Raw genomic sequence first — 250,706 nt, forward strand, 5'->3', positions numbered from 1 at the left:
AAATCCCTCGTTTCCATCAGAAAGATCGAGTTAGGTGTGAGACAGTTGAATAGTGAGTCTATTCATATATACTCTAGCTTTTTCTTGTTAACCTAAATCCTCCTTGTTTGACTGTCATTTTATCAGGTGAGTCAAAGTGAGCTAGAAAGTCTTATAAACCAATGCGAGGAAATTGAAGGTGGAGTCATGCACTTAGTTACCCAACATCTTCCCAAAGTAAAGGCTATTGGACCAATGATATAATTTTGCTCCAGGTGAAGTCACTAGCAAAACTCACTTTGATTTCAATTGGGGCCAGGATCTGTAGTTCCTGATTTATAATTCTTTCTCTCCCTGCATTTTCAAATAAAAGAACTTTCCTGAGTGGTTGTACTATCTTAAATATGTATTGGCTTTTGTTAATAGAATTGTAGGCTCTCTTTCTTTCTTCACTTGGCTTCTAAATTTCCCTGTTGCCTTTTGAATTGTATCTTCTGTTTTTATTGCATTATGAAAACGTGTTCCCAGTTTTTCCTCTATTTCCATCTTCTTAGTATAAGAATATTGGCATGGTGTGTATCCAGCATAGTATAAGCCAGATAGGGAAATGCTTCTTCTCTTGGTTTAGCACTCCAGTGTGTGGCAACATTGACTAATCCTGTCACACTCAAAAGAGCAGATGAAATCCAGAGGGGAGGTGAGCAAATGGAGAGCAGGGAAAGACTCCAGAGAAGAAAACAGTTAGATGTTTCTGTCTTTCTACCTCATTGTGGCTGCTTGAGGTTATTTTTCATAATCTTCTGCTTATGGACTAAGGGCCAAATTTTGAAAGGCATTTGGGTGTCTAGAGATGCAGAGGCCCTTTCTGGCATTTTCAGAATTGCTTAGGTACATTTTATAATCCCCACTATAGGCCTAGCTGTGTATTAAGGTACCTAAATGCCCCTTTGTAAATCTGGCCTTATGGTTTTGAGCCTGCAATGTGCTTAGCAGCTTTGACTCCCACTGAATGCCAGTAGAGCTCTGTGCATCACAGAAGGCACCAAGCACCTTTTAAGATCAGGACTTGAAGGTAAATTCTGAGCTATTGCAGAGCAGCAGCCTCATCACAATAAGCTTGTAACATTACCAGCTGTAGAGGTGAACATCTGTTCAGTGTATTTGAGAAGCCCCAAAATGAAATGACCCTTTTTAACTTCAACTTTCTCAATCATGAATCTCAAAATAAAACCATAACCTGATCCTCAAACCTGTTCATTTACCCACCCCATAAACCCTTTCAAACAAAAACCTTTCTGTTATGTCCTGTATATAGCAAAAAACTTAAATGAAGATTTAAGCAAATCAATTAGTCCTTTAATTAAGCCTATAAAATCCTAGCCCTAATCTCTCAGAATACTTTATCCTATTTTTATCTTAATGAGCAAAAAATCTTTGCTTTTAACAGGTTTCAGCCTGATCAGTCCTTTTTGGCTTCATTAAATTACGTTCTGAAATATGACTTGTTTTTTTTCCCTAGCTCCCTTTGAATGGGGTGGGTTTTCTCTTTCCACTTATTTTTGCCTTGTTCACTGTGAAAAGGCTTCAGGTTGCATGTAGCCTTATAATAGCTTAAGTTAATGTATTAATTCATAATATCCTTTTCAACCTTCGTGTGAGATTCAAACCAGCCCCCACCCCCACAGAAAATACAACCAAGGGCCCAATCCTATTCCCATACAAGCCAACTCTTACAGGACCCTAACTCTGCAGACCAAAACTACAGTATGTTTTAATACCTTTGAGGGACATACTGAGGCTGACAAAAGTATATCTCTTCAGAGCTGAACCATTATTCTTGATTCCTTCAGTGGACTGAATTCTGAGATACTTAACACACATCTCCTGGTGCTTTGGACTGGAGTTGCAAGGACCCAATACTGTTCCAGATGTGGCCTCCTGTCACCATCACATATCATGTGTTAATAATGACTGGCTTTCCTGATATATACAAGATTCTTCTGGGTTAGATTTCCAGCTATCTTAAGCATTTCATTTAAATTGAACAGAACTTAAATTAAGTTGGAGAACTGAAGTAACAAATCTACCATATCTCTGTGTATTTCAGCTATGCCTTAAAATTAATCTTAGTGGCTTCAGGGGTTGTTTCTACAGATGTAGTGGTCTGTAACAAGGTCCAACCCCAGGGTTCACCACAACACCCTGGAGCCTCTTTCAGTCCTTGCCACTTTTACCTTCTTAGGGTAATCTCCCTTTGAAGTCACCTGCCTACTTGATGTAATTATGCTCTTCGAAAAAAGGAGGTTGGCTTAGAGCTCCCCAAGCAAGAGCTCAACTCATGAACACAGGTGTTACTGCACATCACCATAAGGGCCAATTACATGGCCCCTTCATCTCTCCTAGCCATGCCCAAGCCTCACAGATGTTACCAGTCATTGGGCATTAAGTCCCATTTTCCAATCCAGTCAAATCTCTCATTCATGGGCCTTCAGTCCCAGTGTGAACTCCACAGTGAATGTAGAACCTGGAACAGTGTCCATCACTTGGGGCCTCCAGCCTTGGTGCCTTTAACCATCCCAGTCCTCCTTAGGCTCAGGCTTTGGTATGTACCTTGAGCAATCTCAACCCCTCTTGGTCTCAGGCCTGCATTCTCTGTCCCTCCTGAGCTCAGGCCTCTACCTCCAACAGATTCTGCCCTTCTCAGTCTATAGGTCCCTTGGCCCTGCTTGTTCTCACCCCTCCTGGGCTATGGGTCCCTGACCCTGGCTGCTCTCATCACTTCAGCTGTGGCCTTGGGCCAGGGCCTGAGGGTTAGGGACCAAGGCCAAGAAACATCTGCCAGGCCAGTTGAGACCTCCACTGATCCTACAGTCTCAATCCCTAAACCACCTATTTTGTCCACCCCAGGTCAGGTGTTAGTCAGGAGCCTGTCTACAATCCTTCTGCTCAGGAGCTCCTCTTTCCATGCCTTCCAGGTCAAACTGCCTACCCAGCTCAGGCCCTGGGCTTATATCCTAAAAGCCCAGCCCTTTTTGGGTCATGTGACTCCCTTGATTGCCTCCTGCTTTTTCTGCAGCCTGTCTTCTCTTAAAGTAGGAGGCCCAAGCTCCCTGCTACATGATCTCAAGTGTTAATTGTGTACAGCCATGACATAATAAAATTTAGTGGCTTCTAAAGTTCACTTATCATCTCTCATGCAACAGTCTATGCTGACAAATGTAATGGGCTGCATATACACAGTGTATGTAGATTCGTGTGATAGTTGCTATCACTTATTTCCAAGGGCAGATTATGAGTAGACTGTACTCTGGATTAAATGTTTAGTGATTTCCATCCCCAGTGCTGCTCAAGTTATGCATATGCAACACTCATTTTCACTTCAGTATAAGTTTGGGTGAAAGGCAAGCTAATCACCTTGACCTGTGTGTATGCCGTGTTCTACAGAACAGATGTGGGATTAGATAGAAGTAATAGTTGTGGTGAATGACCTTTATGTATACCAGCAGTTCTGTGCTGTAATGAAACATCTTAGGAACTGTCAGATGGTCTCATTCCTTTTGCGTATCTATATTCAGATTTTTATAAAATGCACAGCAGTGAACTGGTATCAGAGCATCATTCTCTATTTGAATGAGTCTGTTCCTCCAGCAAGTACACTCTGAAGTAGGTTTCATTGCAGTTTGTACAATTGTGGTTGTATTTCTCAAACCTGCATACAGTATTACTGTCTTCAAAGGATGGATCTGGCAAATAAGCCAGCATTTTTTCCCTACCAGAAAAATGGTCTTACATAATCAGTTCCAAAATGCCCCTCATTGTAAGCAGGTGCATACATCTTTGTTATCTTTGGAAATCAGTTTCCTTGGTCAACTTTATTTCTATCTTTTCTTCTGCATTCTTCTTCACCTAGCCCTACACAGATACTCCTTATTCCACCTGTCAATACGAGGAGCATCTAATAAGCAGCCTAGGACTTCTGTCATATTTTTCTGCTACATTACTGTATGAAGACACAACTCTGCATTCTGGATACCCTGAATGCCTCCCACAGCCTGCATAACCAACTCTTAAAGTCTCTCACAATGAATGTGCAATAAGTTTTCAAAGATCTGTCTGTCCCAGTGCTCCATCTTGCATCTCTCAGAGTCAGAACAAGTGTTCAGCAGCCCAGATACAAATAGACTGTTTTAGTTTTTCCATAAATTACAACATGGGTTTTTTTTTAAAAAGGGAAGCTGCTTCCACCTGCATTTGATTCAAACAGAATGCAGCATCCTCACAAAATCAGTTAAAAAATTGAGACTTTCAGTGCCCTTTACATTAACTTCAGGTTTTTATTGCAGATTCAGGAAGGTTCTGGGTCTGAACTAATTGACTGGCTGCAAAAGGAGAATGACTGAATGAGTCTTTTTCTCCTGCCACCCTCCTCCCCCTCCCTTTTTTCCTGCACCATTGCTGGTGAGGAAAATAATTATGGATAGGATGCTTCCACTGATTTTAGATACAAGAAAGATGCTTCAAGACAAACTCCTCCAGGGATAATATTTTTTGAAAATGCCAAAGAGAAAAAAATGTTTGAACATTCAATGCTCACCTAACTCATTTTAAAAAAAGAAAGACTTTCTCCAGCCAGCCAGTGTGCCTGTTCTGGATGACTAGATGCAGCCAAAATTGTAATGTATTCAGCACAGAGGGAGTTGAATTTTCCAAGATGTGCAGGAAAAATAACAAGTTAGCAGGAGGGAGGAAGCAGGAGATGGGGGAAGTGATAGATGGCATTTTGGATGCTGCTGCAGAGCATCAATGGATGTCTGGAAGGAGATCACCTTTATTTGCCCCCACCAGTAGGCTAGGGGATGTCTGGGTCTTTAACAATACATTCTGAGTGAGTAGAAGCATCAAGAGGAGCCCTTTTTGCTCCTCCCAACCTCAAAACAGAAGTAATAATTTGGGATGGAAAAAACTAAGGTGCAGTGGAGCTAGGCTCTGTGTGAGCTGAGACTGAAGAGCAATGCAGTGAGGGAGAGGGGAATAAAGACTTTCCGCAGCTATTAGAGGTGTTCTAGGGAGAGTTGACTTTGCCTTTTACTTGAAAGCAGCGTGAACAAAGTGAGAAGTTAGAGATCCGCATTACGGATCAATGGGCATGATCTATATCAGGGTGGTCTGTGTTCCATGCCTGTACGTCTGGGTGGAAGGTGGAGATGAATGCTACAGCTATGTGTGGAAAGGCATGCCTGGAGCGTGTGGAAGGGTAGGGTGCATGTTAACGTGGAAGGAGGAATAGTGGATCTGTGAAAGGGCTGCCTACTCCGTGCATGTGTGTAGAAGGAGGCAAGGAGGAGCCACACAGTACTTGGCTGGAGAGGGGTGCGTGTTGCATGGATGCACAGATTAGGCTGGGGGGCGGGAGGTGCATGGTGGCAGGGAGTGGGGCACAGGGTCTGGCAGCACATGTTACGCGGGTGAGAGGTGCCATGCGTGCGAGCGCTGCGCGCCTGGCTCGCGTCCGGCCGCCGAGGGGCAGGCCCGGGCGGGGCTCCGCGGAGCTGGCCAGGGGCTGAATTCACCTCCCGCGGCTGCGGGCAGCGCCTTGCGGTACCTGACTAGAGCAAACAGGCAGCCCTGCAACTTCCTCGGAGCTGCGCTCTTTGCCATGCACCCGCCTGCCCAGCCGGACAAAGGCACGTCTTGAGCATGCATTTTCTGGGGCTGTCGTCTCCTCGGGCTTTTCCTTCCCATCCCCGGGTTAGCACGGAATTAACTCCTCAGGGAGATTTCCTGGCGCAGGGCCACACGTGCCCTCTGCCCGCTTTACCAAACGGGAAGTGAGGAAGCCTTTCGGTTCCCTCGGCTGAAAAAAGAGCAGCCCACTCCCCCTCCGCACAAAGGATTCAGCATAACCATGCAGCACTTACCTTCCCCGGCCACATCTTTCTCAGCGCAATGAGCTACTTTGGAGGGGAAGGATTGTCAGGGGCTTTCTCGGCTCTCAGCACTGGGAGCCCCACGCTGAAGGCAGGTCATGCATGAGGTCTGCTACGCTGCCAGCTAACCCTTCTCATCTCCCGTGGTCTTAAAACCGAGAGGCTGATGGCTCTTGAATAGGCGGTTGATTTGTGCTGCAGACCCGGAGAGGCTGAAATATCTGCACACACCAGCCACCTCAGCAGCACTCACTGAGCCTAGCCAAAGGTTTCAACTTTATTTAGGGGGAAGAATGGATCACATGAGGAGCTTCACCAAACTGGGAGGAGCATGTTAGTGCAGAATCAGGTCACTCGCATCAAAACCCAGGAGTTAGTCACAGACACAAAGATTAATAGTGTTAGCATAATCCAGGCGTAAAAAGCAGGCTGAGACAAAGCCAGGAGATGCTCGCAGGAATTAAAGGCTTCTTGTTTTCTTCCCTTATCTTTGTCATTTAGCAGGTTAAGCTCTTGTTCTTTTGAACAGGTGAGTTTTGCTAATGAAGTGAAGCAAAATGCCGAGTGGGAAAATCAATGTTTTCACTTTCCCTGTGTTTCATCTTGGTCAGTCCAAGATGTTTTACAATTTGTTTTGAATAGCTCAAATACCTTGTTTGTTTTTCTACCTATGCTTTGGCTTTTTGGAGGATTTCCTGTGATTTAATCACAGATAAAGAGGGAGATGCCACAGATCCACTCAGAAATAGGACACAAATCTCACATGATGGTATCAACTTTACAGTGGTTTCTGATTCAAATCACTCATTTGCATCTCTTGATTAGACAAAGCAGGGTGGGCTGGTGGCTAAGGTTTCACCATCCCATTGGCTGAGAAGTGGTGGTGGAATCAAATTTCTGCAGTGCCCTGCCTTGGACAGTGGCCACCATCTACTTCGCTTGGGAATGGCCAGAGCCCAGGTGGGGCAGAAACCGAAGGAGGTGTTACAGGAAGGTTTGCAGTGTGATTTCTGCAATCTTTAATCAATGTGTCTGTTTCACCACTAAAACACACATTCAAGTGCGTGAGTTAAGCTTGCTGGCCAAAATCTTCAAGCTCAGATGCCTCAACAGGGGCATCTAAGTAAGAAGGCTGTTTTTTTTAAGGTGTTGAGCAACTTTTTTTTTTTTTTTTGGTCTCATTTCCTGGTGCTCCTCTTTGTGCCTCCTTTTTTGTCCTCATTTGCCTTTCCATTGGGAGCTCAATGGGAATGGAGAGCATTTAGCACCCCTGAAAATAAAGGCACATTGTTTTGGGCCCAAATAAATTGTCTCCAGCATAGATTACAGTCTAGAAACTGAATCCAGACAATGGGAAAGCAGAAAAAGGAGGGATATAACTGGGCACAACTGTCCATTGTCATCCAGACTTGCAGTACATGAGCCAGCTTTGGCAGTTTAAAGATGGAATCAGTCAAAAAGTTTAGTTCTTGGCAGTCAAAAGGTTAATTCTTACTAAGGGAATCAAATGAGTGTATTTGAGGCAACTTGGTGTTAGAATTGGTGCAGTTTCATCATTCTGAGGAAGCTAAACCACAACATGGTTGAAAATATGCTGCCCTGAGTTCCCAGGTACACATAGTCCTTTGCTACTTACCTTTGGGGATGCAACCTATACCATCTTCTCCCCACTGCAGCAGTCCTGTTCTTCAGCTCTTGATTTTTTTCTTGGAGACTTCCACGGGCCCTTAAGAGGAGTAGGGGAAAGGACTTCCAGTATTCTAAGGGTTGTTCCATATGCAGGACTCTACAAAGGAAGTGAAGAGAAAGCACTTCACATGTGCTCCTACAACATACACCTGCTTTAGAGAGAGCAGCAGTGTGATCCACAAATGAGATTGCTTTCCAGAGTCTAAAATAACTAAGGTTTCTTGGTCAGACCCTGGAGCTATTCCCATTCTGCTCCCTGTTTAACTTCCTTTCAAGTGGGTAATGGATGGGGTTTGATGTGATGCATCTTGTTTGTTCTAGTGGGGAGTGGACAGCCTGAGGCATTTGCTTTGTTTTACACCGTAATGTGAGGTCAGGACAGCAAAATAACAAGGCTTGATGTCTATTGGTGGAAGGCTTTCTGGAATAATTAAGCCTTGCCCCAATGCAGGGAAGATATACTGCTAAAAAGGCTGCAGTAATGTCTATGAGCCCTGAATCCACAGGTGTAACCAGAGGAAGACTTCTTGGTTCATGTACTGCAGAAAATGCCATAGAGTTGCCAACTGAGGTCCATTTTGCAAGCAGAGGTGTAGGAGGTGTAGGAGGCAAAAATAAGGGTGGTAGGGATATGACATAAGCAGGGCCAGTTTATACGCTATAATGCAGTCCCACAAAGCCTCCAGAGCTTGTCTGGGTTATATGCAATTCCCCATGTGAGAGAAGTTTGTATTGTCCAGAGTGGGGAAAAGTGATTGACAATGGGATTTAGTTTCTGAAGCTGTAGAGGGCATTATTGCCCGTTCTCAGATACATTTTTGAGCCCAAGGCCAAATAGCTTTCCCTGTAGACCATAGCTTTCCATTTAAACCTCCTTTTAAAATGATTTTATACACCACTTTGACTGAAACATTTTTGTTTCTGTTGAAAGAGCTATGTGATTGTTTTGACCAGTTACAGAACCCGAGAAACAGAACCTTCTACCTGTTTGGATTAATGTAGGTAAAAATTTCTCTCTGTTTTTATAGGCATTTTTTTCTTCCTCTGCATCTGTCCCCACACACTCCTATAAAAGAGTTATTTTTCTCTGTGAATACTATTAGGGTAAGCAAAGCCATCCCAGTATCTGAGGGAGTATTTGAAAATGTTCTCATTTATTTTTATGCTACACAGACTCTTATTTTTTCCAAACATTTGTTTCTAAACTGACAACATGACTAGCAAGCTAAAATGTGCCACAGAATCAGATTTACTGTTTGCTGAACTTTTCTCTTTTTCTGGTCACGTAACCATAACCAGTCTCAGCCAAGCTGAAGATGATCACAGGGTCAAAAGACTGTTGATCAACTATGGGTCAATATATGATATATGTTTCATGTGGCATGACCCTTTCTTCTTCAGAAAGACAGTCTTTGGAAACCCAATGGAGCAATAGATCTTCTATATCATAGTCATGGCAGCGAGGGCAATGGGCCTACTTTAGAGCCTACTGAAATCAACAGAAACACTACAGTGCATGCTGGCTTGAAAATGAACAGCTCACAGCTTGATAAACTCTCCAAGTGCTGAAACACTTGGGCAGCACGTCTCTATTCTCTCAAACTGCAGTGAAATACTCCCTTTTTTATTATCATAGAACTCTTTGGAGTTCCAGTCAAATTATTAAACCATACATTGCTTATCATTTCTAAATATCATAGACTAATAATTAGTAACACTTCACAGTTCTAGAGTGCCCTTTAGCTAACCATCTAAAGTGCTTTATAAACACTAATTAATTAAGCCTTGCACCATTTCTGTGGTGTAGGTAACAGATACAACAGGATTGCTTTCAAGATAATGCTTTATCCTCTTTCACTTTCAACACTTACATTGTTGTCAAGGTGATATCTCATTATGTAAAAATTCAAGCAGAATACCCTTCAGGTGTAATGGTTACTGTTTCACCTTTGTACACGAAGGAAAGAAATATAGGTTTCCTTATCATTCCTGCTTTATATAGAAACTATTGGAATCCAAAACTGAACAGACGTACATTAAAAAAAGAATCACTGAAAGCTAAATTTCTCATCCAAAGCAGGCCATCAATTCTCCACTTCATCTGGTAAAGTTATAAATATTGACTGCATGGGAAGAGCTTAGATTTGTTGCCAAACATAATGAAATAACAACAGGTTGTGTAAAAAGTTTCTGTGGATTGTACTGCTTGTTTGGTTCTCTCATTGGTACCAAGGCGAAAGCTTGATTTTATTGGTAGACGTAGAATTAATGTTATTGAAAAATTAGTTTATCTTCTACTTCTGTAAGGCTACACAATGCAAATATTGCTTCTTTCCATGCTGCCACCACATGTATTATCAACTTTAGCTTTAAATGAGTGTTCACCAGTCACAAAACACAGAGAGGGTTTTGGGTGTCTTTACAAAGAGGCAAGGATTTCTTAGGGTGATATCTTTTATTGGACCAATTGTGTAGCTGGGATACAGTTGGACAAGTTTTCAAATGTAAGACATCTTTCATCAGGGTCATTCAAAAGCTTGTCTAACTTTATTCTAACTACATAGTTGGTCCAATAAAATATATCACCTTAAAAAATCCTTGCCTCTGGGCCATCGCAGCTACAACATCACTCTTACACTACCAAGAATTTTCAAATAAATTGTTGATTGAAAGTTATCAGCATATTGTTCTGACAAGAAGTGTTATGTTGTGAATGGGTATTCATGGTGTTCTGCATGAGAAAAGAGGGAAATATTGGGAACTGTTTGTTTCGAAAAGAAGCAAATAAGAGGGAACTTGATAGAGCTTATACAACATATTAAATACTATATAGAGAGTAAATCAGGAGCTCTTAATTGTCCCGTGTCATAAAACAAGAACAAGGAGACATTCAGTGAATGTGAAGGGCTATGCCCTCACTACAAGACATCATTAAAGCTGAGAGCTTAGTAGGATTCAAAGAAGGATTCAATATTCACAATGGGATAGCGAGCATCCATAGTTAAAGAAAGTACAGTAATGTTAAAGGATAATTTTGGAAATGTTTCATAAGAGTTTTAAATTCTCATGCATCAGATCTTAAGCAAGTAACTACCTGACTGTGGTTAGAAAGAACTTTCCCCTTTGGGCAGGTTATTCATTGCTTTTCCATTGCCTTGTTTAGTGTACCTTTCTCTGAAGCATCTGGAGTTGGCCAGTGTCAGGGTAAGAATACTGGACTAGAGGGACTGTGATCTGATCCGGTATGGTAATTCCTATGTTTCTACCATAAAAACAGGTCTGGTTTCCTCTGATGTCTTCTTATTGCATTATCTATACCTCTGTGAGATAAAGGAGCAGATTTTGATTTCAGCAGTCTCTGTATAAATTTGGAATAAATCCACTGAGAACAACTGCCAAGGTACCGCTGTATGGATGTATAAGTACCTAATTGTCTATCCTTAACTCTGTTAAGGATTTTGGAAAGATCAGAAAAACTATAAAACAAATCATGGATCAAATAATGTACACCCTGGAATGCAGAAATAAGAGCATTCTAATGTATGAAGAATAGGAACATCTTGTTTAACACTGCTATATTGCAAAGGTCAGAACTGTTAAAGAATCAGACTTGTTTTCAGAAATGACCCAGAGTAATCCCAGAATAGATCTCTGCCAGCACCAGCTTTGTCATTTCTTGGATTTTCTTTTATTATTTCTCTTGCCTCATAGAGAAAGCTGGTTAAATTTAAACACAGATCATGTCTCTGGATGAAAACTCTTATTTCACATAGCTAGTAAAGCAGATGAGTTCTCCTGTAAATGGACTTCCATGCACCATACATATCTTCCTTTGTATCCATGGTGGTATTTTTTTCTGATTTTCTTTTTAAACACAAAATAGAGACCCTTTCAGAGGGTATGAGGCCCTAGCCATCAGCTGGCAAATCTAAAGATGACTCTCTCGTTTCCTTTCAACAGAGAAACTACAACTGCTGCCTGCCTTTACTGTAGGATTGCCTGGAACCTAGCTATGAATGGGTTGTGTCTGCAGGGAGCTACTTTGTCTGAAATGACTATTGGAAAAATGAGCTCTGGTAAGTCTACTGCTCTGGACTGCACTTGTCATTCCTTTATCACTCCTTTACCCATCACCATAATGTTTGAGTACAAAAGGTCAACATTTTTACTTCCTTTATATGAACTCCTAGATTCCTGAGTTTTTTACATGGGCTTCACTTTTCTGACCTGTCATAGAAACATTGTACTTTTGCCCTTATGGGATGCTACCCATCATGTTTCCTGGGTCACAATGAAATACACTTTCATAAAGGTCCTTCTTGAGGATATTAGACTTGTTATTTGAAAGCTACTGTCTGTGTTGGTATAATGTATCATTTTTGAGGACCCAGAATTTTTGGAGGACCATAGCAGGGTCTCTACGGGTTGCTCTTGTCTGTAGAGGTAGCCACATTTTTCACAAATACCTGTGGATATCACTGTATGAATTAATGTCTGGGTTAGTGGATTTTCAGCATGGAAAGAACAAAGAGGGTTTTATATATCTTTTAGTCATTCTGAGTGCTTGTAGAGTAGGCAATTAAGAGAACTATACACTTTGAGTACAGTTCTCTTATGTCAAGGGTATGCCTTCACTAAACTTTTGTACCTTCATTAATCTGAAAAGGAGTGTGCCATCTCTCACTTATTGCTAATTAACAGGGTTGATGCAAAGAGTTTGTGTGTGCTAACCAGTGTGCTATAAACTCATACACTAAGTTATTTCACAGTAATGTCCCCACATACACAACCCTTTGGTCTGCTCTAGTTTTCTATGCTTTGCAGATGAAGTTATTCACATTACATTAAGGCACTCTTGGGTATATTGCTAGTTAGGGTTGACCTTAAAATTGCCCTGATGCCCACGCCCCCAGCCATCTACACCAAAAAGTGCTAAATTTAATCTGAGCAACATTCTGACCTCACTCCAGACACTCAGCTGAACTTTGTGGTTTGAGTCCGAGGATGCCATGCCCATCCCTGCACTGTATTTGGAACTCAGGTGCTGCAGGCCACAAACACAGACAGTCACACAGTCATCAGTAATCCCACTCTCTGCTCCCAACTTATAGCTCCTCTGCAACTCATTTCCATGATCCACAATTAGAGCCCCATGATCCATAGTTGGAGCCAAGTACGGAAGGGGAGATATGTAATATGCTGACTGAGACCTAGAGGTCTTTTGTGCAGGGAGCACACAATACAGATGACTGTCAGTGTGGGCTACAAAATAAGCCACAGATTCGGAGAGGCAGTTCAAGTGACATGGGCTGGGTAAGGCCAACACTGAATGTCAATGGAGACATACTCAGAATGGCTACATGGCAAGATAGTGAGCAGTAGGTAGTGTGCTTTAAACTCACTCTTTCACTTACTCTGGACTCATTTTCCTGTATGGCCAAGTCCTTATGCTGCAACAAGGCAATGCTGCTACATGGTAAGGTAGTGAGCAGAAGCTAGTGTGCTTTAAACTCACTATTTCACTTACTCTGGACTTATTTTCCTGTCTGGCCAAGTCCTTAGGCTGCAACAAGAGTGTCCACATTGAGGAGTCAGTGGGGGCATCTATACAACACGCTTACTGTTGAGTTGCCTTATTGGATCTGCACTAAAGTGTTACTGTCTATATGTGTGGAGCTATTAACTCCACCATAGGTTAGTACTGCCTAACCCAAGTAGCATCTTTCAGTGTAGTTATTTACTCCACTGCCATGCATGCGTAGATGGTAATGGGGCTGCCTGGGGGATGAGGGTGCTACAGTGTGGGGGCTGCCTGCCAGCTAGCCACAAGCTGTAGCACCCTTATGCCCCAGCCAGCCCCTCTGCAGCAAGTTGAGCTGTGGGGGGCAGCTCTGGAGTGGCAGACTGAACCTCAGGGCCCCATGCCAGCCGGGGTTTTACTGCCACGGCTTAACATGCTGTGGTCTCAGGCACATGTATAAACACTGTGCCGGGGAGCAAGAAACTCTGACACAAACTTCCCTGGAGTTAATTCGGATGTAATTGTACTTGTACTTGTGCCCAGTGTGATGCAAATTTACACTGTAGCTAATTGTCTCTTTTTGGCATGACAGGGACTCTGTGGACCCTTTTCCCCCTTGGTGTGAGGGCTGAGGTCTTGCACCTAAATTAATGCCTAGCCAGGAGCTGTTGACTCCTGATGGGTCCCAATGTTCTTGACTGCCCTATTGGTTGCATGCAGCTGAGCTTCAAGATCAGTACCCTCAGCTGAACTTCAGCTTATTAGAAGGCTATGATTCTGCCTTGGTTCCTGATGGCTTTCAAAGTCTGCCTTCTTTTCCCTGCATTGCTCCCTAGGTTTGTCTTGCTTTCAGCTTCTATGTAGCATAACCCTAACCTCCTGTTCCAGACTCCTGGCTTTTGGCCTCAGTTATTGGCTACTGATTTTGGCTTTTGAGTTGGAACCTGCTACTGCCTTTCAGCCATGTTCTCTAGGTCCTAACCACTAGGAAAGATTGTCTAGGCCTTGATCCTCAACTGTCATATCTCTTTCTCCCCTTACAATGCCAGGGCTCCATGTGTCCCTCATTTCGCTTTTCTGGTTTTCCAGTTTTCACTAAAATCAATAGGGTTCTACCTAGAAAATTCTCAGACATTTTGAAATGAATTGGATGTAGCATTCAAAAATTACTGCCTGCCAGACAAGCAGATAAACAGAGAAGTGCCATCAAATTGAGCGGAGGCACTCATATCACTTGGCCAATTATAGGGTAACATCATCTACTATTAAAGCTGCCCAGCACGTCCCATTCACATGCTGCTTGCTGTTCATAAGTTTGCCAAACTTTAACTACTACATGGCAGATGTCTCTGCCTTGGGCTAAAGTTTTTCTGGAAAGTGTTTTAAAAATGGCTCTCCCATTTCTGAGAACGAGGCTGAGAGAAAATGTATTGTCTTGCCAAAAAAATTCTGGGTGACCTTTGTTTTAAAAAGCTCTAGCACCACCAATGTTTGAAACAGGGACCTGAAATTCAGTATGTGCATATAGCATGGCCTCTGTGTCAATGATTTGACTTTTGCCCTTCTCAAAACCACCCAAGTTTTAAGTCTTGTAAAAATCATAGTTTGCTCATGCTTAATAGAGACGTACATTTTAGCAGCTAACTGCTGTGGAGATCATAGAGCTGAACAGGACTTTCTATGTGTCTCTTGGCTTCTGTTGGATTTGGCTATGTGAATTAATGGCAAGAAACCTGTCTTTTCTGTGCTCCCAGTGGCCATCCCTGCTAGGTTCCAACAACATGTAGGATCAGGTGGAGGAGGCAGAGTGGGGCAAGATGCTTGGGGAAACTAGCACCACAGTTTGACAGGGAGGAGAGGGACACTGGGATTGGGAACTGATATAGGGCAAGGCTGGGATAGGCTTAGTCCTAGGATTGGAAGCTAGGTACTGTGTTGACAGGGGACTGGGAAATGAGTTATGGGAAGGGTAGACAATGAGATTGGATGAAGAGGTCAAGGAGGGAAATTGGGGTTCAGAATCATCAGGTTCATGGGAGATAGGCAGGGGAAATAGGGTGACTGTTGGCACCCATGGGAGAGAGACATTGGACAATGCTTTGGAAAGGACTGCAATGGCTGAACAAGGGGAGTGGGATTAATACGAGGATGGGGACCACAAACAGCCATGAGTTGTGTGCATCTCATTGTCCGGATGCCTAACTCAAGGTCCTGAAATGTGACTGTCTGATGCATATACACATGGGCCAGAACTAAACCATCAGAGGCCACTTTCATTTGGGCATGTCCTAACTTTTGAGTGTTTGACTTTGCAACCTGAATAATGTTCTTTCAACTTAGTTTTCTTGTGTGCCACATATATATATAAAATATTGTCTTAAAATAAAACTGGGCTGTCTCCAAGTCATGTCAGTTTCACGCTGCCTGCTGTCACCGTATCCGAAGTGGAAGCAGCTGGCATGCTAAATGAAGTTATGGACTTTGGAATCCTATGAGGTTAGGAACTGAGTGGTTGGAGTGAGATATTTACACAGAACGGCATCTTTGTTGGCCTGCTGGATTCCACCCACTGTTTTTCCACTGTATTCTACAGAGCAAAATACAAACATTTTCTCCAAGGTTCATTGTGGCTCTATTCTGGACAGAGATTCTAAGCGTGGCTTGGTGGGTTTTTTATGGTTATGGTGTCTTGTTGGTTCCTATATCTGAAGAAGGATGGGATTTTCTTTTGCATAACTGCCAGATGCAAATTCAGCAGGGGATCTGAGAGTCAAGCTGACCTTTGCTGACTCACATCACTAGCAGGAGAGATTATGCAGTCAAGAAATTTGTGAGCTATTCTGTTGATACCCTTCAGACCAGACCAGACCAGAATCTTGCTCCCTATCCAAGCTGTATTAACTGCACAGTTTTATATAAAATTGACCAGCCACTCTTCTTTTCTCTGTTCCATAATCTTAAAGTAAAAAGAAAGGGCAGTATATTTGCAGCTAGAACAGCAAAGTATTTGTTGTTCTTAAAATAATAAACAGTTAATGGCATGTCAGCTGTACTGTCTTGCATCTTTCTAGCTTACTGTAATGTATTTGTTTGTTCATATCTGTAGAGAAGTCCTGATTGGTATATTCAGAAATATGAACAGAATAGAAAACTGACCAGTCTCTTCTCTTTCACCTGTCTCCTATTCTTAAGGTAAGAAGGACAGTTTATTTGCAACTGAAAAAAGGAAACAGCTTCTTGAGGCAGCCTGTAGAATAATTGTCATAGGAGGTCATAAAGAAAAGAATATTGTAACTAAAATTTTAGGACCTGATTCCATAGTTGTTCCACTTGCAAAGCTGCCACTGAACATACAGGTGTCGGTCATGTGGAGTCACTGAATAACTGATCAAATGAAAAGATGGACTTGATTTGATAACCTCTAATAATAGTTTAATATAATTTGATTGCCTGTAGGGGGTAGTAAGGGGTATTTTCCCCATTCATAGTGTCCAGCTGTAATGGGTTAAATATTTGTCATCCTCTAGCTCAGTGGGGGCCAAACTATTTGGCAAGCAAGCCACAAATCAGCCCCTCACTTCACGCTCCCAGAGTGCCACTCCATCCCCCTTGCTTTTTCCAATCTGCTCTGCTTTCTGCTTCCTGTCCTACCTGGCTGTCCCTTCCCTGATCTACCACATGATGCATACAAAGGATGCCCATGTCCACTTGTAACACACATGCTCCAGGTTGGCCACCCTGCTCTGGCATGTACTGCTGTGAGTTGGGAATTGGAATACATGGACCAATGGGTGGGTCTGTCACTATACTTTTATGCTCTTGTATCTATCTTGTTGGAATGAAATTTAAGTGATCCTACAGGAACCTTTCAGCGAGTTTTGAAAAATCAAGTGACATAATGATTCGGTGCCTTTACATAAAGCATTTGGTACTACAAAGGTTAATGTTTGTTGACCCAAATCCTGAAGACCTCCCACTGACATCATTGAGGAGTTGGATGTGAATAAGGACAGAACGAGACTGCAGTAAATACTTCAGGTTTGGCCCATATTGAATAAACTAAACATGCTGTTAATAGATTCCTTGACCTCTGTGAAATACTTTCAGTACCTGTTCCTGCAGTGAAGGTCCTGCCTTTGGTACCATAATGCTAGAAATACACATCTGATTGCTACAGAGGACAGAATAGTTAGTTCATACCCTGGGGCTTCAATGAGCTTTAGCCAGAGGGAAGAGGAAATACAGTCACATTGATGAGTTTTGGAAACTCACACATAATAGGTGCCGTTTCTTTATTGATATATGCATGAATCCATCAAAAAGAAAGTGGCATATTTGGGAGAGATGGTATACTATGCCCTGCAGAGAAATTGGCATCTAATTTCACTAAGTGTTTTAAAACTCATTAGTGTCAGCCTATTTGTAAGTTCCCAAGAAAGGTTTTCAAAATGGAGCAAATGGCATGGCTTGGGCTCTGCCAGTGGAACTCCATCACAGTCACTGCTAATGAACTCCTCGCTGCTTTGCTGTATGTCTAGCACTGGTAGAATTAATGCAGTCTGGCCACAAAAGAGGGGGCAGCGGCTGAGTGCTCAGAATGAGACTTTAGAAACATCAAAAGCTGCCAGTGTAATGCCTGACAGAATAAGCTCAACCCTTCATCCCTCCAGCACAGATAATTCAGTTCCATCTAGTTTGCTATGTCGGTTCTTTCAGACAGCTCCTTAAATGGGCAAATTAAAGGTCTTGTGGTGATGTTTGTTAGAGAGAGGATTTTCCCAAGTGTCTTTACTCAGTGTTATGCCATAGGTTTAGGGCCCTTTTTGCTTCCAGCTGCTGCTGTTCATTATCCCTAGAGCTGTTTTTAGTTCAGTGGTGAGGAGAATCCTTTAGGTGTGATCGTGGATAGCTGTTTGAAATCCCTGATGTTAGATGTTATATTATTATTTACTATTTGCTATCTGCGAGAGGGCAGAGCTGAGAAATGTTATTTTTTCTTTTCTCATTTTCTTTTAGTTTGGGGTTTTTGTTTTTTTTTTTGCCTAAATGGCCTATGTCTGTTATAATTTTACCTCTTTATCCACATGCAAATATATTTTAGGTCTTTTCAGGGTTTTTATTTATTCTGAAAAGAAGGCAACTCAGTCTACCAGTCTGAGCACAAGGCTGGGCATCAGGAACTTCTGGGCTTGTGTTCTGATTCTGACATACACTGCAATGTATGACATAAGCAGTCCATCTCCCTGTTTCCTCATTTGTAAAATTGAAATAAAAATAATCATATTAAGGTTCTCTGAGGATGAATTAGTTAATGATTATGACATACAGTGAAAATATTAATGATTAATTATGACATACACTGAAGATGCCAAACCAAACTAAGTTATTCAAGACCCAAAATAACATTGTGCCACATGTCTGTGACTTGATTTCTACTTACCTGACTGAAATTCTTTCACGTGTGCCAGAAAAGTGGAGTCTCAATTGTTGGTGTCAGATAAAAAGATCTGAAGACTTGGATTTGAAGAACTGAAATAGATATTTTCAGGGCAGGGCTACTGACTTGGGAATTTGCCACCATGTTGGTCCAGAACTCCTGCTACTGAGGGAGGGTTAAGTTGTTCTCTTCACTCTAGCTTTTGTTAGAAGAAAGCAAGTGCTACTGTGATTGTGTTTGTACTGGAAGGGAAGGGGAAAGTGTGCTATCTTTGGGGTGGCATTCATCAGTTTGTTACTTTGGAAATGGGTGGGCTGGAATTGTTCTTCACAGTCTCAGAAGTTTATGATGGGTGACATTTTATTAATGAAAAAAGAAAGAAAATTTTAAAAATGGGAGTCACAGAAAATAAGAAGGCAGCTGCTTTCATTAGTGGGATCTGATGGCTTCACACTTGACGTATCTAAACCAGATGTGTAAAAGCAGAAAGGTCTGACTTAACAAAAGAAAATTGCCTACGTTTCTGTAAAACTTTCTCTATTATAGTCTTTAAGTTTTCCCAGAGTTCTCCTCCGATTGTACAGAACTTTAGCAGCTCATATATCACAGGATGAACTTTGAGACCCCGCAGTACAACAGGTACAGCAGACATAACGCATGCCTTCCAACAGAAGCAGAATGAACAACACTCCTTCAAAATAAGTCATGGCAGGACTGCAGAATGGCTCAGATACCAATTTTTCTCTCTCAAAAATCAGTCATTTTGCCTGACCATAACCTTCATCCATGATAAAACTGGGCAAAGGACCTAGAGAACACTCAAAAGCAAAGAACTAGAAATTCGCCATGTAATGAAAAGCAATGGAAGTAATTTTTCTGAATACATACCACACTGGGCAAAGCACTGGACAATACACTGCAGGGAATAATCCTACACTTAGCCTCTGGAGACAAATTATGTGATCCACAAAATAGCAGAAAGGTAGTGGTAGAGGAGATCTGTCAGATTATCCAGTCATCTTTTGGGTGTAAGTGCTTTGCCTAGTCCAGCTTTAAAATTATCGTTCGCTGATCCTTCCATTCCATTATTTCTGGTGTACGTACAGCTAACAGAGGCATTAAACAGTCTAATAGAGGCATTAAACATGGGAATTGTCTGTCCCTGTTTTGATCTCTTGACTTTTCATCATATCCTGCTAGATGCTCAAACTGCAAAATTTGGATTTTTTCAATTTAGTCTTCAAATACCCTACACCCAAACCCTGAATTGCTTGCCTGGTTTGATCTTGGGGTTTGGCTCAGCCTTCATAAAAATAGAGACAATTTGGACCAAGATTCAAATATTGATGGGGGGGCTGGGTCCTAATTATTAGTTTGGGCATCTCTATGAACAACAGATTCAGCTTGTAACATTTCCAGCAATATCATATCTGACTGACATATGATAAAAGAGCGCTATTAAAATAGATTTCAAGGGGTGTATACAGCTATGCCATTTTTGTAATAATGTTCTGTGGACTGCAACTTTAATTTTCTAGGAATATTTCTTTTCCATGGGGGCAGCTGTCATTTTGCAAGGCAGTGTGGCTTTACAGTGGTTTTATTTTATGATTTTATTACTGTTCTTTTCTTTTTCCCCCTGCTTTGCCATTTCTATTATTTCTTTCAAATTTAAATTATAAGGCTGCTATCCAGATATGGGAAAACTATACTTTTCTTACATTATGTTAAAGCTAGCTTTATAGCTGTGCCCTAGCCTCTGTGTTTATAACCATAACTCCTTCCCCTGAAGAAAAAGAATTTGCTTCCAGAAAAAAATTGGGGTCTTGTACATAGTTCCCAAAACAGTGCTAGTGATTCAGTGTTACTCAAGAAAAGTTTCGTGTTTGCTCATTTGTGATCCTGATACTGGCAGTGTTTCCATGTGAAAGGTCCTAATATTTTTGCCTTTTCTCTCTTCCAACATATTCGAAAAGACTGTTCCTGGTAGTCTCATTCCCCTAATAGAATTGTAGAAAATTAGGGCAGGACTATTCCCTTCATCTGCTGCTGTATCTCTTGGCCTGCTGAACCCACACCCCAACTCAATGTCTAGCATATTACATATTACAACAAGCACATGAGTTCTAGTTTGTCCTTCCAAGTATTAGGTGAATGAATACCTATGCCCTTTTTAAAACAAAATAGCTATGCTGGGAAGAGCCCTAGTATAGAAGCTCTTCTATCAATTTCATTGTGCTTATTCAGATGTACTTTAAGTGAGGACTTCTGCTGGCCCTGCAGACTTCTTCTGGCACAGTTGTATCAATGAAGTGTGAAAGCAGTGTTATCCCTGACCAACATAGCTGTGCTGGTAAAAGCCTCTAGTGTAGACAGAATTATATCAGCAAAATGAGTCTTTCCTTGGCATAGCTTGTTTTGTTGTATGTGTAGTTGTATTGTACTGGTCCAGAGCACAACTGTTCATCTGAGAAGCACATTGCTAGCACTGTATATCATAGTGCTGTGTCAGTAAACTGCTCTTAGCATAGGCATGAACTTCTTCTGGTTCCCCTGTTTTATACTGCTCTAACTGCATCTACACTGGAGCATTTTGCAAGTTTATCTGTAGCTACATCTATGAAGTTTTGCTGGCCTAGCAAATTTATATTAGAAATATAAAAAATCCCAAGTCAGCAAAACCTCCCATGTAGCTGCAACTTGTATTAGCAAAATAGTCCTTAGGTCATACCCCCTAGAAATCTGTTCTGCTCTATAGGCTCCATCTCTGTTAGTAGCGGCAATCCCTTGATTCAAGAATGATCTCTACTACAGCTTACTGTTGGGTTTTGAGGTGATTTAGAAGCATTGGTGATGCTGGTCAGCGATTGGCCCCTGGGGAACCCTGCGCCCTGGTCAGTAATCTGGTGTCCCCCCACACACACACTCAGGAGGCACCAGTTGCCCATGTTTAAGAGTCCAGTCTTGAGGCCATGAGTGACTGGTTCCTCCTGAATCTGGGGGGGCACCCGCAGAAGCCACTGACGGCCCTGTCAGAGGGGGCACCAGCCCTACCAACAGCATCAGTGTCGGCTATCAGGGGGCACTGGCTTCTTCGGGGGGGCATGTGCACCCCTGTGCATCCCATACCAGTTGCCTATGCTTGAGGCACAGATCCATCCACAGAAGTTACCCGTCTTTCCACAGGAGACAGTAGGCTGTAGGCTGGAATTTTTCTCCTTTTTCTTCCTCTGCTTTCTCTTCTCTGCTTCAAGGGTAAGACAGTTTACCTTGAAATGGGCTGCCACTTGGTTGAGGTTGCAGCATCATTGGAGTCAATTAGCATCCAGCTCCTCCCAACTCTTGATATCAGCACCCATTTTTTGTGGTATGCCATGTACCATTTCCCCTGGCTACTGCAACATTTCAGACCACAACTAAGCTGGAAGTAGAGCTCCATCTCCATGTCTTTGCAGTAGCTCTCTTGGCAAAGCCTTAGTTGTGTAGACTAGTTTAATGTATAGTTGTATTGGTTGGACATTGCTAGAGAACACAAAGCCTGTGACCTACTTGTGCAGAGTACCATACTGAGCAGGTTTGATCTGAAATTCCAGCATTGCGCTGAAGATTTCAGACTTTGCCGTGAAAGCTCTGTCAAACGAAAGTTAATGCTTTTTTAAAAATTCTGTCAAAAATGCCACTTCTCAAAAATCTGCTTCTCCAAAATTCTGTTTTAGTGTCTTGACTTTTATTAGCAGCTCAACTAGTCGTCGTAATGACAGAACTGCTTAAGCTGATATTTCACACTCACAGTTCAGGTCTCAGACGCTCAGTAACTGCTGAACACCCAGAATAGATGATCTGCAAGTTAATGTATTTGAGCCTGAATCAGTGGGATTCCAGACAATCTGTTGCTGTACAGAAGACAGTAGCTTGGGAAGAGGTTTTCTCTTTATGCTTCGGAGATGCAAGAGCTATGAGGCTGTAAGCAGGTTACACTTCTGCTCCCCACTGCCCCTCTTAGCATTAAATCACTTGACAAGTTAATTGGCACCTCCTCATTGCCTGGAGCCTTAATGTTTTTAATGATGTCCAAACAAATTAACTATTAAACAAGTTATGAAGCAGCTCAGTGTGAATTGCCTTGAATAAGCTGAGGATCAAAGCAAGAGGCTGTAAAATGAGCCCTGAGGTGCTAATAACTTGTAATAACTTCTAAAGAGAGTAAATTAAATTGGGGGAGGGGTGTTGTGTTGGGTTCTACTTATAAAAACATGGTGGGGATATACTGCTGTTGTATTTTGATTGAAGAAAGCCGGTGATAAGGCAGATGAAACCAGATTCTAGTCCTGTTCCAAAAGTGATAGGGTAATAATGGGCAAGTGTACTTGTATCTTCTGCATACCCAGTCATCATCGCTTAGCTCATTGGCAGGAGTAACTTTTCATTGCTCTTTACTTTTGCTTGCACAGAAGAGCCATTACAATTGTGGGGGAGTGAGCAGGAGTCTACTGTATCCTGAAGCAATAACTGCAGAACTGTTTACAAAGTTCTAGACAAGTGTGCCTGTGCAAATCCACGAAAGTTGTGAACGAGGACTTCCTTTGGCCTACAGAAGCTCTACTACTGCTGGTAATACCAGTATGAGAGGAAAAAAAGAAGTTGGCTGGATTCCCTTAGCATATGTGGTTAAAAAGAAACATCTTTTTAGCCATATCCTGAGAACATTTGATACAGAGTCATCAGGACAAAGTACACATGGATGCGCCCACCCAGGATGCCATTTTTACAGTCATTTTTCAATTAAGAACCACCATTACAGTTGGCTCAAAACCTTCCCTAACCTGCCTTTATTTTTCCTTCATCTTCTTTCTTGTCTTGGCTCCCTCTGGTGTCCTAAAGAAGGTATCTTATCATTCTTATAAAGACATGGAGCGTTTAATATTTAAAGTGGTATTGTATAGTACTTATGGTAAAATAAAACAATAGCATCCAGTGCATAACCCATCTATTTTCAAAAATAGAAAATGTTCTCTGGTGTCTGTACATACAGTTCACTTCTTATTTAATAATAGCAAGTTGCCAGTTCCAGCCAGGTAGAAATCATGGTTTTGGTTTAAAATCATGGGATTGTTCAAATCTTGTGCTTTTTTTATTTTCCTTATGATTTTTTCCCTTTATTTTCCTTCTCACCTTTTCCTTTTGATTATGCTCTGTCTCTGTTTTATCCACAATATAAAGGTTAAAAACTTTTTTAAAAATGAAAGCCGAGGTTCTCATGACTCCAGGAGCTGGGTATATAAAACAACGGCATTATGGAGATTCATGGTAAAATACAGTAACAAGAGCTAGGAAAATTGCAACAACATCTACTGCACATGGGATGGCATTTACTGATTTCTGCTTTTTTCATGTACTCTTAACTTCAGGCAACAGTTTCCTTTAATGTGCCAGGTACTGCCCTGCTTATTAGTTCTGTGAAATGACGGATATAGATAGGGATGTGGCGAGTTTTGTGAGTGTGCAGATCATTGGATTGGTGCAGTTGAAGCATGGGAATGTGAGTTTACAGAAGATAAACAGACGGTATACTGATTCAAATGTTGTAAGTATACTGACCGTATACTGACTCAAATTGAACAGGGGTTTTTTAGGGGTTGAAGAAGTTTTTTAAATTATTTATATTTCTGAGGGTTGATTACAGCATGCACACAATGTTTTTTGGCCATGGTTAGAGTCCAGATCAGCTTGATAGTGGCTAAAAGCCATCATCATCTGATGGTTATTTGCAGTAATGGAACGAGGGCTGGGTGCTCCAGAGCACTAGCTTTGAATGCCAACTTAGAGGGGGCACAAGAACAGCAGCCTGATCACTGCTGCTGCTGTTGCTGCTGCTGCTGCAGCCTCTGGTGCATCTGGTCCACCCCTGCTACCCCCACTTCTGTCCAGGCCACAGACTCTGGTAGTTACACCACTGGTTATTTGGTTGCTTATATGACTTTAGCTGGGGAGGTCTCAGATAGCCCAGTTCTGAGAAAAAACACACAAGCCCTCTCCATCACTGAAAATGAATTGACATTCTTGTTGTTAGCCTTAGGAAGGAGGACAGCAGATGCATAAGTGCAGGAGACTGGATTTTCCTTTTAATCCTTTAGATGAGTCCACTTACATCAGTGATATATTATACTGGTAAGGCAAATAAGGACTTGTACTGCTGTAATTTGTGTTGTTATTGTTCTGTGGCTAAATGGTGCCTGCACACCCGAGGGGCGGGTGCATCAGAATTAGGAGAGAGAGATTAGATCAGATAATATAGCTCTCCAAGTTTCTCAGCCAGTAATCTTCATGAGTGCTGAATTCACTGAAGAAATTGAAAGATATTTCAGCTGTAAATTGATTTTAAATGAGTCCAGCAGGCAAAATCAGTAGAAAAGATTAATTAGCTCTCGGTGGATTGCATAGCACCAGTGCTCTGGATTCCTTGCTACTGTTGGTTGGGATCAGAATTGTACCCCTGAAGAACCATTCTTGCTCACACTGAGTAAATCTGGACCCGGCTGGTAGGAGATGAATGGTTCTCTGGTGTTGTAGTCCCCAGGGCAAGGAAAAAGAGGCCTTCACAAACTCTTTTGCGCAAAAAGCTGCCAGGGAGGAAGTGAAGGAGGCTGTCTCCAAGAGACTGAAATGTTTAGCAAACTCTCCAGGAGGAAGCATGAGTGACAGTGGAACGTTCCGTGTCCATAGCAAGTAGCGTTATCTGCTAATTAGCACCTTCCTCCACCCACCCCTCTCCCAAACTATCTCCTGAATGCTGTTCCTCAGAATTTTGCATTTTTGTCATTCTGCATTAGGTCACAGTACAGTGCAGGTTGTCGTTTTGTGTTATGTTTGATCATGCTGTCTGGAACAAGATTCAACATAATGTAACATGACATGGATATAATGGAATTTAACCCATCAGAATTCTGGCGGCAGACCTTTCACATCATGTCGTCAACCTGTTATTGATTTGGGTCCTGAGTCCCTCGTGTGAAAGTTGAGTGGATCAGAGAGGTATAGAGCAGGTGACAAGATGTCCCTTGCTACCCAATATTCCAATTTTCTTTTGAATTCTTGGGCATACCACTTCTAGCTCCCCTGTCACTGTCTGGGGTCAACACTTCTTCACACATGTTCCAACACAAGAAGGAAAGAGAGATCCATTTTCTTTTGTAAGCTGTTCATTAAAATAACAGTGCCTTTCATCCAGTGCTATGGGTAAAATGGCAATGTGTGTGTATATAACAGGAAAACTCATTCTTTTCTTATAAAAAGGTCACTAATGTTATAATGCCTTTCATCCAAGGAGATTTACAAACATTCATTAAGCATTAGGGCAGCCCAATGAAGTTAGATCTTTTGCATTTTGCAGACAAATATACTGGAGTGAAGGTGTAGGTTTTTCAAAGTGCAGCCTTGTTTTGGGGTATCTCAGTTTCTGGATACTTTATTTTAGAATCTAAGGCTAGATTTTCATAGGCGCTGAATAAATACCTACAATTCCAGGTGGCTTGATGGGGAGCAGCAGGTATTAGCCAGGTCCTTGGTATCTACATGTTGCCTGTCAGAAACCAAGACAGTGATAATTACTAGGCAGTATTTTCAAAGGTGTCCAAGTGACTTGCCCCTGGCCTCACAGTGAGGCAGACCCAGATATGGAATCCAGGAGCCTTGGCTCCTAATCCTGTGCATTAATCACCAGATCAATTTTTGTACAGCTGATGTTGTTTACAGTTCAGATAAGCTGTGCGAGTGTTCCCTACACAGGTGCCAGTTCCAACCTTCTGTCCACTTTGGCTGCAAAGATAAAGGGGTCAGCAATGGTTTGTGTGACATAGATAAACCAGAATGAAAGTAGCCAGAGCCTCATTCTCTTCAAAGTACTCTTACAACATAATATCTCCAGCATATTAATTCTTGATTTACACCCATGAAGATAAGTGGAGATTCAAGCCCTGTATTGACATCTAGATGATGAAGTGATATGGCCTGTTATGCAGGAAGGCAGACTAAATTATCCTAATGGACCCCGCTGGCTTTAAAAACTAATTTATTAGGATCTAAACTGGATCAGGACCCAATGGAAAGCCTAATTCATTAGCCATTTTCTCTACCTGGTTCTGTTGGTGGAATACACTACAACTGGCTGGGGGTGCTATTCCCTCTTTGAGAAATTAGAGCAGATGAATGTGATAGTTTGGGCATTTAGGGCCCTTCTGTGAGACAGCAGATTCTCTCAAATCAACTCTCCCCACTGTGTGCTGGGGATCTGGTTCTGCTGTTGTTGAAAGAGTAGGGCAGGGCTTGAAATGATACAGGCAGCCCTTCATAATCAATGGCCTGTGCTTTCCAACAGCTGACTTATAAAAAAAAAAAGAAAGCACATATTGAGGTGGTACCCAACACATATTGTGTTGATATTGTGGCACGGAGGTCAGAACCTAGTGGTGTTTCATTAGTTGGTCAGCAACAGCCAGCATCCTACTTTGATAGCAATGCTTTGCAATGCTCTAGCCATCTTTGAAGAGTTTGGCTAAATATAATGTGCTACAGGGTTAAAGGAGCTCCATTTTCAACAAAAATGGAAGTTGACAACAAATTTGCATTATTGACATAGCTGCAAGATCTTGGCAACAGAACTTAAAGGCAGCTGAAGTGTAATTTGTGGGCACAGAATCCTTTTTTGTTCTCTCCAAATGATGCCAATCACTGTATAAGTTAATGATACCTTCAGCAAAACATGTGGTTATCAGGAATCCAATGTTTCTTTTTTGCCCTGTGTGTGTCTAAACCACTGTTTTTTGAATGTGACCACAGGGGGGTGACTCAAATTACTACGCTGCCAACACATCTGCTTCCTACATAATTTGTTGTTGCATTAAGTTATAATTAATGATTTTAACAAGTACCAAGGCTGCCATATTATGATTGTGTACCACAGAGTTTGCAGTCCTCTAACAAGGCGCATTTGTTATTTATCTTATGCAATTTAACACATATTCTCCAATAAGCTATCCAAATAATGCCAGATTTGACCAGTTAAACAAACAGGATCCTGCATATTATAGAGACTGGGCCTGGCTCAAACACTGACTAGGATGAGGCTTGCAGCACCTGCAACCTCTTCTTTGTCAGGGTATCTACATCTGTGCTGTCCAAAAAGTGGAAGGTGCAGACCAGGAAATGAGTAGGTTTGGGAGGTTAGTGGAGCACTGCTTCAGTTGCTGGCCAGGATGAAAGCTTTTCTCGCAAACTATGATAGCTGGTGAACTTTGTTGGCTTAGTGTTCTGCAGCTTCTTCCTACACCAACAGGCCATGTAGATGGGGCCCTCACCTCCTCCAAGTTCTGCTATGCTAGGAACACAACCTGGTGGGATATGGATTGACGGTGATGCTGTTGTCACATGTTCTGTCAGGAAATGGTTTTCCCAGAGCTTCCATCAACTTAAAATGCATGGCTGAAGCGGAGAGTGCTTTTTCATACTTATGACCAGGCCTCAACCAAGAGAAGAGATTTAACAAAGACAAGAATTACTTTGCTACCATGACGTGCTCGTTTCTATTGTGTGGAATGAGCATTATCCTTATGTACCAGGCACCTGATGTACAAAGTAAGTGTCTGGGCCTTGATTGAGGCTATTTGTTACAAGAACCATGTCTAAGCAGGAGTCTCGCTAATGAATTGTTGGAATTATTGGCCCAGCTGGTCAGTGTACTGGAATCCAAGCATCCTAACAATCACACAAGGTAGCTGTTTGTCAGCTTGCTTTAAGGTGTAGCTTTGCAAAGATGCCAAACCCCAGGGCCAGAGACATATCTTTGTGCTGTCCCTTCCTTCCCAAGGATCAGGTGAAGAGAATACACACTGGTTCTTTCAATAACCTTTTCGTGGCTCTGGCAGGGCCCAGAATGGAACATTCCCGAGATTTTGGAAAGTCTGGATCCAGATCCAGATCCTGAATGAACATCCATGCCTATTTGCTTTTTTCCCAGAAACCGTTTGGGAGACTACAGCAAAGCTACCAGTCAAAGTCTTAGACACTGCAGTTTTTCTCCCATAGAATCCAAACTCACAGAAAAAAGTACTGAAGAATGAGATGAGGAATGGCCTGAGTCAGATTTTCATATTCCTCTTCTCTCAGGGACTGCCATAGAGAGTATCCAAGCAGAGGAGAGGAAATAACTTTTACAATTATTTTTCCTATTTCAAGACAAGAAAACAGCAGGCTTTTTCATGTCACGTTTTCTAGGGGCTTGCTCCTGTTTTCGGGTTTTTTTAAATCTGTACTTCACCAGGGTACAGAAAAGTGGAGGAAAAAGGGTTTATTGACTTGGAGCCTGGACCAAAGCTCAGTGGATCATCGCTCTCAGCATACAGGGAGGAGGAAAAAAGACCCACATGGGACCTGCAAACAGAATCTGTGACCCCCCATTCCTGATTGCAGAACTATTTCCCTCTGCCCCTTGGAGGTCAGGGATGGTAACAAGAATGAATTTGTGCTGCTTAGTTTTAGTCACTGCCATTAGATCTCTCACTTCCTCAAGCTACAGAGTTACATTTTAATTAATATCTGATCCTGGGAATTGCTGAACATCCACAGGTCCCAGTTTAGCTTGCAGAGCTGTTGGTGCTCTGTAGCATGCAGGATCAGGCCTTGAGCTCCACAGGTTCTTTAGGGTTATGCCATTATAAACATTACTTTGGCTTACCAGGTAGGAACACTACTTTCTTTTATCCCTTGGCTACTGCTTTGCTATACTCCCTGCAGTGGACTGAATGAAAACAGGTTGTTGGGATGATGCAAGGAGAAGTATTATCTCATGGTGTTGAGCCCCCCATTAGGAGCCAAAGATGGCTCTTTGCATTCAGTTAAATGGGTTGGAATAGAGACTCCATGCTACAAGCTGTGCTGTACACACTAGCATGTGGCACATGAGGTACAGGCCTCCCTTAGGGAATGGGGCAGAAATGTCATCATAGCTAACTTTATTGCTTACTTGCCCAATGGGGAATAGAAATCATAAGGATGAATTGATTAACTGTTTCTTGCCCAGATCATTGAGCCCAAATCATTGAGCAACAAACCTTGTGAGCCTGTATGAGAGCCCCAGTTGTTAACAGGGTTACAGCTTGGCTTCCACAGCACAAATAAGTGCTTTGGCAAACAGCAGTTTTTGAGACCAGCTCCCAGAGCTACTTGAGGTGTTAGCAGTGGCACTACCACTCTCAAGACATAGGCTGACCATAAGGAAATCTGGGGCATTCATCCAGGAAATCCCCCCCTCCCCCATGCCCTCACAAGTCAGTGGGGGCAGTGTGGCATCCTGGGCAAGCAGCAGTGCCTGCCTGCCTGCAAGGCGCTCCACACCACAGTGACTCCCAGCCAGACTGTGTCCCACACCCCTGCATTTCCAGGATGCCCATTATAACTCTAAACAGCCAACTGGGACCAGCCTCTGAAATCCAGAACTGGCCCAGCTAAACTGGGACATGTCTTGACAGGATGACCATATGACCCTGACAACTTAAAAACCTTTCAGTTCCCCTTCAAGTATTTTTGTGTGTGCATAGCACTAGCCTGGCATCAAGTGAGCCTTTTATGCTGAGCCTGTTTACTCATGCAGCTCAGGCAGGGAGCTGGGCGTGCGAACATCAGATAGCAAGCACAGTTTTGAGGCACTTGCTTTTATCTGCAACAGAGGCATGCTGCTCTCTGGCCCTGCCTGGCTCAGTGCAGCAGACTGCAGTCACTGCAATAGAGGGCACAGTGGATGCTTTGCTTTCATGGGAGTGTGGGAAAGCCAGCGTCTAAATCCCTTTGCAGGACACAGCTTGGAATGAACAAGCTCTTCCTACTACTGTGAGCCTAAATCTGTGCTTCACCACAGCACAGAGGGCTGGAGGAAAAAGGTTTATTGACTTGAAAAGCACTTCCTGGTATCTTGACTGTGCACTGTGGGAAGGGTTCTCAAGCTACTGACATCACAGGTCAGGCATTTTGAGGAGTAATAATCCTTTGAGGGCCAGGCTGCACGGGCTTGGCTTGGTGTTTGGAGGAGATCTTCAGAAGGCAATCCATAGACATGGAGAGGGACTGATGGAGGAGAAAAGGCAGGTGGCTTCACAGCAGGGGAAGGGCCACTTGGTGTGCTGACAGTTCCTACTGGAACAGTTGCCAAAACTGTCTTCTCTCCAGCCTCACCCCCATCAGCTCTGCAGTTACTTCCTCTCCCTCAGTGGCATCAGATTCCTCCGCCTCATCCTCTTGGCTCACCCACAGGGATGGAAGTTTCCATCTTCAGAAAAGACATTAAAGAGCATCAGATTCTGAAAGGTCAGTTCTGTGTCCAGGTCAGGGCAGCTGTTGCCTCTGTGCTGGCCTCGGCCTCACTCTGTGGCTGGTGCCCCTTCAAAGATAGCTGCTTGGCTTCCTTCATCCCGTCTTCACTTTGTTGTTTCCTGGCTCATAGGAAAGGCATCAAATATCAGCACCAGTCTCCTGCCCTTATGCAGATGGTTGCTAAGAGGGAACACCTGGTACTTTGTGGAGCTCTTTAATCTGGAGTTCAGATTATATTAATTACAGCTCCAAGGGAAACAGCCACCAGCCAACCTTTGACACAAAACTGTTTGTAGAGTGGATGGTGAGCAACATCACTGCCTCTCACCCTGCTGAGAGTAATTAAGTGCCAGTTTCCAGGTTTCTGAACAGGCCCTCCTTCTGACCCACCATGAAGCTTGCCATTAGGTTGCATCAAACTAGGGGAAGGCACCATCTTGTCAGCGAGGATGCAAACAGTTGTTATCATTTGTTGCCCTTTTGCTTCCATAGGAATTTTTATGTTGGCATAAAGGCCAAGCAAACAGACCTCTATGGCCCTTGTCATGCCACAAATGTAACCACAATGAAAGTGGTATAATTTGTGCCATGATTTAGCAGTGGACATTATTTATTTTATGGCGTGAGAGTATGGGCAGCCTAGAGGTGTCTGTACTCTCCAGGTGCCCTGGGCAGGCACTCCCAGGGCTTGAGGGTCCTGATCCTGCATGGAAGTTCCCTCAACACCTCAGAGAACACATCATCTGTTGTCCCACAGCATCAGTGGGCAGGACAACAAGCAATTCATGTTTTGCTGACTGAAGCACATCAGATGTGACAAGATATGTCCTGGAACAGTGGATCCACTTTATTTGTTTCTAGCCTAAAGCACCAGGATAAGTGTTAGGAGCTGGGAGTGACATCCAGGGCTCTGTTGCATACCACCAGCCTTATCTTGGGTAAGTCACTTAACCTCTCTGTGCCTTAGTGTATGTCTACATGTGCAGTGCTATGCAGGGATACCCTGAGCGAGCTGTGAAATTCCTAGCTTGTGTACCTGAGACCCCATGGCACAAGGCAATGCTGTGTAGAGATATGTGCTCTCGCTCCAAAACTGGAAGCAGCATGGTCCTGTTGGTATGGTGCTGAGACCAGCCTAATAAGCCTTGCGTCTCAGCAGAGCTCACTGACACAGCTATACTACTGCCCATTCCAGAACTCAGGTATGTCTGCACAGTCCTGCCTTGTTCCTCATTGGCATCCTCCCCTTTTCTCATTGGTAAAAGCTGTTTGCCTGCCTCAGAGGGTTTCTGAGCCTGAGTTTACTGAAGGATGTGTAAAGTGCTTCGAGACCCTTGGGTGATGTGTGGTAGAGAGTGTATTTGATTCACAAGTTGTTTCCTTCCATGCTGTAAAGGACGTGGTTACATTCCTCTGGTCAGCTGAGTGTTCCCTCAGTTCCCTTCCCCTACACCATTGGCATTTCCCTTCAGGTACGGACACAGGAGGAGGGTTTCCCACAGTGAACAGGACTGACAGGGCACCAAGTGACTGAAGATTAGCAGCCCTGCAGCCCCCTGGGAAAGGAAGGAAATGGACACCCATTCCCAGAATGGGTAAAAGGGGACTGGGTTCACTGGAACTGCCCATCCTTTCCCTCTCTGGACCACTTCCCCAGTTCCATCTCTGAGTCATGATTTCTTGACTAACCATGCAGCCACAGCCCTCTCCCATTAGCAGATCACAGCCATTATGCACTTATTCTCCTAGGGGATTTGTTAAGTATCTCATTGTGGAAGTGTTTAATTTATCTCTTACATGATACATTTGCAAGGTCTGCCTGACCGGCCTGTGGGACCGTAATTGCCTTCATTGCTTATGACCCCATCAACCCCCCTCCCCCCACAGCAATACATGATTTATTCTGGAGGGTTGACATTTCTAATAAGTAAATGCTTGAACCAGCTTGTTTTCTATTGAGTGCCTAGGAGCATTTTCTAAATTTGGTCTGCGTTTCTTCTCTCTGAGCAGTCAGCTTATTCCTGAGGCAGGTAGTAGAAGGAGATGCAATGGCTTGAGTTCACCATAGCAAAGCCATACATTTCCAAGGCACGTTGCTGATGTTGGGGGAAAAAGATGGGTAGCTCAGAGCTTTCTTTGTGGGTTATAGAACAATGCAGGAATAGCTTACTTGCACATTTCTCTCTCTCTCATGCTGTTAAGGGCCAACACTTATTACCATCTGCTGGCTAGTGGGTGTTCTTTTCTTCTGTGTAACTGGTAACTGAACTCTGTTAGTTCCTAACTTGCATCATCACAATTGCCCCTCAAGTGGCAGTTTCAAAAGAAAGGTGAAACATAGAAAGGGCCACGAAGAATGAACTGTGGCAGCCAAGTCATTCCCATCATGTGACACCTTCCTTTTTTGAGAAGCCAAATGAAAGGAGAAAGCAGAGTTAGTTAGCTACCTTCTCTACCAGAAACAAATACAAGGGTGAGGAGAGGAGGGAGCTTTGGCTCTGTCTTCCCCTGGATCAGAGCAAGACGGGATCCCCAACTGATATGTGAACCAGGACTTTTATTGTGGTCCCTTCTTTAGCCTGACTGTGGAAGGTTTTCAGTGTCACTCCTTAGGCAGCTTTATAATGTATGATATGTGTTTGTCACTCTGAGGGCTGAAAGGCAAGTCATTTGAAGAGCAGGCAGGAGGTGGGTATTCACTGTGCACATAGGTCTCACGACATAGCTGCATGAAATATAGTCCCTGAGATTTTTTTCTGTCCTTAGTGTTGTCCAGGGTAGAGACTAGAGCTTTCTATAGACATTACAGATAGAAGTTTGGGGGGTTGGATTGGGTTAAAAATGGCCCCCAATTTAATCTAAGTCAGAGTAGGGCTCAGAGGGGCAGGCAGGATGGAGAGGTTAGTGAGGGGAGAAGTGAGGTTGGGGGAATTAAGGGGGCTAACAGGATCCATGGGGGGGGGGTTGGGAGAATTGAGAAGGCTAACAGGACATGCAGAGAAGCTTGGGAGTATTGCTGTGGTTAGCAGGGTCCACAGGAGGGCTGGTGGGGTCTAGGAGGGTTTGGCAAGATCATGGGAGGCTAGTGTGGTTCATGGAGAAGGCTTGCGGGGTTTGGAGGGTTAGCAGGGTCTGTGGGAAGGGTTGGAGGTATTGGGGGCATGGCAGGAATCGGAGAGGATCTCCAGTTCCACCAACTCCCCTGACCTCCCCCAGCCCCTCTTCACCCTAGTGCTGCTGAACTGTGTCTGATCCCACAAACTGCTCCTGGGACCAGTTTCACTGGTGTTCACCAGTCCCAGGAGCCTGGTTGAAGTAAGCTGGGGTTGGGGGGAAGGGCAGGCAGATCAGGCTTCATGGGGGGGAGTTTGGCAGGACTGGGGGTGAAGTTTGGAAGGATGAGGGTGGTTCTATCCCCCCCACCCCAGGGACCAGGGGTTTAATTTTAATCCCCCACCCCCAAATGAACAACCCCCTGCCCTGATCCCACCCACCTCTCCTCCCACCCCAACTTACTTCCATTGGCTCCTGGCACTGGTGAATGCCAGGAAAACTGGCAGTGGGAGTGACTTGCAGGACTGGGGGAGTTACCAGGCTTGATGGGAGGGCCAGCTGATCCTTAGGGTGAGGGGGGTTGTCCATCTGGGGTGGGGGAAGGGGTTGGAGAGGCTAAAAATAGTCCAGTGCTAGTGGGGGGTTTAGAAAAAGTCCAGCCTCAGGGCTGGGGCCAGTGGCTGGGCTTTCCCAGCCCTGGGGCTGTGCTCAGGACATGTACAGATCAGTACATGTTTAGTTAGATCAGTCTAGCCGTACCCAGTCTAACTTAGTACACCTCTGAAGTACAGTTAAATTAAATCAGCCATTTTTTGACCTATCTAACCTTCCTGGAACTTCTGTACAATTTGCACTTAGATCAACCTAACTAGGCATCTGAGTGTAAGGTGCACATGTGTATGAACTAAGTTAGATAGGGTGGCCATCTTTAATGCACTCTGAGCTCCCTGAACAGTATGTACCCTAAGCACCAGACCAAACCTTCTGTTTATATAATGCAGGAAACCAAATGTGAAGGGGTCAAGGCCCCGGGGGGCCAGGGTCGGGTGGAGAACGCTGGAGTTCCGCCCAACTTCCGGGTGCCAACCCGGAAGTGGGGGCAGAAACTTGTCTCTTCCCGGAACTCGGACTGGGACGGGCCGGGACCGACCCAGAAGAATAAAAGGAGCCCACCTACCCCAAACAGGAGAGGAGTGAGGCTCCAGCCGGCGCCTACGCCAGTGTCTGTGGAGCCGGGAGCCGCGGAGCTGGGAGCTGCGCCGCCGGAGCCTGCACCGGCGTCGGTGGAGCCGGGAGCCACGGAACCGGGAGCCGCGCGGCCGGAGCCGGCGGCTGCGGAGCCGGGAGCCGCGGAGCCGAGAGCCGCGCAGCCGGTGCAGGGAGCCGCATGGCAGGAGGCAGCAGAGCCGGGAGCCGCACCGCAGGAGTCAGCGGAGCCGGCAGCTGCAGAGCCGGAGGCGGCGGAGGTCAGAAACGAGGAACCGGTAACAGGGGAACCGGTGGCAGCCGCTCCAGAGGGGCCCGGGGCGAGAGGTCCTGAAGGGAGGACCCTTCTCAGGCAGTTGCGGGCCATTTGGCCGCTTAAGAAGACCCGCAGGCGGGGAGGTAAGCCCCCGCGCACCCCCGGGTCTCGGGAGACAGACAGTGGGGGTACGGAGACCCCAGAACAGCCGGAGCTAGCGGCACCTGGCCGGGGTCAGGTACCGTGAGGATTCCTATAGGATCCTGCAGAGTGAGGGCAGAACCCCACCGCAGGACCGGTGGACAGACAAAGGGGCCAGGTGTCCCTGCCCGACGGGGCCGGAGGTTATTGGCAGTGGGAAGAAGCCCCGCCGGCCCCAGAGCAGCAGGCACCGATGTTGTACGGCCATTATACTATATTTGTTACCTAGCAGGGGTTAACCCCCTGCAGGGGAGCCACCCTGATGGTGGCTATCCCGGAGGACCGGGCGAGGGTGTAGGGGAGGAGGAGCCCTCAGGACCCCTGGACTTTGGAGACGAGGGACCGCATCCGGACTGCCAGCTTCCCCGCATGGGTGAACCCCTAAATTACATCAAGTCGTGGCAGGCGAGACCGGCAGAAGCAGGAACGGACAGCCAAGTACCCCCTCCTCTCCAGGGGCCGTCGAGGGGATACAGGGACTCACATCAGGTGACACACCCTATCCCCTCATACCAAACTTGGTTTGAACTTGGGAGTTGTTTGAAAGCTCACATTCCAGGGAATTTTGATTCTTCCTGTCAGAAAGGTCTTCTCAGTTCTGTACCAGAGTTGTGTGTTGGATCCATTTCTACAATACAGTACCAATTCATTCCCGATCCTCTGCTATTTAACTTTGGCCATCAAAAGCAAACTCTGCTGCTTGGCATGTGAATCTTCATCAGAAAGCCACTAGGTTTGCAGAGCTGGCCCCCTCCTGGGTGCAGGGAGCACTGTCCCAGCCCTGGCTCCAATCTCAGAGCTGGGGGCCAGGAGCAGCCTGCTGTCCTCACCCAGCCCCTCAATCAGAGCAGGGGTTGGGCAGCATGCAGCTTCCTGGAGAAGGGGTGGGGGTGGGAGGCAGTTCCCTCCACCCTCCCAGAGCCCAGGCCTGACACTGGTACACCCTGTCAGCCCAACTTATTTGCTCTTGACAGATGGACATGTATATGTTCACTCAGCAAAAGCTTACTGCGCAGTAAGCTTTCTAAGCATTAAGTGCATGTGTAGACACACCTTGTATGTACTAATTGAAATTACCGCCCTATGCTTGAAATTGCATTTTTGATATTGTCTCCCTAGTTTTTCCTAATTGAAAGCTATCTAGTAGAACAGTGTTCCATTGGGAAATGCTGATTCAGTTAAAACATTTCACAGGAACATATCAATTTATTTATTCCAAATTTGCATTAAAAAGTTATCAAAGTATTTTCTTTTAATAAGATCATAGCCTTCCCTTGAACTTTATTGTTTCATGTTATGTTATGTTATATTTATTTGAAATGATAAAGTCAAAATGAACCACTTCAACTTACCAAAAAGCAGCACTTCAGTAAGGCAGTTCTTCAAACCATTTTCTTTTAAATTTTCATTTAATGGCAGTTTTTCAAAAGTCAACATTTTGTTCCAATTTGGAACAAAAGAAAATTTTGCAATTTTGTGAAATGGAGATTTCTAGTTTCACCCAGCTGTAGATATTAGGTTTTATTTATATTAATCAAGAGAAATACGATTCCTAGAAGATAATGTACAAAGCCTTATGATCTTTCACTGTTGTATCACTGTCCTCCTAAGCACGCTTACTCACCATCTCCCTTGGCTATGCTTTATCAATAAACTCCTTATGGCAGGATCCTGCCAGAATTTCTGTAGATAAAGTGCCTTGCAGATCTGTGGTGCTGTATACATAATCAAACAGAATGCTTATTTCCTAAAATGTTCTGATTCATTCACTGTTTAATAAAATACACCTGGCACCAGTGACTAAATCTCTGGGCGTTAGCTTCTCTTCAGCAAGACATCATAGTGAGGTTCCTACTGCCTGTCTCTCAGAACCCCAAGCCTCACTTAAAAAGGATTACAACACAGCATTTGGACAACATCCCCAGCCATTGCAAAATGGGGTGTAATGACCAAGGAATGTATGTAACTTATGACTGAGTGCATCTTGGCTTCTCTAATTGCCTGCACAGTCACTGACTGTTCGCCTTTGAATTCTTCTTATCTACACTGTGTGAAATACTTTGAGTATATAATACCATATTTAAAACTACATGCTACTCTACATTTCTATCAGGACCTGACTGTGAGTTGAAGATGCCTAGCACCTGACCAGAGAAGGACTTAGTCCCCTTGCAGGATTGTGCTCTGAGCTACTGCAGGTCTTGTGTTCCAAAACAAAGCATTTCACCATGTAGTAAGCACTGCAGACAGCTCCTACAAAATGAGATTTTGTGACTTTCTGTTCCTTCTCCAGTACAAATTATTCATCATTAAAAGTGAACAGGCATGTAGCACTTGGGAGACATGGGGCCTCTCATCACCAAAAGTGTCATTATAAATTTGCATGCAGCGCTCTCTAGAGCTGGGTGGCCTGCTGCTGAGGCACCCTCCTTGGCAATCTGCTGAAACGTAACAAAGCAAATGCCAGATAAGCAAGCCACTTACTAATTTATTGGACGTGACATCAGGGGATGGAAGAGTGCTTCGCTGTGCCTACAGATAAAGGCAAAAAAACCCCCACGCACTAACCAGGAAATTGGCAGAGCTCTTTGTAAGCATTGGCGTGACACCATCTTTTGTAAGTATTTGCAAAACTCCTTAGCACTTTTGTCATTGCATACTTTCTGGAGTGTTTGGCCCGCCTTTATCCTTTCTGCCAAAGCTGAGCAGAAATTAGCACCATGTGGTCCCACTGTTTGTAGTTGCATCAATGGGTGGTCCAAGCCCATTGTGTAGCTAAGTCTATATTGTACAGGCTCAACAGTAGAAATTGTTTAATGTTGCTATTCAGCTATGTCTGCATGCAAATGTTGCTATTTATCATAATAAGTTCTGTTCCCTTCCCCACTCACTCCCTTCCCACTTAATTCTTTCCAAGGAGATCATGCTTACGGACTGAATTGACACTTCCATTCTCTGCAAAATTTCATTGAAATTCTTAGGGAAGCAAAAAGAGGGGAAAGAATTACCATGGAAAGTAACAAATGAGCATTAAAAAGGAGTATTTAGGAGATTCCTTTTACTTTTTTTGCTTTCTGAAATCACAGAAAAGATGATGATTTCAGGTGGAAGGCAGCATTTGACTGATCTTTCCTAACACCCTCATCTGGAAACATCTCTTCAGGGAACTACAGATGAAAGACAACCACTAGTTACCTCCATCCTATGCTCCATTATTAAATCAAGGGCACACCTTCATGGAGACAGCTCTTCTTCTGAAAATTTCACTCTGGTTTTAGTTATGGACCCAAGTGTACCTGCTCCAACTTTCCTCAGCAAAGAGGAAAAATCAGTCATTGGCTCCGCAAGTTTATCTGAAGTCCTGCTACAGGACTTTTCTTCTTTGCTTTGACAGTTGGTCAGGCATCCTAACTTAAGATAGATGGTTTATTTGCTGCCTTTCCTTGGCAACAAATTTGGGAATAGGTGGCTTTAAAAAAAAATCCCTTTTGTATATATTTTTTCATTAGTGGTATGTCTACCGAAACTGTATATCTGCAAAACTTGTCAGAATAGCTTTAAAGGGCACCATTACTCCAGTATCCTCATAAAGTATGCTTCTGCAGAGGTGACTCTTCAGGCACATACTAACTTCTGACAAGTAAAAAAGGACAAACAGTTGTTTTTGATATAAATTCTGAGGGCCAATTTATATAAAAGTGGTTCTTTGGAATTAAAGAGGAATTCCCTCAACGTCAGTGGCTCTCTATATAGCCACTGATCCTGAGAAACCCAGCCTAAACAGCATGCCCATTGTTGGCCCAGAGAAGCAAATCGGGTGCTCATTCTCTTGGCAATAACTCATCTTGCCCATAGACAGGGCCCAGATTCATGAGCCCTCTGTGACTACTTTGTTCCTGTCAGCCAGTGCGGAGCAGCTATAAATTCAGTATGTCTGAGATTACCCTGTGGTGAGACAATTTTCGAGGGATGTTGAGCCATTGCAGTAGCTCCTAAACAAACCCAAGGCAGAGAATCAGACACAAAATCTGTGTGTGCGAGTGAGGCAATGGAATGGAGACACACTCAAAACTCTCTGATCTTGAAGCAAGGGGCTGTACCTCCCACAAAGCCTAAGTCTGAAGTTTGCAGTTTATTGCCGGGCAGGTCCATAATTACCCAGCACAGGCATTGTGAAAAACTTCCTTTTGAGCATCTGGTACTGGCCATTATTGGAGTCAGAACTGAACAAGATGGAAAATTGGTCTGATGTGGTCTAGTGTTTCCTATATAGCTGAGTCCTTGGTAAGTAGCTCTGGTGCTCAGGCGTGAGGGCTGCTCCTTCTGAACCTGCATCCCATGAAATCACAAACTTTCGGGCTTTGCAACATTTAGTTGCTGTCCTTGGCAAGAATTTGTCTTATTTTCCACTGAATTTTGGAAGTAGCTATTTTCCCAGAGCTCTTGGAACTCAGGCTTTTGGTCAGGCATGCTGCAACCTTCCTGCATACAGTTCCGGTGACGTGTCTCAGACTTGTTCTTTGGCTCCCAACTTCTGTTCCTGTCACAGGCATCACATGAGCAGACAGTACTAATCATCCAGATTTGTTTATTTGATATGACTTCTTGTTTGTAATGTGGCCAACAGGAAGCTAGAATCAAACAAACCTTCATTTTCTTAGTGGAAGGGAGAATTCAAACTCTAGTCTAAAAACAGTGAAATTTAGTTCACTAGCCCACACTAATCACTCTCCAAGGTTTGGGGAATATTTTAGCAAAATAAATTAATCTTAAATTAAATTATAAGATAAATACAAATTAGACAGACATTTTGGATAGTTGAGACAGGGGCAAACTGCCTTGAGCAGGAGGTTGAACTAAATGACTTCTTGATGTCCCTTCCAGCTCTGTTCTGTATAAATATCAGTGCAACTGATTTGAAGGTCCCCATTTCTCATTTGTGGTTTCTCTTTCTTGTGAATGATTGCATCATTTTGTCAAGCTATTAATTTCTTTCTCTTGTAATCTTAGTAATTAGTTTTTGCCTTATCAGAATTTTAAACTCTGCTTGCCTTCAAACAAGCCATCAATAATCAGGCCTACCATATAGCATGACCCTGTACTAATATCCTAATAAAAACATCTGTTTGGAATCCAGGCTAATAAAGGAATTTTTATAAAGTTTGGATCCTTTTATTTTTAATTTCACAGACGTTTTCAAGTTTCAGTGGCTAAAAATTAAGATTATATTCTTCTCTTAATACCACAACTGCCTTGCAAACTGCCAGAACAAAGTTGTATCACCAAAAAAGTATGAAGCGGTATATGAAGCGGTATAATTTCCTCTGGTACCAAAAATATAAATATAATGTGTCTAATAAATGCAGGGTTAATAGAATGGTTGTTCAATAGGGAGCTGTACTGTGAACTGTGATAAAAACAAACTATGGAGTTTGAGCAACAGAACCACATTATTAAATACGAAGCAGTTCCAAAGTTACCAATATTGTAGAAACAAACGTGTAATTTGAGATGGCACAGAAGACAGTCAGTGGCAAGACACAAATTGGGCTGGGCTCTGGGATGTGCCATTTCTTACTGGGTAAACTGGAACACTGCTATAGCTGGAAGAACTAAAATAACATATAGCGCTTGCCTCTTCATCTCATTTCTGTGACCACTCACAGCTGGTAATTTAAGAGAATGGCTCATCCATGAGGAAAGATGCATGTGAAAATGGGTACTTCAGGCCCTATGGCACAGATTGTCTGCTGCACATTTCACCAAGGGGCTCCAAAACAGAAACAGCAAAGGGTTTTTTTCATTCAACAGGCAGGTGGCCACAGCAGAGAACAGGAATGGGGCTCATTGAAAAGTGCCCTTCATTAATGATTGCAGCTGCATTCCAGAAAAGCTTCAATGACCCACTGATGAGATTGGCTTCAAGCCACCATTGGCCATTTCTTATTCTAAAAATGTAGAGATTTAAAGCAGTCTCTAGAAGGAAGAAGGAGAAAACCTTCTGTACAGACACTGCCAGCCAGCAGTGCTAGGAAGCAAGCCGACAGTGATGAAGGCAGGACACAGCATTGTGACACTTGTGACAGTGTGACAGCCAGAAAAAGATCTCAGGACCATAGGCTGCTGCCGTTGGTGGCTTCTGCGGGTTCCCCCCCAGATTCAGGAGGCACCAGCCACTCATGCTCAGGATTATTTCGAGTTCTTTTGCACCAGTGCACACATTGACTGCCTCTGCTTGGCCTAGGACTGACCCTTCCTGATTGCATTTGTTTTCAGGAAATGTACACTGGAACAGATCCATTACCAGATGCAACTTTACAGATCTCACCATTTTGCTCAGTGTGGCTATTTGCAACTTCACAGCCCTGGTTGGGACAGACTCAGGTGAACTCAGGCATCTGGCATTAGAATTATCTCTTAGTAGCAGGGGCTACCCAGTAGATAAAACTGCAGGACATACAGTAAAGTGCCTTACAGTAGAGGGCAGTGATGCATCCATATAGTGTTCACTTCATTGCATTAGGTTACAGACAAAAGTCTTGGGAAAAGAGACACGCCCTTCTCCTAACCAGAGTGTCCCTCCTTCATGCTATATCTTGCAAGCCCATACTTTTGAATAGTCAGTAAGGATTCCCTCTTTGTGCACAGGCCCTCTCTTCCCTTTCTTCTCCACAATGAATTTCTAGCCATGGCTTCTCCATGGAAATACTTCCCTATCTGTCTCCTCCAGAACACCAGTATAGTTTTGTCTGGTCATAGAGCAAATTTCAGCCTAAAGCCATGTCTGATTCTGGACCTAAGCATAAACTTAAAAGCCTTATATGCTAGTGGTGATGTAATGTTAATTTGTATTTTCACCCTGTAGATAGGTATTTATCTTTATCCCCATTCACTGAGTTCCAGTCCTAATGGCGTTGACTTTTTTTTTTATCCACTGAGTTTACCTTTCATATAAACAGGCAATTTTTCACTTGCATCCTGCCAAATCCGATGCCTTATTGATTCAATGAGTGAAGAAGAATGGCGAATATACAGGGCAATGGCTTCCCCTTGAGAGGGCTGATAAATTCTGTACGGTTAATTCCATATGAACTGTTTTTGTTGGAAATGTTTTCTTGAAGTGATTTGGAAAGAAAGTTAACCAGTATCATTTACTTTAGGCTTGTCCCAGATGTGCACAATTAGCAAAATTCTTTGGTTTCAAGATTTCTCCACGTGTGAGCTGCTTGTGTATGAGAAGTGGCTAAAGTGATACATGGTAGGGCTGTGCGAAGCTTCGGGTGCTGATCTGATTCGGAGGAGATTTGGCCGATTTGGTGGCCAGATTTGGTGGCCAGATCTGAATCGAACCAGGGGACCAATTTAAAGGTCCAAATCAATGCAAAGCTCTCCAAATCGATTTGGAAAAGATTTGGAGAGCTTCGGCAATTCAGGCAGTTCCCGGTAGCTGCAGCAGGGAGCTGGACCTGGACTCCATGCTGGTGAGTAGGGGGTGGCGAAGGGGACCATGGGGGGACCCCTGCCAGGCCCCATCCCCTGCTTGCTCCCCCAGCTCCCTGAGAGGCCCCTGACCCTCGCTTACTGTCCCAGCCCCCACATGGCTGCCCCGCCTGCCCCAGCTCCCAGTTATTTAAAGAAAAGCCCCCACTCACAGGGAGCTACCAGGTGGGGGGTGGTCCCCACTGCTCCCCACTGCCCCATGCCATGTGGAGGGCTCTGCCATGAGCTCCCCGACCCCCCCTGCTCCCCAGCCTCCCTCCCATGGCTGCCCCACCCACCCCAGCTCCCGGCCCTTTAAATAAAAACAAAATCTTGGACTCATCAGCTGTTGCAGTGGCCTTGGGGCCTCTGGAGGCTTTTACAAGAGCCCCCCATGCAATGTGGGACAATGGGGGGCAGCAGGGATCACCCCACTGCTGGGCAGGAGCTGGAGCAGGCAGGGCAGCCATGGGGGGGCAGTGCTGGGAGAGTTGTGGGGGTTGGAGGGCTCATGGCAGAGCCCCCTACATAGCGTGGGACAGTGGGGGTAGCAGGCATCACCCCTGCTGGGCAGGAGCTGGTGAGTGGGGGCTTTTTCTTCAAAGAGCCGGGAGCTGGGGCGGGGCAGGGCGGGGCGGCCACTGAGAGTGGATGGAGGTGGGGCCTTTGTGATTTGGAGATTTGGCCGATTTGGCAGCAGCTGCATCTCTGAATCAGATTCATCCGAATCGATTTTGGGACAGTGATTCGAATCACCAAATTGAATCACTGTCCCCTGAATTGGCCGAATCCAAATCAGAAGCGAATACTAGCCACTTCACACTGGCGTAATACATGGTGAGCAGGGGTGGACCCAGAAGGCGCATGATATTGATGCAGCCTTTCAGTTGACAAAGTAGGCAGTTCAGCCCCCCACGCTCCCTCCCCAGGGGCTTTTTTTCATTCCCGCAAAGAAATAAGTATTCCCTACTCTCCTTTCCCCTCCATGGCACATCCTATCCCATCAGTCACCTCACTGTTCCTGCTGATGGAGGCAGGGGAGAGCATGCTCCACAGCTGCTCCAGCCCTGCTAATGCAGACTGTGGTGAGCTGGGCTGAGTCAGGGACTGCAGCAGTGGCAGGCAGGTTTCTCCCTTCTTGGTTCCCTGGGCATTCCCTGCCAGCCTGGGACGTGTCCTCTCTGAGCGCAGAGGGGAAGGGTGGATGGATGATCACATAATGATTTTTCCACAGGACTTCTGCCATGGTAATCAGCTGTTTTGTAGGCCATCCATATACTTAATTAGCTTGTTAATTGAATAAACTAAATATGACTCCTGCTGACACCATCATTTTCTATTGCAGTGGACTTTACTATCATTACAAGGCTGCACAGAATACCAGAATGCCTAACATACACCAAGCTAATCTGTCATGCAGATTCCCCTAGTTTAACTGAAGCATTACAGTGTTGCTTCATTTATTAGCGAGTTTCACCAATACATGCAGCCACAGAAGGGTCCTAAAAAGCAGAGACCTCCTCAAGCCACCTGGGCTCATAATGAAGGAAACTGTTGTGCAGTTATAATCTTTCTGCCATAACATGCCAGATTCACTTCTGACATAAGCAGACCGTACTTCTACTAACTTTGGAGCACTTCACAGCAGGTGAGTATTTGGTCCTTGATGCTGAGCTCAGATAGATTCAGAAGCAGGAAATTGTTCAGCCCTGAAAGACTTCTCTCTCTTTTGGTTAAAACTTTTATCTTTCCCCAGTTACTTAGTTACAGGTTTCTTAGCTCTCAGATACCTGTCCCTTCATTCACACTTGGCTTCCTAGAAGAGTTTTAGGAGACTGAGAGACCTTTAAAACCTCAACACTTTTTATAAGAATCTGTAGCAGCCAAACATTCTTGCTATCCAGTTATAAAAGTGCTTTCCATTTCCTGGGATTTCAGGTCAGTTTTGTGCAGCTGAGAACACCCCAGAGGCTGCAGACTTTTTTTTAAGCCACAGGAAAAATATAGCATGGGCATTGGCAGTGCAAGTATTATGGCTGCCATCTCAGCAGCATACTACAAATGTAATCAGGGATCATGCTACAATCTACCTGGGAACCCACAGTGCTCACTTCTCAGAGAACATCTGAGCTGAAGCCAAGCTCAGTTAGTACTGAGTCTTACAACCCCTGAGCCTGCTATCCCCTCTTTTATACTGCTCTCTAAGCCTGACACCAGCTGCAAGCTTACTGGGACGGGGCCAATCCAGCCCAGAGATATTCTGCAACCTCTTCCTTGCCAGGGGCTAGCCAGTCCATACCATCCCATTGCTGTAGCTTGAGCTAAAGAGCCAGAGCTCCTTAAGTGAGATTGTAACAAACTCAGATTCTCTGTGGTTCAGGCATGGTGGGGCCTATAATGGACAGGAGGAGGTCTGCATTCCTTAGGACCCTTCTGCGGCTGCATGTATGATGTACCATTGGTGAACCCTTGCTAATACATGAAGGGGTCTACATAACAGATTGACCTGTGCATGTTAGATGCTCTTTGCATTATAGAAACTTACCACTCTCTAGCCAATGTGAAGCATCCCTGACCTGAGTTCACGTTTCACTGCTAGCTCATTCTTGTACTCCAAGGACATACTCTTAATCAGGGATCCTGGTTTTCTCTGTTTAAAAATCACAAATTCTCTGATTAAAAATTAGCAAATTCTTCCCCCAAATCTTCATTTTTCTGTGATTAAAATGGAATGCCACTATATATAGGTATCAGTTGAATACAGTGTTTTATTGATATATTTACAATTTTTAAGCAATTTGGAAGCCTACCAGTGCCTCAATAAGATAATAAAATAAATTCTAAATATGTATACCTTTTGGAGTTTGATTTTGGGATTTTTATCATGGAAAATCAGAGCTCCCCCTTCCCCCTTCACTCACCAGGACGTGGGTCCAGCTGCAGCTGTTCCCCCCCTCCCCCCACTGCTTTGTGGTGCTGTGCAGCCGTGATATGCCCATGCCCTGCCCATGCCATTGCCCCTCACTCCTGACCCACAGCCCCTCAGCCCAGCTGGTGCCTGTCACGCCCCACCCACAGCCCTCTGGGCCCTGCTGATGCTCCTCATTCCCCACCTATAGCCCCCTGGGCCCTGCTGGTGATTCACTTGCCTCCCACAGCCCTCTCCCAGCCCTGCTGGTGCCCCTCACTTGCCACCCACAGCCTCCTGGCCCTGCTGGTGCCCCTCAGTCCTGATCCATAGCCCCCCAAGCCCCCCAGCCCTGCTAAAGGCCCAGCTTCCAGGGCCACGGGGCCAGGGACCCAGGTCTGCAGCCCTCTGTCTGTCCTCGTTCCCCCCTCCCCCCCAGCAGTGCCTGAGCCCCAGCTGCCTCCCACAGGAAGTGGTGGCTGCTGCAGTGGTGCTGCCCAGCTCCCCCTTTCTCTCCCCCGTGGGCAGTACAGTGGGCAGGGAGCCTGTGGGGGTGGGGGGGTGAGGCAGGTGTGTGGTGCCTGCTGGGGGCTTGGGCTACGCACCATGCTACCCTCCTGCGGGGCCTCTGCGGCCCAATGGGCAGGACCTGGCATGGCAGGCCAGAGCAGGGCCAGGTGGGGAAGCTTATTGCCACCACTGGGAGCTCTGCACCACAATGACAAACTGTCCCCCACCTGCCTGGCAGCAGTGAGGGGCACAATTCTGTGCCACCATCCCCGCCACTGCCGGGTGGGCATGGGGTGCCTCACCATGGCAGTGCGGGTCTTGCAGCAGCATCAGCACCAAGCATCTGCCCCCCGTGCCTCCCCTGGGAGTGCAGGCAGCACGCAGCAGCCAGGAGCCATCACCCCACCGACCCCTGAGCCGTCTGCTACTCCAGTCCACTCCTTGCTTGGGCCCTGTGGCTGCACATAAGAGCCCTGGGCCCCAAGCCCTATGCACCACATGGGGTGCCAAGCCCCACTACCTAACTCCCTCCTTCCCTCCCTCCCTCATTATGGGGGCCTCAATCCTGTGCCCCCCCCCCCCCCCCGCTGCTGCCAGACTTACATGCGGGAGCTGCTCTCCAGGCTTCCTGGCAGCCATGTGCATGTGTATCACAAACACATGGCACCCCCTGCCTGACCTCCCTGCCAGCCTGCAAGGGGAAACCCACCGTTTTCCATGTCTTTCTCCTTTAAAAGAGAAAACCAGTGTTTTTCTCCTCAAAATGAGCAAATCCATGTTTTTCTCTTTAAAACAAGAAAATCTGGGTTTTACCATATTTTTCCACGGTGAACAGAAAACTTGATTCCTGCTTTTCATACATCCTCTGTTGGTGCTGATTATCATGATGTTGTTTGTGAGGCAGATTTCTGTTGAGTAGGAACTGGGCTGAGAAAAGTAGCAAGGCCCACTAAACAGGTCTTAAATACTTGGGGTCACCTTGTTTCATTTCTTATGGATTCTTACACTGTCCGGAGGTTGGTGTCTGATGCATCTGCATGGAGAGCAGCACAGTGTCTGTTACAATGAGCACTCCTGCTGTAAAAAAACCAAAAAACAACAAGAGATCAACAGCTGTTTCATTCCTAAAGCCAACCGCCACCTTCCCACTCGGTTGTGCAGCACGACTTGTAGCTGAAAGAGGAAGAGAACTCATATCCGGTTTGCCTCCGAAATGTCTTTCTTTGCTTCAGCGTGAAGTGGATAGATGAAACTCTGTTTACAGCTTCCATGTCAGGAGAAACCTTGCCTTTGATTTGACACTGACCCTCAGCAGGCAAGAAAAAAGCATCTTGTCTTTTCCGAGGTCGAAGAAAACCGATGGAACAAGTAAGCACAACACTGAATAACAAAGCAAGTGGCAGCACATCTCACTTGATGTCAGGGAGACATCAGGGTGGAGTCTCCTCTCCCCCTTGCTCAGAACCCGAAAGAATTAGGGCTACTGTTTTAGCCATATAATGAGTGTGGGATATATTGAAATGAGTTCCAGCTGAGCAGGCAATAGACCTTAAAGATTTCTCAACATTTTAATGGAACATGTTCTGACTGCCAGCCTCTTTTGTTCTCGGCTTTGATTAAACTCTTGCTCAAGTTTCTCTTTGTGGCTCCGTTCCCTTTCAGGCTCAGGTAAAGAGCAGGGGGAAAAAAGAATGTGTGTAAGAGCATATAGACTCCTACCTTCATGCTAATAAAACTCCAGAGATCTAAGCAACTTGTTGCCTTTCCATGTTCAGTGTCTTGGCTGGCTGGGTCATGTTGCTTACGAAACACCCTTCTTAGTGAGGGCACTGACTGTGTTGATTGACAGCTCTCCCTGTCAGAGAACCAAACTGGCACAATCCACTGCAGGGAGCTTTAAAGCCTTAAAAAGAGCAGATTCTCTGCTGCTCACAGGAGCCCATTAGTGATTTTCTGCTTTTGAATCTAAGTTTAGGATGTACCATTAGGATCCCAGATAACCTTATCAGAGACGCTGGAAGGATATAGCAAGAAACACTCACTGTTTGATTTCCTTCTGACTATAACAACAACCTCTCCCCGCCCAAGAAAGGAAAACATTGCCACGGTAAGAATTGTTTGAGACTCCAAGAAACCTTTAACAAGTAGCACCATGAACATGGCATATTGATTACGGGAGACCAGAAAGCAATACGTTAATAACAGAATATCAGTGTTTAATCAGAGAGTATATGATAAGAGGAAGTGTTTGATTACACAGCGATAGCAAGCCCCACCAAAGAAGCATCTCAAGTCAGCAGCGGAATGCAATTAGCGTTTTTTTCCCCCTGCCTCTTCTGATGTGACATCCTCACCACTATTGCAATTTTTCCTGTCAGGATTGAAGAGTAAAACAAGGCCATTTCTGATCCTCCACCATGACCAGTGGCCCCTGAATCTCGTTAACGTTGTCAGATCTTATCAGAAAAGAGACACAGATGTCTGCATCAGCCCTCCGCCTGACTGCTTCTGCCACAATTCAGACGCATGGGAGCAGAAGGATGTGGCATCACTGCCTATTATCTTTAGCTAGCACCAGCCAAGGCACCAAAGACCTATTGGACTTTTTCCATATATGTTACTGCAACTTTCAGAGTTTGAGAGAGGCTAAAAAATGTCAGTAAAGGTATTTAATTGCAATTTCAGGTTGCCTCTTTCGGGTGTTCATTGAGATAAGTGGCAATGGCCACTTTGTTGCAATGTAACATGGTTTAACACAGCAGAGAGCATTCCTGTGTCGCAGTCCCAGTGCACATGAGGGCTGCATAGATTTCCTCTTGGTTACTCTTTGCCTGGGAGGCCAAGTACAAATATCTCATCTTATGCTCATTTAATCACAGAATCATAAATGTGACCTATCTGCAGCATGAAGCAGACTGACAGTTACACTAAGGAGAGAGTTCCCTGGTATTAGATAATCCTTGGATAGCAGAAAGCCAGTGTAGCTGGCTAGGATCCAGAACAGAAGTGTGCATGTGCATATATGGGACAAATTTCTAGCACTTCAGAGAGCATCAGCTAACAGAAGGTGCTGTTCAGCTTTGCTAGGGAATTCTAGGAGCTTTTCAGGACCACAGCTGTTCCCAGAATCACAGGTGCAGAAAGGTGGAAGAACTTGCCCCAATGCAGGGACTTAGCACTCTATTCTCCTTCCCCCATATCCTTTTGGGGCTCAGTTCTCTTCTCACTGCAGTGTTGTAAATCAGGAGTAACTCCATTAAATTTTGTGGAATTTCACTGGTGCAAAACTGGTGTAAAAGGCAGATCAGACCTTTGGTATGAGGCACAGACTGAGCCCTGAATCCATGCCCTCATCTGATTTTTTTTCAGCTGCCATCCTTCTCTGTTGATATGCTGTGCCAAACCATTGAGCTGATCTTGGAGGGTGGGTTTAAAAATCTAGATTGGGACTGTGAAGCTTGGGTTCTCCCTACCTTGCCAAAAAGGTGGGGGTTTCCCTTGGCCACCATGTTTAGAAATTGTCGTGACTTGGTCAGAGTAGCTAGAAGGCATCTGACGGATGAAGTTCACAGGAGACTGTCAGCTCTGGATTTAGAAAAGCTCCCCCTTGCTCAAAAAGGGAATCCTCAAACCATGCAACTGCAGAGAAAAAAAACCATGCCTCTGATAAGCTCACTTCTCTTCCTACGCCCAGAATAACTTCTGGGCACTGATCTCTGTTTGCACAGGTGCACCGATACATTGGTCCAATATTGGATCGGCACTGATATAAAGAAAATTGATCATATTGGAAATCGGCCTGATATGACCAATAATTTGGCCAATAAATGCCCATGCATGTGTGCAGCCACAGTGCAGTGCATAGGCAGCGAGCAGCAGAGCCTGGCAGCTTGGAGAGCTGTGTGCAACTGGTAAGTTTGGAAGGAGATGGGGGAGGGAAGGGACATGTGGGGGGAGGGGGGCAGATCAATGGCCCTGCAGTGTGGAAGGAGTGGGGCATTGCTGCCCAGTGCTGCCAAGTGCTGCTCAGCTGGGGCGGGGTGGACACGGGATGCAGGAACTGCCAGACGAGTGGGTGAGCTCTGGACAAGCAGCCCCTGGACAAGTGGTATGCAGCAGCAGGAGCCACTCCCTCCCCACTCCCCACACCCCCCAGACAAACTGCGGCTTTGTCCCACACCTGTCTCACCCTGGCTGAGCTGCACTTACCCCAGCCCCTGCCTCAGCCCCACTCCTCCCTCACCTCAGGGGCCTTGATCTGCTCTTTCCCATGCCCCTTCCATCCCCCCTCCACTTTCACCATACCAGACTTACCAACTACATGCAGGTTTCCAAGCTGCCGGGCTGGTATCAGAAACCGAATTGGTATCGGCCAATATGGCTCAGCTATCAGTATTGGCCCCAAAAATCTCTATTGGTGCACCTCTAAGCCTGATGCTACCCAAAACAAGCTGTTACCCACTCCTGTAGCCATCTTTTCTCGGTCTTCACTGTTCCTGGAGAGGCAGGGGAAAAACACAGTTTCCTCATCACTTCCAATCACAAATTCTCTGCTGCTGCCTGAGCAGATGTCCAGTAATATACCCTGTCTCTTTCTGTACCCTCTGCTGCCTCTATTCTCTGGTGCATACAAAGGATCCCAAAGTATCTGTCTCACACTCCTCCATCTGTCTCTGAGCTCTCTGAAGCTGCACTGCCTGGATAACCCTTTGCCTTGCCATAATCTGCACCTGTATCCTTCACCTTACAGACTTTATAGCAAACACAACTGCTCTTGTAACCATCCACAAAAGATTGTAACTACTACTGTAAGAACTGTAGAGTCCCTGTTCTTTAGCACAGCCTCTCCAGCAGAGAAATAACTTTCTCTGCTCTCTACCTTCCTATTGCAAACACAACAGGAGGTTTTTAATCTCAAGCGGACCACAGCACATACCCATGTCCACTACCTTGCCTGACCTAGGCAAACAACATCTCCTGCACAGCACTTACAACCCTAGTCACAATTACCATACAGCTCTGCCTTACTACAAATCTTAGCTGACCCTACTAGAAAGGGTCATCAAATTCCCTGATCAGCAAATTCTCTGGATCAGCACATTCCCTAATCGGTCAGGCCACTGCCCTCAAGTTCCCGTGCCAGGGTTCCAGTTAGCAATTGCTGGTGCTGGACTTGGTTCCAGTTCCTGAGTCAGAGTCCCGAGAGCCCCACGTTGAGCCCCAATTGTTGGCTGTGGATTTAGGATCCAGATGCCTTGTTTTGGGGAGGGGTGGGAGGGCTTTCCGTTCGATAATAGGCAAATATATTGATACACAGTGATAACAAAAGAAGCAATACAAACAATCAAGTAATTCTAGATATATACCAAATCCTAGGGCTGTCATCAGAGTCAAAGTACATCTGGCCAGGATGCAGTCTTCACTCTGAGACTGTCTCTTAGGTGTCAGATGTTAGCAGTCTGGAGGTGGGATGATGAGGCCCACACCCTCCCAGTGGGGTGTATGAGACAGGCTGCTGGTGTACCCTTTATCCATGGCAGCCTTGGGGACCCTTCCCGGGGGGACAGAGATGGAGACCCCTCACAGGGAGAAGGATGGGGAGGGATGAGGCAAAGGGAGGGAGCCTTTTGTTAATCTCAAGTCTCTCTTTTGTATTCTCCTTCTCTCTTGATGACTCTTCATCCATGGCTATCTCTGGTTGGTTGTCTCTCTGTGGTCACACATCCGCATAGCCTTCTGGGCCTTCTCCTAATCTGGTTTATTCCCCCAAAACCAGGACTCAGGCCCCCCTGCTCTGAGGCCTTGTTAGCTGGTGCCACTTATCTTGTGTTATGGGCAGTCTGGCATATACTTCCTTGGTTCCCAGGCTTGTTAGCTTCGTTATGTTAGACAATATGGTATATGCCCCCTCAATTCTCAGGCTGTGTTCATCTGCTGGCCTTGTTGTGTTAGACGGCCTGTGTGCTTTCAGGGCTATGAGAAACTTTGTGGGTGAGACCCAGGCTCTTTAGAAATCCAAACAAGGATGTGGGGTCCAGAGAAGAGCCACACATATGATCAGAGACTTACACAGCAAGCCATACGAGGAAAGGCTAAGGGACCTGGGACTCTTTAGCCTTAAAGGGAGAAGCCTGAGAGGCAGCTTGGTAGCAGATTACTGCTACATCAGGGGCATACATCAAGTGCTCAGCGAACAACTGTTCACCAGGGCATCCTTGGGGAAAACCGGAAGTAATAGGCACAAACTCCTGGAAGACCATTACTGACTCAGCATTAGGAAAAATTTCTTCACAGTTAGAGTGTTCAGATTGTGGAATAAGCTCCCGCCAGAGGTGATGCAATCACCTACCCTGGAAATCTTCAAGAGGAGACTGGATGGTCACCCCACTGGGGTCACCTGACCTCCAGTTATCTTCCCTACCTAGTGCAGGGGGCTGGACCCGATGGTCTTCCAAGGTCCCTTCCGGCTTTACAATCTATGAATCTATGAATTAACCCCAGCTGCCCATCTTGAACCCTTCTAGTGCATATATCTATACCTATAAGCCAATTCCCAGAAAAACAAACCTTTAAATGCCATTTCTAAACCAACAGAGATCTCAGTTGTGTGACTGAGTGCACGTAGTACGGAAGAGGAGCAGGGCAGCTCAGGGAAAGGATCCCTGAGACTCTGCACATTGCTTACTCTGGTTTGTTAGAGCTCCATGCTCATATGGTACAAACTTCTGGGAGAAAACAGGTTCCCATTCTTAAAAGAGTGTTTCACACTAAATCTGTTAAGGCAGCCCCTCCCTGCCCCCCTAGCCCTTTCTTTACCCACCTCCCTATATTCCCCAAATATCTATCAATTATATCTATGAAGATCTTCAGAAGCAATTTTTCCTGAAAACAAGTTAAAAAAATGAAAAGAAAATTTGTGCCCCCTGAACTGCTGATGCTGTCCTGATAAAAAAGGAGGAACCAGTTCCTGTTTCTTGGATTAGGCACTTAACTGGATTTAGGCACTGAAGTGTGATCATACCCTGGTTGAGTCTCTGAAAATCAATTCATTCATAATTTTTTTCAACTGAGGATTTAAGACTGAGCCTTAGATTAAGTCAAAAAAGAAAGCAATGAGGAGGGGAAGGATCCACCTGTCTTTTGTGTGACAGTGTTTCAGGGATTTGGAGTGGAACAGGAGCACAATTAGAAGACTAGGTCTACTAGGGCCATACTTTGCCTCCCTCCCTCAGGCGGAGTGTCTCTTACTTTGTGAGGAGCCCCACTCATTTCATGCAGCTCTGTATAAACTTCTGCTGGAGAAAAAAATAAAACAGGTTCCCTTTTTGACCTCAAAGTGGTGTTAGTGTAAGGACGGCCCAATCTAGCCCTTAATTAAAGCAGAAAGAGTCAGAAGTATGAGAAGTTCTGAATAATCCTGATTCTCCTGGACCTGGTGCTGAATACTTTCACATTTTGTCTTTCCTCCTGTTTCTGAGAGCAGAAATAACGCCTTACCTGGCTCCATCAGGCTGAGTGCGAGGCAGCATATTCAGCTGTTGAAACGTTTGCACACATTGCTAGTGTCTTTCTTCACTGTCAGTCTGCCAGAGATGCAGCTGCAAGTCCAGGAGAGAATTTAAGTTCAAAATAATATCTCACATTTGTCTCCTATTCCTCATCCAGAATCCTGGCTGCAGCCTCTCGTCCTCCCCGACATGTTTGGTTCTCAAAAGCCAGTGAACTTTTATGAAACATTAGGGTAGGATCTCATTATGAATCACTTCGCCCACAAAGGGTAATGGGTAGGGACCTACCTAACTTGTGGCAAGAGAAAGCAATTTTCATAGCTTTGTCTCAACACAAAGAGGCCTTGCTCCTCAGTACTGATTGGTGCAAAGGCCCTGGAGGGAGGAGGGACAAGGGGGTGGCTGCCATCTTGACTGCTGGCTGCACTGCATGTGGCCCTGCCCCTTGGTGCTGATTGGTAGAAAGGTATAATGGGGCAGTCGCCATCTTGGCCGCAGCTCTTCATGCTGCCCTGCCAGCTGGTGCCTTCTCTTCCCAGATGAGCTTGAAGGCTGGGCTGCCTGGCAGCAAGAACTGCTGGCTCCCACTGGGGAGCCAGCATTTTATTTTTATTATGGTTTTTTTTTTTGGTTGATTTCCTCAGAAATTTTGGCCAATGCTATTTTTCACAGAGATTGCTCTTTTTTGTGACTTCTGCAAAAACAGTGAAACTGCGATTTAAGTAGGTCCCTAGTAATAGGGCTCACTATTACTCATTTGCCCAGCACAGTCAGGTGACATGACAAATAGTACGTTTGTTTGATTTCATGAAGGGCAGTCATTTGTGGTCATTCATGGTACAAATACAGTAAAGGGGTAGAATCTGTAATCTGTGTGGCCTGAAACAGCAAATTAACCAACCTAATGCTAGCAAACGTTGCACTAGAATATCCATTGCGAAGTCTTTCTGGACCTCTTTCCCTTAATATCTTATTTAGTAGGATCCTTAAGGTCACACATACTGGAGCAGTTCATTTTCCTGTCTCTCCCCTCCCCTCCCCTCTTCTGCAAAGACCACTTCTGTGCACACATGATGGCTCCCCAGTCACATTGCTTTGCAGAATGAAATGATTCAGGGGTCAGGCTGGAGCTGAGCAGCCTCAGGAACTTTAGGACACAGAAGCAGTTGGAAACATTGTCATGTTGAATGATTTTAATGCTCTTAGCCAGGAGTGTGCATGTGTTCAGGGAAGAGAAGGGAGAGAATTCTCCCTTTCCAGCTGGGGAGGGTGTTGGGGTGATGCCTCTTAGCCAGGCCCCTTCATTGGCTTTGATACATGCAGTTCTTTTTCGGGCAAAACATAGCACCCCACCTTTTCTCCACTGTGGGATCAGTCTTCCTCCACCTGCTCCTCACTCTGCCTTCTCACTGCCCGTTTATCCTCTCTCCCCATCCTTAGAAGGAAGGCAGTTAGGGCTTGCCTTTTATGCTGTGAGCATGGTGTAGATCCTCATTTAGCTTGGAAGGGACCAAAACCTAGGTTGTCATCTTCAGTTATTAGGCAATTGCTAGGGGCTGGAATGCAGTAGAAGACTGGATGGATCTTACTGTGTTCACTTGTATGTAGAAGTGCATATGGGTTTATGTCAAAGGCTCTGATTATTGAGAGCAAAGGGGTTTCTCAAGACCTAGCCATTCCATCATGAGTCTCAATCAGTATTGCAAGGGGCTCCCTACTTTCCTCAGAACTGTGTATTACAAAAAGCAAAACCGATTCTGGGGAAAGGATCTCAGAGGGGATGACATGACTCTCAAGCAGGTATTTGAGATTATATGTAGGTTCCAACAGATCCCGCTGGGCACAAGTAATCAGCTGCAGGGCTCCCCCTCGAGGTAGGGCTGACTGCGTCAAAGAGCTCTGTGGAGAAATGAAAGGGGAGAAGATTACAACGGCAACACCTGCAAAGTGGAAATTTTAAAAAGGTGAGAGGAATGGAAAGGAGCCACTAGTAGAAAAGCAAAGGGGTCAGAGAGGAAACTCAGAAGATGAGCAGATGTTGATATGAGCATCCATCTTCTGTAGAGAGCCACTGTGTTATTCTTACATGACTGAATACCACAGTACCATGGCTTGATTTAATAGATTTGATAGATGTTTAGGGTTGGAAGGGATCTTAGTAGATCATTGAGTCTGACCCCCTACCCTGGTCAGGGAAGAGCACTGGGGTCAGATGATTGCACCAGCTAGGTGCTTGTCCAGTCTCCTCTTAAAGACCTCCAAGGTAGGGGAGAGCACCACCTCCCTTGGAAGCCCAGTCCAGATTCTGGTAACCCTTACTGTAAAGAAGTTCTTCCTGATGTCTAAATCTAAATTTGCTCTCTGTCAGTTTGTGGCTGTTGTTTCTAGTAACTCCAAGGGGTGCCCCGGTAAAGAGCGTCTCCTATTCCTTGCTGTTTCCTCTCTGACTAATTTGTAGCTGGCCACTAGATCCCCTCTCAACCTTCTCTTGCAGAAACTGAAGAGATCCAGGTCCCTCAATCTCTCCTCATAGGACGTTACCTCCAGGCCCCTAACCATCCAAGTAGCCTCCTCTGGACCCTCTCAAGGTTATCCACCTCCTTCTTGAAGTACGGGGCCCAAAACTGAATGAAGTACTCCAGCTGCAGCCTTACTAACACCGCATAGAGGGGAAGTTTCACTTCCCTAGACTTGTTCGTGATGTACCTGCTAATGCATGACAGAGTGCAGATAGCTTTACTGATCACTTCGTCACGTTGACAGCTCATGTTCATCTTGGCTTTGACTATGACTCCGAGATCCCTTTCTGCTGCTGTGCTGCTTAGGAAGTCATCCCCCAATTTGTATGTGTGGTCGTGATTCTTTCTCCCTAGGTGTAGCACTTCGCACTTATCTTTGTTCAACTGCATCCTATTCTGTTTTGCCCACTTTTCCAACCTGTCCAAATCCGCCTGAATCCGTTCCCTGCCCTCCAGTGTGTTTACTTTGCCCCATAGTTTGGTGTCGTCTGTGAAGTGATTTTTTCAAAATGATTTTTAAAAGCCTCACTGAGCATAAATATCCCTATGTTGAATTCCTTTCACTGAATATGAAAACACATCCCCAAATTCAGTGAGGCTCTCATTAAGGAAAGCACTTAAGCAGGTGGGTAACTTTCTGCATGTGAGCAGTCACGATTCATTTCTGTGGGATTTAAAGATAAGCATGTGCTTATGTGCACTGCTGTTTGGAGAGTGTAGCTAAAAGAACAGCTCTACAGACCATGCCCAAATGATTGCACCTGCTGCAGTTTAGCAGCTTAAGAACTTCCTGGGTCTTGGTTATAACTGCCTTGTAAAACATGTAGGCACTGAGAGTGTTTGGCACCTTGTGTGTTCATTCCCTGGGGCGGTGATTCAGGAGGAAGATGGGGTTCTCCAAGGGAGGTCTTTGTTTACATGCAGTATAAGCTGTGTGCGAGGGGAGATTAGTGTGGAGGAGGGAAAGTGGGACAGAAATAGAGAAGGCAAAAAAGAAGACTAGACACAGGGGTGGGAGGGAGAATAAACACAGTGCGTCTGCTAAAAGCTACATCCATGGGATGAGCCATCAGTAATTTATACAAAGCATCACTTCTGTTCCCTTGTTGTAAAGACGCATGTTACTGCAGCCTCTTGCCAACCTCAGAGCGCTAGCAGGAAGCTGGGCACCTAAATTCCTTAAAATATTATTAATCTCGAGACCTTGAAATATCTCTTGCATTCCCTCAGGGAACCCGTCACTCCTTTCTCCTCACAGTATCGTTTCAGTCAGTCACTTTTATTTGTGTATTAATAAAAATACAGCCATTCACAAAGAGCCACAAACCTTTCCCTGCAGTTACAGTTGAATAGAAACAGGAAGACAATATATCCTGAATTGGGCGCTTGCTTATCATTGCAGCAGGCGTATAGAATCGTCCCAGACAATCACATAAACAAGATGCCTATCAGGTTTATTCAAGTACTTTCCAGTGCATCTCAGATAAACTACGACCCTTTATATGGCATTCCTGCATGAAAATATAAATCACATTAATATGGTGTCTTCCATGCACAGCATCTTGTGTCTTTTCTCAAAAGAATGGCACAAAGCCACACCTGTGAGCCACAAAAGAAAGAAAAGAGGCAAAGCTTGTTTCAATCCAGGTCCTGAGGCAGAAAGGCTCGTGGGCCACCTGTAGATGGGCACATAAAACTCAGCTGTCCAGTGAATGTACAGATAGGGGAGCTATTAGATAAAGAGCAGGTCCTGAAAGATCTTTCAACTGCATTTCAGACTAGTCAAGAAAATAAATGAGTCTAAGGCCTTTGAATTTTCAGTCACTTAGCATTGGTCATTGCATGTAGCATTCACCTGGCGATACACAAAAATGCATTGCACTCCTGTACAGACTTACGCACATGCATGCGTGAAGCTGTCCTGGGCCAGCAAAGTGCCACTGACTTGAAACTGAGTGTGTAGCTGCATGTGAAGCAGCCGAGGCAGGTGGGGTGATTGTGCAGCCACAGGAGAAGTGGCAAAGACGGTGCAGCACAGGGGTAGAAATGCCAGCAGAAGTCAAAAGCAGATCCATGAGCGGTAGCAATGGAGAGAGAAGTTCTGAAAGAGCAACAGCAGAGGCAAGGATAGACATAAGATCAGGGAAACAGATGAAACAATGGAGTCAGCAGTAATGGTTTCTTCTCTCACTCTGCTCTCAAACCAGCCGCTACAAACATTCTTACCAGGCTCTGCCAGTCCCCACACTGCATACACGAAGCCCTGCTGCTGCTGCTAACAATGACATTACTAATTTATTGAGCAGGCAGCAGTATTTAGAACAGGAAGAAGTACTCGTATGTCATGCCCGCAAAACCCATCCAATATAGTCTGTTCTTCGTGATGGGCTTGCTGCTAGCCTCAGGCCTCTCACAAATTGTCATTTGTTTGGTCCAGCTGTTTAATCCACTTCTTTGGTATGAACTGAGGATTTGCAGTGTCTAAAAAAATAAAAACATTAGTTTGTTTGGCATCCCTGAGTTGCTGTCTCAGCCCATTACCTGAAGTACCATCTGCCAATTTGTAATCTGGCTTCCAGCAACATACAGGTATGAAGCAGCCAGAAGGAGGGATACACTCATATGTGACCCATGTACTTGTGCATGTAGCTGTATCTTTATGTGCTTGCATTTGCTCACTGATTCACAGGACTTTTTGTATCTCTTGGTGTTTAATAACATGTAAGCCTGGGTATGTGTTGCCAGGTCTACTTGTGTTTGCATTTGACTGAGCTGAAAGATTTGCTGTGTTACACATGTACTACGTGTACATTTTTTGTGACTGCATCAATATCTACTTGTGAGCTAGGTACAGAGAAACTGCTTTGCGCTCTTTATTATGTATTCGCTTTACTTTGGTTTCACAGTCTACCTTCAGGTACAGCAGCCCAGGCTGTGTCCTAATACACACGTGTAGTATTTATCTCCTGATAAAGCTTCATTTTTCTGCCAGGGTTTGGGCTTCTAGCAAAAAGATCTTATAGTTACAAGCTTATCTTTCAAAGTTTCAGAGCATTGGAGGGATATATCCTAACACGTAGTAAATTAGTGTTGTGTCCTGCAGCCACACTGTCACAAAGGTATCAGCAAAACATCTTTCCAAATGCCCAGAAGGAACAGGTCCAGTTGGGATTTGATTCCAGAAGACCAAGAAAAATGAAGGAACTGCAGAAGTCTATACTACTTGCAAAAAGTACAGGCATACCTTGTTTTATTGCGCTTCGCTTTATTGCACTTCACAGATATTGCGTTTTTTACAAATTGAAGGTTTGTGGCAACCCTGCGTCGAGCAAGTCTATCGGCGCCATTTTTCCAACAGCATTTCCTCACTTCGCATTTTTTAGCAATAAAGTATTTTTTAATTAAGTATGTACATTTTTTTTAGACATAATGCTATTGCACACTTAATAGACCACAGTATAGTGTAAACATAACTTTTATATGCACTGGGAAACCAAAAAATTCATGTGACTCGCTTTATTGCGATATTCACTTTATTGCGGTGGTCTGGAACCGAACCCGCAATATCTCTGAGGTACGCCTGTACTGGTGATTCATTTAGTAGCAATCTGGGTTCTGTGCCATAACTGGCCAGTAGGAGACACTGTACAATACTGAAAAAGGTGCTGTGATTCAAGTGAGGTATCTAACCAAGATCCTGACCCCTTGTGTTTATTGAAGCTCTCATGGCCTGTTTTGTGAGAATACTGTTGTCAGCCCAGAGCCCCAGCCATAGTCCAATGTGAGCAATTACACCTAAGCCTTCCTCGAGGCCTCATTTCTGGACACTGCAGTCTTCTTTCACTTGCTCTTTCAAACTGTTGTATACATTGTTAAATAGGTGATACTTTCCACTTTAGAGGTAGATCAGCAGCAGTGCAAAAGGGCTAGAACTGCCTCTGTGAAGCCTGACTGATCAAAGGGCAGGCAGAAAAAAGAAGCAGTCCAAGCCACTGTCTTACCCAGCCCTGACTCCCCACTGCCAGCCTGCCTCCTCAGTGGGAAGGGAAGAATATTGCCCGTAGAGCCTGTACAGAGAGGGACAGTAGATAGTTGCAGGCACCACTTTGGACCAAACAGCTGGCATGGGGATGGAATTACAGAGACTGAGGATGACGCAGGTGGTGTTGTGGCTACTGGAGGAAATGCAGCTAGAACCCAAAGCCTGGGGTTGTGGCTGTTTTTTCTAGGGGCAGCCCAGCCTCTCTGACCAGTTTAATGACTGTGCTGGTGCTTGTTAACCGGTGCAGCAGAGATGGAGTTTAGCCTCTCAACTTGTGGGTACCCAAGCACCAGGGAGCAACACCAGGTGTTGAAGGTATTCTATTTAGGGCTAAGAAACAAGGGTTTGTGGGGTGGAGGAGAGAGAAAGGTTGGGTTATAAAGAGGGTTCCTCTGCATATCAGGGCTTTAGGGACTTGCTGTCCACGTTCTTTTGTTCTTGCTGGAGACTGAGGGAATGTGTGACTCCATAGTAGCTCCTGAATGTCCATGTGTGGGCAAATGTATCTAACAAAGCAGTTGTCTTATAGCTGAGTGCAGTATTTGTTTGTGGGGTTAATTCTTGCTGCCTCCAGGATTATTGAAGGAGTTTGGGAATTTGGGCCTAGGAGGTGGTGAGTAGGGTTCTCAGACACGTGCCTTCACCCTTGGGCTCCCCTTACTGAAGCCTTGTCACATGGCTCTTCAGCACTGGATGGAACATCTGGGTGAAGCTATTATTTTATTGCAGTACAGCACTAACTCGCATTCTTGTTCTACCGGTGTTTTCTAAATAAGCTAGTTTCTCAGTGGCACGTGATAGTGACAGTATCAGGCTTTAAAGAAACAGTTAAAATAATAATGAATTACAGTTTAATATAAACCTACCTTATTCCTCTGTCTAATCTTGGTATGTTTTAGCAAGAGAGGCTCAGTAAACATACAAGCTGTGAGTTCAGCATACCAGTAATTGTTTTCATGATCTATGGGTATAAGACACTGATATTAATTGTGCGTCATTGTTCCTGAATTAGAAAGACCCTATTTACTGAGGCCTCTTTCTTCATTGCAGTCCTGGGCCACAGGAGGGTTTGTGGCTCATCTACTTGTCAAATTTGTTTTATGAGTTAATTCTTCTGTCAGAGTGTTCCTGAGTATTTGTATCTGCTAGTAACAACATTAGAATTGCTATTTTGTTCAGAAATAGATCATCTGAGCTGACTCCAGTGTCAAAGATTATGCAATTAAATAAATATATAGCTTGAACTAGTCTATGCCTGTGGTAGGAATATTAACTCTGTCTTTGTTATGTTAATAAATTAAGAACACTAATGCTACCATAATCATTACAGATAAATGTTGATTATGGAAAGAAGTTTTTTAACAAACAGCTGCCAGACAAATCTATAGCCTGAGCTACTATTGAGACTGTTCAGAGTCAGAGCTGAAACATATTAACAAGAGCTGGGCATATGGTTAAATAAAGGATTTGTAAAGACGGGTATGGGAGCAACAACTGGCGCTGGGAGGGTGGCTGCATCCCCACCACAAGGGTGGGTAGATTGTAGCCGGAGCAGCAGCCCAGGGACTTTTTCAAGTCCCTCGATCAGGTAAGAATCTTCCACCCTGCTCTTAGCATCCCATCCCTTCCCCTCCATGATCAGCAGTATTTCCATTCCTCTTCTCCCTTGCCTGCTATTGCCACTATCTCTTGCTGCCGATGGGTCAGGGGGAACTCCAGGGGCACTCCTGCCCTACTCCAGCCAAGCTGCATGAGGAGCTGGCTTAGCTGGGAACAGCAGCAGCAGCGTGTGGGTTCCTCCTCCGTGAGCCTGCTGCTGGGCTGACAAGGAGCACCTTGCGAGACTGGACCAGGAGGAAAAATCCACCTGCTGCAGCCACCAGTGGTATCCCCGGCTGAACTTGGCTCCCTATGCAATCTATCTGGGACAGGACAAGAGCGGCTCTGGAGCTTGCCCCCTCCACTAAGGCAACTGGGGACTATGGGGACAACTAGTGGCAGGCAGGGGAGGAACATAATAAGAGGGGATTTGCTGCTGAGCATGGAGGGGAAGAAAGGAGGGGCAATTCTTACCATTTGGGGGGTCTCGAAAAAAAAGGGGGGGGCAGTTGCTGCTCCTGCAGGGTGGTGTGAAAGGGTGGTGTGTGACTGCAGCACTGCACCCCGTCTAGATCTGGTCCTGGTGGTAAGAAAATGATTTTCTCGCATAAATTTTCCCATCCCAGATTGGTTTGAAAAATCAAAATCTTAAAAATGTTGGCAAAGCAAGAATCTGGGAAGGGAAGAATTCAGCTCAGGGCAATCAACATTTTTAATTTTGATTTCAACCTTATTATTTTATTTCTTTACATTTCCAGCAAATTAATTTAAATTTCCAAATGAATAGTAATTTTGAGGCAACTAATGGCACTTCTCATTTTCAAAAAATCTAATATGGTCATTTAGCCCCAAACCTTCCAAAACAGAAAATTTATTGAAACCAGCTCTTTCCATAAAGAAGTTTGTTTTGATAAATTTGCATTTTCTGAAATAGAGTCTTTTCATTTAAAAAATCTCATCCAGTTCTTGTTTTCTCTCCTTAAGCAATGATTAAGCAAAGCACTTCAGCCAGCATTTAACTTTTAAACATGTAATTAAGTCCTACTGACCACGAATACTATACTGAAGTCAGAAGCCACTGAGATTTCTGGAAGCCTGATGCTTCTAGGCAGAGGACCTGGCCTTTGAACATAGTGTTGTGGTAGGAAGTCCTCATAAAACAGACTGACAGATCTTTACTGAGATGAGTTTTCTCCATGGTTCCACATTTGTCATTTCTGCTGTGGGCCACAGCTTTCTTCTATGCACACAGTGATTGTTGTAATGTTGTAATGCCTTCAGCTTGTACACTTAAACAATGTGTTACCCACTGGGAGAGTGAGTGTGCCATGCAAGGTGCTGCTGGAGTCAAACTCCTGAAAGAATATATTGCCTGAAGCACCTTCCCATATGTCCAGGCAACCCTTCCTTCCCCTCTTCAAAATAACATGCAGCTAATGAACTGATCCACTGGATGAGCCTTTTAAATGCATCAGCATTGATCTCAGTGGTGTGTAACTAGTGATTTTTTTTAAATCCCACTGTCTCATGACTGTGCCTGCAGTTCTAAGTTACGTATACATGTTAATGCAAAGAAGTGGATCTCTTTTGTCTTAATCTGTCACCTCTTACTTTTATGATTCCTTGGGATCATCTGTCTTTATTTCCATCAGAAGGGGAAAAAAAATCTTACCCTAGAGGTTGCATCCAGATGAGTGTGTTTTTATTCTCAGCAAGAACAGAGGAAGGCGATTTACAAGGGTTCTGAGCACTCAAAACGCAGGAGCACTGGTACTTTTGAAACATGCCTGTGTATGATGGATGGGGCATATTATCTAAATGCTAATAAATACTGAGCCACAAATTGGCTCCATTTTTCTTCATTCGTCTGCTGCCTGTGGTCTTTGAATGACACCAAATCTAACCCCAGATGCATTACAATGCTAACGAGTTCCAGTTTCTTGCTTTGATTTTTGTTTTCAATTGGACATTACAAATGTGCCTGTTCTGCCTGGATATTTGTGTTACTGCCTCATTTGCCAAGATGTTCAGCTGCAACCTAGGAGTCGATAATGCAGCTTGGCACATGGGTGAGAAGGCAGCTTAAAACTCACCCAGCATCTACAGGCCACTTAAAAAAAGTATATAGGTTAGTGTGCATTTTAGATTCTGTAGGGCTTTTCCAGAAGGTCATATCTTTTAAATGTACAGTTGATCACATCTGAGTAGTATAATATATTCCATCTGATAAGCACTTGCTGTGGTATGTTGTGTCTGTAATGTGCATTCTTAACTGCTGGACATTAAAAATCCTGGATCCTTAAAAAAAAAACGCTGCTGAACATGGATGCTTTTCTCTTATTTATATAAAAAAAGAATCATTGCTTATATAATAATGGCCAATTCTTGAAAATGCAGGTGCCTGAACTGTGCCTGAATAAATCTGCACATACATCTCTTTATACCAGAGTTAGTCTGGCCACTGTATGTACAGTTACTCTTCTTACTCAGAAACATACATATTCTTTTATATGTGCAACTATTGGTATACACCATGCATGCAGACATATACAGTTTCCAGATGTGACTGAGCTGCATTTGTTTGAAAATCTGTTGTTAAAATGCATTTACAGTTTCCTGTATGCTGGCAAGTCTCAGTAATAGCTTCTGCAGATTGCTGGCCATACATGAAGTAAAGATTCCATCCAGCCTTGGACACTACACATCCATCCTACATTCCTATATGTTATTCCAAATGAGATTCAAAGTAGGAGTTTCATGGTCCAAAAGCAGCATTATATCAGAAAATCTATGAGTGAGCATCTTTGAACCAGGAGGAGGTACGCTGAGTTCCTAGCATTTGGAATCTACCCTTTGAGTACCTTCACTGGCACATAGTTTAGAGCCATTGTGGAAATTGCTTGTCTATATGCAAATGTAATATAATATATGATAATATTGTATATACTTTTTATAATACAATAATATATATTAATTGTGTATGTATACATAAATACAGAGATATAGCATAACTGTTCCACAGGGTGCTGGGTGCCTCCACCTCCTTTGAGATTAGCAGGAGTCAAGGATGATCTGTATGTTAGTCATCTGAGAAAGAGGCTGCAGGAAACAGGACTTTCCATACATCAGTTAGTCTAACACATCTACTGTATGTTCACCAGAATGGTATAATAGAAAATTAGGGTTGGAAGAGACCTCAGAAGGTCACATATAGTCCAATCATCTGCTCAAAGCAGGACTATTCCCAATTAGATAATCATAGCCAAGGCTTTGTCTAGCCAGGTCTTAAAAACCTTCAAGGACAGAGACTCCACAGCCTCTCTGGGTAACCTGTTCCAGTGTTTTACTACCCTCCAAGTGAGAGGTTTTTTTTCTAATATCCAACCTGAACCTCCCTTGCTGCAACTTGCAACCATCGCTCCTTGTTCTATCATCTGCCACCACTGAGAACAGTCTAGCTCCATCCTCTTTTGAACCCCCCTTCAGGTACTTGAAGGTGGCTGTTAAATCCCCCCTCAGTCTTCTCTTCTTCAGCCTAAATAAGCCTAGTTCCCTCAGCCTCTGTAGTCCGTAATGGCAACCAAGGGGGAGGGAAGGTTCTCAGGCACCCAAAGAGATAGATCCCCCCCCCACACACACATTTTAGGGCAGTTTGCCCCTGCACTTATATAGCCACTTTCATCAAGGGGTGGCAGATAAATGCAGGAGGCTGCTCTAATTTGTGGCCCTGATGTACTAGGCCAATTACATGGCTCCAGGCCAACCCTACACTGTGCCCCATACCTTGCAGATGGCATCCAATTCCACATACTACTCCCCTAGCCCTTTACTGGACCGCACTCGGACTTTGGCTCACTCAGGCCCCACTCAGTGGGCCTTGGCCCCTTGGTTCCTCACTGGGCCACACTCTCCTCCTTAGGCCTTAAGCCCCTCCTGGACCTTGGCTCTGGCCCCCCACTGGTCCTATACATTCCTCCTTAGGCCTCAGGCCCCACTCAGTGGCCCCATAGTGCTTTTCTGTCAGGGTGTGCTCCCTTAGCCTTCACCCTCCATGAGGTAACCCACAAGCCAGTGGGGGCTGAGGCTTTATGGTGACCAATCCTCATTTTACCCTGGAGTGGTCCACATGTGGCATTTCCTGGAGCCTGCTCTGCCACAGGCAGCCCCATCACACTAACCAGCTCCAGCAGGTGCAGTTTCAGGTTTTATACAGGACCAAAAGGAACCTCCTCCATCCCCATAGCTCCTGCTCTAACCTCCAGGTGTTACAGGAGCTGCAGTCTTCTAGCTGTGCAAAATTACTCCTCCAGATGTAACTGCCTACCCTGCTCCCAGGGTCTGTACTTACACTCTGTCTGCCCAGCCCTCCTCCAATCAGGCAGCCCTCTCCAGTCAGGTGACTACCTAATTGGGCCTGAACCCACCTGTTGGCTGCTCCACAGCCTACCTGATGGTCTTTAAGTAGCAGGCACAACCAGTGCACCGCAACACAGTCACATGTCCCAGCCCCCTAACCATTTTCCTTGCCCTCCGCTGGACTCTTTCCAATTTGTCCACATCTTTTCTATAGTGGGGGTCCCAAAACTGGACACAGGGTTCCAGATGTGGTGTCACCAGTGCCAAATAGAAGGAAATAATCACTTCCCACAGTCTTTGCCAATGATCCTATTAATGCTGTCCGGTATGCCATTAGCCTTCTTTGCAACAAGGGTAGACTGTTGGCACACTGTTGGCTCACTTGTATCATTTATTTAATTTCTGAGATACAGCAACCAGTTCATTCATTGACTAAATTTTGGTGCCCTACTGAAAGATTTCAAGTGCTCACTATATTTAGCTTTCCAAAGAAAAGATTAAAGGGTGATTTGATCAGACTATGTGCTGCATGGGGAGCAAAACTTTGATAATGGGCTTATCAATCTAGCAGACAAAGGAAGACCAAGATCCAGTAGCTGGGAGCTGAAGGTAGACAAATTTAAACTAGAAAAATGGTGCACGTCTTTTGACAATGAGGATAATTACCCATTGGAACAACTCAGCAAGGGGTGTGACAGATTCTCCATCAATTTTTAAATCTTGATTGGATGCTTGTCTAAAAGAGAAGCTCATGTTTAAATAAGGATTAATTCAGGGAAGTCCTCTAACCTTTGTTTCACAGCAGGTCCAACTAAATGATTACAGCGGTTCCTTCTGGCCTTATCTGTGATAGTTAATAAGCTGCCCACTATTTTCTGTTCCACTCTGTGCTCCGGTGAGAGAGTTTTACTGGGTTTGCATTTCAAGAGAAGTTGACTCTTCTGCCTATACTGAAGAGGCTTGGTTACAGCTAAAAAGTTTAAATAGGCTGTGGTGAGAGAAGATCCCACATTGGGTAATTGACTATATATTTTTAGGGACCTACTGAATTCGGGGCAGCTGCCCTCTGATTTTGTGGTCTGAGCGCAGTGCCTGGCACCGTTTCTGCAACAGAGTGTGGTAGCCCCTCACCCATGCCTCTGATTGGCCAAGGGAACCCAGCAGTCCTGCCCCTCCTTGGAGATTGACAGATGGCCCCAAACCAGGGCTTGCTAATACGTCAATTAATGGCTTCCATTAATTGCAGGCTTAATCCTCTGATTAAGCCTGGAGAAGCCATTAATTGACATGTTAGCCTGCAGAAGCCATTAACCATGTCCTAGACTACTTAATACCACATCAATTAGTGGCTTCCATGGTCTTGATTAGGGGATTAAGCCTGTGGAAGCCATTAATTGATGTGTTCCTAAGCAGTCTAGGACACAGTAAATGGCTTCTGCAGGCTTTATCACATACCAGGAGGGGAGGCAGCTCCTTGCATAGTGCCACCAAGATACATGGGTACCCCAGTGGACATGTAGACAGGCAACACTGAGCTGGGCATTTGCAGTGCAATTCAATGCAAAAAAAATCAAAGCAAAAAGTAAAGGGGGAGATTGGATTTCTTTGTAAGCTCCTAGGCTGGCTGCAGGCAGATCTCCACTCCTCCCCCTGTAGGTGTTTTAAAAGCTAATGCCAAAACCCTCCCTTCCCTGTCTCAAAGAACAGTCCAGAAGAAATGAACAGTTGTGCCTGACTTCCAAGTCCACTTCTGAGTTGGCCTCAACACTGATGCGGACACAGCCTATCTAATAAATGCTTATTTTTCATATAGCTGAGGCTATGGCTGTGGGATTGTACTCAGTGCATTTTTATTCATTTTAATTAAAAAAGCCTGATTAAAAATAAAAGAGCAAAGGAAAAGTGTATCAAAGGTGCCAGTGGCACAGTGTTAGAGTATTCCTGTGCTGTTTGTCAGAGTTGACCTGGGTAGGCCTCAGGTTTGTTCGCACTTCTGCCTATTTATAAATGAGACAATTTTATTAAATAATTGAAGAGACATTAAGTCCAAGCCTCTCACATTTAATGCTTTTCAACTCTCTTGCCATTTATTTCATTGCTGTTTGCTGAGAAATTATGCCTTTCTAGTTTCAGCATTTGTTCTGCTCCGTGCCAACGGCTCCCAGCAGCTTCTGCAGACCTTGTGACCTCCCTATTTCAGCCGTAATATCATGATGCGTTTCCATGGAGACAGGAGTAAAGTGATAAATAAATGTGGTTGGGAATAGCAAGCTTTCACCTCCTGTAACCAAAACAGAAATAGGGAGGGAATCGCCACTGTGTTGACTGGGACCTTGGTTACATAGGGACTTAGGACGAACTTCCTCTGTCCCTCTCCTCACTGCTTGTGCACCCAGCAAGTGGGCCACAATTAGTTTCATGCTTATAGCAGTGACTCTGAAAAGCATTAGTATCCTGAAATGGTGTGAGACAAGGACAGGCCAAGCCTGTAAGGCTGGGTCCACATGCAGACTAGATCCAGTCCACGAATGCAGCAGAACTAGCTTCTGTTCTACCGTACACTTCCATGGTTCCAGTGAACAATGGCCTATGGGGCCATAGGGATCATAGGACTTATGTCCTGGTTGTCCTAGGCACTATTAGAATGCCACTAATAATTAAATTCAAATTTTAGTATCCCTCCCTAACAGACTATAACCCAAGTGTTTATTTCATCCACACATGTCCATCATGATGCCTGCTGTAATAGGGTCTGCCTGATAGAGCTTTGATCTCAAAGCACAGTGGAGGATTCCTTGTGAGCTCAGAACTAGTTATAGTGGGTGCATCTACATGAGATACTTTACTGCACAGTAGCATAGTTTACTGCACAATAAACCTTGCTAATCATGAGTATATTTTCTACCTGCAAATGCAAATAGCAAATTTACTTATGATTGCTAATTGTGCAGTAGCACTCATACAAATGCCTGACCAGGAGCAAATCTGCTCCTGATAGGCCAGCCACCAGGGGGCAGGAGATTGCTCCCTCCCTCTGGGAGCTGCCTGCTGCCAGGGCAGGCTCTGCCACTGGAGCCTGGGCTGCAGCTATGTCCCCCTGCCCCAGCAGTCGGAAGTCCAAGCGCCCTGCTCTGAGATCACAATCAGGGAGCGGAGACTAGGAGATCCTTATCTCTCAGGCCCTGCTTCACCCTCGCAATCAGGGTGCAAAGGGCTGGGAGATCCTTATATCCCAACACTAGCTCCATGGTCGCAGGGCTGGTGCTGGGAGATAAGTATCAGGCCTGCCTGCCTGACTGCAGCGTGCTGTCCTAGACCCACCGCCGCCATCAGGGACACCAACAAGGGGCTCCATGATGCCACCACCAGGGCCTCTGTCACTCTCCTGGGTCCCCATTCCTGCTGCCTCTAGGCCTGCCATGCCAGCCAGCCCTGGTGGCTGCATGTCATCCAGCACACCTGAAATGATAAGGAGTGGCTAGATGGTTTCCGCATGATCTGGGCCACCTTTTGGAACCTGCTTCAGCAGCTCCGGCCACACCTGGAGCGGTAGGACACCGACACGCTCCCAGCCCTCCCTGCCGACACCCACCTGGCCCTTGCCCTTGCCCTTGCCCTTGCCCTGTTCAAGCTGGCCATGTCCGCCAGTCTCTGGTACATTGGTCTGTTTGGTGTGGGCAAGGCCACTGCCACAGAGGCCATCCTGGAGGTGTGTGGGGCTCTCCAGGATGTGCTGGGGTACACCATGCTACGCATCCACAACCCCCTGTCCACAACCCTCTGCAAGTAGCAAACTTAAGCAGGATTAAGAGTGTAGATGCACACGCTTACTGTGCAGTAAACTATGCTAATGTGAAGTACTGCACCTCGCGTAGATGCACCCTGTGTAGAGGAAAGTTGTTCTTGGAATAAAAATGACCTTGGCTGTTGGAGCATTTTACTTTAATTTATAATACTGATGTAAAAGTTTTCTCGCGCTTTGGAGCAGGTGAAATTTGTCACACTGTTGAACATTTGGATTTAAATCTGAGATGGGTTCAATCCAAAATTCAAGGTCCCAACACTCCTTGCATCTTGAGAAATTGAAGACTGAATCCAGATTTGAGCTGTGTGTCTGGCTAACCTCCAGCTCAAAGACATTTAGTTGAAAGTGAAACTTCCAGACTGAGGGAAAACTTTTAATTAAATCAGATATGGTGCTTAAAAACAGTTTACCTTTCACTCTAGATTAGACCCTTTCTATCTTGCCATGTTTACTAATTATTGAAAATACTATCTTTAGATATAAACATGGGTCTGCTTTTTTCTAGCATTTTCTGTTATTACTCCAATTACCCTTTTTGTTCATTCTTTGATTCTGCTGTGATGTCATGATGCTAAAATGTTTTTACCAAAGATAGTTCAAGCTGAACTGACCTTGTAACTAATTTTCTAGGAAAAAAAATGTAGCAGATCTCTTATCTCTGGACTGCAGTTAAAGTATGTGACACTGTGGCACATTGTCAATGAGTCTGGAAAGAATTTTAGGGCTGGTAAAGAACTGGCTGAAGGGGAGTGAAGAACAGGGAATATTCCAATGGGAGGGAGGTTACTAGTAGAGTTGTTTGAGGATGAGTTCTAGGACTGATCTTGTTTAATACTTTCATTAATGACCTTGACACAAAATAGCTGATGAAATCTGCTGATGACACAAAGTTGAGAGGAATCATCAATACTGAAGACGACTGGAATATCTTACAGAAAGAACTGGATGACCTTGAGGAAAAGCATATTAGAAATGGGATTAAATTAAATGGTACAGAATGCAAGGTCATGCACTTGGGTCTAGCAGCAAAAACTTCTACTATAAGGTGTGAGCTCATCAGCTGCTTAAAAAATACAAATCCAGTGAGAAGGACATTGGTGTTATAGCTGATTAGAGGAAGACTATGAGCTGTCAATGTGAGGCGCTGTGAAAAGGGCAATTGTGATCTGAGGATGTTTCTGGAAAGTTGTTTCCAGCACAGGTATGGATGTATTAGTGCCATTATACAAGGCACTCATAGGCTATTGTCTGAAATTGGTGTATAGTTCTTGTTATTCATGTTCAAAGAAGATGAATTCAATCTGGAACAGGGACATGGAGAGATTATCATATGCAAGGAGAGTCAAGAAGCTTGCCTACTATAGTTTAACAAAACAAAGGCTGATATGGATATGTTTACTCCATACCGATAAATCAGGGGGTGACTCCTCCCTCAGGGAAGGAAAAGGGTTATTTAACTAATAGACAATGATGGCAAGAGAACAAATGAGTATAAGTTCTGTTCCTGTACATTTTTCAAGACAATGAGCGCTGGACTATGGTTGCCAGTGCAAGATATTGATGCTTCAGTATGGAGTGTCCCTCCGTGTGTGGTAGTATTGATCCAGCGTTGTATTTGCTTCTAAGTTTGCCTGTTTCCCTTGGAAGTCCTATCTTTCAAATGACGTGTCAGACTGAAGTCTTTCATATTCCCCTGGTATTTTTGTTTAAACATAAGGCTTTGCTAGATTCCAAATAAAATTTCTCTCTGCTTTCCCTCATCTTATTTTGTCATAAGGAGTTGGTAGTGTTGCTCTAGTAAATACATTGGAAGAGGTTCTGTTTTATAGGTCATGGAAGGGATATTTTTTTATGTAATATCAATTTTGGATGAAAGGTGCAGTAGGACACACTCCCCTAAAACCTGACATCTCTGGTTGTTCCTGTGATAAATGGGTTGTATGTGCATGGACATCCTTAAATATGTTGGCCTCTGCATTTCCATGCACTCAACCTGCAAAGATTTGTGCTTAATTTGACACATTGGAGTAGTCCCTTTGAGATATTTCTAATACTGGTGGGAGAACTAGAGCCCACAGGTCAATGTGATGGGCGCTCATAACATCAGGATCATTTTGAATGGCTGCAGTGAGCAAAAAGTAAAAATAGCTCCTTGTGCCCTCTTCTGTCCTCCAGAGCCCCATTCTCTGCTCAAAGCCAAGCGCTACTGGGCCATTCATTTTAAAAGGCTACAGAAAATTAAAGTATCTCAGAAAACTTTACATCCTTTTCGGAATCCTGTTTTACAGTTAGTCTGATTATCCACAGGAAGAAAGGACCATCCTGGTGCAGTCCCAGAGGTATAAGGATTCATTGTGCAGTAATGAAAGAAGTTTCACACTGAGATGAAAAAGAAAGATGCATGTGTATTCAAGTTCATCTTGCCCAGTGACTGTCTTCAATTCTGTCACACTGAAATCTGGGCTGGAATATTGAAGGGACCAAGAAATACTGAGGAGAGGGACAAATATTCATCTTAAGATACCATTACCAGAAAGTATCTCAGTCTGCCAAACTTCTGGGTCCAAACAAGACAGCATAGACTTTCAGATGGTAGTAGAAAATCCAGTAATAAGCTGCAAACTTGTTTCCCTTATATGCTGCCTTTTTATATACCAGAATAATTATTAATATATTTGTATTTCAGTGTTGCCTTTCATCATGAAGAATGCCAAAGTGCTTCATAAACCACCCTTTACCCACTGCTGAATTCAACCAATTTGGGAATTCTTTCATAAGAAATGGATAGTTGGGGTCAAAAAATATCCTAAACAGTCTCAGAACAAGCTTTAAGAAAGGCTAGCTATGTCGTATTGTTCCCTGTGGTTCTCAACCAAGCATTAACAAAGAATATTTACTGGAAAGACTAAAATAACCCTGGAGGAGAATATTCCTCTTAGAAACCAGGGGAAAAACAGCAATGGTCATATATATAATATACAACTTTGTTTTATAACCCTGTCTTAAAACATTTGAGAGAGCTAAATAGCTTGTTTACAGAGTCACACAGAGAAAAAGAGAAATTAAGGCAGCTAGGGATGAGAGATTTCCAGATCAGCCCTAATGTGGTAGTTGAGGCTGAGATACACCGGGAGTCTCTGCCAGGTGTAAAATGCTGCAGGGGAGTACTTTCTTGCAACAGAGCAGATGAGGTAGTGTTAAAAAAGGAGAGAGGTTTGGTGTGATCTAAGTGTAGAGGGTGGGGAAAGGAGAGAGGAAAATCTATGAACTAATCTGATGCAAGTCCAATGGGTTTTTTAAGTGAGAAGAGCCATTTTGAACTGGGCCCAGATATGATTCTTTAACCGTTGTAGTAGCTTTTGGACTATGCTAGGTGCTGTACAGACAACTGGATTCAGAAGCTGACTTCCTAAAGAGCTTACCCTCTCTGGGGCTGAAGAGAGCAGAGGATTCTAGAAGAGGAAAGGAAATAGGTAGAAGGAAAGGTAAAGTGAAAGCGGGGGGAGATAGGCTGTTAAATGCAATGAGCAGAGGGTACAGCAAGATTAGACAGCTAGGACACAGGAGAGGGACAGAGTACAAGGAACCAACAAATGCCACCAAGAAAACAAATGAGGAAAAAGACATTCAGAGTTGGAAGGAAGTGAAGTTGCTGTCAAGGGGTGCTGTGAAGCTCCTTTTAGCTCCTTCTCCTTTCCAGGTAGGCCCATAGCTCTGAATCCAGTGATGGAACTGGGAAAAACTAGGCAATAGTGACTTACTGAATCCACTTGTGGAGCTACTGCTGTTTCGTAGAGTGGCCCAAGGGCTTGTGACTTTCTGCATCTCTGGGTTTTTTGTGGCAGTGCTTCTGTGGTCTCCACGTGGACAGTCTGAAATGATTGTATGTCTTTGTGTGTATTTATATTGCATATTATCAAAAAAGAGCTTTATTAGATTGCAAGATCATGCTATCAGACATTAGGAAATGCCAGGTTCCTGGATATATTCTGTGTTAATTTGGCCCCTCTGTGTGTCCCTGTGCAGTCTGACACAAGACACCTGTAGGAAAAAGACCATGTGTGATTGAAAGATGAATGATTCTCTCATAATGCTAAATTAAGGCTGTACAAGCATTTGTAATTTTGGCAAAGTTTCCTCCTGGTGCAGTGGTTAACGTTGCAACATTAGCAAATGTTCTTTTAGTATGGTTTTAGGGGGTGTCATTTTCTATGCTTTCTCAAAGGAAGAAGTTAAAATGATTTTATTATGTGTTCCTGTAACATGAAGCCCAGTCACCAGCCGGGTTTGAACACTGAGCGTTCAGCACAGATCTGTGTCTCAGAGCTATTAGGTGGCAGCAGGAGAAGGCTGTAATGCCAGAGTGAACAGCTGGGTTGCTACATCCAAAGAGTGGCCAGAAGGGAAATCCAACCTGTCTTGACATCTCTCCCTGTGTCCCTTGGAGTTGGGGGAGCTCCTTACCTCTCATATTTCCCCCTGTGCATTACTGACAGTACAGTATGGGGAGTTAGCCCAGCAGTCTTTTCCCCATCCTTGCGTCTCTCACTGCTGATGCCCACCAGCCAATTGCAGCTTGGCCTCAGAAAGATCCAAGGGTTTGTCAGGCTGCCAAAACTTCTGAGGTGCACAAGCGAGGCAAGGGAAATGTCAGTTTGTAACATTTTATATCTCAGCCAAATCTGAATGGGACAGATAAAAGATACTTCTGGTGGGGCAGGGTCTACCCCTGCCGAAATCAATGCCCTGCTACAGCAAAGGGAGGCATGAGAGCCTCTTAAATAAATAGCTCACAAGAGTCCTTTAGGAGAGACAATGTCAGGCTGGCCACATACAGGGACAGGGACTAGTTCCAGCCCTGGTGGCAGGCACCTCTGTTGGGATCCTGGGGAGGTCGGGGAAGGCAGAGTCACAGAGTCAAAACATGGGCTAGTAAGCAGGCCGTGGGACAGGATCTGAAGGCCTTGCCTAGTTTCCAACAAGTGACTCATGGCTTTTCACAGGTGCAGGACAGGGAGCTAGATGAAGGCCATGAAAGTCAAGTCAGACTCCAAGAAAATAGCAAGCTTGGGTCAGGAATAGGGGCAGTGGCTGGTTGCCAGAGGAGAGTGTCTCTGGCCAAGCTGAATGGGTCTCTGTAGAGCTCCTTGGTGAACACCTCAGCTAAGTACAAGTGGTCGAAAGCCCAAGGTGGAATCGATTCCATAGACACAGACTTTTCCAAGCTGTGTAGATTGGGCCGTTAACAAACAAAATACACGTTCGCTTGTCAGTTGGCCAAGGCTGGCAGATGCCTGCACTGACCAAGGTGTGGGGCACTCACGCATGCCTGCCAGCTCTGACAGGATGCAGATATCTCAGCCCCACCCCCTTGCCAGTCCCTGGCCCTTCCTCAGCTGCAAGGGGGTAGGGGGAATGGAGCCCCCTGCCCTGGCCTTCCCTGGCCAGGATCTGCACAGTGGGGGGGGGGCTTTCTGCCTCCTGCGTAGCTCCACCAGGCTGTGAATGCCTCAGACCTTCCCCTTCACCAGCCCCCCACCTGTCAACTATGGGGGGCTGGTAAATTGGGGGGCAATGGGCCCCTGCTGAAGCCCCCAGCTGAGGACTGCATAGTGTGGGGGAAGCTTCTGTGACTTACAGAAGGAGGTGGGGCTATGACATTTGTAACCTGGCAGAGCTGCGCTGCAGGGGGAAAGGTCCTGCCTTGGGGGTTTTTGCCCCCACCTACTGTATAGACCCTGGCTGCGGGGCTGAAGCAGGGGTCCATCACCCCCACCCATGCCCCCATGGCTGACAGGTGGGGGATGGCAAGGGGGTGGGGCTGGAGCATTTGCAACCTGGCAGAGCCATACTGTGGGGGGAAAGTCTCTGCCGTGGGGCTTTCTCCACTCCAGTCACTTTGCAGATACTGGTTGGGGGGCTGGGGCTGGGGCTGGAGCCAGTGCAGGGCTCCGTGCCTTCTCCCCCTCGCCCCTCCATGGCTAAGAGGTGGAGGGGCTGGTGCAGCAGAGCCACACTGCCACACTGCCCTGCTGTGTACACTCTAACGGGGGTGCCAGGGCCAGAGCAGTTCCTTTCCCTCCTCATCCACTCCCCTGTGCCACTGCAGGTGGGGCTGAGGAGGTTGCTTCAGCTCTCTTACAGCAGGGGGGTGCTGCTTGGCTTGGCTGGAGCAGACATGCTGGGGTGGAGGCTAGCCTGCTGGATTTGTGAAGAAGGGGTTAGTGGAGGGAGGGGATTTCATTGCATCCTGGGATGCCATGGGACTGAGACCTAACTTGTGTTGGGAGGAAAAGCAAAGCCTCGAGAGAATACTTGGAGTGAAAGACTGTAGGGATGACATGGTGTTTGAACTGGATTCTCTGTCTACCATGCATCTTGTACCGGTTAGTTTTTGAAGAGCTGAAAAAGAGGGTCCTCAAGAAGATTTGGCTGTATTGAGACAAGAGGGGAAGATCTGGAGCAAGATCATGGCCATCCAAGCTCCTGTAATTGTTATTGTGTATTAGGGTCTTTTTCAAAGGTATGTAGCCATCAGGTGATTTCTTGATTAAATACTTTAGACAAAACAGAAGCTTCCAGTTGGAAAATATTGCAAACATGTTATTTATATGTTGTTTGCTCCATTGCCATGGTTGAAATCACAGCAAGACCCTTGAGTCCAAAATAAATGGAGTTTTGCATCTGTGACACAGATACATTTTCCCAAAAGAAAGACCATTAGGAGGCAGTGGGCCAAACTGCCCTCAGTTACATGGCTGTAATCTCATCATTGTCAATTGTTGTCATGCACCTGTTAATGAGCTGCAATGTTCAACCCCAGCTGGCGATGTCAGACAGGTGTTTGAGGAGATTCAATGAGACTGCCTCTCTGCAAATAAAAGCAGAACTTTGCCCCAAAATTTAAGGCTGAATTTTAGCTAGTGAATGAAAATTAATAGTAATTTTTTTCTATTTGTAGTAGAGTCTTTGAAACTTAAAATAAAATCTGATTTGCTGCTATACTTCCTTTGTAGGTACCCCTCCCCCCACACACACATATTAGGTTGCAGGTTTGCTCAGATGAAGTCAATTCTTTAGTATCAGTGTCACAAAGATGAATTGTTTTGGTTTGGCTATAACACAGTCAGTTCTTGTGGATTTGGTATTTCTCACGAAGCCATTTTTCTAGCTCTAGCATGAGCTGTCCTGGTCTCTGCTTTACACACAAGTTATGCATTTGATTTTTTCTAGGGCTGACTCCCTAGTTCTAGCACCTTGAAAAAACTGATCTGTGCACTGCATTATTGACTGACAGTCCACATACAATGCAGGAAAATCTATATAAATACAGCACCTCAGCTGGGCAATCTCATGTCCCAAGAGAACCTGAAGCATAGTGGATACAGTTCACATTCTCCTTTCAAAAAAAGATCCACTGTCATTAAAGAATATTTCTTTGTCTCTCATATTGCTAGTTAGGATAGGTTTGCCTGTATAGATTTTTTTTTTTTTTAGCTCTTATACCCTTTGAACTAGTTTTTGTGTGCTTGACATGGTTTGTTGCTTCTGCAGGACAGGGCAGGCTGGTGAGTGTCTGAAGCCAATTGTTTTATATTGAACTTTTTAGGTCTTTTCTCATCATGAGACTGATGAGTAGGTTCCAGCTGAGAGAGATTTTCAGACCTCTTGCTGAATTCTTGGCAGGTGTCGTAGAGCAGCTCTGGGTGTTGTTTCTCTTGGAACCTCAACTGGACTAATTTGCAGATATCAATAAAAAGTGTGGCCACATGGGGAGGAAGTCTGTATTGGATGCTCAGTGAGTGCCAGCTCTTTTCCCAGTTACCTGAGCATAAATCTGGAATAATACTGAGGTAACAAATACTGAGGCATTTTTACACATGCAAGTACTGCAGTGCCGGGCACTTTGAAAAGCACCTGGTGCTGTGACACTTCTAGTTGTATAAGTGGCAAAATGCACATCAGCACTGAAAAAATGGCAGCACCGTGCTTTTAAACTAAAACATATTGGAGGTACTTTAGTTCAGAAGCACACCGCTGCCATTTTCTGTGTGCTGATATGCATGTCACCACTTATACAACTGCATGCGGCACAGCACAGTTGGCCTCAGTTTGCATGTGGAACAGACTCAATTAATTGAGTCTGCTACAAAGCAGCAGATCTCCAGCGCATCACAGAACAAAAAAGTATGTGTATAAATGCCCAAATAGCAGAATGCAGGCATGTCTATATGTGCATTAACACATTTTAGTTCATGCGCATTAAATCTAGTACCTCTGGGCATTTATACACATACTCTTTGGTCCTGCGATGTGCCAGAGATCTGTCACTTCAGAGCAGACTCGATTAATTGAGTGTGCTCCGCATGCAAGCTGACATGCTCTGCACTGCATCACATGCAGTTGTATAAGCAGAAAATGAGTGTCTGTGTCCAGAAAATGGCAGTGATGTGCACCTTCTATGTGTTTTGGTTCAAAAGTGCACCGCCACCAGTTTTTGAGCACTGACACGCGTTTTGCGACACACACAGAGCTAAAAGCGTTGCAGCGCCAAAAAAGCACCCAGCGCTGTGGCGCTTGCATGTGTAAAAAATGTCCTCCATTGTGAGGTACTAAGAAAATGCACATTATTAGCCTGTGTTAATGTGTATTAACTAAATAGCATGGGAGTCCTATTCATGTGCAGTGAGGCTGCTCCAATGCACTGTAATTACACTGCATTGGAGCAGACTTGATTAATCAAGTCTGTTTGAGTGTTGTAATTAGTGTACTCCAGCATCGGGTGTATCAGCATCCCTGCGCTGAAAAATGGCAGCAGGGTCACTTTAACTAAAGCTCATTCAACGAGCTTCAGTTAAAGCACTCTGCCACCATTTTTCAGCACAGGGACACTGATACATGTGGCACTCCAGGCACTTTAATTAAAGTAGTTCTTGGAGTTGCCCTAATTAAACCAATCTCCCCTAACCATCTCGTGTATAAATGCTCATGGTTGTTAAGTGATGCTTAATGTGCCTATTTTAAAGTGTGCTAACTAAATAGCACATTTTTTAGTGATGCTTTAAGGTGCATTAAAATAGGCTAATGTACATTAAAGTGCACATGTAGATGCCCCGTGCTTTGCAGACACTTCAGAACAAATTCATCCCTGGTGTCATCAACAGAATTACACCAGTGTCTCCTCCTTATATCCCGTACAGTGAGACTATGGGTCTGATTCTGGGTTACATATTGTCCCTGTAAGGGGTGTAAGCTAGGGCTATGCAAAGCTTTGGTTCCTTATTCAATTCAGCTCAATTCAGTGGCTGAATCTCTGAATCCGAATTGATTCAGGAGACCCTTTAATCTCTCTGAATTGAATTGGAACCCTCTGAATCTATTTGGAGAGATATGGAAAAATTCGGCAACTCAGATATAGACATAGCTTTAAATGTTTTTTCTACAGACCTCTAGGTAGCAGGTGACTCATGAATGCTGTGATAGTGGGGTGGATGGAGCATCCCACAGAAATGCAAGGGGGTCCCCAGGGCGCTCAGCAGCAGACCAGGAAGTGGACCAGAAGCAATTCTGGTCCACTTCCAGGTCCACCGGGGAATGCGCTGGGGGGCCCCCCATACCTCACCAATTTTGCCTTCCGGGTCTGCGGGGCACCCAGAGTCCCATCCACAGCTGATCACTGAGTCAGGGTGGCTGCAGGGGGGCCCTGTATGCTCGGTGGTGGACCCAGAAGTGGACTGGAAGCACTCCTATAGGACGCTCCATCCGCCCCAGCATCACAGTGGTCACAAGCTGCGCCTGGTACCTTGCGGTGTGTAGAAAAAGCATTTAAAGCTATGTCTGTGTCCGAATTGCTGAGTCTCCAAATCTGCATCAAATCTTCAGATTTGGGGGAGCTGTGCCCCCGCTCCCCCGAAGCCCCCCAGACACCCCCTCAGCAGCCTCAGAGCCCCCTGCCGACCCCCAGCACAGCCGGAGGTAAGCGTGCTCATGGTGGGAAGGGGTTAACTCCTCGCTCCCTGGGAGGAGGCCGCTGCCTGGTGCCGGGCCGGGTCAAGGCCCCGCCCCGGACCCCACTTGGCCCAGCCCCCCAGGGAGCCCTGCAACCGGAGCCGCGCGAACAGGCTATATAAACAGGTGCTCGAGTTAGCGCGGAGTTCGCGCAGGAGAGGGCGTGGGAGGGCACGAGACCCTGCCTGCGACCCCTGCAGAGTAGTCAGTCCCAGCCGTAGCCAGCCTACCAGAGGCATGACACAGATGGGCACGTGCTGCACCCCAAAGTTCCCCTCAGGCTCTCTGGCCCCCCCACTGGGCACCTCAGAGACGGCCGCCCAGACAGAGCCCATGGTTCCGGGCTCCACGCAGATGGAGCCCCTGGCTCTTGGCTGCGGGGGCTGCCTGTCCCTTTTTCAGGCTCTGGGGCCCAGGAGCATGGCCACCTCCCCTTGCGGGGTCTGCTCCCTACTGGGGTCTCTGGCGCACCAGCTGGAGGAGCTCCAGGCCACAATCCAGAGACTGCATGCCATCAGGGACTGCAAGCAGGAGATAGACTCCTACTGCCAGGCCCTTCTCCCCTGGGAGCCGCAGGGGAGAGCACCATCTCCCTCCATGACTAAGGAGGACTCTGGGACCTCCCGCTCTGCCCAGTCAGGGGCATGGACCAAGGTGGTCAAGGGCCCGAAGGCCCGCCGCACCAAGGCCCCTCCCTCGCCGGAGCTTAGCAACAGGTTTGCACCTCTTGCAGCCCCAGCAGAGCCTGCTCAGTTGCCAGCTCCCGCAGGCAACCCAGGCTCAACCGCAGCTACTGCCCCCGCTCTCCCCAAGTCAAAGCGAAAGGTGTTTGTTGTGGGAGACTCCATCCTGCGGGGCACTGAGGGGGCAATCTGCCGCCCCGACCCCTTAGCCCGGGAAGTCTGCTGCTTCCCAGGGGCCTGCATCCGAGACATTGCAGAGAGGATCCCGCAGCTCCTCCGGCCCACAGACCACTACCCCATGCTCCTTATTCACGTGGGCACCAATGACACGGCTCGGAGCACCCCCAGCCAGGTCATGAGGCGCTACAGGGAGTTGGGAGTGGGGCTTAGGGGTCTGAGAGCTCAGGTGGTGTTTTCATCGATCCTCCCAGTCTCGGGCTATGGGCTGAGGAGGGAGAGGAGGATCCACGCAGTGAACCAAAGACTGCAGAGCTGGTGTCATCGGGAAGGCTTTGGCTTCCATGACCACAGCCCGCTCTTTGGCGAGAGAGGCAGCGAGCTGCTGGGAAGAGATGGCCTCCACCTCTCTCCCCTGGGGAGGAGGCTCTTTTCAGCCAGGCTGGCTGACCTGCTCCACCGGGCTTTAAACTTAGCCCGCTGGGGGATGGGGGGACTACTGCCACTGCTGGCCCACTGAGCAACCCTTGCAAAGCCAGCAGACCAAGGCACTTAAGGGAGCCCACCCCTGCCCCAGCCCTGGCACAATCTGTGGGCAAGGCAAAAGCCCCCAAGGGGACACTTGCCTGCCTGTACACTAATGCCAGGAGCCTGGGTAAAAAGCAGGAGGAGCTCATCCTCCTGCTCAGTGCAAAGAATTATGACGTCATTGGGATAACAGAGACCTGGTGGGACTCCACCCATGACTGGACCACGGGTATAGAGGGCTATACAGGAGGGATCGTGTTGACAAAAGGGGCGGGGGTGTAGCTCTCTATGTGAAGGAAAGCTACATGTCCCTGCAAGCTGAAGTTGGCGACCGGCATGGACAGCTAGAGACCCTCTGGGTAAAAATTCGTGGGGAATATGGCACAGGGGACACAACGGTGGGAGTCTACTACAGACCTCCCACTCAAAATCTTGAGCTTGACCAGGAGTTTGCCCGGGAACTGACAGAGGCCGCTTGCTCCAGGACCTTGGTTGTAATGGGTGACTTCAATTACCTGGACATCTCGTGGGAAGATCACTCAGCAAAATCCGAGCGGTTGCAAAGCTTTCTCTCGTGCGTGGATGAACTCTACCTGACTCAAGAAGTCTATGGGCCAACGAGAGGCAAAGCACTGCTCAACCTGGTACTGGCTACGGGGGACGACCTAATCGGTGACCTAGTGATCGATGGGAAGCTGGGTGACAGCGACCACGAGCTGATCACCTTCACCATCCGCCGTAAAGCTGGCAAGTCAGTCAGCAACACAGAAGTCCTTGACTTCAGAAAAGCCGACTTTGACAAGCTCAAGAAGCTTGTCAGTCAGGCCCTCAGGGACCATGACCCCAGGGAGATGGGAGTTCAAGAAGAGTGGTTGCTTCTCAAGGAAGCGATCCTCAATGCACAAGCTAAATCTATCCCAACACAGAGGAAAGGCAGCAAGAAGGCACAGCAGCCCTCCTGGCTCTCCAGGGACCTAGCGGACCTCCTGCGGCTAAAAAGAAAAGCTTACAAAGCATGGAGGACAGGATTCACCTCCAAGGAGGATTACTCCGCCTGGTCTGGTCCTGCAGGGAGCAAACCAGGAAAGCCAAGGCTGCAACTGAACTCCAACTAGCTTCAGGCATCAAGGACAACAAAAAGTCCTTTTTCAGATATGTGGGGAGCCGGAGGGAAAGCAAGGGCAATGTTGGACCCCTGCTAAACCAGATGGGGCAACTGACAACTGACGCCCAGGAAAAAGACAACCTATTAAATAGGTACTTTGCGTCAGTCTTTCATCAGTCACATGGGATGCCCATGCCTGCTATGGGACAGGGAGATCTGGGTGAGGGGGATCCCCTACCCTCCATCAATGCTGACCTCGTGAAGGAACACCTTGAGAGGCTGGATACCTTCAAGTCAGCTGGCCCTGACAATCTGCACCCCAGGGTACTCAAGGAGCTGACGAGCGTCATAGCCCAGCCCCTGGCACGGATCTTTGAAAACTCCTGGCACTCTGGTGTAGTGCCCGAAGACTGGAAGAAGGCCAATGTGGTGCCGATCTTCAAAAAAGGGAGGAGAGTGGATCCAGCTAACTACAGGCCCATTAGCCTGACTTCTATCCTGGGGAAGATCCTAGAAAAGTTTATTAAGGAGGCCATCCTTGATGGACTGGCCCAGGCTAACATTCTAAGGGATAGCCAGCATGGGTTTGTTGCGGGTAGGTCTTGTTTGACCAATCTCATTTCCTTCTATGACCAGGTGACCTATTACCTGGACAAGGGAGAAGAGATTGATGTCATATATCTTGACTTCAAAAAAGCTTTTGATCTGGTATCCCATGATCACCTCTGGGCCAAACTGGCCAGTTGTGGCCTTGGCTCCACCACGATCCGCTGGCTGGGAAATTGGCTCCGTGGTCGGACCCAGAGGGTAGTTATTGATTGCAGTCACTCATTGTGGTGCCCTGTGACCAGTGGGGTCCCTCAAGGCTCTGTCCTGGGACCCATCCTGTTCAACATCTTCATTAATGATGTGGACATTGGAGTCAGGAGTGGACTGGCCAAGTTCGCCGATGACACCAAACTGTGGGGCAAAGCATCCACGCCAGAGGACAGGCGGGTGATCCAGGCTGACCTGGACAAGCTCAGCAAATGGGCAGGCGAGAACCTCATGGTGTTTAACACCGAAAAATGCAAGTTTCTCCACCTTGGGAGGAAAAACCTGCAGCATCCTTATAGGCTCGGCAGTGCTACGTTGGATAGCACTACAGAAGAAAGAGACTTGGGGGTCATCATTGACCACAAGATGAACATGAACCTGCAATGCGATGCTGCGGCTAGTAAAGCGACGAAAACGCTGGCTTGCATCCATAGATGCTTCTCGAGCAAATCCCAGGACGTCATTCTCCCCTTGTACTCGGACTTGGTGAGGCCGCAGCTGGAGTACTGCGTCCAGTTTTGGGCTCCGCAATTCAAAAAGGATGTGGAGAAGCTTGAGAGAGTCCAGAGGAGAGCCACGCGCATGATCAGAGGTCAGGAAAACAGATCTTACGATGACAGGCTGAGAGCCATGGGACTCTTTAGCCTGGAAAAGCGTAGGCTCAGTGGTGATCTGATGGCCACCTATAAGTTTATCAAGGGTGACCACCAGGATCTGGGGGAACGTTTGTTCACCAGCGTGCGCCAAGAGATGACGAGGTCGAACGGTCACAAACTCCTGCAAGACCGTTTCAGGCTGGACATAAGAAAGAATTTCTTTACTGTCCAAGCCCCCAAGGTCTGGAACAGTCTGCCAGCGGAGGTGGTTCAAGCACCTACATTGAACACCTTCAAGAGTAAATTGGATGCTTATCTTGCTGAGATCCAATGACCCCAGTTGACTTCCTGCCCTTTGGGCAGGGGGCTGGACTCGATGATCTCCTGAGGTCCCTTCCAGCCCTAATGTCTATGAAATCTATGAATCAAATCAGGGACAGTGATCTGAATCAACGAATCAAATCGCTGTCCCCAATTCAGGCCGAATCCGAATCCAATACGGACCATTACGTACACCCCTAGTGTAAGCGACAAGGACCAGACATCTGGCAGAAATAGACATTTGGGAATTTCCTTAATGTAGAAATCTACCCCAGGCAGATAATGGAGCAGTATCAGGGCATGTCAAGGGAAGTCTCTAGGGTTATGGTTCTGCAGTGCAATTTGCTCCATTCTGACTACTGCAAACGGCCACATTTTATAAGCTAGTTATAGTCAGTGAACTTAATGGTAACATAAAACTACCCCAGCTCTCCCACCCTCTGAGTTGCACAGGGCTTGGAGTCATTGTTTTTGCATTCAATTCTGGCATTTTAACCAGAAAGTTGTAGAAAAATTGGATTAGAGTCAGAGAGAGAATAAAAATGATTAAGGGGCTAGAAACTAGACTGACTTGGAGAAAAGAATAAAATAGCTAAATATGTTTCAGTTTCCTTAAAGGCAAATTGGAAGGATAAAATGATAATGGTCTGCAGAATTTAGTGGCTGTGAATGCCAAGGAAAAAAGAGAAATGCTTGACTGGTACAGGGAAAGAATCAAGGGAACATGGAAGCACTAGGAAGTCAGAAAAAGGAGATAGTGTTCCAAGCCTTGTAACTGAATGGTCTTGGACAGGTCACTTAAGTAAGTTTTCTCTCTCTCTGTTTCCAGATAGTGTCAGAAACATGCTTTCTGTATACTGCATCTTTCTGTTTCTAAACTTTGCGTGTGCCAGTTCAGAAGTCACTTGGTATGTAGGGAGTAAGCTGGAAGGCAAATGTCTTTTGCTATTTCAAGGAGACTTTGTTTTCCTTCTCTCTCATCATTGTTCTAGTATATGAACACATTAAAAAAATATAAGAACATATTCTTAATATAAGAAGAAATTAATTTTCTCTGTGTATAGAAAGTAAGTGCCTTTCCCCCCCAGACTAATTGGGATAATGCATATCACAGAAATAGCTTTGAGATCTAGGGATTAAAAAGTACTGCTAACACTATAATGAAACACTTCTGGAATGCTTGACAAGTGTGGTCCAAAATGTTGTACAACAGTGAAACCACAGAGTGCCTAAAAATAATGCTTTTAAATACAAAGGTATAATTTTTATTAACAATGATCTGATCCAGAGGATTATAGCAGGGAGCAATTGAGCAACGAATCACTGTAAACTAATCAGAAAAGGAAAAAATGGCTACTGGTGAGATCTAGAAGATGGGCTATTCTCCTTAGTGAAATTGTCATAGCTTACCTGCCTGAGGATGCTTCAAACTGGACTGGTCAGTGCAGGTGAGAATATATTGGAAATAGACTTGTTCTGTCCAACACTGGTGTTGGAACTGTAGGATTAGGTGCAATAGCAGTTTTTCCCTTGTCTAGTATCTGAGATACTTGTTAGGATGTAGAGGAGGAAGAGTAAATGTGAAAGCTCCTCTCAAACTGCTTTGAGGTGGGCACACATCCACAGCTCTTGAACTGTAGTTAGTAGACAGCCACATACTTTGCATGAGCAAGCATTTGAAAATTGAGACAGTGAGAAAGTACATGCACATTTTCCAAGCCATTATAGTAATCAGTATGCATTCAAAGAAGTCCTGTGAATGTCCCAGAGACCTGTTAAGGTTAATTGACTATTTGAAGTTGTCACCACAAACTCTCCTGAAGAGTGATTTTTACTGACTCAAATTGGCAGTTGTATGTCACCTGCCTACATGACTCTGAAATTAGTTGCTCTTCTTATTGGAGTTAAAAGTCCTAAGGCAGGGGTGGGCAAAATGTGGCCCAAGGGGCCAGATGAAGCCTTCCAGGCCATTCTATCCGGCCTGCGGGGCCCCTAAAAAATTAGAAAATTAATGTTTATCTGCCCATGGTTGCCTGCCATGCAGCCCTTGATGGCTTGCCAAAACTCAGTAAGCAGCCCTCCGCCTGAAATAATTGCCTGCCCGTGTCCTAAGGAGACTAAGGGGACAAAGAACAAGCAAGTGTGTATGTGTACAACTGCACTCAACTTGACCAAATCGAGGTCAAATCTATCATATCTGTACTGCAAGGTGGTAGAAGAGAGTCTTCATTAAGCCACGTAGCAGGTGCCTGTGTTTTTGGAATAGGAGGAACCAGGTTTTCCCCATACTCTTAAGTAAGCAGAACAGTGGCTACACTGGAGTCCTACATGGCTGGCTGTGGTAAAATACCAAATTCCAAGTCTTGTTCATTTGAATTTAAATATTAGTAAAAAATATTACTTTTTTTTTTTCTGAACTGTATGAGCCAGCACGGGGTGGCCAATTTGTAGCATGTGGCAGATTGCGGAGGGGACAGGGAGCAGAAAGCAAAGCAGCATATTGGGCAAGGGAAGGGGATAGGAGTGGAACTTCGAGAGAGTATGGGGGTTAATTTATGGCATGTCTTCCAAAAAAGGTTGGCCCCCAAATGAACTAGCATGCCACAGCCCAGTCACTGCAGAGCTCACCAACCTCAGCCTACTGCAGAACTCCCTAATTTGCTTTCCTGTAGGCTCACTGCTGCTTCAGTCAGCAGGCATTTTGCAGCTGCACACTACAGTGAAATCCTGTGACGAGGAGGCCAAGTGCTGAGCTCAGGTATGGTCAAAAGAAGTCTAGTTGTTTCAAATGCATTTGCAATTGCCTGTGAGTCTTTCCACAGATTCTGTGGCTTCTAGCAGGATTTCCACACTCCAGTGGGGTTGGTCTTGCCCCAGGAAAGGCTCTCCCGATAAAGTCCTGATGCCAGAGTTGAGGCTTTTATGACTGAAGTTCCTCATGAACAATTACAGACTTTGGAGTGGATTGTTTTAATGTCTAGGGGATGCATAAAAGAGCCAACATTCACAAACCACATCAGATCAAGAAGGTAAATATCCTCAACGTTGCTAATGGGTGCATCCAACATGAAAGTGTATAAAAACAAGGATTCTTTCTAGCTTAGTTTATGTAAGAGTCTCCAGTGAAAAACATCCCTGAAACTTATTCTTATTGAGCTGAAGTATTCTGTTGTTCCAGTCCTAGAAACAGATGTATGATTAATGTTAGTCAAGTTTGCAGCCTTAGGCTCTTAGTATCTACACACATGATTTTTTTTTAAGCAGAATTTTCACCAATGTTTTGATAAGCAAATGGAAAAAACTGTTAGTGTTATTGACAATGTATGTGACTTAAATGATTAACCATGCATGCTTAGTATTCGCAAATGCAGCTGCTTTTGTGTGTGTGAACAGATCCAATACATTGCACACACAAATATAAGATTGTTATACATGCTACATCAACCAGTGATCTAACCCTTAGGAACCAGGAGACAAGTGTGCAGACCCTGTGACAGGATTTGCATTCAGAGGTTGTAGAGTTCTTCATTTATTTGACAATCTGTATTATGATTCCTGTCTGATTGTCAGTAGGTCTTGATCAAGGGACCTTAAACTGTACAGCATAAACTGCTAATACTCGTGCCAAGGCAGGGGCTAATCCATTGCCTTAGAAAAGTTAGTAGGATATTATCTTTCAAGAAACAAGGCTAGACTTGCATGCTTTTCTGCCTAGAGAATCTCAACAAAGAAATCTAATATCACTAGGCTGCTATCTATGCCTTACAGACTCCTGTACAATCTTAGTTTCCAACTGAAAATCTGGCACCTTTAGTCAGTACTGAACTGTAGGAAAAAGAGAGAGACTCCGTGAAAAATATTTCTATTAAACCCATGTTGCACTGAGAACTGATGCAGGGCATGCGATCAGAATCAGAAAAGACCACTGTTAGAAATCTCCATTATAACTGGCCTGTTCTGGGAAGGCCTGGAAGTATGAACTATAAGCCAGACTCCGAGCACTGGCCAAACTAACCTGGTGCTCTCTTTGCCAAAGCAAGAGGGATACTTCCCATAAACATTATTCTTGAACTGCTCGCACAAGAAAATCCAGGAGGCTTTTGTGTTGTGGGGAAGTGTAGTTCTACAGAGAGAAGAGATGGATGAGGATTAAAATAGGCTCTTGGCAGTGTGGCTTGGTCTGGGGTTTTGTGGGGTTTTTTGTTTGTTTTTGCTTTTTGGGTTGTTTCAGTTCTCCCCCCTTCTTTTAACTGTCTTTACTAGTACTTTATTTGGTGGCTTTATTGATGGGGCAAGGGAAATAAAAAAAATATTTGTTCTCAGCCAGGCTGCATAAATAAATGGACCAAGGAGGTAAGAGGCCTAAGAGGATTTGGAATGGATGTGGAGCTTTTATATAATTCTTTTAATCCAATCAAAATTGTACATTGGTGAACATGACAGAAGGCTATTTGGCTCATGTGAAATAGGAAGTCTCAGCCCATTTTCTAATTGGTGCTGACATCAGAAAACCAGTATACCCACTGCCACTTATACTCCTTTCTCTTTATCGACAGTCTCCACAGGGGAGTGAAATAACTTGCCCATGGGTGTGGAAGAAAGTGATGACAGAGCTGTAAATGAAATCCAGGAGCCCTGGCCCACTGGTCATTCTTCAGCTTTAAACTCCCAAATTTAGGAATGGGAACACTATAAAATACAGAGCAAGATTTTGAGCTCACACTGATGGCTAGAGAATGGTATTTAGAAATCTGCTTTCAGAAATTGGCTTGTAGGAAGAGTAAATATTGCATTGGAACAATAGTCCAGGGAAATGGCAAGGGTTAATTGGTTTCTAAAGTCCATTTGTGGGAACAGTATGGGGGAAACAGCAAGGAGATTCATGATCTCAGCATTTTAATAACATCCAAGGGGCCAAGATTAGCATACAAACAGGCACATATCTCTGGGGAAATTGGAAATATGCAGCAGTAAAACAACCGCAATGTTCCCGTAAGATCCTAAACAAGATACATTCATGCAGAATCAGCATCAGGTCACAATGACCAGCTGTAACCCAGTGAAAAACTCCTGAGATCCCCGGTTCTTCATTTGTGGGAATGACCAAATTAAGATGTGTGCACGTGATGCGTTTGAAAAACAGAAGACTATGTTGACAGGGCAGAACATGAACAGCATGATGGCCATGGGGAAACCAATCAACAGTACCCAGAAATAAAAAGGCAGCAGGAGGAAGACAATACAAAAGTTTTTAATAAATCGGTGTGTTTTTTGCATGTCTTTGTATTTGTGGTATGTATACATTTGAAATGATTATGCTTTTCCCCTTTTATACTCTACTTTTCAACTTCTGTGAATATCCTCTGCCTAGATGAGGTTGGTAACCTACAACTGAAACCAACCCATGAAAAGACTGGATCCAGCTAGCAGCAACTCAAGGAACCAGCAGCATGCTCCACCTATGGCAGCAGAGGAGGGATCCTCAGGGTCTTAACACCTGCTGTGTTCAATTTATTGCCTTTGCTGCAACATGAGGTATCCCCTGGGTCCCAGCACCTGCTTTTTCTATTCCTAAAACAGCATCTGGGAGGGCCGGGGGATGTGGGGCTGTGGCCTTCAGTGGGGTTTGGGTGGCAAGCAGCAGCCTGCTTTGGGTTTAGACTTTAGGATCCACTATGCTCTTGGGGCTTTTGGAGTCTGTTAAAGGGAGACACATTGTGATCTCAGACTTCAGTTCTTTCTTGTTTATCTAAACTGTTTTTAAGGATGCTTGATTTTGAAAATATTTTTGCTCTTTGTTGGGACATTGTAGCATGTTCATGTATGTGGTCATATTTTTCTCTGATGAAGAGCAGTGATGCTTTGGTCAGGGGTAGGGTAGAGAGAACAGGTGATAGAAAGTTGAGTAAAAACTGAAAACTTCCTCCTGTTTTCATTAGCATGTGCAAAAGATACGGTTGAGGAAGGATGTCCTGGTTTTCCAAAATAATTAATGCTTTAAAAACAACCAAAGCTGATTTTACCCACCACTTATTTATTTGATGTGCAGTGCTGGCAGCTAGAGAAATAGCAGATCTTATATACTATTTGCCTAGTGCTTTTCTTTCCCCTCTCTCTCCAGTTAGGGTATTTTCTTCTTTTTCTTTCCATGTAAAAATACATGTCTATTCTAAATATGCAGATAAAGCATACACAGATCACAGAAATCCTCACATGGGAAGAGAGCAATATCAACATTTAGATACCAGACCTGCATACCACTAGCTTGTGTTCTGTGTACATAAAACTGTTCCCCTCTAAACAGGCATTATGACAGTTTTGGAGAGAGAGATTTAAAAGCAGAATGCACCCCAGGGGAGCTCATGCCTCTGAACCATTGGAGATGGAATGGCAGGGTGCCAGCCCCACAGAATAATGAGATTGAAAATGAGCTCTGACAGGTTGGATGTGATACTGCAGGGCCAACTGTGCTAAATATCTGCCTCTGTATCGGAATGCAGAGATCTCAGCTGCAATAACATATGCAGGGCAAATACACATACCATTTTAGGAGAGAGGCTTCATTTGTTATTGGGGCTTTCTTATATAGGTCCACGGTCCATAAAGGGGCAAAATTTGGCACATGCTAACATAAAGTCAGTGTTCATCAGTGCTGCTGTTGAGCATGAAAATGTTAACACAGAGGGCTAGTTTCTAGGCAGCTTGGTGGCATAGCGTGTTAGTGCACCTTTTTAGTGCTTGGGCCATGAGTTCAAATTGTGGCTTGTGTATAAGGTTCCATTCTGGCTTCTGTTTGTGTAAATTCCCAAATCATGCTAAACTCAGAGACCTGCCTTTTACCTTTCAGGAGGTTTGGTTCTTGAACAAGCAATGAATGATGGAAGTTGGGGCTGAGGTGCATCAGCAGAGTACTGAGAAGGCTTGAGACTAGAGCAGTAGTTTTCAACATTTTTTTAGTTGTTGGATCCCTAAAATATTTCAAATGGAGATGTGGACCCCTTTGGAAATTTTGAATGGAGGTGCGGACACTTTTGAATGGTAAGTGTGGGTATTCACATACTTTTGATTGATCATAATCATCTTTCACGGACCCTTTTGACAGAGTCTGCAGACTCCCAGGCATCTGCAGACCACAGATTGAAAACCACTGGATTAGAGTATATTGTTGCTGTAGCAGGTCTGAGCTGAGGTGCATAGATAGAAGGGGATCTGTAATCAGAACTGCAATATGAAGTTATACTTTCTATAGCTCTAACTTAGAAAGTTATATATTTAGCCTAAGGTGTATTGGCAGAGCTGTGTTTAGAAAGGAGTTGTCCGTGTCTAGTGTAACATGGAAGATCAGAGTTTGCACATGAGTTCCAGTAGCAGAGCTATGAAATTTTAAGCTTGAAAACACTTGTCCGCTCTTTCATAAACACTAAATTTGTTCTGTCTCTTTTTGAAGTATGCTAATAGATTTATAAGAACAGAAACTATTGCCATGGAAAGCCAAATCATGGTGCCTGATTGTATCATTTTGTCCACTATTTTTTGCCCCACCTGTCAATGTAAAAAACAGTGCAAGGGAAACCAACTAGATTGGTCCATGTTTCCAAAATGAAAAAGGGATGAACTGTGAGTAGAATGTGGCCTGATTTCAGTGAGGTTACCTTACATGTTGGGTGTGCTTGACATGGAAGGGTTAGCATGGGTTGTGTACACACTGGGGTTCTCACTGAAGCAAGGATGACTCACAGAAGAGATTCACTCAGGGATGAATCTCTACTGCAGGCCATGCAGCAAAAATGCCAGAAGGAAAAACTGTATTTAGGAAATTACTTCACTCCATGTGATAAGAGACCTGAAGGGGTTTACTCAGACAGAGGCTTAGAGGGACTTCAAAGGCCTGGACAAAATACAGAAAAAAGGATGGTGTTTTGGATGGAATGCCTAAGAGCAATTAACCCTTAGAGGGAAGTTAAGATGCTTAAGTTAAGGAAGTTAAGGTGGTATCACTATTATAACCTGGAAAAGAGAATATAGTTTTGCATAGAGAACATAGAGTACTTATTTCCTGTGGACATGGTTTTGTGCTGATTCCAGAAGGAATCAAGTTATTTTAGTCTGGGTGGGAACCAGAACTAACTCTCCAGAGATCAAGGGAAGTTGGGCATGTGTACATGTGTGCTTTAATGCCCATTACCCTACTTTAATGCACATTAAAGTATCACAGAAAGTGTTCTTTAGTGAATGCAAATTAAAATAGGTTAATATGCATTTTTCTAGTACCTCACAATGAAAGGTGCCTGTACACAAGCATGGTGGCTGCTCTGGTGAGCCATATTACAGTACATTGGAGCAAACTCAGTTAATCAAGTCTGCTGAAACATGGTAATTACTGTTCTCCAGCCAGCCTTTGTGTCTCATGTATCAGCATCATGGCACTTCAAAATGGTGGTGGGGGTCCTTGAACTAAAGCTCTTTGAATGAGGGGCTGCTGGGGGATGCTGATACACGAGACACTACAGCACTTTCATTACAGTAGCTCTCAGAGCCGCTATAATTAGTGCAGGTCCCCAGCTATAGGTAACCCTGTTTCTCTCTTAACACTGTCTTCTGGACTTGGTTATTCACTTGACTTGTCGTGCAAGCATCAAGTATGAAAATAATTCAAAGTTCCTATTCCTCCTTTTTCCTCGGCTAACTATTTTTCTAACTTTATGGATAATGAGATTGAGATGAGGTAAAATTTTGGTATGGAAACCAGCACATATTCCCATAAGGGGCTGTGCATCAGAACTCTTGAGCTGAGCTAAGTGACCTTCAGTTCTGCCCTGTTCCAGGAACTGAGAAAACTATTTCACTAACAATAGCAAGTTCATGTTCTCCTTTAATTCCCTGCCATCAGATCTGAACTGTTCTGGGTGAACACAGGTACTCTCAATTATTTTTTTCTTTTATAATTTTTGAATAACATTTTAAAAAGGAATGCTCCCCCCAACCCCCAAAAAACACCTTTCTGAATCTTGCAGCCAGAAGCCATGGGGATATTATTCATAGTACGAGTGAAGCAAGGGGCAGGTTCATTTCTGTAATGATGCAGCTAGCCAGTGATGATTCTGAGGTAACAGCAATTTTCCAAGACCAGATAGTAGCAGCAGCACAATATTAATACAGACTTTCTCCCCAAAAGCAAAACCTTTAAAATGATTTTAAGATCTGAAACTGGCCTCTGTCCAGTCTTTTCTTGGCAGATCTAAGCACACATTGCAGCCTATTGATTCTGAAGTCTTGCTAAGTTTTGCAGGGGTTGTGAATAACAGAAAATTTATTTCTCTGCCTGGCATAAAGAAAAGCTTCTCTGGGTCTTTTTTTAAAGAAACTATTTTCCTCTCTAACAATGGATGTAGTCAGTTATCTGTCCTGGTACAGTGTCTTCCCTCACAAGTTCTCACTGTATTTTACATTAACAAACTGAGTTTTGCAATGGGGTTTGCAGATTTGGGGAGGGAAGCAAAAGAGGTATGTGACCGTTAAATAATTTATCAGGGGTGCCTAGAAGGTTGAAGAGCAGAATTAGGACTATAACCATAATCGCTTTACTTACACCTGTACATTCCCATGGGCATAAATCAGGATTGACAGGACTAAACCTTGGATTGTTGTAGTCTGTAGCAAAGCTTATACTGACCTCCAAATGGCCCCCTGATTTGGCACCATATATAGCCGGAAAAAATCAAAACCTGACAAGGGTCATCTTTTAAAATGTCTAGTGCAAGTCATGATAGCTTGGTATAATAAATCTGGACTTTTCCAAAGCATATGCCATTTTGATTAAAAAAACCTTGAATTATATTTACATAACAGGGCACATATCTGATGCATTAAAAGTCAGCTGAATGAGATATCTTAAAATGGAGATATCAGTGGGTGTGTCTGCACAAGATGCTTTACTGTACAATGGACTAATCTAATGCACAGTAAACTTCACAGTCTACACATGTGCAGCAATTACTGTGCAGTAGATTTGTCTAATGCTCCATTTTCTAGTATTTGTAGATACAAATACTGAAAAATGGCACATTAAATTATTGCACCAAAGCACGTGTGTAGATGCTAACTGGAAGCAAATTGCTCTTGGTTAGCCTAGGTAGCTGGAAGCCATAGGGAGAGGGAGAGCTGTCCTGGCTCCATGGAATACTGTCTCAAAACAGGCTTTTTTGAAATCAGTTAACCTTGCCATTGCCCTGGGCCATTGTTCTAATGCATGTTTACTACACCTACAAGCCAGTTCCCAAAAGCAAACCTCTAAATACCATTTTCCAGCCATCATGATCAACTCTTACACATTGCCAGATTATTGTGTCCATTTCTGATGCCCACACTTCAAGAAAGTTGTGGAAATACAAGACTGAGTTTAAAGGAGGGTCACAAAAATGACTCACAGGTTGGAAAATGATCCTTACAATGTGGATCTTGAAGGAGCTCAGCCTATTCAGTTGGTCCAAGAGAAGGTTGAATAGTGTCTCGATTAGGGCGTATAGGTACTTACTGGAGAAAAAGTTCTCCAGAAGACCTGGGAACTGGAAATTTAGGTTAGAAAACTGTGTTTTATTTCAAGGTTGAGTTTATGTAGCACTGAGGCTGAGTGAGCAGTAGAAAGCCTTACCAGGAGATGCAATTGATTGACAATCATGTTAATCTTGTCTTGAATAGTCTTTCTAAAAAATAAATTTTGATTAAACCTTTAAGGAGAAATTCTTTGGCCTCTGTGTACAGGGCCGGGGAGATCTCGGTTCCTTTTCTCATCCCCTTTCTTTGTGAGCTCTCAGCAGGGTGGGATTGCTCACATTGTCCTCAGCATGCTCATAGCACTTGCAGCTCTGTATTAAAACAGTGACTGCAAACTATTCTTATCCTTTGGAGCTTGGGATAAACTTCAGAATCCCCCCCACCTCCCCAACACCTCATGTATAATTTGACTTCTGGATTTTATTTTTATTTTGCTTTCGTCTGAAACATTGGAGACTTGTAATAGCAGGAGACAAGATCCTAGGTCAGGGGGCCAGTGCCTGGAGGAATCCGGCTGGTGCATCTGGCTTACAAGGTGAGGGTCATACTGATCACCAGATCTGGGATCCAGAGGGTTTTTATCCCAGGGGAAACTGGCAGATTTCTTTCCCTCCATTTTCTCTGTGGCATGGGGAGGGGTTCAACTGCTAGGTATATCTAGTGTTCTGCATTTTCAGCTTTTACTGATTTTCACCAATAAGGTCCCTGATTTTTTTTATTGAAGTTACTGGTTGTTACTGATTTACATACATTTTTACTGATTTGCACCCATTTTTCAGTTCACTCAATTTTACCGGGTACAGTGAAATCCCTCTTAACTAGCATGAGTGGGGAATGGCTGGGGGTGCCAGTAAACTAAAAGTGATGGTTACCTGAGGCACAGGTTTCCAGCCAGACGTGGGGGGTGGGAGGTGACGGTTGCACAGGGGCCGGGGGAAGGTGGCTGGGGACACTGCCTGGGGGCACTGACCCCGGGCGGGGTGAGAGGGGCCATGGCAATCGCTCCCAGGGTGGGCAGGTCCCAGCTGAACCCTGGCAGCTCCTGAGGGTGCTGAAGCAGGGGATGGGGTGAGTGGGGACAAGCAGAGCCCTGGGGGGTTCAGAGCATGGTGCAGCCCAGTGGCTGCAGGCACCTTGCATTGGCCACTCCTGGGGCCACTGTAACAGGGGCTGACATGAGTGGGGACAAGTTGCGCTGCACCCTATTGCCTCCGGGGCTTCACTTGTTCCCACTCACCCCAGCCCCCTCTGCAGCAGCCTCATGGCACGGCACAGCCTAGGGGCTGGGGTGAGTAGGGACAAGTGGAGTCTTGCTGGGTTCGGGGCACAGTGTAGCCCAGCAACTGCAGGCAGTTGGCATCGGCCACTCCTGGGGCCACTGCAGCAGGGGCTGGGGTGAGTGGGGACAAGTTGCACCATTCCCCGTGCCCCCCAGGGCTCTGGTTGTTCCCACTTACCCCAGCCCCTGCTGCAGCAGGCCCGGAAATGGCCGACACTAGCTTCGGAGGGAACTGTAAGTGGGTGCGGGGTGCAGGGGGCATGGCTTTTGCTGCTGTGCACACTGTGGGAGGGCTGCGGGCTGGGGGGTTGTGCTGGATGATCATCCCGAATGCAGATCTTAGGACACAGAACGAAGAAGACTGTATTCAGTTAAAAGTTGAAGTGGGGAGAGTAGCATAGTATAGTGATTCAAGCCAGAATATGCTTAGGTGCCCAAAGCTTAAACCCTCTGTACCTGGGGGGAAAAGTGTCCTCACAAATATTTCCCATTCTATTCCCTACATAGGTGAGCCTGTATCTGACTCATTCTGGTAAGTAGGTGGGGGTATGGGCACTATAAACCCCCATGAAGCCCTCAGAGGTACCTGGTCTCCAGTGCCGCAGAGTGGTCCAGTCCTGCCATGGGAGCCAGTGCCTAGTGGGTTTTGAGTGAGGCATCCTTGGCTTCCATGGAGAGAAGCAGTGTAGCCCACTGCCTACACCAGTGGGCTACACTACCCTTCCTTGGGGTTGGTCATGCCTATGAAGGAAGTTCCAGGTTGACCTGAACCAACCCGGACCCCTTCCTGCTCCCACGTGCCCTGCAGCTGCAGCCAGTTGGTGGGAGCACATCTGGGGCTCATCATTGGCTGCAGCTGCAGCCTCCCAGCTCTAGGTGACACCAGGCACGCTGGCCACCAGTGTTGCCAGGTGTACAATAACTATTGTATTTGTACAAAAATTTCAACCCTTGTGTGATAGATAATACTACAAGTGTTCAAAATGTATGATAATTTTTTAAGCAATTAACTGATGCAGCATATGCATAACCCAAGTCACTCTCAGACAGTCCTAAGCAACTTTTGGGCTCACTGTCAGCACTTTCTTATGACTCTGCCTCAGAATAAAGAAATGCTTCAACTTTGACAAACCAGTTATCACTCAGTCACTGTAGTTACAGTGAGCAATATAAAGTAACTGCATAATGCTCACATAACTAAATCTCATTACGTAATGTTGCAGGCTTGCCTGCGGCAGCCCAGTGCACTGACTTTGACGGGGCTCAGAGTAATTGGTGGGGCATTTACCCTTCCCCACCAATCAGGTGATAGCAGGGGAGAGGCTTGCCTCACCCCTACCCAGGGCCAAGGCGAAGAGCCGGACCAGACAGGGGACTAATATCCCCTCTCTCTGAATGGTCCATTCCCAGTCTGGGGGAGGAGCCTCCAAAGAGGATAAAAGGGCAGTGTGTCTGGCACACGGGCGGCTGCAACGAGGGATGAAGAAGACCTGGCAATACTGCTGGCTGCTTACTCCTGGCCTCGGTCAGGCTCTGGGGCTAGGGGGAGCTTGGCTTCCTGCTCTCAGCTCTGCCTGGGAGACGGGCACACAGAGAGCACATCTCCCACCACTTCCCTGCCCTACATGGTGGGGAGCATGCAGGGGAGCACACTGTCTATCTTGGGCTTGTCATTGGCTGCTGCGACAGCCCAGGATTTCGTGGGCCGAGAAACGTCCCAGTAGTCATCACCCTGGTGAGTGTGGGTCTGGGCTGGGTCCCTGCTACAGTGCCCAAGAGACTGAGTAAATAGGCTGCTAGGGAGACTGAGTAAACAGATTGCTAGTAGTGCCTCAGTTAGTTCAGGGATGACTGCACAAGCTGCAGTAGCTACCATGGCTACAGTGTAGACATACCTATATGTTCCCACATGGAAAAGGATGCTTGGATTGGATGCTTGGACTGTCTTATTCTGTTTGCTGGGAAGGCTAAGAGAAGGATGTAGAAAAAAAGCAGAACACCATGTTGGTTTTGCACGCTTCATAGCCAAATGGAGAGGCTTTGTTTCTAGATGACACTTGGTTGGGAGAGGTTAAAAATGGAGAATTCAGGAGGTTCCTCACTCCCTCCTTAGAGAGAATTGCATTACCTATGCAAGACATGTAGCAAATCTGTGGCCCAGAATATGTAGTTCACACCAGGTTGGCTTAGAAAACTTGCCTTAGAGTTCCATCTGTCCACACAATCCTATGCTTCTAGTTTCTGTAGGACGCAGTAGGTGTTTCTAGATTCAAACAGCTCATTAAACTAGGTCAAGAACTGTCTGTGGTTCAAACTATTTTGCTTACAGGATTTTATGAGATTTTGGGATGTTTACAGGTTTCAGAGTGTTTTTGAAATTGCCAAGGAGGCCTCTGAAGACCACTGTATCAGCCCCCTCCCTCCCCCTTCTCAATCCTGAGAAATCAGAGAGCAGCAGCTAAGCATCTACTCTATGCAAAAAATGGCTTAACACATTAGAGCTAAATAGGATTTTGTATAAGGTGCAAATAGAAAAAGGGAGCAGGACATGAAAGAAAGGGAAATGAGAGGGGCAGAACAGTAGGTAGATGGAATGGGAAAAAGGGAAAAAGATTATAAATGCAGGGGAGGAAAGGGAAAGTGGTGGGAGTAGAAATAGGAGAGGGGAAAGCAAGGGGGGGAGGGGGTCAGGAGGGAAAAGGGTGATCCATGGGAAGACCTGAAATTGAGATGTCTGGAATATAAAGGTGGCAAGGGAAACAAGGAGTTAAGAGCAAAGAGAAGATAAGGGAAAGCAGATGGTGGTGCAAATTTTACTGCTTCTGGCCTTTCATATACCCCGAACACCAACTTCAGCTCGGCTAATTTCAGTTTCCAAAACAAAATGGGAAAATTCTAATCGAGCCTCCTGTGACTGAGTCTGCTCTTCTGCATCTTTTGCTTCTGGCTCTGTATTCTCAAGGGAGGAGGCAGAAAGGAGCAAAGGCCTTAAAAGACTTCTTTTTTTAATCAAAATACGTGATCTCGTCCAGGGTTAGTTTGAAGCCTCATTTAAGTGGAAAACTTTGCATTTAATCTACAGGCCTATTAGGGAAACAACACAGCAGGAACTAGTTAGACTGTTGGGTATAAAATAGACTTGCTAATAAACCTCTGGTTCATGCCACACTCCCAAGACACTAAACTTTTATTTAAACAAACATGTTTGTGCTGTGGACTTATACAGCTTGTCTTATTTTAATTCAGAGAAACAGTAAAACACTTCTGAGAAGGCTGATCTTTTTCCTGTCAGCGGGTTTGCTATTGTGGGCTAGCAATGGCCAGAAGGTATTACAGTCACTTAAATCCATTGCAGACACAAACAAAAACTGGAGGAAAAAAGGCCTTGCTTTAAAACTAAAATCTCCTTTCACTCACTTCCCTGTCATACAGAGGCTGAAGTGTGACACATGTAGAGAGGCTGTGGCACATGTAGAGAACCATACTCTGGAGATGGTGTTTTGCTAATTGTTTTGACCTTTCATTGTGTTTGTCCTTGTTTTAGTTGCCTGGAGTTGGATTTCAGTCCATCCTTGGCACCTGGGGTCATAATTAGAGGCACATGCTGGCCACAGTGCAGCCTTAGACAAGGCCTCCTTTGTTCAAAGCCTGTACCCAAGACTCACAGGGTGATTGTATGTGCCCTCTTTGAGAGCTGAGAAAGGGATAGATGGACTTGGTGCTATTGCTCTCTGAGCTGAAGAATGGAAGGCAGGATGCAAGAAATTTTGAGGAATTCTTGGTTAGATCCAAGGTAAGGGCAGCCAAAGTTCAATCACTTGATTTGAAGTTGGGGGCGTGCTGTCTAAACATTGTTGTCAACTTTAGACCTATGTGCTGAAGCCGAGGTGGCCAACCTGTGGCATGGGTGCCACAAGTGGCATGGGCAGGCCCTGTGTGCGGATAGGCAACATAATGGCATGGGAGGGAGCCGGAAGCTAAGCAGTAGATCAGACAGGGAGCACAGGGCAGGGAACACAAGGCAGAGCATAGCTTGGGCAGGGAAAAGGGATTAGAGTAGCATTCAGAGAGGATGCAGGGCTAATTTGAGGCATGCCTGTTAAAAGGTTGGGTCCACTGAGGGAGGGAATACTCAACAAGTGTCTGTGTGTACCTCACCAGCAGCTGCAGCCATTGCCCTGTTTTCCCCAAGGACTCAATATCTGAGTTTGGATTAGAATTTGAGAGACAGTGACTCCTGGACCTGTACTTGGATGACTTCTTTTGCCTTCCATGGTAGATTTTGGAAGAACATGAAGCATGTGGGAAGTGTCTGCATACCTTTTAAAATGCTGTAGAGAATTTGGATGAAACCCCTGAACAAACTATAACTATTCTTGGATCAGATGTGGCAAAGACCTTCTATTTCTCTGGCAGTACTGAAGAGTAGTTTTATAAAGGTGTTTTCTGTGTGGTCCGCATATCAGAGAAACTCAGATTCAGGGTGGCTGTTTTTCAGCAAGTAAAGCCTTATTGTAATAGTAGTTGTAGCCATGTTGGTCTAAGGACATAGGCAGACAAAGTTCTTTGGGTAAATGTGATATCTTTTATTAGACTAACTAAATAGTTGGAAAAATTGTTCTTTGCAAGCTTTTGGACACAAATACCCTTCTTCAGGCATAGGGAGAGTCTGCTGATGTTATGTGTTCTTCATGGTGGAATAGAAGCCAATATACAAAATGCAAATGCATGGCAGTGAGGATCAAAGGGAATGGGGGACAATAGACCTCTTGTCTCTCATCCCTCTGATCCTCACTGCCACACATTTGCATTTTCATAGACCTGCATTTTGCATACTGGCTTCTATTCCACTATAGAGAACACATAATGCTAGCAGACTCTCCCTATGCCTGAAGAAGGGTGTTTGTGCCTGAAAGCTTGCAAAGAACATTTTTTCCAATTATTTAGCTGGTCTAATACAAGATATATTTACTCGAAGAACCTGTCTTAATATGTATTAGAACCAGGAGGTTATTAGGAAGGCCGACAGCCACCAACTGTTGCACCTAAGTTTTTCTTGCTTCGCCTGCCAAAACACCTGACATATTTGAGAGGTCAGGTAGTGAGTGGCAGGGGAGGAACTTGACAGCTGTCCTCTGTGCCATTCAGTTTCTACCTTTGAAAAAACTGCAGTGCTTAGTGGGGACATTTTGGATCAGATGAGATGCAGTTAGGGAAATCAATAGCTTCTCAGCCTTTATGACAAAAAGCACAGTAAGCATCATGTGCTTGTTTTTTATTATTCTGTGTCTTATTTTTGTTTTGACAAGCAAAGCATCTCTGCCTCCTGGTTGAATTTTGGGCACCATATCAAAGAACATAAAACAGTTATTTTTCACTGTAAGTAGGTTGCAAGTGTATGTGTACATGTGCGTGCATTACACTTAAACCCAATATAAGACACAACAGGTTTTCTAAGTGTCTCTCTTTCTAACATACTGAACAAATGTGGACAATATGAACAATGTCTTCCCAGTTAATGGACTTATGGAGGAGACAGCAATAGGGTGGAGCAAAAGCTCCTATATTGGTTTGCATATGTAGAAAGCTTGCATTACTTTTATTTTCTTACTAGTGTTGTATTTTGTGGGAACTGGTCTTTAAAAACCCTAATAATCAGTGTTTGTCAAGTATTAAATAACCTTTCTCAAATGAACCCCAAATTGGGTTTTATTAGTATTCTGTTATAAATTGAACACTTCAGCAGCAAGGTTTGAAATGAATATCAAAGGATGACTTGCTTTCTTACTTGCCTGAGAAGGAGTATCCTAAGGCACATATTTAAGTTATTAAAAACCAAATTTACAACAAAAAGCCTGCATGATTTTATAGCATTTTAAGGCCAAAGCCTGGTCTTGTTGAAGCTGAGTGTAGGAGTCTTTTCCTTTGACCTCGGAATTCCGTTTCACATTTCTGTGCTAAAATCAACTATTTTAAAAGGGATGAAATTATTTATTTGACCCTTTTTCTTCCTACAAAAAAGGCTGTGCTTGTGCTGTTGATCTGAATACGCTGGGACCATGTGGCTGCAAGAACTGGAAGAGGAAGATGGCAACCTCATTGCTGGCATAAACCAGATTTCCTAAATTTCTGGAAATAGTCGTCATCTAGTCTTATATTCCCAGCTCCAAAAGTAATTGTAGTTTAATAAACAGGTATTTTGAAACCTGCCTAAAGAGTCCAGCTCCTAACAGCTGGTGGTTGGCCTATTTGAGTCCTCTTTTATTTTTTTTTTTCTGTCCGTGAACCACAAATATTGTCACTGGGGCAGATCCTCATATAGCATAAATTGTTAACACATTATTGAAGTCACTGGTGCTAGGAGGACCTGCCCCATTTTCTCTATAAATATCTAATACCTTTTTTATCTCACTTTTTGTTTTCTGACTCTTATTGAGTTTCTAACCCATGACAGTACAGGGTGCTGGCTGCCTGGCTATTGACTGCCTTTATTAGCTTCTTATGAAAAACTTCAAGCATATTTACATTTTCAAAAAAATAGAAATTATTCCAGTCTGCTCTTCTTTACATACTATTTTGTTGCCTTGTTCAAAAGAACTGTAGTAGATTGAAGAAGCATGATTGTTTTTTCTTTGCAAAGGCCAGGCTGGTTTGTCCTCACTGACAATTCTGAAGATCACACTTCACGCCTCTTTCATTTTTAATAACACATCTTATCCTCCAAGATGCCAGCCACATTTTAGTAGAAAGAGGTCTCATTTTTGTTAGCAGCCCAGCAACTTCATTTTTAAGTCTCTTCAGAATTCTTGGATATCCCTGAGGATTGGTCATACTGAATTTTATCCATTTGTTCCAACACTTCTTTGGATACCTCAGTCTCTCAGAGCTCCTTCTCTGCTACATTTAAATAAATAGGTTTTAGATTTGTATCTCCCCTACATGATCTGTGGTGCAAATGCAAAGAAATCCTTCTTCTGCTCGGCTGATTCCTTTACACCCTGACTATCTGTTGGAACAAGTGACTGAGTGAACTCTGGAGAGTTTTATGTAAAGAGTGCAACAGCAGACCCAGATACATACTGCAGTCAATAATGCCTAACTTACAGAAGGTAGCACCCCATTCCTCTTTTTGCTCTGAGCAATCTCCTTTCTTGAACATGGCTAATGCTAATTCCAGCCTTATGGAGAGTTTATTGTTGACCAGCAGAACTTGCCCAAACTTGCTTTAAAGCCCAAAGACCTGAAAATTTCAGTTAGAGGAGACAGAACTCTAGGGAGGAAATTAAGTGTATTGTATCATTAAAGGTGACTTGCAGTGGGTTACTGTTGATCAACAAATCAATGATTTGTTGGATGGGTTCTGCCTTGCATGGCATTGGCATAAATATTTTGGCACTGGAGAGACTGAGACAGCTCAATTTATATAATTTAGAATATTGTTCCAAGGGGACATAACCAGGGATTTGAAATGCCTTCAAGGTATGGATACAAACAAAATAAGGAACTGTTCTGTCTTGGAGGAAGGAAATTAATCCATTTTAGATGGTGGTAGGACAAAAAGTAATGACTTGAAGCTAAAGATAGAAACATTTAAGCTAAACATTAGGAAAATATTCATCAGTTCTAAAAGGGATTCAGTCTTGGGGGAATAGAAACCCGAGATGGAGGGTGAGAAAAAAAATCCTTTGAGGCAATTGGAGGGAATTGCTATTAAAAATGATAGCATATTAACCCCTCCATATTCATTAGAACAAATTGGGTATATAGAAACCGTCAGCACTTTATATCAAGAATCTTGATCTCTAGTTAGTGATAAGGGAAAAAAATTACCCTCATTAACAGTGTTGGTAACGGTTGGTATTGAACTGGAGAACTTAAGGCTTGGATGAGTTTAAACAACATGTTTATCACTGCAGTAAGTATTGCCAGCATTAGCATTATTTTGATTGCCATTATATGGCCAGGGAACATGCTGGATTAGTGCCAGGTTCCAAAGCATAAACAGAGAAGCCCTAGATTGGTTTTATTCTTGGAAGCAAGTTAAACCAGGTAGAGGCCAGATTTTATTTACTAAATTAAATGCACTACAGAAAGATTGTAGTTAATTGTCATTCAAGAAACCCAGCACCAAGCTGGTGATATGTTTATAGGATAGTAATAGGGTGTTTTCCATCCAAAGAGTTATGTTTAAAAAAAATATGAAGGTTGCAAAGTCCAGAACTCAAAAAAATTAGAAAATGCCAGAATTAGTGTTCATGAAAACTTAGTTCAGCTCTCCTGTGCATTTGCACCATCATGTGTGGGTCTGTTAGTTCAAACTGGAAGACTCCAGTCTGTTCCATCCAAAACTGGTCATAGTTATAGGCAGAGAAAACTGATGTGTGGATAAATTAACTATTTCTTTAAAACTAAACTGAAATATCTTTGAGGTTTTCTATACATCAGCCTTTCCTCCCACCCTTTAATGCTGGTTTTTCACTTTTGAATTCTTGCTGGGACTGCAACCAAAAGTGTTAAAATACCTCTTAAAAGGCCATTGTTACAGATTTACATCTTGGAGTACATGGATCTCCATAGGGCAGCCAAGCCTCATGGGAATTATAGCCTGCTCTAGCAATACAGGGGTGTATAAGCAAGAGCAGATTCAGGATTTGGCTGGTGGTGGGGAGGGGGAAGGAGTGCACAAGTAGCTACAAGGCCTGTGTGAAGTGGCCAGTATTTGCTTCAGATTTGGCTAATTTGGGGGACAGTGATTCAATTTGGTGATACAAATCCCTATTCTGAATCAATATGGTTGCTGCCAGATCAGCTGAATCACACAGGCCTGTCCCCTGCCTGTTCTCAATGGCTGTGCTGCCCGCCCCAGCTCCCGGCTGTTTGAAAAAAAAAAGCTCCCACTCATTAGCTGCTGCCTGGCAGGGGGGCAATCCCCACTGCCCTGTGCTGCTCCATGCTGCATGGGGGAGCTCTGCACGAGTCCCCAGAAGCCCCAAGGCGGCTGCAGTAGCTGGTGAGTGCGGGGCTTGTTTTTTTCTTAAAGGGCCAGAGCTGGGACAGACAGGGCAGCTGTAGGGGGATTGGGGGACCAGGCTGGGGGTTCATGGCAGAGCCCCACATGCAGTGGGGGGCAGCAGGGTTGCCCCCCCCACCCAGCAGCACCCAGTGAGTGGAGGCTTTTTTTTAAAGGGACAGGAGCTGGGGCAGGCAGGGCAGCCAAGGTGGTGCTGGGGGAGTGGGCAGGGGATGGGGCCTGGCAGGGGTCCCCCCATGGTCCCCTCCCTGCTCCTCCAGCCTCCCCTCCCCCACCCTCTACTTGCCAGCTTGGAGTTTGGGTCCAGCTCCCTACTACAGCAGGCAGGGACTGCCCAAATCACTGGAGCTCCTCTGAATCTTTTCCGAATCGATTTGGAGAGCTTCACATTGATTCAGACCTTTTAACTGATCCCCTGATTCGATTTGGATTCAGAGATTCGGCCACCGAATCGGACCAAATCTCCTCCAAATCGAATCAGCACCCGAAGCTTCGCATAGCCCTAGTAGCTACCTGTGCTTCAGGGATGGCTGCACTGCTGCTGTCAGCCTTCACCCCTCCACACCCACTGGTGCAGATAGACCGTAACACAGGAGCCTATGTAAGAATTGTCCCCCTTCCACCTCCCCTTCTGTGCTCAGCCGGGAACAGCGACAGTTGCAGCAGCAATGGGCAAAGGAGTTCTCCCTTCCCATACCTGCTCCCAGGTGACTAGGAAGGGTGAGGGAATGCAATACACCACCCAGCGCCACTGCTGCTGCTGTTCCCAGCTGAGCACAACCCCTGCACAGCCCTGTTGGAGTGGGCAGGATCAGTTTTGAAACTTTCCCGTTCCCAGGACAGTGGAGTTAAGCAGCAGTGGGTGTGCTTTTGAGCCGAGGGGAGAAGCAGGGGTAGGGATTCTTACATGCTTTGGGGTCTTTAAAGAAGTCCCCGAAGGCTCCTTGTATGGTCCAGTCTGAAAGAAGAGGGAGTGCAATTGCTCCACTGCACCCCACTCTGGATCTGACCCTGTGCATAATGGGTGCTTCTTTGAACCAAACCTCTCTGAACCTCAGAGGCTCACAAGAGAAGACAGCATCATTGTTCTTGAAACATTGGAAGCAGTTCCTCATCACTGTTGCTAGTTAATAATCATTTATATGAAACTGTGGCAAGAAGTTAGCAGTCTTGTATATGTGGTATCCTTATAGAGCATAGCTTCAGAGAGGGGTGTTTTTTCAGTTAGGAAATCCACACTGCAACAGAAGTAAAGGTTTGCAGAGTAGCTTCAGCTGACCAAAAGAAACTTTCTACACTCCACTTCAGAAATGTCAGGGAAGGTAAAAAGGAAATGGAAACATCAAGATAAATGTTATTTATTAACGTAACTGTAACCTGTTATGCATTTATAATTGCATACTTCAAAAGCATGAATTTACTTTTAAAATCTCATTTCCTCTCCAACATTGATGCTGTTGATATATTTTTTAATATCTTGGACGGAACAGTGAAACTTGACTGTTTCATTTTACTTCTTTTTTTCGCCTGTTTTTACCTTCTGGTTTTATTGCACTGGTACAGCCTTTTCAGAATGGATATTTCATGGGAATATTTACGCTTTAAAATAATTATGCAAACCTTCATACCATATGCTGGAAAGCTTTTTTTGCGTGTATCAAAGCTAATTTTCTGAGCGCCTAAAATGTTCCATGACTTCACATTTAACTGTACTTCTATAATAATAATATTGCTGTTAGAAGAAAGTAAACTAGAAGAGCACAGACTACTTTGTCTTCATAGTAAAAAACACAGACAACTGATGGAGTTAAAAGGATTGCTGCAATGGGCCTAAACTCTTTTGGGAGTTTAAAGCATTTACAGCTCAGTTGGTCTACTTGCTTAGCAGAACTAAAACCAAATTGGTCTCTAATATCTTATTTAGAGGCCAATTTACCAACATGAATTCTGCAATCACTAAGATATAGAGCTAGGAAGAGACTCAGTCTATCATGATTTCCTGTCTTTGTAAATCTTCTCTGTAATAGGCAATCCTATATGTTACAATGTACCAGAGTAAAAATGACTCAGTGGGGGTTGAAGGGGGGGGGGCATATGGGGATGGGAGAATATTATAAACATTCCCCTGCTGTGAGATTCCCAACCCAACAACGTTCAGCCAATGCATGGAAAATTAACAAGTAAAATGGACTATTAATAGTTGGTAGGGTTGGAAGGAACCTGAGCAGTTCATCAAGTCCGACCCCCTGCCATGGCAGGAAAGAGTACTGGGGTTAAACGATCCTGGCCAGGTTATTGTCTAGCCTCCTTTTGAAGGGTAGGAGTGTGCATCACTTCCCTTGGAAGTTGGTTCCAGATCCTGGCCACCCTGACTGTGAAGTAGTGCCTCCTGATGTCTAGCCTGAACCTACTCTCAGTCAACTTATGGCCGTTATTCCTAGTTACTTCTGGTAGTGCTTGGGGGAACAGGGACTATTAATGGAAAGTGAAAGTGATTGGGCTAATTTGGCTAAGGTGAGTGATTGTACAAAAGTAAATTAACATCAGTGGTAGGAAGTAAAATCAGATTATCACCATTTTTTTACCTCAAGAATCTATGGTCTTACTAGTACAAGAGACAAGTAATTATTAAACATGCCTTTCCTGAGAGTGTTTCCCTTTCAGGTTTTGTGTGATGGTGGTTAGGTCACTACAGGCTCATGTTTTACTTTATATCGACAAAGGCAGAGAAGGAGCAGCAAATACACCTCAGCATATTCCAGGCCCATCCCTTTATTAAAGCCATCAGTGATACATGGCGACCTTTCCTTTTTAAGGATCCCTGAAGACTGGCTGTTCTTTCTGGAGACCTTGATTAGGCGTTGCGTGCCAAGCAAAATAAGCAGCAAGGAGTAGTTTGTGTTGTCATTCGGCTACTCACTGTCCTCTTTGTTGATTGCACAGGTCCATTTAACATCTGACTCAGCTTTGCACTTTTCCATTGGCACGTTGCTAGAAGGAGTCAGGTCGTAGGCCGTGCTGAGAGGTTTTTTCCCCCCTTGCCCTGCATAGTTATTAATTTAATGGATACATTTACACAAGGTGGCAGCTGTTGTTTTCAACTTTTATACAGAGCTGATTTCTCTCAGGGAGTCTTTGTGCCTACACAGAGTGTGTAGGGAAAGAACGCTATATATCGTAGCCATCCTGCAATATTTTTACCACATCTTAACTGTTGTGCTCTTTCAAAGACCTCTAAATTTTGAAGATTTTCCAATTCCTTTTTGGTTTTTTCTAATGTCATATGTTTGAAAATGTTTACAATGTTCCCTTTTAGTTGCTCATATGCAGATATGATTTAGGATTTTAGGCTTGGTTGTAAGGGTTAAAGGCAATAAACTTTAATTGTTAGAGAAGAAAACTTTTTTCCTGGTCTCTCTCTCCTGTGCACACATGTGGACGCGCGCACACACGCACGCGCACACACATGCAGACACACTATAGAAATATGTGTTCATAATGAATTGTGTTTTCATGCAAATAAGAAAGAAAGGAAATAAAAGTAATGTGCTCTAAAACCAGGCTCTCTTCTAACAGGGTTGCCTTATACAGCCTTCTTGGAAGCTTTGGTTTCTCCATCTGAACCACAGCCATGTGATACCTAGGACACCAGAGAATAAGAAAAATGAGAAGACGAGTGTGTTTGCCTGTAGAGCATCGTACACAGCAGGCTTACCTGGGTATGTGCATCCCTTTACATTTCAAACAGTTCTCTGGACAATTTAATTTAAAGCTCCATTACACTCTCAAAATACTCATTTGTGTCTCATTCAGAAATGATTTTCTTTCCCCCCATGAACCAATTTGAGGTTTTGCTTTCCTGGAAAACAAAGTTGACAGATTATGTCAATTTATTACAGTTTGCACGTGTTAAACAGGTGAATTTCCATCTTAAGAATGTATGAAAACTGCTATATTAAAAGCCAACCATTAGGCAGCAGTGGGAGTGAGTTATTGCACCTTCATTGATATGTGAATAAAAGCCCTGATAAATCCCATAGATCTGAGAATTCAGGTTTCACTGAGGATAGTCTTACCTCCTGGCTTCCCTTGTAGCTATAGAGTTCTCTAAAGATAGCAGAACCAAAGCAGTTCCTTTGCTCCAGAAGTCAGTCAGGATGTAAAGAGTCTATGCAGCAAGTGGGAATACCCCCACCCTCCCCCAAACCTCTCCAGATGAGATCCCGCCACCACAGCTAATGGAGGGAGGTTGGGTGTTAGGAAGACTAGAAGAGCCATGCCTGTGCAGTTTCAGGGGTTACTACACAGGCGGTGGCACTGCTGTCACGTGGTGTTCCTTTAAGAAGGGGAGTGGTATCAGATATAAAGTACTAGGGAAAGGAGCACAAGGTCTTAGAATATATTAATACAAATAGGACTGTAAATAGGCTGAGGGAGATGCCCCACTTCTTTTATTCTATTGGGTTTTCTATGTCCATGATTCATATGGGAGGATTCCTTCCTCACAAGCCCTGTACAAAGGCTATGTCTGCACACAGTGGTTTGGCACATTGTGAAGAACGTGATTATGAGAAACTATTGAATCTGTTTAGGATTTTTATTTAGATTCACTGCTTGGCAGAAAACAATGCATCATAGATGTTAGAATCAAGGTCCATATACTCTTTCATTCTGTTATGTTTTCATTGTGGGACCCCTGTTTTATTCCACCTGTAAAATGGGATTCTAGGGGTTAATTTTGGGGTATGCAACGCCCAAAATTTGCATACTTTAAGATCCTCTAATACAGTGGTCCTCAATCCCTGGCTTGCAGATCACATGTTGTCTGGGAACCCCTTCAATATTGCTTGTAGCCACAATAAATTTAAAAAATAACACTGAGATTGCCAGGGAGAGCAAAGTATGATGATGTCTTGGGCTATCAAGGTTGGGGATCCCAGCTTTAAGGGAGCATGCTAGAAAAAAATAATTATTTTACTATTGGTGGTCATTCAGTAACATGATGTTGTGTTTTCCTCTATCGATTCTTCCTCATTCTTCAGGGTGATTTGACTCTTAAATTGTTATACCCAGGGAAAATACAGTGCTTCTGGGTTGGCTCTCAGGTCAGTGGTGATAATGAAAGTGTGCAGCTTCTACAGAGAACCAAACTGATCAGCTTTGTTAACTGTCTTGAAAGGAGGCAAGTTGTTTGGTAGCCAGGTAAAAAGTGGTATTGCTACTACAGTCTTTTGCACCACATTACAGTACACACAAGGGTTAAGTACAGACATTTAAAAAGCCCCTGGTGGAAGCACTCTAACTATTGCATTTCATTTAGTATTATAAGTTAGAGTGGAAATTAACTGAACAGACATTCACTGTTCGGTAGAGGGGGCTCAGTGCCTGCCTGCCTTGGCCAAGGCAACTGTCAGCAGTGGCTGGGGAGGAAAGGAAGGAAATGAAGTCGCCCTGCTGTGAGAGCCCCCTCACAGCTTGCTGGCTGGGGTCTTGTGGGCGGGGGGCAGGTCCACGCAGCAGGAGGCTCCCTCCCTGCTGCATCAGCCTCTTGACAGCTGCAGCCCAGAGCTGCAGTGTGGTATTGCCCAGCCTGCTTTTCACCATGCCAGGAACTGGGACAAGGGGGAAGGGAGCCCTGCCCCCCCCCCCAGCACAAGACCCTCATCTCAGTTTTCTGGCTCAAGTCTCCTAACAAGGGCAACAAGAAGCTGCAGTACAGGGTTGCCTGGCTGGCTTTTCACTGGGCTGGGAACTGGGACTGGGGGAGGGGATGGGAAACAGAGCCTGTCTGCCACATGGGCCAGTCGAAGGCCCCACCAAGACTTGAGCCCACAAGCTTGGGGGTCATGGAGATCTGCACAGCAGTGAGACTCCATTTCCTGCCCCCCACACCTGTGCCATAATTCCTGGTACAGTGGAAAGTAGCAAAGCTAGGAGCTGCAGCTGGTGCAACGGAGCTTCTCTGCCATGAGGATTCCACTGAAGCTTGTGGTCATGAGTCTTGCTGATAGCCTGGCTGGGTCCATGTGGAAGAGAGGCTTCATTCCCCCACGTCCCACCTGGCTGCACAGGGAGGAGATGGAGCCTTTTTTGTCTTCTCTCTGTGACAGCCTGGGGGCAGGGCTGGGCTGGTGCTGTCCTGGAGCAGATAAGTACCAGCAAAGGCTAGAAAGCCACCCAGCGAGGGGCTCCTGGGATGGCAGCAGAATGCGTCTGCCCCAGAGGGACACAAACAGAGGTCCCGGAACACCCTCCCATGGCGGGACCCAAGGCTGGGGTGAGCTGGGGTGCAGGGAAGGTGGAGCCCCAAGAACATCTGCAAAGGGCAGCACCTGATCCATGAGATTCCGTGAGGGAGAGTCCCACTACTGAAGGGAAGATCAAGTCATGGCAGGTGAATATCAGGGCCTCCCTCGTGGGTGAATGCAGCCCAACACCCAAGTCCCAGAGACACACCCCGCTGCCTGAACTGGGCGTGCACTCTAAGGCCACTAGAGAGTGCCTATATGAGACCAGATGGGTGCAGCGTCCTACACTGAAGTGCAATGGATATGGTAAAAACATTCAAACCAGTGCTCTAATTTAAAGCACTTTAGTCTAATATCACATCCATTGAGGGTTAAGTTAGAGCAGGTTGTGCCATTTTTGAAGAACTTTAAGTGCTGAGAACATCTGTTCAGTTATGGCTTAATATGCATGTAACCACGAACACAAGGAATGGTATTTCTCCTAAAAAAAAAACAGCCTAAAGGCCATATCCTCATCTGGGCTTTATTAAAGAAAATCAGCAGTATCTGTAATCAGTGGATTGCATTTTAATTTACACCAGTATAATGGATCTGGCCCAAAGGTGTTGAAAGGTAGCGAGGCAGCATTTATATTTAGCTACATGTTTCTGTCCTGCATGATTGGAAGAATATTTAAAACAGAGCCCATATAATTCTGCTTTCATTGTGTGACTAATTTCTATAGCTATGTTAATTAAATTCTGCAGCAGTTTGGTGACTAAGAACTAAATTGCTTGGCAGAATAATGGAAAGAAAAAGAAAGCTGGTGAAGGGTTTAAATATGGCAGATTTCACTGAATGCCAGAGTATCAAGTACAATACAATGAAACAAAGTTCCTATCAGAACAAAAGCTAAGGAATTTAATATATTGCTAGTCAGTATTAGCTGCTGCTTAATCCTCTTAAAGGCACTGTGCTTTTGTCTGCTTGGATGCTAGACTCGATCTTGCCCAAGATACAATTTGCTTTTGACCCTAACCCACCAGTTTGTATGAAACACAGGCACATAAGAGTTGGGCTGTTCTTGTATATTTACTTATTTCACTTCCATGATATCAGAAGCAAACTATTGAAATATGCAGATAAGTTTCCAGTTAAAATGAGAGCACTATTTATGATTTGTGCATGTTTTCTAACAATCATAAAGTTTTGAGTGAATGATTACTTTGCTAAACTTGTATTAGATGGAAACAATTTGGCATTCTCTCCCCGGAGACTGTAAAGGCATAAAAATTAGGTGGTTATAACTTATAAAATACTTTGTTTATTCTTCAGTATGGATTTGAAGTACTCAGTGACTCAAGGCCTCTGATTTTTTGAAGACCCTGTTAAAGAAAGATTTCTATCTGATTTAATTAAGTCAGGGACCCTGTTTGAAGGTTGACCAATTAAAAGCACCATATTTAAAAATAGAAGTTTTAATGGGAACCTCCAAGGACTCATGAACAGGCATCTTGGACACCCACTGTCTTCTTAGCTCAAGTACTAGCTGCCTCATCTCCTTTTACTCCTGCTTCTCCTTTTATAATCTACAGCAACTCAGGCAAAGCCTAGAGGCTCTAACAAGTGCAGTTACATACTCTGTGGTCTAGAAAGCCTAACAGGCAAATTAATTCAGTCAGCATTTTGACATTAATTGGAAAACATTTGATCCTAGGGCCCTAACTGGCCAGACTGGCGATGAAGGTCAAAATCATCCTTGGTGTATGTGAATGTATATGCATTGGCGTAGAACTTAAATCCTTGTATTACTGGTGGAAATTGCTTCAGTTGTAACCCCTACCATAACCTCTCAACCACAGCACTTTTCTCATGTCAGACCTATTTGTGATAAATCTGCCAACCCCTCTCCTCCTCACAGGTCTCGGAGGCCATTGAAAGAGATTAATTCTGTGGAGCTGGGACTTGATTTAAGAAGAAAGGATATTCACAAGCATGAGGGAGAGGGAAGCAGGGTGGGTGGTGAGAAGATTAACTGGCTTCCTTCCTCTCCCTGAAATCTGCCCTTCTCCTTATTTGCTTGTATAGATACTAGAAGATACCACTATGTGGGTTCTGTAGCAGGCATGGAGCACCTTCATTTATGAATCCCAAAATACTTCACGATCATTAAGTTTCAGAACATGCCTGCAAGGTTTTGGTATCTCTGCAAGATGTAAAGAGAGAGTATAGAGAGGAAAAGAGGCAGATTTTCAAATGGCTTAAATGAAGCTGTGCTTCGGGTTTCCATAAAAGTTACTACAATGCTGCATGGTGAGCAGGGGAACACAGATTCATTGGCTACCTAAATTCATTGCGTGTGCAGCCATGACAAGTGTGCATACATCTTGCCTACTTAGCTCAACTTAAACTTCCTGAAAACTGGTTTACAGCCTATTAGTGGCTCTGCTGGGAAAAGAACAAGTTCTGAGTCTGGCAGCAAAAAATCTCTTTCGGGTTCCTTTGCATTCAAAGTCTGCCTGTGTTCAAGTTTGACCCACATGGGTGAATCAGTTGTGATTCACTCAAAATTTGTTGATACAAATATTCAATCTCTGTTCTACAGTGTGACAAGAGGGGCAAAGATCAGGTCTGCTGACCTTTGGAGAAAAGTCTTGTTCGGTTCAAAGGGGTGGATAGTTCCAATTTATGGGTCTTTGAATGTCCTGCTTCATGTTGCCACCAAACATTGTTTTAATGTAAACCAGAGCCATTGGCTCAAATGACTTGGAACTGAACTTGGAAGCAAGGGGTAATGGTGGGAAAAGCGTTTGTCTGGTCCTTCCAAACCTAAAGGTACAACCTAGTTCTGATCAGAAACAAGCAAACCTATTTCTAATGCAACTCAGAAAGTTTAGCTCAGTTCTGGTCCTGCCTCCCAGTTGCCTGTTCTAACTGCTGGCCTACAGCACCTTTCTAGTCAAACATCTAGTTGGATATGACCCAGAGTCCTACAGCCTCCATCAAAGGCTGGAAACATGTTTTGCTGTAGATGAAAACAGCAGTTTCTTTCTATCAGCTGGCGTGCCTGTGACTAGAATCCAGAAGTAGTTTTCTTAGAGCCACAATCTTATGCTCAGCTGTTCCAAGAGACATGCAGCTATCAGTCTGTTCCACTGAGGAAATGTATTTTTATGATCAGGTAAAATGTGTTGGGAATCACATTTCTAGGATGACAGTAAATTGCAACCAGGCTGTAAGACTGGGGCAAACCAGTTGGATAGTGCTGGGGTATAGTTCAGCTCTGATCTTGCTTGAATCTTTTATAGAATCATAAAAAATTAGGGTTGGAAGGGACCTCAGGAAATCTCCAGTCCAACCCCTTGCTCAAAGCAGGATCATCCCCAACTTTTCTTTTAAAGGGAATTTTATGCTGGAAAACAGAACCAGCTCAATGGTCCTGGAGACTTAAACCCTGCCAACCGACAGACCAGGTTCAGCAGGGGCTACAGAAGGCCAAACATCCTTCTCTAAAAATCTAGTGAGGGTGCAAGGATGTGAAAGATCCGTGGCCTGTTCAGTGTTTGACCTCCCTAGAGTTGAAAGCAACCAGGGAGCTGGTTTTGAGGATGTGCTGTGGTACCTCAAAGGACTGTTAATGCTGGAAAGGAAAGCCTGGTTTTAAGTCCTATGACTTGACTCTTTCAATAATCCCTAGTTTCTGAGCTGCCTTTCCTTTACACTCCAGCTCTGCTTCTGTCCCAGGCCAATGCTGAGCTCTGTCTTGTGTCTGTTCCTGTCAATTAGTGGCAGCACCAGTGCTCTGTCACAGGGTGTGGGGCAAACCTTATGATCCAAACCCCCCTGAGCTCTGGGGGTGTCGGGAATGCTCTCACAGGCACAGTAGAGCTATGACAGTGGGGCAGGGGCAGGAAGAGAGCAAAGGAGAAAGCAGGTAGAGAAAGGAGGACCCAGCTGGGGAGTCTTCCCATAGTGTGCTATTGGTATTGCAGCAGAGGAGGATTTTTGGACCATGAGTTGCTGGCCAGATGGCTGGGGAAGCAGAAATGACCAGACCCAAATTGACAGTGATGCCACTTGCCATTTAATTTCTTATGCACACTGGGCCTCAAAGACAGCTGTGATGTAAGAAGGCTGTGGACCCGCATTAATGGACCGCTGGAAACCCAGATGACACAGAATTTCCCATATTTTAAACAGGCTTGTTTTCCATTTTTGAGGGGAGGGTCAGATTGATCCTTTTATCCAAACCACCTCCTTCCTTCCAAAGTTAAGGAAAGATGTCCAGTCGGGACATCACTGTGCTGTTTAACCTAAAACCCCACACATCTGCCACCATGGATTGGGAATTTCAGGTATACTTTGTGCATCTTGCCTAAGGAGTGACTTCAGGATCAGGTCAGAAATGTCATCGTTTGCTGCTGAAATCTCACTCTGTAGCTTTGGCACTGTAAAAAGGGGAACAAATTTGTGTGGTTGCAAACACTGCTCTTCTGAGATGTTAATACCACAGCAAGTCTACAGTAGGACAAGCCAGATGTTTTGTTGCACTTACATTTAATATGCATCATGCTGGGAATTACCTGTAGATGTTCACTGCTTCTTAGCTTCTGGGATGTTGGTGGTCACAGTGTGGGAATGGGACCTCTTTTTATTCACAAGGCCATTGGACATGATGGTTTTCCCTTAAATCAAGCACTAGATTAGAGCTGAGTGATATGGACAGAGTGCCAATCACGTATAAGAAGGTCACAGGCTCAATTCTCTCTTCAGCTTGGTCAAGGCAGCTTGCCTATGACATAGTTGGACTGTCCAAGACATATCCTAGTTTTAATGCCTTTTAATGTCAAACCGATCCCAACAGGTCTTTTTTTAAAAAGACTTAATAAATAAAATCAGCTGTCTCCCTTCCCCACCCTGGATGCTTTTCCATCTCTGAGCACTTTGTAGGTCACGCATGGGACCATGGTTCTTAGCCCAGATTCATATTTTAATGTAATTAGATTGTCATCTCTATCTCTATCTTAATTAAATAACAAGCCAGCATGGGTAGCTAGGAGACTTAACATTGCTGTGCTGCCCGCTCCAGAGAGGAGACCCAGGTGATTCATATGAACTGGACAGTTTATTATTAGCTTTTATTTCCTTAAAGACATCACAGGTTTTTCTCTTTTTTTACTATTACCAAATGGAAAAAACACTGTTGTGAAAGAAGAGCTGCGTGCATGTTCCCCAGGCCTGGATAGGGATAAAGCCCCACTGGATTTATTTTGGGAAGTTGCTGACTTCCCAGGATGGCCAGGTGGTTGAATTTGGCTCAGGTGGATCTCCCGTTGTTTGAGGTCTCAGTTATTTGGAGTCTTCAGAGAGATTCTGGAGCCCAGGTGCCCCTTTGAAGTATGATGTTTAAATTTATTAAAGTCTCTGCATGTTTCAGTTGTCACTGAGCTGGAGGAAGAGCAGCTGGGGCTAGAGCATTACCTTGATAATTGGGAGCAGCTAAAACTCCCACACTCCAAGTTGGGTACCTGCTATTACTAATGGTATTGATACCCGTTCACTGAACATAGCAAGGGAAGTTCAGCCAGCTCTTCTAGTTGCCCTCCCCAGTTTCACTGATAGTGTGTGGGTGATTAAGTCACAAGACTTCAGCCGTCATCCAAGCCACAAGATCCTGTGGAAGCGAGGCTAGCTACAGGATTGTTCTAGTCCAGTCTGACATGGTGCTCAGACTGACACCTGTATGCTACATATGCTGGACCCCATGTCTCCTTCAGGTTCTGAGAGAGACAGGAATGAAGCTGCAGAGTTTCCTCGGTATTTGGAATCATTATACATTTCTGGGTAAAATGTAGGCAGTTCTCCCCTCCCCCCATTCATTTTCAAACAGTTCAGTACAATCCCCTTTTCCCTTTCCCCACACTGAGCTCTGTACAAAAGCTGAATTTTACAAATTCGTTTCCATACCTTTGGTCACACTGGGCTTTGCAATAGAAACAAACAGCTGGAGGCAGCAATTAGCTAAAATTTACCTGAAAGCAGAACCTCACCTTATGCCATGAATGATTTCCAAGTGCTTTGTGCCTGGGAGAAGACTGAAATGCTCTTGCAGAGGAAGAGCCAGCCACTCTGTGGGTTGGAGGCTCAGATGTCCTCAGGCCAGGGCTTCCTTTCACTTTTCACAAGCCCAGACAAATGTTTTCCTCAGCTTCAGCTCCCCTCCACACACATCCCGGAGCACTCTAGAATCCCAAATCAAAGCACTTTAAAAGCTTCCTTACCCTTGGAAGCTGGCTTCCCTCCCTCCTCCAGATCCTGGCTGCTTTGTAAGAAGCTGGCTCTTCTCCCTACATCCAATGGAAAGAGGGAGACTCCACTGTCTTTCTCCCTCCTTCCTCTGCCTTCCTGGGAGAGGGAATCGTTCTTGACAATGGAGGGAGAGCAGAGGATCATCTTTATTGGAAACTTTTGTTCCAGTTGCAAACTGCTGGATGCCTGATTCTCCAAGAGCCACTGGGGTGCCAGCTCCCTGCTTCTTTAGGTGTCTTTAGGATGCTATTCTCTCCTTGTGCTGTTTGCTGGATGGATCAAAATAATACAGCCGCAATACCCAGTATATTGGGCAGAGAAGGAACTGCACACACTGAGCCAACTAAATAAGATATATCAAATCTCCCCTTGCCAATGATAAGTTTAGACTCTGCTGCATTAAAGGAGAATGACTTTGCTTATGCCAGGGCTGAATTTGGCTTATGGATGCAACCCTAGATGAAGTTAGGGTCAATCTTGGGGGTTTGTTTGACCCATACATTTTCCTGGAAGAAGAGTGTATAAAAGATTATACTCATCTCAGATGCGTTCAGTGCTGCATCAAAACACAAAGGAACAAAAGCCAAGTTCAGTTGTGCAATCATTCTCAGGCCTCAAGAAGCTGGGGGTGGGGTGTGAGGATTGCTAGTAGGACTTGTCACTTTTGCTGAATGTTGCTTGAAAAGGAAGTGTCAGATACTATCCTGGACTGTCCAGATCTCTGCAAGATGAACAGGCCAATCATAAAAGGTTAAAGTGTTTAGCACCTAGATAGGAACCTTGCCAGTGATCCATGTCTCTAATGAAGCTGGGATCTGAAAACCACACCTTGGAGTGTGCAGAACAAAGAGCTGAACTGATCGTAGGTGATGGTGCTATGTGGAGAGAAGTACTAACTCCGTTTCTCTTTCCTGCCTGTTTTAATGGTGTCCCAAAATAAATCTGCATGCAACCAAATAACCCTTAAAGGAATTATGTAGACTTAGCCTAATAATGCTAGGCAGGTCATGTGACTTGCATAATGACTTTGTGGCCTGATCTTTACCAACCCTCTGTCTCACACTTGCTTTTTCTGAGCTGCATCAGACAGCGGACATTAACAAAAGTCAGTAGGAATCCATACAGGCTGTAAGGACTGGGCGCTGCTTGGGACAGGGTGCAGTTGTATCTTCAATAATAAATCAGGCTCATTATTACACCAGGGGAGAGAGAGAAAATCCAAAGTGAAGGCATCTGCTGTGAGTTATGTCTCCAAGCTGCCTGGAACTCTCCATCTTCCTGAAGCACTTGCCTCCAGGAAGCTGTACAGCTTGCCAGCAGCCATTAATCCGACGCACTCCTGCCGGAAAGCTGATACTGGGCTGAGTCAAATATTTTTTGTCTCTGACAGGTTGATTTTTTTTTTTACTTGCTGTAAGGGGTAAGAGTCCAGAAATGTCCAGAGCTGTACTGCAGAGTCTATGGGCATTTGCGTCAATGCAAACAAAAGCCAGTTTTTCACATGAGTGAGACTTGTGCCCTTGTAGTGGCAGCCAAAAAAGAGTAAACAGAGGAAGGATTTACAGCTGCTGAGAGCTGGGGCTTGGTTACAGCAATGTGTGCACCTCCAGAGACCCATTCATAGCCAATACCTCCCCCCAACAAACACAGTAGTTTCTCTTCCTGCCAGCACTGAAATCCTGAAATAGAAGTCAATCACAAAACTCCTACTGCATGGATAGGGCTCCAGGTCTCATGCAGATATTTTAGAACTGAGCACTGTGTTTATTCCTGTGAGCCATCTTAATTCAGGAAGCTATTTTGGGTGGACTGGGGTGGGGAAACTTAAAGAGAAAATCTGCTAGGATAAAGACCTTGCCATCTTCACTTATATCGTGGTAGTAGTTATAGGGACTACTGCAGGATGATTGTGCTAGACCAGTGGTTTTCAACCTATGCTCTCTGGTCTGCTGTGGGTACACAGACTATGTCTGAGGAGTCCATGAAAGATGAATACAATCAATTAAAAGTATGTGAATACTCACACTTACCATTCAAAGGGGTCTGGACCTCCATTCAAAATTTTCTAGGGGTCCACAAATGAAAAAAGGTTGGAAACCACTGTGCTTGACACTGTACAATACACACTGAAGATGTCCTTATAATTGTTTGGTGCCTATCACAAGGGGGTCCTGATCCTGGTTACAGTTTGTGAGAGCTACCAGAATGCAAAGAATAGTACTTGCAAGAATGATGGCTATTGTGAATATACAATACTTTGAATTGTTCTGATTTTTTCCCTTTTTTCAACTGCTCTGCTGACAAGGAAACTTGCAGAAATAGGCAACAAAATGCATGTGCATCAAGGAAGGGCTATGTATGCTGAGTTGGTTCTATTGAGGTTTTGTATTTGTATCCCTGTGCCATCATCCCTGCTTTCTTTACAATTGCCTGGCTTGGCTACAGAAATCTCAGAACCGATGCTAGTGAGCAAGCCCTTTGGAGAACACAATGCCTGGCTCCAAACATGCCATTATGACACAGCCCTACATGGAGAGCAGTATGAAGCTACATCACTCCAGTATCAGTAGCAGTGCCCCGTAGCTTTCCACTACCCTTGTAACAATGCAATCTACTGCTCAGTTGTCAGCATATGGGATTTCTGATTGCCTGCACAAGGCTACCACTGGAGGGTGGAGTCCCTTCCAGTTGTTTGTTTGGAGACACCCTGTTGATTTGGCATTGCAGCACAGAAAGGAGTAGGTTTCAGACACTGCTTTATTCTTCTATGGAGGATGATTTCTATTAATTATTTCCAAAAGAAGATGCCCAGCAGCTAGGCAATTTCTGAGGCTTTGGCTCTCAGACTACTCTGCCTTTCATGCAGCTTGCTTTGAGGAGTGAGGATCAGTGACTGGATGAATGAGTGAAATTATCATCTCAGAAATGGTGATTTGCAATGCCTCACAGCCAGGGTTCTCAAGGAGTTGGGGAAGAGCTGTATGCTGGATATTTACCAAAACATGCCTTCTGAATAATGCATAGGAGTGACTCACACCCACAGATTTGTTTGCCATTTTCTTCCTCTTAAAATTGCCTTGGACAGCATAATACCAAAGGTTCCTTGGAGCCTTGGCAGACCCAAGCACGGTCACAATTTAAAGCTTTTTGGGTCCCTTCAGCTGCTTGCAAGTATGAATCTAAAACAATTGCCACTTGACCTTTGTTGAAGATCAGAGACCATTTTTAGCTAAATAAATAACAGAATGGAAATGAAGATCAGGATGGAGGTGACTCAAAAAGAATCTGTGGGGAAGTATGAAACAGACCAGTGGTTGCCTTTTGGTCCCTTAAACAATCTGGAAATAAGATGAGGCTGGTGCAGTGTGTAACACCACATACAGCCTGACTTGATTTTAAACACGAGGCCAACTCTTCCTATGCAGTACATGGGGAGCTTAAGGGCTTGTAAATGCTACCTCCAGAGCACTTAAAGATCAGGCAGGGTGATGATGAGCACTGCTATACCTAAGTCCCATCCAGTAAATCTTAGAAAGCTAACATATCCAGCACACACCCTTCCTCAGCACTGACATGAGTGTCCAAAACCAAAGTCAAGATTATTAAGAATCCTGGGTCATTCTAGTCCCTCATTCTTTTGTTTCCCCTGAGCCCAAACTGTATTGAGACTGAATTTATCTGACACCCCAGTTATGGAAATGTTTTGGTTCTCCCCAAAGCGTTCAGATTATGGGCCTAATTCTCTCTCGCCATGTACTTTGTGTAGTCACTTACGTTAGTGAATTATGGGTGTGAAACAGTACCAGTCCTGTTCCCATATGATACAGGGCAGTGGAGAATTGGGCCTAATAACTGCAAGAAGCTACTTGCAGGTAAACTTCACATTGTTGCAGCTATAATGCTGCCAAGAGTCCTAAGCAATCCTGCATCCACCTGAATGTGTGGCAGTTTTTTTACTTTAGCTTCATAGTTCAGGTGTATATAGTGGGAGCTCACTGCCTAGCTAGTTAATGCTCTTACAATAACATGCACAGATATTACAGTAATAGGGGTTTTATAAAAGGATAAGTAGGTGGATATAGATATATATCTGTGTGTGTATGTGTGTGTGTGATGCATATTTATATACTGTAGTATTATTCTGCACAGATCTGGATTCCAAATTATGTAAGGTAACAAACTTCCAACTTAGTTTGCTATAGAAAGAAAAATCAGCAAAAAGTAAAGATATGGAATTAGATCTAACAAAGAGATCTACTGATACATACCATCTGAGCAGAAACCCTGAGTAGTATTAAACAAGAAGTAAGTGGAAGCAGAGTTTGATGGGCCAAAAGGATGCCTAATTAACAGGTAGAATGAGGAAGGCATGGGCCATTCATAAAGCACATCCTTTGAGAGTCCTTAAGAAAAGACCTTGGGATGGGGGTAGAGGGAGTCATGATGCCAGGGAAACAGGTAGAGTGAAAGGAGCATTTTTACCATCATGGCTTCACCCCCATCATTTTTGGGACCTCCAAAATCCATCATGAATCCATCATGATATTGTTGGACATTAATCTCTCTGACCCTGAAGGATGTCCTGACCAGGCTGGGCCACAAATAAGTATCCATTTAGTACCCCCACATCCACCAGCTTATCTAAATCCTGAACCCCCACCAGCAGTATGAGACTTGCATCGGTGCAGTCATCTGATACCTTATGTGTCTTTTTCCTTCCCAACCTTATTTCTTCTCAATTGTCTCTCTTTCTGTTTGAAAAGGGCCTGGCTTAGCTGACCAAGACTATCTTTTTCACCATGCTTTTGCACACACGTGACATGAGAGGCATTTCATCTACACACAGCCAATGTCTTAAACAGCCTGGTGCTGATACAAATGTACCAGATCTCTGAGTGGCTGATAAGACTGTGCTACACCAAGTTGCAGTGTCAAAATCTGAAGTTGTGTCTTCTATTTCTGCTGTTCCTTGTAGTGCCTTTTGATGAAATTGCCTCAATTTTATCTTCAAGGAAATAGGATTAGATTAACATCAAAGGCAGCTCCACCTTACTACTACATTTTTTTCTTTTTTCTTAAAAGAAGTTACCACCATTTTTAATCCTACTACAATGGAAGGTATAGGGCTTCCTTCCCACAACTCTCCACAGCTGCAGAAAAAGGAAATAGGAGATACTGTTGAAGCGGTATATAATAGGCATTGTTGCCATGGGCCAAGGAGGCCAAGGTCCATGTTGTAAGACTGAACCAGGTTTGACTGTTCAGTGTGGCAGAGGGGCAGGATCTTTGGACTCTTTGGTCCCATTTATTCCATAAGTACAGCTTTGACTGGTTCTGAAAGCACACTGTAAATATAAAATAACCCTGAAGCCTTTACTCATATGGGTAATTCCACCATCTTCAGTGGGGTCTCTTGCCAGCATGACTGTTGTAGGAGCTGGCTTTGAATGACAGAATTTGATCTACAGAGACAAAATCCAGTGCAATCAAGTGGATTAGGGAATATGCACCAGAGGGAGAGGGGTTTCACTTGGACAGGTTAAATAACCGCTGGATTACAAGTCTTGCTACTTCAGATTCTAAATGGCTGTAAAACCAGGGCCCTGTTCAGAAAACTAGCAGGTAGCTTGCTCCATTAAAATACAGGTAAATCTCTGATTTTTGCTTCATTTTAAATTGAAATCAGGGGCACACTTGCTTCCTTCCTTTTTTTTTTTCAAATGTCCAGGCTTCTATGAATTAGTAATTCCCTAATTCCCATCTAGACACTGAAGCCTGTAAGGGTGCCTGGGCCAAGAATCATCTCCAGAGTTGCTGAGCTGGTGAATTTTCCAAAGTGCAGGTATGTGCAGAATGTGGGAGAAAAGTGCCAGAGTCTGTCTGCGAGTGGTTAAATTTTGTCATCGGCAGGATAAAAGAGCCACAGCCCTGTAGATTATAAATGCTGCAAATCCTGACACTTTGCTATAAAATAACCACTGCGGCATGATCACTTAATTTCCAGCCCTTCTCTATTGCACGTGGATGCTCAATGTCATGGGAACAAAGAAAGCTTCCTAAAACCATACAGCCTGTGTTTTAAATAAAAACAAAACATGGGGCATTCACCAGCTATATTAGCATCTCAGGCTCAAGTCAGTGAGGCAGCAGCTTTGCAGGGAAGATGGCTGGGTAGAGACAGAGAAGCTTTTCTAAACTGAATTAGTTTTCTGAAATTCTTTTATTCTCCAGGGTGTGTAGGTCTAAAGGCTATTACATCAACTCCTTTTCCCTTCTCTATGTCCTTACAATAATGTGTATGCCACTGTGAGGCTGTTGCAGGAAGTACCACGTTGAGAAGCTAGGACTTTAAAATAGAGGCTGTGGACCTGAATTCAGTTGTTTGAATGTGATTTGAGAATCTTGATGGACTTATTTGATCTATGAAACCAGGATTCTGGCAATGTTGCCCATAGGCACTACTACTATGTTTCCAAGACCTATCTTTGACTGCTAATTTAAACTGCCGTCTTCTCTAGGTAGCAGCTAGGTCTTCCTGACTGTCGTGTTGAGAATTGTCTTAGTGCTTAAGAAATAATAATTTCATAGTCGGTAGGGTCGGAAGGGACCTAAGCAGATCATCAAGTCCGACCCCCTGCCATGGGCAGGAAAGGGTGCTGGGGTCAAACAACACTAGCTAAGTGGTTGTCTAGCCTCCTTTTTGAAGATCTTCAGGGTAGGGGCGAGCATCACTTCCCTTGGAAGTTGGTTGCAGATCCTAGCAGCACTGACCGTAAAGTAGCGCCTCTTGATGTCTAATCTGAATCTACTCTCAGTCAACTTATGGCCGTTGTTCCTTGTTACTCCCGGTAGTGCTCAAGGGAACAGGGACTCTCCCACTCCCCGCTGGTCCCCCTTGGCAAGTTTATAGGCGGCCACCAGATCCCCTCTCAGCCTTCTCTTGTGGACACTGAACAGGTTCAGGCCCTGTAGCCTCTCCTTGTAGGGCCTGTCCTGATGGCCCCGATCACACAAGTGGCCTCCTCTGGACCCTCTCCAAGTTGTCCACATCCCTCTTGAATTGTGGCACCCAGAACTGTGGGAAAAAAGCATGCTACTGAGTTCTGCAGCAGGAACACTGATGGTTACACTGTAGTTTGTGGTCCCTCCTTGAGCTTAATATGTACATGAAACATATGTCCCTGCTTCATACCATGGTGGCATCCCTGCAGACCAGTTGCTGGTACCTCAGCGGCTGTGGGTATTTGCATTTGTTCTGGGTAATTGGAGATAGCTCTGAAAATAAATCAGCTAACTTGGAGTGCTGGGCTTGGCTGAAGGGTTGTAGCCTGGAGGGCACACAGGAGCAGGCTGATGTTTCTGATGTCTGGTTTTTCTCTGTATTGTTTTTCCTGTCTGCTACATGAATAAGTCATGCCAGATCTCAAGTTTAAAGCCTCTCAGGACAGCCCCTCCCTGCCTTCACTCCGTTCTTCTATCCCACCTTCCATCTGCTCCAACACACCTCATCCATCCTTTCATTGTCCTTCCTTTGACCATGCTCCATGCTATAGATTATTACTCCTCACTACTTTAATTCTCCTTTCTGCCTTTCACCCCTGCTTTTCCTCTCTACTAGCCACAAAACCTCTCTCCAGCTTTCAGCCTGCATGTGTGGAGGTAGGTGGGAAAGAGCATAGGGGATCCCCCCATCTGAAGCAACTGATGAAGAGCCCATTTGAGTAGTGTACCAACATCGCTTAGGGAAAAGTTAGGCTTAGATGACTTCTTAATAAGGAAGTTCCTTTCATAATCTCCCCACTGGTGACAGTAACACCTGTGAGCCAATTGCAGCTTACATGAAAAAGTAACACTATGCTTGTTGGTTATAATATGATTTAACAGTTGGAAAGAAGAAAATCTGCCTTATATGAGCAGCCAGCTGCCAGGGATACCAAGGCATGCTTGCAGGTCTCCAGTGATCCAGGGACCTTAATTTGGGAACCACTGGACTAGTATGTTAAAACAAGCGGCAATACATGCTACCTAAAATTCTGATTTTGTCTTAGAGTTGGGCATTCAAATCAGTATCTACCCCTGGACACTGAGCTGTATATTGCCAACACCAACTACAAAGAGTAGCCCTGTAATCTTGGCTAGAAGTCACCTTTTATTAAAAAAAAAATCTGTTTTCTAGGTGCAGCTAGAGGCTTTTTTGTGCTTGGTGCTGCATATACAGGTATAGTAAAATGGCCCAATGCTCCAGAGTCTTTCAAGTCTCAAAAGTGAATTAAAACTAGGATTAAGGGGAGGGGGAGTGCTAACCCTTAAAATCTAGCATCTGTAAGAGAGCATAATGCAAGATTTTCATATGTAAAAGCTTTGGGGGAAGCCAAGTTTTTACAGAAGTAGAAAGAAGAAAAGTAGAAAACCAAGATCAGCATGGTTTCACAGTGATTTCCCAAGGAGAAATGCCACACCCACTGTGATATCATAGTACCCAGAAATGAAACTGTAAGAGCATCACTTGCTAAAGTATGAGTCTGTTGCTCCTTTGCTTACCAAAAGATGTGATGTTTAAGTGGCTGGAATTACCAGCATTGAGGGACCCATATACAGGATCCAGGCTGAGCACAGTTAATTGTATTTATTTTTTTCTTTAACAAACCCACTGGGCCTGTTTTGCCATGGTTGGAAAAATCTGCTTAAAAAGACCACTCAGCATTATCTGGGAATGGAAACTGCGAGTCGTGTCGCTGGGCACCACTGTTCCCAGGACATCTCACTAGCAATATCATCTCATCAGAGAGGCACTTCTTGCTTTATGGAGACTTTAATCAGCTGGAAAAGTGAAAGCAGCTGATCCAAGGCAGATCTGACCCAGGCATTTTCCACACACAGTTGCTTTCTTAAATGGCTCACCCAGACAGGTGTTAAGAATCACTGCAGGAAAGCTATGACCTTGCTGTACAATGCTCTTTGACTGTAATCAAACCAGGTCTGCATAGCTGGCAAATAAATTAACTCACAGCAGTGACAATAATAAACCTTAGTTAGGGGTGGGTCAGCACTAACTGGGTGTGTCTACACGACATGGATTAATTCTACTGCAGGTTAGCATGGCTGGCAAAAACTATGCTAATGCATAGTAGATTAGTCCAGTGGGCATTAAGTATCACAGAAGAAGCATTCATCTGCACTAATGCGCAGTAGCTTTATTTCAGTGGCCATTAAACATTACTTAAAGTATTTGTCTGTGCTAATGTTCAGTAGCACTGATGATGGAGTGTTAAGTAGTACCTGTAATTACAGGGCATTAATGAAAGTGTAGGTGCATCCACTGAGATGCAGATCTATTAACAGCTTGCCAGCACTTCTCCTTTTTTGAGCTTCCCCACCCATAACTGTAGTCCTGATTGCAGAGAAGGTGGCCTCCTCTGTCTGCTGCCTGATCCAGACAGACTCATGGTATGAGATGGAGTTGATACAGTGGGTGACAGACCCTCACAACTAGTGCTGTCTTCTCACAAATCAAGAAATCTCATCAGACCTGAAGGCCTGGATTGTAATGCCCTAGGGATGATGGGCCCATTTCTCTTCATGGAGAGCACACAACAACTGCAGAGACTTCCTTAGCCTAGCAAAGGGTTTTTAAACTGGAAAGCTTGCTATAAACATTTTTTCCAGCTATTAAATTGGTCTAATAAAAGATATCATATTCACCCAAAGAACCTTGTCTGCCTATAAAGCAACATGTCATATGGGTTTCTGGAGGATCCACATCTGAAGCAGAACACACCTTGGCATAGGTGGCATGATGTCCTTTGGTGGTGACATACCATGCTCGATACAATTTTGGAATGTACCTCCACTGCTACTTAGTATGCCCAGCATATATCCACCATGTCAAACAAGCCAAATATCTCTGGTAGAGTGCATCTGTATTGCTGCCTGGTGAAGTGAGCTTGTGTTGTGAACCGACCACAATTATTAGGAAATATAGCACATAGTCTCAGACACCAAAGATGTGCAGCAGAAAGCAACTATGGTGCTAACAACCACACTAGGATAACCATACCTGATCTGTCTAGCACAGTATCTTCTACTGTTACTGAATAGACTGGGTATGATTTTTGTCACATGCCATCCTTCCCATTGCTCTCAGTGTTACGAAATATCCAATTGCATTCTTTGGCATGCCTGCTGACTACTATGTGGACCAGATCCAATGAAATGCCCTACCTAGTGATAACTATACTGGAAAGTAAAGCTGGTTGTAAGATGTCAAAGCAACATTTTCATCCATATTCTGAATTTTGACAAAAAAAAAAAGAAATATTTGCAAAAATGTCACTTTTTTTTAAACAGACTTATTGTGTATCCACTGATATTTTCAACATGACTAGCACATAGCAGAGTTAGAATCATTAAAATAATCATGGTTATGAACATAGGGTAAAATTAATCCTTTATGTAATTAAACTTGTGATGGTTGTGAATTTGCTCCACAGTTTCATAGTAGCTAGGGTCAGGAAGGACCTGAACAGATCATCTACCCTGACCCCCTGCCACAGGCAGGAATGAATGCTGGGTTCACAAGACCCCAGACCAGGCGATCATCCAACCTCCTCTTGAATTTGCCCAAGATAGGGGTGAGGACCACTTCCCTGGGAAGTTGGTTCCAGATTTTGGCCACCCTAACTGTAAAAAATTGCCTCAGAGCAATTGCATCAGAGCAGCCTCAGTGCTTGTGTATAGGTGCCCCATGCTATTTAGTTAATGTGCATTAAGATAAGCTAATGCACACTAAGTATCACTAAAAAACCTTGGGGCATTTATACACATATATTTGTCTGCTGTGCATGCAAGGTGATGTGCCCCAGCGCTGCATCACATGCATTTGTATAAATGGCAAAATGCGCATCAGCAGTGAGAAAATGGCAGCAGTGTGCTTTTGAACTAAAACACCTGCTGACTAACCATGCTGTGGTGGCAGCAGCAGCAGCTGGGGCCTGGTTTGCATCCCCAGCCTAGGTAAGACTTATGCCCTCCCCCACTCCATTTCTGTTGTCCTACAGGGTTTGCTGAGAACAAAAACCCCTACTTATCCCACTTCTAATACAAGGTACACAGTCAGACTGAAATGCATGCTGTATTTAAGCAAATAATGCCTGTAAACAATATGCAGATAACTAATGTTTGCTAATGTTGATGTAAGCAAGAAGGAGAAATTGGGACATGCCTTGTGTTATGCAGTTAAGCAAATGTTACCTTTAACCAGTATGTGCATACGTGGAGTACACTATACTCGGTGGGTATTCATAATAAACCCTAGTCAGCTGGGGTGTTTTTTATTCTAAAAGTGACTGCTAAGTCCCTAGCTCCCTCTGCAGGCTTCAGAACCCTGTCACTGGAAGATTCATTCACATTTATATTGGTGGTTATGAATTGAAATTATTATTGTAGTCATATTATTTTACATATATGTCTCTTCAGGCAAGAGAAAAAGAAAGATGGGGGAAAAAAGACAAGTTTTTTTTTTGTAAAAAGACCCTTCCTTTCTCTTCATTTGTCTCTCATTTTTCCTACAGAACATTAATTTATATAAGAATAAAGCACTGACAACAGGTCTTACTCTCAAGCAGGTCCTCTTGGGAAGCCAGCATCAGCTATAGAACAGATGTTAATAACTAAAATGCAGTTTCAGCCTAGTAAGCATCACTGGTTTAAAACCACTGATCCTTGGAGCACATTTGTCTTAATATTTCCAGGAAGAAATTACAAATGAAGAAAATTTCAGCTGTTGAGCTAGTATCACCAATGGCTAGAAATAATGTAACATGTAGGGCTCAAAATAACTCCAGTACATAGGACTTTGAAGATGCAACTCCACACAGACTGCTCTCTGCTGTTACTTAACCAGCACTACTGGTGCTGTGGTTACAGGTTAAAATAAAAGACAAAGTCCCTGCTAATATTAGACCAAAGACAAAGTGACCTAACAGCTGATGTAGGTGAGTTTGGACAGCACAAGGGTAAATCAAAGGAGCAAGATAGTACAGTCACAGTAATGCTATTTATCAATATTATTTAGACTGCGTGTTCACTGGAGCAGGGAGTATGGCTTATGTGTATTTGCAAAGAGATGTAAATGAAGGACACTGCATAAATGTTTCATAGTGACAATAATTAATGGGAGTGAAAAGGAAAAGCTAGATGTACCAGGGACTTCAAGCTGCACTTAATCTGGTATTTTTACACGCGGGAAATTTTCTGAATCAGCATGTGCATGAAGCTGAGCAAACAGGTTAAACATCACATATTAGGAAGAAAAGTTGCACAGAATCTTTAAGTGTATAATTCATCTTCTGTTAAGTCAGGCTCTGGAAGGGGAGGGGGAGGGTGGTTGTTGTCATTGGCTAAGAGTGCTAATAGAACTAGAGAGCTGAATTCTCATCAGGGACAGGCAGAGCTGGCATTTAGTCTAGTTTCCCTCCTAAGCAAGCCTATACTTCTCAGCCTCCTGGCAAATGGAAGCCAGCTAACTTGGCAAACTGGAATGCGGTAAAAAGAGAGGGTAAAAGAGCTTGTTACTGAATAAATGTATTGCGGTTGGGGTGGGAGCCTGCTTTTGTGGTGCTATAAACAAACAGAATGAAATCAGCCTGTCTGCTTCCTTGCTCAGGTGGTTTAGGCTATCTGTTCCTTTGTTTGTGCTGCCTTCTCATTTCAAAGCTTCAGAGAATTCAACAAAGCTTGCTCATTATGCAGAGTGATGAGAATGTTATTAGGAGCTGCATTTATAGTATGGCTAATCTGTACTGGCCACAGCCTAAAAACACCCTCTTGTTGTCTGTCCTGTGAGATTTGCTGATTTGTAAGAAGTACAGCAGGGCAGATTTGCTGTCCTTTTCAGAGCTATATGTCAGGAGTAACTCAACTATCTTTAAATGGAGTGGGTCCAGTTGTTATATTGGCATTGTTGAGATCAGAATTTAGTCTGGGTGTCCTGGCTTTCTGTTTGCAATGTTGTGTCAAAGAGGGAATACTTTGCAAGTACTATTTACAGATGCTTCTCAGCCACATAAAAAACCAATACTTTTCAATATCATAGAACTTCTTTTTGTGTGTGTGTGTGTGTGTGTGTGTGTGTGTGTGTGTGTGTGTGCGTGTGCACATGCGTAATAGTGTAGCAACTGGAAATATGCAAATAGGATCATTTTAATTCTAGCTGGCAATCAGTACCACAGAGCATTGGGGTCAGAGAGTGTCTAAAAGCTAATACAAAGAAAAGAGGGGAAGGGAGCATGCACAGTTTTACCACATTGCCCTTCAGTAGCAGGGCAAGGTAATTACAGAAGGGTGAGATAATTCTGTCTCACTCTGAGTGAGGTCTGCCTAGTTCTAAGTTCTTTCTGGCTGTCAAACTAATGCCATGGCAGTCCAGAACTTTTAATAAGAATTTGCTCTTACTCTTGCCTGGTGCAAAGGTGTCTACTGTAAAATAAATGAGATGGTCCGTCTTTCTGTTCTTAAAGTGCATATCTTGCAGATTTGAATATGGCACCAGTCAAGTCATTCTATGCGCACTAAAAATGAGGAGTCCATCCCTAGCTCCTCACCTGTGATCTTTATGGGTTGCAGTGTCTTCTTAGGTAGGCCACACTTGGTTCCCACAAGTTAAGCGTGGCTTCTGTCAGGTCTAGCTTGGTTAAAGAAAGGTGAAGGTGTCTTAGAGATGGATTTAGAGTAGCCCTGGATCAGTTTTGCGGGAGTTCTCTAGTACAGTGCCCCTGCCAGACTACCTTTTTTCAGAGGTTCATGTGGTCTGGTCGAATTATTAGGGAGCCTTGTCTCTGATGATGGGAGGTGGCTTTGATTAAGCCAGTAGAATATATATCATGTTCAATTCCATATGCTTGTGATCTTTAAAAGCCATTAAAGGTGTTGAGTGATGTAGCTAGGCTACGTTGGTAGGTATCTGTGTGTAGAGAATGCCCCAAAATCAATATTCTTGTTTAGGACACCTGGTGGTGACTCAAGCATTCAGCTGTTGGCCATGCTTTTCTTTCACCCCATTCTTATGCGCCAATATAAAAATGATAGACCTAACCCACAGCTGGTATAAATTGATGTTTCTCTATTGATTTCAGTGGAGCTGTGCTGTTTTATATTGGCTGAGGATCCTCTATCTACAGACTTTCCATAGGAAAAATTATAATTCTCCTGAAGAACAGAATGAGTGAAGGTCATTAGTTGCACAGAGATTCTGATAGGACTGGCAGCGCATATATTACCTCACATAAGGCTTGTAACTTCCAGCAGCAAAGTGCTACTTCAGTGACATAGAACTGAACTTTAATCAGTGGACCCATAATTAATCTTTTAATCTTGAGCGTTAATTCACCTTCAGAGATGACAGTAAAAACAAAGTTTTCATCAATATCAGCCACTGCAGAGGTTTAGAGAAAGTCTTGCTACTAAAAAGATGATAAGATAATCTTATTTTTCTTCCTAATGAGCTAATGAACCACAGATTTATACCTAAGACTCCACCTGAAACCCTGCAAACTAATCTGTCATAACTTTGAGAGGTATTGTTAAAAACTCCTTGTACCATGTATTAAAATAGAAAATGTATGCAGAATCTCGGTCATTTTCTAGACAGAATGATCCTTTTTCAAAGACTATACAAATCTGATCTCTTCTCTGTCTTGTTAAACAGGAAATGTATCATCAGGGCCAGTCCATATTTGAATAAGTCAAATTTCTATTGCCTTTTATTCTCCTCTTCAGTCACTTTGCCTAATGCTCAGTCAACAGCAAAACTGTCTGACTTCACCGGAAGCAGGTTTGGACCCTAAGACTATTGTGTTGGTAGATAATACTAAAATATGCAATCCATGGATGGGGGCCTTTGTGTTTTGGGCTTTTTTTCTGTGTAGAAAACCTGCATTTCAGTTAGTCATGTGTCTGCAACAAAATGGTATCCCAACAGCCTGGGGTTAGAACCCAGCTCCACATATGATGTTTGCAGAGGTGCTGAAAGTGGGGTACATAGCCTATTGCTTCTTCATATGGGCTTAGCTCCCTAATAGGCCTGTGTGAAGCAACTGCTATTCACTTTGGATGTGGATTCGGCCGATTTGGGGGACAGTGATTTGATTCAGTGATTTGAATCACTATCCCAAGTCGATTCAGCTGAATCTGATTTGTGGATTCAGCTGCTGCCAAATCTCTGAACCTCCAAACCACCCAGGCCAGGCCCATCCCCTGCCTGCTCTCAGTGGCTGCCCTACCCACCCCAGCTCCCGGCTTTTTGAAAATAAAAAAGCCCTGACTCACCATCTCCTGCCCAGCCGGGGGTAATCCCTGCTGCTCCCACTGTCTCATGCCACATGGGGGGCTCTGCCAGGAGCCCCCGACCCCTGCCCGTTTTCCCAGTCCCCCCCATGGCTGCCCTGCCCACCATGGCTCCGGCCCTTAAAGGAAAAAAAAAAAAGAAAAACCCTTGACTCACCATTCCTGCTAGGCAGGAAGTGATCCCTGCTGCCCCCCACTGCGCCATGCCATGTGCAGCGTGGGGCATTGGGGGGCAGTGGGGATCACCCCCCCACACACACCCAGCAGCACCCAGTGAGTGGGGCCTTTTTTTTTAAAGGGCTGGGAACTGGGGTGGGCAGGGCTGCCGTGGGGAGGCTGGGAGAGCGGGGTGGCTGGGGGAGCAGGCAGAGAATGGGGCCAGGCAGGGGTCCCCCCATGGTTCCCTCCCCCCTCCTCTAGTCCCCCTCCCCCACCCCTACTTACCAGCTCTGTGTCAAGCTGCCGCTCCCTGCTGCAGCCACCAAGGACTGCCCAAATCATGAAAGCTCTCCGAATCTTTTCCGAAGGCTGAGAGAGCTTTGAATTGATTCGGACTTTTTGATTGGTCCCCTGATTTGATTAGGATTTGGAGATTTGGCTACCAAATCAGGCCAAATCTCCTCCAAATCAAATCACCACCCAAAGCTTTTCACAGCCCTACTCCTTGTGCAGCTTCTCAGCCAGTCTTCCCAAATACAACAGTCTTTAAGCAGCAAACAAGCAAACAAAAGAAAAAAATCCTTCTGTCCTGTCCTGGGCACTAGCCCTTTGGCTTTGGCCCCAGCACAGTAGACTGGCCCATTCTTGTAACAAGCTATTGTGATCACAGCTTGGTTTCGTCTCCTTTGGGACCTTTTTACAGCTCCTGGCAAGATACTCCCTGCCTATCCAGATGCCCAGCAGAGGAGCATTTTGCACGTGAATCTATAGTGGGAGCATTCCAAGAATGGTGATTTCATTTGCAGTAGATGGATCTGACCTCATTATAACATCATATTGAACCAGCTAGCTCAGGTGGGCAGGCCATAGTACTGGACTCCAGTGCCAAGAGTGGATCAAGCACCTCAAGCAGCTGTACTGCAAAGCTGTGGCTGCTAGCCTGAGGTCCAGTAATATTAAGCTCAAAAAGTGGGCACAAGATTCCTGCCAGTGTGCCAAGAACGGAAACTGCTACCTCCTTTGACCACGCTTCCATAATTGGACTTGGTCTGTGGAAAGAAAGAAGACAAGATTCTCAAAGAGAGATACACAGATCTCAATTTATACTTGACCAGAAACAGCCTGCTGAACTAACTGTTCCTCTGGATATGCTGAAAGAACATTCAGAGGACCTGCTTGGTGGTAAATCTGTCAATGCGTCCCATGCAGAGATGGAAGCTGAAGAGCCAGAGGGATCAACCTGGTACATCCTGCTCACTATGTTGGTTATTTGTTTATGAGACGTTTTGGCATAAAGGGAAAAGAGTTTTTTTGATGGTGATCAGTGCAACCACTGTGACCAGCTCTGGTTAAGGCTACATACTGTATAAGATATGGAGAGCCAGGGAACCCACCTGGAGTCTGATCATATAGATATTGCTGCAGAGGGGGAACCAAGAGAGCATCTATATGTGCTCATAGAGATGCTCAGGAGGATCTAAGAATTTAAGAGGATGCATTATAGATATGGGAAGAGGGAGAGTGGAGACTTCGATGGCCAGAGAAGGAGAGGAGTGCAGCTGATTGTCTGCATGGGACCATATAATGCATTACTAACAGAGGTAGAAAGGGAAAGGAAATCAAATAGGGTGCCACAGACCATTGCCTACCATTGTAGGCAGTCTCTGTGATTGGCTTGTATGTCAAAAACAGAGTCGACAATCCCTAGCTGAATAGCTATTGTGTCAGCCTGGTTATGGCAGTCCAGTTTTTGTAGCCAGTGGCATGCACTGCTGTGACATGACTAGCATCCTATCTGGCTGCCTTTGATTTCCCCATCCTCAATAGCCAAATACCCATTGGCAGTTGGATTGTCTGTAGATGGACTTCAGCAATTTATGCCTTTGGAGCCATAGCAGGACAGCTTACCCACTCTGCCATCATGCCCTGACCTCTAAGATACTTGATAATTAAATACATTTCTATTTTTGTGTTCAACACTTGCCATCCACTTAGAAGAAAACTAACAGCTACAGTTAAGCCAAAGGTTTTACTGGAAATACAAAGCAATCTATACAATTTACTTATATGTAATTCACTACTCTGAAGTAACAATTGCAGCAATTTACAGAATTGATATTGGATGATGATAATAGCCTTCAGTCAATGCGGTCCATAAACTAAATCAGATGCATATGACCCATAAAAATTAGAGCAGTCTTCTTATCTGAGGAGTTTAAAAAATGTACAGCAAATAGTTTAAAAAATCAGCATGGCATGTCCCACAAGAAGCATGATCCAGAAAGTAGCACACATTTGAAATTAGCTATCCTTTAATGTGACTATTTGTGGGAAAAATATAAGCACATATGGCATCCCCTAAAATTGCACTGGGGTTGCTGATGGCTGTGTTTTTAGTGAGAGTATCAGTGCCCAGGGACCCCTTTACCTGAAAATACTAGACCATAACTTGGCAGCAGTCCGGAGCAGCATGCAGCATGTAACAGCTCATGATCATTTTGCATCCAAATGGGTTTTAAGCAGTGCCACTTGTCTTTAGTCTTCCAAATGTGCATTCCCTTACTGTCCTGAAACTCCTAACGTGTGTAACTGACTTTTCCAAGGGATGCCTATGTGGTCTGGGTAAGGCTTCGTAAGCCGTGGGAGGAAAGTGTAGGTGGGGTCATGTTCTCTGCATTCAGTGCCTTTCCATATTTCAGAAAGGCTCTGAAGCCTCTCCAACATCTGCCAGAGCACTCAAGAACAGCTAATCTATGGGTGAAGTTGATACCGCTGATACTAAACGGCATTAGGATGGAATAAGATCTCTCCTAATGTCTGAGAGCCTAGGCATGAAGCACTATGCCAGGGCTTCCCACACTGGTGATGATGCCAGGGCTTCCCACACCAAGCCCTGTAGAACCAGGAACACTTTCCAATGTATGTATTTACTGGCTCCTTAAGAGGAGCAGACTATGAGCGCAGGCATGCTATTAGTTGTCCCAGCCCAGTTGGAGAACACCATTCTCTGAAAGCAGCCATCATTTCAGAGACATTGTGTATTCCCACAACCTGCAGATAAACCACTTTTAGACTGGCACAGCAAAGTGCAACCAACCTGAGAGTTGACTTGCTGACATTAATGGTGAACCAATTATCTGTAGTAGTCTGGAGTGGCTTCCACGGAGCAGTAGCAACACACGTCTGCACCAGTCTGAGAGTTCTCAAAGAATAGTTCTAGCACAAGATGCTTGGGGTCAAGCTTCTCACACAGCTCCATGAAAGGCTGCATAAGTTCTGAGGGCACTGTTAGTCATCACAGGTCTGCATAATCATGTGATCCTTCCCATGATGTAATCATTCTTCTGCTCCAAAAACTGATGTACACATAGGGACTGGGCAGTGACTGCAGCATTCGTAATCATGTCGTCCCAATCTGCAATGAATGTACCATCTTTGTCCTCTGCATTTGGTGCCTTTCCATGTTTCAGAAAGGCTCCAAAGCCTCTCCAACATCTCCCAGGGTGGTCAAGACCAGCTAATGTAATAGAGCTATGGTTTGACCCCCTGGTACACTTACAAGTACACACCTAGAAGTAAAGAGTGTGGAAAGCTGGAACTGCCTCATGCAATGGGTGGCTAAGATAACTTCTGCCCTTGGGGTGTGAAGGAGAGACAGAATTTCCCACAATGCATGATGATTTTTAAAAAGGCCCTAGTCTGTGTGGTGCTAGGAAGCTGGAATACATGTCTATGCTTCCATGTGCCAGACACATAGGAGCGACAGTGTGAATATAAATGCCCACGGTCTACTCTAGAACATGTAAAACACCACTACATGGATGATCAAAGGAAGAGCTCAATTCCTGGCTTGTAGGGCTGTGTAAAACAGCACCATTTCATTTCAACTTCCATTTCGCCATTTCAATGGGACAGGGTTTCGTTTCGAGTTGAGTTTCATTTCAAAACCGCTGTTCTGTTTGGTTCATCAAAACTGTTTCGTTGTTTCGACGTTGTTTCAACATTTCGCCTGTAGGCTATAATTGGGAATCATGAAACTGCCTATAACTTTGTTGTTTCTTGCCTGATTCAGATTAAACCAGCAGGAAGGGTAGCCCTTTCTGAGGCCACAAAGCCTGTAAAGTTTCAAGGAGATAGGTGCAGGGGTTTCTGGGAAACTGCACCTCAAAGTCTTAAAAGCAAAACTCATGTCACTTGTAAGTGTGAAGGCACAGGGGGGTGAAAACAGCAGGGAAGGTAGCCACTTCTGAGGCCATGAAGCCTGCCAGGTTTCAAAGAGATAGGTGCAAGGGTTTCTGGGAAACTGCACCTCAAGCTGCTGACAAGCAAAACTCGTGATGTGACTATGTGTGTGTGTGTTAAGGTGCAGCTGTTTTTCCATCCCTCCCCCAGAGCACTGGGATTGGAAGGGACCTCAGGGAAGGATCACACTCACTGGCCAGCTACACATGTCAATATCAGAGCAGTTCTTCCCCCTCCCTCTCCTTACTTTCTGTTTCCCTGCAAGCAAGCCCAGCTTTGAAACTCAAAACATTTTGAAACTTTTGAAACACTTCAACTGCCCTCATTTCATTTTGAAGCTCCTTCGAAGCCTTTCATTTCATTTTGATTTCTCTGTTTTGAGCTTGAAATGAGTCGAAACAGTGTCAAAACGAAACACTCAGTGAAATTTCGCACAGCCCTACTGGCTTGAGCTCAGAGCATCTGAGCATACATTGTGGTGCACACATATGTTAAGTAAACTTTAAAACTCATTAAAAACTGGAAGAACTTCTCCATATTCCAGTACACTGGCCACATAGCACCTACATTTATGAAAACATAGGGAATCCTGCTTTGTAGGGTCTGGCTCAGGTGAAAAATATTTGGAGCTCTCATATAAAATAAATACATTTATAAAAGGCTAAAAGTGCTAGATTTTTATCTTGAGAATGACAACATTTGTAGCCCTAGTGATGGCTGCATAAATGCCATTCTCTTCTCTTTTAAGTAGTGCTGTATAGTAGTGCTGTGTTACCAAAAGAATGAGATCTTAGCTAGTACACTTCAGGACTGACATGATAACATGGTCAATAAAAAGAGAAAGGTTTTATTTATTATAATATATAATGAGCTCCATTGCAAAGTTCATTTAGCTATGGAAGCAATTGTATTTCACCCCACAGGCAAAGAGACGGTCTGTTCTTATAGCTTCCTCCAAGGCATGGATCCGTAGCCTGAGCAGAACTGGTCACTTTGCAGCTATTGTGTTCTTGAGTGATTTCTTTCCTCCTTGAAGTGCATTTTGCCACTTCAATTGTATAGCTTCAAAGCATTCTTCCTTGATGGTTGATTAAAGTCTGAACAAAGCAGGTAGGGAGCGAGGGACCATCATATTACACTTGTTAGCTGCTTGGATCCTGTTTTGGGTTGTCCAGTAGGGGTGTGCAAAGCGGGCCCTATTCGATTCGGATTTGGCCCAAATCAGGGACAGTGATTCGATTAGTTAATTCAGATTAGTTTCCCTGATTCAGTTTGGCCAAATCTGAATCTGACAATTTGATGCTGATTCAGTGAATCAGCGATTCAGACATAGACACAGCTTTAGAAGTTTTTTCTACATACCTTGAAGTACCAGCGCGGTTTGTGATTGCTGTGATGCTTGGGCACATGGAGGATCCCACAGGAGTACGGAGGCGCTGCACTTGCTCAGCGGCGAACCTGGTAGTGGACCGGAAGTACTTCTGGTCCACTTCCAGGTCTGCCAGGGAGTGCGCCCCTCCCAGCTCGGCAACTGGCCATGGAGGGGGTCCAGGTGCCCCCTCCAGACCCAGGAGGCACCAGTCACTGAGCTGGGGGAGCACGGGGGATCCCCCTGCACACTCCCCAGTGGACACGGAAGTGCACCGAAAGCATTTCTGGTCCACTTCCAGATCTGCTGCTGAGTGCGGTGTGGAGCGCCCCGTGCTTCTGTGGGATGCTCCATGTGCCCCAGCACGGCAACATTCATGAGCCCCTGCTAGCTAGAGATATGTAGAAAAAAATACATTTAAAGCTGTCTCAATGTCCAAATCTTTCCAAATCTCTCCAAATCTATTTGGAGGGTTCCAATTCGATTTGGAGAGATTAAAGGGTCCTCTGATTCGATTCAGATTCAGAGATTTGGTCACCAGTTCAGGCTAAATCTCTGCCAAATTGAATCAGGAACCAAAGCTTTGCACAGCCCTATTGTCCAGGTGTAAAACTTATTTTTGCAAGCTTTTGATCAATCTGGAGGTTACACTTCAATCAAATGGGATGAGTCTTGATTGACTAAATGGGATACTTTGGGGCATTGATTACAGGACACTGTTTTGGGTAGTTGCCTTAACGGTGGGGCAGAACCCAAAATATTCTGAACTGGTGGTTGTCTATAGAGATATTTGCAAAACCCAAACAGACTTTGAATGCCTGTTCTGAGAAATATGCCTTAATCAAGGGAGGATGCGTCAACCAGGATACAGTCACATAGGGAGATGCAGTTATTTATGAATGGTTTAGCATAATAAAACATTGGGTACATTTACAACTAAAACAGGAGATTAAATCAGTTGGGATTGCTTCATTTCATATGGTCCCAGTCACAATCTTGCATTCTTATGCAAGATGCACTATTATTTCAATTTGGTCATTTAAATTTCCTGTGTAGGTTCAGCCAAGCTTTTGCAATCATCTGGCTGTGTTATCTATAGCACCTTTCTCTTGCTATCTGGAAAGCAGAATGGAATGCGCATCATTTGTATCCCAAACTTGAGCTGCTTAGAGTACAAGTATTCTGTTTCATGAAGGATTTCAAGATTATGAAATGTGGCTTTGATCCAGAACTACATTCAAACTTTGACTTTTTCTAAAGGAAATTTTAAAAAAAGGGGGGGGGAGGGCATCAATCAAAAAGTGTCATCTTGACAGTTGTGTTATATATGCATATAATACAAAATAAAAATTAATCACAAATTATTGAAATGTTTCATTTAGAAATGTCAAAACAGAGTGCTTTGGCATTGCTGGAACATTTTACTAGTTTTCTAGAGAAATTGACCTGATTTCATATAGCTGAATCTGAATTCTGCCCAATCAGGAGATATTCTGTTGGAATACTGAGTTTCATGGACTATGTTTCTGTCAATTTTTCTAACTAGCTCTATCCCAGAATGCCAATTTTTGTTCATTTAATTTATGTCATTATGTTTGGTGAGTTCCGGGCACAAACATTGAGGGAGTTTGGACGCACAGGGTGTTTTCTGGGTGTGATCCAATGCCTAGGGAAGTCAGGGCATGCCTACAGCATGGAAGCAACATGCTCTGCCCAGGACAGTCCTGAGCAGTCCTGCACACATACCCAGAAGTAAACCACTGACAGTACTTGGGGGCATCCCTCTGAGACCACAGTCAGGCATTCTGGAAAAAAAGTTCTTGTGATCAGCTGAAGAGGCAAGTCCTTTGACTGGCCTCACTGGTGTATTTCCGGCATTAGAATGCGTCAGCAAGAGCAGATAGGCGGGCTGTGTGCAAACACTCTGGCACAGCAAGGTCGACATACTTTGTAGACATGTCCTCTGTGGAAATCCTCCCAATGATTTCTTTGAGCTTCAGTCAAGCCTTCCTTGCATACATCAAGTCAAAACTTCCAGTCACAGGATGCTCCTCTGAAGCATGAAAGGAGAGATCTCAAGCAAAAGCCCCCCTTTTCTATAGCAAAGTTCTTGTCTGTACCCGAGAGTTCCTGCTTTTGAGTTTTGGACCCAAACTCACTTTATTTCAATCTTGGTGTGTGGGCTGCTTCTAAACGCTTGAGCCTCTATCTGCTTTCCACCCACCCTGCCTAACATGTACCCACCGAGCTTGAGACCTTGAAGATAGCCTCAGATGTACCCTTCATGCAACAGAAGGTGTTTGATGAGATCATTTACACATTACGTAAGGGAGGCTTTATTATCTATGGACCAACTCATCCTGAAGCCAACGTGTAATCCCCTAATCCTCTTACTCAATGTGGAAATGAAAGGAACTTGACAAAGAGCACCAAGGTTTAAAGCAAGATTTGTCAGAAGAGGAAGGGGAATAGAAAAATTCCCAGGTTTGATATGCTTGAGCAACAGCATCAGGAGTCTTAGCCTAATGAGTTTCCAAAGTCAAACACTGCATATGCAACATTTGATTAAACCTTGAAAGCAGCTGCTGCTAATTACTCTTGTTTCTAACCAAAACCACTTTCAGTTCATTAGAGCTAATCAGATAAATAAAAATAGATTAGGTTTATGAAGGCTTTTCCTCTCAGTCTTATGAACCAAGATTCATTTCATATCATGGCCCTATGCCCTAGTTAAGCTCTAAGTTAAGGGCCTAATTGTCTTTATAGTATCTAGTAAAGGTTGCTGGGCGTGGCAAGTGTACAGGAAGGTAAGAATGGAGAAATCCAGCTGCAGTCATGGCAGAAGCCTGGTTTAGACCAGTAAGAGTAGTCCACTGTTCCTCCAGGTGTTCCTCATATGAAAGACAGAAAGATCTGTTGGCTGCTCATCCCCTCTTGTTTCACATGGCTGACTGTGGAGCCCCTTAGGCGTGCCTAGTACATCTGCGCGATAGTGTAACTAAGGTGGGACAACAGGGGCAGTAGCTCTAGGCACCAGTGGAGTAGAGGTGAGCTGAGGTGAGAGCCACAAAACTAGCATCTGCCACCACAACTATGTGATTGCGCCAGTGGTACAGCAGCAGCCAGAAGTCAATGCTGCCCCCATGCATCTCACTACTCTGGGTGTCCAGCTGTCTTTCCCCCGCCCCAGCAACTGTGAGTATTTCCAAATCTGTCTCCTCCTTTCTGCAGTACAGCAGAACGATAGTAAAATTGTTGCTGCCCAAGGACCGTGCAGGGCTGTGGAAGCAGCAGCAGGACTGCCACTTGGCATGGGGCTGTTTGGAGGTTCTTTACACTGGGCTAAATTTTAACCCTTGACAGGAAACTTTTGGTTGTAGGTAATTTTGACTCTGGATCCTGAGTTGATACTGCATGGTTTGGACTTGTAATTCTCCCAGAGTTCCCTGGTTGCTACTATCTGCTTCTCCCCCAGCACTCACTGTAGGGTCTAACATAGGGGAGGTCAAATCTCTCTGCTGCTTCTGAACACCCAGTGCCACCACCTCTCCACTAGTGCTGGCGCTGTGAGAGCTCCCAGTCCAGTTTTGTATCTGATTGTGACTGCTCTTCCTCCCCTCCCCAAAGAGGTATGCTCTGCACTGCAGAAGCAACACTAATGTGTGCTTGTCCTGAACAGATTTCTTCTGCCTAAAATGAAAACTATTTGGCTGAGGGATGGATGTGGATGTGTTTGGGTCACCACTGGGTTTTGGTGGTACAGACAGAACCTGCTCTTTTTGTGCCTTTCTTCCCAACCTGTACTTCACAGTTCTGTCAGTGGAGGTCTGCAAAGAAGCCTCTTTGTAAGTTTCTGAAGAGTCAGGGTAGCATCAAAGCTTGGCCTGACCTGTTCAACCTCATAGGACTCTCACGTTCTTGCACTGCAGTCCTCATATCGGTGTGGCAGATGAAGATATGGGTCTAGACTGCAAAATTCTTGTTCAGATCCAGATTTTGAAATTCCTACCCTAAGAGCACATCTACAGGCACACGTCTGCACATTTAATGCATGTTACGAGCATGCATCTGTGTGTGTGCGCCCTTAATATGCATTAAAAATGGCGAAATTAAGCTAATCACACCTAAATTTGATACTTGCAAATGCAACTTTATACTTGCAATTTAGGTGTGATTAGATAAAGTGCATTAATGCATGTGCAGATGTGACCTGGCACTGACTTTAGTGCTGGGTCTGCCTAGCCACTAGGGGCACATGGCAGAGCTGCAGGGACTTGGCATTAAACTTAGTGCCAAGTATCTGTACATGTAAACATCTGTCAAAAATCACTTAATGTGAATTAGCTTAATGCTCATGAAATTTAGTCACGCTTCAATGCACGTGTAGACATACCCTAACAGGAATTCTTGCTGTGATCCTTCTCTCTATCACATGGTGAAGCAGAGAGAGAATGATGTTAGGCCTTTATTAAAATAACACCATGGCAGGGAAGTGGCTGAGCCACATATTATCACAATTGCCCTCTACTGGGCAAATGGTATATGTCGATCTACTCAAGAATGTATCAATTACCTCTTCTCCGCAAGGTAGTGGAGGTGCTCTCTGGGAGATGGCCAGTTTTGCTGGAGCTAAATGCAGTAGGTCCTATTGTTGCTGCTTTATGCATATAAGTGTAGCAATGGGTTGTGACAGTCAGTGCATCTAGGCTATGTCTTACTATAAGCTCATTATCTGTAAATATCAATAATGGATTCCAGTATGTCTTGTGCATTTTGATTGCTTCGTGTATAGTACTTTCCCAGTCACAGAGAGAGCTGCTTTTTTATGCCAGAGGTTCTGAAATGAAAAGCAGCCCAAGGAATGCAAAATTTCCCAAGGCCATCTCAAAAGACAACATAATTCTTCCCCTACTGCTGAAATGTATTCAGATTGTCCAACAAACTGCCTCCCATCTGCCTATTTCTCTAATCTCTTTCACTTAATTTATTAGTTTGCAGCATACCAAGAAATGGCAGTGAAGGTCATCTCTCCTCAGCCAGCTCTGATTGGACACATTTGTCTTTCTGATGACAGCTTGTCAAATGTCAAGCGTTCCCTTGATTGAATGCAAGTCAGTTTTGACAATTGCAGCTTTTGAGAATAAAATAAAAATCAATTGAGGTACGTTTCCACTTACATTTTCAGTGTCATAGAAGGGACAACGGAGATGAGGATAGGAAGCTTTCTCAGCCTTTCTTTGTAATGATCCAATTTTTATGCACACATGGGAGATCTGTTGGGACACAACTTAGCTCTAAAATTCATCAACACATTTAACTTGAAAAAAATTCCACCCATAACATATCCTGAGCCTATTTCTCTAGATCGCTGTAATCTAAACCAGGAGTTAATTTAATACATCAGGACATTCAATGCTTCCATCTCCAGTGAAAATAGTTTGTATAATATTATGGGGAGGAAAAAAAATAAACCAGGAAAGAACTCTTAGCCCCAGAAATCTTGACCTGCCACCTTCTGTAAATCCAGCTTTATCTAAGAATACCTCAGAGCTGCATACCTAATATCCAAAACTTAAATCAAAGTGATACCCAATACCTTTTCCTTGAGAAAGGCAGACATACATGCAAGCCACACCACTGCAATGCTTCCACCAGTCTATTGGTTTCTTGGAAATTATTCTAGCTATTAAGTCTGACAGTACAAAGTACTGAGCGACTCCTGGGAAGTACCTGAACCTCCTTTAACTGCAGTGAAGTGACTGCTAAGTAAGAATTTCATAGTTTCTAGGGTTGGAAGGGACCTGAGTAGATCATCTAGTCCAACCCCCCACCATGGCAGGAAACAATACTGGGGTCATACAACCCCAGCAAGATGTTCATCCAACCTCCTCTTAAAAACTGCCAGGGTAGGAGCCAGGACCACCTCTCTTGGAAGTTGGTTCCAGACCCTAGCTGCCCTGACCATGAAGTAGCGCCTCCTGATATCTAGCCTAAATCTACCCTCTGCCAGCTTGTGACCGTTATTCCTGGTCACTCCTGGCGGTGCTCAGGGGAACAGTGACTCCCCCAATGCCCACTGATCCCCCCTGACTAGTTTATAACAGGCCACAAGATCCCCCCCTCATCCTTCTCTTTTGGAGGCTGAACAAGTTCAGGTCCCGTAGCCTCTCCATAGTTACTTGAGTAAAGACTGCAGGATCAGCCCTTGAGTAAAACGAGTATTTTAGACTGGTTTAAATTTTACTTTTAACATTTAAAAATATTTGTGCTTGCCAAGCTGCTCCTGCGGTTATTTTAAATTAAAACCATTGGAGTTACTGTCTTTTCAGATGACACACAAAACGACAGTCCATTATAACTTGTGAGCATTAAGAGATTCTGAGCAATTTCGAACAAGAGAGAGTTTAGTAGCCAGGGTATCCTAGTAAAGTTCTGGCTTGTGTAATTTGCCTTCTTTTAATTCACCCTGCACTTGGATACTTTCCCTTCTTGTCTTAAACTGTACTCTTATCAAAGAACTGCTACTAAGTACTGCCCAGGTGGCTGCACATTGGTGCTAGATAAGTCATTCTTGTCATGCCATTTATGAATTACTTAAGGATGCCTTGGGATCAAAAGGGGCCCTCTCTATATATAGCCTTATTAGCAAGCAAAATCAGTTTGCAATATTTATCTTTAAAGGCAGCATTTCCTTTTGGAGCTCGCCTGACTGCTTCTACTCTTTTCTGCCATGGATTTGCTTTGCCAATGGGGTCACTCCTATGCAGCTCAATAGTTGGTCACTGGGCCTTGGTACAACCTGTTCATGAGTGGCACAGATTGCTTCACAGAATTAGCTTTTCCAATGGTTCCTTTGCTTTCTCTCCTCCTTTGGAGGACCATGTCCTCTGCAGACATGTCAAAACATTAGCTTCTCTGCACTAAATTGTACAGATTGCTCCCTGCCTGATTTATCAAGGAAGCCAAAGCCGTGGTGTTCATCATGCAGCACTGCAATTTAATTATTGCTCATGTTTCTTGCTGACCCAGATATGGTTCTTGGTAGGCGACAGGCGGTACAAGAACTACAGCACATGTTGTCTGAGATCAAAAAATAAATGGAAACTCTCCAAGAGACAGGCATCCTTCTCTGGGTGTCTTCTGGGATTCTGAGCATGTTATTTGCCTCTGTTTTAAAAATGAGATTGTTAATGTAGCATAAGATCTCCTATAAAATGAATGCCCCTCCTATACCTTACTGGTGGTTTCTGCTAATATAACAGGTTAGTATCCAAATGAATCCAACAAATATAAAAATTGTATCAGGCATCAGAGTTGTTACTTGGCATGATGGGCTAGTCTCAGTCCAGCTGTAGTGCTTTTACAGAAGTCATCTCCCAGCCGGCACGCCCTGAGAAAGAGTCTGCGGACTGAATGAGTAAGAGAGAGATTGCACTCCCCCTCCCAGCCTTTAGACATAAAATTCCCCAGTCAAGCTTTGAAGCACATTGGCAAGGCAGAGTGGAGAAGCTTCCATGGTAGTTATCCATTATGTATTGCTCTGTGCATAAATAGTGGCCATAGGTCCCCAGAGCTGTCAATCCAGCTCTTTTGCCAAGTGCTGATTCACGTGCTTGTAAGCAGAAATGTCATCCTTGTGTTGCCACCTCTTTGTCCTTTATAATAATCTGAAATCATTCATGCACCAGATTCACTATTATGCTCCAGCTAGTTTGTGCTGCTCCAGGAACACAAAGCAGGTGTAAACTAGCATGGATCACTGAAGTGACATACACCTTTGAGAACTGTATCAGAGAGCCCTAATCTGTGTGTGTATTGCACTCTTTCTTTGTTAGCAAAATGCCAGTATTAAGTCTGCTGTGAAGAAAAATATCTTAGCAGTGATATTATATGGTGTGATAGTCTCAGAAAGAAAGTGGTGGAAACCCCATTGCTTCAGACCACACCTTCACTGACAACAATTTTTCCTGTTTTGTGAAAAAAATTAAGATTTCAGAAAATGTCTTCTTCTACACTGGGACAAAATTAAGACCTTTTGAAAGAGAATATTCACTAGCCTGGTGATTAGGATACTTAGTTAGACTGTAAGGTGCAAATCTACCCTGCCTTCAGTTGGGATATTTGCCAAGGACAGCGTTAACTGAGGTTCACGTCCTTTCTCTATCTTATTCTGAGAAGGGCCCCTGACTTCCATCTACAAGGTAGGTACTGTTTTAGTAATCAAAGGAAGTCCAGAAACTGGGTTCATGGGGAGCCAGGATTCAAGACCAGAGTCAGGGTAAGCCAGGAGTTGAGACCAGAGCTCCAGGTAAGCCAAGTGCCTAAGCCAAAGTTGGGGTGCACCAGGAGTCAAAGCCGAAATTTCCAATAAGCAAGTCAAGGGACTTCAGAAGGGTCAGGAGGAATCACCAGAGTATTTGCCCAGACACCCATTTTTAAAGGCTGGAGTGAATGGGGCTTGTTGCCTGTGGACCCAGGGAACTGGTTGCCCCTGATTGCCCAATTAGGACTGGCTGATTGGCAGGAACCAAAAATTCCTTTCTGGACCTGAGAAATCTTTCCTGACAAAACTTGCATTGAAATTGGTATGTCCTGAAAAGTTGGTTCCTGCAATCAGGTAATTTCGTAGCCCATGCACTATGGACATTTTGAATTAGATTGAACCAGTCCTTAGAGAACAGAACACAATTCTGCAGTGGGAGGTAAAATGTTGCATCTCTTTCATTTCTGACTTGTGCAATTTTGCTGTCTGTATGAGACCAGGCGGGTTGGTGGTTTGTGAGTACAGATTCTAGCCACTGACACAAAACAAGAATTCTTATTTACAAAATTATACTGAGACAACAGTTAATTCTTATACAGCACTTTTTTGTGGGGGGGAGGTTAGTCATTGCAAAGACAGCAATTTTATCAGAAGTGAATTTTCATAATGAATAATGTATTTTCTGAATTTATAGTTTGCTTTGCAAGTTAATCTGTGAGCACTTGACAGTTTTTTTTCTGGAATTTCTAATTATTCAATCGTGTGAATTATTTTTAGTTTGTAGCTAGTTTGTGATCAGTTTGCTGAGAGTACTCAAAATGCAGGCTGTTCTGATTGAACACACAAATGTGCAGTTGATCACAGGGATTTGCTTCTGTTGGAATCAGCTGAGCGTGACTGTTTCAAGTTCCAGTTCAGAACAACACTTAACCAGGTGCGTAAGTACCTGGGTAAGGAAAAAGGAAACTCTCCCAAACTGGGACTGCAGTCAGGTTCATTGTGCAAATATTCATGTTTACAAAGATGAAACTCTCCTCTGTAGTTACTTTGTAATATTCCCTTAAAATTCACAGCTTCCATAAATATTCGTGCCAGTAGATTTGTTCTCTAGTTCTCAGGGAGTAAAGAGCGTGAGCATGAGCCTGTTGTTTAAATTAAAGAAAAAAGGGCAAAAAATATTTTCCGGTCATGTCCTGCCTCCGTTTAATGAATCTCCCCCAGAGGATCTTTCAGTTAGTAGGAGGTGTTTTACCAGTTTTGTTGTGGGGAAAGTGAAGGATGGAGACAAATCCTGGCTTTCCATTAAAGGGCAGTTTGTTCTGTGCCACAGAAAGTATGATTCCTGCATGGCCACATACATATGGGTGCATGAGGAGTGGTCCCACTACCCAGTCAGCTGTATCACACTGCCTCTCTCTGTCATTTTTGGAGCAAAACAGAAAAAAATAGCTTTCCCTTGCAAGATGCCTTAATGCCTGCCTCTTTAATTTCTTCACTTCCTGTCCTCCAGGAAGAAAAATATATTTTAAAAGGTGCATAGGATGGCTATGGCAACTCCAGCTTGAGGGCTCCATTGCAGCAATGGGTGAGGTAATCCATTTCCAAAATATTCTCAGACATTCAAGATGAAAGTCAAATGCCAACAGCTGTTATTATCAAGCATTTCTATCACTACCTTCAGGTTTTTCCATGCTTTGAAGCAGTAAGGGCCAAGTATTAAGCCAGGTCAAACTAACTAATCTTTACATAGGTCTGTTGTAAAATTATTTTCATTTTACAGGTGGGAAAATGTAGGCAAAGTTAGAAAGGTAGCTGAGATGCTGGTAAGAGCCCTGGCAATGTGGTGATTCATGTTGTACAAGAACCTGAAGAAAACAGAATTGCAAGAGTGGTAGCATGAGAACTCTGGCCTTTCTCGCTTCCCAATCTTTGCTCTGAGCATTGACCCATGCTTTCTTCCTACATTAGCTTTTTTTTTTTTACAAACGAAATTTTTTGTCTTCAATCCCTATTTTGAAGCTTCTTTTCTAGATTGGGTATAGTTTTGGGGGCTTTTTTTTCTTTCCTAGAAGGTTTTAACAAGGTTTCATGTGCTAAAACCCTTGGAGGTTGAATCTTTTTCAAAAAGACTTTGCCATTCTTCATTACTGTTATTCATCTTCTTTCTTGCTGTTATTGCTGTGCAGAGCTATTGCTTCTGGCTTGAAGTATTTAACTGGTGAAACCTCAAGCCCAATTGAAATGAAATTTTGTGAAACATGTAACAAGTCTCACCATGACCCTAATTGAGCAAGTGGCACATTTACGTTACTTCACAGATGAGATGGGAAACAGCAAGCAAAGCCTTACTGGGAGAGGGAAAAAGACGAGTGGCCTCTTTCTGTCATCAGTCCGGAGCTCGCTAGTCCCAGTCTTAATTTCTTTCCTTCTCTTTCATCTGAAGGAAATGTCCTTTCTGAATTCCATTCGCTGTTGATCATGTCCAGGTGACAGGCCTATCTTGTTCAGCTCTGTACTCTCTCAGCCACAGTCTTTCTGTACACAAACCTAACTCAGTAATAACATTCTCTTCTGGTTTTTGTCTGTTCTCGGGTACCAAGGTGATGGGCATCCTAGCTAGCGGGTTTGCTTGCTACCTGGATTCAGAGTGACCTAAACAAATTGGAGGATTGGGCCAAAGGGAATCTCATGAGGTTCAACAAGGACAAATGCAAAGTTCTGCACTTAGGCCAGAACAATCCCATGCACCAGTACAGGCTGGGGGCTGACTGGCTGGGCAGCAGCTCTGCAGAAAAGGACCTGGGGCAGTTACAGTGAACAATAAGCTGAATATGAGCCAGCAGTGTGCCCTTGTTGCCAAGAAGGCTAGCAGCATACTGGGCTGCATTGGTAGGAGTATCACCAGCAGATCAAGGAAGGGATTATTCCCCTCTATTCAGCACGGGAGAGGCCACATCTGGAGTACTGTGTTTGATTTTGGGGCCCCCACTACAGAAAAGATGTGGACAAATTGGAGCGAGTCCAGCAGAGGGCAACAAAAATGGTGAGGGGGCTGGGGGACATGACTTATGAGGGAAGACTGAGGGAACTGGTCATATTTAGTCTAGAGAAGACTGAGGGGGGTTTAATAGCAGCCTTCAGCTACCTGAAAGGGGATTAAAAAGAGGATGGAGCTGGATTGTTCTCAGTGGTGGCCGATGACAGAACAAGGAGCAATGGTCTCAACTTGCAGCAAGGGAAGTTTAGGTTAGATATTAGGAAGAATTTTATCACTAGGAGGGTAGTAAAACACTGGAACAGGATACCAGAGAGGTGATGGAAGCTCCATCCTTGGAGGTTTTTAAGACCCAGCTAGATAAAGCCTTGGCTAGCATGATCTAGTTGGGGGTGGTCCTGCTTTGAGCAGGGGGTTGGACTAGATGACCTCCTGAGGTCCCTTCCAACCCTCATTTTCTATGATTCTAGCTCAGTGATTCTCAACCAGGGTGCCACTAAATTCTGAAAAATTATGGAGGGGGCTTTGAGGCTAAAAAGGTAGAGAATTATTACTCTAGACAGTCCATATTTCCATTTTTGGTCTCCAGTTGTGGAGCTGCTTGCCAGAAGAGACTGGGCCTACTATGGAGAGGATGTTTTTGAGTCACTGAAAACAGAGTCTACATTTTATGTGTCAGCACCTCGTACAGCACTGCCAATGTGGTGCTTATGTCAGATCAACATCTAGTGAGACTAACAGAGAAAGTCTTAACATTTGTGCTGTGAAGACCATGTAGGTAATTTTTAGGATGACTTACATAATTTGTCCAGATGAAATCCAAGGTGAAATAGCTTGTGCTTTATCTTTGTCATTTATTTCTGCCACACAGTGTACAGTCCACAGAGTAAAGTTACAATTCCTTGCAGGTGCACCCTCAAACACGCTGCTGCTCTAAGGCAGAAGAAATATAGTGCTGTAGTAGGAAAGCAGCTGTCTCTAGGACTTTGTAAAGCAAGGGTATGATGATTTGCTATTCCTGCAAGTGACTCTTTCAGTTCTATTAGCATGCCCCATTGGCCGGCATTGTATGTTGCCTGAGCTTGGAGTAAAGCAGGGGTGGGCAAAATGTGGTCCGCGGGCAGGATGGGGCCTGCCAGGCCATTCTATCCAGCCCACGGGGCCCCTAAAAATTTTCTAAAATTAATATTTATCTGCCCCGACAGCCTGTCATGTGGCCCTCGATAGCGTGCCAAAACGCAGTAAGCGGCCCTCTGCCCAAAATAATTGTCCGCCCTGGAGTAAAGCCTGCAGTCAGGGGACTGGGTGGAGGTGTCATGGGCTGTGGCAGTCAGGTGAAGAAAGGTCAACTTATGTCTTCTATTGATGGAATATTCTGAAGTGGCGAATGTCTGGACTGTTCCACTATACATGGCAGAGATTCTAGAGCCAATCATTTGAAAAGTCTGGGAGGGAAAAAAGGAAATTCAATTCAATTTATTAAGGATTCTGGATAAATGCCATGCTCCTGCAGATGACATAATACACATACAACCATAATGTAAATAAGTTTGAACAAAGTAACCAAACTACAAATATTATACTTAAAATAGAGCCCAACATAAAAACATTATTAATATAAATATAGTAGTAAATCAAGACATGAATCTATAACATTGTTGAAGATAGATCCACAACTGAGACAACACAATCAACTCTAATGTTAAAATGTAGCACTTATATCAGTAATAAAGGATATTTATCTCTAATCGCCCCAGCCTTGTAAGCAAAAATTGCGAGATAGTTTACTACTTTGGGATCTGTTTGCTGTAGAAGCCAGATTGATTTCTCTCTGTTTGAGAAATGTATCAATTTATGCAAGTATGGTAATAAATAGGTTTTCTTTATGTCATTATATAAAGAACATTCTAATACATAGTGGATAGGGCTGTGCAAAGCTTTAGGTGGTGATTCGATTCAGAGGAGATTCGGCCCAATTCAGTGGCTGAATCTCTGAATGTGAATCGAATCAAGGGACCAGTTAAAAGGTCCAAATCAATTCAAAGCTCTCCAAATCTTCGGAAAAGATTCAGAGAGCTTTCATGATTCGGGCAGTCCCCACTGACTGCATCAGGGAGATGCAGCTGAATTGTGGAGCCCAAAACTGGACGCAGTACTCCAGCTGCAGCCTCACCAAGGCCGAGTACTAGGGGAGAATGATGTCCCAGGATTTGCTCGAGAAGCATCTATGGATGCAAGCCAGCGTTTTGGTCACTTTACTAGCCGCAGCATCGCATTGCAGGCTCATGTTCATCTTGTCAATGATGACCCCCAAGTCTCTTTCTTCTGTAGTGCTATCCAACGTAGCACTGCCGAGCCTATAAGGATGCTGCAGGTTTTTCCTCCCAAGGTGGAGAACCTTGCATTTTTCGGTGTTAAACACCATCAGGTTCTCGTCCGCCCATTTGCTGAGCTTGTCCAGGTCAGCCTGGATCACCCGCCTGTGCTCTGGCGTGGATGCTTTGCCCCAAAGTTTGGTGTCATTGGCGAACTTGGCCAGTCCACTCCTGACTCCAGTGTCCACATTAATGAAGATGTTGAACAGTATGGGTCCCAGGACAGAGCCTTGGGGGACCCCACTGGTCACAGGGCACCACGATGAGTGACTGCCATCAATTACAACCCTCTGGGTCCGACCACGGAGCCAGTTTCCCGGCCAGCGGATCATGGTGGAGCCAAGGCCACAACTGGCCAGTTTGGCCAAGAGGTGATCATGGGATACCAGATCAAAGGCTTTTTTGAAGTCAAGATATATGACATCAATCTCTTCTCCCTGGTCCAGGTGCTAGGTCACCTGGTCATAGAAGGAAATGAGATTGGTCAAACAAGACCTACCCGCAACAAACCCGTGCTGGCTATCCCTTAGGATGTTAGCCTGGGCCAGTCCCTTAAGGATGGCCTCCTTAATAAACTTTTCTAAGATCTTCCCCAGGATAGAAGTCAGGCTAATGGGCCTGTAGTTAGCCAGATCCACTCTCCTCCCTTTCTTGAAGATCGGCACCACGCTGGCCTTCTTCCAGTCTTCGGGCACTACACCAGAGCGCCAGGAGTTTTCAAAGATCCGTGCCAGGGGCTGGGCTATGACGCTCACCAGCTCCTTGAGTACCCTGGGGTGCAGGTTGTCAGGGCCAGCTGACTTGAAGGTATCCAGCTTCTCAAAGTGTTCCTTCACAAGGTCAGCATTGATGGAGGGTAGGGGATCCCCATCACCCGGATCTCCCTGTCCCATAGCAGGCATGGGCGTCCCATGGGACTGATGAAAGACTGATGCAAAGTACCTATTTAATAGGTTGGCTTTTTCCTGGGCGTCAGTTGTCAGTTGCCCCATCTGGTTTAGCAGGGGTCCAACGTTGCCCTTGCTTTTCCTCCGGCTCCCCACATATCTGAAAAAGGACTTTTTGTTGTCCTTGATGCTTGAAGCTAGTTGGAGTTCAGTTGCAGCCTTGGCTTTCCTGGTTTGCTCCCTGCAGGACTGGACCAGTGCAGAATAATTCTCCTTGGAGGTGAATCCCATCCTCCATCCTTTGTAGGCTTTCCTTTTCAGCCGCAGGAGGTCCGCTAGGTCCCTAGGGAGCCAGGAGGGCTGCTGTGCCTTCTTGCTGCCTTTCCTCCGTGTTGGAATAGATTTAGCTTGTGCATTGAGGATCGCTTCCTTGAGAAGCAACCACTCTTCTTGAACTCCCATCTCCCTGGGGTCATGGTCCCTGAGGGCCTGACCGACAAGCCTCTTGAGCTTGTCAAAGTCGGCTTTTCTGAAGTCAAGGACTTCTGTGTTGCTGACTGACTTGCCAGCTTTACAGCGGATGGTGAAGGTGATCAGCTCGTGGTCGCTGTCACCCAGCTTCCAGTCAATCACTAGGTCGCCGATTAGGTCGTCCCCCGTAGCCAGTACCAGGTCGAGCAGCGCTTTGCCTCTCGTTGGCCCATAGACTTCTTGAGTCAGGTAGAGGTCATCCACGCATGAGAGAAAGCTTTGCGACCGCTCGGATTTTGCTGAGTGATCTTCCCAGGAGATGTCCGGGTAACTGAAGTCATCCATGACAACCAAGGTCCTGGAGCAAGCGGCCTCCGTGAGTTCCTGGGCGAACTCCTGGTCAAGCTCAGGACTTTGAGTGGGAGGTCTGTAGTAGACTCCCACCATCGTGTCCCCTGTGTGGGAGGTCCGTAGTAGACTCCCACCGTTGTGTCCCCTGTGCCGTTTTTCCCACGAATTTTTACCCAGAGGGTCTCTAGCTGTCCATGCCAGTCGCCAACATCAGCTTGCAGGGAATCACCAAATCGAATCACTGCCCCCTGAATTGGCCAAATCTTAATCCAAAGAGAGTACTAGCCACTTCACACAGGCCTAATAGTGAATAGTATCTTCCACAACTCCTAGACAGACTGGGCCCTTTAAGCCCAGACTGGGGACCTTTTAGCCCTTGGAATGGAAAATCTATGTCCAGCCAGAACAGCTGTGGGCATCTGTTTGGTCCCAAGTCTAGTCTAAGAGGATTGCCGTTTATTATTGAGATCCAACTGTAAGTACCTCCCTCCCCAATCTAATTCCCAAAGAGTATATAAAGGGGCAATGTGAGTAGCCCTAGCCAGTGCAAAATCATTCTGCCTGGCAATATCTCGTATCCTCTGGAAAACCCGAACCTTTTCTATGGGGGAGAAAAATCTTTCATTATCTTTGAGATAGTACCCCATCCCAGAACGTGCAAAAGTGCAGGAAAGAAAAGCTAACCAGGGTGAATAGAGAGGAGGGGGATTATGAATATCTTCTGTGCAGCATAATTTAAGCAGACAAGATGGTAGAAGGGGCAGGATTTTAAATCAAAATCCTGCCATTCTTATAATAATATTAATTAAAATAGAATCCATTCCCATCTCTAATCTCAAACAAGATGCAGGAGTTGAGGGAGGAAGAACCAGAAGAGCCCTAAGAAATTTGTTCTGAGGTATGTCGACATCATTACTAGTGGCATAACCCCATACTTCAGCGCCGTACACAATCTGAGAGGAAAGAAAATAAATGTTTTGGATAACATTAGAAAAATTCAGGCTACCCTCAGTGCAGAAGTATTGACGTCTTTCATTCACATGCCATAAAAGGCAAAGTGTGGAGCTGTTTTTCTTACTGCCACTAAGAACACAAGCAAATCAGCTGTCATTGTTCATTCACAGGATGTCATTAACTGCCATTGATGCAGCAATAACTCTCATCAGTGGCTGTGACTTAACCATGTATTCAAAAGAACTTTACCTGTGCAACAGCATCCAAATGGTGAGTTATTGATCTGCTTTTTGAAAGAAAGAGCTTTGTGTTGATGGTTCAAGAATTGATTTGGCCTTTCGGTAAAAGGAAGCAAATGAAATCCATGTTAGAAACCAGATGAGAATCTTTGTTTAGCAGCAAGAAGCCTGGGAGACATTTAACTTTAATGTATTTGCCAGCTAGCTTTGGGAGTTAAAAATAAATGTAAGAAAATCAGAGGAAGAGATTGTCTAAACCTAGCAGATGTCGTTCTTCCAACAGAATCCAGTCTCTTACTCCTCTGCCTGTCTCTCAAATTCCTCAGACAGCCCCAAGGGTTCTTCTGCCACCATCACTTTTCCACACTTTAATTTAAGGTGACAACACTGCAAGTACAGATCTCCTAGTCAAAGAAGACCAGTAATGTCTGTCCTGAGCCATCAGAAGTGATGGGTGTTGGCCCTATCCCCATCTACAGCTCAGGACAGATTGAAACTGAGAGCCTGGGTGAGCAGTAAGTGGAGCTTTAGCTCACAGTTGAGGATAGTTATCTGGCTTTCCATCTGCTCCGGCTGGTTTCCTCACTTGGGATGAGGATCCAAAACCAGGTCTGATGGGAAGTAGACAAAGACTAATTGGAGGATGTAAGGAAAAATCTACCTTCAGTTCAGTGCTTTAAATTGTGGCAGATCCTGTCCAAACTCCCCATAGGCCCTTCATCCACCCTTTTCCAGGCATGGACAGCTGCCACACTATTTCTCAGCGCATCCCAGCTCCTTACACCCAACACAATGCTGAGGGTGCATCCCTATGCAGCCAGCCCACAAGACTGACGTTCATCTCTTGTGGATGGATTCCCCACTGCTCAGGAGATTCAGTTAGATGGTCACCATTGTCAGGTTTTCCTGGTTATGTGGCAGCTAGCTCTTCACAGTCATCATTCACTCATGTATGTCCCAGCTGTCTGCTCCACAAGATAATGGAGCAGATGGTGCTGTGGGTCAGGACTGAGGCATTATGGCAGAACAGAATTGGGTCACTTAGTTGTGCTGCCCCTGCCTGCAGTATCCCTGACTCTCCAGTTTGCAGAATCAATCTTTTCTTTCATTAGCCCCAAATTCACACTGAAGGTTTAAAGAGAAGAGAGAGAAAGAAAGAGAGAAATCTTGCTAATTATGGCTTGAGCAAATTAATTTCTAAGGGGGTTTTGCCAGTAAATTTTAAGGTTTTAGCTGATGCCTGTAACAGCTTCTAGCTAGGCAGCAAATTCAGCATATGGCTGAGTTTACTATGTTTTCTTCCCTGGAGAAGAACTCTATAATATTTAGAATTGTGAGAGGTTGGAAAGAGCCACCTCCTAGTGAACAAGTGCTCTTCTTGCAAAATAATATTAACAGTGAACAGCTCTCCAAGCTCATAAACCCCAGCAATAGCCTAATTACAGGTACATATGCTTATTATAAAATATGTCCATGCCTGTTTTGAGGCTACCATAGATGATACCCTGGATGGGTGACTGTGGGGGATGCGGAGGGTGTGAAAGGACAGCACACGTATGTCTATCAGAGCATCCGTTTATTCTAAACTGACCTTTTTTGAAACCATCCTGAAACCCTCTTAAAAAATCCATTTATTTAAGATAAAGGTAATGATCCTTCTCTCCCCAGCCCTTCACACCCTGCCTGCAAAATCTTATCCCCTCTCATTCTCTGTCTTTTGTCACAGAAACATTTCTGGCTACCTTCCAGGGTTTTATTTCTTCAAAAGATCTCCTGGTCACCCTCTGGTGTAAGGGGAAGTTTAAGTGATTGAATTATTGGCTTGGGAGTCAGGAGATCTTTGCTCTGCCACAAACTTGTTGTGGGCAAGTTGCTTCTCCTCTCTGTGCCTTAGCAGCTGCTTTATTAAAATGGGGGTAATATTCCTTTACCCTATGGAGCTGGCTGATCCATTAATGTTTTGGGGGTGCTCAGACTGGGGGCATAAAATGCTATACAAGCCCAGTAGGCAGATCAAATAAATAGCAGCTGGTAGCCTAAAATTAGGGTTTTATTGGTATTTACTCAGCCTAACTTATTCACATGCCAGAAGGGATTGCTTTGATACTGCAGAGTCCCTGATTAAGTCTCAGAGGGGCAGATCCCTCACAAATGCCAGACTGATACCAAGAAGGTTTTGGTCATGTTACCGTCTTTTGATAAATTGAGTCGGTGTTGTAGGAAGGTTGGCAAAGTCATGGGCCATTGGCTTTAGCAGAGTGTAGACTTCAGAATGAGAAATTGCTCAGTACTGTTTTTGGGGAGCTGCTCTATATATTGAGCTCCACGGCCTGACTTCATTCATCACCTCTGCAGATTCATGAAATTGGGTTTAAAAATTGTTGGCTAGAAAAACAATTGTAGATAGATCTGTTGTTTCCCCTTTAAACCAGATATCAGGCATCTTGAGGTGTGCAGCTTCTAGGCATGCTTGCTGTCTCTCTTCCACTTTGTATAAATAATTAAATATTCATAGGAGTAGAAAATGGAACCCACCTGGGTTCCACCTCTCAGGTGAGTGTCCTCAACCCCAGGTTAATAAGAAGGAATCTTGGTTTCCTCTGTTTAAAAATCAGAAAATCTCTGATTAAAAAAAAATTGCAAATTCTCTGATTCAAAAACCCAAAGTCCATGATTAAAATGAAACACCAAACACTCTATTTTCTTGATATATTTATAATTTTAAAGCAATTTGGAAGCCTATCTTCCTACTCACCACTATAGCCATGGGTTCTAGTCCCAGGCCCCAAGCTCCACACACTGCCCCAGCTGGGCAGCAGCCCCAACCCCAGCCCCAGCCCTACCCGACTCACTCTCTCCCTTCCTCCATCCCTATGGGGGCCTCTATCATCCATCTCCCCCAACTAGACTTACCTGTGGGCAGAGATGACCGGATCAGGATGTGGGGCATGGGGCAAATCAGCTTGCATGGGCCCCACCTCTGAATGCAAGGAAGCTGGTGGCAGATTTGGCAGCAGGGGAGGGGGGACACTGAGTGACTGGAGGCAATGGATTCAGCAGCCAGGGGGGTGGTGCCGATGGCCAAATGTGAATCTAGCAGCAGCATGGAGTTGTCATAGCCACTCTGCCCGGCTCTGCAGGGCCCCCCAAAGCAAGGGGCCTGGGGCGGTTGCTCTGATTCACCCCCACTAGGCATGGTCCTGACTGCAGGAGCTGCTCTGCAGACTGCCTGGCGGCCATGTGCATGTGTGAACACATATGCACATGACAAGCCCTTCTTGATCACCCTCCTCCCACTCCCCCCAGCACCTTGTAGGCTGGAACTCTGCCAGAATACAGAGAGCTCTTTGCGAAAGTGGAAAATCCATGTTTCTCCATGAAAATGAAAAAAACACATTTTTATTAGTTAAAAGGGAAAATCCAGGTTTTTTTCCATTTTTCCAAGGGAAACAGAAAACCGAGATTCCTGCTAGTGAGCCACACTCTCTGGCATTCTCCCTCAGCTTACATTTAAGTATTTTTCACAAAGAGGAACAGCTCAGACAGGAGAGAATCATAGTATTCCAGGATACCACCTAGCCCAGGGGCAGGCAATTATTTCGGGTGGAGGGCAGCATTCCCAGTTTTGGCAAGCTTTCAAGGGCCATCTAGGTAGCCTTGACCAGTGCCCCATCTGCTGGTCGCCATCATGTGATTGGAAGTCCTTCCCCCTAAACCCTGACCTTTGCCACCAGAAGTCCTTCCCCTTGCCCCTCCCTACACACACACACACTCTGGCCCTCCCTATATGTATGCACGCACACACGCATGCACATGACGGGTACCAGTGCAGCACCATGCTCCCAGTCTGGCAATGCAGCTGGGACCCATGTGGTACTGAAGAAGGGCAGAGGCAGGAAGGCAAGCAGATGGCTGGGGGTTGGGCAGGGCTGGGCTGCTGCATTCCTGCTGAGGCCCCCCTGGGTCCTACTGCCCTTGGCTCATGTCATCTTTGACAGGCAGCCAGGAGCAGGTAAAGAATTTAGAAAATATTTAAGGGCCCCACGGGCCAGATAGAATGGCCTGGTGGGCCAGATGTGGCTTGGGAGCCATATTTTGCCCACCTCTGATCTAGCCTGATGGTTAGATCTTAGGACATTCTCTAGGAAGATAGGAGATTTTGGTTCAAATCCTCTGAACTAAAAGGAGAGAGCCGAGCACAGATTTCCCACTCCTGGGTGAGTGCCCTCCCCAAGGGAAAGAGGGACACCACTTCATCCCCTAGCAGCTTTGTGAAACGAGCCTTTTGTTTCCTTTGGTATTTTGTACATTTGCCTGACATGAAACTTTGACATATTAGCACCGAGGCTGAATGGACCATGTTGTTTAAAACAAAAACAACTTTTTTTTGCTTTGTCAAGAAAAACATATACTGTACACATATTCATTTCAGTTTGATCCAAAGAAACTTCTTTAGGTTCATCTGCCAAACTGAAAAATCAATGAATTGCTCAGCCATATTTATAACACACAAGCTGAAGGAGCAGAGTGATGCTTTACAAACATGTCCCCTGTCCCTTTTTTGACACTTACACTTCTGAATCTGAAACACTGACCGACAACACCAGAGAGATTTGAGGTACGTAAGTAAATCAAATGCCAACAATGCCCAGCAACTGACCATGCTCTTTGTATACATCCTTTCAGTAGGGGTGTGATGTGCAGTACAATCTGACATAAGGGACAGATGACTCATGAGAGTTACCCTGAAGCATAATTCTAGTGCCTGTCATGCCTGTTACATTCAGAGATGACCTTTCTCCTCTCCTAGTGTTAATTAGTTTATCCTAATTATTACTAACCTCTTGCTAACCTTACCCAAGAGGATTCAGAAATAATAAAGCCATGAACTCTGTATGACATGCAATAAAAGGAGATTGGGACTACAGAGGCAAACAGTATTGCTGAAGCATTAGTCTGTAGTGCAATCAATGCCAACTCAAGACATTCATTTTTTATGAGAAAATCTCTGAAGTTATAAAAATTTTACCCAGCTCTAGCAGATAAAGTAAAATTTCATGGGAAATGCCAATATGAGAACTTCTATGTGTGGGATGGGGGTTTTATAAGGATTGTAGCTGGCTATCTATCACAGCATCAATTGGAGGTTGTTTCTCTAAAAAAGAGCCAAACAACACACCATGACTGTGATCACCTGGATTCTGCCACAGACCTGGCACCAGCATGAATTCAACTCCCTCAAAAAATTCCCATCCATCTCTTAGCTTTCTTTCCATTTCTCTAGTGGTCTAAGCTCAGGGGAAACCTAAAATAGATTAATAGAGGTACTATTAATTTTGGACCCAGTCCATTCCTGCCATCACTACATTGGCTTTAGCAGGCTTATGCCAGGAATAAAAATGTTTTTTTGGCTTGCAGCAGTGGGACTCCTCACAGAAGGAAGAGCAAATGCATATGGGTCAGCATGAGAAGCTGAGCACAATTTTGCCAAGTGATGCCTTGTCACCACAGATAGTGAAAATTGCCCTCCCCCTTCCTGTGCAGCACTCTAACCCTGGTACATCACATCCCACTACCTAGCATTTAGCACTAGCTAATTGGGTCAAAATCTTTGTGGGAGACATTTGATAGATAGTGGGTAGCCCAGGACAGCTGTCACAGCCTAGATATTACAAAGTTAACTAATAGGCTGAAGGATTCCTGAGAAGTTTTTCTGTGTCTGATTTCCACCCCTTTCCCTCCCCATCCACATGGGTTTTGGCTTATAGTACTGGTGTGGTGTGTGTGCGCGCACATGCACACGTGCACATGCATGCAGTAGCATAACTAAGAGTAGGCAAGGAAGGCAATATCCCATGGTGTCAACTGGGAGGGAGTGCAAGAACAACAGCCACTACCATCACCCAGAGCCCCAAACTTTATAGTTATGCCTCTTTGTGTGGGGAGTCTGTGTAAAGAAACAAGCTTCCCTCTTGACTTGTGTGTATATGTTCCCCATATCACTCAGCCATTATGTCTGGCACTGAGCTAGCTTTCATTAGACCCATGTCTGCATGTTTTTATTCGCCCCTCTTGCAAACTGTGGTTGTAGCCCTTGATACTGTGGGACTAATCCAACGGAAATTATAGATGCAGCACCCCTTGATGGCTTGAAAAGAGTCTGTGAACAGGAACAGGAGAAAATAATCATGGTATAGACTGAACATAGAATAGACTGGTTTCTGCCCATGCTTAGTAGGCCTGTGCAAAGCGGCTAGGATTTGCTTTGGATTTGGATTCAGCTGATTTGGGGGACAGTTATTCGATTCAATGATTCAAATCACTTTCCCAAATTGATTCGGCTGCTACTGAATCTCCAAATCAGCCAGTTCCATCCCCTGCCCCTCTCCCAGTGCAGCAATGGCTGCCCCGCCTGCCCCAGCTCCTGGCACTTGCGAAAAAAAAGCCGCTACTCAGCGGGTGCTGCCAGCAAGGGGCAATACACACTCCCCCCACTGCCCCACGCTGCATGGAGGGCTCTGCATGAGCCCCCCAATCCCCCGTCACTGCCCCAACCCCCCCCCCAGCTCCTGCAGCAGCCTCAGGGCTTCGGGAGGCTCGTGGAGAGCCCCCAGCACGGCAGTGATGGGCCGTGGGGATTGGCCCCGCTAGGCAGGAATGGTTTTTATCATTTTTTTTTTTCTTAAAGGGCTGGAACTGGGGCAGGCGGGGCACCCGTGAGGGACTGGGACAGCAAGGAGGGGTTTGGGGGGGCTCGTGGCAGAGCCCCAAATGCAGTGGGAGGCAGCAGGGATCACTCCCCCACCCAGTAGCACCTGGTGAGTCAGGGTTTTTTTTTTAAAGGGTCAGGAGCTGAGCCAGGCAGGGCAGCCATGGGGGGGCAGGGGGGTTGGGGGAGTGGGTGGGAGTCAGGGGGGTGGCTGGGGGAGCAGGCAAGGAATGGGGGCTGGCAGGGTTCGCCTTATGGTTCCCTGTCCCCTCCCCAGTCCCCTCTCCCCCAAGCTGTACTTACCAGCTCCAAGTTTGGCTCCAGCTCCCTGCTGCAGCAGGCGGGGACTGCCCAAATCTCCAGATCTTTTCCAAAGATTCAAACAGCTTCAAATCGGTTCAAACCTTTTTATTGGATCCCTGATTCCATTTGGATTTGGAGATTCGGCCACCAAATCAGGCCGAATCTCCTCCGAATTGAATCAGCACCCGAAGCTTCACACAGCTCTAATGCTTAGCTTATGGACCTTGATTGCTGCCAGCTGAAGTGGAAAGTGGAGTATCTGCACTGAAACATAAAGCAATAGATTAGGAGTGCAGCTAGGGGAGGTTTGGAGGCATCCAAAATTAGCACTTAAGGAAGACTGGCCACACCTGGTCACTCAGTGTCTTTGCTGAGGAAGCAGTGCTGCCATTAAGTCAGACAGTCAGGTGACATGCAGACCAAGATGCAGATGTGCACTTAAAATATTGATAAGCATCCTCCCTCCTTTTACTGCCAAATGCAAAACACTTCCATGGCAACAGGCCATGTTTGTTGTGCTGAGGAAATTGTGTCCCAGCTCAATGTATATTTCCATCAAAGTTTGTTTTTTTCACCTGGATCATCACCTAATTAGTCATTAGGTTCATTTATAAGTGATTCCTTGGAGGAAGCAGCAGATGACATGCACAGGCCCCAGGGAGGGATTGGTTTACAGAAATAATATCAAGTTAGACTCCCCTAGAAAACTTGGCTATCATTCAGATTCACTCAGTTTTATCCCCCATGTATGATTCATAGATTCATAGATGTTAGGGTCAGAAGGGACCTCAATAGATCATCGAGTCCCTGCATAGACAGGAAAGAATGCTGGGTTCAGATGACCCCAGCCAGATGCCCATCCAACCTCCTGTTGAAAACCCCCAGGTTAGGGGAGAGCACCACCTCCCTTGGAGCCCATTCTAGACCTTGGGCACTCTAACTGTGCAGAAGTTCCTTCTAATGTCTGGTCTAAATCTGCTCTCTGCTAGCTTATGGCCATTATTTCTTGCGACTCCCAGGGGCGCCTTAGTGAGTAGAGCCTCACCAATTCCCTTCTGCACCCCCATGATGAATTTATAGGTAGCCACAAGGTCGCTTCTCAACCTTCTCTTGCAGAGGCTGAAGAGGTCTAGGTGCCCTAGTCTCTCCTTTTAGGGCTTGGCCTGCAAGCCCTTAACCATACAAGTGGCCATTCTCTGGATCCTCTCCCGGTTATCCACATCCCTCTTGAAGTGTGGTGCCTAAAACTGCATGCAGTATTCCAACTGCGGTCTGACCAGTTCCCAATAGAGGGAAAGTATCACCTCCTTGGTTCTGTTTGTTATACATCTACTGATGCATGATAAAATGCAGTTAGCTTTTCTGATGACTTTTGTCACACTGATGACTCATGTTCATCTTGGAGTCCTCTAGGACTCCAAAATCCCTTTCCACTTCTGTGCTACCGAGCAGGTCATTTCCTAGGCAGTAGGTGTGCTGGACATTTTTCCTCCCTAGGTGCAGCACTTTGCATTTCTCCTTGTTAAATTGCATTCTATTGTTTTCTGCCCATTTGTCCAACCTGTCCAGGCCTGCCTGTAGTTGTTCTCTGCCCTCCGGTGTGTCCACTTCTCCCCACGGTTTTGTATCATCCGCAAACTTGGACAGAGTACACTTCACTCCCTTGTCTAAGTCACTGATGAAGACATTGAAGAGTATCAGTCCAAGGACCGAGACCTGCGGGACCCCACTACCCACTCCCCACTCCCTTCCAGGTCAATTCCGATGCATCCACTACCACTCTCTGGGTACGACCTTCTAGCCAATTTGCCACCCACCGGACTGTGTAATCATCCAAGTCACAGCTTCTTAACTTGTTCACCAGTATGGGGTGGGATACCATATTAAAGCCCTTCCTGAAGTCTAAGTAAACAATATCAACCCCTACTCCTGTGTCCAAGTGTTTTGTAACCTGGTCATAAAAAGAGACTAGATTAGTCAGGCATGCTCTACCCACTACGAACCCATGCTGGTTTCCCCTCAGCATAATTTTTCCTGCTGGGCTCTCACATATATGAGCCTTAATCTTTTCAAAGACTTTGCCAAGGATGGAGGTGAGACTGGAGGTGAGACTGAATGGCCTATAGTTGCCTGGATCCTCCCCTTCTTGAAAATAGGGACCACACTGGCCCTTTTCCAGTCCTCTGGGACCTGTCCCGTTCACCACGAGTGCTCAAATATTCTTGCCAGTGGCTGTGCAATGATATCGGCCAGTGCCTTCAGTTCCCTCGGATGGAACTCATCCGGGCCTGCCGACTTAAACACATCCAGTCCTTCCAGGTGACTCTACAATATCTTAGGGTCAACGCTTGGTATTCTGGCACCCAGCTGTTGCCTCTCTACAGTGTTAGACTTGTCTTGCCCCTCATTTAGGAAGACTGAGGCAAAGAACTCATTGAGGAGTTCAGCCTTGCCCTCCCTGTCTGTTACCAATTACTTTTGCCCATTCAATAGTGGTCCTATTCCACCCTGGGCCTTCTTTTTACCCCCTATATATCTGAAAAACAATTTTTTGTTATCCTTAACTTGGGGTCCCATCCTCAGCTCCATGGTAGCTTTGGCCTTTCTAACTGCCTTCCTACAACTGTGTGCTGAGGAGGCATGATCTATGGGTCAAAAATACTTTCCACCAACAAAAACATTCTGCTTATGTCCCAGAGAATGAATGGTACATATGTGTTTAAGTGCTGCCCTGAATAGAGGTATAGGTTGTAGCCATGTTGGTCTAAGGACATAGGCAGACAAGGTTCTTTGGGTTAATCTGATATATTTTATTAGACTAACTCAAGTAGTTGGAAAAAATCTTGTTTGCACTCTTTCAGGCACAGACACCCTTTGTCGGGCAGAGGAAGCTTGCAAAGAAATTTTTCCAACTATTTGAGTTGGTCTAATAAAAGATATCAGATTTACCCAAAGAACCTTGTCTGTCCTGAACAGGGTTGCTTTTCTTAACTGAAGCCTGCATGGGTCAGGTGAGTGGTAAAAATTGGGTAAGAGCAGGAGTGTCACACACATGGCTTATGAGCTGGATCTGGCCCATAGAACCATTCCATCCAGCCTGCTGGTAGTCCAGTGGGCTACCCAACATCAGTATGTGTGGCCTGCCACAGGATTTGGGGTCTTTGAACCCTAATGGAAAAGGTCATCAGCAGTGGCTTTTGGGCTTGCGCTACCACGTAATTGCAGCCCCTTGACCCACATGCAGGAACCAGGGTGAGTTTGACATCCCTGGACTAGAGTCCTGGAGCAGCAGGCCAAGAGCCTGAGCAATGGATAGCTGACCAAGACACAGGAGGTTTGCAGTAGGGGAACTATCGAGCTCTCTGGGGAGGTTTAGCTCTTTGTTAAGAAATAATTCCAGGATATCGTTGTTCCTAAATTCTATCTAGTGTCCTAGGGCGGTTGGGGGTAATCTTGATTGATGCCATAGAAGTCAGGGTCTGGTCTGCTCTGTGATATTACAGAATACCTTACTTTCTAAAGAATTCCAAAACACTGTACAAACACTATGCACAGTAATCCGTGACCTCCCAGTCCAGAGGTCAGCCATCCTTGGGGTGCAGGAAATGCTACAATTCTGATTCAGACTGGACCCACAGAGGAATACAGGTCATCTGTTAGGATGTAATGACCCTCACTGGAATTTCTCTTGGACACCTTTATTTTTGCAAGAAAAAGGCTAGTTTCTAGGTTTTACATGTAGTCAAAATGTGGTCCATGAAACAGCCCTAACACCATCCTGAGGCATTAGTTTATGTATTGTCTTATAGGGAAAAACTCCACTTACTGAGTTGCTTTCATGATTTCTCACAGTAGTAAGTTTGCATGACAGGTCTCCCTTCCAGTTTCTGAGTTACTCCTGCATAGCTCATGAGATCTGACAAGCTTGTCACCCAAACTGGACTAGAATGGCCAAGTAAGCAAAGACAAAGAATTACCCATTTAGCATTGCCTCTTTGTTTCCAGCTCATCAGTGGAACAGCCCATTTGCTTCCCTGAGAAATTAACTTTTTAGAATTCTAAGGAGAGAAGAATAAACAGCTCTTTTCTAACTTCTTTGCCTTGCAGGCATGTTTCCCTCAAGTTGTAGAACATTCCTGACACAGGCCTTGATATTTTGCAATCTGCCCAGGATGTCAAGTGTTTCATATCTGTGAGGGATCAGTGTTCCTTTCAGCAATCTTCCCCATTACTGCTCATTCTGAAGTTACCCTCAACTACCATTTTTTCCATCAGACTCCAGTGACTGAGTTGGTGTAATATGATAACTCAGCACACTGAGGTAGCAAGCAAAGTGCTGAATCATCTAAATAAAAGAGGACACAGAAGGTAGAAAAATTCACTTACAGAATTCATTTTCTCCAATCAGTGTCAGTCTTTTAGCTCATCCCTCAAATCATGCCATGGGGGCCTCAGCCAGATGAGGCTAAAGCTTCATGAATGTTTGGAATTAATGTGTTTGGAAAAGAAGGGAAGGGGAGAAGAGAAGAGCAGCGAGAGTGAAAATAGAGAAGAGAGAAAACTTTGCTCTGCATACTTAGGTGGGCTTGGAATGGTCTAGTGTAATGCTACCTGAGAAGTTGGCTTGAGCTAGCATACAGTGGGAGCATCTACATGTGCAAATGCTCCAGGGTAGGTTTATTCTAAATTATTTTAGAGTAAACCCACCCCCAGGCAGGCATCTACACATGTGAGGAAATGGGAGCAGATTTGCTGCTTATGGCAGCAGTCTGCTCCCCCACCCACTGGCTCTGCACAGGCCCCCAGGGAGCATGGGGCCAGAAGACAGCTGTCTACTGGCAGGGGCTGGAAAATTGCTCCCTGCACCCAGGAGCTGCCGGCTGCTGATGCTGGCTCTACCACCAAAGTCTGGATAGGGACAATGCCCCCCTACCCTGGCATCAGGGAACTCCCAGCTCCTGCTCCATGTTCACATCCCTTACCCCAAAACAATCTTCCCCCCCTGCTTCCTGATCACAAAGTTGGGGCTGGGAGATTCTTATCCCCAACCCCCACTCTGCAATCGCAGAGCAAGAACTTGAAGCTTCCTGTTGTCAGGGCAGGGAGACATTGTCCCCTCCTGGGCTCTGGTGGCAAAGCCCCTGCTGGCAGATAGTTCCTAGGGGCAGAGAGCTATCTCCCACTACCTGCTGCCTGACTGACCAGTAGCACATTTTCTCCCAGTCAGCTGTCTACACCTGCTATACTGTGCAGAAATTACTCCCAAGTAAATTTGCTACTTGTATTTACGGGTAGCAAATTTACTCATAATTAAAGCAAATTACTGCACAGTAAGTGTCTGCTCATGTAGCGGGTGATGCTTACTGTGCAGTAATTTACTCTAACCTTGAGTAAAGCATCTCGTGTAGACACACCCAGTAAGATTCTGACCACTGTATATTCAAAGTTTTTTACAAAGGAATGGCAGCTGTGGCAGGGCATCTTTGGTGCCTGCCACTTTAAGGGCCAGAATAGGCAGCAGAGAAGCCTGTTTGTGACTGCTGTCTCAATCAGAGGAGTTGCACGGCCAGCAGGAGGCTCCCCGAGTGGAAGAGGTCCCAGTTGCTGATGACAATACCAGGCCCTGAGCAGTGGACTCTGCAGTTTTCTGGAAGCAGTTGTGTCAGGATGGCTGAGTGGTCTAAGGTGCCAGACTCAAGGTATAGCTTGACTGGGTGCTTTGGTCTCTGTATAGAGACGTGGGTTCAAATCCCTCTCCTCACACAAATATTTTCAAGCCTATGACCAGGGAGCCAGTGAACAGGGACTGCAAACAGGGGCAGTAGTTTGCAAGCCCATTACCACACAATCACCGTCGGCCATGGCAGTGACTCCTTGTACCCACAGGCATCTCAACATCACTGAAACCTCCACCCAGACAGAGCCCTTGGCCCCCAACTGTGAAAACTGCCTGGTGTGGCTGCTGGCAACTGGCATGAGAGCTTGTGAGGTGTGCTTCTTGGTGGAGCCTCTGGAGGGCTGGGTGTGGGAGCTCAAGGAGGAGATAGATCAGGTGTGCACCATCAGGGCCCATGAAGACTTCATCAATGGCTACTGCCAGGCCCTTCTCCAGAAGAAGGAAGAGAAAGAGGCGGAGAGGGTGGCCAATGTGATGGCTAACCAAGACGAGCTGCCCAAAGTGATCTGGAAGACCGTCACCTCACACTCCAGGAAACACAGGGGCAGGGCTGCTCTTTCCCTTGGCCCTGCACAACAGGTATGCTCCTCTGTCCACACATAAGGAGGCTCCAATGGGAGAGAGGACTCCTTGAAAGGGACAGCATACACCTCACAAGGAAAGGTAAGTCCCTGTTCATGGCCAGGGCGGCCGATTGTCTCAACCGGGCTTAAACTAAGGTTGCTGGGGGATGGGGATACATAAATTCAAACATGTCCAGGGACCAACATACAGGTAAGCCCTGTAGATAGGGACACTGGGAGAGCCACTCTTGTGGGAGCTGATGGAATAGTTCTCCATCAGCAGGACAGGATGATGAGGGCCTCAGTAGGAGAAGGCTGAGAGGGAACCTGGTAGCAGCTTACTGCTACACTAGGGGAGTATATCAAGGGCTCGGTGAGCAACTGTTCACCAGGGCACACAAAGGGAAAACCGGAACTAATGGCCTTAACTCCTGGAAGACTGATTCAGGTTCAACATTAGGAAAAACTTCTTCACATCATGTTGTCCAGACTGTGGAATAAGCTCCCTCCAGAGGTAGTGCAATCACCTACCCTGGAAATCTTCAAGAGGAGACTAGACAGTCACCTTGCTGGGGTCACCTGACCCCCAGCTGTCTTTCCTGCTTGGTGCAGGGGGCTGGACCCAATGATCTTCCAAGGTCCCTTCCAGACTTATGATCTATGAATTGCCCGGCTGGAGCAGAACTGCTCACATAACATCCTTGAAGGTACAGGGCAGGAACTATGGGGATGATGGAGGTTCCTGGTCCTGGGGCATGACCTAAAACTACACCCTGCTTAGGTAGGGTGGTGTGTTGGGGCTGCCTGTGGTAGGGTGGTTCCCAGGAAATGCCACACCAGTTGCCTCCCTAGTGAAAGGTGAGTATGAGGCGCCTTATAGTTCCAGCCCCCACAACCTGGTCGGTAACTCTGTAGTAGTCACAGGTTAAGCATGTCTACGGACACCTGAGTCCCATGGGGTGTAAGGCCCCAGGGTCCCAGTGAAGGGGGACTGAGTGTTGGCCCTAGTGAAGGTGGTGGATTGTTGGCCCTAGTGAAGGGGGCATAAGTTGAGGCCCTAGAAAATGGGGCATAAGTTGGATACCCTAGTGAGAGGGCAGGAGGCCCAGGCACAGAGTAAGCCTGAAGCAGAGTGTATCCCTTGGATGCCATCTGTGAGGCATGGGACACAGTATGGGTGGGTTGGAGCTATATATTGCCCTAGGCATCGTGGCACTTAATGGGCAGCCTCCTACATTTTACGTCAGTTATTAATACGTCAAGACGTGGCACAAAAATCAGACTGCAGAAAAAAGCAGACTGCCCAAGACGTGGGCAGGCCAACGATGAGACCCGGCCCTGAGATGGCCCCTGTCAAGGAAGCCCTGGAATGTTCTCCTCACTTAGTAAATGAGGGACTTGTTACGTAGAGTAATTACGTAGTTCTGGGGGAGGTATGTAGAAAACAAAAGCTTCTCTCTTGGTTTTGTGCACTTGTTAAAGTCTCTCCCGATTTAGCGCCATGCCTTCTCTGTTTTGGCTGCTACATACTGTTATGTTAGTTATCTGTTCCAGCTGCCCTGTGCTGGATGGAAAGGCAGACCTGATCAAGTAGGTGTTGTGTCCAGAAGTCCAAATGTCAAGGCACCCAAAGAAGATTTTCTCTTGAACCTAGTCTCGGACTTGAGGGGAACACTTCCAGACCTCAGGTTGGGGAGGACCGGGTTAGAGAGCTTCTGGAGGGGCTGGACGTGTTCAAATCAGCGGGTCCAGATGCTCTCCACCCCAGGGTGTTCAGGGAGCTAGCAGGGGTTATTGCAGGGCCCTTGGCACGGCTTTATGAGCACTCGTGGTGCTCGGGCTATGTGCCAGATGATTGGAACATAGCCAATGTGGTCCCCATCTTTAAAAAAGGGAGAAGGGAGGACCCGGGCAACTATAGGCCCGTCAGTCTTACCTCAATCCTAGGGAAACCCTTTGAGAAGATCATCATGGAGCACATCGGCGATGGGCCAGCCTCAGGGATGATGCTCAAGGGCAACCAGCACAGTTTCATTAGGGGCAGATCATGTCAGACCAACCTGATTGTCTTTTATGATCAGGTCACAAAAGCATTGGATGCAGGTGTTGCTGTGGATGTAGTCTTTCTGGACTTCAGCAAGGCCTTTGGCACCATCTCCCACCCCATCCTCATTAAAAAATTGGGCGACTGTGGCATTGATGCCTACACAGTCAGATGGATTGCAGATTGGCTGAAAGGTCGTACTCAGAGGGTGGTGGTGGACAGGTCATATTCAACCTGGGGAGAAGTGGGCAGCAGAGTCCCCCAGGGCTCGGTCCTTGGGCCCACGCTGTTCAATTTATTTATCAGCAATTTGGATGACGGGGTGAAAAGCAACCTGTTTAAACTCGCTGATGAAACCAAAATTTGGGGTGAGGTGAGCACGCTAGTAGGGAGGGAAAGACTGCAGCAAGACCTGGATAGGTTACAGGGGTAGGCTAACTGTGACAGGAGTATCACTATTGGAGCCTTTCTGGGGTGGCTTTGACCTCCTGTAATGGGCCAACCGCCTGCTTACTCGCCTGCCACACCTTGATCTTACTTGATTACAAGATGGTTGTAATCAGCAGGAGGCTGCCCATTTTCCCGCGCCCCGGTGACAGGGGGCACTACCTGTGGCCCCTTTTCCTCCCCTACACCGCAGCCCAAGCCTCGCAGATGGAGTTGATGTGGTTTGACCTGGGCCCTGTTATGTTCTGGCCCTCCTCTTTACTCCCGGGACTCCTCACTGTCCCCTCTCTCGCTCTGGGGCTCCTCACTGTCCCCTCTCTCGCTCTGGGGTTAGGGCCACTGCACCCCACAAATGTTGCACCCTCTCAGGCGCCAGGAACCCCCATGCTACTGGGGAGTCCCTATGAGGCCTCCTCCAACCCCTAACAGCCTCACCCAGTCCTCCGGTCAAAACTGTAAACAAAACATAAAGCCCCTGGGATACAACATAAAAACTAGACCGTTCGGTCAAACAAAATCTACTCCCTACTAGAGAGTGGGCGGGGGAGGAGGGCTTCCCCAACTCCAGCAGCGACCGGAGGATGTTCTCACTACCAGAGTCCTCCCCTCTGTCTGTCCAAGCTGAGTCCCTACTCCCACAGCTGCTGGAGAGGGACTGGTCTCCTGGCCTCCTACCTGGGCTTAAGAAGGGATAAGCCCTGCCCCTTCCTGTCAGCTGGTTTTACCAGTTGCCCCAGCAACCAGCACCTGTGCAGCCCCGGTGACTGGCAGCTGAGCCTCCCCCTTTCTGCCACTAGGGGTCTCCCCAGAGCAGTCTCCGCTCTCAGGCACAGGGCACCTGAGTACACTGCGACACTAACAAAAACAGGATGCACTTCAATACTGACAAGTGCAGGGTGCTGCACTTGGGCAGTAGTAACCAGCAGCACCCTTATAAGATGGGAAACTCCCTTCTTGAGAGCATAGAGGCAGAAAGGGATCTTGGAGTCATTATTGACTCCAGGATGAACACGGGCCGACAATGCAAGGTCATGGTTGGCAGGGCTAACCGGACCTTGTCGTGCATCCACAGGTGCGTCTCAAGTAGGACCAAGGAGGTGATCCTCCCTCTCTATGCAACACTGGTCAGGCCACAGCTGGAGTACTGCGTCCAGTTCTGTGTGCCCTACTTCAGGAGGGATGTGGACAACATGGAGAGGGTCCAGAGGAGGGCCACCCGCATGATCCGGGGACAAGAGGGCAGACCCTACAATGAGAGACTGCAGGACCTGAACCTGTTCAACCTTCACAAGTGAAGGCTGAGGGGGAACCTGGTGACCGTCTATAAACTCACTAGGGGGGACCAGAGGGTTTGGGAGAGACCTTTTTTCCCCTAGCGACCCCTGGCATAACAAGGAATAACGGCCACAAGTTGTTGGAGAGTAGGTTTAGATTAGACATCCGCAAGAACTACTTCACTGTCAGGGCGGCTAGGATCTGGAACCAACTTCCAAGGGAAGTGGTGCTGGCTCCTACCCTGGGGGTCTTTAAGAGGAGGCTTGATGCCTACCTAGCTGGGATCATTTGAGCCCAGTTTTTTCTCCTGCCCAGGCAGGGGGTGGACTTGAAGATCTACAAGGTCCCTTCCGGCCCCGTCTTCTATGATTCTATGATAGTCACAGACTGTAACAAGGAGTCAGTGGCTCCTGTTACTTTAAGAGAGAGCAGCAGGCTATGTGGGCTGTGTGGGACTCCAGCAGAGGAGTTGAGGCTGGCCCTTAAGTAAATGCAAAACTCCTGTGTGTGGCTGGGGAGTCGGGTGGGGCTTTGAGGTGTATAAACCCGGGCCCTGAGCCAGAAGAGGCAGTCTGGCCCTGCATGCTGAAGGGAAAGAAGCTCCCCTGGGAAGCTGGCTGCAGGGAATGGGTCCCTGGACACAACAGCTAAGGGGGAAGTATAGCTTGTGGTGGGGAGAATAGGGAAGAACTATGGAAACAGTTTGCTTACATTTCTGTTATGCTTGTGTTTGTTTGTTCAGGTAACCAGAAAACTGGGTTGTGGTTACAGGGGTAGTATGGTGGCCGCAAGGGTGCCAAAGAGGCACCCAGGATAAAGCTGCCTAGCCAGGGTCAAGGACTCCATGGGCTGTCCAACGAGATGGGCCAGGGGCCTAGAAGCAAAGGTCCAGGACAGTGGACCCTGGATAGGAGGACCCAGCTGAAAAAAAGGGACTGAAACCAGGAAAGTTGAAGCCCCAACAAAGGTCTAAGGCTTGAGGGGCCAAGTGTGGATCCAAAGCCAGGGTCTCCCCCCTCTAAACACTGACTGACACCTGCAAGACATGAGTGTGACTGTGAGGCTGGCTGGATGTCATGATTATTGCCCTGAAGGCACAACTGATGCTGTCTTAAAGGGGAAATCCACCCTGTAGAGTTTAAGGCAGAGGAGTCCTGAGGTTTGGAGCAGAGAAGCCCCGAGAGCTGTACACCAAGGAACAGCAGCCAGAAAAAGCTATCCTGACCATTGCAGGCAGCTGTCTTTATTAAAAGACACTAAGATCAAGTTGTGGCAGGAAAGAGATAGAAGGGAAGGCCAAGGAGCTTGGGCAGGTGGGTCTGACCACTAGGGGTGTCAGATGGAAGGTGGATAGCCTAAGCCTGTCACACAGATGCTTTTGCTTTGCATCTCCACTCCCCATCCCTCTATGAGAGCATGCAGTTCTCAAGGTTGCTGCTGTAAGGTGTAGTCTCCAACTCTTCCATACTCTGTGTAGTGAGCTGTCCTCCCTGCAAAACTGCATACCAATTCTGTCTCTAGTTTTCAGGTAACTCTTTACTTTAAAATTAGCTCAGGAGACAGTTTTGGCCAGAACTGACATATCCACAGTGAACAATTCTGTTTGGCTGGTGGAGCGTGATCAACAGGGATCCGGGTTTTCCGTTTGCCACAGAAAAACGGAGGAAACCACGGATTCCCTGTTTTTTCTTGGAGTAAATGCAGCTTTCTCTTTTTAGCAGAGAAATCCGCGGATTCTCCGCTTTTGCAAAGAGCTCTTGGAGGGTGGCACAGCTCCAGCCTGCAGGAGCCAATTGCAAAAAGAGCGGGAAACGCCTCCAGGGCGGGAGGGAGAAGGGGGAGGGTGGAGCCTGACCTCTGAGGCAGCTCCGAGACTCGCCCTTCGCCCCTGGAGCATGGAGGTAAGTGGGGCTGTGGGGCAAGGCTGGGGAAGATAGTTGGGGGCTGAGGGAGTGAGGGTGCTGCTGGCCCCAGGCACCACATTGCAGCTGGGAGCAGGGCCAAGATGTGAGGGCAGGGTGCCCCTCTGTGGGAGCTTTGTGGGAAAGCAATGCTGGGCACAGTGTGGTGGTGCCCGCCATGTGCGAGCTGCACACATGCCACCTGGCCACCTGCCCGGGGGTGGGGGAGAGGGAGACTGGCATGCAGCTGGAGCACAGCTCTGTGGCCGACGCTGCAGCCAAGGCGAGGGATGGGGGAATGGGGGGGGGCAGGGACTTGGGCTTGCACACGATGCTGCCACTTACCTGGAGGGCCATTATAACAGTGACAGCCGCTGCCTCCAAAACCTCCCGCTGCCACCGTGGAGTCGTGCTCGGAGCTGTATGGCAGGCGGCAGCAGCAGCACAGAGTGGGGTGGTGGTGGGGATGGCTGCGTGCCCCCCAGCCACCACCACACTGCTGCTGCTGTCTGGCAGCCAGCCGCACAGCTCTGAGCATGGCAGCACCCCCCGCTCCCTCAGCCCCCAACCATTTTCCCCAGCCCTGCCCCACAGCTCCCAAGCCCCACTTACCTCTAGGATCCAGCGGCAAAGGGCATGGCTTCACAGTGGCAGAGCTTGCCCACAAAGCCCCCTCACCCTGCATGCAGCTGCCACCACCCCACACCACTGCGGAGCCATGCAGCTGGTTGTGGGGCATGCCGCTACATGCAAGCCCCCCGTTTCACCCCCCGGCCAGGCAGCATATATGTGGCCCGCACACGGTGGTTGCCACTGCACTGCTGCTGCCATGCCCTGTGCCACTTGCCCACAAAGCCATTTAGGTGGCCGTGGGATGGCAGCGCAGTGCACAGTGGTAGAGTTGCAGTGGCGGCCTCCATGTGCGAACCTCCTGTCAGGCCGGCTGGCATGTGTGTGGCCCACCGAGTGGCACCCCTGCCATCACCACCCAGCCTTGCTCCTGGGAGTAGGCACAGGAGCACACTCCCCGCTTCTTGATCTACCCCCCAGCACCTTCCCTTTCCCCTGCCCTGCCCCACCCCTTCCCCCCACACATACTTACACAAACTTACCTGCTGGGGTGGGTGTCAGTGTCTGTGTCTGCATGTCTGTGGGTCTGGGGAGCTGTTGCGAGGGGCATCAGGAGGGCTGTTGAGACTGTGGGGGGGGGGAGTGAGGGGCACCAGCAGCACTGGGAGGGTCTGTGGGGGACCTTTAATTTTTATCAAGGATTTGGGGTTTTAACCAGAGAATTTGCGATTTTTAATCAGAGAAAACTAGGATCCCTGGTGATCAATTATTGAAGCAACATCAAAGTGTCCATTAACCCAATAAGGAGATCTTGACTTTGTGATCTTTACATCATGGAAGTACTGTATGCAGGGACCCTTTGCAACTTAGGACTTAGGTCCCTTATTCCGCTATTGATTATTCGGAATAATACCAAAACATAGCAGCCCCCTAGAAATATGAAGCTGCTCTTAAATAGCTTGTATGTTTAGGGACATTAATGCACACACATTGTGAGGGAATATTTCTAAACCCATGTACAGCATCATGGAAAATCCCACCCCCACCCCGTTTCTGACTGAGGCTTTGAAACAATTAAAGAGGAGCCCAGCTTTGAGCAATCCATGCAGAATTTACCGTAGACACACTCTCTGCTGTGATGGGAATTTGGAAGCCAGGCTAGTGTTACATAGATGACTGCATAGCATGGCTAATTGTTTTTCATACCAGCATCCTGGGCCAAGCTTGCCAGTCAAGGATTATTGTGAAGATCATGTGGAATACCCTGCCTCTTGTATTACATCTGGATCAAAAAGCAATGTGGCTCTCTCCTGTGTGTGCATTTTTATCATAAAATGTAAATATTTATGGCAGATCATACCTTTCTTCCTTATACACCAAGAGTGCTAACTTCCTCCTACTATAATTTATGACTTTTGTCTGTTGCTGCAAATGAATCAATTGACAGCACAAACCACTCAAACCCCTGCTTGTCTGGGGTTTTAAAAGACCTCAATTTCTGTTCATGACACAAATACTAGATGTTTCTCATCATCTCCAGTTTGAAGCTGTAATTTTTGAAGCTGTAATAATCAGGCACATAAAATCATTTCACTGGCTATATTAAAATACCTTAGGAGAATTCTTTCCTTGGCAGTGAGCAGCAAAACTTTATCCATTAATAAGATTTCACCAGAACTTCAAGACAAGCACAGAATTGCTTCACAAGAAAATGAAGTGCAGAGGTCAGTGACAGATTCAGTCAAGCTAAGAGTGGGTGCCCAGTTCTGGATCTGTCATGTGGAAGAACTGAGCCTGTAGATTTTTTTCAAAATTGATTCCCTGGTGCAAAAAGGGAGATGGAAAAATGAGGCTTTGGGAAACATCACACCCTCCATTAACAGTTGTCACTTTCTGCATTTTGCTTCAATGAGCTGTTCCTAAAGGCTCTTTTATGAAGCTGCACCAGGAAACTAAGTTACCTCACACCACAACACAATGCAGTATTGTCACGTCACAGTATAATGCTATTGAATGAGATAATGGCAGGCTGAACATGTATTTGCAGGACATTTGAATAATCTCACAAACCTAAGTGGCCTAAAGAGACTTTGGGAGCCTGTAGCCAACAAAAGAATATCAAGCAGACTCCAAGGATTTATGTTAGAATTCAATACTGTACCAGTGGCTGAACCATGGGAGACCGAGACCCATCCAGTGAAGCTTCCTTTGAAACTTTTTAAACTGCATCTGTGCCAGTCCTGTTCTTCCAGGCCACTGAACAGATGAAACATGCAGAAATCTGAGAACCTCCAGTGAAGAGGGGAATTGTATGTCCTTTCTGTTCATGCAATGTGTGCCTTAGATCCCTACAATTATCCAATTAAAGCTTTTACTTTTTAGTGACAATACTTGACCAACCTATCGTTGTATTTTCTCATATATAGCATGCCCCAGAATATAATACACGCCTTACCTTTGGAAGGCAGAATGAAGAAAAAAAGATTTTTCAAGAGTAATGGCTGTACAGATCAGGGACAGAGACTAATCTTTGGATTAACTCACTTAACTGAAGCTGAAGCCCTAGATCAGGGGTGGGAAATTATTTTGGCTGTAGGGCCGCTTATGGAGTTCTGATGAACTCATGATGGTGGTGCGGGGAAGTGCTGACCTGGCCTCGGCCTCCTGACAGCTGTTTATACCATGTGGTGCAGCAGGGCAGGGGGAGGTAGCCCGGGAAGATGCCAATTTATCCTATCTGGCCCCAGGCTTGTCTGCCCTACACCTACCACAGGGGGTGCTGGATGGAGCAAGCAGAAGGGAAGGCCAGGTCTTCATGGTGGTGGATGTGGGGCAGATAGGCCTGGTAGATCATGCTGGGGGTGGGAAGTCAGCCCAGCTGGGCTGCCTTGTCATCTCCTGCTAGATTGTGCTGGGGGCGGGTATGCAGCCCAGGTGAGCTGCCTCGCCACACCCTGTGCTAGATCATGCTGGGGGTGGGGAGGCAGCTCCCCACCCATGGCACGCTTTAGTGCAAGGGATGGCGAGGCAGCCCAAGTGGGCTGCCTCCCTGCCCTGAGCGTGATGGTCCAGCGAAACGGTCGAAGCAGCGTCAAAACAGCTTCAGTGTTTCAGTGAAGCAAAACAGTGAGGCTGTTTTGACTCAAAACTGTATTTGATACAAAACGCTGATTCTGTCCAGACCTCAAAACTGATGTCGGAACAGAACAGTGCCATTTTACACAGTCCTACTGGATAAAATCAAATGCTTTTTTGCCCACCCCTGCCCTAGATACTCTTGAAGACTGGTCTCCATGGGTGACTCTTAAGATAAAAACAAGCATTGGATGTCTCCTAGGGCAAAGCTTTTCATCCTAGAATCCTTAGATGCAAAAACCCATTGTCCCATTTTAAGTACCTGTAAAGTATCTGAATTAACACTTTGCCCCAGGATAATAGCAGCTAATTGGGAAAAAACTGTTATTTTGTCTGCATAAATAAATAGCTATCCTGCACTTGTTTTGATGTGAGTCACTGCACCTGCCTCCCACCCGCTTCCCGCAGAAAATCAGTCCTGGGATAAACCCCATGTCTGTTTTAGCCCAATCCTGTGAAATAGGACAAGAGACCAGGAGCAGCTTGAAGAAAGCAAAATTGCTTTAAAAATGTTAGCTAGATTTCTGGAATATTAAGGTTATTAAAAACGAGATGTAATGGTTAGCACCTCTGGAATGAAGAACAATGAGTCATCAAGCCAATTGACTCTCACAGCAGCGTGACTAGCAATGCAATTGATGCTTCACCATGGAACAGGAATCAAAGCAGAATGTTTCTATCCTAGGCAAAAACCCAGCTTTTCTGCTTAATAATGCACCCCAACTGGGGGGGAGTGGCGGTAGGGGGTCAGTGCATGTTATGTGTGAGAAAGTACAGTGCTTTCTTGGTTTATGTGCATGATTGAGCAGAGCAGAGATGCTTTGGTCTCTGGGGTAAATATACACGTTGATGGGCAGGCAGGCAGGATCAGTCCACAAAGCCATGTGGATGACGTGTTACTGTCTCTGGTGTGCATCTGTCATCATTGTTTGTAGGTTATTAACCCCAATATGCCATGACAGCAGCAATACACTACCAGAGCTTTTCCAGTTTATCTTGTCAGTCTGCCTGCCAAGAATGGGCTTGGAGGGATGTGCTCCTTTTTCTGCTGATATTATTTTAACCTTTTAGCTCCCGCTTCTGTGCTCCCACAGGAAAAGTGTCATTTCAAAGGGGTGCACAGTATCGTAAGTGATAAGTGAAATGCTGTTTAATCTCCTTATATATCAAAAACATTAATCACAAGTCAAGCAAATTTAATTCTAGATTGGCAGGTCTATAAACTGCAGGCGTGCATGAACAGAGACATTGCTGCACATGGCAATGCAGACTGCACAGCTGAGATTCAGAGTCAGGACAAGTCTTGAAGTTTTGCAGTGTATTAAATTAAGACCTGCATTTAACACTATGCAAAGACTCTTCAGTTCATTTTCTGATCTTGTCTTATTACAGTCTTTGTCCACGTCCTCAGGAAAGGAACTCAGTATACAGCACAAAATAGATGAGTTGATATTATTTATATCACCCTCTCATAAACTGTCACCTGAGTGAAATGATCTTCTCTTGAGGAGGACCAAACATTTCTTGTAAATATGCTATATAAGATTACAGACTGTTATAAGAATTACAGTAATGCCTGGTGAGTGAATAAATTTAACATTCAGTAACACTGCCATTTCATTACATGAAAAAAATATCCCAGGATTTAGTGGTTATTTATTCATTGTTTAGTGATCATTTACTTGTCACTGTACAGAAATATTTGTTAAGTCTGAGAATGCTCTGTGGTTAAGTATCAGTCCACCTGTAAAAGAGATCTAGATTCTGTTACTACTTCTGTCACACAGTCACTGTGAAGCCAGCTCTTAACATCCCTATGTGCCTTGCATGGTGGGGGAAAAGAGAAAAAAAATCAAATGTCTATAGACATTGTTTTAATCTAGTCTGGAATGCTAAAATATTATAATCCTGTGGTCACAGCATGGTGTCACTATAGGGTAGAGTTAGGGTTATTTGGTTGCCCTTCCTGAGTTCCACATGGTAATTTATTTGTATTTTTAAGTACAACTTTAAGCCTGAATTTCCTGGGATTATATTACATCATTTGGGGATTATGTAACAGGAAAGCTATATTTTTTTTACCTTAAATATGTGCTTTCAACCTTCACCCCATTTTAACATAATTTTTGCAGTACCCATTGATGTGGTCCATGAATGTCTACATTACTGCAGTGGTTCACTGTAAAAAAAACGTAAGAAAATGCTTACCTGGTTTTGTGAAAAAGCCACATGTGGCAGCTTTTAGCAATAATATTAGCAAAACATATGCAGGAGTATATTTACATATAGACTTTTCAGGTTGCCATTCATTTTAGATTTAGTAGATAATAACTCCATCAGGGAGCCAGAGACAGAGCAACTTTAATACTCCACAAACATTTGTCTCCTCTCCAAACCATCTGAATAACTATTAGATCAAATGCAAACCACAGGAGCATTGGGAAGAGAATAAATGATGACCTTTTTTTCGTGTCCTTTCTATAGCATTCACCCATTTGATAGGCACTTGTTTTCAGTCATGCACTTTGCCCTTCAATTCCTGAAGGCAACGCATGGCCTGGCCTAGCATCAGGAGAACAGAAGGGCTGAAAAAACAGTACAAACAATACAGATCTGCCCACTGCAAAAAACAGAATCAAATCAACAATGCACTTTCTTTTTCAATCTGATATCTTTTGGTGCGTGGGTGTGTGTGGGATCTCATGTCACTATATCTTTCTCACTCTTTTCTCCATCTGTACCTAGAATAAAGTACCACAACTGTCCATAACACCCACAAAGCATTGCAAATAGATTTTTAGTCCACCGTGTTCTCTGGGGAACAGCCATTTCCCTAAACTCTCTTGTCTTTCACTCACTCTTGCACTGTCTGCTGAATGATGGCAAGACACTTGGGCAGACTTTTGTGATTAGCAGCAGAAATCCCGTGTGGCTCTTGTATTGTTTCTTTCTGAGTTTGTGTCCTGAATGTGACTGTAGCGAAGACTCAGCCCAGGGATCCTGTTAATCTATGGGCAGCAGTTTACTAAGTGAGTGTACAAGCAAAGTGTCCTGACTAAACCACAAGGAGCTGGGCTAAACTGGAAGTTGTTCTTCTGTGAATGATAGGTTTAGGACCTCTCTCCTAATCATGTTGTTATATAGTTTGATCTCATCTAAATAGCTAGACTTAGAGAACATGAACATATAAACTAGTTATTGCATGGCAAATGGGGACAGTGTATCAGCTGCTCCTCAGTAACTGCCTATGTACATGTTATTGCCTCGCATGAAGGGGAGGCTCAACCACATGGTCAGGCCACCACAGGTTAATTTCTGCTTACCATGGAATAAATTCATACCCATGAACAGTTATTATGGAGCAGCTGATGTGTGATAAAGCCCCACCCCCTTTTACTCCATGGTTAATTGTTCATCTGCACATACCCTGAACATTCCCATAGCTGAACCATACGGTACCATCTTTAATACAACATCAGGAGAAAAGAAAATTATAAATGGATCTCCTAAGTTAATTATAGATATAGTGTAGACAGGACCTAAAACTAGCTCTAACATATGTAAACAATCTGACTAACACCCCAGGAGACTTCTCTTCCTGGGCATGGCCTAACCATATTATGACAAAAACTAAATATATGGCACATTTGCCCAAATCAAGTAATTGTTGTGCAACAAAATGTACTCAATATACAATAAAAGCACCATACAGCTCTTTAGTTCTGTCCATATGAAATCAGAACTATAGTTATCTGTCAGTGTTTTTTAACATCATTATTGCTAGAGCAATTTCTCAGATTCATGTGGATTCTTCCTCTGAAAAAGCTGTAATACCTATTCTGTCTACCCCACAACAATAAGTTTGATTGGTAAGTCTGGTCACAATACAAGTACTCCCTTGGAGAGTGAATTACAATTCTAACATGAAGCATAAACTGTATTTGCTATAGCAGAGGGGTGCTCAACATCTGCCCCATGGACCACATGCAGCCTACGGAATGTGTCATCCATCCCCAAGGGTTCAGAAATTTGGTGGTAGGAGAGCAATGCAAGTAGGCCATGTACAGGAGAAACTCCTGTTCACACTAGTCTTGGCAACTGTGTTAGAATGATCCAATGGTAAAACTACAAAGAAAAAATATGGGTAGGCAAGCAGGCAAGGATCAGTTATTCAAAGGTTTCATGGAAAAAATCATCAATAATTGTGTTTAACTTAGGACACTTGCATATTTCATATGTGACCTTTGAATGGTGGAAGTGATCTTTTGGTTTTAGCCCCCCTGAGATATTGCTAGCAACAGCTGCATTTAAAAATGGCTGTGCATGGCATGAATCTGCTCCTGTTTTAGACAGGACTTTAGACTTCAGGGTTGAGAAGCTGTAGAAAATATAATTTGAAAAAGAAACAGTGAGATGGTCTCTCGGACTCCTAGGGAAAGGCCAATTCGGATCCAAGGCATTAGACAGAAACCTAAGCCTTTTATTTGTCTGAATGTAACCATTTTGCTACTTAAAAAACAGATGATATACTAATATATTCAAGGTGACTGCACTTGGCCAACTTATCTTTTGTGAGTCTAGATATTGTGGCCAGATTCTAGACAGAAGCAGGACAGCTTGCAGCCAGTCTCTAGCTAGGCAGGGAAGCAGAGAGCTACCCGTTCGTGGGGGGAGTCAGGAGCTGAGCAGGGCCAGGGCCAGGGCCAGGAGAGTTCCCCATCCTCTGTGGCCCACTGGCATTGGGGCTGACCCAGTCGGCATCTACCCATGTACTACTGCACAGCACAGTTGGTTTACTACCTGTATTTACAGTTAGTAGCTAACTGCACAATAGACTAGTTTACTGTGTGGTATATGGTGCACATGTGTAGACAGTGATGCTTTACTGCATAATAGATAATAGTCTACTGTGCAGTAAAGTGTCTTATGTAGGCACAACCTGTGAGTCTTATTTTACTGTTCCTTTAGGATACTTTCAGTATAATGGCCTGGCTGTAGTGAATATGATTTACTTAACTTTAAGACCGGTTGTAATGCACACATATAATTGACTTCAGGATTTAATGTGCCAGCTACTCGAATGTATGATATGTGTCGGGTTAGAACGTGTACTTACTTATGTAAACAAAACTTTTAGTCAAGGCTGCAAACACTTATATGAATATTTCAATTTTCATTACTATTTTGGGTGATGACCTTGAGTATATGCTTAACAATATTGCAGGTGGCATAAAATTGGGTGGAATTGAGGACACTCTGGAGGGAGCATGCACTTGGGACAGAACAACTATGTCAGGCCAAGCCATGGGTGGCCAATTCTGGGGGTCACCCAGGATCAGAAGAAGCAGCCAAGATCTGAGGGGAATATGCAGAGTCCAAGTACAGGGAAGCCAGAAAACCAGAAGATCTGTCCAGGGACCCGAGTTGATGATCCAGAGGGTTGGACCAAACATGGAGTCAGGAGGCTAGCCAGGTCAGGTATGCAGGAGATCAAACTAGAGTCAGGTCTGGGAGCCAAAGAGTCAGGGCAAAATTGGAGTCTGTGGGGAAACTGGGTCAGGTATCCAGAAAATCAGTTGGAGAAGCACACACCAAGGGTGCAGCAGCCTAGGTACAAGGTTGAGCCGTATTGCCCAGAAACTACTTCTTCCAGGCCGGGGGTTTATATTGGAAGGGATGACGGGTTGGCAGACCCTGGCTGGCCACTCTGTTGGCAGGGAGTGGGCATGTGGCTAGTCCCAGCAAAAGGGTTCTGGCCACCTGTGTCTTCCTGAATACTTCTCTGAGGAAGTGGCAGACTGGGATGCTTGGCTATGCCAGATAGGCTATAGCCCCAGGTTCAAAGTCACCACCTGACAAACTGTGTGCACAAATACAGATACTAGGGTATGATGGGCTGAGCTGCAGTACTGCAGAGGGTTACCTGGGACTGAAATATAAGCCAACAGTGTGCTCCTGTTGAAAAAAAAACGCTAGCAGCATCCTGTGTTGTTTTAACAGGTGTGTCACTTGCAAATCAAGGGACATGATTCTTTTGCTCTGCTCAGCACCGGTGAGGCCTTCCCTGGAGTATTGTGTCTAGCTTTGGGCCCCACGCTTCAAGAAAGATGTGGACAGTTTGGAAAACGTCCAGCACAGAATAGCAAAAATGATTAGGAGCCTGGGAGGCAAGACTTATGAGGAAAGGCTGAAAGAACTAGGGTTATTTAGCCTGGAGAAGAGAAGACTGAGGAGGGATTTAATTACAACCTTCAAATAATTGAAGGGTGATTATAGAGAGGATGGAATTAGGCTTTTTTCTGTGGCTGTAAGGGACAGGATTAGGAGCAACAGCCTCAAGCTGCAGCAGGGAAAATTTAAGCTGAAGATGAGGAGGAACTTTATGACTATGAGAGTGGTCAGGCATTGGAACAGGCTGCCTGGAGACGTAGAATAGGCAGGCACCTGGCTGGGATGGTTTAGGTAGAGATGATCCTGTCTTGAGCATGGAGCTGGACTGTTTCATAGATTTCATAGACTTAGGGCTGGAAGGGACATCGGAAGATCATTGAGCCCAGCCCCCCCGCCCAAAGGGCAGAAGTCAGCTGGGGTCATAGGATCCCAGCAAGATAAGCATCCAATTTGCTCTTGAAGGTGTTCAGTGTAGGTGCTTGAACCACCTCCGATGGCAGGCTGTTCCAGACCTTGGAGGCTCGGACAGTAAAGAAATTCTTCCTCATGTCCAGCCTGAAACAGTCTTGCAGGAGTTTATGACCATTTGACCTCGTCATCCCTTGGGGCGCTCTGGTGAACAAACGTTCCCCCAGATACTGGTGGTCACCCCGATACACTTATAGGTGGCCATCAGCTCACTCCCGAGCCTGCGCTTTTCCAGGCTAAAGAGCCCCATGGCTCTCAGCCTGTCATCGTAAGGTCTGTTTTCCTGACCTCTGATCATGCGCGTGGCTCTTCTCTGGACTCTCTCAAGCTTCTCCACATCCTTTTTGAATTGTGGAGCCCCAAACTGGATGCAGTACTCCAGCTGCGGCCTCACCAAGTCCGAGTACAAGGGGAGAATGATGTCCTGGGATTTGCTTGAGAAGCATCTAAGGATGCAAGCCAGCGTTTTGGTCATTTTACTAGCTGCAGCATCACATTGCAGGCTCATGTTCATCTTGTGGTCAATGATGACCCCCAAGTCTCTTCTTCCGTAGTGCTAGCCAGCGTAGCACTGCCAAGCCTATAAGGATGCTGCAGGTTTTTCTTCCCAAGGTGGAGAACCTTGCATTTTGCAGTGTTAAACACCATCAGGTTCTCATCCGCCCGTTTGCTGAGCCTGTCCAGGTCAGCCTGGATCACCCATTTCAGGCCTGTCTTCTGGTGTGGATGCTTTGCCCCAAAGTTTGGTGTCATCGGCGAACTTGGCCAGTCTGCTTCTGACTCCAATGTCCACATCATTAATGAAGATGTTGAACAATATGGGTCTAAGGACAGAGCCTTGGGGGACCCCACTGGTCACAGAGCACCATGATGAGTGGCTGCCATCAATTACTACCCTCTGGGTCTGACCACAGAGCCAATTTCCCAGCCAGCAGATCATGGTGGACCCAAGGCTACAATTGGCCAGTTTCGCCAAGAGGTGATCATGGGATACCAGATAGAAGGTTTTTTTGAAGTCAAGATATATGGCATCAATCTCTTCTCCCTTGTCTAGGTGATAGGTCACCTGGTCGTAGAAGGTAATGAGATTGGTCAAGCAAGACCTACCTGCAACAAACCCCTGCTGGCTATCCCTTAGGATATTGGTGTCGTCCAGTCCATTAAGGATGGCCCCTTAATAAACTTTTCTAAGATCTTCCCTGGGATAGAAGTCAGGCTGATGGGCCTATAGTTAGCCGAATCCACTTTCCTCCCTTTCTTGAAGATAGGCACCACATTGGCCTTCTTCCAGTCTTCAGGCACTTCACCAGAGTGCCAGGAGTTTTCAAAGATCCATGCCAGAGGCTGGGCTATGATGTTCACCAGCTCCTTGAGTACCCTGGGGTGCAGATTGTCAGGGCTGACTTGAAGGTATCCAGCTTCTCAAGGTGTTCCTTCACAAGGTCAGCATTAACGGAGGGCAGGGAATCTCCCTCACCCGGACCGCCCTGTCCCGTGGTGGACTAGATGACTTTTTGAGGTCCCTTCCAGCCCGGCTTTCCTTTGACCCTTTGAGAAACATTAAGACAAGTAAATATCTCTAACAATATAAATATTCCCAAACATCCCATATTTAATAGCCACAGAAGGGACAATAAAAGTCCATACTCAGGGTTACTAGATATCTCTTTCCACAAGGCATCCTTTCCTTGCAAAAAACCAAAACTCATCACCCCCAATCAACACAAAGTACTGGTAGCATTACTACTATTAGTATTGCCTTGGTGGTGCATTGGGACTTACAGACTCGTCTGAGCACTATAGGAAAATGTAACAGAAAAACAAGCTCTTTCAGGCATAGAGAAGGTCTTTTAAGTTTCTACCACCTCAGAAGAGAGAAGACTTGCTCTTTGCTTTTATAGCTCCATCCTATCGGTCATGTGATTGGCAGGGACCATCATCCTTTACAAGCTGGAGATCCCATTTATATATGCTGAGACATGATCCTTTCTAAAACAGGGAGGAGACTGTTCGGACTCAAGTATCTTTCAGTCAGAACTCCCCATTTCTGTTAAGCTGGCAGGTTTCAGTCTGCATGCCTGTAATAGCTGAAGATACATGGTATCACAGGGGAAGGGAGGCATTTACAGATTAAGATCTTGGTCCAACTTCCATTTGAGTCAACAGAATTATTTTCATTTACTTCAGGGAGCAATGAATAAGGCCTTCAATGTGCAGAGGTCTAGTGAGGGACGGTGCATAAGTCACAGAGCGGAGTTATTTAGTGCCAAGCTTGCAGGGGAACAAGGATCATTGCAAATGATTTCTGCACTGGCTCAGTGTAGATTTTTCTTTTTTATTGGCTGTAATGTGCCTAGATCACACATACAGCAAAGCTGCATGGCGTAATTCCTGTCACGAGTAGCACATGTAGGTCATCCATCTCCCACATAAAAAATACATGGGATCTGGGACCTGTGTTTGTACAAGCAGGGTTTTTCTTTATTTGCTTTGTTTCCCTGAATTCACATTGAAAATAAATAAGATTTTCTTCCTTTGTTACTTCATGAGCCTCTTACTCCTTTAGAGCATCCCAGGTTACTGAAGACCTAGCCTCTTTCTTAGCACATTTCAGGGCCTCTTTGTTATACAGATCTTTTGAGTTTTTTATTTTTCAAACAGAATACCTTTAGCTGGGGCTCACATCACAAGACAGAGAGCCTGGAACATCTTAGCTCTAATCCTGCTTTTAACACTATTTGACACTAAGCATCTCAGCCTCTTCAATTTCTCCCTCAGTAATATTGTTATATATATATATCTGTCTGTTTATTTAATGGAACCACCAAGACCTAGCATATACCTGGAGAGGGTAACTGTGTGATCCTAGTGCTGTTACTTTTGTTACATCCCACGCTTTTTATTCTATATTGTCATGTTATGCCAAAATAGATTGGAAGCTTTCTGTAATAGGAATCATGTCTATTTGCCTTGCAGTATGCTGAGCAAAATCTTGGGCATTATTAAGAAAAAACCAAAAAGCCTAACAGTGGGAAGATGGGAATATTTTTCTGTAAAATAGTAACATTTTATGACTTCATCCACTTTTTTTCTTTCAGCATGGCATCCTTGGATGTTGTTGCCTTGTAGTTCCCAACGCTGTTGAAGTTAGTAGTAAAACTTCTAATGGCTACAGTGAGAACAGGATGAGAGCTTCAGTGCCTTACTGAGGAGCTGCATATGCAGAAATCCCACTAAATTTCTTTCTAGGATGTCTAAGAGAACTGCCCCCAAATTGGCATTTGTTTTATTGCAGGGGCTGTCAACCGGGGGGGGGGTATACATACCATTGGGGGTACATGGCAAGACCGTAGGGAGTACACGTGGGTGGGTGGGGATGGAGCGCTGCCACTCACCATCACGCTGCCTGCCCAGCCAGACATGGGGGGCAGGGGAAGGTTGCACATGGCAGCTGCTGGTGCTCCACAGTCGGCCACATGCCACCCCCACCCCATGTCTACCTGTGCACCAAGACCCACCCCCCGGTCCCCGGTCCACATCCGGCCATGCGCCACCCCCACTCCACTCCACATCCGACTGAGCGGGTGGCATCTGTGCACTGTCTGGCCACTGGGGGTACACTGCTCTGAATCCATCTGCCAGGCGTATACTGATCCAAAAAGGTTTAAAACACCTGTTTTATTGTAAGGTGGTGAGGATATTTTCATGTACATTCTGTATGAGGGGTCATTTTATTATGAATGGCAGGGTGCACAGATTTTAGATGCCCTCCCTACCCAACCCCTTTCCCCAGGAAATCAATAACAAAACTTGTGGCTTCTGCATGAACAAAAAAATAGTTGTTTTCCACTGGGAGCAATGGGGGTGTGCAGCTCACTGCCCATCAGACCACAGGAGGATATGGGGGTAAGGTGTGCCTGGAGCCTGCAGTCCTGTAGTAGACACCAGGCAGCCAGACAAAGAGCTGGTACATGAAAGGAGGGATGCACCCCCCACTACTGCCATTCTTGGCTGATCTGGGCATGGGGGAGCCCCAGAGCCACTTCTCCCCCTTTCCAGCCGGGAGCTGTAGAGAGCTGCTGCACTGCATGCCAGGCTTGGCCAGGGACAGTGGTGCCATCAGACAGGGTCTCTTTCAGCACCTGCCCCCTGCCCATCCCCAAGTGCCCTGCTGTTGGCTGGAAGCATCGGCTGTGTAGCAGGGCGGGGTCCTAGGGGTGGCCGTGAACTCCCCTAGCACCCCCTACCATGCCAATGTGATATTAAAAGCACCCTCACATCTCACTCACCATGTCTTTGATGTCAACAACGTATAAGGGAGGCTACCCGTAGTCCTCTCTGACATGGTGCTCTGATGTATCTCAGTCTTTGTTCTACCTTGCACCGCAGGGTGACTTGGTGCACCTCAGCCTTATGGGCTATGCGTGGCTCCAACCACCCCTGTACCACGCCTCAAGCCTCACAGATGTGCCGGACGTTGTTTCGTCGATTTTACTCTCCGCGCCCCACAGGCGCTTCTGGCTTGCCTCACAACCATGCTTTCTTGCAACGGCCTGCTCTGGGGCTTCTCGCACTGGGGCTCGGGTGGCTGTAGCCAAGCCTGCCCCTCAAATCCCCTCCTCGGGTCTTAAATTTCCTGTGGGGTTCAGGTGGCCTTGGCCTTACCTAGTCCCCAGTCCTCTGCTCCCCTTCTCAAGGCTGGGGTCAGTGCAACCCTGAATGTTGTGCCCCACACTACCGTGGAGCCCCTATGAGGCTTTCTCCAACCCCTAATAGCCTCACCTGGTCCTCCAGTCAAACAACAACAACAAACAATCACACAAAGTTAATCCTGGCTAATGTTTTCCAAACCACACCACCTCTCACCCATGTAACTAGCGGCTGGTACATTCAAGCCTTATTCTCTTTCCCACATTCAGGGGCAATCTTGTTCCCTTAGTCAGGCAGTGCTCCATCCTCCTGGCTGCCAGTAGAGAGAGAAAGAGCACACACAGCCTCCAGTCTTGGTCTTATAGTGGTCAGCCCTGCCCCTTCCGGTCAGCTGGCTCACCAGGTGTGGGCCCTTAGCTCCTCCTGGTTGTCCCTAGCAAATAACACCTGAGCCCGTTCTGCTGCTTTTCAGGTAGCAGGCACCTTAGTGCCCTGCTACAGGCTGGAAGAAGTAACCTGCTGCTTCTGCTGTTCCTGACCAAGCTTCTCTCCTTGCACAGCTGCTTCCAGTAGCTCATGGCTGGAGTGGGGTAGGGGTGGCATTGGTGCTCCCCAGGTCAGCCAAGGAAAGTGATGTTAGTAGAGGGTGAGTGCCTGCTTCCAGTGCTCACTCCCCCAGCAGGGTTCATGATAAGGGACTAGCTGGTAGAGTCCAGTACCCCACACAGCTGCTCTTTGCAGTCCATGTCTGGATGGAGCAGGGCAGGAGCAGCTCTGGGGTTCTTCTCACCTCCAGTCAGCCAGGGACAGCAGGGACAGTGGCAGAAGAGGGGTGCAAGTGCACTGTCATACCCTCCCTGAATCCACCCCGAAGAGGGAACATATTTAAGAAAAAGGATGAAAAAATATAGTACAATATCTTACTAAAAGAATCTTACAGGCTTCTTGCATTGTTTTTCATTGGCAACATTCAGCTGCAGGGCAGCCAGTTATCAGGATCCTTTATGTGGAATTATCACAAACTGAATTTGGACAGATAAGCAGCAAAGCAAAGAAATTAAAGCAAAGTGTTTGCTGGAAGGAAGCTGCTGATGGTGTAGCATTTTTTGTCACTTGAATATAAGATAATAAAATAATGTTTGATCACCACCTTGTGCTTCAGGGAGTGAATTACAGTTCATCGCTTGCACTGTGAGCAGTATTTGTACACAAGTAAATGGCATCAAGTACTACGCTCATTTCCATTTTAACCTAAATTCATATGCATGTTACAGGTGGGCAAAAAGTGATCATTTCAAGTAGACAAGGTTCCTTGGGTAAATCTGATATCTTTTATTAGACCAACTAAAATAGTTGGAAAAATTCTTCTTTGCAAGCTTTCAGGTACAAACACCCTTCTTCCTTTCAAGTAGGCACTGTTAACTGTTAGTGTCAGGAGACCTGGGTTTCAGGCCTAGCTATCATATTGCTGGTGTGAACTTGTTCAAATCCCTCTTCTAAGCCTTGGTTTCCCCATGTGTAAAATAAGTATCATGTTATTTGCATTCTTCAGGGGGAAGTAGAGTATTTTTAGAGTCACTTAGTCTATCTTCCTCTCCTGTTGGAATTCCTGCAGCAGTGGTTCCTAAACTTTTTGGACCAAGGGTTCACTGTCAACCCTCAGCATTTTCCACCTACCACCGTACATATTTAACATCAAAATGTTAATTGAAAAAGATGGGAGCAGTATCTCCCTCCAAGCCTTTCGCATGTTCCTGCTCGGCCTGTGTGAAGCAGCTAGTATTTGCTTTGAATTTGGATTTGGTCATTTCAGGGGACATTGATTCATTTCGGTGATTCAAATCACTGTCCTAAATCGATTCGGCTGAATCTGATTCAGAGATTTGGCTGCTACCTAATCAGCTGAATCTCCAAATCAGACAGGCCCCATCTCTTGCCGGCTCTCCTGCCCCAGCTCCCAGCTTTTTGGGGGGAAAAAAGCCCTGAACTCACAAGTTGCTGCCAGGTGGGGGTGGGGCAGCCATGGGGGGGGGCTCATGGCAGAGCCACCTACATGGCGTGGGGCAGTGGGGGGGCAGCGGATGGTGAGCAGAAGCTTTTTTTTTAAACAACCAGGAGCTGGGGTGGGCAGGGCAGTGGGCAGGGGTTGGGAGGTGCTTGGGGGGCTGAGGGAGCAGGCATGGGATGGAGCCTGGAAAGGGTCCCCCCATGGTCCCTTTCCCCCTCCTCCAGCTCCCACTTCTTCATCCCCTCCTTACCAGCATGGAGTCTGGGTCCAGCTCCCTGCTGCAGTGGGCCGGGGCCTGCCTGAATTATTAAAGCTCTCCAAATCTTTTCCAAATCAATTCAGAGAGCTTCAAATCACTTCGGACCTTTTAATTGGTCTCTTGGTTCGATTTGGATTCAGAGATTCAGCCCCTGAATGGGGCTGAATCTCCTCCAAATCAAATCAGCACCCAAAGCTTCGCACAGCCCTAGTTCGTTCACTCTCAGTTGCTCACTCTCTTGTAGAAAGTCAGTCCTATCTACAACCCCTTCACCTCTGTTTCAGTGAAACTTGTTCTGACCCCAACACTGCCTGTGCAGTCTCTGTCAGAAATATTGTCCAGCAAACAATGTACCACTCACTGTGCATAAGAAGAAAAGGCATTATATTCATAATTGCAAAACTAGAGATCTAATTCTCTTCAAGCAGAGCTTGTTTTCTAGACCTCATTTCTCTAGAAAACACATCAAATTTGGAAAAAAAAATCAGCTCTAATATTTTTAATTTCAGTTCTGCCCCTTGCTACAAAATGTGAATTCAGTTTTAAATTATACCTAAATAAAATGTTCTGCTATAACTGGTATATCCATCTGTTCCTATACCAGTAGATGTTGAGCAAAATCAGTGCAACTTGAACTCTGTTTTATTCATTTCAGATAGCTGTTTAGCATACTTATATTGCTATAAGAGTGGTCAGACAAACCAGTTAAATCAGAGCAGCTGATAAGCACGCTTTAGCTGTAAGTCCCTTTTCTGATTTAAAATAGTCGAAAGTCACATTTGTTACATTGTCTGTCACCTTTGAGTCTACCAGGCTGCAGGAGCGGGAATCAGGATTGTAAAGGACAACACTCTTCATTTGTTGTATTTTTGTTACCTAGATAAAATATGCACACACGGAGCTGAGAAATGCTTGAACTGCTTTTACTGAAACTTTCAGAAAAGCTTCCTTTTGTGCTGATGGTACACATGGAAATTTTCAGTCTAATGGTAATTTGACAAAGCAACTGAAATGGGAAGATTCAACTGAAATTGCATTTATTCAGCTTTAACTACCATGGTTTCCATCATTTCTACTGGAATATAATGAAACTTGTCTTTACTGAACACCCCAGGACCAGCAAAAATCAGGTTGCTACCAGAAAGAGTAGCTAACAAAGTCTAACTAAATTGTTTTGGAAACCCTTACGATATTTTGAAGTGGTTGGTTAAGATATTGGGTCACCACTATAAAGTGAAACCTACGCTAACACCAAACAGTTAAAAGCAGCGAATGTATTAGCAACAGAGGAACACAGGACTAGGAAGAAACTCCTGGGTCATCCAGTCCAGTCCACTGCTACTGCGGGGCAACTGTGTGAGATAACCTCTTTCAGAAGCTGCTCGAGTTCCATGTTAAAACCAGTTACGTGACCATCCCCTGTGCTAGGAGAGGCTGTTCCTCCTCTGATGGTTAGAAGAAACCTTCTACTTTCCAGCCTAAATGTATTCATGGCCAGTTTATACATGTTTGTTCTTTTACCAGTGTTGTCCTTTGAATTAAATAAGTCTTCTCTTTATAGACAGCAGTTACCTCTTTTCTCAGCTCCCATTTTGCTAAGGTGAATAAGCCAAGCCCTTTTAGTCCCCTCTTAAAAAATAGGCTCTCTGTTTATCTGGTGATCTTAGTAGCCCATCCTCATACTTGTTCCAGTTTGAATTAACCTTTCTTTAATGTGGCCATTCAGAATTATAAATAATATTCCAGACGAGGTCGTAATAGTGCCTTGTATAAATTTCCCTATCTTTACTAGTTATTGCCTTAGGTTTGCATTTGTCTTTTTCACAGCTGTAGCATAGTGATGGCTCATAGTTATCCTGTGATTGACTTAGGTACCCAAGTCTATCTCCTCTTCTGAGCCCTTCAGATTTGTACCTTTGACTTAGAGATTCCCAGCCTCCTTCACATTTATATCTCTGAGTAATCCCTTTTCCTGCTCAAAGCAAAAGCCTGACAATCAGGTCTCTGGACTATGATACCAACTTTGTCAAGTGGCTGAACCCTTTTATCTCAGTTTTCACATCCATGAAATGCAACTAATATTTTAGATAGTATCAAAGTAGCATTGCAAGGCAGTGTAAATTATTAGGAAAATATTATGAAAATTTAGGAAGAAAAGAGATACTGAAGCACAAATTCTGCCATAATTAAATGCTTTTCTGTATATCAGCAGACAAGGTTCTTTGGATGAATCTGATATCCTTTATTAAACCAACTTAAATAGTTGGAAAAAAATGTTAAGCAAGCTTTCTGTATATCATTGGCTTGACTGGCCAGTAGCTCTTCAGGCCTTAATTTTCACTGAAGGGGGTTGAGGAAGGGATAAAGGTGATTAAAGCAGTGGATAAGGAAGATGATTTTGGCAGCAAGATTCTGGATAGTTTGAAGAGGAGCCTGGCAAGTAAAGCCATAAAGGATGAGACTGAAGTAACTGAAGCAACAAATATACAGGGCCTGTAACATGTCTTTTACAAGGGAAGGAGAAGAACATGCATATTTTGGAGATGTTCTTTGAGAAAAGTCACCAGGATTTATCAGTAGCCTCAATCTGTGGAGAGAAAGGACATCAGAGTTATGGACTTAATGCAGAAGGATGTTGTGTTAACAAATTTTAATAGGGGTGTTCAAGTGAAAAACTCAAGCAGCTTTGGGTCATTCCAACTCATTTGAGAAGTTTATTGATTAATTGATAAAGCAGGATTAGTAGCAAAGCATAAAACATAATCTTACAGGACAGCCACAAAGCGGAGCTGGCCAGGCTTTCTCTATCAGCAGAGGATTCTCCAAATGATTTAGCATGTAGAGATCTCCAATTCCCTCCAGCCGATGTCCAGTATTGATGGCTGCCTGGTAAACATAATTTTAATATTCTAATACCTAATCCCCAAATGGTTTTATTTAAATTTCTTTTTTTCACTAAAACTTTCAAAACTGGATTAAACCAGATTTCTTCTGGACCCAAAAGTGCCAATTAGTAAGATTTATATCTTTGAGAAAGCAAAACGGAGCAGAAGGGAGGTTTTATCTCCTTTCCCTTCCTATTGTGTAACGTTACTTCACACTGAACTATTACCTTTTTTTTTGTTCTTTTCACGTTCATGTATGGTCTGACAAGGCTGCTTTGTTTTTCCAAATTCCTTTTTCCTTGTGCTCTGTTTGATGGTATCTAAAGAAGTATACAAATGGCTTCCCTTTGCAATGTTAACTAAGCCAGATGTTGCATCTGCAAGGGTTCATGCTACAGTCACTCAGACAGAAGCTTTTTTTTTTGAGGCCTTCTGTTTTAGCTCATGTCTGAAGCTCAGGCCCAGGCTTCTTAAAAATGGTCAAGTTAGACAGCAGCTCGTGGCATTGCCTTAGAGTGGAGCTATCAATAGTGACAGAGTTTCCTCCTGTTGCAGATGGCTCCTACAGTTCTTTCATTTAGCTGTTGAAAGAACAGCACCACCCCCACTCTCTCACTCCCTTGAAGCCATCATTTCTTCTGTCATACTGGTGCCAAACAACATGCAAATCTTTTAAAAATGGGTAATGACTTCATATGCCAAAAGCAATTCAGTCATTCACTCTGGAAGATGTTGTTAGTAGATGGGTGTCCACTGGTAGAAAAGGAAACCAAAGTTTGAATGAATGATGGAGACCAAATTCCCTTAGGTTCGTCCCTGCATTTCAAGATTTAAACAGGATAGAGTGTGTGAGGATCCTACTGCTGTTTTTTATACTATACCTATTCTGTGGATAAACAGAGGGTTTCAAACTTCAAAGCTTTCAATCCAGCACCTGTAGCAGTAAATTAATTCCAGTCAAAATTTACATACTCGCTGTCCTGTGGAACCCGGCCTTGTATTTTTTAAATCTTATTTATTTCAAACAATACACTGAGAAGAGCTTGAGAAACAATATTATACAAGATAAATGCGAAGAAATTCATAAAGGAAATTGAGCCTCACTTTGCTGAAATAGTATAAAATACTGTACTATTACTACAGCAGCAGTAATTAGGGGTTATTTCGAGACTTTTAATGTACCTGTTTGCTTCAGTGCCTCACTAAAGCTTAACTCAATTCCCAAATTTAGATATTAGACATTATTATAATTTAGCAAAACACAGTCAAATGAACTAAGCCATATTGCATAAACATGAGCTAACTGGTATGCTTAACTCTACAGTGTATTTAACAAGATATCAGTCCCCTATATTCTCTTACATGCTATATTTCAGTAGTGGACTACCTTATTAGTTCAACTAGCCAACTGTCTGATTTCAAACAAGTGAAAACTCATTATGAGTTTGTATTTAGCATTATTTATTTACCTTCTTGTCAGAATGGCTGAGGTCTGGGTTCTTCCTGTTGTCTTTTCAACAGGCAGATGTTCTCTCGTTGGCAGTAATGCTGGGATTGCAATCAACCCATTCTGAACTCCAAACGTGATCAATGAATGAATGCTCTTTCCCCTCAGCCGTATTGTACTGCATACAAAATGTCTTCTTCCTCATAACTAAAGACATCACTTGTCTGAACAATTCTATATGTAATATGTGCCCGTGGGCACACTAACATGTTTTTAGGGCTCCTGTCCAACTACCAGCTCATGCAAATCTATATGTCTCTGAGATGAATTTACTTAAATTGGAATGCCACCTTTTCAGAATGACCAAAGACTGCTCACCAACCTTGAATTTTCCCCAACAGATAACAAGGGCAAAATAAGAATAAAAAAAAATAATCTTTTTTAATTATGCTGCATTTTCATTTCTCAACATCCCTTTTATATTTATGAATAGCTACCTGAAATAAACTCCCTTATAGGCCCAGTAAATTTTGCTTGGTGGATTGGCAGAAATAGCATCAATCATTTAAAATAATAAAATAAAAAGCTGGCAAAGAGAAGTAAAAGCCTTTCAAATTTTTTCCTTCAAATGCAAAGTTCATAGTGGGCAAAATGGAACAATGGTGCAATTCAAATGACTCATTCATAATGATGACATTTCTAAGCTGATCTTAAGCTGGGATCTTTAATTGAAAGGGTATGCACTTTAAAAAGAGTCAGTCCCACCTCTTCATGTTCCCTTTAGATATCCCTGGCCAGGAATCGTTCAAACTTTTTCTTTTAAGGTTTTCTTTATTCTCAGCTCATTTTCCACTTGATGCTGTTGTTCAGAATCAGGTACCATAGTAGAACAAAGATAGGCAGAAGCACATTTTAAAGTCAATTCAATGACTAAAATGTATTTTAAAGTATATATTTTAATACAATATTTTCCTCAATCAGCTTTATTGCTCACTTTCCAACACTAAATTTCCCCTGGTTTCCTAACCCTAATCGCTCACTTTATTTTTGCAGATAACATCTGGGGATGTAGGGGAAAGGCAGTTGAATTACAGGGCATAGAGCATACAGTGAAGGGACCAAGAAATGTGAACAGCTTCAGTTTTCAGAACAGGGGCTAGAGATTATGTATGAAGTATTACTGGTTTAAAATCCGTTTCCTTTTTCATCATTCCGGTATATAATGGGGAATAATACTACAACTTTTATGAATACTTTTTAACAGCTTAACCATAAACTACTTTTAGATAATAGTTTCTGTAGGGTAGACTGCCTTATTTGTTTCTTGTCTATTCAGTGGACCTCATCAGTGCTTATGAAATTATAAAACTAGTTAGTTATTACTGCAATTCATGATCTTGGCTATATATGCAAAAATTGCTCCCTTGCTGTGAACAGTACATAGTGCAGAATGGCATTGTATGCAGTCTTCATTGCTGGCAATAGGATGTATGTTGTGTAACTATTTGGCAAGTTTTTCTAGTTATTTGAAAATTGAAAAGTAAGATTTCTCAAAAGTTGTGTCCTTGCAGAGCTATGACTGTGACAAGATGACTTGCTGATTTTTAGAAGCTCAGTGTTTGGTCATTATGAATTTCTGTTTAGGAATATTTACTTTCTTGTCAGAATGACTGAGGTATACGTATGTATTGCTTTGACTTTATTTGTATGGGTCATGTCACCGTTGCAGATATTTATTACTAGCTTTCTTCGTTTCAGATGCTCCATGGAATCAGCAGATTTGGCAGAAAAATGAAAAGAGAAAAATCCTAATATTAAACTAAATGTTTTAGCTCAGTTTCTTATATCCTTTCTTGAAGGATGTAGCAATTGCTAAGTAGGTTGCCACCATTTATAACCAGTTGGAAACTGAGCATCTAGTGACCACATTGTTATATAAGCAGGACTACAAGGTAAGGAGGCTGGTGACACCACTGATAAGTTCCCGTTATCCCATTTGATGAAGATACTTAAACACCTGCTTAAAGTTAGCAATAAATAGGCTTTTAAGACATTTCTGGACCTAACTACAATGGTATTTACCTATAGATGAAAGCTCAGTTTAAACAAATGTTTCTATCCAATTTAAGATACATTTGCATCAGCTGTTCTAAGTTCTTCAGGGTTTGCTAAAACAACATCAACCAGTGCTAAAGATCTGATAGATTCTTTGACTTGTGTAATTAAGATGTATTAGGATGTCCTACTTTTTCTTAGTATAGTTTTTCATTTTCTGAATACCTCTGTGCTGCAAAATGTGGTAGGAAATTGAAAGTATTTGGCTCTTGAAATTGTAGATGTTGGAATTATCCATGCAAATAGTTTTGATTTTAATATTGTATAGATGTGTTTATATATGCAAATAATCAAAGAGCAGTTTACTCTAGAGCAAACTATGCTAGAGTAAACTCTACTTGGCATGTGTCTACATGTGCAGGGACATGGCAGCAGAATTGCTATTCCTAGCAGCAGACTGCTTCCGCTTCTTGCGGGCCTATGCCAGCCCCACACTGCCACCAGGGGAAGCTGGAGACTCTGATCACAACTATCTGTGGCTGGCAGTCATCTTTAAAAGGCAGCCCCGCATGCTGGTCCCTGGCCAGCCACATTTTCTGGCCCAGGAGCAGTGTGCAGAGCGCAGGGGCAGCATGCAAGTGGCTCTCTTGCTACAGCCTCTGCCTCCCTGCACTGTGGCTGCTCCAGCCCCTTACCCTGGCCATGATGTCTAGAGCCCTGGGCTCCTACTAGCCACAGTACTGGCCCTGCTAACCCCAGCAGACCCTCCCCACCCTCCCCTGCCGGTGGGGGCTAGGGTACTAGGTGCGAGAGGCACTGGCCAACCACCCACTCCTGCACTCCCCACTGTAGCCCACCTGGACAGTTGGCCATAGACCCCAGCCCCACCACGCACCCCCAGCACCATGCTCACCCCAAACAATTCTCTGAAAAGTAGTTTATTCTCCTCCAAAGATACAGACACCCCTCACCACTCCCTTCCCAACAACAAAGCCTCTCTCTCCCCAACAACAGAGCCTGTTGTCCCACCTCCCACACAAAGCCCCATCACCATCTACCCAACCACCACCAATAATACACCCTCTTCCCCACGTGTGTGTGCCTTCCCAGAGTGGGGGGCTGTAGGGTGGGGGTGCATAGGGAGCAGAGCTTGGGGACAGGCAGCCAGCATCCCTGCCTCTGGCTGCTTCCCTGTGGGTGCACATGCCATGGTGAGGTCGGTGGGTGGGGAGTCACCCGGGGCAATGGCTGGTGCTGCTCTCTTGGTGTGGGAGGCTCCCCCTCCTGCTGCCAGTGGCCAGGGCCAGCAGGGCCTGCATGTGTTGCTGGTCCCACTGTGGGCAGTTCCTGCTTCATGGCCACATGGAGCTGGGGCAAGCGGCATGGCTGGGCCCAGGAAGGAGGAGGCAGGGCAGCAGGCAGTATGAAATTGACCACCAGGACCAGGATGGTTTCCAGCACCCAGCAGTCCTCCTCCATAGCTTCCACTACCCTGGCCACCAGGACAGCTTGCTGGTCCATGGCCTCCATGTCACTCCTTCTGGGCCAGGAGCCTCTCCCTAAACTCCTGGTCTGCCTGGTCCCTCCACCAGTCCCTATCCTCCTCATGCTAGTACCTGGCCTCCTCATACTGGTCCCGTGTGTCCTTCCGGACCACATCCTCTGCCCACTAAACATCCTGCCAGGCCATGTCCTCCACCCACCAAATCCACATGTCTGCCAGGTGGTCTATGGCAACAGTGACCAGGTGGTCCAGCAGGTGGATGTGGTCCTGGGTTCTCCACTGCCAGAGCCAGCACATTCACAGGGCCCTGGCTGAGGCTGGCATGACCTTGAGCCTGTATCCTGCCTGCCAGTTGGTGGCTCTCCCCTGAGTGCAGCTGCAGGAGACAGAGGCTGTTTGTGGGAGTTTTCAACATTTCTAAGATAAGATGCTCTGTATCAGGGGCAATGTGCCTTGGCCTGGCCAGGGGCCAGGTTGGGGAAGGCCCTCCTCGGGAGGGCCCTCCCCCTAGTTTGGGTGAGGCTAGTATGCCTGGCATCCCAGGTTGGTAGCCTCTGGCAATGAGGGCACGCAGCTCCCAGTGGTGTCCTGGCACACAGGGGCACGGTCTCTGGCTGTCCAGGCAGGTGACCCCTTCAGGGAGGAGCTGGAGCTGCTGGTGGCCGGTGGTACCATGGCCAGCCTGACCTCATGGGTGGGGCTGAGCCTGCAAAGTTGGCAAGGCAGGCTCTGGCCAAGGCTCCTGGAGCTGCTCAATGATGCTGGGAGTGAGGAGCATAGTGGAACAGGCTCCTGATGGCTCAGGGGGCCATCCCCTGGTGACATGTCACTGTGGGTGCCAGGCCACAGCAGAAGCTCAGGCAGGCCATCCTTATTTGAATAGAACCTGCTGCCAGAATGCCAGGGCACAAGGATCTCATCCAGTTGCCACATAAAGGGCATGGACTTGCTGGCAGCCCCTGACCAGTGCTTGTGGCTGGTATCAGTGACCCACTGTGCCCTCAAAGCCTTGATGTTTGTGTGGCGCTGGCATGCTGACCAGTCATGCCGATGCTCCCACATGTGACCTGACAGCCGCTTGTAAATGCAGGCATTGGAGCACCTGTCCCACACAAACTGGCTGAGGACCTCAGCCTCACCCCACAGTGCCATGTGGTCTGCAGTCTCCTGGGACCAGCTGGTGCCTAGGGAGGCAGTGTGTGGTATCCTGGGGACACCAGCATGGCCCCTTAGACAGCTCACTGGGCCTCCACATGGTAGTCCCCAGTGCTGGTGGGCCTGGGCAGCTGCTCACAGCACCCAGCACAGGGGCACAGTGTGAAACAGGCAGGCATATGGGGTTGCAGTGCCGGGCACCAGCTTCAGGGTCAAGGCAGGCTGCTGTGGGTTGCCTGGGGCCAGCTGCCGTGGATCCAGTGACCACAAGCTGGCTGCAGGTGGGCCCAGGCATTGGTGATGCATAGGAGGTGCACGCAGGTGTACGTGCATCCCCTGAGATTGGCAGAGCACCCCCTGAGACTGGGCGCTGGAGCCACTGTCTACAGTGCCTGCAGGTGTTGCCACTCATCACCACCCCATCCTCGCTGACAACTCTGCCGGCAGTGTCTGCGGGACACTCGCCACCACCATGACCCAGAGACTGCCTGTGGGCAGTCGCTGTGCCCCCCCAGCCTCAGGGGGCACGCATTGTTCACGGGCCCAGGTGCCGCCAGGCCTGGCAGGTACCTGCAGCACCCTGAGCAGCTGGAAAGCATGGTCCTGGCACCTGTGTAGAGATGCTGTGCCAGGAAGTGGCACCAAGGTGCAAGCAGGCTGCTGCAGCTGTCCTGAGGCCTGTCCTGGGGGACACAGTAGCCAGCAGTGGCCACAGGCTTCTAGCAAATGTCCCTGGGCCCAAATGTCCCCACAGGCTTTTAAGGGCCTGGGGCTGGGGCAGGCATAATGCCAACCCAGCCGTGGGGCAGGAGAGGCTCTCAGCCCTGGGGCCCTGGGACTGAGCTGAGGCTGGCACCCTAGTGATAGGGCTGACCAGGAGCAAATTTGCTCCTGGTCAGTGTCTACACATGCACTACTGTGCAGTAACTAATTGTGAGTAAATTTGCTACTAGCATTTGCAGGTAGCAAATTTAATCGTGATTAGAGCAGTTTCCTGTGTAGTAACCATCTGCATGTGTAGACGTGGATACTTACTGTACAGTAATTGGTTCTACTGAACAGTAAAGCATCTCATGTCGACACACCCTCTATGACAAGGGCAGGCAATTATTTCAGGTGGAGGGCCACTTATCCAGTTTTGGCAGGCTGTCAAGGGCTACATGGGTAGCCCCACCCCTTGACAGGTGCCTGGGCCCCTGGTCACCATCTTGGGCCTGATATCCCAATGTCTTGGGATCAATGTCCCAGAGCCAGCATCAGTGGGGCCCAAAGCAGGGCTCATGCTGGCAGGGGACTGTGGAGCCGGGCTAGGCTGCACTAGCAGGGAGAGGTGGAAGCTGGCCCGGCTTCATAGAGCCCCTGTCAGGTAGGACCCCATGCTCCTGCCACCCTGCTCTGGGCCCCACCATCAGTGGCTCCAAGACACCAGTGTGGGCCCTGTGCTCTGGCTGGCACTTGCACCTGCTCACTCCCAGTGCCCCCCAGCTCCATGGTACAAAAGGTGGGCAGCGCACAACCCCGAACCCGTGCTCACTGGCAGGAATAAGCTGGTGCTGAGCACAGGGAAAAGCGGCCCCTCGCTTGCCCCATGGCCGATGCTCCCTGCTGCAGGCACTCACAGCCTACGTGGGGCTGTCTGGAGCAGGCAAAGACAGCCCCACATGAGCTTTGAGTGGCTCCACTGTGGGGCATGGGCCATGGGGCAAGCAAGGGGCCACTTCCCTCCCCACACTCAGCACCAGCTTGTAACCTACCCCTGCTCCCAGACTGGCTCCACGCGGTCTCTGGGCTTCCTTGTTGGCGACAGCAGCTGTGCCCCCGCCCCCGTTTGCCATGCCAGGCAGTGATTACTGCTGCTGCCCTCCCGGAGCTCACACACTGGGCAGCCCAGAGACGGTGGTGGCAAACACTGCCCAGCGCAGCAAGCAGGAGGGCCACAGCTGCTGTTGCCACGTGCAGCCCCAACAAACGAGCCCAGAGTCGGTGCAGGGCCCAGGCTGGCAGTGGGGCTGGGTTACAAGGTGGTGCTGAACATGGGGGGGGGGAAGTGGCGCCTTGCTGCCCTGTGCCTGGCGCCTTGCACTGCAGCTGCTCGCAGCCCACCTGGGGCTGCCTGGGCCTGCTCTGGACAGTCCCACATGGGCTGTGAGCACCTGCAGCAGGGAGCACTGGCCACGGGGCGGGGGAGGGGCCGCTTTTCCCCACCCCACGCTCAGCTTTTCTCCAGGCTGCAGCATGGGGCACCAGCCACAGGGTGGGCAGGAGGCCGCTTCCCCACCCCCCCGCGCTTTTCCCTGGGCTCCTTCCCTGCCCAGGGTCCCTCCCTGTCCTCCCCCCCACTTACCTGAGGTTCTGCCACAGGGCAGCCATATGCTCCCAGGCCAGAAGCCTCTGCTGGAGCTTCCAGCTGGGGGGGCAGGTCTGGGCAGGCTCTGCTGTTGTGGGAGCCCACTGAGCTTCCCCTGGGTCCTACTGCCTTGGTTTCTGTCATGTTTGACAGGAACCAAGGACAGATAAATATTAATTTTCTAACTCTTTTAGGGGCCCCGCGGGCCAGATAGAATGGCCTTGTGGGCTGCATCTGGCTCACGGGCTGTATTTTGCCCACCCCTGTTATATGATATAGAATTGCTCTGAACTATGGCAGACCTTTTTTAGAATGTTCCAGATGAAGGTAATGGCTTGCCACTTACGATTTTCAAAATATTGTATATTATTAATGTAGTTAAGAAATAGACACATTTTCACTCCACTAAAATTCAATTTCTTAGCTGTAAAGTGTTGGGTGTCTGCCAAATGGAATTGTAATCTCTTGCTGAGTCAGCCACTGTTTGAGTCTTAAACAATGATTTTTTTTTAGGAGTCTTTACCTTTATGTTCAATAGTCCATAATGCATGCACTTTCTATGGATTTCTCTGGTTTTCTTTCCTCCTCAAATTACTATCCAGAACAAATAGCAGTTTTCCTGGCTTTGATATTCAGAGCTTGAATTTGTAGGATTTAAAGTTTGGAAGACAATTTATAGAAAAGCTGCTGATTTTATACCTGATTTTATATCTCCTTAAATTTATTTTTAAGACCATCTTTATTGTACACAAGTTACAAGGTACCTATTGGTATCTTAGCATGTTCATCAAGATAGGTTGAGGGTCACAAGAATGGAGAAAGGTAAAAAGAATGGTAGCCAGGATTCCTAACAGATTCCTCCTCTCGGTCTGAATCTTATAGTATGGGTTGATCTCACTTATATCTTTCAGGTTATTATTCTTCACTTGGTTCACACAGTTACAAAGTATTTCTAGGCAACAGCAACTCAGATAAGCTGTCTAGTAAATGAAACAATTGTAGGGAGACAGAGAGAGCCGTGTCAGGAAGGATCTTAATGCTATTAAAAGTAGAGAGGGCTAGTTAGCTGCAATTAGTCTACAAGGTACAACTCTGCCCTGCCTTCTGACTGTTAAAAATGGAAAACTTTCTTCAAGGCACATCTAAGCCAGCTGAGTTTCCTGAGCAGCTGCAACACCCAATACATTAATGAAAAACGCTGGTGATCTCATCCTATCAGCTATTGCCAAAAAGCTTTGTGAAGAAAGCCGTGTTTATTACATATGGAAGGCCATCAACTGGCCTGAACTGATGTCTATAAATAGTAGGGTTCAGAAACCTTCAGCAACCTGTCTAGCCTAACTGCTCAACGCAATCTGCTCTTGAAGTGGATGGTCTTTCAGTTACTCATTGAATAATGGTTTCAGAATCATACAGATAATTTTACCAAGGCAATAAAATATCAAACATAGGACTACTGGAAGCTTCTGGTCCCAAACGAAATGCTTCTATAGAGCTGTTGTTGTAAAAGAATGTCATGGCTGAAAGTCCAAGGTTAACTAGCTGCAGTCCTAGCATGTCACTTTTTTTCCTTTTAAAATGCTAGATTTGGGAGATTAGTTTTCCTTTTTTCAAAAGTGATCCAAGACTTAAAATGAGCAATGAATAAAAATCTCCACTTCATGTATTTCTAGGATTTTTTTTGCCATTTTTCCAGACATACATTTCTTTGATAGTTTCAAACTGCCAGAAGCTCAAAGGAAGGATTGAGGCATTCAGTACAGCTGTCTGAACAGGTTGGCACTTTTACAGTGTGTTGCATTGACCTATTTCTCTGGATAAGGACCTATAGGAAATCCAGTGTAAAACACTGGCATTAAAGTACCTGCCAGGACTTGCTACTAACTTTTTGGGAAAGTACAGCAAGTAATCTACATGAAACAGCCCTGAAGGATGGCCTGTTGACACTGGTACACTGGATAAGTGTATAAACATGGCAGTTTATAATGAGATTATGTAAATTAAATACAAAATGAGTCCAGATTAACTACCATATGGCAGGGACAACACCATGAAGAATGATTTACCTGGAAAGGGAGAGGAACAGAGCCAATGAGACGCCACCGCAAATCAGAAGCACGGCAAAAGTGGGGCCATGCCAGAAAAAACACTGCGCCAAAGACAGAAGGACAAAAATTGCAACAGGTCTGGAGAGAGCCAGGGCCAGTACCAGCACTGGCTTGGACCTGCTTTATAGCTGTATGCCAGCGCCAATTCGCTGGCCAGCCCCATGAAGGGGGATAAAAACCCCAACGGACCAGAAACAGGGAGGACCAGAAGTGAGTCCTCCAGAGGGTCCAGAGTGGCCCAGAGCTGATCACAGCCTCACTGAGGGAAGGTTGGGGCATACAAAAGTAAGCTGAGCCCTGGAAGGCCCAGTTATTTATCAGAAACAGAGCTGTGGATTCCAGAGACAGATGGACAGGACTGGGACAGCAGTGAGCCTGAAGAGATCAAAAGAAACAGATCTGTGAACTACGGTGGATGCAAGCCAGAAAGAGTAAAGAGCATGCTGGGAAGCAAGGTAACCTGGGGCTGGTAAACCCACCCCCGCAGTCCAGTTACAATACGGCCTAAAACCAGACAACACACCATCTGAATTGGACCATTCTAACTTAAAAAGGCAAAACAACGCCTTTACTGTGGCTAGCCCTAGTGGCAGTCAGAAGTTAACATCCGAGGTTGGTGTAAGCCAGGGTGTAGGGGAGGCAGAGCCCCTGAACGGGAAACTGGACAGGAATATTGCAGGAGGGAAACAGGAAAGGCAGGATGTATGACCATCCTCCCCATAAGAAGTTCATTCCAACAAGACATGGCAGGCGAGAACCCCTGGGGACCATCCAAGACATCTACCCTAACTGCAAGCTGACAACCACTAAGGGGACAGCGGGGTCTGAAAAACTCATAAGAAAAGCACACTAGCAGGCGGCACAGGAGGTTACATACCACTATGCAGGGAATGAGAAGTGTTGTGGTTAAGTATCTCTCCAAAGAGGTCTTTGAGGAGTACAAGCTAAAATTACAGTTAAGGAACTGTTTGTTTTTTTGTTTTTGCTTAAACCAAAGGATCCCCAAGAGGCCAGATTAAAAAATTCTAGCCATGTGGAATGGTAGGCTACAGATCATTGTGATCTTATTTACTATTTACAGTACAATTCTGGGTGGGTTCACACACTCTTTGCCATAGATTAGTTACCTAGTATCTGTTTTAATCTATAAAAAGGCATGTACCCTCATAATCTATGAAAAGTCAGCGTTCCTTAATACTTACTTCCCATCAGTATTCCTGAAACCAGGTGAGAACTTGTCACCTGTCCAGACATGCAGCAAATACAGTGATGACAGCAGTCCACATAAAATCAGTCCCGAACAGGTGAAGATACTCTTAGATCAGCAGGGGTAACCCCTGGCATGCGTGCCGAGCAAGGCACATGAGGCCATTTTCCTCAGCGTGCATTGGGGCTGGGGAGGCAGCAGCTGTTTGCAGCCTCCTAGCTGCAGCCAGCCCCAGCTCTGGGTAGCTGCTCCCAGCCGGGAGCCCGGGCTGCTCCCAGCAGGCAGCTGGGACACTGCAAACCCTGCTGGGAGCAGCCCGGGCTCCATGGCTATCAGCAGCTACCCAGAACCTGGGCCAGCTGCAAACATCTGCTGCCTTCCCGCCCCAGCCCCGGCCCCAGTTGCCTCCCACACTCAGCCCCAGGCTCTGGGGAGGCAGCATATACCGGCAGTGCTCCCTGCTGTGCTGCCTTCGCTGCTTCTGCAAAGTGGTGTTGGAACCTGGTGCAGCAGGGCACAGCAGGAGGCACAGAAAGCTGCCTGCTCCCAGCTCCCTGCTGCCCTGGCCACACTTCCCCTACAGGCAGGGGCAGCAGCGAGGGGCACAACCCTGTGCTGCTGCCCACACTACTCCCATGCACGCAGGGGAAGTGTGGCAGGGCAGCAGGGGGCTGGGAGCAGGCAGCTTTCTGTGCCTCCTGCTGGGCCCTGCCACGCCGCATTCCAACACTACTTTGCAGAAGCAGCAAGGGCAGCACAGCGGAGAGCATTGCCAGTTTGTGCTGTCTCCCTGGAGCCTGGGGCCTGGGGCCAGGGCTGGGGCTGGGAGGCAGCTAGGGCCAGGGCTGGGGCAGAGAGGCAGCAGATGTTTGCAGCTCAGGTTCTGGGTAGCTGCTGACAGCCACAGAGCCCTGGCTGGGGCAGGGGCTTTGTGTGGGGGGCAAGGGGCAGCAGGGCTGTGGGGCAGGGGCTTTGGGTGGGGGCAAGGAGCAGCAGGGCTGGGGAGCAGAGGCTTTGGGTGGGGGCAAGGGGCAGCAGGGCTGGGGGCAGGGGCAGCAGCGCTGGGGAGCAGAGACTTTGGGTGAGGAGCAAGGGCTTTGGGTGGGGGCAAGGGGAAGCAGGGCTGGGGGGCAAGGGCAGCAGGGCTGGTGAGCAGAGGCTTTGGGTGGGGGGCAAGGGTCATGAGCAGGGGTGGGGCAGGGGCTTTGGGTGGGGGCAAGGGGCAGCAGGACTGGGGGCAGGGGCTTTGGGTGGGGGGCACAAGGCAGCAGGGCTGGGAGGCAGGGGCTTTGGGTGCAGGGGCAAGGGGCACAAGCAAGGCATCCTGCCATATACCCCCCGCACCTTCCCCTCATTTTGTTTTTAGCAATACTGGCATGCTGGCACTCCAGCACCTTCCAAGGTAGGCATTGTGGCGGTTTTCAGCAGTCTGACCAAAAAACATTGCCTACCCCTGTCTTAGATGATATGGGCATTTTCAAGTCAGCTGGGCCAGACAACCTGCATCTGTGAGTGCTGAAGGAAGTGGCCGAGCTCGTAGCAATACTTCTGGTGAGGCTGTTCAAAGAGTCATGGAACTCAGGAGCAGTCCTGAATGACTGGAAGAGGGCTAATGTGATACCCAACTTTAAGAAAGGAAAGAGGGATGACCCTGCTAACTGTAGACCGATCAGTTTGATTTTGGTCCTGGGAAAAATCTCTGAAAAAATTGTCAAGGAAGCCATCAACCACAAGCTCACATCTGGTGGGGTACTGAGAAGCAACCAGCATGGCTTTGTCGAGGGGAAATCTTGCCTAAGAAACCTGGTGTCCTTTTATGACCAGGTAGCTAACCAGCTGGACATGGGACAAGAGATGGACGTCATCTGTCTAGATTTCAGCAAGGCCTTTGATACTATTTCCCATGAAATCCTCTTAAGTTGAAGAGTACTGGCCTAGACCAGGCTACAGTGAGGTGGGTTGGCAACTGGCTCAGCGGCCAATCCCAGCAAGTGGTAATTGATGGGGTGGCCTCATCCTGGAGGGTTGTCTCCAGTGGTGTCCCCCAGGGAATTGTGCTTGGGCCTATGCTCTTTAACATCTTTATCAATTACTTGGATAAGGGAGTGAAAAGCGCAATGATTAAGTTTGTGGTTGATACCAAGCTGTGGGGACAAGCGGGCATGTCCAAGGACAGGTCAAAGAAGCAGGTTGACCATGACAGGCTGGTCCTATGGGCTGAACACAATCAGATGATGTTCAACAGGGACAAGTGCCGGGTTCTTTATCTGGGCAGGAAGAACCCTCACCATATATATACTATGCGTGGTGGTCCACTGGCTGGCACTGCATCCAAAAGGGACGTGAGGGTGACAGTTTACCAGAGGGTGAATATGAGCCACCAGTGTGACGAAGTCGCCAACAGAGCAAATAGAGCTCTGGCGTGCATCAGCAGTTGTGTCGCCAGTAGATCCAGAGAGGTGCTCCTCCCCCTCTATTCAGCACCGGTGAGGCCACGGCTGGAGTACTGTTCAGTTCCGGGCACTGCACTTCAAGAAGGGTGTGGACAAGCTTGAAAGGGTGCAGAAAAGAGCCACCTGCATAACCAAGGGCCTGGGGGATAGGCCTTGTGAGGAGGGACTTCGGGATCTAGGTTTGTTCAGTCTGAGTAAAAGAAGGCTGGGGGGTGACTTGATAGCCGCCTACAAATATGTCAAGGGAGAACACCAGGATCTGGGAGAACAACTTTTCAGAGAAGCAGCCCATGGGAGAATGAAGACCAGCGGGCAGGAAAAGTTTAAGCTAGGCATACAGAAAAACTTATTTCCTATACAGGTAACTAGAATCTGGAACACTCTTTCAGCAGAGGTGGTGCAGTCACTATCCCTGGCGGTGTTCAAGAGGAGGCTAGACAAGCACCTTGTTAAGTTTGTTTGAGCCCAGTTACCATGGCGGGGGATTGGACTTGATGATCTTATAGGTCCCTTCCAGTCCTTCTTTCTATGATTCTATATTGGGGGACCAAGCATCTGCTAGTCAGAGATTGCTAGAGAACATAGGATATCCTTCCTCAAGAGATATCCATGGTACCAGTGACTGAGTTAGGGATTACATAGGACCCAGCTCTGCCTGTACTAGACGTGCAAAGGACTCTTTCTACAGGGGGAGATCTGGCTGTTTTCCTTCTCTTTTTGCCATGGGATTGAAGCAGAGGGAGCAGAGCCTTATACATTGTAGCTGGTTTCATGAGCCCAACCAGGACCCTGGCTGGGCTGGCCTGTGTTGAAGTCAGTGCTACTTCAACTTCACTGCTGTCAGCTCTCAAACTATCTGGAGTGAAGCTGTCTTAAGTATAGCTATGTATGATACAGTCAATACCTCTGATTACAATATAGGCACGTTCTAAGTCCCATCTTGTGTGGGAAAGCATGTCGACTGATCTGCATATTTCATACAGGTTACTTATCTTAAAGTCTGCAATGTGGGCTCAGCTGAACAACACTGCTCTGTATTACTTAATCTTTAAAAAAAATAAAACACTTTCCTGGTCATACCGTTTTCCTGAGAGAATGGTGCACTTGAGCTGCCTATTGGATTTGCTGTATCCAATTTACAGATCAGACTTTGAAATATAAAGATCAGTGGAGCCCAGTGGGCTGCAGTCTAAGGATTTATTCTTTGCCTCAGATCCCTGCAGATTCAAACATCTAAAAGAAGCGTGCAGCATTCTGCATTTGACTTTGTGCCTACTCAGTGAAGAAAAAATTATCATATAATGGTAAAGGGTATTGGTAAGAGGGGCGGTCCAGTTGTAGAGCTCTGTAATGACACGACTTCTGCACTGATGCCTTCTGCGTTGCAGAATATCACCTTTTATGTTTGTGAATGAGTCTAGTGCATGAGCCAGGAAAGGCAGGCCTGGATTAAAATATAGGCTTGAGCTAAGTCCAACACGTGCACCCCTACCAGTTTCCTTCTCCTTTTCCTTCTGGCCCTACCCGCCACAGACACTGTTGTTGTAAAGAACAGCTTATGATCTCTTGCACAGAATTGGGTCCAATCAAACTGTTGTGCAGAGGGGACAAGACACATAGCCAATTCCAATAGAATTGAATATTCTGCCTTCTCATGTTTGTAGAGTAGCTTAATGGCATGTTAAATGATGTGTCCTTTACTAGATCTCAGTTTTACTCTACATTTTGTTTTAAATACCCTTTAACCAAACATATGTATTGATGATTTGGTTAAGGGATTTTTTTTTTTAAACATTGGGGGGGGCTGGCACTGGGCAGGGCAGGGGTGAGGGGCCTCGGTGGGAGCTGGGGAGGATGGGGCTGGCCAGGGCAAGAGTCGGGGGCCTCAGGGAGGCTGGCGGAGGGGGGCAGCCAGGACCGGGGGAGGGGAGGGCTGCCAGGGGGAGTGGCAAGCCAGGGCAGGAGTTGGGGGCCTTGGGGGGGGCCGGTGGGGGAGGGCCAACCAGGGCAGGAGTCAGGAGGCTTTGGGGGGTGGGGCCAGCCAGGGCAGGGGTCGGGGGGGCTGGGGGAATGGGCGGAACTGTCGGGGATCTCCCCCAGGGTCCCCTCCCCCCTGACCCCTTACTGGCGCTGGAGCCCTGGTGCTGAAACACAGGGCCTGGCCAGCTGCGTGTTTCAGCACCAGGGCGAGGGGCCAACCATAGAGACACTCAGGCAGCCAGACCATGTCTGTGGGGGACCCAGCCTCCAGTTGTCTCAGGATATCCAGGGGTCTAATTTTCTCATTTTTTCGTTCCTGCACATGCCTGCTTCCCTGTCTCAAAGGGGTTTGAGATGGGGCAAGAGGCACTTGCATACTCGTCTGGTCGTGCCCATAGAGAAGTAAGGCTGGAAAAGACACCAACAGGTCATCTAGTGCAACCCCCTGCCTGAGGAAGGCTCAAACCACCATATACCATTTTCCACTGAGAAGTATTTTTCAAGTTATCACAGTGACAACTTCTTTTTTCCACTAAAAAGAAAAGAAGCTGCTTGGTATATTTATGAAAGTTTGACATTGGCACAGATGAACTTCTGAAGAGAGAATGCCTTGGCAATATGTAGCTGTAATGGTTACACTAAAATTATTGGAGTGTATCCTTTTTCTATTGGCTAAAATAAGAGACTGGAATAGCACCTACCAAACTTTCCATTTAGCTATGAAATAATTTAGGAATATGGGTAGGATTATGGCTCCTCAGTTACCTGTACAGTAATATCAATATGCTGTTCTATAACAGTAACATGCTGGCCTGGAAAAAAATCTGTAATGTAATTCTTTTACAGCATGAGTCATGACTTCTGGTAGAATCCAGGATTACATCTGAAGTGAAGACAGATTTCCCACTAAATCTGTCTGTTTAAAAATCAGCAGCCAAAACTGTCTTAAAATAGCAAGAAATTTTATAGATACTTCCTTATTGCAATATTTTTGGAACTCACGGGTACATGGATAATGGAAATCTCTTAATACATGATGTGTAGAAGGCCAAATAAAGCCATTACTGGGACAGATTACATGGGAAGAGTAGGTACTACTATGTTTTTGAAAGCTCTCCAGAACTTACACGCATCTACTACAGGAATAAAAAAAAATTGATTTGATCAAGGTGAGTCCTTGAAGGCTATATACAGAAATCACAAAACTAAGGATAAAAGTGATGTCCTCCATGGTCTTACTGATTATTACATATCCTGAACATATCCTGAGATCACTACCATTGTTATAAAGCCACATGGTCTAATTACTTGCTGTGTCTCAATGACCCAATACTGAAAATAGGAGCAAGGCTGACTTATCTTTGAAACATGCTTTGAGATCCTCAGATGGATGCTAGGTAAACCCAAGGCACTATTTGTAATCTACAGTATCTTTCAGTTAAATTGTCTCATTGAATTGTTACTGCAATTGAGGGTACTTGCAAGTTTAATTTAAATAAAAAATAAATAACCTGAGGTTTTATTTTTTGATGTTCTCTATTTACACAGAACATCTTGTGTGTGCATATGTTTTGGTGGTTATTGGTGAAATGTTTTTCTTCTTGGTTTAGGATACCTCTGTCCCTGGTATGTCCCTCAGAACTATTGACAGTATTTTCATGCTAAAAGTTAGGATTATAATAAATCTATCGCTTTGTTCCTTAGCCACAGGGAGAATTGTGGGTACAAAGATAAATTGCCTGGACTTCAGTTTACTTAAAACCAGAATGGAACAGGGAATATTGGTTGTAAAGATATAACCAGAGAAACTAGAGAAGATTTGCCAGAGTTAAGGAAGGAAATCTAAACTCACTTGTTATGTTTTAGGTGCATTAATACAGGGGAATTTTGTCTCTCTCAATGGGGATTCTTTCCAAGAGGCTTCAGTTGGTTTAATGCTCTTGGCATGCAGATTGGCCAATACGTGTCTTCCAAACTGCTGTCAGCATGGTTCATTGGGGTGGAAATGTAGGAAAGACCCACAATTTTTTTTACAGTGATAGCAACTGAGTGAAAGCTGCAAGGAGCAGTGACATGAAATGAGAACAGCTGTTGCTAGATATTTTAGGATGGGTATCAGTGATAAAGGAATGAAAGTGTATGTTCCTTAATTAGCATGTGTATCTGCTAAAAATCTTGCTGATGACTAGAAGGCTGAACTGGGGTCTGAACTATTTGAAACAAATTTACCTGATGTAAATGAAACCAGCTATATTATGCCAGAAATGAATGTAGCAGACTGCTGTGATGATAAAACATCCCATTTGTATTTTATTATTTCATTTTTGTATGCATCTTTGTTTCAGGGAACTTAATATCACAGAGCGTCTTGTATTATAATTAATATATAATAATTAATATAATATATAATTCTAATATCACAGGTACCAATGTCATGCTGACCACAGGATTTCTGACAGCATTTAGCACAGCATTTACGTCATGCATTTTGTTGATCTTGGAGCAGAGGGTGAGTGACATGTTTCCAAAAAACAGGACCTGAGAAAATGTGCTGAATTTATCACTGGTGAGTTGTAAATGCTCACTGCTGGATACACATTCACTAATTTATATTCCCAATCATAGATAATATGAAGTCCAGAGGTACAGATTGGGGCAATATTAATTAAAGTATTGAATATTCCTGTAATGTGAAGCTCAGTTGTTTTAATAATTTGTGCAGTAATTAATTCTTAAGAGAGATCCAAGTTTAAAGATACTTGCCCTCCATTGTTGTCTTGTATCTTGTACTCTTCTTTGTGGTGTTTCTCCCTTTGGGATGTTGTCATACCCAACCATTGACCAGTTGAATACAACGTGGTTCTTACTGGGTAAATGAATTAGAATGAGTGTTCTTTCTATATTATTTTCTTCAGCTTTTAAAAACGTGTGTGACATTTCCAGAGCATTACAAATGGATGGATAAATTGTTTACTACTTCTGGAGTTAATCTAGCAGTAATTGCCTACAGCTTTCTGCACCATTAAAGATAATGTTCATTGGTTGGCTAATATAATCAGATCATACAACTGTTAATATTATATCTGCCAATTTGCCTCTGGTTACTATGCCAGGGAACTGCACAAATGTTATTTGAAGTAAATGTTTAGAGCCAAGATACCTTCTGGAGTAACTCTAGTTTGCACACTGTGAAATCCTTTATTTTTGAAATAATATTCAGAATAATACTGGAAAAAGGTCCTTTGGGATGTGATCACTATATTCAAGATTCTTGGTTTTATTTACCTCTTCATTTTGTCTTAAACTAAAAATTTAAAACAATTTAAAATTTAGATAAAATTAATGGTCTTTTTCTTTAAAGGCAAAGAGCAGTCATCCTCTGAGGGGTCTCCTGGTTAATATTTCTATAGCATCTTGAACATGTAACCTTACATAGCCTTATCTAAATGCTAAGACTTAATAGTAAATACGAAAGCTGGCAGCCAGTAGCAGAGTTTGATTGAATGGACTTTGGCAAATAGCATGCTTAGAGAGTTATATCTCTTGCTAAGCATTTTATTCTAGAAATTCTGTTTATGACTTTTTCCCACCCTGGTTGTGTAGTCATATAAATATTGCTTCATTTTGTAGCTACAGTATGTGCTGTTTCTCTGCAAATGTGCAAGGCAAGTAAAATGTTGATATTGTGGGGCAGCGACAGGCAGTGTGACTGATTCAAGAACGAATATATAAGAATATCCTAAAAAGTATGCTGATTGAGTGAGGCTTGGCAATGGTGCATAGGTCACCCTAGTAAGCAAGTCATTGTTATTAGTGCTGTATAAACAGAGGCCATAGGACACGCAGCTGCACAGACTTTAAAACCACACAGTAATAGCTGTGAATAACTTGTACTTGAACCCTGGAAGTAGCAGCAAGAATTGTCACTGACTTCCAAATCCACTGCATTAATCTGACTTTGTATGAAAGAATTAGAAAAGTATTAGAACATACACAGCAGGTAGGTCTACATGAGATACTTCACTGCGCATCAGATTAATGCTCAGTAAAGCATCACCATGTACACATGTGCGTCAATTATTGGGTATTAGTTTAATGCACCATTTGCTAGTACCAGTACAAACAGCTACTAGAAAAATGGCACATTAACTAATGCGCTGAAGCACATGTGTAGACCTTGACTGGGAGCAATTTGCTCCTGGTCAGCCCAGGCACCAGGGGGCCACAACTACTGCCTGGCTCAGCCCTGATCTCCATGGGATGGGGAAAGCTGTCTCAGGCAGCTCTTTCCCAGCTGTGTGGAGATCAAGGTTGGCCCCAAACTCCTCACTGCTGGGCAGGTGCTGCCCTGGAGCCAGGACAGCTCCTCCCTCCCTCCCCCAAAGCCCAGGCCTGACTCCTGTACCCCTGCCAGCCCGGATCTGGCACCCAAGGGAGCCTGGAGCTCCTCCTGGGTGCTGCACAGGGGCAGATCAGGGCAGGAGCAGCCCTGGACTGAACTGCTCCTGTTGGGAGCAAATTTGCTTCCAACAGGTGCATGTTCAGATTCATGCCCAGGAGCAGTTTAATGCACCAGAATTTTCTGCATACAAATTCAGGTGCATTAATTGCACATGTAAATATGCCCACTGTATACTTCATGGCTTGTGTCTGAAATTAGGGATCCTAAGAGCTCTATGTTTTGAGCAGAATGGGTTCTGTTTTCACTGGTGTGTTGACCTAGCTAACAGCTGAACTGTTACCTTTAAAATCCAGAGTTAGCCTTGGGCCTCTCCAGGATTGGTTTTAATTGCTGATTAGTTAGCTGTGCCAGCTCTCAAGTGTAGATGAAATGTAATCCGTGAGTGAAATAAAATGTATTAGTGGAAGTCATGGATTATCTCAATGTACACTATCCACATTAGTGTGCAGCTACAGAAGTGACTAAAACCCAGCATACACAAGGCTTTAGAAAATCCCCAAACACTTCATCTCTCTTCAAGAATAACTGTATCTAATGGCTAAGTATGAAAGCAAAGGAAACCATCTCCATCATGTTTGTGAAGTGCTAGTGAATGCACATATGATGAAATAGAGCACCCTATTAGTGATGCACTCTGCATCATGAAGGGGGCCCACAAGTCAAAGTATATAGTTTTTCTGGGTGGTGCTGTAGAAGCAGGTCTTTCAGTCCTCCTGGAGAACTTTTTTGGGCAATTTTGGCAACTGTGGGAGCATCTACACAAGACACTAAATGTGCATTTGATTAATTCTACTGTGCATTACCACGGCAGGCAAAAACTGTGCTAATGCACTAATGCATAGCAGAATTAGTCTACTGCACATTAGCATAACAAAAAAACATGCACCAGTGCTACTGTGCAGTAGCGCTGATTATGGTGCATTAAGTTAGTACCTGGTATTACTCTACTTAATGCATCATAATTACAGTGCATTAAATTAGTATCTGTCATCACTAAACTTAATGTACCATAATTATGGTGCATTAACGAACATGTACATGTGCCCACTGTGACTAAAATTCTAAGTTGTTCAAGGTTCAGTTGTGTTTTGCCCTGTAAGTAAACTATTGCTTGGATTTTTTTTTTTTCTTTTTTGGCCTTGTCTTTTAATTGGCTGATTTGGGACTTCTCTGTAACTTGCAGGGGCAGACCATTCTTGGAGTTAGTATCAGACATGCTTCACCAGTGAAAAAGAACTATTTGGCAGAAATGTTCAGCTGGTGGCCTGACTCAAGTGAGCTCTTATCTCTATGGTGCGCATTCAGGGAACAGCATTTTCAAGTTCTGTATCTTTGATTTGAGATCTTAACATCCATAATGCTTGGGGACTGAAAGCACTTGAACACCACTTTGAGCCTCTGTTGATAGCACTTTTCCACACATGCAGTACTTCTTGTTGCAATTACCTAATTGCATACAGGATACACATAAAGGCAGTTCCATGATGCATGTTTTGTATTGATCCATCATTGCAGATATTCTAAGCTGTTGTTGACTTTGTATTAATCTTTTTTAATATGCCCTGGGAAGTCTGTCTAGGGGATCATCTCTCTGGTACTGAATTAAGAGCCAAGAGCACAGGCTAAGTGAAAAATCAGTTCTGAATCTACTGAATCCACTCAGCTCTACTGAATGTAATGTGCAGTCCAAACCTACCTTAGTTTTCTTAAAATGCCGTGCCAGGCTGATGCCGCTAACAAATGATCCTATAAACAACAGAATGCACAGAAAGTTAAATAATCTACTGAATACCATCTTGAACTCTAATGTTAATTACATGATAACCAAGTTTCTTCAGTCTGATACAGATATTTTGGCCCAGCAAATTTGCATTTTAACTGCTTTAGAAATCTTAAAGTCACTAAATTCTTAAGCATAAAGGAAAATTTTACATTATTATTTTTTTATATCAGGTCTGGAGCCTTGTCTGATCCTGCTTGCAAACAGTTCTATTATGACTGCCCCAATGTGGTATTAACTGTGTTTTTAGGAGTCTATAGAAAAATTGGCAATTTTACATATTAACTTTTTCCCTTGGAAGGTAGCAATTTATTTCCTTCTGAGTACAGCTCTGTGATGCAGAAGGAAACCAACTAATGCTAACTAGGGGGAATTTGTTTCCCTGTATATCTAATGCAAAAAATGCTTTATACAGAAAAGTGTTGAGACACTGGAGGTGAGAATTCTCTCCACACTTCTTGCATCTGTGAAGTAGTACTCATTGGCACCTGCTGGGAAAAACAAAACCAATGGTATATAAGTGGGGGGAGGGGGTCAGAGATTGAGGAGGGAAATCAGGGGTAGATAGGAGGTGATTTCAGTATTGGTGATATTTTCCTCATCCTTGATCCACTGAAATGTAGAAGTGAATTACCAAAAATGTTTTGGCTACAGTTAGATCACTTCAGAAATCAGTTTACTACTGCTGGATAACCTAAGACAGACAATCTTTTTTTCCCCATTTGTGGTCTGGATGCTTATTTGTAGTTAGCAATAAAGAAGTTTTGTTTGCTTTTTATAAACTTATACTCAACTACTTTCTTTTTTTGTCACTGTAGTCACAAAACCTGATTGTTGCCTCCATTTTCCAGAAACAAAAGGGAATTATTTGTGATCACTGCACACCAATCTAAATTGTTTATTCAAAGTGCTTTGTATGGAAGGGATTTGGTGCAGTAATTAGGTCTTTTTAAATTAAGATTGATCTGGATCTCCTAAGTAGCAGAGCCAGAGAAAGAAAATAATCAGGTATATTTAAACCTTCTGTTGTGAAGACTGAAAGAAGATTTGCTGTGAAGACAGCTGTTACTGTGTTGTGCACAGATGATCTTACTCAAATGATGCTAGAGGGGAGACAAAATGGAATAGGTTCCCTGCCAAGCAGCAGAAGCTGAGAGCTGGAATACACCTCTTGCAAGACCAGCTGATGTTGACCTGTCCACTTACTGCATTTTGAGGAGCTCTCTTCTCTGGAGAGTGCAAAATATAAATACCATAGCATTAAGAAGGAAATGTATGCAGTAGCCCACTTGCCCCACCGCACAAGCACTAAAGTGTAGGGGAGCTATTGGCAGCTTAAGACTTTTTGACCAGGAGCTTGGCCAGTCTTTGTGTAGTTTAAATTCACCCTGCAATATGAGTTCTCATAAACACATCTTATTTATAGTGGGCATACTTCTAAAATTCATTTTGGAAAATGACTGTTAAATGGTGTGCCAAAATGTTGAAATGAAGGAAAATGAAAATGTGCAACTGACAGTGTCTTGTCCATTCCTGGTCTGCCAGAGAGTTCTCCTGTCTAGTACATAGTGGGTACGTCTACACGTGCTCCTACGGCACCGTTACTTCCAAACGGCAGCACAAAATAATGATGCAGTAACAGCCTGTACTGTGCCACGCGCACAGTGAACAGTTATTTTTAGCTGCTGCATCGCCATAGCAATGCACTATACTGAAGGAGCACGTTGCTACAGCGACGTAGCTGCGGGATCATGGTTTCTACCTGCAGATGCAAAAACTGTAGCATGTTGCTACAGCAACGTAGCAGCATGTATGAAAGCTCTTCTTCCCAGGGAGAGTTCATGGATGCTGCATTTTTAAAACTTGCATCGATCCATTAAACAAAGGGCTAATTAAACACTGCTGCTGTCATTCAGAATGAGGATTTTCAAGCAGAAGCATGTATCCAGAACTGTTTATTTTCCTTTAGAGTAAACTATGCTACTGCTTTTCTGGTGTATCATATTTCAGACTTTGTCAATGGGTCAGTGTTGGTGGTCTATTGAGAAGGCACTTGGTGTGCCGAGGAAGGAGACTAACAATAAATCAGTAATGAATACAGTCTTTCTAGGTAATCTTTCATAAGCCAAAGAATCCATAGAGATTAATGTAACTGGGTGTGTCTACATATGCTATTGATTTGCGGTAGGCTTACTGTGCAATAAAATATTGCACGTCTACATCTGGTCCCTCTTGGAAGATTTGTTCCCACCCTGTTCTGCTCCCCTGCAGCAGCCAGGGAGTTTTTCTGGTTTCCCCAGTGCTAGCCCCAGGGCTGGCAAGGCGCATGGAGCTGGTCCCTGTGGGCATGGGGCCAAGAGAGCTCTGCCAGCTGCAGCAGCAGCTGTCTCTTGGCCTTGTATACACTGAGAGGGGACCTGAAAGCTGCTCCTGGAGCAGGCATAGCTCTCTGGGCCCTATGCTTATCTGGACATACAGCTGCCAGCAAGCCCCCTGCTGGGCAGGGAATGGGGCTGTTTGGCATGGAGCTGGCTGCTGGGGTGCAGGGGAGGGGAAGGGCTGGGAATCCAACCCTTGCCTGTCCCTTAGAGCAGCCAGATCTGCACAGCACAGAACTGCTGTGTGGGACAGGCAAGGGCTGGATTCTCACTGTTGGCTCATTCCCTGACGCAGCCAGCTCTGTGTGGAGCTGGCTGCTTCAGGGAACAGGCAAGGGCTGGATTTGGGCTGGATTTCCAGCCCCTGACCACTCCCTGGAACAGCCAGCTCTGCACAGCTCAGAGCTGCTTCGGTGGACATGTGAGGGCTGGATTTCCAGCTCCTGCTTGCTCCCTGGAGCTCCCCAGTCCTGGCGTTGATTGGCTCCCGGCTCCTGCGGGTAGCCAAGGAGCTGAGCAGTGCCAGGATCAGGGACAAAAAGCTCCCTGTCCCCTGTGGCCCCCTCCTGGCTACAGTGACAGCAGCAAATTTGCTTCTGGTCAGCGTCTATACATGTTAATATGCAGTATCTACTGTCCAGTTAGCTTACTACCTGTATTTACAAGTAGTAGCTAACTGAGCAGTAGATTAAATTACTGCACAGTAAATGTGAGCTTGTGTAGACGGTGATGCTTTATTGCATAATAGATTCATCTACTTCACAGTAAAGCATCTTGTATATACTTGCCCATTGTGTTTTAGCTAAATTAAATGTGGCTTTTGTCTGAGATGAGACTTTGTATTTGATGATGTTTATATTAAGTGCTGTTAAGTTGAAGTGTAATCCAATGGAACTGTGACTTCAGACTGTATTCAAGGCAGTAAGTGTAAGGTTAAGTAGGTATTCAAGCTCCCTTTTGTGTCGTAGTCATTATGGACCAAAGGATCTTTCTGTTCTCATTGGGCGCATCTACATGAGATGCTGACTGGAGTTACTGCACAGTAGCGTCACCGAATGGCTTTCAGGTGATGCTGACTGAGCAGTAGGTCGTTACTACTGCACGGTAGCATTGCGTTACACTTCATGTAATGCAACACTATTCTATTGCGCTGTCAGCATCTTATGTAATTCCTTGAAATTAATGACCATTCTGCATGCTGAAAAGGGAGTGAGTTCTTTTTTGGCCCTTATCTACAGTATATTCAGAAAAGGCCAATTGGAAAATGGTTGTCAGGACCAATTTCCCTTCCCTCTGTCGCTGAAAATGGCGACACTGCCAGCATAGATGAAACAAACACTTTCCCCCTTGTGAGATTTCCTGTGATATGCTTGAACTCAGCCACTCTAACAGCTGAAGACCATCATTCTCATCTTAGCTGTCTTAGCAGCTAAACAATTTAACATCAGTTGAGAGGGGCCAAAGGGAGTCCACTGTCGACAAGTACTGCAGGCAGTAAGGCTGCATGAAGCTTTGGTCCCTGACTGGATTCAGTGGAGATTCAGCCCGATTTCATGGCTGAATTTCCGAATCTGAATCAAATCAGGAGACTCTTTAATTTCTCTGAATCGAATCAGAACCCTCTGAATCGGTTAGAAAATATTCAGCAATTCAGACACAGACATGGCTTTAAACATTTTTTCTACATACTTCAAAGTACCAGGCGGCTCATGAATGCTGTGATGGTGGGGCAGATGGAGTGTCCCATAGGAGCGCAGCCTGGAAGTGGACTGGAATTACTTCTGGTCTACTTTTGGGTTCGCTGCTGAGCACACAGGGGGGTCCCCCCATGCTCCTGTGGGATGTTCCATCCACCCCACCATCGCAGCATTCATGAACCATGCCTGGTATCTTGAGGTATGTAGAAAAAACATTTAAAGCTGTTTCTATGGCCGAATTGCTGATTCTCCAAATCAACACTGAATCTTCAGATTCGGATTTGGCCAAATCAAAGACAGTGATCTGAATCAACTAACTGAATCACTGTCCCCGATTCAGGCCAAATCCAAATTGAATACGGTCCATTTTGCACACCCCTAGTGGGCAGTCAATCACTTTTGCAGTATTGCAGCATTGTCCAGAAAAGGTTTATTTAAAAATAATCACTAGCAGGTGTGTGTTAGTCCCTTACTAAGGACTTTCATAAGTTGCACACTGCATTATTTGGGGGTTTTTTTTTAGCTTTGTTCACATGTGGCAACAAAGGAGGTAGCTCCCAGGAAGAATTCCAAAGAACTTGGGAGTAACTTGCCCAGCAAGCAAACTGTTTTTGCAGTGGCTTTAACATGAGGGAGATAGATCTATATGCAGTGCCTCCCTCCCTGTATCTACTAGCTCCTGTAGGTTTTAGGGAAGGTCATGTCACTTAGTAGATGCTTAGAATCTCTGGAACATCAGAGTTTGGTACTTAAAAAGGCCTGGAGCATGTGGTCTGTAAGAGTTGAGTCCATGAGCCACTGGAGGTCAAACCTCTCTGCTTTGGACTTGAGAAGCTCCAGCTGTGTAGTATATTCTGTTCTAACTCTTACTAAGCCAGGTACATATCCATTGTTTTTAACATTTCCTAATCGAGTTTTAAATCTGTGCTGAGTATATCCCTTTTTCACTCTTAGGGAAAATCATTACCTTAAAGCAAGCTCTAGATGTAGCTTTTTTCATTGAGACTGGATGGCTCTCTCTTAATTAAAACTTGAGTTTAGACATTTTGTTCAGATTAAGAGCATCTTATTTTGTATTAGTTTAAGTCAATTAGGAATTAGTTGAAGCTAAAATAAAGCTCTTCAATAAAGAACTCTTAAAGTGAAATGAATGTCTCGGTGGAAGTTTGTGTTGATTTAGCTGTTACATGTAGACAAGCTTTTGGACTTGTATCACTGTAGAAAGGTTTCTTTGTCCTCTTTTAATAGGTCTGACTTGTACTGCAAGTACAACTTAGGCATTCACATGTGTGAAACTAGGTAGTTCCATATGTAAGTGGCAAGCAGTAGCAGTGAATACTTTCATATGAAAATTCACACTTATGAAAACCTGTCTCAAATCTAAATGCAGAAATTTCTGAGCACAAGCAGAAGCTTGGTATGAGGTCCAGATGCTGTTCAGGCCAGATTTACCATCTTCTTCCTTACCATTATATGTTTCCTCCCCGTCAAGGTTCATTAAAAAGGATATACATTCTCTTTAGTCTGTAGTGTTTTCAGGCCCATAAACTTGCTATAAGGGTAAAAAGGGGAACTGTACATTGTAAAACTAAAGAACTGCATTTACAACTTGCAAAACACTAGGTATTCATCAGTAATGTTCAACTAAGACATTTGAAAATATGCTAAAGGAAGAAATTGACATGAAACAATGTTTATTAAAAAGGACTGTACAGACAAGCAGAACTTGTAGCACACTGTTACTCCAACTGGGCAAGGGAGTATATTATTTAAACACAGAAGCTGGTGCAACTCAAGGCAAGTACTAATGCATAATAATAAGGAAAAGTCAGAAGGCCTAAACTAAAAATGAACAGTGTCTTAAGTATTCACTTATTAAAGGTGTGCATTAGCTCTTAACTGAGCTCTGCTTAAACAGTCTGATCTTTAACGCAAAACCTTTGGGGCTACACTTTTTAAAAAATGGCCTCTAATTCTGTAACTTGCAGTCAATGGCAGGTTCAGTGTATGGCAAGCATACTTCAGTCTATCTAATTGAGTGTAAAGATTATAATTTAAGGGGTGTCTTCACAGTTAACCTGGATGATTGGTATTCAACACTGCACAGTCAAGTTAGCATAGCCTGGGCATGTATGTCTCTATAGCAAAGCCCTGTTCACTTTACTCTGTCCTCCTTGTTATAGCACCTTGCCATGTGTCTCACACAGGGGCAGATCCAGAGAGGTGTGGTGACCCCCCCCCCCCACCCCAGGTTGGACCATGCTACAGGAGCCACTGGAGATTTTTTTTAAAGTCCTCAGAGCACCTAAGAATCTCACTCTTTCCCTCCATGCAGAGGCATGTCTCCTCCCCTCGCCACCTTCCTTCCCTTACCTGCTACTACTGCTTTTCCCTGCCATCTTGGGGAGGGGGAAATTCCTGCCTACTCCAGCTGGGCTGCATGGGGGCTGGGCTTAGCTGGCAACAGTGACAATGGGCAGGGGGGTTCCCCTTCCCTGTGCCAGGCTGGGGAACCCATCCCCTCACCTGTCAATGCTGCTGCCACTGTCACTGTTCCAAGCCGAGCCCGAGCTCCCATGCAGCCTACCTGGTTCAGGCAGGCGTAACTTTGAATTTTCCCTTACCCCAGTGCAGCAGGAAAAGCAGCAGCAAGAGAGGGAGAAATGGGAACACAGGGAGTGTGTTTGAGCATGGAGGGGAATAGTGGGATTCTTATGTGCTTTGGGAACTTTAAGAAGGTTACCAGAGGCTCCCATGGTGTGGCCTGTCCACACCAGCAGATGGGCAGAAGGGGAAGAGGAAGGCTGGAAGTGCCGGGTGCAGCCACTCTTACACCATAGGTGGCTGCTCTCACACCCCCCTTTTCCAAATCTCAGATCTGCCCCTGGCCTCATGGCACACATGCCCTGGTTGTACGTGTCAAGATGCTGTAGGATTTTCTCCCAGCCAGCGGTGTCAATTGCAAGAGAACTTCTCTGTCTTCTTGGGAAATTATAGGAAAGGCAGACTGTCAACAAAACGTGATTCTCTTTGGTTTTGCCCCTGCATCTTTATTGCGAAGTGGGTTTGTTTCACAGCATTAAATTGAATCAGGTTGTAACAGTACAAGAAAACTTGGATTTGTGGGGTTCTGTGAGTGGGATGGCTTGGGCTGAAACTAGAGGAAGAGTCCAGGTTAACACTGCAGTGAACCCAAACTTTATAGTTACAGTCACCCAAAATTAGAGGCCATTGTTGATCTGTAGAAGTTTCTACTTTACAAAAAGTTGAGAAATTATATAACTATGGGACAGCTTTGCGTAAGCCTAAAAGATGAAGAATTCAGTATGTCATAATATTCTTTCTAGTCTCTGAACAACAAAAAGGGAGATCAGAAAAAGAAAAGGCCCAGAGCTGTCACATGTGAAGGCATCCAGTAATCTTCCTTCATTGGTCTGTGGTAGGGAGTGCCAGGTAGACACCGTTTTCCTTAGCAAGAACCCTCCTCCCTTAAATATGTCATTCCATTTTTGACTTCTTGGTGTAAGTCTGCCTCACTACCAGCAATGCACAGCATTCATATAGCACAACTTTATAAAGGATACGAAAACAGCTATGTAAACACTAATACATGGTTATTTGTGTTTTATGCACATAATATAAACATGTTGTTTTTCCTTTAAAAAATGACATTGTTGAACACAAAGGCACAAGAGACTAGTTTAAAATACAAATCAAAATCCAAAGTACTGAATTAGAAAATGGTGCATCTTCAAGCACGCTCCAGTTCAATCAGGAAATCCCCAAACAGGAATAACCCTGGAATGTAAGAATGAGGCAAGAAAAGATAGGACTGATCCTGTCTGTTGAGGGAGTGGCAGGATTGGACATCAGCATTTTTACCAATCCATCCTTCTACAGAAGCTACATAATTGCAGAACCATTTGCCCAGTGTCTGTTGTCATTAGGTTTTGAAGTTATATACATATGTTAACAAAAGGATGTACTCATGCATTCAAATTCGGGGCTCTTATACCACCCTCTCGCCCTGTGTACATTTTCCTATCACCCCAGTAGGAATTGCACTGTATAGGAAAGATAACAGATACGGCCCCTTTCACTTTCGAAAGCAGAATGCAGTATTTTAGGTTTGTTAATATACACAAGTCAGGATACACAGAAGTTGTCAGACAGTGTCACCACTGCCATCTACTGAATAGACTTGAAAAACTGTATTTAGGACCAGATTGTTTTCCAGTGGCTTCATCTTATGCAGGATCTTGGCTAAAGCTAAAAAAATTCCCTCTACATTAAGTGGCAGATGCCTATATTTTCCGGAACAGAAGCTCCTGAGTTCTCTCTCTACTGTGGACAGATATTTATATAAATCATGAAACCATTACAATGGTTCAATGCCAACTAAAATTGTATTAAATTATAAGGTTCACTTCAGTAAAACACTCTGTGACAAGATGGGAAAAACTTGGTAACTTGACCAGCAAAAGCCCTTTATGTGGGTTTGTAGAGTCCCAAACAGAGGGAAAGGCTCCTCACCAGAGTCTGGAAACTAACTTGTTTGCAAAAAATAAGAATTCCTAAAATAACCACTCCAACACAACTGCAGAAGAAAGCTTAATTCAGTAGGCCTTGCTTGCATAATCCCTAAAATTTTTAAAATAATTTTAATATTAAAATATTCCGGTTCTTTAGTAGGATTTTTAAATACTATTTGAATCTGCCCAAGTCTATGAGACAAGCCAGCTGTACCAGCCCCATAGCAGACTTGCAAACAAAGCAATGATTGGGATTAGGATCCAAGGGGTTCTGGGTCCTAGTTCTGTATAAGGACAGTACCCTTCATACCTACTCAGAGAGAATCTATCATTATGTATTTAATTGTCCCTTTAGCTAAGGCACGCACACATGTTAGAGGATTGTGATACACACTCCAAGTGGACTTTGATATATACGTGAAGCAAGGAAACACAGTTGGTCCTGGCCTAGAATTGCTTGGGAAATGGCCTTTTTGCTTTCTTTGTGGAAAATTTAAGCTTTTAAAAAAAATGACATTTTGGTGAAAAAAAAAAAATCATTTTGTCAAAAACCCAATTTTTAACAACATTTTTTTCAACCAGTCTACTGGTTGCATCTGCACAAGACACTGACTGTACAGTTGTTACTGCACAGTCATTTAGGACTAGCATACCTAAATGCTAAATGACTGTGCAGTAAAAGGGTATTACTGTGCAGTAGCATCCCCACACAGCTTCCTGGTGCTGCTGAATGTGCAGTAGCTTGTTACTATTGTGCTGTAGCATCATGTCACGTTTTGTGCCATGCGATGCTACTGTGCAGTAATAATGAGCTACTGTGCAGTAAGCGTCTTATGCAGACGCAGCCAGTGAAAAGCATACTAGTGAAATTCCCCATGACTTCACTGGGCATTGGGCCTGCCTGTATTCAAAGGCTGATTTTTGATCCATACAACCAAGAGGGACAAAGACACACAGAAGAGTTAATGTTACAGTCAATGGATGTTAGAGATGAGGGATCTTTGAGAGTTTTCTCTGAAGAACCAAGTTCATTTCCTGGGCTACAGAGCATTGGCAATTCACAAATACTTCTGACTTCAGCCTTAGTACTTAATCGAAGTCAGTCATATGAGTGCTGAAACATGGCCATGTTAAGATGCTAAAATGTAATGAACCTGTGTTATTCTCAGCAGTTCATTGGACTGGTATGATGTGGTTCTCTCCCTAGATTTTACGCTTGGTCTGTGGGGATATGACAATCAGACCACATTAATCTGAACCCCAACTGCATGTGTTGATCTCTCATCTGTCTAAATCCTTGTTTTCTCTCATATACTTAAAGCCTCTTGATAAAATGAGTTGTGGTCTACACTTAGCCATGTGCAATCTTGCTGGTTAGATTAAGATATAGTTCTTTAGCACAGCAAATGGATACTCAAGCACTTCTATTCTTCAAGTGGCATTTCTTTAGGAGGAGAAAATTAGAGTAACTTTTTTTAAAAAGCAGACATAAAATTAACTGCAGTAACACTGGATCATTAAGAATGTTCTGGTATTATGGCCAATTCCTGCTTTTTAGTCAGATACTATAGTGGTAAACAGTGCAGAGAGGGAAAAACCCGGGGAACATTTTGGCGGATACAGTAGAAGTAACTCACGTCTGTAGTAATTAACTATAAAACATGTATCCTCAAATGGATCTTCATGGTAAGGATCATCTCTCCTTTTCGGCAATCAGATTTATGAAGTGCCCACTGGCATTTAAACTACTTGCTTTAGAAGTTCCACTCTGCTTAGCAGTCAGAAAGACGGAATGACCGAAACGTGAAAGTGTAGCACCATCAACACGTCTCTTCCTAAAACCAAAACTCGAGGACTGGAAGGAAATTCAGACATAACAGAAACATTGTGCTTACATCACATTAAATAGAAAACAATGGATAGATCATACTTGAGTCTGCACTTTGATAAATTCTGGCCACGTTTACAGTTCTACTGGAAAGGGTTTGGGATGGGTCATATGCTTGCTCCATGGTCTCCTGTCTCATTCATCCTGTTTCCTCTTGGGTTTTTTTGGATTCCGAGACCGGCTCTTTGCTTTGCAGAGCGGGCATATGGGTGCATTCCGATGAATTTGTTGGTGGCAGGATAAACAGGCCTGAAATGAAATATTGCATCCTATTACTGTTTGGCAAACTCATCAGTAAATCCATAAATCCTGGTGAGACATACTGTGTATTGAGCATCTTATTTTAACTCATTCTAAGGAAAAAGTAATCAAAGCTCCATGCTCTCAATACCAAAACGGAACCAACTTTTGTGGTGAGGTCCCTGGATTTTCCAAAGTCTTCAGGCCAAATGAAAGCTCAATGATTTACTGAATTAAATAAACAAATGAATCAATGGTCAACACAACCTCCATGTCATTTACTTCAATATTATATCCCAATTTATTTTTCTCTTTTCTCCTCATTTTGTCCAGTACAACCTCATTAGAACAAACCCCGTTTATGATAAATGCCTTGCTTTTAATAATTCCAATAGCAGGAACCGATTTTTTTTTTATTATTATTATTATGTTGCAGCAAATTGACTAACCCTCCTTTAATGGACTTTTCTCCTGGTCCCACAGGGGTTCATTAGAACAAGACTGCACTGTATTAAGATGCCTAACTGGATCAGAGAAGTGGTTTTGTAGTCCAGCTGCAGTTTCATAGAATTTAATCCAGAAGGGGTCATTACACCATTTATATTGACCCGTATACCAGAGGCCTATATAGCTTTTTTTTCAGTTCCCTCTCTACTGAGCCCAATAACTTGTGTATAACGACAGCACAGCTTTCAGTTATGTAGTTATTCTTCATCTGAAAACATCACGAGGTGGAGAATCTACCACTTTCATTGGTAGATTGTTCCAATTTTTAATTGCCTTCAGTGTTAAAATGTATGTCTTCTTTCTAATTTCAGTGTGTTAGGCTGTAACTTTCCACTGTAGTTCTTACTAAATTAACAAAAAGACCTTTTTAGATGCTGGTATTTTTTCTCTGGGAAACTGCTATTTCTCAAGCTCAGGCAGTGCTGGAAGAATGGATGCCTGCTGCCTCTCCCCCAAGGGAGATTCTCCAATAGAGAGCATGATCCGCTCCCCTGCTGCCTGCTACAGTTCTGGTAGCTTCTTGGGAACTGCTCTCGATTCATCCCAGTGTAATCAAAATTGGAATTGGTCCCATTTTTTTTTTTTTTTTTTAACACTGATCATTTCAGAACAGAGCATACTCCAGTCACTCAAGAGACAAAGTGCCACATTCCACCTCCTAACCTTCATCGGAGGTGGCTGTTGTCTGAAAGTTGCCGTCTGTCTGGTATCTTGCTTCCTGGCCACTTGTAGCTGTTGGGCAGCAGCTGCAGCTGCTGCCAGCGATTCTGGGATGGGAGGTTCCTGTGGTTCTGTCTGCCATTCGGCTTTCTGCTTCTCAAAGTAACTGCACGAAAACAAACCAAAAATAGAATCAGCTGCTGACCCATCCTTTATGTAGCAAGCATTGCTGGTAATAGCTGTTCTGTGTTCGAATATAAAGGACTGTACTCATCCCTGGAGGGGGGTGGGTCCTACAAGAGACAAATGACTTATCCCAAGGACTCATTTGAACCACTGTATTTCAAATGGGATCAAAATGAATTGATGCATGTCACCAATTCTAATGGTCGATTGCCCTGCCCGTGCCCCCACACCTCTTTCTAAAGGGTTCTCTTTAACTAGACCTCGACTTTATAATAAATTCTTTTTTATTAACCAGGTATGTGTGTTTAAGTAAATTAAATAGCTTAATACGCTTTTTAAATTCAAATCCTTAATTTTCATACTAGAAAAATGAGAATAACATTTCTTGTTAGATAATTTTTTTGTACTTGTGTTTTGTAATGAGCTGGTTTGGGAGAGAAATAGGAATTCTAGTCAAATGAAAAAGGCCAGAACTTTAAAATTGTTTTATTAAAATAAAATTATATTAGATATGCCCCAAATCCATAAGAAAAATAAGTTTATTAAAACATATTTTGCACTGAAAACTAAATTATTTATACAGCAAGGGATGCATCTTTAGCTGGTGGATTTAACTAATTGATTTCTGGTCACCAGGTCTTTCAATATTTTTTAAACTAGTAGATCTTAGCTTAACACACCTAGATTTATTCATAGATGTGAAAGGAAAAAACAAACTTCCCTGCTTTTTGCACTCCCATTCCATTTTTCTGGATAAAGGAGTTACTGAAATGACCTAGAATAAATAAACCAAAATAATTAAAATATTTCTATGCATCTGCAAAAAGGTTACAGCTATCAAAAGCAAGTTTAGCCCTTCAACAAGCACTAATTTCAGGTACTTAGTCAATTAATTATCTTCTTCAGTCCTATGTTTGGCATCATTCATGGGCAGTAAACATGTGCTGCCAAAATGTTTCTTCCTTTTTTTAACTTAAATTATTATAGAAGTTTATTATAAAGTTTAGGCCTCAGTTTAAATGGTCATAATTTGAAACTTAAAATGAAGAATTTTTTCTTTAAAGTATTTAATATTTTCATTTTTAGTGATTGATTTGTATTTGCCCTGAGTGTTAAAATATAGCTGGTGACCATAACCATAAGTCCTCTGACACCCAATAAATAATAAAATAGACTGGTAAAACTGGACAGATCTAACCAATAACAGATATAGATTGCAATAAGTAGTATAGCTATTTGGGGGAAGGGGGTTATGCAAGTTAATAAAATATTTTACAAAAAAAAAAAAAAAAATCAATGTCATGTTCTTGTTTTCAGTTTTATTTGCAATCTTAAGACGAAGAAATGCATTCATTAGTCACATTTAATCTAAAGTTTTAGACATGAGTTCTGTGACTCGTTTCATATCTTCTAAGGCCAGAAGGGATGAGATCATTCACAGTGGATCAGCAAGAAACCTGCAGACCCTACTCTATTATTACTTCATACAAGAAGCCAAAATGGCAGAGTTTGTCATTTCTTTCTGACGTGCAAGGAGCCATTCTTTGCAGAAGCATTATTAACTTGCCTTTCTGGGTCTCATATGGGAAGAATGTCATTAATGCTTTTACCAGAGATACAGCCATCCGGATTCAGTAGCTACTGCACCATAGCATCTCACGTAGACATACGCTCTGTCAACTACTACAACAGATATCAAACTAGAAGTTGTAGCACTGATGCTCGAGGTTGCAAGGTCCACAGAAACTCAGTTACTGTGGATGAACATTGACCAAAAGTGGGGCTGCAAGTCCTAGTGGGCATTGCGTGGTCACGACCTGACCCGAAATGTAATTACGGGCCAAAAAAACTGGAACTCTTTATTGGGTGCATCCACCACAAGATGCCTTAATGCGTAGTGGACTGTTCTACTGCGCATTAGCATGTCACAGTCTACTATGCATTAAGTGTCACCAAAAAAGTTTGCCTTTGCTCCTGTACATTAGCTCAGCTACTGCGCCTTTATCTAGTACCTCCTATTAGAGGTACTAAACTTAATGTGTGCAGTAGCAAAAGCGCATTAATGAACATGTAGACGTGCCTGTGTAGTAGGATGATAATCCTGGGTTCCTCTCCCACCTTATCCTATACCCATGCTAATTTAGATGGAAGATATGGATCCTTTAGAAAAAGCACCATGTAATTAAAAAAGAGACATTTAACTGCCCTTGAATTTTGCAGTTTGGAGCTGGAATTTGCTGCTTGGGCAGTTCTAAATTAAACTTTCATCTTTGCCCCAAACTCAGATTGAACCTTTTTATAGGCCTGAAAGGAGCTGACTCACTTTTGTTATGCGTATATGAACCCCCATCCCCTCTTCATTAATTGCATTAATTACATTTCTTGCTTCTCAGTTTCCACCTTCCAGCCGACACCAGAAATATCTTGCAAAGCATGATTGGCTAGAATGCCAGGTAGTGCTTGATCTCAAGACTTACTCAAGGGAGAGTTTTTCTTCCTCCTCACAGAGATCTGGCAGCCTCTGCAAGCCTAGAGTCATCCGCAAAGCATCGACATGCTCTTTCAGGGGCTTGTACTCTTCATGCAGGCGTCGAGTGGATTCCAAGAGCTTGTTGAGGTCATTCTCAGACTGCTTGATGGTGTTCTCCATCTGAAACAGGAGGAAATACTTGCTTAATGGATTGTTTCATTCACTAGTCTCTGAACCCTCAGCCAGAGATGGCAGAGTACAGCGATGTCCTTTTGAGAGCAGAACTTTTCATATTGAAATTGTTAGAGAATACACAGACAATGACAAGGTCAAAGACAGAGGGTAGAGGAGGGGCAAGGAAGCAGTTCTTAGGCAAGGCATTGTCTTATTAAATATGTGAGGCAGTCTCACAGAAGGATTCATCTTATACCTTTTTCTGCACAAGAGGAATAGCTAAAAGGCTGGATTGCTGAATAAGAAGCTTTGAAAAGATTCTTGCTCAGTGTTAAAATGAAATAAAACCACTCTGCTAGAGCAGGCCAAACTTTTTGTCTTGTTTCAAATTGTGCCAAACACCCTGGGTTCAAAAGTTTGATTCTGATTTTGTTGGGAACCTGTTAGACAAAAGGAGTAAGAAAAACAGCAGACAGAAAGATAATGTGATGGGGAAAAATAAGGTGAAAGTAGACAATGTTAAGGAACAGCTGGGAGGAAGAGAAACAAATCTCATGATAAATAAATGTAGGCTGAATACAAAGCACCCATTTGTGCCTGCCTAAGACTTGGAGTTTTTCCTTTTCTACTACAGATCCCAAGCATCCCTGTAGCTAGAAACATTTTATAACCGTAGGGTGTAGAAGCCATGGGTTTAAAATTGCAGTCTTCTAAATATTGCATTTTCCTTTTTTGTGTAGTGTCCCTTCTCTTGCTATTTCTCTTTACTTCCTTAGTGCTTAGTGTCTCCAATCAAGGACAAAGGCTCTCCTATGTTAAGAGCTGTACACCTCAAAAAGCTACAAGCTATATCCCAGCCAATTACAAAAGATGCTAAATTAGATAGGACTCAAAAGGTTATTTACTAGGAAGTGAAAGGAAAACATTACTGTGGCTGCTGGAAAAAAGTTATACCAACAATGAGCTGGGTTATCTAGGCCCTGACCCCAAAATTACACCTCATGCCTGTTACTAAAAATCTTCTTTGATACAGATAAGCACCAGTGGTGATTCCCATCAACATATCCAACATCAGCTGAATGTTCCTTGCCTGGTGTCAGTGGAGCCCCAGGTTGTAAATCTCTGATCTGTCAAATGTAGTTCCATATGAATTGCCCCAGAGGGATACATCTAGATATAGATATTGATATATGGCTCACACTGTCCACAGGCTACATACCACATTGATATCAGCATGGATCAGCCTCAACTCCTCCACGTGGGCCATTTTCTCCTGCAGCAGAAGGTCCATCTCCTGCTTGTATTCCTTCAAATGCCTCTCCTCTGATTCCAGGGCTTCAAACTCTGCCTTGAGACGTGCCTTGATCTTTTCCATCTGCAAAGTTTTATTCCTGTAAGCCAACAGACATTATAAACCTAAAGGGACAACTGCAAGTAAATTCTGCTTAAGAGAAATCTAAGAGACATCACTGTAGATGCAAGCAAATGTGTTCACCACTAGCAAGGGTCTGGCAGGAAAGAGTAGACAAAACAACGTATGCTTGTGAAAGGGTGATATGGTCTGTATGGAATCCTAGAGCTGTGGAACTCCTCAGGTAAGTACACTGCTCTGTGCATATTTTACAGCACTAATTTAGAGCACTATCAAGTGCTCTTAAACATGACAGAAGTGCAGTGTTTGGTGTGGGTGCTTCTGAACTTCCCTGTACTTTCCCGGCTAGGAGGCAGGGGGTGCTCTGCAGCCTTCTGGTTGCCTCCACCGGTCAGAAATTTGACTAGCATACAGAACTTATTTGCAGTGCTGTAGGTTGCAAAAGTGCTGTAAAATACAGCACTTCAAATTTAATACCTTGCTTAACAAAGGTTCATTTGAAGCGCTTTACCCATTTTTATAGTGCCGTAAAGCTGTGCCCTTCTCTTAAGTCACGGCAATAAAGTGTTTTAAATAGTGAAAAAAATCAACTTCTGTACACACCCCTAGGTTCTAATCCCAGCTCTATTGCTATGTTGTTGTTTCTGTTTTGTTACATGAAATAATCAAATTGCATGAAACTGACCATGATTTAGCAGTCAGTATAAACCCAGACAGATATCAGTACAATTAACTGTAATCAGTGCGTTGTGAGTAAACCTGGATGCTAAGAGAACAGAATACCAGGTGCTACGAGATGATATTTACACCCTTTGGATTTAAAGTGGGCTCTGTGAAACAGACTATAAAATGGAAATTATGTCATATTACCAATTATGCCAATACTAGTTTGAGCCACTGAAATGTACACTTCTGCTTTGTGCAAAGGAAGTTCTAGAGCAGGGATTCTCAAACTGTGGTACACATACCCCTGGGGTATGCAAGACATCTTTTGGAGGGTACATGGTAGAAATTGTGTAATAGCGGATTTAATTTTTATTATAATAATAATTGCTGTTTAAGGGGTTAAAATATAAAACATATGCTGGTAGGGGTATATGGGCAGCTGGTAAATCTAATAGGATAATAGAAGCTCTGATGGCATTTCCAAACATCTAAAATCCCACCTGCAGTTTATAGCATGTTCTTTTGATTCTCAACCAAGCTCTTGCCCCTTTGAGGCTATTTGGACCTGCCACTCCTGGTTTTTTGCCTTCCAGTTTTTGTTTATTCCTTTTAAAATGGTACCACCCCACATTTCATGCTTAAAAGCCATGCAGTCTGGGCAATGTCTGTCTTTCTAAAGCTAAGATAGAAGGTCTGGTTGTTCAAAGACTATGCCTTCTATTGTTGTGACTTAACATTGGTTCAGGCTACATCAGTTTGAAAAACGGTTGACTGGACAGACAAGAGACTCTTATTTCCCAACCCAATTTAGCTAGGGCCATGGGTGAGTTGTACTCCAGTCTTCAGTTTCCAAAGACTAGTAATTGAGCTTGCTTAGATCTCCAGTATCTCATGACTTCACTTCAGCCACTGCTGCACAAAGCAAGATTGTGGCATTTCTGCTTAATGACATTCCCTCTACTGCACTGATGATTCAGGTTTGGCACCAAGTACATTAAAGTGACATAGTAGATTCCCTACATGAGTAGGAAGAGGCTTGGGAGAAACAGAGTTTTATCTACATTTAGATAGCTTGTTCCTGCACCAATTCAAGCCAATAACCAAGACTCCCACAAAGTTCAGTGGGAACCATATTGACCCCAGAATGTATTTTCCAGATTCCTGTATTTATATGGGATTTTATTTTATTAATTTTATTTTCCAGATTCCATTATTTATATGGCGGATTTGGTCCTAATGAGTGCTGTGTGCCTCAGCTGTCAGTGGCCCTGATCTGCTTTTATGGAAAAAAGAGCAAGGTAAGACTGTTGTCTTCAGTGGGATTTGAATTACTGCACGCTGCAGTAATTGGCTGTAAACTTTTTTTCTGGGAACTGACGGCTGTCAAACCTGGGAGGCAATTGTTCATTTCACAGACTAAAGCTGCTTCCCTCTCCAGCACCCGCAGACTTATAGAAATGTATCTCCTGGGAGTAAGGGGTCATCTAGCCTGATGTCTCCTTACGGTGCTTGTTTCATAAGCATAGGATGATAGCGTTTAAAAACCCCTTGCCCGTACCGCCCCCCCCCCCGCCACCAGTCAGCATATTCTGAAAAACCTTCCGTTTCCTTGAAGGGCTCTAAGGGTGAAAGTGAATCTCCTCTCTTCTCTCTCTCTGTCTCCTACTAAGGCTCCATGTTGACACTACTCCTACAGCATGGTTTTCCTTATTAACTATGTAGAGGAGATTTAAATCTGCTTCAAGATGGTGATGCATAGCCCCTTCCTTCTATTTCTTTACATGACCAAGACTCACAAGGCAATAACACAAAGCTGTGTCATTCACATCTGGCTCCTGCTTATAGCTGTACTAAGTGCTCCTCTGTGAACTGCACTAGGAATAGTCATCAGACCCTGCTCCAGCTTTCATTAGAGCTGTGCTCACCAGCTGTGCTATTGTGAAGGCTATGGCATTGCTTCTGCTAAGCCTTCTCTCATTTCCCCTGGCTTCCGGTTCCTAGACTGTACTGATCAAATACAATGCTTGCTGGGGTCTCCAGCACTTCTGATTCCACCCCAGGTGTGTTTGCAAAGTCGTTAAGAGCTTCAAGCAAGTAGGAAATGAAAGCCAAAGCAGGATGCCAGCATTTGGTTAAGAAATCAAAATACACCTAACAAATTTCAAGAGGAGCAGAATAACATTTTTGGGCAACAGATTCTATCTACCCACTATGACTTCTCTGGGTGGCAGTAAAGTTAGAAGAATTCCCCCAACTCAAATCAAGAACTGAAGGTTAGGTTAGCTTCAGATCCAAAAACAGTACCACACATTGCATCTCTCTTGTGCATCATTCCCATCTCAGGACTGTCTGGCAGTGATAATAAGGGTGGGGGGGAGCATGACACAAATCTTTTTGGAAGTCTGAATGAGTGTTTAAATGCTTCACTGCAACAAAGCAAAGAAAAGGTCTTCGTCACATGACATCATTTGAAAATAGTCTTGAAAACGAAACAAAAAAAATCTCTTTGAATGAAAAGGTCTGGATTAATGCTGCTTCTGATCAGCACGATTGCAGCAGGGAGCAGAAAAGCTGGGAGCAGAGATGTATGTGCACAGTACAAAGCCAGCTATAGAACTGGGTCAGCTCAGAGATCAGTAAAAGACATTTACAAAGACATGGGACATGTATTTAAGCTTGCTATGAATGCTTTTCTAAATATACTTACTCATCAGACCGTAACTTTTTTTTTTCCCCTACAGATTTTTAAGTTTTAGTTGCTTGATGAACATTTTATAATGACATACATTAATGTTTTATATGTCATATGGTAATAAAGAAAATATATGTTTCATAGAGATAAACATGAGCATATGTTGTTTCACAAGGAAACCAACTGTCTCCGTTTTGAAGAATTGGGGTCAGTCCAGGAGGGCAAAAATGGCAGCTCAATGAACCAGCTGGGTATCAAGGTGGAGGGGGGAGTTCAAAAGTTCTGGGTGGAGTTTATGCATCTAAATAAAAACGGGAGTCCTGAAAACTCCCACCTGTGCTCCAGGGGAACCTCACTTTTGTAGTTTAAAGTTCCCCACATGTCCCTGTGTATGTCCAGAACTGCCCAACCTGCAACAATGCTGAGCAGCTTAACTACCTCATAGTTAAGCCCATCTGGGACTAGAGATGAGCCATTCCTCAAACAAGCATCCTGACAGGCTCAATCCAGAGGGGACTGAGAGACCTATAACACTCCAACAAGGTTGGGATCCACACACAATGCAACGGGGGGCACCATTTTGATTTAAAGCATAGCTGGAGGAGGAGACGGGGCCCCCCATTTTATCTATGTTACATTAAACAGTCATTGGATAGAATACAGAAATCATCCACCCCTGACTGAGTGCCTTTAACATGAGATTGCAACTCATGTCCTTTCTTGCGTTTTTCCAGCCCAGTGAATCTTGAATTCTTTTCTGCACAGCAACAAAGCTTCAAAAGGCTGGATGGAAGGGGCCTCCACCCACAATAGGCTGGTGGTCGGACAGTGTCCTAGTGGGGCCACATGAGTCCTTTGTTGGAACTAGCCCTATAGCAATAAGTCTTCCCCTAAGAAAGCCAAAGATCATGTCAAAACAACTGGCTACCTGAATGCATCGATTTTTGCAGCCTGCGGCAATGCTTCTGTCAACAATAAAGCAGTTGCTGACTTGATTTCCGTTCCAGTGGCCCAAGCCAAAGTTTATTAGCCTGTCAAGGATTAATGGTCACTTAAGAGTTTTAAAAACTACAACAGGGTACTTATCGGGCAATGACAATAAAGCTGTTATATGTTGTGCTCTCAGAAGTAACAGTGCTGATTTTGCCTGCACAAAGAGAAGTTTACTAATTGGTAATCTGATGAAAATCATGAAGAAAAGCTGCAAAGTATGGCATTATTTCTGGTAGCTTGTAGCAAGTTTGAAGATACTTAGCAAGGAAATTTCTCACCAATTACAGGGGCAAGAAAGGTTTTAGAAAATTAATGTATTTTTATGTTCATATTAAATTTTGCTGTTTACAAAAGGAAGTGAATTAATGCAATGAGTCTTCGGGTATGTTTTTCTTAGGCCATGTCCACATGAGCAGGGGTATACATTTGCAGCAGCACAAATATGAATGGCACAAATTTGTGTTGCTACCTTGTGCTGCAGCGCATGCCCCTGCTCTTGTGATTTGCAGTGGGACACATTGTCCTGCTCCGTGGGTGGGGGTGGGACTGGCTGGGGCATAGCCTAGGGCTGCCCGCTCCCCGGTTTCCACATGCTGCAGACCCCCGCATTGAGGCACCCTGCATCCCAGCCAGCCACTCCCTGGCTAGCTGGGGTGCAGTGTGCCTCGAGCCAGCCCATGGCTACCTGCTCCCCTGTCTCTCCATACCTATGTGCAAGAGCTCCGCTGTGGAGCCCCATCAGGCATGTGGAGCCCTGTCTCAAGGTACACTGCACCCAAACCAACCACAGAGCAGCTAGCTGGGATGTAGCGTGCCTCAAGATGGGGGAGCAAGCAGCTCCCTGTGTGCCTCAGGATGAGGGCTGCCTGCTCCCCCGCCTCCATCTTTGTTCCAGCACATAGCACTTTGGCATGCTTTGCATGGCTTGGCAGGGGGGGAGGATTTTTTTGCTCCCCACAAATCCTGATAGAAAAATTTGCCCCAGCGCAGCAAATTAGCAGCACCGCACGCGGTTTAACAAACATACAACACGTGCAGTTTGTGGTGCAGCAGACCATGCCACAAACCACACATGCCTACGTCTGGATCCTGCCTTAGTGTGCAAATAGATGTCATCTTGTGACACCATAACATTTTTTATGGTTGCACGATTTGCAAGCAAGCAGATGTCCTAGACCTCTGTCATGCTCCAAGTGCCTGTCAATGTTGCTGTGACCAAAGGTAGTTGCAGTTTGTGATGCCTTAAATGGAGGACATCTGCTTGCTTATTGCACACCTTGGGAATCTCCCTGGAGGGGATGCCCTCACCCAAGGTACATGTCTTCAAGTGGGGAAACCCCCATGAGGTGCAGAACAAGTCAGGGCACCACAGCCAGATACGCATGCTGCAGGAATCTCCTGCAGGGGGGGATACCCATGGTGTGCAATAAGCAAACCCCACATTGGGGGGTTGCCTCTTTTGCAGATGCATCACTCAGGACTACTGTCCTACAAAATCAGGTCCTTGAAGCTCCAAGTGGCAGAGGCCCCACCCAACGGAGCAGAGGCCCCAGCAATATCTGTTGACACCAAGGAAGCGGATCAGCTGTCCCAGGACACATCCCAACACAACTGATCCTGCTCCAAAAACCACATCTGTTTATAGGCTTACAATGTTTATATTCCAGTGTCTTAGAGGTCAGGACAGGTATTTACTTAACATGCTCTGAAGAATCCTATTCAAGTAAAACTGTATTGTGATTAACTGTTTGTTTTTCAATAACATCTCAGGGATGCTAGTCGGTCTCTGACAAGTTGAAAACAACCTCTGCTCAGAAAAGCTTGCAATCTGTGATACCAATCCTGCACCCAGATCTTCTGATCTTTGCATTTTTGTAGAGTATCTTTGTGTTCAGTGGCACTCTGTCCAGGTGCAAGAGTTTGCACTGGCAGATTTGAGGCTGGTGCAGAGAAGGAGTATCATAAAATGGGTGGGAGTGATACAATCCAAATATTTATGCTTGATTAAATATACAATGAATTTTTTTTAAAGTGGAGTCATTCTCTTCTAAGCTGTTCCTTTATTTTTTCCAGATATCATAACAGAAGCAACTCTTGAAGAAGGACTTGGAGAAGGATGTACTGGATTTGCCTGACCAATTTCATATGTGGTAATGAGAGAACCTGCTATTCTGAATGTATGTAATACATTTGCATCAAGGAAATTGCTTTTCTCATTTTCTCTTTTCTGTATACAAGTGTCTTGTTAAAAGCATAGACCATATTAATTCGACATTAACATCATCACTGTCTTTGACTCTGCTTAAAACATCTTTAGTAATAACAGCAGCTTTGACTAATGAAGCTAAGAACACGTTTCCTTTCTCTCTATTTTTAAATATATATTCCATTTATTTCTTGAAGACAATGAAAATAGACAGGTTAGCTTCATTGCTATTGCTCATCACTGACTTACCATGTGCTGCCCAAAAGATACAGAGTTGCAGTGGTCTGTTTCAACCCAAGCAATTAATTTTTTACAGTAAAAAAACACGCACAGATAATGAACTTTTTCTGTTACAATCTGGCCGCATAAAATATTTTTGAAAATAAAAGACTTAATTTTGGTTATCTAATTGAATCTGCCCTTGCTTCTTCTATTCTTGTCTTTTCTATTGAGATGCTTATACTTCTCTTACCCCTCTAGTATCTACCCGGCATCCAGTAGCACATTAACCAACATAACTAACATCTGTCATGAGTGTTTCATTCTCATTCTCTCACCCTCTTCACTGGGGGAATCCTGAGGGTTCGCTTAAATGGGCCTTAGGTCAGTGTGACAACCAGAATTCACTCTCTGACAGTTTTTAAAAATGTTTTAAAGATATTTATGTCATTTTCTTGGTACCACAATGAACAATAAAGGCAGTACTTACAATAGTAAAGTGTATTAAATAACTACAAGTAAAAAGTCACCTTCGGACATTATCATCATCAGAAATCTAAATGTATTTGATGTTGCTGAATGCAAGCTATTGTAACAGCTAGAGGGGAAAAAAAAAATCAGGCAGATATTTTAAATCCTATGTTAGAATAATTGAATCTCAGCAGAACTGTGATCAGCCACAGTTAAGTCTGTGCTTTAAAAATTACTCTTGATGTTTCAGCACAAAAGTTTCAGAGCATCACTGGAAGTCTGGGAAATATTTGCTGTCCGCTCCCTTGCTGTAGAGAATTCCAGGATACAAAGAAGATTTTGTGGGGTTTGGTCTTACGACACGTACTCATTTGTACTCTTTGCAGGAGAAAAGATTGGGCCCTTGCCTAGCAACATAACTTTCTCTTTTCAATTCTTGTCATAAGAGAGTCATAATATTTTGATAAGGTGCAATAATGATAAAATTACCATTACTGCCAGCTCCTATTTTGTGCTTTTGATATCTGTTTCTTTTATCAATCAGTTAGCAGGGGATTAAAGCTGATTGTGCTGCACTGGCAATTTCTGATTTCTTATTATTGATTCCCTCTTTTAAATTTTTCAGTACAAAAATATGCAATACAATCCATGATGTGGATCAGCATAGTACACACACAAATAAATATATACAGCTGTATCCTAGCCAGGGCTGTTTACTGCATCTTCCATTTACTTGCAAAATTATTGCAGTTACTTTCCCTACAACATGAGCCTTTACTATTAAATTCACAGATCCGTACTAATTGCAGACAACTGAGGAAATAAGCAAGCCATGATGTTCAGAAGTCAAAAGGCGCAAACATGCCATTTAAAGACAATCCATGCCAGTGCCATGCATTGCAGTTTGATTGACTCCCCCTGCATCACATCCTGCAATTCACTGCATGAAGGACACTATATAAAAATTAATGGTAGATTAGATGACACAGAAGAGTGGAGGGCTCCAGCTGCCTGCCTTCCTGGTCGCCTCTCTAAGGAAGGCAGAAGCAGCTCTAAAGCTATTATGTCCCTGCTTCATCACCCTTGTAACATCTCCCCACTCCCCTTGGCCCCCAGAGTCCTCTATAAACAACAGAAAGAGAACCGGGAAAAGAACCTCCACGTTTTACCCTACCCCCTCATCCCCCGCCTTTTCTCCAAAATGGGGATGAAAGCGGGAAATAAACCAGCTAAGCAAATCTCTGTAGGACACAGTTTTTGTTTGTTCCCACTACGACCCCCACAATAAACCCCAAATTCCTCTGCAGTCCATAACAGTGTTGCAGTATATATATCCTGGAGCCTTTGCTAAGCAGACACTATAACAGGTCATTCTGGCTCACCAACCATTTTAATTTTTTGGAAACTACTTTCCAGCCCCACCTCCCTCATTTTTAGAGCAGCCCTTCTGTTTCCACATGCACTCATTATATCCTGCCATTGTTATGCCCACTTCTCCTCTATATCCCATTAAATATGTGCATTATGCAACCTGCAAGAAGGAAGTTAAGAACGGATGGGACCAAAACCTGCAAACAAACCAAAAAGAAAGCAACCAAAATTCTCATTCTAGCAGTGTACAAGAATTTTAAAAAATCCTTATGCTGCTGTTCTTTAAACAGATTAAGGGGTTCATCCGCTGCTACAACATACTCCTTCCCCTCCTTTTATTGCTTGAGGGTAATTCTTTGGAAGTACATGATAATCACCACCTTACAATTTGCTTCCACAGGCATTGGCTGTCAAAAGCAGTAGCTTTCTACTTTTTTTTGTTTGTTTAAAGAAATATGATGCCCATCTTCTATCATAAGGGCTCTGATTTTTCTGGGGTGCTATGGGGTTGGGGGTTTTTTCATTTGGTAGCATAACAATAGCTACTTTCAAGTCAGTGTACATTATCCATGCCATAAAGAGAAAGGGGGAAAAGCTTCATGTAACTGATGCTGCACAAAAGAAAACATACCTGATCTCTTTGATGCTCTCCAGTTTGCACATGATTTCTTGCTCATCAGCCATGCTTTTCACTCCCAATTTAAACCTCCTGTTAAATGTGCAAATGCCAGGAAAGAAAAACCCATACAATAGACACAATGTAACCACCCCCTCCAGGCATATGGTCTCTGAGCGTGTGCAGTAAAATCTAGGAGGAGCTCTGGGAGTTAGAGTCCAGTTCCTTATTGGTGCCCAGGCACATGGAAGCAGGGAAGACTACAACACCCACAAGGCAGAGCAGAGATTTCCTACTCCTCTTCCTGCAGCCACACTTTAAATCAATTTGTCACAGCTAATAATGTCAAAGGTTGTTAGGAGGGCAGGGGAGCAGAGTACTTCCTCCCTGAGGTTTGTGGATTGTTTTTCTTTCAATTAAACCAATCCAGCAATAAATAAATAAGTATTAAGGGTGAATTTGACAAGTCTAAGATTTGATGGGAAAAGACATTTTAAAATAATCCCAGCTAATAGCTGCAACCATTGCTACAGCCACCCACTTGCGTATTGGAGAGTTTAATTGCCATGACGGTAGCCAGAGACGTGAAGAAGTGTGGGGGTTCTGATCATTTTCTTTATAGTCTCAGAACAACATAATGAGTGAAAATTACAGAAAAGAAATAATAAAGTGAGAATACAAATATGATGCTAGAAAAGATTTAAAGCACCCCTTTGCCTTCTTTGCACCTTCCTTCTGAGGATCTGCAAAAATTTTACAGATCCTGAATTAGACTGCCAATCCTGTCTGAAAGAGGTTTTTGGGTTTTTTGTCCAGCTGCTATGGTACGCTATGCTAGATGCTGTGTAGACAGTTGTAGAATGCAACGTTTTTGCAAAAAACAAAAAAAAACCCAAACCAAAAAAACCCGCAATATCATTCCAGAACACATTAGCAGTAGAAGCATATTGAAGACATGGGGGGTAAAGAGGACTGTAAGCATTTTCTCTCTATGTACACTGAGAACAGGAGAAATAGTAATTGGCTACATTTGAAGAAAAGATTTAAGCTAGATATAAGGAAAACCTTTCTAACTATAAAAATAGCAAAGCCCTGGAACAAGGTAACCAGGAGAGTTGTGGGATCTGCTTCACAGGAATTTTTAAAGAACAAATTAAATAATCAGCTGTTGGTGATGGTCTGGTATATATGATGCCACTTCATTTTTTTCATAGAGAAGTAAGTCTGAAAAGGACCTCAAGTGATCATCTAGTACAACTGGGGAATCTTAGTGCAATGGGTCCAACTAAATCAGAGGTGTCGAGCTCATCTTGAGCCAGATCCAAACTACAGGGTCCTCCTGGGCTGGATCTGGGAGGTAAGAGGTTGCGGCTGGTCTGGCAAGGAGCCAGAAACATAGCAGGGCATGAGAGTGGTTGCTGCACTGGGAGTCCAGAGGCAGCAGTATGGATGCAAGGGCTGTGGTGGTGGGGCCAAGTACTGGTGGGCTGGCAACCAGAGGGTGAGCAGAGCTGTATCTGCTCAGCCCTTGCTCCTGCACCAATGGCCACATCCCCAAAATCCGCAGCAGGCCTCCACAACTTCCAGTAGCCCACTGGTAAGCATACAGGCTAGATGGAATAGTTCTGCCGGCCAAATCTGGCCCATGGGACACATTTTTTACACCCGTAGACTAGCTGATCTTTTGAGGACCCTTCTAGTTCTATGGTGTATCACTGACTTCAGTGAAACTACTTATGCAAGGCAAGGGGCATGGGTTTACTAGAGTTTGCAGGATAAGGCCCAAAGGAGGGAAGGACAGATCTCTTCACTTTCAAGCCATCCTGCAGAAGCATTCCTCTCTTATTTTACTCCAAAATGCCTACACATCAAAATGACTTCTTTTTCCTGACTCTCCACCACAATCACAAACAACAAGGGATGCTCACAATGCATCCTGTGTAGACTGTAGGCGTAAGTCCTCAAGGCCAACTTGAAAAAATGCAACATGGGCATCAACTTGTGGAAGACTATCACCCAGGACCACCCCAAATGGAGGAAGAGTCTGCTGGAAGGAGCTCAGTCCTCTGAAACCTCATGACGACAACAGGAGATGAAAAAGTGGGAGTGGCAGAAACAGCGTGTCTCAGGCCAAATCAAGAATCCAGAGCCACCCACTCTACATGCAGTACTGTGCCTGAGCTGCAGCAGAGCCTGTCGATCCTGGATTGGCCTCATAAGCCATCTTTGAACCCACGGATAAGACAGTCATGGAAGACAATCATCCTCAAATGCAATGGATTGCCAAAGAAGAAGGCTTAAGTGTGTGATGCATTACTGAGCACCTTGAAAATCTCTTGCAGCCCATTACTAACAAGTTTGGGTGTTGTGTACTTTGTGGGGTAGGTGAAATGTTCAGCTCAATCTGATAAAGAAAGGTGAAAAGAGTTATAGTCAATGCCCTTGTTTTCTGTTGCATTAATAATAGGCAGTAATCTGGATACTGTCTTTGACATCTTCGTGCATATTAATTAACTGAGATTAACGACATTCCATGAGACAAGCAGTACTGTAATGCTACATTTTTGGATAAACCCAAATGCCAGATCCAGACCACTCTGATTGCTGGAGAAGTTGCCATCAGGCCTATTTCCACTCATTTTACAGATCGGGAGACTGAGGCACAGTGAAGCTAAGGAACTTGCCCAAACTTTAACTCAGAATAGAACCTAGATCTCGGATATCCAGTCCCCTGATCCAATCACTAAAAGCTATTTGAAGAATAATGTGCAGCAGGATGGATCTTGTTTAATTGTTATACTGAATGATGCTTAGCACCAGAGTCCTGCTACAGAAGATAAATACTGTGCATATATGGCCCTTTTCTTCTGAAATCTTGAGAGTGCTTTGCAAAAGTACATAAAAATAGAACCACAGAGAGGTTAGAGTTTAAATTTTCAAACATAGTTGCCTAAAATCAGGTACGTAAATGAGTAGCTGGATTTTTACAGGTGATGGATATACATATTTCTTTTGGAGAAGCAGGCCTAATTTTGCTGTTTGCCTCTAAATCCATCGTCTTAACTTTAACCAAATATGAAATTTATGTTGACTTAACTGAAAACTTGCATGTCCATGGTAACAGAGGGGTAACTCCAGTCACATGTGAGTATTTGTGCTGGCTGCTGTAGGTTTCTTCTAAAGATACCGATCTGTGTTCGCAATCACTCCGTGATGCATTTATGTCAAACATTGCCAGTTGTGAAGAGCATTGCCATTTACAACTCTCATAATAAGGAATACTACAATCTTCTCCTGGGCGTCTGATACTTCTGCCGAGCAGAAAACATAATCTGAAATAAATGAGCTGCAAAAAAGAAACTTACTAGGAAATGGGGCACAAAGGAGATGGAAATGGGGCACAAAGGAGATGGAAATTACATCACTCCACACCAGAAATGCTACTCGTGTGACAAAGTAGATGGACCTTTGCCAAAGAGAAGCCATCTACTTCAGTTCTCTATGTAGGTCTCCAACTGGGGAGGGGGAATATGTTTGACTCTTAGTGAGGCTTTCTACAAGTTGTACCAACAAAAGGGTATCTCAGTAGGCTCTATAGATGTGCTGGTTGCTCAGGTCATGCACCTTTTCTGCCAAGCATTGCTTGATTGTAATGCCACAACAAACTCTTGATAAATAAAGTTGCAACTGTTTGTATCACCGTCATTTGGAAATTTTTTATACCCAAATAAAATGTGGTTGTTAATGTGTGTGATGTAAGATAGCTTTGTCAAAAGATGGGTCCTCTCTTCATGACACATGAAAGGTTTGTTACTTCCTTAAGTCTGAGCTTCACTGATCTGGGAAACAAGATAAGCCATGGCAATCCGGAACTGTCTTCTGCATACAAAGCTAATGCAAAGATCCTTCCAGGTGCTTAATTCTTCATTCTTGGTGCACTCTCAACTCCATTTGAGGTAAATGGGAGTTTGCTGTGAGGGAATATGAGACCAAATCTCCCTTGATAATTTAAAAGGCGAATTCTTTTAGCAGATAACATTATTTGTCCTAATTATGCACAAATGAGCAGAATGATTTTCCCTGTCGTTTATTTGCACTCTTCCGCAACCTGCTGTTAATGTTCTCCTGCTGTCTGTAGAAGATTGCTCTTCTCCAATGGTAGTTCCTCAACTGCTGTTTGTCGCTGTTCTCTGCCTACATTTGCCCTTTGCAGAGATCCCATGTGTATATTTGCCAGTGAAGTTCCCTGCATTCCTGGAGTACTGTCAAGCAAATCCAAATCTCAGAAATGAAACAATGATGTGACAGTATAACCATCTCAGTAAATGTTGTTGGACTAAAAACCTTGGACTGATTAAAAATCCTCCATGCATGGCAATTCCCACTAACCTAAATGGATATTTGTGTGGTATACAGAGGGCTTGAAAAATCAGGCCCTGTTTATACCAGTTTACTTCCCTCAGTCCATTTTTAAATAAGTTACAAATCAGCATTTGAAATAGGTCATGGGGTAGAATATGGCCCTGCAGCTGGAAGAAACAAAAAGGCAGAAACCAGGTTTCAGGGGTGAGATGTCCTCACACATCTCTTGTGTTAAGCAGATATATTGATGCGTAGACTGAATAATGCTGAATTAGGATCTGCAGCAGCAGCTGTGTTTGGGAGAAGGCATGGATTGAACTATATGTGGTGTCATTATTTCTTTTGTTTGTTCATAAAGTCAAAGAAATGACGGAGCTTAGCTATGACTTTGCCTGGAGCAGACATTTAAGACAGATAGGAAAACAACCTAGTCTTGAGGGATTGAAAAATGTCAATGAATTTCATCTTGGAAGTGTTTAAATTTAATTTGGTAGGGGCCTGGTTTTAAGAAATGGTGAGTACTCACAACAGCAACCAAGGCCATGGGAGCTGCAGATGCTATACTTGTATTTACCAGAAATCAGGCCTAAGTTGTTGTGTTAGTATCAAGGTACTCCAGTTATGGACCAAGACCCCATTGTATTATATTTGGTACAAGCACCAACCAAAAAGATGGCTCCTGTCCCAAAGACCTTACAACTTAAGTATGAGACAAGAGACAACTGGCGAATATAGACAGGAAAACCAGGATATGTGAGCTAGCTCAGGTACTGAAAGCAGTAAAGTCATGTTAGTGTGGCATTCTACCTAAGCTATATGCCCTGCTTTATAGCAGGGGTAACTGGACAGCATGATGGTCAGTGGTTTCAGCACAATGGCTGCCTGACCAAGGATAAGGCAATCAAGACTTGTAGTAGAGACAATATCTTTTATTAGGCCAACAAGATTTTGGGAAAAAAAAGTCTTTAATTGCAAGCTTTTGGGCACAAATGTCCATCATCAGGCATTGGAGAAAAGACTATAAAAGTTCTCCTGGGTAAAAATGGAAGTTCCTATTTCATAGGATTTCACAGAGGAGTCAATAGATGGAAAACTCCTCTGGGAAGTCACTTCATAGCTGGTATGGAGCTGCTCACCTCCCGTGATGATCTGTGATGATGCAAAGATATTGAATTTTAGCCAATGTTTTGAATGAAATCATCGTATTTTTCCAAGCAGGAAGCAACTGTGACCACCTGAAACCCAAAATCCTGCTCCTGACTTTGTTTTAAGGTAATCTGCATCATCACAGATCCTCACAGGAGGTGAGAGGCTCCATACCAGCTATGAACTGACTGCCCAGAGGAGTTTTCCATCTATTGACTCCTCTGTGAAATCCTGTGAAATATGACTGTCCCAGGGGGGCAGGAACAAGGATGCGGGAGATCCTGTCTGCAGCAAGACCTGGGACAGATGCAGCCCATCCCTGCAGGAAAAGCCCTGAAGACAGGGCGAACTAACCTGTTTCAGGCCAGAAAGAGATGGGCAAACCACGCCAGGATGGAGCACCCGTGCGGTTCATGAGCTGCTTTTATTTCTGGCTAAAACTGGCGCAAGCGGATGATGTAATCTCAGGATGCCACCCAGCTGAAATTAAAGCTGGTGGCAAAAACACAGCAGAGGAAGCACAGCGGGGAGCAGGTGGTGAGAGTGCTTCCCATCCCAGGCACAGACTGTGCCAGCTGCCGCTGAGGAACCCGAGAATGGACCCATGGGAGGGGTCCACAACTGAGTGAAGGTGCAAGGACAGCATTGAGGGACCACAAGAGCCACAGATGCTGTACTCATGAATGGGGTCAGGCCAAGGCCCTGCCCCCTTCCTTTGTCTTTTCCATTAATTTCTTCCTTTCCTTTTTCTTTCATGAATTGCCCAGACGGACCCCAAGAAAAGGGTCAAGGCCATGGGTGACGTTTCAGAGTTAGGAGTGGCTGGAGTAGCATAGCAGGCAGCCAGGCAACAAAGGAAGACCCGGCAGAACAGCAGGGGCGGCCCAGTGTTCCAAAGAGACATGGAGCTGGGAGAAGTTATCTAGAGCTCAGCAGATGAGAGAGCAGGGGTCAACACTGGAGGGTGAGCCAACGAACCATCAAGTGGCTGTCCTAGAGGCTGGTGGATGGCTGGGGTGTAGGGGAGGTGGAGCCCCATGAATATGCACCAGGAGGTGCGACCAACCTGCAAGGGACTACCAGAGGGGACCCCATCACTGAAAGAGAGATCAAAGTCATGACAGGAAAGCTTTGGGGTTTCCCTTGGGGAGAACATGAGCCCTTGTTGAGACCGCAAGAACAAGCGCAGTGGCCAATCCCAGGCACACATTCCAAGGCGGCACAAGAGTACCTCCTCAAGATGAGGTGGGTACAGAGAACTTTCATTTCTACCCAGGAAAACTTTTACAATCTTTTCTCCAGTGCCTGATGAAGGGTATTTGTGCCTGAAAACCTGCAATTAAAGATTTTTTTTGCGAAAATCTTGTTGGTGTAATAAAAGAGATCATCTCTACTATGAGTCCTGATTGACTTTTCCTCTAAACCAATATGGCTACAACCTGGATACCTGACCAAGGATAAGTTATTATCCCTTTTCCCCTCCTCACAAAGACAAAAGTTTATAGTTATTAATGATCTCTGCGTGACTAACAGTGACTAACAGTCAATGATCTAAAATCACCAAAAAGGAGAGTTTAGAAACCCACTTGACTCGCAGAGAATAACGTCTGCCTCCTCCTGTCTGTTCAACCATGCAACAAATTAAGAAACGAATAGCAAATGTTATTTTTTTTATCAAGTTTGATTTTTTGAGCCTATTTTAAATATTCAGGGTAATACATTTGAGGGTGTGTGAAATGGGCTGTATTCAATTCAGATTCGGATTTGGCCTGAATTCGGGACTGTGATTCGATTCGTTGATTCGGATTGCTGTCCTGATTCAATCTGGCTGAATCCGAATCTAAAGTTTCGATTTGGAGAATCAGTGATTCAGCCATTGAAACAGCTTTAAATGTTTTTTCTACATACCTCAAGGTACCAGGCATAGCTTGTGAATGCTGCAATGGTGGGGTGAATGGAGCATCCCACAGGAGCATGGGGGGACCCCCTGTGTGCTTGGCGACGAATCCAGAAGCTTCCAGTTTTGCTGCCAAGCATGCAGGGGACCCCCCCCTGCACCTCCAAGGCTAGGTGATCAGCCTTGGGGAGATCCCAGATGCCCCCCTAGACCCAGGAGGCACCAGTCGCCGAGCCAGGGGCAGAGAGGGGTACCCCACATGCTCCTCGGCAGACCCAGAAGTGGACCAGAAGTGCTTCTACTTCTAGGTCTGCTGCCGAGCCCCACATGATCCTGTGGGATGCTTCATGCACCCCAGCATCTGAGCATTCACAAGCCACCTGGCACCTTGGGGTATGTAGAAAAAATGTTTAAAGCTGTGTCTATGTCCAAATTGCTGAATCTTGCTGAGTCTCTCCAAATCGACTCGGAGGGTTCCGATTTGATTTGGTGAGATGAAAGGATCTCCTGATTCAATTCAGATTTGGAGGTGTGGCCACTGAATTGGGCTGAATATCTGCCAAATCGAATCAGCTACCAAAGCTTCACACAGCCATAGTTTATTTGTATTATACAAATGTAATTTGTGTAAATGTATTGTTTATGGGCACTGAAGATTTATTATTTCTAGAATAAAAAATGAGAGGGCATTTGTGAATGGGGGAAATTCTATGCTAGTTTGGTCATTATTCAAGGACTTTGTCCTATGAAACAGCATTTCATC

At 44.8% G+C, this 250,706-nt stretch overlaps 1 protein-coding gene and 1 long non-coding RNA gene across 2 annotated transcripts; one reads left to right on the forward strand and one right to left on the reverse strand.

The window, feature by feature from the left end:
- Nucleotides 1–100,119: 100,119 nt before the first annotated feature.
- Nucleotides 100,120–241,024, forward strand: LOC149858169 (uncharacterized). The gene is made up of 5 exons (XR_016443722.1): nucleotides 100,120–100,216; nucleotides 109,031–109,173; nucleotides 213,382–213,467; nucleotides 235,175–235,268; nucleotides 239,729–241,024. It is a non-coding gene; the product is annotated as an uncharacterized LOC149858169 (long non-coding RNA).
- ZC4H2 (zinc finger C4H2-type containing) lies at nucleotides 222,953–242,706 on the reverse strand. The gene is made up of 5 exons (XM_090059024.1): nucleotides 242,554–242,706; nucleotides 233,152–233,323; nucleotides 231,766–231,938; nucleotides 229,106–229,268; nucleotides 222,953–227,944 (listed from the first exon to the last, which is right to left on the reverse strand). Exons 1-5 carry the CDS (start codon nucleotides 242,604–242,606, stop codon nucleotides 227,831–227,833), a joined length of 675 nt encoding a protein of 224 aa, XP_089915150.1. The 5' UTR covers nucleotides 242,607–242,706; the 3' UTR covers nucleotides 222,953–227,830.
- Between the last annotated feature and the right edge of the window lie 8,000 nt (nucleotides 242,707–250,706).

This window comes from Crocodylus siamensis, chromosome 8, assembly GCF_052110815.1.
Source record: "Crocodylus siamensis isolate JL-2025a chromosome 8, ASM5211081v1, whole genome shotgun sequence".
NCBI classification, from domain to species: domain Eukaryota; kingdom Metazoa; phylum Chordata; order Crocodylia; family Crocodylidae; genus Crocodylus; species Crocodylus siamensis.

Bases quoted from the DNA above. Each gene is read 5' to 3' on its own strand.
- ZC4H2 (XM_090059024.1), bottom strand. From the start codon at position 242,606: ATGGCTGATGAGCAAGAAATCATGTGCAAACTGGAGAGCATCAAAGAG. The intron at 233,324-242,553 runs GTATGTTTTCTT...GTTGGCTTACAG, and splicing joins GAGAGCATCAAAGAGATCAG to GAATAAAACTTTGCAGATGG. The intron at 227,945-229,105 runs GTTAGGAGGTGG...ATTTCATTTCAG, and splicing joins AACAGCCACCTCCGATGAAG to GCCTGTTTATCCTGCCACCA.